We start from the raw sequence: 243,793 nt of genomic DNA, 5'->3' as shown, positions 1-243,793 counted from the left end.
CTTGTATTATTATTCTAATTTCCTTCAGCCCAAGAAGTAACATGCACAGATCTGTTCAAAAACAGAGCTCTCCCTGCTTACATATTCTCCTTGCTGACAAGGTTTATGGAGTAAAAAGCTTTTAAAGATGTAAGCAGATTTTAGTAAATTGCAGTCCCATCATGAGATGTTAAAAAAACCCACATGATTTATGATTTTTTTAGATGACAAGTTATCTTGACTTTGTCAGTTATACCTTACACTGTATAATTTTGTTCTACTATTTTGTATTAATCCAGTGTTTTGTGTTTGACCAAAACATGTCATCAGTCTCTGCCTTACAAATGTGAGACTATTCAGAATTATGGCTGAAAGAAAAAAACCACATATATGAAAGAGCATAATATCATGCTGGAATTTCATCATTTCAGCATTTTTGTGAAAATTACCTAATCCATTGACTTTTAAATTGTTCCCATGCCATAAATACTGAGAATAAATGGGGTGGGTGGGATGGAAGTGAAATGCCTCACAGCACAGTCTAATACCTGCTTCTTTTGCAGTTTGGTCCCCTTGGAGGATGCTTCACTGCTGACAAGGGCATCCCCCAAGCTTGAGAAATAAGGGCAGTGAAGGGAGAATTCTTCCTCACCATGTGCAGTGTCTGCTCACTGTTGCATTGCACTAAAGCAAAATCAGCAGAGTTGCTGTGGATTCACACCCAAACCTGCCCAGCAGAGCAGATCCCTTTGCTCTGCTGTGATGTGCAGCATTTAGGCAACCCTGGGGGAAGGAGACATGGGTGGGCAAAAGGCTCTGCCCACCTTCAGGTGCTGGAAACTACCTGAAAGAGAATGCTTAGACTGTCAAGTGAGAGTTGATGCTAGAAAAAACCCCTCTGTTTTTTCCCCCCTCCTGTTTATGACCTGGATCAATCTTGACCTTATTGAAATCAAACAAAATACTTTTACTGTATAATAAAAATTCCATGTTTTAATACATTGCCATGCACAAATGAAGTCAAACAATGCAGAGTACAAAACTGTCAAATATACAAAATGATAAAGCAGATACCCAAAGCTTCCAGAGATCATGCCCAAAGATACCAAAAATTTGATATTTGTTTTAATTTTATTGTTTAAAAGAACTCCTCCCTCCCACCTGGGCTTTATTTTCTGTTGATTTTTGAAAACAGAAGGAAGTAAAGACTGAATATAAAAACTGTAAGGTGGAATTACATGATGGCCACTTTGTATACTAAAAATTAGTTTGCATGGTAATTTTTGTTTTGGGAAAAAAGCACTGCTGTGCAGCTGAACACCTTGGATGCCTGGGGAAACGCAGTATACATCAAACAGAAAGGCACACTTTTGTCTCACGCCACCTCATTTGGCTCCATCATTAAAGAGTTCAGCCATAGATGTATTGGGAATAACAGTGTGTCACTTTATATGCATTAGAGTGCTGGCATTTTCCTAGATTATCAACCAAGTTAACATTAAAAGGAGTTAATTTGCTTTAGAGTTTTTCCTTAGTGAATCTAAACCAGAACTGAGTCCAAAGGCAGCAGGACCAGACATGACTTGCTGGCTTCAGGTGACTGTTTCGACCCTGGCCAAGGGCCTGCAGTCAGCCTTTCTGCATCCAGCTGTCCTGCATCAGGTGACCAGACCTCCCAGGACCTTGATCCCAGCCTCCCTCTCACTCCCTGCAGCTCATGCCCATCATCAGTGACTGATGTGGATGCACCAGCACAGCCTGGGATCTGATTCTGTCCATGGGCTCATTTTTGGGAAGCAACCTTTGGAGACAACTCAGGTGCAACTGCAATTCCAGCTGTCAGCTGCCTGTTTTCCTCAGGGTCATCTTCAAACAACCTTAAATTCAACTCCCCAAAACAGAGGACCCCAAATTTAGAGCCCCCTTTGTTGGTTTATGGTGTGCAGAGCCAGGCAGGCATTCCTCCCATCTTACCCAGACAGTGAAAAAGAAACAATAATTTTGAGGCAGGTCCAGGTAGCTGCAGTCCCTACACGAAACTGGAAGCAAAGCCCAGCATATCCCAAAGTACTGCCCTGCCACTTTCAGATTCTGCAATAGCTGTGAGAAATTTAAAAATACACATCTTAGCCTTGCCAAGCATTCCTGCAGCAAAGCAAAGGAGTCTTCTCCTCAGAGGACACAGCCTCTTTGGGGAAATGCTGGTCATTCCCATTGCCAGGGCATTGTCCAGTCTTGCCAGGAAATGTCTCCTGCCATGGCTGCAGGAGGCACTCAGCACAGACAGAACACTGCTCTGCCTGTGGGTCAGCCTGACATGGCTCCATTTCTCCCCTTGCTCAGTGGTGTTGGATTCAGGGCAGAGGGATGAGATGTGACTCTCATGCTGAGATGCTTTGCATAGGCTGGAAGCTCCTGTCCCTCTGTGCTTCTTCTACTGTCACAATCTCTTTTCCACCTTTCTCAGAAGTGCAAAGGAGTCTCTTAGATACAAAGGAAGCAGACAAAGTGCTAAAAGGACTCCAAACCCTTCTTTATCTATCTGGTCTTCAGACCAAAGCCTGGCTCTGTAAGGAAAACTTCTGCCTAGATGTAAAGCCACCCTCTGAACACTGAAAAAAACCCAACCAACTGAGCAAGTCCCCTAAGCATCTGATGGGACAATTTGAGGTTTTTCTTCCTTCCCTGCACAGCTTCTTATTGCTTACATGCAGTTTTGCTGCCATACCAATCTCCCTGCTTTAAAAAAACCCCTGTGTTTTGCTATTTAATTTGGTGACTTAAAATATTAAATAGATAAATTCCTGGCAAAGACTTAATAGAAGGTGATCAGAGGTGTAACAACTACAAAGATTTTTGTTTTTTCTGAGAAATTATTTAGATATATTTGGAATTAGTATCAGACAGGAGCTGGTCTGAGCCTAAGCTGTGATTCCTACTCTTAGCAGAGGCAGATGTTACAGCCATGTGCCAGTTCAGCTCTGCCCCTGCCCAGCTGGCCCCAGCCATGCCTATCACAGAATGCTCTCCTCCAGAGCTGCAAGGTGTCTAATACCAGTCTGCAGTAAATATTGCTTTTATATTTTCCCTTGTTTGTGTGAGCTGTTTACTCTTTAAACTGTACAACCCAGTTTGTGCTTTCCCCACCACTTGATGAAGCACATGGAAGATGACTCCAAGGGTTCCCACTTGCCTTGTGCACATCAACAGTGGTTTTGTGAAATCTACATCAGACACTGAGTACGCCTTTGTTTATTTCTGAAGGACAACATTCAAACCAGCCAATGGTAACAGGACCCAATCTGGCAAAAAACCACAGCTGGGAGCAGCTGTCATTTCTCTGGGTAATCCCATTGATGTAATTTCACTTCCAGGGCTTTATTAACCAGCTCCAATGGGGCTGGCCATGACAGTTTGCTGTCTTTGAAGCAAGGAACCTGTGCACTGTGCTCAGCTGCACAGTAATACAACTGCCCTCTCCATCAGCACTGCAGCTTCTCTGCCAGTTCTTGCAGGCAGGAAAATCTGTTTCTTGCCAGCAGGATGCTACCTCTAAAGAGGCAAACCCACAGCTGCTACTCCTTGCTTTGACTACACATCCACATGGCCCCATCATCTGCATGCAGCATTTTGTTCCAGGTTGCTATCAGTGAAAGGCTACAGACTCTTAGTATGTCCAAGGGTTTTGTTGTCCTTTCTTATCCAGTTCTCTTCCTTTAATTATGTGCAGCAGAACCTTACAGCTGTCAGCAGATCTACTGATGCTCAAACCAACTGCACAGTTTTCCACGGAAGCTGTTTGAATTGAATTGAATTGAATTCCCACTTTGTGGGAAAAAAAAGGATATAGATTGCCCTGCCTACCTGTAATAGTGGAAACTTCAGGATATTTTTAATTCAGAAGTTTACATCTGATGAACTAGTCTAATCCTTGCATAATACATGCCTAATAATTTCATCCAGCAATTGCTGCACCAAGTCTGGATTTCAGTTTGAGGTAGAGCTTATTGACTTATAAAAATACTCTGCATACTTTAAAGACTTTATGTGATGGAGAACATACCAGGTAACTGAGTAAGTTGTCTCCATGGGTAATCATCCTCCCTGCTGAGTATTTGCACCTAATTTCTAGCCTGAAATCAGTTTCCAACAAGTAGAGCACATCATTCCCTTCTAAATAGAAGACCTACCTGCCTTCAGACAGCACTTCCCTGCCCAGGTAGAAGTCACCTATTAAAATTGCCTCTGATAAATAAATAGCTTGAGCTTCATTAGTCTGACACTATAATAAGATCAGTTTTCCTGCCCTTGAATGACACTGGGAAGTATTGCAAATAATCTTTCCAAGTGGTCAATACCTTTTTTGAAAGACTGATAGTGACCAAACAAACTGGGATGGCATCACTATTGCCAGGTCCTACATCCCAGCTGGCAGGACCATCTCTGGGGCTGATGCTGAACAGCTAATCTATGGCACATCCACGGCCACTGTAGTATTGCAGACATACTCCCCATGCTTCTAAGTCAGATTTGCTGCCATCTCTCCTGGATTTTTAACTTTTCTGTCCTCCAAGCTATTCTCTACCACTGACCTGCTCAGATCATTATTTATTGTGCCTCTGTTTTTGTCATCTCTGGCTGTTGCCAACAATAATTTTCTCTTTCCCTGGGGGGTATATTGAAAATAGAGCATACCTTGGGAGGTGCTCATCAGAAATAGTCTCACTGAGGATAATGAATATTTACAGCTATTTTTTGTGATCTAGCCTGTAATCCATTTTTAATCCATTTAATGTGGGTGATATTGATTTTGCATTGTGCTATTTTATTCTTTATCACAATCAAATGCTCTATAGGAGGCTAAGTACAGTATGCCAGCAGAGCTTCTTTTCTCAAAAATCCTTTGATATCACAAAAATAATAGCAAGTTTATTTGCATGATACAGTTCTATAAAATAATATGGAGGGTTTTATAAATTTTTAATTGCTCTAATGATTATGCCATATCAACTTTTCCATTATTTTACCTAAGACTGATAGGAAGCTAATAAGTCTATATTTTTCTGTACTAAACCACTCATTCTTTTGCACTGTTGTGGGTCTGGTGTCATTTGAAGCTTCCTTGATACTTTCTGGTTCTGAGGAATCCTAGGCAAGTTTTTCCTTCACTTTTGGATTCAGTTAAAGGTTCCACAAATTTAAAATTATGTTTGGATAGTTACTGCTTAATAATACCTGCAATTACTGATGGAGTAGGAGGAATTACATTTTAATGTGTAATCTGACTTCCTCCTTCTACTGCTTTCAAATACAAAACAAGACTATTTGTTGGGTTTCCAGGGTAGTGTGAGCAATCTCTGTGCTGGGCCTGTCTAACATCACACTTAGCTTTGCTATGACAGTATTTATTAGGATATATGTAAAGTCTTTGGTGTAACCAGCCCTAACCTATTTGCCACTGACTTCCCATACATTTTTGGCTTCCTTCATTAAGCATCTACTTTTCTTACTTGCTGATTTATCCTCATGAGCCTGCCTAATCACCCATACATTATGTTGGTAGGTTTTTTTGCACTCCAGATTACTTTTCTGAATTTTACTATAGGAGCTTGCAAGTAATGCTGGTAATATTTTCCCCTCACCCATCAATCTTAATTATACCAAAGGACCTTCTCTTTTTAAATTAAAATCCTATTGGCAGCCTATACATACCAGGGTCAATTGCAGTCCTGCAGCAGAACTGTTCAAGGAGACTCTGATGGCAGAGATTGTAACTGTTAAAGGGGATCAGTGTGAAAGATGCAGGGCTTTACTTTGTTTTATTTTGAATAATGCAGACCTTCTGGCTCTGTGGCAGGTGGAGGGAGGTTCATTTTAGTGATCACAAAAAAACACCTTAATGCTGGCTCCTTGGCTGGTGCTAATCAACACATCTCTGGAGACAGCAACGGAGTGGTGCCAGTGGGATCTGTCAGGGTCTGGCGTGGGGTCTTCTGAAAATTCAGGGCAAACCCAGAATTCTGTAATTTTTAATGGTTTCATGTCCTCAATGACATTACAGCTGCAGTTGAGTGACAACACCCTAAGGAAGAGACAGGGAGGGATGGACTCCCTGATACAGCATTGCCATGCATCTGGACAAGCAAAGAGCTCATGAAACTTTTTCAAACTCCCTTCTCGAAAGGCTGCCTTTCCCTTAACAGAATAAATGGCAGGTGTTCAGGCACAGAAAGCCACCCAGATGAAAAAAAATGAGGAACAAAACAGTGCAAAGGATGATCTCAGCTGCATTGTGCTCCCTGGGGTGAGCAATTCCTTCAGGATTCTGATGGAGGACTTCTCATGGTGCAAATATTTGGAACGGCTGAGGGATTCTTAGCGGGGTCTGATGCTGCAGCCTGGAATCCACACAGAGAATCCAGGTGAGCGTGGCAGCAGGGGGAGGCTCCGGGCTGGGAGGAAGGCTGCAGCTCTGCACAGGGAGCAGGGTCCTGGTCACAGCCCTGCCTTGTCTCAGAGACAATAACTGGTGATCAATGTAACAGCAGCCTGGCCTTTATGAATTTATCTATCTCCACAGGCTGATAATGGCTGCTTTATGAAAATAGCATTAGTCTTCCACTCTTTTGCAGTGAACTAATGGCACTGAGCATATTTAAATTCACTTCCTTTGCCGGAATAACTTATTTGCTCCCTTTCATGTTGACTTGGTCTTTGGCACTCTCAACATAAATGATTTATTGACTAGAGATAAAGCATTCCTTCCCCTGAACTGTTCCTGCGACCCAGGCAAAAGCGGATATGTCTGCTATTAATAAGGTGTTCGGCATAAAAAATGCAATAGACTTGATTGTCTGCACTCAACAGCCTTTCCGAGAACACAGTACCTGCCCCCATTCACAAGAACAAAAATCTCTCCCACACGTTTATTTATATTAAAAAGTTTTCAGAAGAATACGCTGGGATCCAGATAGTTGTTCAGGAGATGTAGAACAATTTCATAAATATCCCTGAGGAAGCATGGCCTACTTTGGGAAAATAACAATGATTAAAAAAATCCAAACACAATGAATAGTTAAATACAAGCCAAAAAGTACAGTTATTTCCTTATGGCTCTGGCAGACAGTTACACACTGAGATGTGTCACGGGGCTCGGGGGAGCTATGCCTGCAGTTGTGCACATGCATAGGCTGGCTGCAGGATGGGGACCCACACCAGCTTCAAGGGAGGTTTGTCCAATAGGCACCTACAGCAGACTTCTCTCCAAGTCTGGCTACTCAAGGGTCTGGACTTGATTTTCACATTTCTCAGGGCCTATAACACTGCTTTTCTAGGTCACCATAGCTAAAATCCTGGGAAGCTTTTAAAACAAACTGTTTTAACAGGAGAAGTGCACACATCTAAATTCATGCCCATATACTGGAAGATGTTCAAAACTAACATTGATACAAAAAAAGCTTCTAGTGGCTCTCTGCCTAACGCAACTTCTTCTCATACACCCTTTTAAGATAACACTCTCTGATAAACTCTTCTTTTATCATTCAAATTATTCTGGATTTTTTCACTAGGTAGTAAAATAAGAGAACTCCTACTGTAGAAGTATAGCATTCTCCTTTTAATTTAACATATCAATCAAAGTATTCTGTTTTTAATTGCTTTACCAACATGAAATTGATGTCAGTTGTCAGAGTGCATTTTTAAAACCTGTAACAGAAAGAGCTGTAAAATTTGCTGAAGCTTACAGTGGACCTGTGCCATGCACATGGCCAGCTCTATTAGTATCAGATTCCAACCTGCAACCCTATGAAAAGCTCTAAAAAGTGCAAATGTTGCAATTGGCAAAGATCCTTATGTTTTAAGGAGATTTTTTACACCAATTAATTTGAAATTAGGGACCAGGATTTTCAGAAAGAAAATGTAGAAGCTTACTGCTCTGTAATTCTTGGGAGCTCCATTTGAGAATCCATGGAAAGACCCAAACCATTAAAAATCACTAGCAACTTCTGAAAATCTTTGTCACCATTAAAATAATTTGCTTTTGGACTGAATACCATAAAAGTATCCACTATGCTGAATCTGAGACGGGTGGAGAGCTGAAACCTTAGCCCATGGCCATCTAAAAAAAATTAAACCCTGAAGATAATTATCTGTTTGTTGTACAGGCACCCTCAGTGGTTGACCTTCCATTCTTTAGCAATGAACTGCACAATAATTTTTAAGAATTATAACACAGGAGCTTCCTACAGAAAGGTGCCTATTACTTACTCTAGCTGCACATTCTCTCCATCACTCCATCTTCACACAGCATTGTCTCACCCAGAGTTTGGAATAAATGCTAACAGCAACTCTAGAATATCTGTTTATCAAGCTGGAGAGAGTGACAGTCTTTAAGTACACAAAAAAAGCTACCTTTGATTTTAAAGCAAGAAGGAACAAAGAGGTAAGCCCCCTCGGTATGCTGATGACATCAGTTCATTATAAAGAGTGTGCTGAGAAGGTCCTGATGTAAGGGACAGACACTAATTCCACTGAGTCCCCACGGAAGAAACAGTACCACAGCCAGCTGTGATACAACCAGTGATGAGGTCAGCCATTCAGAGACTGAACAAAAAACAAAGTTCAGATTGAATGCAACAGTCTTGAGCCTGCTACAGTATATTGAAAGGCTTATTGGAACCATTTGCTCATTCCCAGTTCCTACCAAAATACTGTTTTGAGTAGAAAGTGGAAAAAGTTAATGAAGAAATCTGCCCTCTCCAAAGGGAGTGTCTTGCTCCTTAGAAGTATAGTCTTACACTTTACCTTTTTAGAGAGTTTGGTTTGGACTACAATTTCCCAGCCCTGCCCAAAACATAAGTGGTGGCCAGCAGAAGGAACCTGAATTCTTCAGTTTATTCTGGTTTTATTGCAGACCAAACCCAGGGTCACGTACATGTCTGAGAAAGACTCTCTCCCTTGCCTCTCCCTCACTGAGTTAGAAAAGACACTGGCACACCAGAAACGAGACCCTTTGATATTTGGTGGGTGAGAGGGAGAGCAGACACAGTATCCTACAGCTCATTCAAACTACCCTGCTCTTGGCTACCTTTGTGACAGCTGTTCTTTAAGTCTTGATAAAAGAAGTCACATCTCTGCCACGTGCAAATCTATCTACACAACCTACTGTGAATCAGTGAAGGGATGCTAGTACTGGGCTTCAGTTTGGATGCAGTCTCAGCACAAACACTGAAACATATCCTCAGTATTTTAAAAAAAGGACCATTATATATATATATATGGACTGTGCTAGTTCTGTGAGAAAAGCACATATGAAGTGCTGATATTGTATAACAGAATACCATTAGACTGCAAAACTAACACATACAAGACGTCTACATTCCTATCAGGGTGTAATATTGTGAACATATCCATTGAGATTGGAGAACTGTTGTAAGTTTTTCCTAAAACATCATGCCATCTGCATACATAATAAAAGAATCCAGTAGTTGCCATGCTAAAACAGGACTTCTAGTGAAGGGCATAGACAGTCCCCTAAAGGGAACTCAAAAGTTATGCACAGTGATGAAGACTGGAAGAAATTTTCCAGCTAAAGGTCTGTCAATGACCATTTTCAACAAATTAGATATTTTGGATATTTTGCACCACATATTTACTCCACAGCAAACCAGGTCTCCCCAGAATGTATCAGCTGAGTGGGCTGATTTTACTTCAAGTTTGTCTTCAATCCTCCATCGTCATCTTCTGGCACCGCCATTTATTGTTTTCGTGAAGGAAAGTTCACTTTCATATCAAGTGGCAGGACAGCAGCTTTAGAGGCTGGAAATGTTTATGGAGAGCTCTCTGCTGGGGCTGTGAGAAACAAAACAGAAATTCAAAACCAGACTGTGAGTACAGAACAGAGCAAAGAAATTGCCATGCATTTCAACTAAAATTTAAAAAATCAGGTCTGAGCTTAGTAAATGTATTCAGAGAATATATATTGTGACCCTAGTACTTTTTTTAATCAACTTTACTCACCAACCAAAAAACTCTTAATCAATTCCTTAGATAAAGTGCAGACCAGCAATCATTTGCATGATTTAACAGATCATACTTGAATTTTATTGCCTCATGTAAAAGCACTGCTTATTCTTCCTGTAGTCTGAGTCCCAGAGAGCAGGACTCTTCTGTTTGGTTGGATTTGCATTAACTACTGAAGGCTTGATAGCCAAATGCTGGAAAGGCTCTGCCAAATGCCCAAGCAATATTCGATGTTCCTGCTGGCTAAGATGGTAAGAACTGGCCATTGCTGCACAGATGTGAAAACAGCTCACCCATACCCTTCCCCCTTCAGACCACATAAGATAATGAGGAGGTTGGAGAGTTTCTCTTTCACAGCACACTCAGTGTTGGTGGCTGCTATTCTATGCCTGAAAGCCCTTGCAGAATGTACAGCCATCACACCATAGAGGAAGAGAATGTGGAGGTTACTTGTAACTTCTCCTCCCCTTCACCCAAACTTTTCTTGGAGAAGTACAGCAAAAGGACAAGAAGCAATGGACACAAGAAGCAACAAGAGATATTTCAGTTAGATGCAAGGAAAAAAAAATCTTCTCAGTGAGGAGGTTACCTTTTGGACCAAGTTGCCTGACCAGGCTGTGGGACCTCCACCTACAGAGATATCTGCAGCTCAACCAGACGAGTCTCCACACAACCTGATGTGGCCCTGCTTTGAGCATAGTTTACTGGAACATCTCCTGAAGCCTCTTCCAACCTAAATATTTTTAAGCTTGTACATTTTCTGGTGGGGATTTGTGCTCCTTGTTCTGCTTTTCTGAACAGGAGATGAGTGCCTGTGCAGAACTGCTCACACTGAAGCACATTCAGCTGTTAATTCAGTGTGTAGCACATAAATGCTTGTACACCCATCACAGGCTCAAGCTTCTGGAGCTGAGGAGCTACGCAGAGACAAGTTCATTATTTCATAGAATTTCATGGAATTATATTATTATTTCATGGAATCATAGAATAATTTAGGCTGGAAAAGACCTTTATGTTCATTGAGTCCAAGTGTTAACCCAGCACTACCAAGGCCACCACTAAAATGTTTTGGGATGCAGCTTTGTTAATCATACAGCCCTCAGCCATTACCTGCTTTATGGACCAGATCTCTGACTAGGGCAGTGCTGGGATGGGACTTATCAGAATGGGCTTTGCACCCTTTCCAGCTGATATCCTGCTTCTTTCATGAATGCATGTATCTGTACGAGTGGGAAGAGCTGGATTGTTGGGGTTTTGGGGCCAGATTCCTAACTGTGAAGCTAACAGGATACTGATGCTGCCAAGGCAGCATTCACATCAGCTGAAACTCAGGCTGGCGATGGATTTCTGCTTCTCACTCCTTCAAAATCATGGCTGGTAGGCTCTTCTCTGTGGGGTGTAGGCTGACTGGCTCTGCCAAGCTGTCACTTTGCCCATATTTGCCTCTTCCAGCCCCAAACTCTTGTAGCAATGGACATGAAGGTCTGATTGAGCAGAGAAAGGATGGGATGACAGAGCAGTAGGTATTGCACAAGACTAAAAAAACCACCCAGTCCCTGCCATGAGCAGTTGACCCCTGAGTGTAAATATACCCTATGAAACAGAGGAACAGTAAAAACCAGTTTCCTTAATTATTTCCCTCTTTCTGCGGGCATTTTTACCTGATTACAGTGCTACTCTTGATTTCTGTTTTTATAGCTGCTTTGCTTTTATCCTCCAGGTTCCCCAGGGCAATGTTCCCAACATCACCCATCATCTACTGCATGAGATGGCCACATCAGTAGTGGCCTGAGAAAGATGCACATTTCAGACCCAGCAACTGGTTTCACTCCATGGGAGAACATACAGGAGCCTTCAGCTGGTCTAGACAGATAACTGACCAAGACACAAAAGAAAGCAATGGTGACAGAAGCAATTTGGAAGACAAAGGGCAAATCTATGGGGAGGGTTTGAAATTGGAGAGCAGCAAACAGTTACTTAATATCAAAAGTGTTTGAACTAGAGGATGTCTCCCATCTGGGTAGCATCAAAAAAGACAAGCTGTCTCACAAAGGCCTGTCTCTTTTTTGAGCTTTTCTGCTGCAAAGAAGGGAAAATTTCAAAAGCTGTCTCAAGCAATGGAAAATACCTTGCCTAGCCACAGAGTCAGAGGACTAAAATAAAATGGGTAAACTGGCTAATTATATCAGGTCAGGCCTCAGGACTGTACTCATGCTGAAATTCCCCAATCATCCCCATTGTCTCAGTCATTAGCTTGTACTCGTACTTAAGTTTGAAATGAGCCAGCTGGCCCTTCAGACAGAAACCCATGAATGAGGAGAAATGGAATTGATCCCAGCCTGAGCTCCATCCACACCACAGAGGGAGCACAACCACTTGGAGCCATGCAGAGGTGTCTGGATACAATTGGTGACACTGAGCAAGCAGAGAGCAGCAGTTCTGCCAAGCTCTGCATTTAGAGCAAGCAAACTCAGGCTTTAGTGGTCATCTGGCCTGTATCTTTTCACTTTGTCTTTTGAGGACAGAGTTTTAGAAGCACCTATTTTTCCTCATTATCTGCATAATTTTTTGTGCCCAGCTGGAGGCTTCTCTAAGGACCCTGGTTTTGTAACAGTATATATCCAGTGTTTACTGAAAGTAAAGATCTTTATAAAAGGTATCACAAATGAGCAGTTGCCTGTGAAAACCCTGCCTGAGACAGTAAGCTCTCAAAACAAAGACATCCCTTTTCAGGGGTATATATGCTTACCAACACAAGTGAACAGATCTAATCTCACATGACATTTTCAAGAAGCTGATGTAGAAAAACAACTATCATTTCAAAGCCAGAGATGTATTTCAGTTTTTTTAGTATCTGTGCTGTGTGATTTTTGTCTGAGAAAGAGATATATTTTACATTCATTTTAAACACATTAATTCAACTCAGCCTAGAGGTATTACCTATTTTGCCACATTTCCATAATTGAGAGATTCTGATAAAGAAAACAAGCATCTATTATCTTTGCTAGGTTTACTCTCCTGGAACTAATTTTATATTGTATTTCCAAAGTCAGCACATTCCAAACACAGGATTATAATGAAAAATGCCTATTTCCAAACAACCTTTTACCATCTATTCCTTGGAGTCTGTGAAAAGCTGCATTCAGCTATATTTAGTAATACTTTTCCTGTGTTAGAAAGGCCATAGGTATCTGACTTCACTTCTCATGTCACTTGAGACATTATAATATGCTGTACATTATTGCAGACTTATTGCATCTTGCTATTAACTAATTAGAGTTCATATAACTGTTGAATGACTGGGGTTGGGAGGGACTTTAGAGATCATTTAATTCCAACTCCCCTGCCAAGGACAGGGAACCTTCCACTAGACCAGGTTACTCAGACCCCATCCAGCCTGGCCTTGGACACTACCTGGAATGGGGCATCCACAGATTATCTAGGCAACCTGTGCCAATGCCTCAACATCCACACAGCACAGAACATCTTCCTCAAACCTTATCTAAACATGTCTTTTCAGTTTAAGGATCCTGGTCCTGTCATACCATTGTGGAAAGTCCCTCTCTAGCCCCATTGCAGCCCCCTTTAAGGCAATGGAAGGCACTGTAAAGTCTCCCTGGAGCTTCCTCTTTTCCAGGCTGGACAGCCCCAGCTCAGCCTGTCTTCATAGGAAGGTGTTTCAGCCCCATGATCAGTTTAGTGGTCCTCCTCCAGACTCATTCCAAAGGTCCATGTCCTTCTGGTACTGAGGACTCCACAGCTGCACATGGTACTCCAGATGGAGTATGTATACTCCAGTACATGCTGGTGTGTGTGTCCAGCTCTGGGACCCCCAACAGATACCATTACCACTGAAAGTTTTGGACACTGATGAAAGGACATGCCTGGCATCCCATTCATAGATTTACCTTACCCTTTTCTTTATTGTGCATTGAATTACTATTAACACTGAGGTGTGAGAGAATGTCACAGGTGTCTCTGTAAGGCTCATGGAAGTTCATGTAGAAAGAAAGTAACTTGGGGAGCTGCTGATGCCAGTCAGTCACTGTGGTGGAAGAGAATTGGCAGGGGCTGGGAAGTGCTGCCATGGGGCAGCCTTGGCAGGGACAGGAACCATTTACCTGTTCTCTACAAATGAAGTTGTACCTGCACTTGGTTTCACTCTATCACAGAGCCATCCCATTCCTGCTCTGGGTGGTTCTTTTATCCTGTAGGTAAACACAGCTATTGCTGCACATCCTCATTACCTAACAGGTCACTGATAACCAGAGTCAACAATGCCAGAGATCCAAGGTTACCTCAAACCAATTGCACGTGTGGAGCCAGCTGGAGCCAGCAGGAGTGGGTGGCCAAGCACGGCCCCCAGCCTGCTCTGTCCACCCACCAACCCCTCCTCTCATCAGAGCAGCTCCAGCTTGTCCAGGCTGCAAGTCAAGCCTCAGGCTGCACAGAGACAGTGCCACAGCCCAGCAGCTGTGCTGAACAGTGACACATTAATCCAGGGACTGAATACAGCACTCAGCAGCCGAGACAATACAGACATGTGGATGCTTTTTGATAAAACTGCCAATTTTGTTTTGATTCCAACCAATCATTTCTTGGTCTGACTTGCCTGATTTTCCCCTCATTACTAAAAATTTGTAGCTGATACAGTCTTGAAGGTAATTTAATGTTGTTTGTCAAATGCAGTTGTCAATATGGTGGAAAAATACCAAGAGGAAAAGGTAGGAAGTCTTTTCTTACTTTGATTTTTAAATTTGGTTGCCAAGGAGGAAACCAATATTTTGGTTTTGGAGTACCTTGACAGAAAAGGTGGGTCTGTGAGCACAACATCTAGAGCACCTAATACAGTAATCCTAATGCCAAGCATTTGATATTTCTCAATGAGTTCATGCAAAATAACTATAAAAGCCAAAAATACATAGAATTAAATGTTGTCTTCCCTTCACACCTACATTTTTAGTTAAGATATATTTGTCATGAACTATAAAACCCAACCATGAAACAAGACATTTTTTGTTGAAATTATCAAGGACATTGATGTACCATCAAAATACTCCAAGAGCAGAGTCTTTAAAACAAATAGCAGCTAACATATTAATTGCTATTTCTGCAAGGATAAATTCCAGGTTTCTTTTTCTTCTTCTGGACAATTTGCTCCCACAAGCAGGTACTCTTAATCCTCCTGGATAGAGTTTTAGTATCTGTTGATACCATCACCATAAATACGCTTCTGAATAAATATTCCCGCATGAGAACTAGGGAAGAAAATTACATTACAAGCAATAAACTCCTTGGTGTTGTTTATGTATTGCTACACTGGTCACTGAGTGTCCCAGGCCCAGACAAGGGCTTTGAGGGGGCAGCTGGAACACAGCTTGGCACAGCCTGCTCGGGCACGGCGCATCCTGGCTCACTCCAGATGTGCTGTCCAGATCAACAGCACAACTCATTTCAAGGAAGGCTTCAGGGTGCCTTCCATAGGCAATTTACACAGGATGCTCAGAGTTTTAAGACAGATGATGAACATTCAACAGGCAAATCCCATCCTAATCCCATCCTCTGTGTTCTGCCTCAAGAGATAACTCCCTTCTTGCCTGCATTAGGCAGCTCTGTGATGAAACATTTCTGGGAGGATGGATGTCGTGGCAGATGCTCTCAGCAGGTAACCTTCTGAAAAGACAATTAGTCAGAGGTTATTGCAGCTGCTCTGTGGAACACAGTTGGTTCACACAGAATGGGTTGAAAATGTAGTTGTCCAAAATGTGTTTTGCTAAGCTATTCAAAGCCATCAAATAGTCAGATTAGCCAAGAGTCTCTTTATGAGTCACACACAACCCCAGCTTCCTTACCAAAGCAAATCTCTCAGCAACTTGACTAGGTTTAACAAAATGAGGACACATATAGATTCTGTGTATAGATGATTTATGCAGGAATTTTGGTTCTTGGCCCTTTCCTTCAAAAATCAGAGTTCTTGGTGGACAACTCTCTAAAAGCACTTGAGCTCACACACTAGCCTTGTTTTGAAAAATATCTTAAAAGACTTTTGCGTTTTCTGAACTTGATTTTACAGTGTAATCTGAAAACCTCAGGACAAAAATCTGTCCCAAGAAATTATGTCCTTTCTATGTCTGTGCCAAAGCAGCTTGTGAAAATTTCCCAAGCTTAGAAGCTGAGTTCAAAAATCAGGAAAAATCCTTGAAGAGATTCTTTCTTCTTTCAAAGCGGTTCGCTCATCTCAGCTCAAGATGTTCATACCTCCCACTCAGAAGCGTGCAGCAGTATTTGGGAATTATTCTGTGCATTATCAGTTCTGTGTATTATATCATCCTATTACTTGCTTTAGGATTCTCAATGAAATATGTATTAACTTAAGAAACACAATCAGATGAAACAACAACTATCTATCACTGTGAACAGTGAACTGGCTGTCCTGAAGCATTCTGCTCAAGAAACTCAAACTGTAGCAAGCAAAGATTTAAGGGAATGTGATGCTAAGGAATCTGATAGTCTCAACTGGTGCTGGCTGAAACTGAAAATGCCTATGAGATTGCTGACTTTATGCCTTATCATGCATCTCTCTCACTGCCTGGTTGTAATCAGTTCTTGGTCTCCCAAGCTCTTCTGGGGTGCTCTGCAGGAAGTGAAACAGGCTGTCACGGATGAATGGCATTGCCCACGCTGTGGCTCTGTACAGCCATTTGCACTGCACTGTGAACCTTTGCACATCTATTGCTTTCACCTCCAGAGACTGGGTTAAAAATGAAGCTCCAGGAGCTGCACAAACTGAGTGAACTCGAAGATGACATAGCCTTTAGTGGTATCTTCGGCATGCACATAAGGTGCTTAACCACACAGTCCCCAGTGGTTTGGTGGCTGCTCTGATCACTGCCTGGAACCTGTATTTGCATTTATTCTGCAGATTCTGCAGGGCACTTTCAAGCCTACCCCACTCAGAAGTGTGCAGCAGAATTTGGGAATTATTCTGTGCATTATATCATCCTATTACTTGCTTTAGGATTTTCAGTGAAATATGCATTAAGTTAAGAAACACAATTAGATGAAAACAATTATTTCACTGGGAAAATGGAAGTATTATAGCAAAAGGGTTTGGAAACTGCCTGGAGCTAAACTCCCTCACTCCCTCACTGGTTATGCAGAGCTTATGCAGGACTAATAGGTGGAATAAACTATCCACCTTTAGGGAGACATTCACTGTAAGATTTCCTGAAATGAAAATTTCCATTCTGTGATTAACCAAGCGAAAAACAAAATTATACCTACTAAAATCACCTAAAAGACTGCACACATGCACACATACATTTACCTCACAACAAAACAAAAATGCATCATGAAACCTACAAAACCAGCCCTTACCCCTTAGTTAGCTGAACAAGCAAATTTGTTTAGCTTTTTGCAGGAATTAATAAATATATACCCTTCACCTGTATTATCACATTGTGTTACCTCTGTTTTCTCCAGGACCCTTGCACTGCTCTGAGCACCAAACAGACAGAATGCAGACAAAGAGCATTTTGGCACCATTTCGTACTTGCTTTATTCTTGCAGTTCAGCATGTGCCCCACCACCTCATTTAATGCACAATGTCCAAACTCCATCTGGAAAATAATTATTGCTATTCTCATGGACAGAATGTGTTACCAAAAAAGGCCCTAATTTCAAAATACCTCAGACATGGCCTTATTTTACAGTTCCTAGTTAAGCACAAAGAGCTGCACTGGTGCTGTCTGTCCAGCTCCTGTCTCCAGCAGCAAGTGCTTCAGGCTGTCATAGCCATGTGGGGCTCCTGAGGAAAAGGGGTTTGAGGAAGCTTCTGGAATACATACTCCAGAATGCCAATGATGCCTTCTCCTAATCTGGTCCAAAGTCTGATTTTATCTCAAAATTGTACTTTACTGAGTGTCATCTGAAAGAGAAATTGCTAAACCATCAATGATAACATCCATCACAGCCCTCTACAACCACTGGGTTGTATAGGATAAAAGCAGCCACTATTTTAGCCTCATCAATCTGATTGGGACCAAGTCTTCCCAGGCATCCTCAGAAAGGTCTACACAACAATTAGCACATTGCATACACCACTACTGTTTTAAAAATAAAATCAAATAGAAGGTCCCTGGTTTCCTTCTCCCAGCTTCAGGACCAAGCTCAGGGAGAGCTGCAGTGAGGGCAGATCCTATCCAAGACAGGGATCCTTTTCCACCCTGGCGGAGCCGCCGGAGGGAACAGGAGGGCTGTCCCCACTCTGGGAACTTCCCCTGTGGGATGCAGGGACCAGTCAGAGGCTGATTTGGTGGTTGCCATCCCAGGTGGCCAATGAGAGAGTTGTTTTGTTTTCATAAATCACCTTGGTGAGGGGCGAGCCCCCCTCTTTCGGCTTCCGGCCTCCCTGGAGGTGCGGTGGCCTCTGGCCGGGGCCCCGGCCCGGCTCCGGGCTTGGCCTCAGGCTCAGCACCCCGGCCCGGCTCCGGCTCGGCAGGCAGCCCCTGGCCCGGCACCCCAGCTCCGGCTCGGCAGGGAGCCCCCGGCCCGGCACCCCAGCTCTGCCTCGTCAGGGAACCCCTGGGCCCGGCACCCCAGCTCTGCCTCGTCAGGGAACCCCTGGGCCCGGCACCCCAGCTCTGCCTCGGCAGGGAGCCCCTGGCCTGGCTCCCGGCTCGGCCTCAGGCCCGGCCCCCCGGTCCAGCTCCGGCTCAGCAGGGAGCCCCCGGCCCGGCTCCGGCTCGGCAGGGAGCCCCTGGCCCGACACTCCGGCTCGGCAGGGAGCCCCTGGCCCGGCTCCCGGCTCGGCAGGGAGCCCCTGGCCCGGCTCCCGGCTCGGCTCAGCTCGGCTTCCCTCTCCACGTGGCGTGGCCGAGCGAGGGGATGAGGGAGCCACCAAAGGCTCTTCCCTCCCCCCCACTCCTGAGAGAAGAGGTCTCCAGCTGCCCACGTGGCTTCTTCACGAACTGGATGCAATTTTAACTTTTTTAATGCCTGGGTAAGATTCTCGATCTCCTGAGCTCCTCTGAATGAGAAGAAATAAAGCATGGAGTCTACAGAAGTCAGCGGAATGAAGGTAAAGTTCCTGATGGGAAGAGATTGAAAAGATACAACTGATGAGTAGCTGAAAACCTTTTTTGTGGGGCTATAAGGGGACTGTGACTACAATAAAATTCCTTTAAACTGTGAAATATACTTGGGAAGGTTTGGGTGCTTGAGAAGACGACTTTTTGCCTTGGGGAAATGGAGCTCTCTGTTTTGGGACTGGAATATGAACATAGACATTTGATAGAGAAGGAGATGAAGAGAATTTTGGTTTTCAGCAGCCTGCCTTTAAAAGTAGTACCCCAAGTGTGCATCATAACCCATAACACGGCTCTGGAAGGACTGTGGGAATGGGAGGAAATCATAGTTTGCAGGTCTGGGTGGATGCAAATTGTGAAACACTCCCTAAGCCTAAAGCTGAAAAAGGGACTTTTCTCTCTAGAGTGAACTGAAATGATTATTTAAGTAGATAACTGACTGAAGTGTTTTCTGTATGTCGCTGTTAAGAAATGCGGAATGAAGGGAGGAGGGAATAATCTAGAAGTTTTATTCTGAATTCTTTCTGTGTTATTAATAAATTTCTTCTTTGTCTCTACTCCTAAATCCTATCTCTAAAAGAAACTAAATATATTAAAACTGGCAAACCAAAGTCACACTGTGATACACCCCATGACTGATGCTGTGTCAAGGCAGCAGAGTGGGCTCACCCTCTTGACATTGGGCTTCATGTCGCTGTCTAAACAGCTGGAAAGTGAACTACAGAGATCAAAATGAGTTACCACGTTTGAAGAGTTCCCTAGGTGATTACTGAGACTGTATCTGGATGTACTCCCAAAGGAGACCCTAAATACCAGTAAAGCTGCCTTGGCACAAGGGCTTGATAAACAAAGGATGGGCAGTTTACATCAAAGTTCTTAAGTCATGCATGAAGTCTAAGTACTGAAATTCTGTGGGCTGTATTGACCACAGAGCCAAGTAAAGAAGTTAGTCATGAAAACCTGATATTTATGAAACAAAGAAAGCCAGTGTTCAGAATGCTTGAGATATTCAGTCAATCAGGGTTTTGGGGAGTTCCTGCTCAGCAAAGGGATTCTTTGACTGGTTGCAAATTGTGTTTTATTCTGATTTGCCTGTTTCCTATCATTTTAATTTGGAGACTACCCAAAGCACCTGCATATTCTTCTTTTTTTGAATCCTGCACATGTTCCTGAAAAGATAATTGCACAGAAATGCACACAAATGGTGACAGACCACACCATATGCTGTGGAGGTGAAGCTGTGTGTGGTTGCTGCCATCCCAAGAAAAATGCTGTGTTATCCCTCTCTTTGCCCAAACTAAGTGGTATCAACCATGTCCTATGGGACAGTTTACAGGACCTGCTGGAATTCTCCACATTGCCCTGTCTGCCTCCAAATCCAGTTTTTCTTCCCGAGGAAGCCCAGGCCCAGGAAGATGATCACCCCCCATCCTCACTCTCATGTGCCACCATCACTGGCCAGGCTGGGCATCCAGCGCCCAGGGCTGGGACATGCTCTTAGGTGCTGCAGCAGAGGCATACCCACTGAAAACCAAGGACAGGACCAATGTACTTGATGGCTGAAAATAATTCAATACCAGGTAGAAATTGACCTTTAGAAGTCAGACAGAAGGGGACAGCCACACTTTCAAGAAAAGGGTTTGGGGCTAAGTGTGATATCAGGAAAAAGACTTTCATTCATCATTCAGATGCTTTGCTTGCAGAACATTAACAGTGTGGACTGATGGATGCAAGAAAGTGAAATATGCAGCAGAGCAGAATCTGAGTGGGTAAGGTGAAGGCCTTATCTGCCATATCACAGATCACTAAACTTCCCTTTGCTGTCTAGTTAAATAAATACGTAATTGTTCTGCACAAACTGGAACAGCATTAAAAAAAAAGATATGCTGTATATCTCTCTCCCACCTGGAAGCTTGTCTTTAAGGTTAGAGACATAAATAAATAAAGCTTGTGTGGATTTCTGAGATGATTCACTTTAACTTCTGCAGATAGCCTGATTAAAGCCAGCTGGATATTTCCACACATAATTGCAGACTGGAACCCCAGATAAATATAAAACACAGACAGGAGTGGGATGAGAGAATCCATCCTTGCCTGTGCTGAGCTGTGAGAAGCAATTTGCTGTGCAGAGCATCAGCTCACTTGGCTCTCAAGTTTGTGTGGTGGCTGAACAAACTCATTCACCCATCCTAGACAGGCAACCAGCCTACAGTGTTACCTGGGCTTCTTCCACAAACCGTGGAGAAAGACAGAGCCCTTGGAAGAGCGACTCACCTACCCACTTGTCATACTGGATAAGCGATCCCTTGGCTGCTCCTCTCTTCTCTGATTACCAAGAAAGCTCAGTGATGAGCTCAGAGTAGTTATCCACCAATTAAATGGCAAACAAGAGGTGACAGGAATTGCACCTTCAGGCTTAATTTGATTGTTACAATTTCCAATTAGCATGTGAAGTGTGGGTACCACAATGCTTAGGATTAGCATGTTTAATGCTTATATTCTACCGATATCAAGAACAATATAGATTCTGGTGAGGGATAAGAGCCCTACATTCCTTTGAGGCCTTGGATATTGGAATCTGACAAGGAAATTACACACCAAATAATGTTCTTAAAAATTCATACACATAACTGAGATAATGAGATGTTTCCTGCAAAAAAAGTACTAAAGTTTTGTGGAGGAATTATTTACTCAGCACTCTTGGTATCATTTTGTAGCCTATGCTGCCAAATTGTTTCGATTTGCCACTGATTTATTTTCATTTCCACTTGGAACACATGAACAAATGAACAGAAATTCACATAAGGAAATAAAATTTGAGTAAACAAAAATAGTGGTTTGTTCGTTATTAAACACCTTTCATATTTTTGCTGGAGTAGGAAATTAGGTTGCTAAGAACTTGTACCTAGAAAAGTTCTACTATTTTATCTCAGGCCAAACAGTTTATCACAATTCATGTCCAGACAAACTTTCGTGCCTCAAAAATCAGGGGAAATTATGTAATGGGCTGTGGTAGTTCTCCCCCAGTGCCAGAACAGTAAGCATCCCAATTAAATTTTTGCTTCAAGGAAGGAAGGGAGGATTTCTGCCACTGGAGCATAAAACAGATTTTGGCTAGAAAGAAGATGGACAAGATATACAAAAACCCCCAAGTAATTTGCACACCAAAGTCTCATTAAAGTAAACAAGACTTTGATTTCCAAGTTACTTGTGAAAATTTTCTCTGATGATGCCTACAAGTCTTCCAATATTTATCTTAAACAAGTGCTGACACATCACTCAAAAGCAGATCTGGGGCAGCAACAAGTTTTGGTAACCCCTCAAGTAATTTCTAAAGCCTCACCCACAAGAGACACAAAACTTCTGGCATGCCCATATGTCTGGAATTTTCAGCCTGCATCATGCATTTGTATATTTAGGGTAATTAAGGGCATGCCTCTGTGAACACAGCAGAACAGATGCTCTGTGCGACCGCCCGAGTGCCCTCGCCCCGTGGCCAACGAGCACTGCCAGGGAAGAGCAGCAAGCAACACATGCTCAGCGCCCACACTCCATCTTCCAGTGGCCTCACTGTCACCTGCCTCAGGTAGCCACACTGTCAGATTTGTTCCACAAGCCCAGCCACCATCACACACTGCCTAAGAATAAACACAACCAGAACATCTTTTGTTAAGCCATTTTTTAACTTGTTCTCCATCACTTCCAACACACCCTTCAAGGATTTTCTATTTGGTGCTCATCCTCACTTAGACTGCACCAGACTAGGTACACATGAAGAAATAGATGCTGGAAATGGTTGGCTAAGAGGTTAGCTAGGAGGATCCATGTCCATGGCTCCTGAAGAGCCAGTCATGGTACATAAAATGCCTAAATGCATATCACAAGGAAGCTGTGATGTTGCAGAGACTGCAAAACTGAACAGCAATGTGAGATGTTCAGGAACAGCCAGTTGGTTTGCCCTACTAGTGAAGGATTTTTTTCTGGAAAAGCCTCAGATTTCAGGATTCTGGAGTCTGGCCCTGAAGGGTATGGGAACTGGTAGAGCTGTAAATATGTTAAATACCAACTTCTTAATGACTCTTATCATTCAGCTTCTACTTTCCATTCTGAGATCACAAAGAGAAATTATCTCACCTCACTAGGGTGTAACTACAACATGCTGCTGCAGCTCAGGCCTCTCTGTTTTTTCCAGTTTTTTCTGGTTAGAGAATCTTATGAGATTACTGCATCTGTGGCCTGAATGGAGCATCCTGGAGACATCTCTGTGATCATCGGGCACCGCCTGCCAACAAGTTTTGTCTAACCTCTGGGCCCAGATTCCAGATGAGAAATTCATTCTAATGTCTCAGGAAATTACATCCCCTGACACAGATGAAAAGTATTTCTTTATTGCATATGACTATTGTTCATTGCTATTACACACACCAAGCCACTCCAGTAAGCATTTCTAAATCCACTGCTACGAATCCACCCCAGATTTTCCTCTTTCAGATACTAATGGCTTTATGTAAAAAGAAAAAAAAAAGCTTTTAAAAAAGCCTTTTTGCTTCTGATTCAGTCTCAAGAATTTGACCAGGAAATAACCTGTGAAATCACTGGTAAAAAGACTTCTGCATCTGGTATATAAAAAAGGTATATATTCTCTCCTGCAAAAAAGTTTTTATCTGTGTTCTAGCTTTTTATGCTTAACCACGTGGTTTATGCAATGCTGAGACTGGGAATATCCCTACCTATGTAAACTCCTCATGGCATTTTGGTGTCTCTGCTGTTCAGAGTGTGCACATTCAGTATTTCTTCAGGGTGCCTGATGGGAGTCATTCTGTTCACTGCTAAACCAGCTTTCTTTTTGCACCTTCAAGCAATGGAAAGAGATTTGCCCTCTGCCTGCAGGCTGAAGACCATGGCTGCATTTCCAGCATGAACACAATACTGGAGCACAGTTCCATGTGATGAATCACTCAGTGGTGGAGACAGTTCTCCAGTCTTTCCTTCCCTTCCTCCACCGCCCTGCTGCTGGCCCACACTGCTGCACAGTACAATGGACCTGTGAAATAAGCCCATCAAGGCTTTAAACCAATTTATTTCCCAAATGCCTCAGAGCTCCAGCAGGGCTTCAGCATTGCTGGCAGGGAGCAGGAGGGATGGCTGAGGCAGCAGCAGGAGCCCCTTAGCCAGCTCTGCATTCGGAGCATCCATAACCTGAGTCCTGCCTTGTGTCTCCCCAAATGCTGACTATGGCCTCTCACAGAACATCCATGTTTAAATAGATTTAGAAAGGTAATAAAGAATGAAGCCAGCAGGCTGCAAATGGATAGACTGTGCTGTAGATAACAGGCACAGCTAATTCTGGTTTTAAATAACAATAGGGACAGCAGACCCACTGGCAACAGCTAGAGCATTTCTTCAAATTATGCATTCTCTGACTTTTCTTTTGCTACTGGAGGGCCCAACTCTGCAAACTATTTTTAGTAGTGTTACTTTGTCAATGCTCAGCCATGAATTGGGGTCCCACTGTGCTATTCAAACACTCAAATAAAGGCTGGTTTCTGCCCAAAGATTCTGAAATCCAGCTTACAAAAATCCCATAGGTTTAAATGGCAGAAAGAACTACAATAGCAATACATTGGTTGATTGCTTTTTATTACTTATTTTACTAAATATTATTTAGTTCATTTGCAGCAGTTGGAGTAGAATGATGAAAAAAATGTTTCCATGCAAAAGACTGAAACAACTCTGCAGTGCTGCTGGTGAAATAACAAGCCCTTTCAATGAAAGAAACTGTAAGCATTGTACAATCCAAAATGGCTTCTGCAGAGCCACAGCAGTATTGTATGCAAATATGTAATTTAGTTGTTTTTATGTAACCTGGCTATTTTGTAATCACAGAAGTAGAGATTAGACAAATGGGGCATATGCCATTTCTAAAGAAACTACATGGGAAAAATATGCACTGCAGTTACAGTCCTGATATTTAAAATTTGTTATTCAGGAAACACATTGCCAGCTAACAGCAAATTATTCATTTTCATTAATGATACTGATTTGGAGTAGAACACACAGAAATGAAAGTCTGTATATGTACACGATCTTAAATTTTAATGAACAGTGATTATCTTGCATCTATTGAGTGCTTTCATCCAGGTGTGCTTTACAAACCAACTGCACAATCACAAAGGAGTTCACTGTGTCTATCACTAGACAGCCATCGTATCTGCTGTGACAGCATGAGGTGCTTGGAAGCATGTATAGCACTTTACAAACACTTTTGCACAATAAATGCAAAATATAGACAGGTTCTGTGTCTAGAATCTAGACAGGCTACGTGTCTACAGCAACTAGCTAAAATGTCACGTGAAACATGCATATATACATATATATCACATAAGATCTACTGATCATGACTGTATATATAAAATAAACACAAGTGATTAGGACTAAATACCTACATTCTACAAATCCAGCAACTCATCCATACCACCATGCCAAAATATGATTTGCAACAACCTTAAGAGATGACCCCCCATTCCCAGAGAGCAGATTGCCCTCAGGACAAGTGACTAAGGATATTAGCTCAGGATTGAGTGGCTAATATATTTACACAACTCCAGTTCACTTGATTCAACATGAAAAACTGTTTTGAGACCATGTTTTTGCCCCCTATTCTGACACTCGGCTTCCAAAACATTTGCAGCAGCCTCTAAGAGGTTTTTGGAAAGCCTGATAACCTTTTCCACTAAAACTAAGGTGTTCTGACAGCCAAAAGTTTAATTGGACCTCTCCAAATGATCTTTAAAATCTGTGGTATGGATCTAGGTCAATTCTGAAACCAAAGCACAGGACAGAAGCACCACTAAAGGTGGCAGACAGCAGCTGATTGTTTGAATTATCTGCTCCCCATTACACAACATTAGCTACTTATATTATGTAACACATGCAACCCAAAGTCTACCTACCACACTCGGTATTTTTGGGCTCCTGTACCAGCAAAGGTCTTGCAAATGAAAGTGTGGCCCAGATTCATTCAACTATTTTTAGACACCTACTGTTGTTAACTATTTATGTCTGCAGACTGTCTTCACAGTGCAGAGCCAGGCCCTGCCTCTGATTGCTCTTAGGAGATCCTTATTCCAAGCTACGCTGAGAACACCAAGAAATATGGGACACCTGCAGGTAGATGGGACCTCAAAATTTGATTTAGTGATGCAGAAGAGCAAAGTTTTCACTGAAAGCATAGCTCAGCTGGAGGGGACCTACAGTGATCAACTAATCCAATGGCCTGACCTGTCCAACCATAACCTCAGTTAACAGTTGAGAAAATGAACTGTGAGCTGTGCTGCATCTACAGAGCTGAGGGGGAAAAAAAAGTTACAAAACTATTCTAGTTAACCAAGGCTCAATGCATGGATCTGAAGACACACAGAACAGATTTTTTTGAGTAATGCAGTGCCATTATTACATACTGATGTGTAATAGCACACTCTTATAGGAGCTATATGAGAGAGAATTAGTTTGGCAACTTTGCTTTTTGAAGACTGTGACAACCACTACAAAAGTGAAAAACAGTCTCCCTGAAATGGAGGTTTCTGATAGCAGCTTTCCTGGTGCTCGCATTCTGCATGGAAGCAGAATTACTGACTTTGCTGGGAATGACCACGACTCCCTGCCTAAATACCAAATTATGATAAATCACTGTTAAATCTAGTACTGGCTATAAATTGTGGTGACATTTTATTTGAGATTTTAAGGACCAGAAAAAGGATTTGGAAGACTCGAATAGTAGTTGTGCCCTATTGACCAGTTTCCCTGTTAATTCCATACAGGTTCCTTTATTGTTGGACCTCTCTTTTCTCTAAACAAAAATCCTTGAAGGTCTCATACCAGCTATCTGTCAGCAGTTAAATGTCCTGCTGTGACTGCACAGCAAATTACCTCATTCTAGTCTGACTGGCACTGATGGAGCTCTCTTCACCCAGAAGCACATCCATCCTAAATAGAGAGTAGCTCTCAATCCTCTTAGTTTTTTAGACTTTATAATCTTGGACTTAAAATCTCCCCATACCAGAGCACTGGCTTAATGTAAGAAAGTGACAAAATGAACACACGGAACTGTGTTTGTACATATGCAGACGCTATGAATGAGGATATAGCAAATTCTCCAGCAACTCTGGGGGATCTAGAAGCACCCCTGTAACCCTACTGCATCAGAGAACAGCCAGAAGCTGGTTTCTAATGTCATCTGACACCCTTTCCCTGCGTTACAATATTTGGAACTGTCTGCAAACTTAATATTGAATGTAAAATCACATTACGTAAACGGCCACTCTTATTCCAGTTGAAACATTAAATTCAATTTTAAGGTAGGATACCTAGACTGGGGAAGATTTCATTTGTACTTCTGAGGTTTAGTCCCCAAAACAAAGGTCTTTTTAATGCTGATGATTTGCCCCAATTCAAGTCACTGATGGCCAAGATGGAAGGGCCAGAAGAAGGACAAAAATACCACTGAACATGACATTTGCACCTATGGCATGGAAGACTGCACTTTGTATAAACAATCAAATCTGCCTCTTATTGAAACCTGTCTATCTGGACAGATTTTTATCTTGTCTCTCTGTGTTGGCACTGATAACTGCATACACCCACCTTGTCAGTAGCTCCAAACAAAAATATTTTTCACTCTTCCAGCTTATGCTTGGTATGTCACGATGCATGCTAGACTTACCTCTGAAAGTCTGTATTTAAGTCCTTCTGTTTTGTCTGAGTAACACATAGGCAATTTTCTCTTTGATTTCAAGGTATGACTACAATGGACTCAGAGTAATACTTAACCAGGGATGATTTATTTTAAAACATACTCTCCCCTCTCAACTAGCCTGTGCAAGCTAAATGCTTTAAAAGAATACTTTGGCTGTTACTAGTGCACCTGAAACCTACTGCCATTATTTTTGGTTGTCTGCCATGTTTTTTCTCTTTAAGTAAGCCAGTCTCAAAACTAAATTAAATCCATCATAGACACCTACAGAATGGTAGTGAAAAAGGAATTAATTTCTGATTTGCAGAGATGCTCAACTGTGGCAGCCTCCTTTAGTTTTAGGAGAGAGGAAGTGAAAAAAAAACCCCAAGTATAAAGGAGACTGAGCATAGTTGCATACAAATGTTAAAAAATAGACGGGTGACAACAGAGTTCCATCGTTTATGTTTACCTAAAAATGCAAGTAGACAAATTAAGTATATGCATGCTCTGTGTACACATTAGTGTTGGTATTGCACATCTACAAAATAACTTCCCATTACACACGCCTTAAGCCACTACGAATTTGGTTGGCATCTGCATGCCAATGGAAGGAATGAAGCAGTCAGTGATATGAATTGTTGTTAAAATCCTATTTAGAACAATTATATATTTATGCTAGCTGAAATTCTTTACTGTCCACAGTCAGCTTTAAACTCTAAAATCCAAGTCCATAGGATACATACATAACTCACATTACACTGCAAGGCTATGGCTGTAAAAGAATATTAAGGAGGAACCCTTGCCAAAGTAGTATTAAATAATTCCTTTCTAGTTAAGGTTAAAATTATGGCTAAGAGAGTAGGGGTTTGCTAATTCACTTTAAGGACTGGGAGATCCACTGCAAATTACTGAATTTCCCAACTAAGCGAGAAACACATTAAAAAAGCAAGTGTAATTTATCACAAAATGCACTTTGCTCATTTATTTTGACAACTGTTATTTAAATTATTTATGCCCTTCCATCGTGTACTAGTAAATGTACTGTAGCCTGTTTTGTAAAAATAGTCATCAGTGAGATTAGAGTAACACAACATCCGCTATTACCCTTTGCTTGGAGGTGAACAGAAACCAGCATTTTGTGCCTTGCAGGCACAAACAGGTTTCAGAAAAGGGTGGTCGTGGTGGTTCTTGGGTTTTGTTTTTTTTTCTGTTTAACACAATGGTAAACCTACAGCAGCTACCACTGTTTAAAACATTTATACTGAAACTTGAGTGTTCATACAAGTGGGATCACTTATTTAAGCATCTTATTTAATGGCTTAATAATATGGTACTAGGTTTCCCTCACTGGAAATTTTCATTGGTGCCCAGGAACAAGGTTCTAAACCTGGAAGCAGACACATGAGCTTTGTTTGAATGGGCTGATGAACATTAGCAAGTGCCTAGCTCTGAATTAGTGCATTTCTTTAAAGGAAGGGAAATTTTGCCTTCTCCTTGTTCCTGTTTCTAGGCTATCTGGAGGAACAACGCAGAAAGCCACACCTTCCTCTCCTAAGCAGTGGTTTGAATTTACAAACTTGGATCACAGGCACAAAATCGAAGTAAGTGCACACGAGGAAGGAGAAAAGTTAAAGCAGATTTGGCTCTAGTCATTCCTGGAATCAAGTTATGTCAAGACTGTGAAACACTGAGGGTGTTGGCTGGAGTTGCATCACAGTCAACCTACGCTTATGAACACCATGTACTCAGGAAAGGAGGGAGCTGGGCATCCCATGAGGATCTGCGCAGCAGGCGTGCCAGTGCATGTGCTTCCAGCCCTTCCAGCAAGTATTGCTGTTCTGAAGAAGCAAGGGGGAAAACAACCCAAAACCCCAGCTCCCTAGTCAAAGATTAACAATTGTGAAAGATGCTGGACTGACAGCCTGAATTAGGGATGTGTGGGGTTCATGAGGGGTTCAGGCATTGGTAACTGTGCAAGGTATATTACAGGAGATCTTTGGATGGGAGCTGGTGAACTTCTTGAGACTCCTTTCCTCTGTTACACAGAGAAATCAGATCCACCAGTCTAACCTTACTGTTGCATTCACCCCACCTAATTTATACCTTAACTAATGATGATTATTAATTACCCTTAATTACATGAGATACCTGAATTAATGATGGCACTTCTCAATTAGAAGTGCAGTTATCCTTGGCATTTGGTGCCTCAGCAGATGCTAAAAAATCCAGGCCCTGCAGTATTATCTTTTCACTTACACACACTCATGATTGAATGTACTGAATATGCTTTCTGTGCAAGGCTAAAAAAATTGCCTTGAAAATACTTACTGTGAAATCAAAGTTATTCTCTCCCGAAGCTAATAATTGGCAAATGAGCTTTAACATGTGCTTGGGGTTTTAAAATCTGCCCCCAGCCTATGGACATGTAGCTCTGGCTCTGTGCCTCACAGGAGAAGAGAGCTGACCTCTCCACAGGACAAAGGGAGATTTTGGGCTTCAGGAAAGCAGCAAGCCTTAAAAAGCAGAGTCATTAAACTGTAATTTAGGGGAAGAGGGGGAAAGTGGAAAAAGAGATTTACAGATAATCTCATCAGTCATGTGCATTAGCTTCCAGTATGCTGACTCACCCATAGCTGTTTAAACATGCTTCCTTCTATTTTTTCTTTTCGGTTTTAGTTTTGTTTGTTTCCTTTTGGGATTTAAAAAAAGTTTTAAAAGATTTTGGGTTGGTTTTTTTAGTGGTATATACTCTTCTCTAGTTAATATGGTAAGATGCAAAGACACTCAGGCCTTCATCCTGAGTTCATTTATTCTTTCCATTTTTTTCTGTGGAAACTTAACCAGCTTCCTCTTCAATGTTACCTGTTTGAAAGGCACCCACAGGCAGATGAAGCAAGTCTATACCATGCACTCCATCCAGCCTGATCCTTTTGTGTAGAAAGACACTTTCAGATAGCCAGGTTTCCAAGCAAGAGAGTTAAATTTACCAGCTGGAGGGTGGCTGCGGGATAGCCCTTGGCTCAAACCCATCAGATGTCCACATCAAACTGGGATCAGCCTCATGAATGAGCTGCTCAGGCATGACTCACATTTCTGAGCCATTTACAACAAAAAACATAACAGTTAATGTTTCTTTTTCTCTTCCTCTGTTCTTTTCCCATGTGCAAACAAATGCAATTCAGTGGTTATTTATTAAGTAACTTTCACTTCTGTTGTCTAAGGTAAGACAGCTATGGATGTATCAGGGCTGTTTGCTTCCACAGGTAGGATCCTTCCTGCAGGAGCAGGACTGAGTCCTCTTAAATCAGGGCTGAAGGCAGGGCTGTTACTAGTGGGGACTATCAGATTAGTCTTGCACCATGGACAGATGTTTTCCTCCAGATTTAGCTGAAAGCTCAGTTTTTTAGCCCACATCAGTTTGTAGCCTGAGGCCTGGTGGCCACAGTCAGTTTGTCACCTCTCACCAGCCCCCACAACAAGCCCCAGCTCCCAGAGGCTGCAGCCGCTTCCCAAATCCCTGCTTTGAGCAGTAAAACCACCACATCACTATTTCTAGAGCATGTGTGTGTGCATGCAGGGGATAGTGCTCTTTTAACTCCTGGCTGGATCTCATTAAGATTAGGCTATGATTGCAGAATCTCTAAAACAGCCTAGAGAAAAAACAAAGATACTGTCAACTGCTATTAGCTAACCTGGGATTGCAGCTGTAGTTTTGTACACCTAACAGCAAATTATTAAACACACTTCAACTATAAGTACAAATTGAGAAGCAAATCTTCTTAAGGTCTGAAAAACTCAATCTTAAAATTTTAGGTTGACTTCTACAGTTAAATTACAAAGCACTAAACCTAACATTAACTTGTTCCGGGCAATCTTAAAATAGTAGATTGCTGGATCTAAGCTTTTGGGTGTTCTCATTTAACTGCTCCTGAAGAAATATAAAAATGGTTTATTACATCTATAATTATAGCAAAACTTTGCCCTGTACTTTTCTCTCCTGGCTAGAGGAGACAAGTTTCGATGTATTATGTGAAACAAAAGCAAAAGGACATGAATCTTAAAGTGTCTGAGCAATCAAAGGTCTTGAGTTAAACTCCCTACAGCCTCATCCAGGACTGTGCAGGTTTGTCTCTTGCAAGATCACTTGTGTGTACAACCAGACACACACACGTATATATATGTATTATATGTGTTATATATATTATTATATATATAATGCATGCTTATATGCACACCCACAATTACATATGTAGAGATAAATAACCCAGCAGAAAAGGAACTTTCAGGGCACATTTAAAAACAGAAGCTCTTGCACACACACAGAATTACTTCTCAAAACATTCACTTTTTTCCATATTTTTACCATCACTTTGTCTATCAACAGTTTTATCTTTGTATAAAATTTGAAACTTTGATCTTGATGATACACATGATAAAATACACTGCCAGAGTTCACAGAATATTGACAATATTGTCAGTCTCGGTAGAAGATGAGAGTCAGACTCCCCTCCACAAAAGCATAAGGCTGGGTGAAAAATCAATCTGAGAGATTGACCTGCTTTCTGATTTTTCAGTTGTTGCCAGTCACATTTCCAAGCTGTTCTCTCCAGACCATGAAGGGCCAGAAACTTCTTTTTTATTGCTTAATGAAAGCTGAAAACTCATAATTTCACATGACTTCAGAAGCAGTGGCTCAAAGAAAAATAACAAATATTGTCACAGTCACAATAAACCGTACAATTGGTCACAGTTTTACGATTTTGAGGGTTGAAGTGCTACCTTCAGAAGCAAGTCACGCAGACAGACTTTTAAGCAAGGCAAGAGATGCAAAAAATATCTGGAAAATAATTTTTTCATAAGAGAAAAGAGAGAATATTGCCATTCTATAAAGAACTTCAATATTGCATGGATATTTTATAAACTTTCCTGCAGAAAATGCAGCAATCACAATTTATTTTTAAATTCACCTGCTTTAACCCAGGACATGTAGAAATATTTTCAGGTAGGAGATTTCTCCTGGAGGAAGTAATGTATTTGATATCCCACGGTCTTCCATGGATCAGATGTAGTTCCTGGTTCTTGATTGCATTTGCTACTGTATTGCAACATTTTATGATTAAGTCAGTAAACTTTACAATATTTTAACTGCTGTTCTGATTAGAGAGTTTAAATTTTGTGGAGAGTAGGGGGGGGTTACTTTCAAAAGCACTTGGCTTAATTTTTCTTCTGCTGTAATACATGACTGATTCAGAGAAGTAACACAGCAATACCAGTTATTTGGAACTAACAAAAAATTAAAACCCTTCTATTTGCCCTCTAGTGCTTTTTCTACTGTTTTCCAGCCTACTGATTTTCTTGAACTTTTAAAAATTTCCTCTCATAAAGTGACAATTTGGACAAAAGATGTGCAATATGAAAACAGAAAGAGCCATTCCCATGATTATGCAGTGCAAAATTTACAAAAAATGTCAATACTTCAGAAAGATCAGAAGACATTTCTGTTTACAAAAATGACTTTTAGGGTCAAAACTGGTTCTGGAAAAGTACCACGTTTCTCTTACAGAATATTTTAATATTGAAGGCAGAATTTACAGTATTAAAAAGGAAGTGAAACAATTACAAGCTAGACATGTAAAAACTCCCCTTCCAAACTGGAAACTAGAGAATGAATCATATGTTCATTTACAGATAAGCTGGGATTAAGCAAGTGGATCTGAAAGCAGAAAAATAAAACCACAACTAATGTCCAAAAATTAACTTCTCATCTTAGAGAAGAAGTTAAAGAATTTTACTATATATTTCCCAGTGTTTGCTCTGTTAAGCAAAATGAATGACAAAGATGTTGAAATTCTAGAAAACATGAAATATCTGATCATTTAAAAGTTTTTGCTAAAACATATTTTATGATGATATAAAGGCCCTGTTTCCTGAAATGTCCCAATGACTTTACATTCTTTTACATAGGAAATAACACATTCAAATACCTGTTCTGCAGACTGCAATTTCAGAGACAACAAAAGACCAAAAACCATTCAATAAAGAATTTCAGACCCATTCAATACTCCACAGCCTGTGCCAGGTCTGGCCAAAAAGGGCAAGAGATGTTTGAAACATATTGATCTCAACCTATGAGAATCACACAATCATTTAATGGTTTGGGTTAGAAAGGACTTTAAAAAATCATCTTGTTTCAAAATTCTGCCATGGGCAGGAAATCTTCCACGAGACCAGGTTGCTCATGGCCACATCCAGCCTGGCCTTGGACACTTCCTGGGTTGGAGCATCCACAACTGCTCTGGACAATGTGTTCCAGTGTCTCACCACCCTTACAGTCAAGGATTTCTTCCTAACAGAATCTAAATTAATCTCAGTATTTCAGGGAACAGAAATGAAGTTAAACAAAATGAATGCTAAACCACATAACATTTCAAAACTTAAAAGAAAATACTCAGTTGCTTTTGCCTAGGGATTGCATAACTCATTAATTAAAAACTCATAGCATAAGAAGAGCTCAATCTAAATATGAGGTTGTACATTTGCAGAAGAATTTACTTTTTGTAGTATCAAGATATTTTCCCTTTTTTCATTATCCTTTGACAAAAGGACACCAGGCAGCATTTCACAGGCTCTGCAGGTGAGGTTATATGCCATTTGCCAAATCCACTTGCACAAACTGCTCCCAGGGTTTCTTGTTTTCACCAGATGGTGTTAGGGTGGGATCGGTGGCGGGCACCAAACCTGCCTATTTCTGTACTGATCCTTTCTGAAAGACTTGCTGACAGCAACATGTGAAAAGCAGAGCTGTGAAGTCGTGCCTCCTGTGCGTGAACTGGGTTTTTCACAGCATCAGTCAACTGTCTGGAAAAGATAGCCATCCCCCGTATGCTCCCCGTCTCCTTCCCCAAGCCCCTTCCAAACAGTTAAAAACAAGTCCTGACACCAGGCAACATTTTTTTGAGTATATATTATCATGCCAAGAAATCTTGGTTCTTTGAGCTTTGTGTTACATTTCAAAACAATATGCAGCAACACTGGTCCTGAGACAGTGAGCAGTGCATGCATTCTTTCATTTACAACAGACTTGATACAAAAAGATTTATCATAGATTTTGTTTCAAGGAGACACAACAGAAAACAAAACTGGCTTGTCAACACTGCAATGTACTTGCTATGCAATTTTTGGGAGGACTGTAAACAGAAGATGACATAAGATAGAAACCCGATTTTAACTGAAATTATTCAGGACAGACAAAAGTAAGCTCTTCATGATGCATCATGCCATCATCCTAGATTAACTTTCAGGTAAAATGAAGCCTTACTGAGAGTGTGAGTGATTTTGAGCCATTTCATCATGAGAGCTTCCTTAAGTAGCAGGCATTCCTTTATCACACTCTCAGAAGGCAAACTACTGAGTGCATTTGGGCAAGTCTGAAGAAGGGACACCTTTCAGTCCTGCCAGTTTTCCTGGAGAGCAGATATTGTCAGAAAAATATTTGGTTCAACTATGACCTAACATACTTAAATCTTTAATAGCATACAATGCCTATATATCTTAATATTTTATATAATAATGATCTTAAATATTGAGCAGATGCTTATTCATAACCCTTTTGACTCCTTTTCTCTTTTTTTTTAGCCTTCTCCTCTACATTGCAATTAATCTGTTTTCAAACTACAGTTAAGCTGAAAACACACAAAGAAAAACCTGCCTGCACTTGCTTGATACTATTTTGTAGTAAGGTTAAAAACAATGAGAGATCTTTCATTGTATGTACAACACCTTCACTTGGACTGAACATGTCAGACTGCCTTCAAGCACTGGCTGTGAATGCCAGGAAAGCTGTAACGTCGAGATTGCAGATTTTGGGAAAGCTGCAGTACATTTGGCTTATCTGGATATGAACGTGTATCAGCCAAAAAGTGTTCAAGTTTTTTGAAAGAAAAAGCTTGCAGAGAGAGGAGGTGAAAGTTAGGTACCCAACCACACTATTTTTGCATCTAAAAATGACCCAGCATTAACAAGGATGGATCACTCCCACACTCTACCTCATGGAATGGCACCCACAGACTTCCAGCATTTGGAGGCTTAGGCTTCTTAATCAGAAACTTCCAGCTGACTGTGAGAGCCAAATGTTGGCGGTTCAGCAAACAAGTTCCTGGTCTGCCAGTCTAAAGAATGACAAGGTTTAACATTTTCACAGGAAACAAGTGGATCTTTTATCTAACATTTAATGTATTCTGTCCACCTCTCCTTAGGAAGCAAACTAGTTCCAGTGAGTCTCAAAATCTGTTATTTTAATGTCAGTCCCATGAACTTCAGCACAGGAAAACATGAAATCCTGCCTCCAGGGAGGAATAACCCCACGCACCACGACAAAACTCAGGCACATAGCAGCAAAGGAACTTCGCAAAAATGGCCCTGGAGTCTGGTGGACACCAAGCTGACCATGAGCCAGCTTCAGGCCCTTGCAGTGAGAGTGGCCAGAAGCCTCCCCTTGCAGCCCAAGGTAGGGCATCCTTCCCTTTGCTCAGCACCAGTGACACACCGAGGTCAGGAATGCTGTGTCCAGTGCTGGGCTCCCCAGTACAAGAGACAGGGACTTTATGGAGCAATTCCAGCAAAAGGCTGCAAAGATGATGAAGGGACTGGAGCTTCTGTCACACCAGGAGAGACAGAGAGCTGTGCCTGTTCAGCTCTGGTGATGAGAAGGCTTGGGGGAACATGTGCATATGTGTAAACATCTGATGGAAGAAGGAAAGAAGACGGAGCCAGGCTCCTTTAGGCAGCACCCAGTGATAGATCAAAAGGCAAAGGGCATGAATCTGACAGAGGGGAAGTTCTCAGACTTAAGAGGAGACCTTTTCACTGTGCTGGTAACCAAACATTGGAATACATTGTCTGAAGTGGTTATGGAGTCTGTATGCTTGGAAAGATTTAATATCTGAATGGGCATGGTCCTGAGTACTCTGCTCTAATGAATCATGTTTTGTGGAGAGGGCTTGGACTAGACAATCTCAAGAGATCCCTTCCCACCTCAGCTAGTCTCATTTGCAATTGTTTTTTCTGACAATGCAAATTAGTTTAAGATTTGTAGCTGTACTTTACTCAAAAGCCTCTAATTTTCTAACCAAAACAGTGTGATACTTTAGGACTAAAGCAGAAATGCATTTAATGCAAACTCAATCATAAGGAACCCTACTGTGCCCTTATGGTTGCACAGTTTCCTCAAGTCCTTATTCTTTGCGTATCATCCTTCAACTTCATCACCTAAGGCGTGCAGTCATTCAATTCAACATATCCTCCATCTACAGATCTGAAACTGCTTACAAATGTCTTCAGACAAAATTCAGAAAGAGGACTTGCAAACCATGTGAGACCCATAGGAGGCTAAGGACAAGGTCTGAGACAAAGGCAGCCAAGAGTCAACGTGCGAATGTGGAAGACAGTGACCAGAACTGCAACCCAGCCCCTGCAAAAGCTGTGCACACAAATTTGGTTCAGTCTTTACCACTCAGAGATACTCACAAATGTTACAGTTAAGTGCTTTTTCTCGTGCATGTTATGTAGTTCCTCACTTTTCTGCAGCACTATTTCTGTGCATTGCTCCATGACCACTGAGTTTCAAAACATCATTTCATTGAAAATAATTTCATTGATTTGAATATCAATGAAATCCCACCTTGACCAGTGGATTGAAACATCTTCTCATCTACAGTAGAACTGTGCTTTGGCTTAAATTCTGAGTGAATGCTCAATAAATAATTGTTTTTGATCCATGCCTTATTAATATTCAGGGAAAAGCATCTTTCACATACAAATCCTTTTTTCTGATTCACTTTCTTTAAAAAGTGAGCAAATAATTTTGCATGTTTAATATGAACTCTCAAAAATGCAGATCTTTACAATAGCACTGATAGCAACTACATAATTAAGTTTTTTCCAAACTTAATCACATTTAGAAATTTGCCTTTATGTTAAAAGATAGTTAAACAGTAAATTAATTAAATTCCTACTGATTCAGTATTCAACCATCAGCTGAAAAACTAACTTTAAGAAATTAATGTTAGTCCTAGTATTTGTGGTTAAAATAAAAACTTTTACTCTACAAGTGTAATGAATGTGGCTAAACAGCTGTTACAGCCACTGCTTGAGGAAAAAAAAGCAATTTAATAAGGAGTAAAATGATAATTATCCAGCATCCTGATTCATTTTAAGATATGGCATCTTCAAGCAACAGAACACCCATACTTCCTTTAATTGATAACTGAAAACATTTCCTTGGGCTAACTAAATATATAGCTGACTGAATTTTCATTAAAAAAAATTTTGATATGATCCCCTGGGGAGAATGTTCTTCAATTATAAACAGCCATGTTTCATTTTATATTCTCCTCTCATACCTTCTTGAGAAGCCCACATTAAGCTTTATGCCATAAATCTCCTCAGAAGCAGGCAGTATTTACTATCATTCATACTTTTTCCAGATCAAGAATAAACAAGAAGCCATTCTCCACATCTGGATAGCATCACGTGCTATGTATTACCAGCACTGCTAAAGCTCCAATCTACCCTTAACAATTTTCCCCTATACTTCACAGTGAACATATTTGTTCTGCACCTTCTAAAAATCTGGTAGAGGAAAGGCTCTCAGGAGATGACCTCCCATTATGCCACTGGCATAGGAAAGAGAAAGTAGGGCCAGAAGAAGATTTATGGCAAATTATGGTAATTGTTTTTGTTTCTGTCTCATTCCTCAATGTTTTATTTCTGAGTGTAGAAGCAAGGTATCAAAGGCAGAGGAATTAAGCTGAATGATCTCCCTCTGCCTCATTTTACCTCTGTGCTGTTCTGTCAGTTCTTCCTACTGCTGCCTCCCTTAAATTCCTGTTTAGTTGTGACAGCATTTGGTGTCAGCTTTATCAGTGCAAATCCTGCTGATCTATTAATCCATGTGCTGTCAACACTGAAATTTATCCTTCACTCTCTGACCACACCATGCATTTTCTGCCTGCCACCTGCTCCTCTTCCCCTCCTATTGCCCAGTGATTTTCTTCTGCTCTCCAAATGTTGCTGTGGGGGCCATCATCTTTATACACCTCTGACAGCTCCACCCTTGTATGCTCAGCACCTCAGCCTATCTCTGACTCCCACGTGGAGATGCCCTTCTGACCTAGGCAAATGAGCCTAGAAAAGACCTTTCAACTTAAACACACTCATTTTACCCTGGCTGGCTTGTCTCCCAGTTAGAAACCCATGATCTGAATGGAGAGAGCACCTACAAGTGCCCAACACCTGTGCTTTTTTAGCATTAGCCATCACTCCTGTTGATCAGTACCATTTAATAATAGCCAGGAAGATGGTAACTGCCATTCCTCTGGCTGCTGCTTCTGAGTAGGTCCCATGAGTGGAGCAACTCCATGCCCAGGCTACAACTCTTTTTTCCCCAGCTCTCATTCACCTGATTCCCTTCAAGCTGCAGACTCACTTCAGCTGCCACCCACTGATTTGTCAGGCAGTGAAGCTGAGAGCCCCTGGACTGGGGCTGCAAACACCTGTGCAGCAGCTAACCCGGCTACAGAAGGAAAGGACAGCTGACACATACGTGGCATTTGTGCACTGTGGGGAGAACTGGAAGCAGAGCAGAAAGAGGCAATATGAATCAGTTCAGAAGAGGGACAAGAAGTGGAAAGGTGAAGAAAGCAAAGCAGGAAGAAAATTTATCATGTTATCTATCATAACAAAACTTTTGCTGATTTGTTCTTTAAACCTTTGAACAATGGACTTTGGGAGCAAAGCCAAGCATTAAATTAGTACTATCCTTTGTGTTGATCTATGCCTGAGATGAACTGCATCACTGTGGCTCAGTTTATAATACAGGGCAGAAACATCTTATAAAATGCACCTGGCTCACAATTACCCTGTGTTCAGGTTTGAGCCCCTTACTACGAGAAAGACATTGATGGATTGGAGCTTGTCCAGAGGAGAACAATGGAGCTGGGGAGAGGGCTGGAGCACAAGTCAGATGAGGAACAGCTTTGTGAGCTGGAGGTGTTTAGCCTGGAGAAAGAAGGCTCAGGAGTGACCTTATCTCTCTAAAACCACCTGAATGGAGGCTGTAGCCAGGTGGGGGTGAGTCTCTTCTTCCAAGCAACAAGTGATGGGGCAAGGGGAGACAGTCTCAAATTGCAGCAGGGGAGGTTAAGACAGGATATTAGGAAAAGTTTCTTCACAGAAAGGGCTCTCAAGCATTGGAAAAGGCTTTTCAGGGCAGTGGTAGAGTGACCATCCCTAGAGGTATTTAAAGACTGTAGATGTGGCACTTAGGAACATGGTTTAGTGCTGGCCTGGGCAGTGCTGGGTTAAGGGTAGGACTTGACAACCTTACAATTTTTTTCCAACCTAAACAATCTTATGATTCTATAATTATTCCCCTTTGATGGCCAACCTAGGTAAGATGTAGGACATGTCACTGTGTCTGCAGTTAGGGGAGAAGAGCCCTTTATCAAATCCAAACTCAAACGTCCTTCCCTGTGCCTTGGCCAAGTAGTCCCTAGGGCTACTAGAGCTTCAGAAACCATTTACTAGAAAATACAGGGCATGCAGGAAGAATTCAGGCTGTCTCTGTCTGGGCTTTTCAAGTGGAACGCATCACTAACCACATAACAAAAAACTGTAATAAAATACAATCTCTTCATCAAGTTTTTGTCAGAAATGTAGTGGCATTGTTACAACCATTACAGTCATCTTTGCTTGTAATAGAAAAAAATAAGTTATTTTTACAAGGTCCAGGAGTTACCAAATACCCCCCAGTCATCCATTTTGCGTCAACCAACTGAACATACATTGATTAAGGAAAAAAATGTAACAAACTGATGTTTCTGGAACACAAGAGCACATCCTTTAAAACATTAATAATGTACTTCATTTGACAGAGGCACTGCTGCCACTCAGACCTGCTTGTTCAGCCACCCTGGCCCATGGCAGCTCATACCCAGAACCCCATGGAGTATTCAGAAAATCTGCTGCTAGCACATGGCAGCATGGGACTGCCTGCCTCACCCTCCCTGCTCTAACAGGATCTATCACAGTCAGATCATGCTGAATATCCCTTCTCCAAAGGTTTTTCTGAGTGTGGAAAAGGAAATTCTTAATTCTGGACATTGCCATTAATTTATATGCAGAATGTGACTATTTTTGTTATTAATCTTCTGCACCTGTGCCCAACATGTTGGATGGGTGAATTTTAAATAAATTACATTTTGCATAGTCACTCCTTTTGTGATTTTATTATGCAAATAATGTTCATCTTTTCACCTCTGAACCCATTCACATGCCATGATTTCAAAGTCAGACTAATTTATAAATACGCTGAGAAAGGCAGATCTTTTTTAAGGACTCAATACAATAAGAACTGATTTCTGTTACTTTGTAATCTGGAGGATAAATGGGAGAGCCCATTGTTTTCATGTGGTTTTTCTCTTTCAGAAAATAGAAGTTTAATTGTAATTTTTATCTATGGTTATATTCTATTCTCTCCAGATTTTTGCAGATCATCTTAAATCCTGTCTGTTCAATTGGCTGTGGGTATTTTATAATTTTCTGAGACACAGACTGCAATTCTGAAAGCAAAAACCACAATCATTTCTTGAGGTGGCTGGGGATGGATGAATTCCCAAAGTAAGGGGGGCCAGGTGGGGGAGCAGGAGAGGAGGACAATAGAGAGGACAGCAAGAGGGAGAGCTGGCAGCTTTCTGAACATTTGGATTGCTCTCCGGAGGTTGCCCTGGAAATCAGCAGAGCTTGCAGCAGGATGTATTGAAAAGATATTGAGTGCATAATCCTCAGATCCTTCATAAATGCTGATCCACAGCTGGGTCACATCAGCTGCTGCAGAGCAGGAGCAGCAGTAACAGATGTCACCAGTACAGAAGTATTTTGGCTTTGTTAAGCCTTGGCTTTTGCAGAGGCAGACACGGTCTGGTCCCACACTTCATGCTCATTTTTGATTCCCTGTGAGGTTTGATTGGAGAGGGACTCTCTTCACCACTCATTTTATCTACAGGTTCAAACAGCAGAACCAGGTTCCTCAGCATCTGGGACCATATTGCCTAACTGCAGGCATTTATGAAAGGCTTTTGATGTATATATACTGCTTACTTACCACTGAGAGCAAAGGTCGGTCATTCTTGACTAGAAAATTATGAATATTGCTCAATGCTTTCTTGACCTTAGTCTCAAGAATTAAGTTAGTCAGCTGTCTTGGTCGACTGAATACAGCCCTGCTCTAGTGCAGTTGGTCCTGCTCCAACTCTAGAAACTCTTGGAGGATGTTCTTCTGTTTTATTGGTTTCATGTACTTTTCACATTTGAGCCTCCCTTTTCAGGCTAACCAGGAGAGCGTACAGTAGTCAAAATTTCTGGTTAGGAGTACTTTCTTCATTATTGTCTTCAGTTAATACTATAGCTAATTTTTTCTAATGAGTGCCATGTCACTTCTGTATTATGCAAGACCTCTTTGGTGCATCCAAAGCAAGCAGTAACTACCAACCCCAAAGACACCTGCTCTAATGGTGAATCCAGATCAGATAGATACAGTAATAATTCAAAGGAATCATTAGCAATCTTAGCTCGCACAAAAAAAAAAAAAAAAAAAAAGAAACAATAATAATAAAGTGTATTTGATCTGTTCACATTTAGCATCAATTATAGAGATAATGTAAAGTCGACAGATTTAAATTTTTAATTACTTTTAAATTTGCATAGTGGTTTACTAAATGCCTTTTTGTTTAAGTCTGTTTAATATAATATTTAATTAAATCTCATTCTAGGTCAAAGTAATTTAATTAAAAAAACTTATTGCTTGTAGGTCCTTCATAAACAGCATTGAGCACACCTTGTGCTTAGAAGCTCATACGATCATCAACAAAGTTGCTTCCTTGCTCAGGAACAAGCTGATTACTTATAAACCTCAATTACTGGAAATGGGGAAACAGGGAAATGCTTTGCCATTGGTAAATGTCAATGCAAAATACAGTTATCCCACAAGATAGCTCTTCTCTACAGAGTGGCTGTTGTGGTGTAAGTGGGATACCACACGAAAGCCCAGATACATATCCTTCTCTGATAAGGAGTGAAGGGATACAGCATTTTAAATTATACTCCAAAGGATTTTACTACAAAACACTGAAAAAATCCCAAACACATACATTCCTCTTCTCCAGGGTGCACCTAACATGAAGCTTGTAGCATTAGGATGTCTTTAGCTACCTGGCCCAAAGGGTGTAAAATTTGATGAACAATCCAGTCATCAGTTTAACAGTACAAATAGTGCTCCACCAAGGACCTGGGCAATCTTGTGCAGATTAAAAACATATTTAAGTCTTGGCAGTATTTCCCTCTTAGCCTTACAATATTTTTCATTTCCAAATGGAAATTTGTCCAAGCTTATGACTATCTTGAGAAACAGGGTCCATCAACTGTGGGTTGTAGCACTTCACATATTCTCCTGGTCCTGCTTTCCCGCCATTCAAAGTGCTGCCATGGCGACTATTTTCTGTTTCTTTGCTTTGATGATAATGGATTCATATTTGCAACAGCAGACTCAGAAATGTCTGAAGACTCTCAAGGTCCCTCTGAGTGGAACCCACCTTTACCCATAATTTCTTATTTGTTACCAAGCTATTGATCCTAATTCTGAGAGAGATACCTGCCTCTCTACCCAGTCAAAGAAATCTCAGGCAGTCAAATTTTCTCCCGAGAGGCTCCCACTTCTGAGCAGAGTTTGTTGACTTGTGAGGCCACATCTTACTTTCTTCTTGAAAAATCTTGGAAGAAATCTAGAAAGATTTCCTTTTAGCATGTCGTCTACCAAAAACCTGACAGATTTGTTGGGATCATGGCTTACTTTAAGAGAGAGCTGCTGTCTTATTCTTCTCCCATATCTATTTGTTGCATTTACCTGCTGATTTCTGACACAGTTAGCATGCAATCTTTTGCAGTCTTTGCAGTACATATCCATAAAGCACTGAGTGCAGTGGGGAGGGCCCACAAGGAGGGCTTCTGAAATGCTGTTGTAATATAAATAAGCAAAAAGAAGTAACAACAGCATGTGAAAAGGTATAATTTTGCCCTCTGCTTTCATCAGTGAGAAAAAGAGGACTCTAATATCCAAACAAAATAACCACTGCATATTGCACACAGACTACATGTAGCAGTTAATGTGCAAAGGCTTTCACAGGATGCCTGATTACCTTCACAGGGAATCAGCTGCATATCTGCAGAGGAGTTTCACACTTCCTGATGACACCATAAAAGAGAGTCCAAGCTGAAGCACAGTTAGGCACTGCATTCTCAGCTCCTTCACTGCAGCTGTCTCCACTGGGGGTGGGGACACAAGTATCCCAAAAGGTCACTCAGCCCCACATCTGGATTCATGCTCTTTGGTTCAAGACTGTTTAGAAGCATAGGTCAAAGATATTCTCACAAGTGGCATGCACTGTCACACAAATCATCTCTCTTCTCTATTTATCCTATTCTAAAACTACCTAAAATATACTAAAGAAGAGAAAAGATGCACTTGAAAAGGCAGACTAGGAAGTTTTGAAGAAGCATGGTTGCTTTTCAGAGGATGAAGCCCCCAGAAGCTCTTTGCAGGGCCTGACTCTCTCAAAGTAAACCTTACAGTATTTAACACTGATCTCTTGACACCTGTGGGTACCTTGAGGAAACTAGGCTACCCCAGGGAAGGTGTACAAAAGCAGTCACTATTTTGGTAGGCTATGTGGCCATGTACAGCTGCTTATTTAAGGCAAGCTTTGAACTGTGAATGAGATGCAGAGATAGAAAACCTTGCAACACTGTGGCAAATTATGTAACTAACACACACAAGGAAGCACCCTCAAACAGTGATCTTGTATTCTCTCTAACTTTCCATGGGTGTGGATTCTAACTAAACAAACACCGCTCATCTGTGTTGTTATTTGGAGAGAGAAGCCAGTGGGAGCTCGGTTTCTCTGAACCAAGTCCTGGATCTTTTCAGCTTAAAACCTCCACCACCCACATCCCTGGACATTCCTACTTTCACCTGCAAAAATTAACCCTTGTTTCTGCTGTATCTTTCCAGATCCCAAGGCAATTGGTTACTAGGCAACCATCCCCTATTTCCCTCGGGCTTGCTTTTAATTGAAGCCTGTGCTAAATAACATCACAAAAGAGGAAAGGCACTTTCTAACAGTGAATAGCCATTCCTAAAGTCATGGGGGAGAGCTTTGGTATGAGGAGGATGGGTACAGGAAAGCAGTCCCCTCCCTAAACTGTCCTCTTTCCACCACCAAACAACTGCTAAATATATAAAGGAAGAACTTCTGCCTGTCTTCCAAGCACAAGAAGAGGCCCACATGAAGGAGAGGTCTGTGATGTCTGGTGACCTGTCCCAGGGTTATCCCATCACTCCTTCTGCCCACTTGCCCATTTCTCACCCACAGCACCTGACAGAGCTCTCTGTGGATGGAGGGAACCACTGAACTGCCCATCCTTCCTCTGGGAAGAGATCAACACCTTTTCCACCACAGACAGACCTGCAGCTGATCTACCCTGTCTGCCTCCAACAACAGGATACAGTGGATGCTTGGGAAGCAAACTGAATGGACAGTGCTGCTGGTGTTACAGGGGTAAGCAACTCCACCCCTGGAGTCTGGGTCCACCAGACCCAAAGTGAGTTCAGTTCCACAGCAAGTATTTTGGCACAGATTTTCAAAGAAGGCTAACCCCAGCATCCACCATTCCCACACAAATACAGTGCACATGCAGCAGGGTGGTCTGGAAACGGAGCTGGAATTTTTGCAGCTATTCCAGCAAGCTCAAACACAAAAGGTGCCACATTTCAAAAAGTACAGGTCCTTTTGGCAGTGCTGTCTCAGAGGAAGGTGGGAACATGGACCAGAAACCCTACAGTGCCACATTCCAAACGGAACATGAACAAGCCTGTGTGCATGCAGGAGGTGAGAACACACCTGCATGATGCAAAGCTTGCTAACAATGAATGTTTCTGTACACAAACTCCCTAATGCTTTAGTAGCCATTAGTCCTTACAGTGACTATTTTCTGCTTGGATCAACTCATTAAATTAGTTCTCCACACTGCTGTATGGACAAGCTGGGACGGACAAGCTGCAGCAGTATCCACCGGATGATGCTAAACTGCTACAGAAACATCTCAAAAATGGAATCAATCTACTAAATATTAGATGGAAAATTGTGATGGGGACATGTCTATGGCAGCAGGGGCACTGCACTTGAAAGCAGATGCTGACTAGACCTGCTCCAAGCCTGGCTTCACAGATGAATTCATGTAACATTCACAGCAAAGGAAACAAAAAATAAAACTATTAGTTTCCTATTTAATGCATGGAGAATGAACGATGCAATTGACTTTTAGGAAGAGTATTTTACCAGAGAAAGGACTGACCTAAGTATTGGGCAAAGGAATCATGGTACCAAACACTTTCATAAACTGAAAGCTGTGGAGCAAGTTCTCCTTTCTAAAGAGGGCTCTGCCTGGCTTTTCCATAAACTCTTCACTCCCTGGAAGCCAAATTATTATCCAAGCAAATTTAGCCAGGCTGCAGAGATAGATCTCACAGACTAGCTTCATACCATGAAACTGAAAGCATTTAAATAAATTATTTCATAAATTTAGAACCTGATAACTTTATATTTACTAGAGGAATAATACTGTCTCAAATGTGAACTGCCCTCTGGAAGCCTATCTGAATCAGTGGATTAAAAGAGGTTTCTTGACTCCCAGCCCCAAATGTAAAATGCAAGTCTGGTGGGAAAACCCTAGGCTGTGCTATGCCATGGCTGTGCACTTCCAGCACCAAGAAAACAGTTCTCCATTGTACCTCATTTGCTTCTCTGTTGCAAGAGAGATTTTCCTAAGTGATAAGAATGAAATGCTTCACTCAAGATCTTCAAGAACTCAGAACTGGCTTGTGATACCTGAAATAGCACTACTTTTACACTTCCTTTATACCTCATCCTGACTCATGACACATATCTTCACGATATCCCCTGCCAGACAGCTGATAAGACTTGGTCCAGAAGCTCCCAATGACTAATTGGTAAGACTATATCTTAAAGAGAACGACTTTTTCTAATTTAATTATGTGTTTGACACCTTTATATATGTTTTGTGAGATGATAAATACATTTTCACCAGGTTTCAACAGATGCCATATGGTGGCTCACAAAAGCCAGAACAAATTAGGTGTAATGAGACTCATAAAATAAACCAACTAACATAATAAACTAATAAAATAACTAACTAAATAAACATAATAAACATTAATAATAATAATAATAATAATAGTAGTAGTAGTAGTAGTAGTAGTAATAGTAGAAGATCTGCTATTAAATTTTAGAATTTGCAAGATGATGTTCAGGGGGCAAAGATACTGTGTACCTTTCTCCTCTGGTATTTCTGGTAGATGGCCAGAAATACCTCTGCCCTTGTCAAAGGAACCAGTGGACTTGTGAAGAGAAACAGTCACAGGAACATTTCAAATACGAATAAATGGCAGAACATAAACACCTTTCACAAAAACAGATGCAAGCCAAATATCCTTAAAGGTGGGAAAGAATGTGGGAGATGCAGGCTGATGGACACGGTAATCCTGACTTAGAATCAGCTAACAGCTTCAATGGTCAGGTGATTAGGAAGTCAAAGGCACAGGGCCAGAAGTCCAGCTGTTGTAGTAAGGTGAAAGAGCTACAGGCAGCAGCTGGGAAGAAGGTTCAGATGGGATATTGCTGCCTGTCCTTTCATCCCTTGAAAGGGAAGGAAGGTCAGAATATGTCTTGAGGCAACAGAAAATACTCAAACAACTCTGAGTACTGTGGATCAGTATTGAAGATTCACAAAAGGATCATCAGGCTCAGGGCAGCACTGAAAGCAGCAGCAATTGTTGCCTGAAGAGGTTTTTCAGGCTTGGTTCACATTCCACCAAATATGCAGCCACCTCACTGCCATAATAAGTGCATTTGGAGGGTCAGAAAGAGGGAAAATCTCTAATAAAGGACATCAACCTCTGCCTCAGTGCCCCTTCCACAGCTGACTCTGGCAGCATGACTGAGTGTCCTCTGGAAACTAAAGGGCAGACACTGGAGACTCCTGGAACTGCAGCAGTCCCTAAAAATGTAACACAATCTCTACTATCATCTTGTGACACATGCAAACAACTAGACAGCACTGTACATCTTCCATCAGGGTTATCTGAGTATTTACTCAGTAATTTGCATGAAAGATGCTTTTCTGTGACCCCTGTTAGAATATGGACACAAACAGCTCAGGTTTTGTCTGCACAGGGACCACTCTCACTTGAGTTATGCTAGAGAGGAGCATCTCTGCAGTGAACATCTATCTAGAGCACTAGAGAAAAGCCCAGCTGGTATTACTGTGGGACACATGCCCTGCTTAGTTATTGCTGGAGCTATGGCTCAGGAAGATGATGTGGTTTAATTACAGTTGCTGTCAGAACCAGCCTTCCTCTGCCCCTCTTTTCATGTCTGAGTGTGTGCTGCTCTGACCTGCCTGCAGGACAAGCCAAATGACAGTGACTGCGTATAAGCAGGATATAACAGGATGCTTATATTTTATTTTTGTTTTAATGGTGAGATTACTCAAGGAAATGGGCCAAAATGGATCTGCAGATCAAAGGAAAGGACTCTACTGCCACTTATTTTTCAAGGTAGGCTATTTGGACCTAACCCTACCATTACCATTATGACAGTAAAATCTGAGCACTTAGCCTTTCTTCATGTCTTTACATTTCCACTTTCCTCCCTTTTAACAGATTTGTCAGTAACAACAACTATTGCATCTCTAACCTCTGGCCATTTCCTAAAGCCTACTGCCTCCACCTAAACTCATCACCCTGCAAGACTCCTCTGTAGGATTCCTGGTTTAGACACTAATGTCTAAAATAATGTCTTCAAAAGAAGCAGCAGATGCACAAGGCAGAAATAAAGACATACAGAGCAGGAAAGAGGGAGGACAACACTGATTAAGTTTTGCTGTGTTACAGCTTGTTCTTCCAGAAAGGCTTGCTGTCAGCTGTTCCCTAGCACTGTGCATGTGTCTCTTCTGCCTGGAAAACACTGTGTTGTGTGTCAGATGCAGCACAATTTCTCCTGTCTGTGGCTCACTAATTGCAGACCCACTTCAGGGTCATTCAGCCTCTCTGCTCAACAAGATGCTGCATTTTGCCTTAATAAAAAACCTTCCTAGGCCAGACCCTACAATGGGAGACATGATATACTAATTAAGTTACAACAGCTGTATTTTTTCTTACATCCCATATAAAAGAATGGTGCACTTCTCTAAAAGCCCTAAGGATACAGACCAAAGTGTAACTAACCAGTACGGGAAAACCAAGGGCCCCCACCTCTCCTGGCCATGTGTCCTTAATAGTCCTTTCACAAGGAAAGCACTGTTAGGCTGGGAAATACGAAATAAAGCATATTGATTCAGGCTGGTCCTAAATGGACAGAAAATAAGGAATACATATATCAGACATTATCAAAATAGGGGGAAAAAAAGACTAATTTTGTTCTTATTTACCCTGTTCAAAAATCCAGAGGGAACCTGTGTAGCTCTTTCTTTAAATTCCCCAAGCTGAAGAGATGTTATAAGATTTCACTCTCCTGACTATATTTACCTTATTTTATGTTACCACAAAGAGGACTTTGAGCTGATAAAATATCCTTCCAAAAAGCACATTAGTCTCCTTTTGGAATGATGAGTTGCCATTAAAACTGACAGGTATTTTCTATAATTTCCCATGGGAAAATATCCCCTGACTCCTCTAAAAGCTTTTCAATCCCCACTGCTGCTGCCATTCACAAGGCACAAGCAAAACACCCCACTCTTGCTGTCCATTTCCAAGAACTCTTCAAAAACAAATGACAAATTCCCCAACAAATTGCTACTGAATACAATTTGCCTGCCCTCTTTGATTTTGATTATAAAGAAGAGTGTTTTGTTCACATTACTCTTCCTGCCAAAACCATATTATCACAAGTTAAAGGGGGAAATTACTTTGTGGGACCCTTTAATTAAAAGAGGGTCACATTTCATTGCCTTTTTTCTCTGTGACAGACATTGCTATCCCTCTCCTCCCCTTTCTCCATCTTCCAAAAACCAGTACAGAACAGGTTGGCGTGACTGGCTTTTACTGAACCTACATCACCACTGAATTCACTCCTTTTATACACTGTCAGAATGTAGCTTTGCACAATGCAATAAAAACCTGGTTTTTTTCATTGAGGGCTTACCTGCCACTGGCTATCACATTGCTCTTGTTAGCACTGTGCAATAACTACAAATTACAATTTTCTCACCAGCGTGTTTATTTAGTATTAAAAAAAATTGTAAGGAGCACAATATCATAGTCTTGCTTAGGTTTTTAACTATTATTTTCTTGTCCCATTAATTGCATCTAAATTGCTCAATTTCTAATGTTTTGTTAATAGTAAAAATTAATTAAGAGTACATTTTTATACACTGTTAACTTTTCTCTGAACTAGGAAACTACTTATTCATGCCTGCCATGGGTCTAAGCGAGCTGCTATGTTCATTTTCCCTCAGAAAAGAGATAAAGTTGTGTGAGAGTGTGTTTTTTGAATGTTTAGATTTTCTTCACTTCTATCTAGCAGTCAGAAACCTGACTGACACACAGCACCATTTGTGATCAGGTATCTTTCTGGGATTTGCTGCCTGGCAGACCACCACAAGATTTTAAGACTTTCTGCAGTAATTTCATTTTTTCCTTGAAAGAAAATTTTCTCTTCTACATGTATTCCCTCTTCCTTTTGGGGCTGATACACATCTATGAAGAATCTTGCTTTCCTTGCTTAGAAACTTCTGGATCAGCAGAAGTGTCTGCAACAGTAGGTGTTAAGGGTTTTTCTGACAGCATGAGGCATTTGGATGGCACACTCCTAAGCTCATTTCAAAAGAAACTATGGGGGGTTATTTTCACTCTTATACATCAGAAATTTATCACAATTGGAATAAAAATACTTAGGAAAAAAAAAAAAAACATAAGTACCTCCTTGTCAAGAAACCATTACCTAAATAGCCTCTGAGATGCATCACAAGCACAAAACTACATTCTCTCCTCCAGCAATGCCTTTCAAAGCCAAGAGGTAAAAAAGGCACGGTAAAATACAGGGTTCAGAAAAAGATGACCCAAGGTCTATACACTGTAATTCAGCATACATGAACTCCAATTCAAAATATGGAAATACTGAGGAAAATTAAGATAAATCATCCTAAAGCATGAAGTCACTGTGTAGGAGGTTCTGTCCCTCAAACCAACAAGGGGATGCTTTCATTCAAGCATGAAGTAGTCATAACTCTCAACATCATAATTCTCCTTAGAGAATTTTATGAGCTCTATCACAGATGCACTGACTTAAGGCATTAGCAGATTTGGCTTATCTTTCCCCTATGTATTTGGGTATATATGGTCCTGCTCAGTGACAACTGATTTGAAAGCTGAGCTCAGATTTAACATGGCAATTTTCTCTGTTGCTATAAATCTCTCACCCAAAAAATAACTGCAGGAAGGGTGAGGAAAGGAAGGAAGTCCAAAGCACAGCCAGTGCTATAGAAATATCTCCTGAACTCCACTTTGAACTGAAGTTCAGAAATATTTTAACCTCCTGAAGCTTTGGTCTCCACATCAACTTTCTCAGGTATTTCTGTGAACATGCCAAGTCACAGCCAGAGCACTGTGCTGTCCTAGTCCCCATGGTAGGAAAGAGTTGACATTACAGGACAACAGAAGCTAAGACTGTTTAAGAAACAACATTATAAAAGGCATTTTAAGAATCTGAGTTATAAAAGCTGTGGTTCTAGTCTAAAGAATGAGTCCATTAAAGAAAGCGTCACTAGATGTTTCCATGTTCATTATGTGCTAGCAACTCTGGGCTGAATGTGTGCAATTTGTGAGTACAAAGACATTTTTCCTCTAACAGCCAATCTTAAAAACTCAAGCTGGGATCTGAGAGGTGGGGGGGGCTTTTCATTCTCATACCTCATTACCAGGAAACATCAATTAATATATACCTGCTTATGCAGCTGTAAGTGATCTTTACTATTCTGTTTTTTAATCTTGAAACTGGTTAGAAATCAAGAGCCAAAAAATGCAAACCAGACTACAGAGTTTACACAATGATGACCCATGCCCATATTCTGTAACAGAGCATACGTGAGCACAAATGGAAAACATCTGACTAAAGCCACAAATGTTGCAAAATTAATAACCCAGATAAATGGTGAAGATACCACTGTTTAGAGCCAAATGCTCCCTAGACAACTGCATGGGTTGTTAGTGTCTTCTGAACTCCTGCCAGTATCTTTTCAGGAACGAGTGCTCGGGGCACAATGTATTATCCCAGACAAAGTCACAAAAGCCAGATAGGAAGGCTATTACCTCCCTGTATGATCATGCATCTCTGTCATCACTTCCCTGGTGGCAAGCATACAGTATTCTGAATACATATTTAACCTATGGCTTAAGTGCTAGAAGAGAAGAAGTTTATCAAAAAGGTTTTGAGCAACAACTTGTGTTCTACCCACATGTGCTGTAAGCCACCAGCACAGCTTAGATGAAACCAGCTTGGAGCTCCTGCCTCTCCCTGGGATCAAGGCAGGAAACAATTTAAGTCAGTAGCCATTCTCTAATGAAATGAGATTTTCAGAAGACTATCCTATTACAATTAGTTCATAATAATTAGCAATGAACAACAACAATAAAAATAGCATTCATTCACTTAAAATTATTTTTAATGCTATAATGACTGGTACATAATTATACCAGAGAAGGGCTATTTAAAAGAGGGGAAAAAAGAAGATAACTTCAAAAGAAGAGAATTCATTTGCTGTTTATTTGCTTCAGGGTTCTAATTACTCTGGAAACCAGCACCCCTCCTGATAGGATTACTGACACGAACGCAACTGCAGCTGCAAGGAATGCTGAGCACATCAGTTTTTTAGCACCATTAAAACAGTCCTCTATAAATACCAGATGCATCTATCTATCTATCTATTTCTCTCCCTTCTCAGCACTTACTAGTGGAGCAGTCGCAGAGCATATCACAAAAATGAAATGTGTAGCTGTGGCAGAACTGGTGCAGTAGAGCAAGTAATTTGTATCAGGCTGTATAAGAGTTTAAGTTTTATTATTAAGTATATGTCACAGATATACTAGCACCAGTTCATCTTCTTTCCCCTTATAGTTCAGATTTATACACTTATTAATAAAATCCAGACGGTCATTTCAACACCCTCATTTAGCAAAATAAGCCAGTCAAATCTGGTCAGAGTTGCCTGGACTCCACGTGGCAACGCAGAGAGCCCTGGCAACTTTAATTGTTGCTGTCTAGAGGAGATTTATGATGCTATCCATCCTGGTCCTAGCTAATAAATCACATCTTCCTCCAGTCTTCAGCAGATAGGTCGGATGAAAAAGGCTGGGAGTTTCATTAGGGTCCCTGCAAGCGGTGCAGAGGTAAGAAGGGAGCCACTGGGCTTGGCACTGCTTTTGCTTTTGCCCATATGGACTCTCAGAGAATTGGTTTTGCTGACAGGGTTTTGAAAACCATCAAGAGAAGGATTTTTCCTCAGGAATGGAGGTTGGAGGAACCTTGAGCTGCCACTCTGTTCTGGTTCCAGCACCTACAGCCTTTGGTTTGGTGCCTCTATGCCTCATACTCCACAGAGCAGTCCTCAGTTGACACTTCCTACCATTTGCCCTGGTTACTAGGTAAGCCCTGCAGGACAGCCACTGCCTTCTACTATGCATATACAGCTATTCTCATCAGGGGTGGCAAGTATACAGCAATACAAAATAATAGTGAAAAGAGCTGCAAAGTACCTTCAAATATCAAATTTTGGTATTCTGTCCCTCCCCCTCGCTTTTCTAGCCAGCTAGTAAGAAAAACCAATGTTGCAGAGCAGTTTGGAATTTCTTAGGTCCAATGTGAAAAGCAATCAAGGGGGAAAATGTGGAAATGTACTCTAAAAAACCACATTTATTAAAACACAAAAAGAGACAGGGAATCACCAAAACAGCAGTTTCCTCAAGAGTTCATTCTGTAATGGTCTTTGGGCAGCAACATCAGAAATTAAAATTCTTACATCATACTCTTAATAACTATATTATTGTAAGATATGCAAGGGAGACAGGAAGCCACACTTACAATACACTATGTGTGTCCTGAAGACTGGTAAGGCAAATTAGATGAGGCACAAGAAGCACACCAGTGGGGGTAAAAAACCAGTCATTTCAATGTTTAATATCTTCATAAGAGATCTGGATGATGGGATAAATTGTGCACTAATGAAGTATAGACTCTTAGGGACAGCCACCCTGCAGGAAGACTGGACAGGCTGGAATAGTGGGCTAACAAGAACCTTATGAAGTTAAACAAGGACAGGTCTGTCTGGGGAGCAGCTCTGTGGAAAGGGCTCGGGGGTCATGGTGGACAACAAGCTCAATAAGAGTGAACAGTGTGCTGCTGTGGCAAAGAGAGCTCACAGACTGCTGGCCTGCACCAACACATGCAACCCCAGTACAGATGAAAAGTCACTATCCTGCTCTACTCAGTGCTTTTCAGGCCACACCTGGAATACTGCTTTCACTTTTGGACTCTGCTATACAAAAATGACATGGACAGGCTGGAGAGGGTCCAGAGAAAGGCCACAAAAAAGGAAAGGCTGACATAAGTGCTTGCTCAGCCTTGAGATAAAGCTTAGGGGAAACCTTAGTACTGGGTCTCAGTATTTAAAGGATAGCTATAAAGAAGATGGAGACTACCTTTTTATAAAGAGTCACAGGAAAAATGGGAAAGGTAATGGATACATGTTACTACTGGAGACATTCCAACTGGACACAAGACGAAAATATTTCCCAATAAGAACAATCAGCTGTAGGGACAATCTCCCCAGGGAAATGGTGAATTCTGCAACATCAGACACATTTAAGACTCAGCTGAGCAGGCTGCTGGGTCATTTTGTCTAGACCATGCTTTTGCCAAGAAAGGTTAGACCAGATCATCCTTGAGGTCTCTTCCAACCTGTTGTTCTTGATTCTATGATTTCTCCTGTCATTATAGCACATATCTGTAATTTATAGAAATATATTCCTCATCCAATTCATGTGAAAACATATGTGAAAACATATTTATCTATTAATAATGGAACTATTCCCCTACTCATGTCAAGTGCATTCCCAATGCAAAACAGAGAGTCTGTATACCAGAGTTTCATGTGCAGTAGAGTGATGCAAATCTAAACGAGCTGGCTTAAGAAAAGGAGCTACAATGGCAAAGCACAAAGCTTTTCCTCCCAGCTGCCTGCTGGGTAACCTTTCTTCATGACATGATGCAGAAGGTAGTACAAACACATCCAAAGACAAGACAAACAGCAGATACAGAGACACAAGAAAGCAGTGAGCCACAGGCTGGCAAGGCAGCAAGTAGTCAGCATGCTTCAGTACCTCAAATGGCAGACTTTCAGCCAGACACAGTCATCAGGTGGGGTCTGAGGAGAGTATGGGGTGACTTTGCAGGGAGTTTTTCCCAAGGAAGAGCATAGGTTATATCATCATTTAGAGAATGGCTAGGGGAAGGTGGGATTGTAGCAATGGGAAATGTCCTCACTAATCCATAAAGCTGCTATGGAGGGAGCCCAAGAAGGGCTGGAATAAAAGAGAAGCATCTTGTATTTAATATGTACTCAGGAGTCAGGTGTGAAAAGGATTCCCAATGGCTCCGGAGGGCAGTTTCCCAAAGATTGCAGAGTTCACTATGCTTGTGCTGGCAGGCATCACAGAAGCAGGTTCATAAAAAACGTAACACTGGCCTCAAAATATTCAAAGTTTTCGCTTATCTCAGTTACATGGCTAACAGGAGGAAAATACCCTATCACATCTTTGATAATGACCTCATTAATGACAAGAGAATGAGACTCAGTGCTGCAGATCCTAACTACTGGCTAATGCCTAAAATAGCAAATAGTACCTATTTCTTGAGCAGTCAGTCATGTTAAGCATCAACCTTATTTCTCTCTCACATTTCTGAGATGATGTTCAGCTTTCAAAGGAGAAAAGAGGGAAAAAGAATGCTACCTGCAGGCTCATAATAGCATCAGCTGTGCAAAAGACTCAGCTTCATGTTTTCCAAAGTTGCTATTTTTGTACTTGCTTGGAAAAAGTGCAGTTTAACAAAACTTCACCATCAGCGATCCTCACAAAGCATTTGGCATGTATTTGCCAGCTTTTTACTAAGCTAATTCATTTTTTAAAAGCAGCTTAGCAGAGATAACCACTCAGATTTAGATTTGAGTTCTTGTGTATGACATTCATCAGTAGAAATGAAGTACTTTGGAGATAAAAACAATCATATTGTTTCATTAGCCTGAAATATTTCAGATGGGGACAGCAATAAAAGTAGATAGCTTTTAGATACAAGCACAGCAGAAAAACTGTGTTTCTTAGTGAGAGCTCAGAATGACTGGCAAATAACCCACTCTCCTAACAGAAAAGGTGGGAGTAAGGTCAGGCCAGCACGTGGACCACCTCACTCAGCTGATGAAGGTCTTGCTGTTCTCTGAGCTCTGTGTGCTGAGCATTCTAACACACTGATTGTCAATGCTTTCCAGTGGCTGCTTTATATCATAGGGAAAAGCAAACACAGTGGCAAATGTTCCATAAACTCCAAAGACAGGACCAACCTTATGATCTATCCACATTATTTTCCCTGAAGGCAACTCAAATAGAATGCCAATCACGTGGAGATGTCTCAGAGTGTTCTTCCTCCTTCAACCTCCTCATGAAACATCACTCCTGATAGGAAACATTTATGAATGTCCCTTTTTCCAGGTCAAGAATTAAGGAAGGTAGTAGAAGTCAGTGTGAGCCCCAAACTAGATTTTAATCAGTACTTGACTGACCTAATCCATTAATTTTGTCATAGAAAAGCTTAAAATTACTTGAATTAGAAAAACTGGCATTTTAGAACCAAAGCACTATTCTGTAAAGCAAACAAGAAAACTCCAGACCAAATATGTCTTAATTCCCTTTCATCCTGGAAAGTTACTAAGACTTCATTAGAATACAGTCCGGTAAAGCTTTTTAGCTTGACCAGCAGAGTATTCTGTGGCACACTATAAAGCCAACTTGTTGGTATTAACACACAGGGGACAACTTAAGTTCCAACTTTGAACTGAAAAAAAGAACTAAAAAAAAATAAATTATATACTGAACTTCAACTGCCGTTCATATTAAAATATTATTGGTGTATATCACTAAGACTTGATTTTTAAACTTCAGAGGTCCATCAGAAGTTCTTTTGGGACCTTAACTTAAGCTATGAGGCACAAGCTGACATTTTGAGATATCATCAGAAAGACTACAATGGAATGTTAAAGAGAAGAGTTATTCCCTTTAGGTCAGTTGAAGCAGGAATGGCAATCCTCATCTCTCCAAGTCCACCACAAGCTCTAAATTGTACAATAGCACACTTCAATTATCCCCCTGCTTTCAATGTGCTAAAAATAAAACTGACATCATAAACCAATTTTAGCTAATATTATAAAGCTAAGTGCATGCCAATGTCAGTAAATGAAATGTAAAATTAATTGTGTTGCAAGAGAGGAAAGCCTTGTGAAAGAATTACTGCAGTAGTAAATGGTGAGCACTTTGCCCTCAAGTTTCACTGAAGTCATTACTTCTTAGATGTCATGAAGGATAGTTCCACGAAGTCTTCAACATGATGTTAATTTATTTTCAGACAGACACAAAAAGCAGCCTGCAACCCCAAGACTCACTGACTAGCTTCTGACAATTTCAAGGGACAGTATTTGGCCTCAGACATGTGGATGGAAGGCTGTGTGTAACTAAAGTTCTGATGGAAGACAACACTGTCTCTAGAAAAACGAATTATTTTCTGAAACAAATACAAACGTTGCATTCTCAAAATGAGTGATCATTAACTTGAGCAGCTCATATGGACATGAAAGTAAACAGATCAGGGCAACTTCTAAAAGCTGGCACTGAACATAGCAGCGTTCTACACAGCCTCAAATCACTACTGCTTCCTTTCCTGGCCAAACAAGATTTGACTGCTGTTAGTGATATTTTCGCAGTGCAACCATGGACAGGCAAACTGACTTTTATATGCTACCTTCATGCCTTAATTGCAACACCACCAGAGAGAGCAGGTCTCTTTTGGTGGTGAATATGTTAAGGAACATGAGGCAGGCAGGTGAGGATGGCAGGACAGCACAGACAGGGAGGAAGAAGACACTTGGTAACTTGTAAAAACAAAAAAAAACCCAAAGAAAATGTTGAAACAACCCACATGAGAAAGACATCCTTTCAGACTTCTTCCTCTTTAAAAGCCTCTTTTTTCCTTACAATGACAGTTAATGAAGCAATAAGGGAGGACTGAGTTTGATGCTCAACAGTTTTAGGACCTGGAGCTGAAAGTACTAAGATAACTTGTTCCATGCTTCCCCAGGGTGTGCAAAATGCAGGTCTGAGTGAGTCACCAGACAGGCAGGGCATTTCTGGGACACAAATGGCCAATTTAACAAGCATGCTAATGTTCACTGAAGGGAATGACAATTAGAAGAGCAAGCTGTAACTTAAGGATGAGCTGAAGAGACAATGAGGAGATGAAACTGTTTGGAAGGAAACTGTGTTGAGTTGTGATCTTATCTGTGGTTTCTACTATCGAGATCCTGAACTTTATTACAAAAATATTGGCTGTACTTTAGTGAAAGACAGTTTAAAACAAATCTATTACATTAATACATTTTTGTACAATAAACCATGATCTTTGAACTGCCTGCCTCTTGAGCCCATTCTGTAGAGCAGATTATTGCCCACTACACAGGGACACTGGTGTTAGTAAAATGCTGTGACTAGCTGGTACTGCAGAAGGATGAGGAATTAGGAGCCTTGTTCACAACATTGCCCTTGATCAAAAGAGGCTACACTAAATACATATAACTGTAAGTAATAAGTGTAAGAATAAGTGTAAGAAAATCTGTGGCCATGGTAAGGCCACCAGTTCCTCAAACACTCAGTAACTTGGCTCTGTCATGGTAACATTCCAAGGTCTTTACATATGCATTGGTGTTTGAAGAAATGGTTCCCAACACCATACCACAGAACTCCATATCCATACATAATTTAACATGGCCATATGAAACTTAGTTTAATATGCAAAGCAAAGATCACATGAAGTGATAAAGATTTAATGTGAGTGGAGTTGAAGGTGACACGCTACCATAAAGCAAAAACATACAAAGCAGTATTTGTTCTTCCTGTCATCCTCTGCTAGACAACTTGATAACAAAATGACACACATGTATTTCCAGACTTAATCTGGATGCACAACAAAACTTAAAATTTAAATTAACAGGCCTGAAGGATTTGGATCCAAGAATATACTATGCCAAGAGAAAACAGTGAAATCTGATGATTACACTTTTCAAAAGAATGATCCCTCAAAAGTGTCATGCCAAGATTATAAATGTAACTGAATATCCACAAGAACCTACAGGCAAAATTTAAAATAGAAACCAGCCTTTAAATACAATAATTTCAACCTGAGCCAAAGATGAGTATATTTTTCTGGGAAAAAAAAAAAAAAAAAAAAAAAAAAAAAAAAAAAAAAAAAAAAAAAAAAAAAAAAAAAAAATTAAAAATTTGCTAGTTGTTTGTTTTCAGTGTTTTAGTCACTAATGTGACACTGACCAATTTCTTCTTGCTTACACACAATTTAAAATAAATAATAATAATAATTAAGAAGTCTTACACCTACCGGAAAAACAACTTTCTTTCCCTACCAATTTTGACCTTTTCTGTTTGGGAGACATTGATTTTTTTTTACCGCCTGTGTTTCTAATGGAGCTTGAAATTAACACGGCTTTTTGTTTACCTCCTAATTTGTGCACCACCATCATCAGTGCTGTCAGCACAGCTTTGGGAATAGGGCTTGTTTACTGCTTCTGCATAACCAGCAGTAGGAGCATAGGAGCAGAAAATAGGTTTGGTTTAGAGTTTTTACTTTATTTATTCTGTTTGTCCAGGTCCTTTTATAGCTTACATATTAATCACTTGAGTGATAATGTGGCCCATTTTGTCAATATTCTTTAAATAGAACACAGAAAGACTTGAGGTAGTTCAGGGATATGTTGAATTCCTATGGTACATGTACCACAAAAGGTTGGTATTATTGTTGTGTCAGTCCAAAGCACTTGTTAGCCTTTTGCATAGTGGGAGTTTCATCAAGACCAGCACCACCTGTCTAATGTGGAATACCAGCTAGAGAAGTCCCACAGCAACTCATTCTCTGAGTCACAACTTCAGCACAATATCCCAATCTCTGCATTAAGACAGCTTCCAGTATCAGTGAAGGTGGTATAAGGAAAATGTCAACGAGTCACATACTCAGGATCAGCACAAGGGCTTGTATTCTTGAAGATCTGCATTATTGTCATTGCTGTAAGAATGAACTTATTTCTCTTGGTCACCACCAAAGTGCATGGCCAGACGTTGGTGACCTACAAATTAATTTAAGTTACCATCCCATATCATGTCCTTCAATTGCTGTGTGGTTGCCACATGACATGATCACTTAGTATTGTAACTGTGTAACTGATGTTTGTGATACACATTCAAACCATTAATACTGCCAACTAAAAGTAATTCTATCCATTTTCCATACAGAATTACAAATTCTATGCACTGATTTTGTTTCAGTGCCAAGGGATGGACTATGTGGTCCATAAAACCTGGATATCCATTTTCTAGACTTTTTTCCAAAGAAATGTCCCCACGCCATGCTGCCATTCACTTCTGTATGAGTGCTGACATAATCTGAACATGTAAGAAAGTTATTTCTTCATTAAAATATTCGAAACAGTTTTAGAACAGCTGCTTTAAACCATCCACCTCTTTGAATGTTATATCCCCAAAAACATAGAAGTCTGGCTATCTGACTCAAAATAAACTCAATAACAAGAGTTTCTTGCTCCTGTCAGAAATGTATCCCTCTTCCCCATATTCAGTATAACCTCTAACTATGCTCCCCAGGTTCCTCTTCCATATAATATATTATTTCATAATTCTGAGCATTTAGTGCTGCATTGATTCAATGCCTTTCATGATGTACAGGCAACACATCTAGACATTGGGCATTCATAAATAAAAATAATATTTTATTCCTTGAGAAGGATCAAGAGCTGTTTTAAATATAGTGATGTTTTTGTACCTTACCTACACGGTCAACTATGTCAAAATAATAACTTTTAGTTAACTACAGTCTATTCCAGTTGGTTTTTTTCTGTATTCTCTCCCAGATGACAGCCTTGTTGATTTCTGCTTATATCTTCATGCCTAAAGCCTTTTTCCCCTACAGAAGGTCATTAAGTTTCAGAGGGGCTTTTTTTTCTGCATGAAGCTACCAAAATTAGATTGTCTCTCAGCACTGCCTTGTTAGCATCTCAGTGACTAAACAATGCTCCTTCCTCTGGAGACAGCAACTCAGAAAGGTCATCTCTTGACCCAACCAGGTCTCTGCATAAGCACTCTGTACCCTCTAGGTTGTCTATAGGCTTAGTATAAATCATTATCAAGTACTACAAAGATAAAAGTTAATCTGATTTTTGAAACACATCTTCTTGGGGGGGATTTCAATGTATGCTGGAAGGACTTCCACAATTATTCAGTAAATATTTACTAAGCTAAGTGGTTTTGCAACAGTATGCAAAGATTTACCAGGGCACAAAATCAAAGAATCTTAGACATAATCTAAAAATCAGGAAAATTATTTAAGTTTGTAATCTTATCCATTATTACAATAATTGTCTTAAAAATAGACTCATGCATTTTGCTGTTTTCATTTCAATTTTTGTCAAAGACTGATGTTCTGGAATGTTAATGTTGTATAATTATATATTCTGTAAATTAAAGCAGCATGCAGTACTGGTTAGGAATAGCACATTTCACACTTCATTACTTCTGCTACAACTCAACGAATCTTCTCTTTCCAGCACTTAGAGTTTCTTTGCTTGTTACTTTCTTTTTTTCCCAAGTGTTTTTGCTCCCAAGTTCTTCATTGCTTATCCACAAGCTATACTGTCCTCAGTGATGGACATGTAGATGGTGATGGTGGAAATCTGGTGGCTTTCTCTAATAACAAACACAACAATGGAAGTGAATGGCAGGTTTGGGAAATGTATACAGCCATCACAATGAGCACTAGAGAGAGGACAGAACTGCCACCAGTGGCCTGAATGTTACACCATGGAAATGTTACAGCAAATGGACTCAAAAGCCTGATTGTTTTAAGCCACAGCATGTGTCCCAGGTTCATCAGATTAGGACAAATACCATATTGCAAGATTTCCTCTAAGTTATGATACTGGTAGGTGAATTTTTAAACACAGAAGACTATTCTAACTGACCTGCAGAAACACGTACAAAGAGGTGAATTAAGAGGGTCCTGAAACACTACTAAGAACTATCTCTTGCTTTGATACCTCTAAAAGTGTTATTTGTACTGGCCCTTCAAACACACAATAACCACCAAGGAAGGGGCATTTTTGCTAATGTAGCTATAAAAGATGCCACAGGAATCCACATCTTACTTTTCCTCCAAACACATTTCTGTACTGATTTGGAGATAGTTTTGGTATCAGTAGTAAAAACAGAGAATCTTTGGTTTATTTCGATTGGTACTGCAGGAGGAAATTGCAGCACATTATAGACTTTTCATTAGCCTTAAAAAATCCAGATGTGCTGGGTTCCAATTGCTAATGTTGTCAGTGGCTGAAGTATTAAACTGTAAACATAAAAGCGACTTTAAGGAGTTGTGGGAACTTTAAAAGATAAAAATCTTTGAATTTATTTGTATAGGTTTAAGAATTTATGAGTGATGGAAGTGGTCATCTGTATGACACCAGTTCTAACCATATCACAAATGGGAGCTTTGGTAGGTTGCAATGTTTATTTAGCAGCTTAAAGGTGCACATGTGGATTTTCCAGGCAGCAGCCAGAGTACCCTATCTCCCACTGATCACAGCTTATTATGTGTCCCAGCAGAAGCACTTGAGAGATGTGAAATCTTCCTTCATCCAGACCATGAACAGCTCAGCTCAGAGCCTTTGGTTTCAGTTTGGCCTCTAACTAGCAAGTGGATTGTATGCAACAAAATCTGCTGCTTTCAAAATCTGTGCAACATGCACGGACGGTGTCAGCAGGCAGAGCACAGGCTCGTTCTATGAAGCTCTCTTTCACTTTACACCTTTTAACTCATTCTCAAGTAGGCCCCTTACTGAAGCTCCAGGTTACACTATGCTAACAACAGATTCCCCAGGGATGCAGTTATACACTGTTTCACCATGCTTCCCATACTTTAAAGGGTATAAACTCTTTTTAGTATCATACACAAAAAACTGCCATCACTGCAATGGCACAGCTGCTTCTATTTAGGAAACTTCATTTCCTTGTACTTTCAAGCACTACAAAACACCAAAACTCACAATACCACCACATTTTATGTATGGACCACAAAAGCAAATGAGGTTTAAGTTTCTAGTCTAGTATCACCCAAGAAGTTTAGAGCAGATTTAGAGCCAAGATGTCTCAAAGAGCAGTCCTACACTATAATCCCAAGTACATCCTTCCATAAAGGTACCTTATTTCAAGATGCACATTTTTCTTTCCAGCTTGGCAGTTTGACTTCTTTTTAAGACCTTTAATTATAGTTCAAATTATGTTCAATTTATTTTTCTATGGCTGTTTTTTCCTGTCTAGTACTCTACTGGCTTTTCCTCTTTCCACAAACACCAAATGCTTTAAAAATCTCTTTTGTTGCTAGCAAGCAGGAAAGGAGAAGAATTTCTTGAGAGTGTCTCTCTTTTTCTCCATGGAGGAAACAAAACAGATGTTGTGCTCTCCTCAGGGAGAAGGATCCTATCACAGAGCAGGTGTGAGTGAAGGCTGCTTTGCATGTGGAGAGGAAAAGCACTGCACTAAAGGACTTTGATGGAAAAGCAGCACTGATGGCAAAAGCATTCGTTTTTTGAGGTAGAGAAAGGAGTTCATCTCCCTAAAGAAAAGAAGGGATATGGGGAAAGCAGTAGGGAAAATAGCACCTTGCTTTGCATTGGCAGGAGGCACAAGAGCTCTCAGTATCAGTCAAGAATTTCTGTTAAAGCAACAGCTCTGCAAAACAGGGAATGGCATGAAAATGTTTACTTTGTATTTATAAAAGGTATAATGCTTCAGCAGAATAGGCTATAGACTCCACCTCCCAAAAAATCCAGAGCAAAATGTGGATTCCTTTTAAACCTCATTATTTCTGAAGAGGGTCAACACTGTATTTTTAAATACTTTAGGTTGACATTACTGGGTAACTTTCACAATCTGAAAGATCTTCTAAGCCCTTCACTGTGACTCCAAAAACTAATTTTAAACATTCCTCAGCATAACACGAAACAATTACTTAAATATAATCTCACCTTTAGAAACACTTCCTTTGTACATATGTGAATATACAGTGAAGAAATAATAATGTTTGTGTTAACACCAGTAAATCTTAGACAACTCAGACTTAGGATGAAATAGTGATGCTCTATCACAAAGGGGGAAAAAAGGTCAGAGCAGCTTTCTCCATCTCCATGAAGACTGGTCTACTAATGAAAAGAAAAAAAAAAATATTTGGAGCTCAATTGAGTTTTCATTTTTGTTCTCTCAAAGATTAAAGAGTACCTTCTCTTGCATGACTTAAGTAAAGTTTGCAGAAATGCCAGCTCACTTTTTAGGACATCCATTTATGGCTGCATTTACGGGCAGCCAGTCTTATCTGCACTACTCAATTTAAAGAAAAGGAGACATCAAATGAGCTGGTCCCAATGCTGCTTCCAAGATGAAACTTAAGAAGGGACAGGTGTTCATAGGCATTATTTATACTGAAACACAGGCCCAGATGTATCTGTAGAACCTCCTAGCTTCTTCTGTCACTGTCCCCTGGCATCTTTTTTCTTTCATATTTGAATAATGCTACAGCATACAAAACCCTGTTTACTTGGGAATAAAAGAGCTATAGTATCCAGGTACCTTTTTACTTGTTTAATTCATCTGTTTCATTTTGATGGATGCACTTCTGACAAGTCCTCAGACAGCAAAATTGTCTGGTTTACATGGGGGGCTAAGGGTGCTGGAGGACAGGCAAGACTGCTGCATAGTCACATTTATAAATAGGCAACAGCCAAGTGCTGCTCATAATTGCTGATAAGGGTCAGCACATTGTATCAGGAACACCACAGTTGCATAGCTGTATAAATATTACCACTGAGTGTAGCAGGAAATAAATGGAGTGCAGCCCCAGAGATGCAGGAGGAGAACACAGAGCCAAAGCTACAGCAGCAGGCCTCTTCAGAAACACCCAAAACTGTGTTCCTGTGAACTGTATGCCTTGGAGCTGACACCACAGGACAACAATACATCAGATTCAACTGATGCACTACAGAGCACAGACTTCTGTTCTTTGGATTAGTTATGGCAGAGCTGCACTGGAACATCTCAGACCAAGCCACTGTCACTTCTGCATAACTTTTTTTTACTGCAGGCAACAGCATCACAGTATTACAGAAAAATCCCTTTTCCTTTGAGGAATGAAAAAATTAAAAGATACATGTTTTTGTTTTGAGCTGCTCTTGGCTGGCAAGGGAGGCCAGCCAAAGTTTGTAAGTGGAAACATTGCCTAAAATAACTACCATCAATATTCTAAGGATCCAATTCAGTTTTACATAGGAACACAATTCTAAAGCAAAAGACAGTTAAAAACATGATTGTTTTCTTTTTGTGGCACTATGTTCTAACCACTAACAGCCATTGTGGCCTCACTGCCACCTTTCTGAGGCAGCAGCAAAGGGACAAGGGTACAATCTCTGCACTGTGCCAGTACTGCTGCCCTGCAGTGGCCAGGATAGCAGTGATTCAGTCTCCTTGTGTCAGTGGCAGGCCACAGAATCTCAGCAAAGCAGGTCACTTCATCAGAGCCTATAGAGCTATGGTTTGTAGGAACAGAAGAAAATCCACCACTGTCTTTACACTTAACCTTTTTTATTCTCTTTGCAGTGGAATGACACATGTTCTGCTACATGGATGAACCTCAGGAAATGCCAAGGAGCCAAGCTAGGTTTGTCTACATTACCCAAATGCACTCTGTATTTTCTACTTGAGAAATAAATAGATTAATAAGTTTGGTCCATCAAACAATAAATAATTTGATTTACAACAGCCCAATGGTGCACACTACCAATGCAGCAAGCTGCCTGCTGTAAAAGAAATGTGTTCTCCAACTATCAGAAAGCAAAGGGTACAGCTGCTGAAGGATGATGTGAAATTAAAGAGGGAGTGAAATGTGTGATCTTATTTAATCACACCTGGTGCTCCAATTTTTCAGTAACAGCACCCTGCTAGCCTGTGTCAAATCAGTTCTACAATGAAAAAATTACGGATAGAAAAATGAATTAACTCTTTAATTCCTGCTGTTAATACATTATCTGAGTCAGTAACATCCTTAGCTGTGGCTGTTAAGGATCCTTTTTCCCAGTTGAAAGGTGCTTGGCATCTGGCTAAATGGAGCTCAGTGGATGACAGGACTCCTGTGCCAGCAGGTGAGCATGTGCCCCCCACACTGAGAGACGCACAGGTTTTGGGGGTGTGAATAAACTATTATTATACACAAGAAATCTTCCTGGCCAGAATCAACTTGAAGGACTGAAGTACCACACTGGAACCAGTCGTTTCTATTTGTTTCCTTAGGTGGGTGGCACATATGTGCAGAGAGAGACACAGAGGAAGCAGGACAGCTGGGCACAGCAGAATGCAGAAGGGCAAAAAGCAGCTCTTCCCTTGCTTTGGACGCTTTGTTCAGCATAGATTTCCTGCAAGAAGAACATTTATCCCAGAAATTCTCTGGTTTTTGCTTTCTTTTGGGCTTTCTTTTTTTTGAAGATTTTTATTTGTTTAAGTCTTATTTTCAGTTTCAGTTAATATCAAACATCAAACATAATTTGATTCTGCAGGCATTGTGTGGTGTGATTTCTGTGTCCTGTTGGCTAGTCACTGTTCCTCAGTGTGACCTATGTACTAATAAATCAGTTGCAGTAATAGACAGCAAGGTTCTCTATCTAATGTAAAAAATGGCATCTGTGGTCGAATGTTCCATTCTTCAGGGAAAAGGGAAAAAAGGAATCCTTCCATATGATTTTACCCAGCAGCAGAAAACAAAAAGCCAAGGGATAATTAGCTGAACATAAACATCTTTATATTAAATTCATAGAGAAGAAAATCAAACATGAAAAATATCTAACATGCTTCCTTGTTTGGTCTCCTCATTGAATTAATGTCACCAGCACAACACTGGATAAAGTAAGATATACAAGGCTACAGTCTGGATGAGCTGTGTGTTTGGAGAGAAGCTCATTTTTAGAGGGCAGATACTTCTTTATGCAACTGTTACATTTTTAAGAAATTGGCATTTATTTGGACATATTGTCTGACAAGATGTCTAGTTTTTATGGTATGGATTCAACCAATTTACTGAAATACTAGGGCATTCATCAAATACCTGAGAATAATTTTAAGAACACTGTAGTCTCTTCATCATTACTAGTATAACTCATATTCAAAGAGATTATCACATCAAGGAGTATTTTTTAATAAATAAAGAGACATTGTAAAAGACCTCTACAAACAGATGATCTTAACTCTGCAACACAAGGGATTAATTTAAACCAGGAATATTTGAAATGCTCAATATAATCACAGTTTAAATTAAGACAAAGGAACCCTTGGTTTAAACCAGTTTTACTTTTGTTTTACATTTTTAATCTGTATATTCCTTTAGTGGATTGAACCACAAGAGAGAACTGAAATGGACTTCAAAAAAATAATTTAGCCTACCCTTTCACTTGAGGCAAAGACAAATATCCACACAGATGACCCTTACTTATTCCTCACACCTACCACTCTACTCCAGTTCCTCCAATTACTCCATTATAATATGCTATGTTTCTAATATCCAAACTAAACCTCCTTGGGTACAAACGGAACTAATTCCTTTTCCTCTTACCTCTGGTTAGGTGGAGATGGTACCCTATAATTTACTATTAAAAAACCTTTAATATACTTCAAAGATTGTCTCTCTTTCCATCTTTGTCCTTGCATCCTGGACCAAATTCTTTCAATATTTTCTTACTGGTCTTTTCTAAATCTCTGCTCACTCCTACTGCTCTTTTTCTGGCATTCCCCAGTTTGTCTATACTGTTCCATGGTGTGAAGCCAGCTCTGGACACTATCCCAGCAGAGCAACAGCCAGCCAGCAGAAAAGACTGAAGGATGTCCTATGGCTTACACACAAGACTCAGATTAGAGTCTGGTTTCTTCCCCATTTTCTCTGCCAGCCATATCATAGCATGACTCATATTCAGCTTGTGATATCCCAACATCACATGCTCTCTCACTGTTACTAACTCAGATATCCCTTGTCTGCATACACACATTTGTTTTCCCTTCCTGGGGAAAACACTTCACTAAAAGCCTTACTTATATTTGCTGAATTCCCATCTTACTAATATTAACCATTTCTGCATTTTGTGAAGACCACTCAGGATTGTAAACCTGACCTCCACAATATCCAAAGCCCACTGGAGCTGGAGCTTTTAGTCCCTTGCACACTGCTCTCTCCAGCCCATTGTCCAAGACACTAATGAATACCAGGAGCAGCACCAACCTGGGGCAGAATGCAACAACAGCATCACTGCACTTCAGGCTGCCTCCCCATCTGCCAAATGAATAATAGCTCTTCCTTGGACATAGTACTTCAAGGAGTCACTCACCAGCCTCACAATAATTTCACCTAGATTATTTTTTAACCTGTTTTCTTGTAAGAAGGCTACATAGCTTTCCACAACACTGCCAAAAGCTGTACTAAAGACATACCTACTATTTTATCTCCTATGTGTCTTATTCTACTCAAAAAGGAAATTAGAAAGGTTTGACACTTTTTTTTTCCCCTAATAAATCCACACTGGCTGTTTTTCCATCAGCTTATTACCCTCTAGGTGTCTACAAATTGATGAATAATTTTCAGGAGCATTTCACCATGTATCAAAGTTAAGCTGACAGGCTCCCTCATTTTCATGTTTAAATTTGCCCTTCCTCATCCTTCACAAGTTCTTAAAAGCTAAAGTTCAGGGATGGTCTCATCTGAGGTACACAAGGGACATTTTCAAGAGACCATGGTGATTTGATTGTGTCCAGCTTTCCTCCATTATTACATCTCTGTCCCCCATTCTAGCTTGTGTTCTTTTCCCTCAGTGTAAGTTAACTTAAACTGTTCCAAGCATCTCATCACAATTAGCCTGTTTCGGAAAGCTGAATCCAAGAAAGGCTCGTGTTCATTCTCTTCTTCGTGACCAGCTTTCCTCCTGTTGTCCACAAAAAAAAAAAAAAAAAAAAAAAAGTAACAGCACTCTAACTTCCTACATCTTTCCCTTATTTCTATAGCATTGAAAAAACAGAATTTTAACACCCATTGTAGTTGTCACTCATTGAACTAGCTGTTAAGCGTTACTTTTCAAATTTTTCCTTTACCAGTGCATTATCCTGTTATCATTAGTTATAGAATTCCTGATTTTCAAGTAATTGCAGAGGGTCTGAAGTACTTGTGATATTTTGTGTTTTCGTTCTTAAGTGGAACAGTCTGCTGCCATGTCTGCAGAATCTCACTTTCTAAAAACCTATCAGTTCCCTTGAACTTTCTTTTCCCTCCCTTCCAAGCCCTTACCTATCAATTCCAAAGTTCAAAGAAACAAGCTCTTTTAACATCCTTTGACATTATTCAGCTGCTTTTATTCATTCCTTCCTTTCCTCCAGATCAGAAACTTTTTTGTGATCATTTTCAGTCACGTTGTCTTTTGTCTTCAAATTCTCAGCCACTTTCTTCTTATGACTCAGAATAAAGCATAAAGTAAATTCTCTCACTAATTTCCTTTGCCTTCAAAAACAAAAGTAATCCTCTTTAGGTTTTAACTCTTGTTGGACAGCCTGGACAACATTCACTTGACCAAGGGTAGGCACATATTCAGCTTGTCACTCGAGAAGAGACCAGGCTCTCCCAGACTGACATTCAACTTACAATGCAGTAAATGCCTAAAGAAAATCACATGAAACATCTCAAATGGTTCATATTTTTCCTAGAGTGACCCACAGTGGGCAATTAGCTCACACACTGGCACCTATCAATCACAGAACTGTGCTGGATGGAAGGGTCTTCTGGAGGTCTCCAGTCCAACTTCCTGAGAACAGGAGTAATGCTAGGGCAGGCTGTACTGGGATGTGTCCAGTCGAGTTTGGAGTATCTACAAGGATGGAGATCCCTGAGCCCATTTCACTGTTTCATCACTGTTTCTCCCCACCTATACTTAATTAGAATTTTTTGCATTCCAAGTTGGGTCCATTACCTCTTGTTCTGGTCTTGTGGCATCTGGGAAGAGGCTGGTTCTGCCTTTTCTCACTATCCCAACAGGCTGCTGCAGATGTAAGATGTTCCCCCCAGAACCTTGTCTTCAGACTGAACAAATCCAGCCCTCACCCTCTTTTCCTTCATCATGTGCTCCAGACAGTGACTACCTTGAGGACCCATTCCATGGACCACTCCAGTCTGTCATTGTCTTTCCTGTGCTGAGCACAGAACTGCACAGACTGCTCAAGATGTCATCATTAGAGCCAAATGGAAAGGAATGATCAGTTCCCTTGACCTGCTGACTACATTGGTGCTTGTACAGCCCAGGATGTTCTTGTCCCTCTTTACAGTGAGGGCATTGCTTGTTTGTATTGACATTGTTGTTAACAAGACCTCAAGGTATTTTTCAGCAAAGCACTAGACAACTGCTTAATGCTTTTTATGTATTGTGGTGACCAAAACTGCCCCCAGGACTTGAGGTGAGGCCACTCCAGAGCAGAGCAGAGCAGAGTAGGACAATCCCCTGCCCTGCCTGGCTGGCAATGCTGGGCCTGATGCCCCTCAGGACAGGGTTGGCTCTCCTGGCTGCCAGGGCACTGCTGGCTCATGGTCAACTTGTCATTGACTGTGACCCCCAGCTCCCTTTCCATGGCACAGCTCTCCAGCCTCTCATTCCCCAGTCTATACAAACAGCCAGCACTACCCCATCCCAGGTGCAGAATCCAGCACCTGCCCTTGTTAAACTTCACAGCTGTTGACTGCCAAGTCCTGATTTCTTGAGGTCTCTCTCCAGGGCCTCTCTACCCTCAAGAGAGTCATCGGCTCTTCCCAGTTTAGTGTCTTTGGCAAACTGATTTAGTATTCCCTTGAGTCCTACATCCAGGTCATTAATTTGACCATTAATGAAGATATTGAAGAGCACAGGGCCAAGGAAGGAGCCCTGTGGAACCCCACTAGTGTCAGGTCACCAGTCTGATGTGACCCCATTGCCTTACAACATTTTGTGCCTGACCCATGAGCCAGCTGCCCACCCATCATATATCATGATTGTTCTGATGTATACCAGACATTTTGTCCAGAAGCATCCTGTGAGCCAATATCCAAAAGCTTTGCCTTAAAAAAAAAAAAAAAAAAATGTTTTACTGGATTTCCTATATCAGTGAGGAGGACTACCCTGCCCTAGAAGGAAATCAGGTTTGAAAAGCAGGACTTTCCTCCCATGAAGCCATGCTGACTGTGACTGACTCGTCCTAAGCTTGTGGGCAGTAGAAAACAAATGTTAGTGAAGGTTTCAGCTTGTTGATATAAACTTAAAGACAGCATGTATAAATAAGTATGCCATTTCTTATTCAGTTAATACAACCTACACATACTTATTTACATGATTTGCACTTTCACACACTACTCTTGATTGATTTCCCTTCCTTACAGTTTCATTATATTTGGACATGGGTAATGATAGATTATTCTACATATTTTTTTTTTTTTTATTACTTGGGATTCATGTTAAGTTCTAGTTATAAAACCAATGTTAGTATAAAAATGACATGCAATAAGAATGCTGAAGAACAGTGTTTTCCAAATAAGCTACAAAATCAAGGCAAAAATAAGCTTATTTATAAACTTTTAAGTAACGAGACTCATTAAGCAAGGAAGCATTACCTTGGTGAACTGCATGTCAGTTCTGGTTGCCATATTTCTCAAAAGCGTAGAACTGGCAGATCTCATCCTCAACCACACAGATTTTGTTTATAGATTCAAAGAGGAAAACAAGCTTTTCAGCTTTTTTTTCTCCTCCCAAGTGGTTTCTTATTTTTGAATGAACCAGTCACTGAACTGAAATAGCTGAACAAACATGAAAAAGATATTATCTCTGCACCTGCAGAAGTAGAAAAAGTTTAGCTCTTCAACAACAGGTGTTTAACCAGTGACTTTCACCAAGTCTGTTGTCTGGCTTCCGTTGTGTTTCAGCAGCAGCCAGTGCTATACATGGATAAATAGAAATTTAAGTAATTACAAGAACCTGTATGATCTAACTTTGCTGTCTGAAGTTCAAATAAATCCAATGTACTTTTCCTTAAAAAAGTAAATATGTAGCACAGTTTTAATTTAAAATCATATTAAATATTCCATACTCACTTTGCACTGCACAGTTTGCAACTGATGGAAATGCTGCGGTACATTAATACAATTTTTAGTCCTTTTATTTTGCTTTTTTTAAGAGGAAGAAAAAAACTAACCCATTACAGAGAACTTGCTGTGAAAAAAGACAGAGAAGCACTTGCTGCCTCATCCCCCAAAGAATCCAAGTACATACTGAGAGCAAGAAACAGTAATGGAGTGGTTGTGAATAAAATAATCTTTCAATATTCTTAAATATGTTGAAATAACTTCTGAAATGATGTTGCTGGCTTCAAAAAGCTTTTATTTCATATTTTTGCAATTGCTACCACAGGTTTTAAAATACCAAGATATTCAATCTGTAACATATACATATTACTTCACTACTGCCCATATGGCTCAACCTGGCCTCATTGCATGAAATCTGACATTTTTGCTACCTTAGATACTGCTCTGAAAAAGCTGAATGTGTGAAACAATGCTTTTAAAGCTCAAAAATTGGTGTGCACTTGTAATAATTTGTCTCTTTCTTTCCTTAATTATAAATGAAAATTCCTCCCAATTTTGCACAGGCTAAGTTGGACAATAAAGAGAACAGTTCAAAATAGAAAACACAGATGCTAAAATACATAACTCTGGGCATGGATGGATTTTATTTTCTGTTTGGCACATCTGTCAAGTACCTAGATCTGATGTGCTGATAAAACAAGTCAGCTTACGGCAATAAACATGTCAGATCCATCTGTTCTTCAGGACGTTGAGAAGAAAAAGGACGGCTCCCTGTGGTATTCTGTACACTGGAGACCACTCTGGAGAGGTTTCCCTCTGCTGCTGACAGCAATTCAGATCTACCAGCCTAAGCCAGTGGGTTTCCAACCTTGCTCCCTGTGTTCCACTTGGACACCTTGTGTACCTGTGGCTTCCTCTACCTCGTGAGAATTGGTTGCTGGGGCAGGGATGTAACTGTACTGGAAAGGCCTTGCAAAGTCAAGAAACAAAGCCCAGAAAACGAGAGTGAAGCCAATATCCTGGCTCTGCTGTGGGACTCAGCAGCTGCAGGCACCTCACTCTGCATCTCAAACCTGGCTTGCACCCCTTGTGTCCTTCCCTTTTCCAGAGCCACAGCATCCCTTTTCACACTATTTTCCTTCTACTTGCAGAAACTCACACTCTAAATACACCAGTCAGGGCAGCCTGTACGTCCCTCAAAACATAGTCAGTGGTCTAAACAACTGAATGTGACCCTGAGCAGACAACAGCACCTCCAGTGTGTGCCACCATTTGCCCAGCTCACCAGAGTGTGGCTGCAGCCAATGCTGAGCTACAACACTGGCAGCTACCGAAGAGCCACCCACTACATGGCTCCACTAAGGACCACAGCAGCAGAACAAGCACAGGAACAGCTGAGAGGGCTGAGGTGTTAACGACAGAAATCATCTTCCAGCTGTGCTTTAACAAAAGCCACATTTCAGCCACCTGCAGCCACATTCAAGGGGTTTGGCACCGATTCAGGGGATGTGCTACTTTCTCATAGGAAGGTAGAATTAAAGGGTTTTTCACAGGATATATACAACCCCCTGATACTGGGTGGACTATAATTATCTCCCACTCAAGAAAAACCCATTCATTTCTTGATTTGACTGGCAGGAGAAAAGAGGGAAGGAGGTCTCCAGCTTAAATGAACACAGGAGCCTCAGATAAAATGCAAAAGGTTCAGCTGCTTTCTGGAGAGAGCAGCCCTCAGTTTTGGCCATATGAATCTAAGAAATAAGTATGCAAAGGCTCCTTTATACCATATACTGGTCAAATATCCATATTATAGAACCCACCTCAAAAGCAAATATATCCAAGACGTCACAGCTCACTAGAAAAGATTCTGCTTTCCTCTACCCCTCCAGATTAGTCCCAATTTTGAAAGGTTTTTAAACCTTGTTTCAACTTTCCCCAAACACTTAAACCTAACATTGAGCTGCCATTGTTCAATGAAGGCTGTAAAAATTTTTGTGAGAATCCCTTGCTCTGGCTGGAACATGCTGTTCTCCCAAAACAGGATGGCCAAACAACCTGTCATCCAACACACTGGACTCCACGTACAGGACACACAAGAGTAGGGGATAGATGTTATGAGACAGAAAAGGTCTGTGGAGGTGGAAGGATTCCTCTTCCAGAAACTGCGGCCTCTGCCATGCATTGCCAGACAGAGCTGGTCTGGAGATCCCAGGTGATGTATGGAAATAGCACTTGGGTGGTGTCTTAGGTTACAATGTAAGATGCAACCAAATGCATGAATTCTATCACCATCTTCATCTTCACCAATGTTCTTTATCTCTTCTACGACTTATCCCTCAGAATTCCCTCCAGGGGATATCTTCTGCTAATGGGCCAGCAAATCTCACTGCATGACTCATAAAATTGAGAAATGTACCGCCCAGGGGAAGGAGCCAAGCATTCCTACCTGGATATAATCTGAGGCTTGGAATACCATGAGGAGCCTTACCTACTGGATTCCCAGAGGACAAGAGCTGCAACCACCACTGGACCTTCAGAGGAAGACCAGACCGTTCTACAGGATCACTGCTTCAACAGAACCACATCTATCATTTCAACAGGACTGCAGCCATCATTTAATTGGACAGCTACCACCGCCTTGACAAACAGGTGTCAGGTTGGGTCCTGAGTCTGTCATTTTAAGCCACTGTTTTCTGCCTTTATTTTAATTTTCCTATTTAATTGTTTTGACTTGGTATCTCCCATTGGTTTGTTTTCAAACTAGTAAAAAAGAGCAAGTGAATTTGTACAAATCAGGTTTGCCCTCCAGCTTATCATGCAGCATGTAAATAAACAGTCAGCAAGGTGGGTCCCAAAATGGACAAAGCTGGATCAGACCCATACTGACTCATTCTGCTAAGCAGCAGAAGTAAAGGATTAAGTACATCACCCACTGTAGTCAAAGAAAGTCATGCACATTATCAGTTACTTAAAAAAGGCTGGCAAAAATTGTGAAGGAAAAAACCAAGCAATCAGAGTTGAGAGTCTGATTACTGAAACCCAGAAATATCCTTTTAGAAAGCTGGCCTTATTTGCTGCAAATCAGTTTCAGCAGGCAATTTGAAGCTATCACACCAGCATGCTGTTATGTGTAAGTTAATAAGCGTTTACTACTGATGGTTTCTGCAGTGGCTGTTTAATTTTTAATCATATCCTTAATTTACTGTTTACAGTTTTATCCAATTAGAGTATGTGCATGTGTGTGCATCTGTGACAGGAAGAACATGGAAACCTGCATTTAATCAGAAGCACAAAGCCTTGCTCTTTAAATGACAAGATACATGTGTCGCCGGCTTGAAATTTTTTCACGTAGCCCTCTTATTTTCCAGGAGAATGTCATCTCAGGCTGTTATGTTGCACCATTCTGCTGTTAGAAATGGGCACCACTGACCTCTCTGTGCAATGCTGCACCTGGAATTTGGAACTGAATGTCATTAAAATAGGCAGTGCTAAGAACTAGGCAGTTTTTCTGGCTCTTTCCTGAACAGAAATCTCAGCATTGCTTTTTCTCTGTAGATCAGGCATTTTGGGTAACACCCTGGATCACCCTCATCCTCCTCATCCACATTGCAACCTTTTATTAGATTCCTGCCCAGAAAACTTAGATGCACTGAAGGGATGGAAAATGGATGGAAAAAAATTATTTTTAAGCACTGAAAATTTTTCATGGCTATCAACAGTAAAGTTTTCAATTACAGAAGGAGAGTAAATAAACCAAATGATAGAGCTCCAAAGAAACCTGGGTGATGATGGAAGGACAGAGATTAGAACATCTCAGAGCCCAAGAGATGAGCTAATGACAAATAAAATAATATTACATTCCTATTACTACCTGACATGCTGTTTGGTGTAATGCCAGTGATTAACTAAAATATAAAAAAATGAGTGCCAGAAATGCACTCAACAGAGGTATAATTTGGTTGATATGGATCCTGGCAGAGCCCTCAGGAGGTGATCTGACACCCAGCACAACTCCCTGTGCCTTCCACATTCACACTGCCTCCGGTCACAGGCTCAGCTGTACACCAAATTAGGACAGGCAGCAACAGGACTGCACAATCCTCAGACAGAGACTGCTCTCGCTCCCAGCAGGCAGAGGCTGAAGAGAAAAGGCAGGAGCCTTTGTTTCTCCCATGTAGCAAAGGGAAATGATGGCAGGTACCTGAAGAGCTCCACAGCAAAGGTTTAAATGGAGGTACATGGCCAGGACTCACAGCCTTCTCCTGCTGTGTTCATGGCTCAACATCTGGATACTCATCCCACTACAGCTGCATTCCCTGCAGCCTTGAGAGCTATGCTGAAAAACCCAGACTACCATCTGCTTTATTTTGCTCTCAGGAATTAAAAAAGAGATGCAATTCTATCCCTCTGCAAATATAATACCTTCAATTTCACTTCTTTTTCTCTGCAGCATGAGGAAGGTAAAGATAGGAAATCAATATGTTCATAGAAAAAATAAACATCTAAAGTTCCCATAAGAGGAAGAAACTACAGGGCTATGGCTATTGATGTCTTAACAATGGCAGAACAGGTTGGATTAATGTGCTGAGGTAAAAGACTAACAGATAGAGAAGGACCAACTGCTTTTACAGTAAATGCTACAGATTACAGCACCTATTTTCAGAAGCCACTGCACACTGCAGCCAAAGCACAGGGAGGCTGCACATGACCTTTGCAGAGGAGCTGTTCCTAAAAACACCCATCCCGGGAGCATCGCTGAGGAGTCCGTGCAGCCCTGCGCTCCAGGAACTGGGCTCCTGTGTTTAAAACAAAAGCTGTTGGCATCAGCCAGGCAGCTCAAAAAGACAGCTTCAGCTCTTGTTTTCTTCTTTGCCCCTGGGAGCAGGAACTTGCAGCACGGAAGGAGGAGACTGTGTAATAAAAAGGAGACAGGAAGGTCTCCAGTAGGCTCCGAGTCCTAAAGATAGCAATGAAACTAGCATGAAGGGAAGGAGGAAATCACCCTCCCACATGAGAGGAAACCCCAAAATAAAACCTTTTGGCAGATGGTAAAGGCTTTAGTATTCAATAAAAAGAATGAGCTGCATGAGAATGCAAGAGAGCTTTAAAGGAGACACAGAAAGCCCTAACAAAAGACTTATGAAGAAGCTTGTTTTTTTCCATCGCCCTTCTGCATCACTCTTCCATTTTTTATAGGTTTTACTGGCTTTTCTATTTAATTGAAACTATGCACTAATTAATTATATGAAACAGAAGAAGTTTTCAGTAAGTTTTCTGAATTATAAAGTAGAAGTTCAGTTCCTAGAGGGCATTCCACTGGGGCTCTCAGCCCGATCCTGCCCTTCCTGTCTAAGACTGTATCCTTCTCCACAGAGGCAACAAATCCACAATCATAAAAAAAAAATAAAAATTATTTAATATTTGTATCAGGCTTAACCACAACCAGATGAAAGAAGAACTCAGAGGACTAATATCTGTCTAACTGCAGTTATTAAAGCACTCATGCCTGGGAAAAACTGCAGACGTGAAGGTAAGTTATAAACCTATCCCAGGACTATATATAAAATGCATCCATGTCTGCTTCAGACTAAAGGATTATTCAAATCACAACTAAGAGAACAACTCCAAAACCCTTAACCCAGAACATGCAACTCCTTAAATGTTCACCTATGAACACCTAAATGTCGCTTTAATTCTACTACCAGTGTATATGAAAGATGATGTTATCACTTGCAGCAAAAGAAGTGCAATTTAAAAGCATAGCATAACCAGATTTTGCTAATGGATATAGATTAAGAAATAAAATTACTATACTAAGGCAGTGCAAGTCTGCTCTCAAATTAGCACTGGGTAACATTTGTTACATGCTTGATGCTGAAAAGCAAAAAGTAGGAAAAGCTACTGCCTACTTTTCCTCTCTTAAATTTAGGTGTCCCAAATTAAATGGCAAGCCCTCCATTTGACAGAAGCAGGAAGTTCCAGAGGGCAATATATTGCACCTATTATGGGCACCTCTTTTAGAAGGGCACAAATTACCTCTGGGGGTGGGTTTTGTTCTTTGTTGATTATTTGAGGAATGCAAACAATGAGTTCAACTGGACACCAAAGTTTTAGATGGATAAGGCAAGATGCAACAAAGACTCTTCAAACTGCTTAAGTTAAAAGACAATATAATTGTTTTTATCTTTGATTATGCCATTTTAGAATAGAGCATGACTACAAAGAATAAGATAAAAGTGCAGCTTTTACTTTTATTTCCAGCAGTGATTAAGAAATTAGGATTGCAAATTACACAGGCAGTGCACATCATCAAATGAGATTTTGAGACCAAGTGAAAAATGGGTCTTATATAGTTAAGAAAAAAAATCTAAATATAATAAAATATCAAAACTGTATTTTTGATACAATAAAATTGGCAAGAGATTGTATTTTTCAATTTGACAAAGACCTGCTGGGTTAGAGAATAGAACCTTTATGTTTCTGTATTTGTGGTTTTACGTTATAAAAAGGTTTATGGATTTGATCCAAAGGTCAACAAAATCACTGGTACCCTTCATTGATTTGAATGGGCTTTATAGTCTCATGCTGTAGAGGAAAAATGGGGTTGATCCTGTTCTCATTTTTACTAGTTTCAATTTATTGCAAGCAATGGAGCATTACTCTTCCATTTGCCCATACAGAACCAAGAGCAAAGTTGAGGTCTCCAATTTTCAAAGGGAGATAATTGAGATAAAACTAAATCATAGCTGGTGGTAGACATAAATTTATATTTTTCTTAGTAGAGCAGCTACTCTTGCTATTTGTTTACTGTACTAGAACTGGTATAGAATGTATGCACAAAGAGAAAGGATCAGTTTTAAGTCAGCTAAAGACTTTCCCAAAGACTCTAGCCAAATGAATTATAAGCAGCATAAACTTAAGGAAGATACTATCTTTAGGTACTCCTAATTTCTAGAGACATCCTTGATAAAAGGAGTTTTCTTCTTGTCCCAGCATCTATTTGAATTTCTCACTTAAACAGCCTGGGTTCTGATCATCTGGATGTAAAGAAAATGGTAAAGAAATCAGTAAAACACATATTCTCATACCAGAATTATCCTGTGATCAGCTAAGCCATGTAGAAGTAAAGTAAAATTCCCACAGTGACATTTCCATTACTAGAGAGAACCGAAAAGTTGTCAAGAACAGCAGTAACAGTATAATAAAGGAAAACATGGGTTGCTGACAAAGCAACGGTCACACATTTTAGTGCTTATCACAGCAGCTAATATTTAAGAAGGGAGAAAGAAAACTTAGCAACAAACAAATCTAGCAAGTAAATATCAGTAAAAAATAATAACTCACCGGGAAATAGCTTATTAGGATTAGAAGAAAATAAACCACAATTTTCATTACGCTATCTAAGATAAACCTCCACACCTAAAGGAAACATTTCTAGAAAAAGACAAAAAAAGCTCATAGGTATCTCAGTGTATGAAGATACATCCCAGCAAAAACACATTCATTACCTTGATGGGCTGTAAGGGCTGGCTGCCTTTTGATGACCCTAAGAACCTCCCAGGTTTAAGCAGAGACATACAAAAGTCAACAATATCAGTGGTTAGTGTCACAGACAATTACTGTGACAGAATGGATGGTAGACACACAGATGAGCATTAAAGCAGCTCTGGAATCTAACCTGTTAAGAATTTACCCAGGTGATAACTGATATATCAGTGGAGCTTTAGAGGTAGAAGTATTTTTCTCTTCCTCTTTCCTACCTCCTTCATCTGAAATACAGTTTGTTTGCTTCAAAGTCTTCCAAGTTTAGACTGAACAGTTTATAACTGTTGTGATACTGGGAGTGATCAGTGTAGGGAATTTTCAAAGGTTTATCTGCATCCTTAATTGCCTGACACTTTTAAAAGCTGGTCCATTGTCTAAGATGATTGCTCCTTCCACCATCCAACATTCTTTAAATACTCGTTAAATACAGCTGGATCATCTTGGCAGCTTAGGACAAATAATTACAAGGAACTGCTGAAAAGTGTTTCACATAGGTACACTCTCTGGTACAAAGTAAAGAAATCCTTCAGCAGACAATTGTAGTCTAATCAGCCCTCTGAATTCAGACTACAGGGAAATAAATAAAATAAAGCTAGAGCAGGAGATATTAATCTCTTGGTCCAACTTTAACAACAATCCTCAGTTCTTCAGGAGTTCTTAAAGGAATGAAAACCAAAAGAAACAGAGTATGAAAGAAGGCTTTCCTCTTTATTCCTAAAGAATTACCTAACACTTTAAAGAATGAAGAAAATGTGATCACCGTTCTCTCTCCATCTCTATCTCTGACATATGCCAAAGTGGAAAGAAAACGAAAAACATAGGACTTGAGAGGATTTAGAGGACTTTGGAGAGTAAACTTTAAGAGCAGAAGCTTTGCATCACTGAAGAAGGAAAATCAGTGAGTAAGAATCTCTTTCTGCTGTGCAAGACCTCTTTTTCTTTCAGATTTTTTTTTCTCAAAATCCAGCTCCTGAAAGTCCTACACGACAGTGCTCTTTCAATGTGGAAAACCAAGAGTCTGCTGACTGATGCCACCAGTCTCTTAACTGGTCTCACTAAAGAAAGAATATGACAAAATTACTTGTTTCCAGGTCCAGGTGTTGGAGCTGCTTCAACTCCATCTTATCTCATGAAATGCCAGGTGATGGCAGCTGGGTGTGCCAGATAAATGGACCAGGAAGATGTGAATCCCTTTTCTAGTGGAGAGGACTCAAAACTCCAAGACCATGTCAGTGTATGTGCCTTCAGACTGTGCTCAAGCTTGCACACATTTTTGCTCATATACAAAAGTCTCTAACTTGCTTTCCTGAGTAAAGAGATCCAGCCCTCTTGTGTACCTGAACAAGTATGCCAAGTCAGAGTCCTGACATACCAGGCTGGCTGGATATAACACACTGTGCCATTCCTGAGCCTGGTGATTTTCTCATCAGGCTGTCTTCAGGTGGTAGCCACTGATTAAACCAAATGTACATAAACAAATTATCCCAACAATGTGGATAAATTTAAGCAAGAATAAACTCTAAGGTGTGGACAAAAACTTAGTGGGATTGAGGAGCTTCAGAACTGTTGTATTGCCAAGTACAAACTGTCTAAAACTCAACTTATCACTCTGACCCTGAGAAAAATAGTCAAAGATTCACTCAACGACCTCCAGGTGATACCTTTGGAAATACTGAAGTTCTTACAGAGCTGCTCGCTGAAGATTTTCTCAATGCATCTTGTCTTTGTACAGGAAACTTCTAATAATTCATGTGACTGGCATGCACTTTTACTGATAAAAATATTTTTCAATTTTAAGATCATACAATACAGCTGTAGCTGAACTGTCAACACAGAAGCAAGTTGTTTTAAAAACAACAACAAATTCTCTGCCACATTTTCATTCACATTCCTGTTTCAAATTAAGGCTGTTGTATTTGGGCTGTCATCTACTGGAATTAAATTATACCAAAAAATTACAGACGCTTCATGAGTACTTATGACATATAGATGTAAATCATGTATTTTTAAAAAACTGTTCAGAATTTTCTTAGAACTCTGAACTTGAATGTCAAGGACCACAAGACCATTGCTAATACACTTCAATTTATTATTTTATAGGAAATCAATTTCAATTAAAATACATTGAAATAGTGACTGGAAAAATTCTATAATATTGATCTTATGGGGGAACCAGTATAGTTAAAATTATTAATCATACTTAGGCATGTCATGAAACACTAGGCTAGTACCCATGCTTTATGCTCAAGTCAAATAAAGACTTTAAAATAACCTGCCCTTTCCTTTGTGGAATATGCTAGAGATCTGCATACTGCTTAGTAAAAAAGAAACAGTTCATAACTGCTGACTGCCTATGTATAACTAAGTGAATGAAGATGCTCTATCACATGAAGCATAAATGCCACTAAGAGTAAACTTTTATTTGAATAGAACCATGTTCATTTTTAAAATTACAATACAGAAAAGCTTTCAAAGAACGTGAATGAAGAAGAAGAGAAGCTTTTAAACAGATTCTTTTTACACTATACAGAAAAGCAACTTCACAAAGGCATAAAAATGAGAGGTTTTTTTCCTGTCTCTCTTGAACCTTTCCAGTAATTAGAAATTTTTATTGCACAGGCCATAAATGCTAGTAACAACAGGAAGAAAAATGCTTTTGAACTCTTTGGCAACACTCACCTTCAGGGATTCAAAACAGCAAAACTTTATTCTACATTTTCAAAAAAGCTTTAAGTGACTTTCATGTTTGTTGGAACTGCCAATATCGTGAAACACTTTACAAACAGGACACATTCATGTAGGCGCGGCAATACCAGCTTCATAAAATCAGCAAGATGATGTTACCAAAACTCATCTGAGTGAAGAGAGCAATTCATCCAGCTTTCAGAGCAAATTTTTCTTAGTGTAGGAGTTTACATCTAGGCTTAGCAAGTGGGAATTGATCTCATCCACATTCAGTCATCTACTGTGCAGACAAATATATCTGCCAACCATTCTAAGTGTCTGTAATAATTGATGGAGAGCAACAGGTATAATTCATCTGATGTGTGAGGTGTGACTGCTGGATCTGAAATAAGAGGATGTGCAGCTACTACTGCATGCACATGACAGAGGGTTTGCTTAGAGTCCCTGTGGAAGGAAGAAGTACCCAACTGAAGGCATGCCAAGTTAGGCTTTGGCACTTCTGTCACAACTGAGGCTGCCAGCGATGATATTTGTCTGTAAAAAACTTCTTGTGAACAACTTATTTCTTAAGACTGTAAGACAGATTCTCAATGGATACTAAAGAATTAGGCAGGGCAATACTCTTCCTAATGCACCAATTCTGAATGCTAGAGAGCCCAAGGGAATAGGACCACAGAGAAGGAACAGGATCCAGGGATCTGCCTGAACATCATCTACCACTGTTAGAAGCCAGTAGTGGGACAGAGGGATACTGGATCCAACTGAGAATGGCATTTCTTGTCTTCTTATTTCCAATGCTATACACTCAGTCTGACAAAAAAAGTGTTAGTTGATGAAGACAGATAGGACTGAAACAGAAGCACAGCAGTGAAAATTTCCACATGCTTTCTAAGGGTCAGAAATATAGTTAGGGCTCTGGTTTCCTCAGTTCTTTTCTGAAACAACTATCAAAGGCATGTAGCAACAGGACAAGGGGTAGTGGCTTCAGACTGAAATTTATTTAGATTGAACATAAGCAAGAAATTCCTTACTGTGAGTGTGGTGAAGCACTGGAACAGGTTGCTCAGGGAAGCTGTGAATGCCCCATCCCTGGAATTATTCAAGGCCACATTGGATGGGGTTTTGAGAAACCAGGGCTAGTGGAAGGTGGCTGGGTGTGCCTGTATAGCAGGAGGGTTGTACCTAGATGGTGTTAAGGTCCCTTCCAACCCAGACCATTCTATAATAATTCCGAATTTTATTCTATGTCTGATTTCTGGAAAAATCCCATTAGAAATCACAATTATGTTACATTGTAAATGGCACCAACTTACAATATGATTTATTTAAACTGTGTGAAAGACTGTACCTATTCCTGGAGTCCCTTTCACCAGCCTGTTCTTTGTGAATGGGTGAAAACAAGTGATTTCCACTGGCACTGATCACAAACAGCTGTTGTTAAATAACAGACTGACTGCTGAAGGCTTTCCTATTTTAGCTAAAAGTCTTTCATGACTGGCTGCAAAACAAACAGCAATAGTTTACTTTTTTTTTATTAAACTTTGGGAATTTTTCTTTTCTCTTTCCAATTTACATGAATGAGAAAATACATACATATATATATGTGGTTTTATGTATATGTAATATCTATTCATCAAACATGTAAGGCAGTATTGGGTATGCATTAATTCAGAAATTCCAGACCAAACTGACCAGTAGGCTGACTTCTGAGAAATTTGAAAAGCAGGAATGAAAAAAAAAAGTCAACATTAATAAAATAATAAGAAAACCAGGCAACTGCAATCATGATCTTGCAGTCATACAAAACAGCTAATACTACATTAGCAGTAGACTGAGTTGCAATACTATTTATAGAAACACATAAAAATGCAAGCACATCATAATTTTACACAGCTAAAATCTTTCCAGAGAAGTTCATCAATACAAATTTCATAGGTCCTGTTTCCTTATTCATATTCCAAACTAATGTACTACACATATTGAAGGACAATTCTGTTCTAAACCTATCCAGAGTGCATTACAATGTATTGTTCAGTGTATTGGAACTTATTTTACCTGTCAGCTGAATCACTTGGTTATTTGATATGAATATGTATTAGCATCACAGCAATAGCATAAAGGTAACTAACAGTCCCACAGCAATGCAATGGTCTGCCAGGGACCATTGGCTGCATTGCAAGTATATTCTTAAGGGTAGAAATCAGACACATGAAATTCAAATAACTGAAGCCATAGATGGAATTTGATATTTATTATCACTGATGCATGTATATGAGATATTTTATCTTTGCTCAGATACACACTGCACATACAATATTGTGTTTCAGCTAAAACAAATGAAAACCATACAGAACCTGTCAGTGCATACTAGTAACCTTAAAAAAAATATTTTCAGACGTCTTAACAGTGCCTAAAGTCTGAAAAGCCTCTCATGAACAACCACAGCTTCTGATTCCAGATCTTCATCCTCTGTTAAGTGCTGAAACTGTCCTTGACTGGAATGGGAAAAATACAACAAAGGCTGCTCTTTTGTAGTCTAATGGGTGGTAGCAGTCATTCTACAGTCTTGGAAAGCAGTGCTAAGAATAAATGCAATGATTCCTGCAGAAGTACAGGAAAAAAGGACATACAATAGAAAGGAGTAAAAAGGATAGGGATGTTCAGTGAAAATAAACCTGTATTGAGAAGAAGGTTAAGATTTCTTTACCTGTAATCAGGTAATTTAGCATGCTGAGTTCAGGAACACATGCTATGATAAGGGATAAACTACTGTTATTGGGTAATTTCTGACAGTGCTTTCATGATGCACTTTGTGTTCAACTTGCAAGGTCTCTCAGACATTTTGTAGCATAACAGGAGCACAGAGCGAAGGAAACCAGCTGGGAATTATGTTTGCTGGAGCTCTTTTGAAAGAGAAAGTGTTTTTTTTTGTACCTTGGATAGATGCCATGTATGCAACATATGCAAGAAACAGTTGCATAGCCTGTGCTTTGGGAAGAAAGGCCCTTCCTGACTAGCTGGAAGCTTCAGGATTAGGTGAAAGACAAAGGTAAGGTCAAAAAAATGAAAACAAAATAAGTGATGTCTGGTAAGAAGATACTCAAGATTTCAAAAGCTGCAGACCTTGAAACACCACAGGTATATGAAACCATGATTCCTTGGATGCCAAAACCTTGCAGAATGTACACAGAATGTACTGTTTTGCAGGGGTGACAAAGAAATATGCTGATCTCAAGCAACATTTCTTCAGGGAACCTGAAGAACAATAGGCAATAACAATTCAGATAAAACAGGATCCATAGAGTCTACAGCAGGGGGACAGCAAGCTGCAATTGCTTTCTCTTAACTCCTTAACCTTCTAGTCCTGTGCTTAGCAAGTTACTGTGTTCTCAAAATTTCTGACCACTCAAGTCCCTTTTCAGCCAGGTATGTAACTCCAAATCATTCATGCTGTGTACTGGAGCCACCACAGTAGGACAGGTTATATTACATGGGAAATCAGAAGATGGAACTGAGTCTAATACTTGAAAGTTTTGATTATGGAAAATGGCAACAAATCTCACATGTAGTGATGAAACCTCATACAGCAGTGCTCAGGTTCCTCCCAGCTTTGATATCCATATGGACAAAGCAGATAGGGCAAACAGGAACTAGCATCATGTTTCTGCTAGACTGGAAGGGTTCCATGCCAAATTTTCATCAAGCCTGCCTTTAGTACTAACAGGCTGATAATGCTGCCAAAATCCTTATAAAACACTTCTGGTAAGGAGAGTTTCATGGTCCTGACTTACACACCAAACATATCCTGAAGGCAATGTTTCTGTTACGAAGTTCTTCTAAAACCCACTGAATGATCCATCACTAGAACACAAGGCTCTCACTTGTTCTTTGCTCACTTATAGAATATTTTGGGTTGGAAGGAACCTTAAAGGTCGTGTAGTTCCAACACCCTGACATAGGCAGGGACAACTTGCACTAGACCAGGTTCCAATCTGGCATTGAGCACCTCCAGGGATGAGACAGCCACAGTTTCTCAGGGCAGCCTGTTCCAGTGCCTTACCACCTACAGAGTAAAGAATTTCTTCCTTATATCTTATCTAAACCTACTGTCTTTGTTTGCAGCCATTACTCCTTGTCCTATCTTTGCCCTTGGAAAGTCCCTCTCCAGCTCTTTGTAGGTCACCTTTAGGTACTATAGAAGGCTGCTGGAAGGTCATGTCTCTCCAGAGCCTTTTTAAAAAGGCTGGTCACTCACAACTCTCACAGCCTGTCTCCACAGAAGAGGTGCTCCATCCCTCTGATCATCTTCATGGTCCTCATCTGTACTCACTCCAATAGGTCCATGTCCTTAGAAGCCCCAGAGCTGGAAGCAGCACTGCAGATGGGGTCTCATGAGAGGAAAGCAGAGGACAGACTCACTTTCCATGACCTGCTGGCCACACTGCTTTTAGTGCAGCCCAGGACATGTTTGGCTTTCTGGGCCACAAGTGCACATTGAGAGCTCATGTTGGGCATCTCATTAGCCAACACTCCAAGCATTTCTCCCCAGGGATGCTTTCAATCCATGCCCCACCCAGCCTGTATTTATGCTTTGGATTGTCCCCACCCAGGTGCAGGACCTTACACCTGGCATCACTGAACATCATGAGGACTGCATGGGCCCATTTTCCACCAGACCAGGCCTCTCTGGATGGCATCCCTTCCCTTCAGAGTGTCAACAGCAACACAGCTTGGTGTCTATGGCAAACCTGCTCTGGGTGCATTGGATCCCACTGTCCATGTCACTGACAAAGATGTCAAACAGTGCCAGTCCCAATGCAAAGCCCTGATGAATGAAACTCATCACTAATGTCCACCTGGAACATCGAGCCTTTGACCAACTCTCTTTCAGTATGACTATCCAGCCAATTCCTTATCCACTCAGTAATCCACCCATCAAAACCATGTCTCTCCAATTTAATGAAAGGGATGTCATGTGGGATAGTCTCAAATGCTGTGCACAAGTCCAGTTAGATCACACTAGTAACTCTTTCCTTACCTATCATCCCTGCAACCCCATCACAGAAGGTCAGCAAATTTGTCAGGCACAATTTGAGCTCAATGATGCCGTGTTGGCTGACACAAATCACCTCCTTACTTCCTATGTGCCTTAGCATAGTTTCCAGGAGGATCTGTGTTCAGGAACACATTCAGTTCAGGTAGCTTGGTGAGCAGCTGCAGTGAGAGCTGAAAATTGAGCTCTGGGTAGCAAGAGCCTGAGGCAAGAGGCTGAGAACTGGCACAGACCCTTTGCACAGCAAAGGGCCAGGAACCTGTGGCACCAGCCAGGGGACTCAGAGACAGGACAGTGACTCAGCAGGAAGAGCCCAGACTTTCCAGGGTTTAGACCATAAGGATACAAAAGCCCAGGATTTCCTTCCTTCTGAAGCAGCAGCTCGAGTTGTTATTTTATTGCTGCACTATTATAAAGCTATTTAAAGAATTCAGAGGTCTGAGACTCTGCTGTGGGAAACACTAGGCTGAGCTGATAAGGAAACCTCATTTGCTGTGAGAATGGTGTGTGTGTAGGGAGTCAAGCTGGGCACACATCAGCCTGGAGCCACCCACTGTGGAGGGGCTTTGCTTCCAGCACTGAAATCTCTGACAGTGAGAGTGTGACTGCCTGAGAACGGTCAAACAGGAAAGTTTCCTTAACATCTGTTCCATGGCCTTGCTGGGCACAGAGGTGAGACTGACCAGCCAGTAGTTTCTCCTGTCTTCCTTTATTCCATTTTTAAAAATTAGGGTTCCCATCACTGGAACTTGACTGGACTGCCACAACTTCTCATATATGATGGACAGTGGCATAGCCACTTCATCCATCCCTTGGGACCCGTGGATGCACCTCATCAGGTTTCATCAACTTGTGCATCTTCAAGTTCCTTAGATGTACTTGATCTTGATCTCCTACAACTGGTTCTTCTTTCTTTCAGCCCCTGCCTTTGACTTCTGTAGCTGAAGAACTTGCCAGTGAAAATTGAGGCAAAAAATTTGTTGAGCTTTCTCCATGGGTAACCAGATCTCCCATTTTCTTCCAAAGCCTCATATTCACCCTAATCTTCCTTTTATCAGTGATGCACCTACCTGTCCTTGCTTCCATTCTCTGTAAGGCTTCCTTTTTGTGTTTGAGTTTGCCCAGGAGCTCCTCATTTATCCAAGCAGGCCATTTGGCATTTTTTGCCTGATTTCTTTATTGTTAGGATGTATCATTCCTGCATTTAGATGAAGATGAGATGCAAATTTGAAGGTCTTCTAATTTCCCTCCTGGAAGAATACAGTACTAGTGCTAGGTACCTTAACTAATTTTGAAAGAGTAGATTGGAAATGGGAGGCGAGGGAGGGAGGGAATCAGTCTTACTGTGGCTCTCATTGGGCACATACATATTTCAGTACCTAAGCATCAGTGCGGGATGAGCAGAAAACCTAGTGAAGAAATAATTTCAACATGTATAAACCGCTGAGATTATTTTCAGTGAAGCACAAAGCTTTACTCTAACATGTTTTGCTAGGAGGAAAAATACTGTCCTGGCAGTATACTTAAGTAGCATTTTGCCCTATATGAAACTCACAGAGGAACTTAGTAGGGGGCCTAACATCATCCTAAATGCAGGTTGTCATTTAATCCAAATCCAGAAATGATTCTCAAGCTCAACCATATGAGCAGATTGCTGTCTGTGAATACTTTGATCAGAAACACACACAGCACTGTTCTACCACTTTGAGGATAGTCTCTTCTATGTTAGCCCAAAGCAGGACTCACATTGAAAAACCTCAGAATAACTTCTTCCTTCTCTGTGTAGTTATGTAAGGCTTTTTATAAAAGAAATATCTTTCAAGTCAAACTTACAGCGATAACAGTAAAATAATGGTGTTTCCAACAGTGTGTAGCTCTCCCCAAGAGGCATTGGAAGATATTTTGTCAAATTAGTTCCACAACATCACTAAGTCTGGGAAGAAAAGCACAGATCAGTAGTTGGGCCTATGCCCTTCTGTCCTAGTGGAGGCTGGAATAGCATTTCTACCAATAATAGCTTCAATCAGGCATTTCTTGCTCCAAAGAAATGTCTTCCTAAAACTCAAGACAAGACTCCAATTGCACAATCACATACTATTCTGGCTTTAAGAGACTGGATGGTGTGTCTTGAATGAAGAAGAATGAAACAGTTTTAAGTCACTTTCTGATCAGAAGTAGAAAAGAATGCTATTGAGTTTTAAAAATGAAGTTAACTTTCTCTGCAGACAACAGAATACAAAGCCACTTAAAATATCTGGTAACTATTATATAATGCTATTTTAAAACTTTCCCTGCTTGACCCAGCTTCAACTGGGGTATGTACTAAAGTCAGTGGAAGTCTTTTTGCTGACATCAATGGGTTCTGAATTAGAACCTCATTGCTTGCAACCCAGCTTGTGTGCTATATGAATTCAGAAATGGGTTTTAAAAGCTTCTTTCACCTAACAGTCTCTGAGCTGTGCACTGAGAGACAGAGGGCTTTTCACCCCCTCTTTTTGGAAGACAGCAAGGCACAGCACAGCAATAGCTACAGTGTGACCTGGACTTTGTGAGCAGATTTTCCAAAGGGAGAAACAGCTTTTCAGAGAAAAAATGTTTTCGCAGTGTTCTCCAAAACAAAAACAAACCAGTTACAGAAAGCTATTCCAGTAACAACATGGATCAGGAACATATAAATCACAATAAGAATATGAGTGGACACAGTTTGGAGAAACTGGGAAAGAGCACAGAACCAGTTTTGGAGAACAACTCACATATAAAGAGCTTTACACCTAGCACTCTGGTTGAGAAATAATATCTTAACCTTACTACTTCCATCAAGCACTTTCATCAGACACACACTCCAACTTGGTGTAAATGAGGGGATAAGGGACAGGAGTACTGCTGTCATCCTGTCACTCACCATCCCCTCACCCTGGAATCATGCAATTAACACAGGTTTGCTGCACAGGAGAATGTTCTTATAAACTGTTATTCTGACCATAACTTCAGTTCTATTTAAGAAGATGAAAGTAAACAGAGTTTTGGTTCCTCTAGCTTTTTAAAATAAAGAGTCTGGTTAAGCACTCTGGAAGATGCCTGCTTTCATACTATCCTTGGTGGACCAATAGCACATGAAGATTATTGACTTTCAGACAAGAGGTTTTACAGCCCATCAGGTCCATTCATGGATTTTCTTATTAAAATGGTATTTGTATTATTTTATTGATATGAGTTTGGATTAGTGCCACTGTTTTCTTCCCCGCAAGGACAGAGAGCTCTTGCTCCCTCACACAGCCACTCCCAGCTGAGCTCTGGAACACAGGGCAACCACAAGCTCTTGTGGCTGGTGGTCACACCAGTGGCCACCCAACCCTGAAAACCATAGCTTTGAATGAAGTGTGTTTTGTCTTTCTGGCTCACATGGTTACACTGTAACAGACCCCAGCAAAGTAAGGATTAAATTCTTTTGACAGAAGTTCTCAGACTGAGCCATTTCCCTAAGGATTTATTGGAGTACCTCTGAAGTGCAGCACAATGGCCAACACCATTGTGGGGGAAGACAGCTAGAGCTGCAGGCCTCCAGCTTTTTGTCAAACTTGTGCTGCCTTTCATAAAGCACACGATGTCTTGCTTTTACACGATCAGAGTACATAAGAACATTCCCTCTACATGGCAGAGAGAGACTACATTAAACACACATCCATGCACCCAGTGCTAATCTGTCCTTCACAGTCCAGCATGTGTTTATTCATTCTCTTACCAAAGCCCAAACTTGTATCCTCAACTGCCTGGACTAAGAACAGATCTCAAAAGATGCTGCACTGAATTCCTTGAAATGGCAGTCACTGCTGCCTGACTGAGCCTAAGTCATACACCAGTTGATGTGTCCACAACAGAACTCAGGAAATACACAATGCCATATACAAGTCTATGAAGGAATCTATCTGGACAGCAGTGATCAATTGATCCAAATTAATAGCTAATGTGTCTTCATTGTCCTGTATCAATTAAATCCCAACTTTCATAAGCAGGCCTGTAACAGTGATGGTGGATGACCAGAACTTTGCAGTCCATCAAACTCTCATGCAACATTCCAGATGCAGTGGAAGAGAGAACCTGGCCAACACTGAAGAAAAGGATGTATGAATAATGGATTAATGGATAAAGGGAAAATGAAGAGTTCTAAACATCTGGGGAAGACATTCATGCTTCAGCATGTGCACCACCTTTGACATGACACAAGATGAGGTGAGCTTCTATTAACATCTCATAGCAAAACAAAGGAACCCTAAAACCCCTCATCACAATCCACAAGACACCAAGCCTGAAGAAACAATTCTGTTGAGACTTCAGCTCTTTCAGACAAAATGCAGCTTACTCAACTAATCAGTTTTCCCCCAAACACAGTGAGCAAGGCCTAATTAGGAACATAATGTAATGTGTGAAGGACATTTTGTTAAAAATACACTGCATGTACTGAGGAACTGTTTTTTTCATACAGTGTGACATACAACAGGCACTGAACCAAAACACCACAGAAGTATGTGGTTTATGCTTATCCCACTGGACTACCAAACAACATTTAATTTTGAGAAAGCATAGCAGATATATAGTAGAGGGTGTCTAAATATTCCCCTACAGTATTGCCACAATGACTGCTTTTCTTACACGATACCACAGACTCTACCAGAGAGCTAGCAACAAAAGTCATCATAAAACATCTAAACCTCATTTGGAAAATATATATAACTTTTTTTGTTACTCCTTTTTCTCTGTCTTCTAATCTAGACTTCGTATTGAGCCCAGTTTTGTATTTTCTTAGCAGCAAAAATTAGAAGTAACTCTATTTAAGTCAATAAAATTATTGCAACATGAAGAAGGAATCAGCCATCTGCAAAAAACAGTCTAACAGGTAATTTTCCACTGACAGCTCTTACCATAAAACAGGTTTTATCTGACCCTGTGTTTTATCTAACACTGAAAGTAAACAATTAATTCAAAATGGACAATGCTTTTAAAGGCAGTAGGTCCTACATCTGTGCTCTTTATATATAATTATTTTCATCTTAGTAAGCAGACACTTAAGAAGGACCACCATCAAATTCTGGATGGAGCCTATTCATCACACAAAATGGGCAGCTGAAAATCTCTATTTATTCATGAATTATTTTACCTTTTGTACCCCCCTTGGAAAGCATGTGGAGTCTATGAGACGTTTTCACGCATCATTTCTTGTAGAAGAACATCAAGTCATATTTTATGCCCTCAGGCAAACTTCTCCTATCTGATCTCAGTAACTGTCCATATCAAAATTATTTTTCATACCTTGTGTAAGCAGCTGGAGGTTTCGGACTTCTTCTCTCACCTTCAGCTGAAGGACTTGCTGCAGAATGTGCTGTCGCAGGCTTTCCTGGGCAATGCCCATTCGTTCAAGCTTTTTGTCAGTAAGTCTCAGCAAAGCACGGCCTGGAAGCAAAAGTCAAAAAGAAAAATCACCCAAGGATTTCCATTAGTGCAATAGGCTCACTCTGACATGATAACTTGTTACAGAAAAAAATTCTCAGCCCTGAAATACCTCATTCTGGGAGGATATTGTTCCATCTGTTAGGTACTTCCTTACTGTTAGAGATTTATGAGCTGCTCCTCCCTTTTCTATTGTTTTTCTGTATTGTTTTGCTGCTTTGTGAGATATAGGCATATAAAACAGGTATCTTGTGTGATTTTAGATAACCAATCGCTGTTCTTAAGGCCCAGTTGGTCTCCCATAGGTAGGACAACCTCTAAAAATCCACAACTGACATAGGTGCTTAAATAGACTCTCACCTATTTTGAAATTTCATGTCAAGAAATGAGTGAAAACCAATGGCCATGGGTTTTACAAATTAAAGCAATTTAAGATATACCAAGGATGAATATTGTTGCAATTCAGATATGTCTACAGTTTAGCAGCACCATTTCCGAGCATGGTTCTGTACATGGTTCAGCCTTCCAAATCCCTCTTAAAAGCAAACTACCACAGTAAAATTAGAAAGAAAAAAATCCCAGAAAATCTCTATCAATTATATCTAAATCATTCCCAAAAAATTTTTTGTCTGACTATAAAAAGACATCTGCCCAAGTATAAGGAGCCCATGGCTTTTGCAGGCATTCACTCCCAGTTTGTGACCTACCTTTTAATATTAGGTAAATGTTGAAACACAGTCTAGGGCAGATTGTAGATGTTAAAAAAGTCAAACAATCTACAATCTCCCAATTTTGCTAGTGGAACTCTGCCTCCATCTTTTGGGCTATGCTATAAATAAATAAGCAAGGCTATACACTGGCTTGTAAGCCAACAATAAGGAAGTTGGCAGAATTTTACCCTAGGAAGAAAACCAAAATGTATTTTCTTTGGTCTTCGCCTCTGCTGTGAGGTAGTACAGGGAGGAGTTTTGTGCAGCCCTCTACTGACTCTTGATTCCCACTGTATACATTTGCTATCCAAAGGTGCCCTGGCCAATAACAACAAATCAAACTGGAGCTACATTAATACTACCTTGAAAATGAGATTATTGGTTCACTTTTTAAAACAGATTCAACTTTTTACCTCCTCTGGTTTTTAATTATTAAAAATCCCTTTTTTGACTTCTCAGGCCTTATTCTGAAACCAGAAGAAGATACCAAAGAGCAAGTTAATCCCTCTGCAACACAGCAGCCTCTGTGCTACTATTACTATGGCTTTTGGTTGAATGGTACAATTTAGCTCATTTGAACATGTTATTCAACACAGCAAGATAAGGCCCTTATTCAAGCTCTTTCCTTACAAAATAGCAAGGAGTAAAGAATTTTTATAATTATTTTAATTTAAAAAATTAAGATAAATGCCAAAAATTTAAAGAGGCACAGAGTATCTGCCCCAAACCAAGGAGTTAGCAGCATGCCTTTTTACAAACTGCTAGATTTCACTCATAAGCAGTTCTGTAGGATCTTCATATGACACAATGTAAAATACTGGGATATTACTATTAATAAAGCAAGATGTTATTGATCAGATAAAAATGACAGCATTCATAGATTTTCTGCCTTTCTGTGTCTCTCAAACACTACATGCTACAAAGGATGACCTTTTGATTAGGAAACCTTTCTTTGAAATCATAAACAAGAAGAATTCTAAGGGTTAATGTAATAACAAACTATGGAAATTAGCTCTCTCGCAGATCAATGCCAGCTGTCCAATTCCCCTGGTGATAAAGGCAGCAATAACGACTTCAATTTTTATACCGTCTTATCACACTAAAACATCTTAAAGCAATGTATGAAGGATGTACAACAGTTCAAGAGTATGATCTGTAATGTCAAATTAGCAACTGAAAGCAAATAAAAATACAAGACACCGGTTTAAAGAGTGCCAACACACATGACACCTTAGGGCAGGGAGTTAGCAACAGTAATATGAAAGGACAGCAGAGGCCACGCATCTCATCCAGTGCCCTCCACCTCTTTTTGACCATGAATATTGTCATTACTCCTTCCTTCCTCTGGGCAACTCTTCAGCTCATATTCAAATTGTTTTTCTACCCCAGCCACTGCCTTTGGAAGTAGAGTGTGCACAAAACAGAGATGTCTCTTTTCAACACTTGGCATGTCAGTTCCTCTGTGGCTTAGACTCAAAGCAGGATGCTATTGACTCATACTCTCTGTAGCAGCTTGTGCAAATTGCCTTAAATTAACTCTTTCTTGCACCAAATCCAAAGTGACATGTTGAGGCAGTGATGAGGCGAGAAAGCAAACATCCAAATGTGGCATTTCAAGAATGCACTAAAGGACCTGAATGTGAAAATTCAGTCTTCCCCATACCTTTTCCCCTCTCAACACTTAGAACAACAACATCCAAGGTACAACTGGAATAATTTTCATTCTGATACTAAATCAAGCATTTGAAATTATATTTTTAGCACCTGGACCAGTCACTAAAGCCAATTAGTCACTAAGGCCAAGATCCTGACAATGAGCTAATGATTTTGGATGCTTCCCTGTCTCACTTCCTATATTATGCACATCTGAAAGAGTAATCATTTCTGCTAAGAACTCTGTGTTATTGAAAATCGAAACCAACTGCCCAGAGAATTTGTGAGTCTCTGTCTTTGGAAACATTGGTCAAACCTGTTAGACAAGGTCTTGAGCTGCACTTGTCCCTGCTTTGAGTAGATGATTGACAGAAATGCCTTCCACCATCATGTGTTCTATGGAATAACCTTTATGAAGGATCTTGATCTAAAGATCTATTTTCATTAAAAAAGCTAAGATTAAAAATGGAAATTAATAAGAATACACAAAAGATGGCCATTTTATCAAGCAACATGGTTAAACAGAGACAGCTATACAGTAAGAACTGTGAGTAGATTTTTTAATTTTCAGACAGTGCAGATATAATACATTATCAAAAGCAGAGCATGTGACAAAAGTAATATTTTCCAAGAGTATACACTGATCTTTGCTCAGATACAAGTAGAATGAACTTAACTACCATTGCAGGAAAATTTCCCAACACTACAGACACTACCTCTTAGATGTAGGAGCTACTTGCCTAGGAGGGAATAGGACATTTTTTCAAAAGCACCTAAACTAAGAGAACCACAAAGGTCCCAGTAACAAAGACCTAGGCTAGTTTCAAGGCTGGAAACCAAATGCTTTAAACAAAACTCCACAACTCCCTCAGTATATGTACTGATCTTTTAGCACCTAAACCCCAACCCTCTCATACTCAGGGCAGATCAGACATGGAATGTTCTGAGACACCCTGAGGGCAAACACAAAACATAAAACACTTTCCAGCTTAATAATAGATTGATGGCCTAATTTTTTCTAATATGACTTAGCTGCTGCAGATCTCATTGAATCAAGATGGGATTAGATGAAAATCTGAATGGAGGGAGAAACATTGCATGCCACAGAACATTAGCAGAAGTATAAGCATTGGTCCAATGAGGCTGGCATTGGCCCTTGAGCAAGGAAAGCAGCACAGACTGCTGTACCTAATGAGAGATGCCCAGACCCCCCTGCACTGGTGTATCCTACTGCTCTTCCCCCAACTGCCAGTCCACAGACACATGGAGGGACACCTCACAGAAAGCCTTGAAAGAACTCTCGTGATGCAGGCAAAGGGATAGGTAAGAAAGGGCTTATCTAACATGTGGAAAGAACTGAAGAAATACAGGAAAACAAGGGCAGATAGCTAGTAAGATAGCTCTGACAAAAAACCTGAAGAAAACTAATTGTAATTGTATGAGTAATTTAAAGCTGATGAAAATGATCAACCACTACTGGGAACAAACGATGGTGTGAAATACGGCCAAGACACGTGACCCTGTCCTCTAAGTACAATATGAAAAGTATACCTGATTATCAAGACAAGATGTTCAGTTTACTTACCTGCAAAATCTGAAAAAAATGGAAAATGAAATTCACTAAGCCCTAAATTATGTAGTTTTTTTCAAGTTTTTACTTAAATGCTGCAAATGCCATTTTATTCTTAGTTAATAGATAACAGTGCTCTAGTTTTTCAAATGTGGTGCTTTTGTGTTTACTTGAAATAGTCTGATCATAGCTTTCCTCTTGCTTAAACAGGCTGATTGTTGGCTTCTCTTGACTGCAGTGCTTAAAAACAAGCCTCCTTGGACATATCATGAAAGAAATTTCCATGACAAAGACACAGGCATAAATACCATTGTTCAGGTGCTGGTGAGACACAAGTATAAAACTCTCATCATATACTCAGGAAAGAATGCAAACAAGAATGGGCAAAGAAAGAGGCTATGACTTCAGAGTAAGAAATGGCAAAATTATGAGAGGAGGCAAGAAATAGTCACCTGCAGAATGAGAATAACCTCATGACAGCAGTGGGGGGAGATGAACGCTGGGAAAAGAGAAGATCTATTAAACTATGGAACTGATTTGAAAAGAACAAATGGATATAAATGCAATTGAGGATGCTGAGTTCAGAAATATCTTTTAAAAGAAACAGCACAAACCAGAAATCAATCCAATTTTCAGAGCAAACTTGGTATGACTTCATGATACTTTTCTGGATAACCTATCAGATCTTCTACAGTCCTACATTTTCTGCTTTTCCCATGAGAATTTAAGAGCTTGTCTCTCCTTCTCATGCCTGTCTAATCACTAGTCAACCAGACACATCAGCTGCTTTGTCATCAATGCCTTGTGGCAAATCTACAGCTCTTCTTGCAAAAGCAGCTAGATCTGATTTGTCTTACTAATCATTTTAGCCCTAAGACTAATGTAGATTCTTGGTAAACTGCAGCTTGCATCACCATCTCTTTGTCCCCCTTCAGATATCTAGTATGTCACTAATCATGGAAGACTCACTCGATTTAAAAGTAAAAATGGATTCATTTTTCATCAGATTTACCATAGCAGCATATACCTTATTGATCTACCTGCTAGCTTAAGGGCAGCTGCCAGCCTAGGCAAAGATTAGCTCCCAAAATTGCTATTGGCACCTACCTGGTACTTCTGATGTGATGAAAAAAATCTCAGCTGGGGACCAGCTTAAATAGACAGGAGACACAAGGGATACTGGTATAGAAATAAAGAATGAACAATAGTTTCTAATCATAGGGACCAAGAGGAGCAGAGACTATTTAACCTTGAAGAATACTAAAGATCTCCAGCTGAGGAAGCTCTCCAACATCTGAGCCAGCATTCTTGTACTTTCTCATCCTGTTAACAAAACCAGTAAACCTCCATGAGGCCACTGGAACTACCTTCTGGAATGGAAGAAGTCCATGACTCCAGCATGTCTCCAGTGGAAGCATAGGAAGGCTCACATATTAATTTTCTCACGTTATCAAACTAACTTTGGACACAGCTTTATTTGTTAGCACCATCAAAGATGATTCTCAGTCTCTTTCTCACTCATTATTTGCTGGATCTGGATGACACCCACTCTATTATAGAGTTTCTCAAAGAAAACACTGTCATACTGGTCAATAAACATCTGATCAAACTCAAAGAAGCAGCTATGTAAACAAAGGCACTTTCTGAATATTATCTGCATCCCTTGTTTCAACATCATATTTGTTTAGAGTTCTAAACATGAAGAAGTGATTACTATTTTTACTTCTGCCAAAAAATCTACAATAAAATAAGTTTATTTCCATAAAGCCCTGCTCAGGTCACAGTTTTCTTGCATCATCCCATCCTTCCTCCACACTTCTGAAACCCAAGCATGAACAGAATATTAAAAAAAAAAAGTAACTCAACAGAATCTTTAACTTAGTTGCATTTTCAGATATAAAACTAGCAAAAACCAAAACATGGCTTTGTTTCTAAATTTGTTTCTGACAAACTTACTAAGATGCATCTGTGAAGCTACTTAACTCAGATTGCTTAGTTTGATGAAATTTCCTCTCAGCTTAGTGCTGCCTTTTCCAATCCCCTCTATATTCCATCATATACCACTGACATTTTCTATTCCCTTAATTCTGATACAGTCCTCTGAGCTATATATCTCCTGTTCAGTGAGGGTCTCTGAAATTTCAAGTTAGGAGATGTCTTTCTGACACTCAGTTTTCCTTGTCTCTTCCCAAGGATGTCTCCCAGCTAGCTACCCCAGTTGCTTTCCCCCAGGCCACTCTCTTCAAGGCTCCTATGCTCCTGACAGGCTCAAGCATGACCATCAGCTCAGTCACAACCACACTGGATTTATGCTATGGAACAAAACCAAAAAACCTGCGGTAATGGTGAAGTCATGTAAAAATACTGAAAGACAGTGAGTTAACAGAGCATGGATATGGAACATTCAATTTAGGAACTGCAATTTAGAAGTATGCTTATTTGTCCCTGGTAGATACTTCCAGCCAAGTAGCTTTTTTTTTTTTGAAGAAATTTTTCCTAATATCCAATACAGATCTTCGCTGGTAGGGTTGTTGTAACCCATGTGCAGGACCTGGCACTTGGCCTTATTGAACCATGTATTTGGGCTCAACACTCCCACCCAACTTGGTGTTGTCTGCAAGCTTACCAAGAATGTCCTCAATCCTTTTGTCCAGATTATCAATAAAGGTCTTCAACAGAACTGCTGCAGACACATAAGAGCCTTAGTTATAAAATTTTTAATTAATTACTCTAGTGTCTAATGATTTATTGATACAGTCAAGAATATATTTATTCTAAGACAATATTAGAATACAAATCTCAATATAGAGAAGGGAAGGAGTTAATGAGAGACTGTGCATTATGATTACTGGAAGTGGTTCAGTTGGTAATTTACTGTACTGATGGGAACTATATTGATTTCTTACAAGTCTTGAGTAAAAGACTCTTAGATGGTCCTGTTTTTCAGATGACCATATTCAGCACCTGATGATTTTAATAGGAGGAAATAGTAATAACTTGAATTCCCTTCTGAAATATAAATTCAAGCACAAATCATATTACAGCACTTTTCAAGCATACTGCAAAATGTGAGACAACCATTTTTAGTGCTCTCAGGAAGGACCCAATAGGACCCACAAAGTAAATTAAGGATAAATGCAAACCTTTAGCAGGCAGTCTATAAATCCACATTGTTTGTCGTACATACATCTGCCAACCTACTTCCTGGACATACAAAATTATGTATTATCTACAGCTATATATAAAGATAATACAGACATACAATAATGAGCTTTTATTATATTACACATCATATTTTTTAAGAAAAAACCCTAGGACTATTGTTTGTTGGTACCTCTGTTCTAGATTTATGGTCCCTCTATTCAAATAAACATCCTCAAGGTCTTTCCTGTTCGTGATGGAGTGAGTGAATCTGTCAACACGCTTGATTTTTTTCACCATCAGCAGGACATGCAGTTCCTCAATTCCTAGTTAATATAATGTTGCTCCCTGTGTAGCACATTATGCACTAAATACCCCATTTCTTTTTTAATTTAAAAAAAAAATCACATTAGCTCATTCTTGCTGCCAAGAGTCTTGTTAATTTATTCAGGAGTAAACATACATTCATACATTATAATGTACAGCTTCTACACAGAATAGATTAGGAAAGGGAAAGACAATTTGGAAAGCATTAGAATTGACTGAAGTCTTTAAAGCAAACTCAAACAAGAACTTTTTCTGTAACTCCTAACGGTGGATCTTATGAAAATCAGATTTCTTGCAGAAAAAGGGATAATTTATACCACAAGAAAAATAACCATACAAACATGCCCACCAAAAGACCCCAACACTCATTCTTGAATGACCAACCCAAGTGGAACTGGGAAATCCCTGCAATGACACAGAAGACAATCCATTTATAGGCAAAATCTTTCATTGTTTTCAAGCTTTGGGGCTGGCTGAGGCAGAGCTCATTTTCCCCTCAGCAGCTCTCAGAGCCTGTGATTTGCAGCAGTAGCTGGGAAGCCACTGAAAACACAGCAGTGTTTTGGCTAGAGCAGTGCTCCCACAGCATCCAGGCTGTCTTTCCAACATTTCCCCCTACACCCAGGCTTGGGATGGGCAAAATCTTGGGAGACGACATAACCAGGACAGCAAATTGAGAAAAGTGATATTCCATGACATATGCTCAGATATGAAAGCTAAGAAATAGGAAGAGAGGACATTCATTATTTTATAATGTTTGCTTTTCAAAGCAACCACTACATGTGCTGAAGTCCTGCTTCCCAGGAAGTCACCAGAATCACTTCCTGATGGGATGTGGAGAATAAAATTTTCAGAGTTTTTCGTTTGCTAAAGCATCACATTTTATTTTAGTAAACTGCCTGTATCTCAGCCTACGAGGTTTTTTCCATCTCCTTTTCTTCCCCCACCTTGCTGAGGAGAGGAGTGATAGAGATCTGGGGGGAACCTGGTGTCAAGGGAAGATCAACCCACCACAGTCACGCCTTGGAAGGAGATCTTGGGGGCCATCTGACTCATTCTGCTGGGGAAAGCCATCCCTTCCTCCTGATTACTCAAACTGCCACACAGCATTTAGGCAGAAAAACCTACACAAAGTATTTGAAACATGTTTAATTCATTTTCTGAGTCTTTTCTAATGCCAAACTTGTGGGAAGCAAGGAGGACCGACATAATGTGAGCAGACAGCTTACTGTACTGCACTGCAGAAGGTCTGTGGGCCATCAAAACTCCAGCACAGCAGAATCTGAGAACTTACATTTTCTAATAGGATTTTCCAATCACTGCTGTGTTTAAAAGAAACAATTAAATTTTATTGAATATTAAAATAAGATTTCATATCCCAATGCAGAGGTACATACAGTATTAAAACACTTCCCAGTCCGCATCCCTAGATCTCTCTTGTTCCACATTACCTCCAAGCAGCTTGCAGTGATGCTTTCTTCCACACTCATACCATCTTAATCCTTCATTTATTAAAATAAAAATTAAATTCAGAGAGGTTTTTTATTCATATTCATGAGGTTAATAATTCATACTAATAAAAATGGAAAATTAAAAGCAAGATGCTCATAGGTTAAGCACTGTAGACTTCTTCAACTCTCCTAACCTGAAGGAGGAACCAGACACATCGCCCCAGATGCATGTTTTGCTCTAGCATCTCTCTTTGGGGGCTTTAATTAGAAGCCTGGCACCTGTCAAGTGGCACACACCACCTCCAATATGCCTCTGATATGTCTCTGCTGCCCATTTCATAACCATGGGAAATATAACTTTCCTGTTGTAAAAGTTACCTCTACTCAAATATATGTACACTCTTACAGGCACTAATCTGTTGCTGCACTGCTGGCTCAGTAGTACACCAAACTTTGCAGAATTCCGTTGCATTTCTTCCAGCTTTTATTACTGTAGCTCTGAGGAGAATCAGCACAAAAGGATTTTATTTGATTGGTCTATTCCTCCTACTTAATAGTTACACTTGCTTGCAAAACACTGTGAGAGAGTCATTTTGGATCAGAAAAAACCCAGATACCTAAGCAACAAATTATTGTAGCTGGTTTGTAACAACTCGTCCCTGTAACAGAATCCAGACCTTATTTTTTAAACTCCATATTCTGTACCTCAAGCATTTGGTTCAACAATAATATTACAACACTAATGTGCAGGAGCCTTACCAAAGACTGCAGCCCAGCACTGTGGTCCAAATGGATCATGCAGCCCAGCCCCTTGCTCTAGCTTTGGGTCTCATTCTCCCAAGCAAAAATAAAAGCTCACTGTCCACTACAACCTGCAGGAAAACTTTGTGTGACCTTTTTTATAAAAGAACTGCTGCAGCTAGGAGCAAGGGAGCTCTTCCAAAAAGACAGAGGCAGCTCATCTTCAAGCTCTCAGCAGAATGTGCAGAGGCCCCGCTCCTGCTCCAGCCCAGGGGCTGCCCCAGTCCTGCAGAGGTAAGGCTGCACTGACCTTGTTGTGATGCACTTGGGAACCTCTGCAGGGTGCAAGGGCTCCAAACTCTGGCAACTCCAACCTCTTTCCAAGACCAGACACAGAGAACCCATTCCAGCCCTCCTTTTCCTACATGCTAGAGAAAGGGCCAACTTCCCTGGCAGGTGGATAATTTGGATGCAAGATTTGAAAGCCCTCAGTCTGAAGGGGAAACCAGAACTTTTCCCTTCTGCTCTTCTGCTCCGACTGGGACAGCTTTGGGAACGCATAAAGAATCGACTGCAGGCACTGAGGTAAATTCATGGCTAAAATAAAAAGGGAAGTAAGATGTTCAGGTGTCTCCAGGCTTTTTCAGAAACCACAAAATAGACTAGTCAGGATGATAATTTACGAGTTCACTTTTTAATTCAGAGCATCACACCTAGGACCTGAGTCAGGCATAACGGGATCTGTGTGTGTCACTCACTCTGCCTGTTCAACAGCAGATATCTAAAAAAGAACTTGGGACAAAATACTCCCTCATTCTCCAAAAGCTTGTAATTTAGCATCTAATTAACAAAAACAGAGTTGGCTAATTTTAGCTACAGCTGAGCCTAAGGTCAGTGGATGGCTTCCAGTGACTACAGCAATACTAGAGCTGCTTGTGAGAGGAATCTCACCAACATTTTAAAATGGCAGAATAATTCTGCCATTTCCAATGTGATTTGATTTAGCAGGAAGGGGCAAAACAAGAAAAAAGTGCTGTAAGGTAAACCCAAACTAATTAAAATGAAACACTAATTAAATGATGAAGCTAATTCACAATCAGAGCCACCTAGCAGTGAAATGGGTGATTCTCAGGTCCTTGTAGTCTTGCAATGGAGGTTTTGGAAGAGACTGTTCAGAGGAGCTCAGGTTATTGGGGTCTACACAAGAGAGAGGCAGGAGTATTGGAGGGCCCTTTATCTCTGCATGAGATCTAACATCTGAAAAGGCCTTGGGAAAAGTGTGGAAAAGAGTAAATGGAAGTAAAAGGAAGAAAAGGAAATCTATATAAATCAAACAAGTACTAGTAAACTAGGTAATATGGGGTGGGGAGTTTCGCTTTTTATTGCCTTTCTGATGGCTTCAGTGGGTTTTCTTTATACTATAAATTAAATTTTTCCTTTCAGAGAGAACAGCAAACATTAAATCACTCTGTGATATATGAATCTTCAGTTACACCTTGTTTTTAAGAAAGAATATATGGAGAGGACACATTTGAATGCATCACATGATTCACCTTTAAGTCTTTCTTTAAAGAGGCACCGAGTTGAACAAACACTAATCAACCAATAAAATCAGATTAGAGAAAAAGCAACAGCTGTGGCTAGTGAACATATTACAACTCTTACTGACAATTTGCCTGTAATAGTTTATATAGAGGGAAAGACTGAAAATTATCATCACAAGAATTTCCTACAATAATACTGCAGACTAACACTCACCGAGTGAGCAGATGTCACACTGTCTAAGCACAGTGCTTTTACTCACAGAATATGCATTAGGAACCAGTGACACACTGGTTAAGTGCAGGGCAAGATACTTCACTGATGCAGAGAAGGACTGTTCTCACAGGTTGAATGAAGATGCTGTCACTTGTATCAGTGCTCAGACACAAATATGCAAAATAGTTTTTCCACTGGTTTACACACACACACACACATACACAAAGAAAATAGAGGAGGAAAACATAATTTTCAGCCTTGCAAAATTTTCCTAAACCACAAGAGTCTAGAGAATGTTTTCGAGTACTGAGCCACAAATTGAATCCTCAGTCAAGTACTAAATTGTTTATCTTCATCTCCATTCATTAGCTTGCACTCAGTCTTACAATACAAAAGCCAAATCATTTTAGGGTTAGTTTCAAATGTGATTTTGGTTATGCACAAGAGACAATTTCTTATTTCTGTGTTATAAATAAACATTTAGGCTTAACTCTCTTTCCTGAGTTGTAGACATCTGTCTTGTGAAACTCCAGCAAGTAATAATATTCATATATCAAGAGCTGAATAGAAGCAATATAAACCAAAAAAAGTGACAACAGATACTAAGAAATTATTTACCTCATCTTCCAGTGTATAATTAAAATTCTAAATCAAATATCCAGGTTTGTAAACACTCTTCACTTATATTTCTTTGTAATATTTTCCTTTGAGTCCTCTTTGTCATACACATTTTGCTTGGTTTTCCTCGCCGGCTTTTTTCTGTTTTCTTCCCACTGAAACAAGTTCTTTTCTGCAGATTTCTCAGACTGCAAAGCTTCCTTGGTTAAGCCAGATGTGAGCACTGACAGTATGAATTCCTGTCAATACCCCTGAAGTAAATCAGCTGGATGGTATGTAGGATCACAGCATCACGGCTGTCTATAGATTGAAGTATCAATAATAAATCCTTTGGCACAGCTGCATAAGAAGCTGATCTAAATCACTTCCAGTCTGCTCCCAAGCAATTTTCTGATGACCTTTGAAGATGGGCAAGCCAAGATTCTTTCTGCAGCATACAGCAAGACACGGGTACTCCCAGTCATGGCCTCAGGACCTTGTATCTGCCCTCAGTAGCCATGTTCTCCTTAAATGATGAGATCACATAAGATCCTTTCATAATGGTGTAAGAAATATTTTTGTTATTCAGTGAGCAAGAAAAGACCTGGGATCCTGGTGAATGCCAAGCTGAATGTAAGCCAGCAGTGTGCCCTTTCAGTAAAGAAGGTCAGCAGTTTCCTGGGCTGCAGTAGGACATAACATTTCCAGCAGGTCTGAGGAGGTGATCTTTGCTTCTACTCAACCCTGGTGAGGCCACATCTGGAATACTTTGTCTTGTTCTGGAATCCCCAGTACAAGAGAGACATAGGCATCCTAGAGCAAGTTCAGCAAAAGACCACAAAGAAGATTAATAGACTGGGGCATTTGTAAGGTAAGGAAAGGCTGAGAGAGTTGAGATTGCTCAGCCAGGAGAAAAGAAGGCTCAGGGGGTGTTTCCCAAAATGTGTAAACACCTGACAGAAGGAATAAAGAGACAATGGCCACAAACTGGAACAAAGGAAATTCCATTTAAATGTAAAGAACCTTTTTTGAGTGTGTTTGAACACTGGAACAAATGTTCAGAAAAGTTGCTGGGTTTTCATTCTTGGAGATACAACTGACAGGACACAGCCCTGGACAATCTGCTCTCGTGGGCTCCGCACTGAGCAGGAGGTTGGGCAAGATGACCTTCAGAGGTCCCTTCCAACCACAGTGACAACAATGATTCTATTCCATGAAGCAGCCAATCAGGCAGCCTGAACTTCAACAGAGTTAGCAAGGTCACAACTAGCAGGTACTGAATACGAGAGTCTTATGTAATTTGTATAATGATGTATTCAATTGACATGTGCAAACCAAGGAGTCAGGTGAAAAAATACCTACCTACATGGAACCTCCCTCAAAATTGTTTAAATACAAGGGTACACCACCTGCAGTATCCCTCAGCAGCAGTATCCAGATATTGGATTTCTCTAAAGAAAATGCTTTAAGTAGCAAAATTATAAGGGCAGAAGGATGGGGCCCATTAGGCTTGTATAACTTGGGGATTTTTCAGCCCTTTGAAGCTCAACTGATGTCACCTATTCTGAAAAGATGACTGTTTCTGGTTCCAAGAACATTCATTCTCCACTGCTGTCTACTCCATTAAATTAACCACTGCCACCAAGGTCCAGCTGCTGGAACTCAGTTGTTTGTACTATCAAATCCCCCCTGAGATTTCATGAGATGCTACTGACCTCTTTGGACCACCTAATAGTTTCTCAGAAACTTCCAGGTGTATTTCAGGAATAAGCAGTGATTGGGGGCTACTTCCCACAGATGGCACAACAAAGCCATCCTGTCCTTAAGAGCAAGAACCCCTAGCAGAATGGGCACAAGTTGTTGCAATTGCTTATTAATTAGCCACAGTGTCAAATGGTGTTTGAGAAACATCACTGACATCAACATGGCAACATTAGAGAGCCAGAAGTTCTCTTGTCAAAACCCAACCAGCTCTACCAACATAGTACATCTGGTGTATAAAGGTTCGGTCAATCTCAAAAGACAAGAAGACTTCCAGGATTCATTTACTCTTCCTGAAAAGTAAAAATATAAGCTGGTTTTTCAGAAATCAGAGGTCAGGAGAGACAAAATTACCTCCTTCTTTGTGAATTCTAAGTGTCCATTGGCACAAGCCAGAGTAGCTGGAAAGGATTTCCTCTGCTGTTTTTTACCTGTTCTAAACTTTTAAATGTCTTGGTTCTCTCAACAGTAAAAATTATGAATAACAATGAAAAAGAGATGTCTGGTCAAGTTTCAAATGACCATGGCAATTTTATTTGGATATAATTTTCACTTCTAGGCATTTTAAGGATTCTGCTGGCTTTAGGCCTTGTCTCATGTCTTACTTACAAGAAAGTTGTTCCAACATTTTCAAATACTGGAAATGAGAAGGAGAAAGAGAAGAGGTGTAAATGACTGAGCTACTGTGTTTGAGGAAAGCAACACATTTCTTCAAGGAATGCTACTTCTGTGAAGTCATGTAAGAGACAATGTGTGAAAAACAGCCCAAAAAGCAGTAATGTCAAGTCCAATTTTGGATTACTTCTGAAGGGCAACATGCTGCATATCACATTGCACAAGTCAGAAGAGCTGTCAAGGATTTTTATACATATATTCTGCCTGATTCACAGGGACCATTAATTACAGTTGTAGAGTGTGCCGATGTCAGTTCACTCATATTTCTCAGAACACCCTTAATGTCTTCTGCAATCCTGACCTCTAAGCCAGTACTGTTTCTCAAGCACTGTCAGGACACATGGAAAAGTGCCATTGGTTCCCTCCCACCCGTGAATACAATTAGACCACTGGCACAGTCTCCACAGGAACAGCTTTACAGCAAAGGCAACAAAAGATCTGAGAAAGGAAGACTGACAAAAATCTGTTACTTCTAGAGAGGGTCACCAAATTTTGGTCTTTACCTAAGCACAGTAATTACTGGGATATCATTCCAGACTTGGGATAAACACTGTGATCAAAGTAAATCACCTTCCTACAACTCTGCAGACTGACCACCTTCTGCAGAGTAAATTCCTCAGTCCTGGAAAGCACCTCCTCTTTGCCAGCCAAGAGCCTCCTCCTGTTGCAGAGTGGCTGGCTAACAGCAGACCTGCTCTACAGGACTGCTGTAAGAGACAAGAAAACTACTCTGCTGTCACAAAAGTGGTCAATACAAAGACAGCTCCTAATGGTTTGCTCTATCAGTGTTCCTGAATGGTAAAAAGTTGTTAATAACAAACATTGCCACTTCCCACTCTAAGTTTTTAGATTCACCACAGATACTTTAATCAAGCTTTAAAGCACCACACTGATGACCTGGAGAGGTGATGAAAAAGGTTAAAAAGTACCACAATGCTGGGACTTTATAAAGGTCCTGATTTACACCCACAGACACGCTGACAACAAGAACATTTGCATCTACAGAGAGGAGCATCTCCTGAGATCAGTCTGGACTTGCAGCATTTTGAGACTGCCAAGCATTCAACACACTCCCCAAGTTTGCAACATCTTCCACTGAACCCTTGCCCAGAAAAGAGAATCAATTCAAGTCTGCCTTAAGAACTTTCAGAACAATCAAGAAAAATGGTTTTTAGAGAGCAGCTAAACAGGCTCTTAACACAGAAATGTTTCTTGCTATGGCTGACTTCTGCAATGCAATCAAGAGTTTTCTGAAAGCAAGAGAGACCTCCACATCAACATGCAGTATCAGACCATCTCAGTTACACGAAACAGGCACTATGAAATGATTTTAAAAAGAGAGAGAGAGAGACTGCTATTTCAAATCCCAGAGGGGTTAATGGGAAATCCATGTTCTTAGATAAGAAATTCTATTTGTGTGATAAAGTAAAATGTTGCTCCGTATATAATGTCACAGTTTAACCCTAGCTGGCAGCTCAGCACCATGAAGCTGTGGAATGGCAAGGAGAACAAAGGAAGGAAAAAGCCTCGTAGGTTGAGACAAGAACTGTTTAATAACTGAAACAAAGTAAAATATCATAATACCAATGACAGTAAAATATACTACTAGTGATGATAATAATTGAAATGGAAAAAAAAAAAAAACAAACAGGTGATTCTCAGTACCTCATTCCCCAGCAGCAATTGGCTCCTCCTGGCCAATTTCCCCAGTTTATATACTGGGCATGATGTTCTACGGTATGGAATATCCCTATGGCCAGTTCATGGTTGTCCTGGCCATGCTCCCTCCCATCTTGTGCAAATTCTCAGGGGTAGAGCCTGAGACACTCAAAAGTCCTTGACTCTGGGCAAGCATTACTAAGCAACAACCAAAATATCAGTGTGTTACCAACATTACCCTCACACTGAAACCAAATCACAGCAATGTACCAGTGACTAAAAAGAAAATTAACTTTATCCCAGCCAAAACCAGGACAATACTTAGCCACCTGAGTGTGAACTCACATAAAGTGTTACTCATAACTGAGGCATTCACACTCTCATTCATATTGTACAGCTTCAGTTTTAATGAACTGTTACATACAAAGTTATTTTCACATAATTTTTCTTCTCTGTTTTTTATAGGGCCTGCTTGGATATTATGACAGTTGTGCTTCAAAACAGAAAGAGAAGAGTATAAAACCATCAAATGACAAATACAATGATATATCAGGATATTATTTATTATTTTTAACAACAAAACCTCAATAGTTGTTCACATTAAATCATTTTTATTGCAGAGTCCTAAGGCTGTCCAAAGCTAGAAGAGCATTTGATAAAGAAGGCTAAATTATTTCTGTATCAGTTACATTTCTATCTTCTCACACTGATTCTACAATGAAAAAAGCAGATGAGCTGTCTCCGGTACCTTTCTTAAGAATCTTTCAATAAGTTGATATTGTTATTTTGTATCCTTTATTATTATTTTTGGATAGTAGTAAAAACCCACACAGTGGAAAGACAAGTATACTTCTCTGAGCTTTCTTAACTCCCCAGAAGAAGAGCAAAGAATTTGTGTCCCCTCTAAATGCTACATTCAGTCCAGTGGTGGTAGGTGATAAGTACATAATTTCTCCTTCCATTAAGTTCTACTTCTACATTGTCTTAAATACTTACAGGAGCTGGAATCAGTACTGGCTGAGGTAGAGAGCTGCAGTCCAGGTTTTTCTTGTTTTAACTTGGGCTCTCTAAAGATTTCTATGACTCCACATGCTTCAGCAGCACATGGGTTTGGATAAGAGTTGTATTATTCACAACACCACAAGGTTTGAAAGCAATATGGCACCTCTAACAAGAGATGCAGAAGGTTTTTAAGTTAGAGCATCACACGTCTCACTGTATTGTTGAGAGGCAATAGTCAATACAGTGTGACCACAGCTATTCCATTTCACAAAGGCAGAGAGCCCTGGCTGCCTCCTTGCTCAGAACCTGCCTGATTCCTGACTTTACAGCTCTGTTAAACTTCTGCCTGACACCTGGCAAAGATAAAGCTCCCCTCTCCAGGGGTCAATTATGCTGAGCATTTCCAGTACATGACCACAATACAGCTGCCTGAGGCATGACTGGGGACCAATCAGCATAAAGAGATGTGATCTCCCCACAAACTTGAATTGCATGGGGTGGTCACAGATGCACACCAATATTTCAAACTGGAGATGAAATCCTGACTGGATGCCTCTGGAGCAGGAGAGAATACATCAGTCTGCACTGATCTGCTTCATTACTGGCTGTATGATATATAAGGAACTACTAAGAACACTTAGTATGCTTGCAAGAATTGCAAGAGGACACAAGGGCATCCACGCCTACTTTGTGGAGGGCAAATCCAACCCACGTCTAAATTAATCCACTTCCAATGTGGTTTGACAACCAGATGACACACAAATTTTAGTCACAGGGCTTGTTAGTGCAAAACAATTTGAAGCTGAGTTAAACTAATTTGTTGGCCATGTTGGGCCACTGCAGTTGCAATCAGTTTAAGGAGTCCTCAATAACCTCCTACAGAGGACAATTATATGACTCGTCACTGTGGTTTACATAAAACAAAACAAGTTCAATATTCTAGCTATGATTTTGGTCCAAGGTCAAATTTGGCAACTTCTCTTTTCTGCACTCAAGAAAGCCATTAATTATTGAAAACCAGCAAGCGGCACGCTTGTTTTTTTTAAAATCACATATCAGTCTAGTATTAGCAAGTCCTCAAATTCTTTGGGAAATCTATTTAATCATTTTGATATATTTCTGAGAGATAATATCAAAAGATACTGCTTCCCACAGTCTCTCACTACCAATTATAACTGCAGGTTTGTACAAGAGAGTGTTTCAGACTACAGTTGTTTATACAACTCTTTTACTGTGGGTAATTCATTGAGGTACAGAATGGATCCAGCACATCAAAGCTTTTGCTACACAAAAGTGTTAATGGCACTGCAGCTTACAGCGTCTTTCTGCCAGATGGATGATCATATTGGTGTAACAGTTCCCAGCAATTCTTGCAAGTCAGCAATAGACTGCACAAGATTTAGTGGATGCTGTTTAGCTAGAGCTTGCTTACATAAAGAGTATGCAAATAGTTGCTTACTACTGAAGGATTCACTCAGATGGAATGCAAAAAAAACCATGCTCTACTTTGCCTTATATTTTCAAGACTACTATGACTAAAAAGAGATAAAGTTTCCATCTTTTTTCTGTAAGTTGCATTCTGACATCTGGCATTCAAGAACACGCAATAAATGCTCAGGTACTGACAACTAACTATCTCTCTAATAAAGGAGAAAAACAAACAAATAAACAGAGAGTCAGCCCTGAAGCACACCTGGTGAAAACAGTCTGTCAGGGAAATGAAAGCCAGGCATCATTCATCAAATTCAACAAAATAAAAAGGCTCTGTGAGCTCTTCAGAAGTAGTGTCTCTGAAGGTCAGAACTCTATTGCAGCAGTAGGGATCTGTAAGTAAATACTGCAAGTTCCTCAAAGCTAACTTCCATCAATGTTGACAGAAATATCTCAATCTGTGGTTGCTCAGCCTATAGAAGAGAAGGCTCCAGGGAGACCTTACTGCTGCCTTTCAGTACTTAAAGGGGGTCTATAAGGAAGACGGGGTCAAACTTTTTACTAAGGCATATTTTTTAACCTGAAGGAGGATAGATTTAGACTAGATATAAGGAAGATATTTTTTCAGTGAGGGTGGTGAAACAGTGGAATAGGTCATCTAGAGAGGCTGTGGATGCCCCATTCCTGGAAGCATTCAAGGTCAAGGCTGGACAGGGCTTTTAGCGACCTGATCTGGTCAAAAGTGTCCCTGGCCATGGCAAGGGGGGTTGGACTTTTGGAATCCTTATGGGATGACTTTTAAGAGACTCTTACTACCAAAACTGTTGAATGAATCAAGCATCACAAACCTGGATCTCATATGAGAAGTGAAAGAGATTCACAGGAACATTTTGGTTGCATTTGCTGTTTGTTTAGGGAATTTTCTGGATATAAGAGTATATATGCCATCAATTAATCCAGAAAGTAATTTTTAAAACTAAAATACTAGCTAAATAGCAATAAAAACAACAAGCTCAAGGGGCACACAGTTTTCTAATTCATCAGCCTGATGGGTTTTTTCTTTGTTTTTATGTTTTGTTTGAATTTTTTTAATTCTCTTATTACTCCCTTGCATCTTTAAATATTACTGTCTTCTAGTACAAAACACACCACCACCAGCACACACAAAGTCAATGTTAAAGCTGCACTACTCAGGTCTCAGAAATCAGGAAATGTCAGCTTTCAGGTTCATTGTTCTTTACTCATACATACTACCACAGAGATTTGGGCTATGTGTCCAAGTAATGATGTGTTCAAACTGTTGGAAGGCAGGAGAGTATTAGGAGGAAATAAGCTCATGCTGTATTCACACTCCCTCTTAAGCATTACCTTTGGACAGAGAGGATTCTCTGCTAGATGCATCTTCAGTCTGATGTAGCACACTCAAAACTACAGCTACATCACTTTAAAGATGCATATGGAACAGATTTGAAAACCATATATACTTAGTTTTGAGAAAGAATCCATGAAAATCATTACACACAGAAACTGCATATACAACATATGCATAAAAAATACATAAAATAGTTTACTGGTAATTATTTTCTACATAAGGAATGATAGTGCATTCCTAGTTTGAAAAATTCATTGCTAAATAAAGCAATATGAGAAGAAAATGGAAGCTTCCAAAAAAGTGTACACTTAATGCACAGAATAGCAACAGTCCCTCTAAACACACATTCTCTTTAAAAACAGAAATATGCAATGCAGCTAAACAGAAAGACTTGTAACAATGAGCCATCACATATACTCCTTTCAAAGGAGACCAAATACATGTTTTGGCACACACATACAGAACAGGTGTAGATGACTATGATTATAGCTGCTTGACACCTTTTATAATCATCAAGTGTTGCTGAACTTCAACCACTGAGGCTGAAAATTTCCACGTCAGTTATTCTTATCAGACTGATTTTTTAGGCTTAATTATTGTTACTAAAATTTCAATGATTTTCAATACAACATCAGGGAAAATACTTGCAGTTCAGTTAAAAGAATTAAGTGACTGCTGGGAAGAAGATAAATACCCCACAGTTTCTAACTGGAAAGCACAATGTGATGGTAAGCCTTTGTGCCAATGTGCTGTCTTCATGAAGATCAATGTAAATTTGCTCATGTTAGAACCTTCAAAGCATTTCAGTCTGCAACAACTCAACAGACCCACTCAAAGAGTCATTTCAACAGACTGTGCATGCTCCAACCCCAGGCTTAGGGACAGAGTCATCCAAGCCAGGTAGTGCCTTTGTGGAGCTGGATACAATGAGAGAACTGTTGTGCCTGTATTTCTAAAGGTTTCCACTACTGGAAAGGAAGACTGTTCAACAGAAGGACAAAAAGACTCAAAACAGAAGAAAAAAACCCAACTAAGTCTAGGACAAAAAAACACTGGAAGGTCCCAGTTAGGTCCTGAGTGTGCAGTGCTTTGAATGGACATTAATCAGTACCTGAAACAGAAGACTCTCAATACTTCCTCTACTGTCAGCCAATTGCAGTGAAATTAATTGGCAAAATAAAGCCCTCACGGTTCTCCAGTGACTGGTCCCTGTAGAAGACTGGAAACCATCACCTACATCTCTAATCACTGTCAGCAGTCAGGGACAGCTCCACTGAATTCAGCTCTGATAATGAGCAATGTGGGAATCGATGCAGTTCAACATTTTGGGTTGAAGCTGCAGTCTGCAGGTACGCATGCATCAAGGAATGTATTTCTCCACTGCAGTATCACAGACCGTTGCCTCAAAGCTCCACCTCGCTCACAGCTCAGAGAGGAGTGCTCATGAATACTCTATGTGGTCCCTCACTAGTCTGAGAGCTGTGTTCAGGCAAAGCTGTGCCTTTCTGCAGTAGTGCAGATGTAAAAATTATGAAGTCCAGGAAATCAGACTCTCAGATGATTCAATTTCTCTTTGAACCATTTATGCAGTAGTTAGGATTCAGCCTTATCAAGGGAAAAAAAAAAAACCAACAAAAAACCCAAGAAAAAATCTTGGACAGTTTTATGAATTATATTCTCTGACCTGAGCAGGTAATTGTTTCTGCTTTCATTAAGGAAAATTCATGCACCAAAGTAAAATCTCCTGGAAGCCTACAGTCATTGAACTATTCTGAACAGACATCAGAGAACACCCGAACTTCACAATCTTAATTCCCCTAAGAGCTTTTGCAAAATCTCCAACTCTGAGATTATGTAGTCTATTTAAACCAAAGAAGCCATAAACACAGAAAAAAAAAGCAAGGCATTTGCAGAAGTAGAATATACTCTTGCCTAAAAATGTAACAAACACTGCAAGGGTGAGCCTTGCTTTCTGTCAGATTAATGTGATGTCTGCACTTCGTAGCTTCAAGTCCCATCCCAGCAACACAGTTAGATCAGCAAACCTTATGGCAATATTGCATGTAGCATATGGAGGCCAAAGATAGTTCCATGGCAAAAATCCTTCTGTTGATCTGATCCAGGCTACATGAGTTGATGGCCACACATTTGTGAATTGAAAAACATACTCAAAGGGTTGTGCTTTCAGAAGAAATGGTTATTTTTCAATATTCATCAATAGCTATTTTTCAATATTTATCAATAGTTATCTTTCATTATCATTTTTAGGACAATGCAAGAGCCACTTCAAAAGTGACAAATGTAAAGAGATTCCCAGGCAACAGCTCGAGAAGTCACAGTCTCCTACCAGACTGCAAGTTCTGGTACCTGTCCTAGCAAAAGAGCATTACATGCAGCTTCAGCAACAAATGTTTATCTGCTCTAAGAATAATATGTACATAGACATGGAAAACAGATGGTATTAACAGGCTTGTACAGAAATTATGCCTAAGAAGAGAATTAAAGGAATGGCAGCTATGTGAGCATGCCTCAAGATCCAACTGGGTTCATGTGTAATAGATTGTTTACAGACATCATCTTTGCATGCCACATTTGATATATTTGTAAAATGCAAGTAACAAGTGAATTCAGAGAAGACAGACAAGAACTTCAAATCCCAGATTTAGATTTTCCACAGTAGGTATATCTATCCTAGTTTCTCTCTGGTCACACACAAGAACATATAAGAGATTTGAACCACAGGAGAGGCTGTCAGGAAAATACCACCTAGTTCCCTAAGCACAAGTATTTACTCCAAACGTGATGGTTACAAAAGGGCTGTACCCAGGACTGCTCATATTCAGCCTGAAATGTGAATGCCTGTACATCAGTTTTATCCCAGACCTAGTCTAACATACTTATTGAACAAGTAGGAAAAAAACATGTGCAGAGCACAGAAAGAACAATCATTAGATTGGTTTTACCTGTAATTTTTATAACTAGTTTCTCCTGCTATGTTGGGTGCCTAATTCAAGGCTCATGTGAGCTTCTGGGGGTTTTTGCTTCTAAAGGCACAGACTCTCAAGAAGCAGAAAAATTAAACTGCAAATACAAATCATCCCCCACCCAAATTCACAAAATGAGGTTACAGAGTGTACTGGAATCTAGAGATTGCTGACACTTCTGCTGAAGGATCCCTGTGACATGCAGCCTGGGTACTGCACATACACATGCTTGCCATGTATTTTTCTCCACCCACCTTTCTCACCTTTTCAAAAGTTGAATTTGTCAAAGTCTACCCTTTTTCCTAGTAAGTACTTTGACTGCTGAATGACCTGCAAAGCCAGGATTCATTTTCCGATTACTGAATCACTCAAGCTTCCAATTTCAGCTTTTGAACACACACTGTTGTCCTGCTAAGCCCCTATATCCAGTTATCAAGTCACCTATCAACCTTCCTTTCAGCAGCTTCATCTCCTGTTACACGGAGACAAGCGCTCACCTTCCAGGCTTGGGAAAAGACTGTGCTCTGCCTTCCATCTACTTCTACGCTACTCTTAGAGTTAAAACATCACAACTGGACACAGCATCCTCATAGATTTAAGCAGCCTGACCTGAGTACATTACAACAATCCTTACTATTCAGTTCAACTTTTATAACAAGAGATTACATTAGCTTTTCATTTAGAGTACATGTAATGTATCTACCTACACTATCTCCCAACTAATTTTTTCCTTGACAGCCTGCTTTCCCAGGGAGAAGAGACTGTACCCACAGGATGAAGGGGTTTCTCACATACTGTGCTACATTTGGCTCAATAAAACAAATTTTCTCAGAATCATTTAGCTGGATGATTTATACCACACCTGCACCATTAACACACCCTGCTGATTGTTTGCTACCACATCAACTGCTACGCTTAGGGAATCAGCACAGAAAGGCTGAACGATGCTGCACAACCAGCTAAACCAGGGGACACCAATAAAGGCCCTTTTCATTAGTGTCTCCCTACTGCGTACAGGCATCTGTCAATGAACCAGCCTCATTCCAGCACGCAGCACACGGAATTAAAAAGCACATGGTTAATTAAGATGTCAGTGATCTTAAGCTGTGTGCTTTCAGAGCAAAAAAAGGCATGTATTCTGCATGGTATCTGTTAAATACTAAGTCTGCACCTTTGCCAATGGAAAAAAAATGAACAAAAAACAAAAGAAAGAAGGAAAAATGTACCAGGTTAGTTTGACAGGCTGAGCATCAAGATAACTGGTATTACCTATACAATGCAATTCTTTGTTGACAGAAGCCCAAATTAACTGTTCTATTCTTTTGGCAGAACTGGCAAGAGGCTAACAGGTCTGTAGCTCCTTGTGTTGAGAGTAATAAAAAAAAACGCAGACCATCATTTATTAACAGAAAGCTGCTTTCTCCATGAGATAGACTTGGAACGAGTTACTATGATGTGGGTCTGCATATGGCTTAATGGGACATAAAAAAAGGACTGCACACATCTGTGGATGGCAAATTCAGCAGTAGATTAGCCTAGGATAATGGTTACAGGTGACATTCATCACAATCAAGCTGTCTTTTGTTTGTTTTTGATAAGCCAATATATGACAAGCTTTATCTATATGCGTAGAGCATCCATAAACCAGTGGACACGAGCAATTTCGCAAGGCAATTCAACTAGAGCTTGACAGTGGATTAGATTGCAGTACTTCATAGGTTTGATATGTTCATAACAGATTGTCACATTCCTGGCATTTCTCCAGACAGTGTTTATACCTTAAAACAGCAACAAAAATTTGGAACATGAAACAAACATTTCCTTATAGGCCATTTGGGATCATTGCACATTTGGCACTGTTTTTTGAATAACCTTATTAATCCATCTTCAGATTCTGAGATGTTATATTTAGATCAATAACAAGTACTGTAAGATAAAATCTACATATCCTATGAAAACAAACATTAAAAATTATATCTTCAAAGATGTAGTCAAGGAAAACCTTGATTAAACAGAACAACTATGCTGACATCTAAAACCCAACTGGACACACTCCTAGACAATCTGTTCTAGTTTAACCTGCTTGAGCAAGGGGGTTGGACTAGATGGTTTCAAAAGGACACTTCTAACCAAAACAGTTACAGGATCTGGTGACTTTGACCTGCAACCAGGTAAATAATCTCAATTCAGCAATTCCCTGCACCCAAAAGAATTGGGTTTACACACATAAACTTGTTTTGAGGATCAAACATTTAAGTAAAAGACCTCCCTGTAATCGCAGCACAATGTCACCAGGCCCTGTTCAATGCAGGTGCCCTGTCAGTACAGCTGACAGGACTGGGATTACATTGACAGCTTGTCTCAAACACATGGCACACTGACAAAAGATACACATTTCCTCAAGGGCATCATTGTTTGGCGTTTCACAAAACAGAACAAAATTCCTCTTGGGAGAGCATTTGGGTTTTTTATTCAGTGATTAAGAAGGAACACTTTTGTCTGGGGAACTTGGAGACTTCTCTTACCAACCTGGCAGCCACAAATTCCTCATGCTTCAAGCAGAAATACCAGAAGCAGGGTAAGGTCTACGCAGCCTGATGGGTTGTAGGCTCTTGAGATTCTGAAAACTTCTGTGGAACAGCTCATGTTTTGACATGATTTCTAGTTTTCTTTTTTGTGGGTTTTTTTTTTTTTTTTAATTTGGGTTTGTTTGTAGTTTTTCTTCCCCCATCCTTTTCTGCAGGGTTAAAAGACTAAAATCAAGACTAAAGAAAGATTAAAATCCACAGCAGAGTGCAGCCACTGAAGAACAGAGCACCTGATTTTCAGCAGCAACACAGCTATCAAATATAAGCAATCATATATTGGATCAAGTAGCTATAATTAACAAGAAGCCATCAGGAGTCCCCCAAGTTTTATGAGGCCAAACACTTAGAGTTGATTACTGTATAACAAGATTTTGCCTCTAATAAGTACTTTGGGGCTCAGTAACATTAATGAAATCTCAGGGGGTGGGGGAAGGCTTTATTCTGTTGTGGGTTTTTTTAAGGAGCCTTGTCTTTAGTCCACCTTGTTAAAAAGGTTCACAGATAAATCCACAATTACATGCTTCAGACCAATCATAAGCTTTTGTGTCAGTAGACTCACATTTGTAAGTGTGGGGTTTCTCACAAGTAACAGAATCAATCAAAAGATACAAGTTTCTCACAGTCAATTCCTCCTTCTGAGCAGCATTTGTCTGGATGGCCACAGATGGACACAAGCCTCCTTCTGCATCAGTTCAGTGCTGGTCACCACTAGGATCTGAGGAATCAGATAAACACTTCTCAGGGTGTGCAGATCCTCGCAGGGTGAAGGGATGAAAATCAATTCCTCAATGCAGTAAGGACTTGGACGGAATCCAGCCTTTTTTTATATTTTTTTTTCATTCCAAGAGCTCCTTTCACAGAATCCACAGAAAAATTCTGGAGCTGGGTCCTTACACATTTGCTGAAGAGCCAGGTTCTTGTGACCTCCCTGCATTGTGCATTCTGCTATAACAAGGATGAAGCTTGGGGTCAGGTGCACTGCCCTGGACCCTGTCAGACTTTCAACCTGTTCAATTAACTATATCAAATCAAACAATTTCCACCAGAGCAGCAAGAGCCACTTCTTTTTAGTGAAAGCTATTCCTTTGGCAAACCCAGACTAGTAGAGGGCAGCTGCTTTAGCACTTCAGCAACCAAAAAATTAAAAAAAAAGAACAAGATTGAAAAAAAGATCTTTATATTTCATTTTTATTGTAATGTGAGGGAGGTAGAGAAGGGAGAAATCCTTTCTCCTCCACTCGCTTTGCTCTCTGCAAAAGTCTCAGCTGGCTGGGCTGGTATTTCCAAAAACAGAATCAAGGAGGGACATGACAAACGAGGCGCTGACAAGCTCATTAGCAGAGCGGGGAGGCTCCGGGTGAGGAGGCCGTGGCGAGCGCAGCGCTCAGGGCTCGCGGGGCCGCCCGAACGCCGGGACTCCTGCGGGGTTCCTGCGGGGTTCCTGCGGGACTCCTGCGGGATTCCTGCGAGGTTCATGTGGAGCTCCTGCGGGGTTCCTGCGGGACTCCTGCGGGACTCCTGCGGGACTCCTGCGGGGTTCATGTGGAACTCCTGCGGGACTCCTGCGGGGTTCCTGCGGAGCTCCTGCGGGGTTCCTGCGGGATTCCTGCGAGGTTCCTGCGGGGTTCCTGCGGGATTCCTGCGAGGTTCATGTGGAACTCCTGCGGGATTCCTGCGGAGCTCCTGCGGGATTCCTGCGGAGCTCCTGCGGGGTTCCTGCGGGACTCCTGCGGGGTTCCTGCGGGATTCCTGTGGGATTCCTGCGGAATTCCTGCGGGATTCCTGCGGGACACCTGCGAGGTTCATGTGGAACTCCTGCGGGATTCCTGCGGGGTTCTTGCGGAGCTCCTGCGGGACTCCTGTGAGGTTCATGTGGAAATTCTGCGGGAATCCTGCGGGACACCTGCGGAGTTCCTGCGGGATTCTCCCGGGACCGCGCTCCCGCCGCTCCCGCTCCCGCCGTTCCCGGTGCGGCCGCGCCCCCTGCAGGCCGCGCGCGGGGCGGCACCGGCGGGCTGGGCACGGGAAGAGGCGAAAGCCGCGGCTCTCCCAAGGGCATCCCCGGCTCTATCCCAAGGGCATCCCCGGCTCCACCCCAAGGGCATCCCCGGCTCCATCTCAAGGGCATCCCCGGCTCTATCCCAAGGGCATCCCCAGCTCCACCCCAAGGGCATCCCCGGCTCCATCTCAAGGGCATCCCCGGCTCCACCCCAAGGGCAGCCCCGACTCCATCCCAAGGGCATCCCCGGCTCTAACCCAAGGACAGCCCCGGCTCCATCCCAAGGGCATCCCCAGCTCCACCCCAAGGGCATCCCCGGCTCCATCCCAAGGGCAGCCCCAGCTCCACCCCAAGGGCATCCCCGGCTCTAACCCAAGGACAGCCCCGGCTCCATCCCAAGGGCATCCCCGGCTCCATCCCAAGGGCATCCCCGGCTCCATCCCAAGCTCTATCCAAGGGCATCCCCGGCTCCATCCCAAGGGCAGCCCCTGCTCTACCCCAAGGGCATCCCCGGCTCCATCCCAAGGGCATCCCCGGCTCCATCCCAAGGGCATCCCCGGCTCCATCCCAAGCTCTATCCAAGGGCATCCCCGGCTCCATCCCAAGGACAGCCCCTGCTCTACCCCAAGGGCATCCCCGGCTCTATCCAAGGGATCCTGGGCCGCTGAGGGGCTGAAGCATTGCAGGGAAGTCCTGAGTGCTGCAGGCAGCTTTCACCCAGCCACAGCGGGGGAAGTAGGGAAAGGGCAGCTGCAGAAGGCAGCCCAGTTCCTGTGGGCTGTGCCCAGAGTCTCAGCAGAGGAACCAGAATACTGCTGAGAACACAGGGTTGTGACTGATGTGGTTAATCCAGTTGTCAGAGACTTGGTGCAAGACTGGAGTTGTTGACTACATATAGATTATAAACCAGAGACCATGAAGAAAGCTGGAATCACAGCATCATTGGTGGAGGGCATCTGGAGGCAACAGCAAGTCAGAGGTGAGGGAAGGAACACAGGATGTTGCAGAGCAACTGGATGACAGAGACTAAATACGCACTTAGAATCACAGAATCATTAAGGTTGGAAAGGACCTCCAAGATCAAGTCCAGTCTTCAACCAAACAACACCACCGTGTCAACTAAACCATATAGTGTTAAATGTCAGGTCCAGGCATTCCTTGACAATTTCTGGGGATGTGGATTCCAACAGCTCCCTGCTCAGCTTGTTCCAACACCTGACCATACCCTTTCAGTGCAGAAATTCTTCCTGTTGTTCAAAATAGAAGTCAAACTCTCAGTCATGGCTTCATCTAGGTTCAGATATCAGAAGCTTCCTTCTGATTTCACCATGAGGTTGGATGTGTTATTGGACTGAGAACACTGCCAAATAATTGTAAGATTACACTAAGACTAAATCCCTGTATTATGAATAGCACATGCTGGCAAGTAACAAGCTGAAATAAAAAGAATCAGCTCTAGCTGCTCACTGATATCACAAACACACACCCACTAAGCAGCAAATTAATTCACTTTTTCAAAATGAAGAACTGCACGGTCCTCTAACAACTCCTCCACTTAATCATTCTAGTTTTCCTCATCTAAGTTTTCCTGACCTCAACTGAGCCATAAAATTGATGTGGTAGTTGCACAGCAAAGGCAACAAATATTTCTCCCCAAATAATAGCGAAAGTTACCTGAAAGGAGACCCTGCAATATCTCCCATTTCTTTCACTGGTGCACCAGAATGGGATCCAAAACTTTTGAAGTGTTGCAGAGAAGCCTGACTTGATGGGAAATGAGAAATCAGCAATGCTAACCATCAGTTTAACCAAACTGGAAAAATGATTTCCAGACTCCACAAATACAACAGAAGTTTGAATAAAAACTGACACAGAATAACAACCTAATTAGATTTCAGTCAGGGCACAACAATTGGAACCCACACAATTCATGCAAATATTCAGTGGCCAGTTTTAAACTAAGGACCCCACCCTCTGGGTGGAGAGACTCCAGACCATGATGCACCATCATGAAGTTGTTCATCAGCATTAATCAAGTGGGGAAATTTAAAAAAAGGGAATAACAAAGTGCTATCAGAGTTAAGAATGGTGCATTCCATGGCTTCAGGCTATTCCTTGGCAGTAGTCCAAGCAACAACCTTGTCCAGCTTCTAGATAAAGGGCTCTCCCACAGCCTTTATCAATCAAGGAACATGGTAAAGTAATCATGTAATCATCAACAGTTAGATCCAAAAATGTATAGAAAAAAACAATCCTAAGAAATAAAATGAGAGGGTAGAGCTTTGATATTGGCCAAAATGTTAGAACTCTTACAAATTAATCAATATCCCTGTAAAGCAGCTAAAGAGAAAATAATTGATAAAAAGTAGGCTTCATCAAGAACACGAGAAGGGTCACAAAACAAAAGGTGGACAAAGGAAATAGGGGGAACATAAAAGGGTTGTTTTCACAACATCTTCTCTTACCTATATTAAGTCCACTAAATTCATCTGTTTGGAGGCAATCCTTTCCTCTCCACTTACTACTTCAATAATATACCCTCTTACCCTTGGTTTTACAAATCCCACTGAAGGTGGATGCCTGAGCTACCTAAGACAGATGGGTAAGCACCCAAAGGCCACATAAGTGGCTCTTAAGCTTTTTGGCTCTATCAGTGGATCACAATCAGTGTTCAGTTCAGTGTAGATACACTGGGCAGCCTTATCAGCAAACTAGGATATATCACAAAGCTTTACAATATAGTTCGAGAATTCCTGATATAGGCTTTGCTAAGACACTTGAAACACTTTTCTATATCTTACCCTAATTCACATTTTTAGATCTCTCCTAAGTAAGGAACAGAAATTGATTTTGAAACTGGCTGCCTTGGTGAGAGTTTCTGGTGGTGCATTGTACCCAATATTGATGGGAATCAGTGTTCTGTAGAGAATACAGTGGATCACGTTTACAAGGACTGTACAACAAAGATCTTTCCAAGGAGTACAGTAAAACATGATATAATCTCTAGTTAGGAAAAAAATTACTAAAGTACATATAACAAGATTAAATTAAAAATGAAAAAAACCCTTGTGTTAGAGGGAAGGAATAATCCAATTATCATTGCATGTATAATTATGAAACATTAATTCCCCATCTGACAATATATGAAGAGTAAGTACCAAGAAACAATTAAACACTGCTTCAAATGAAGAGCAATATACCTTTTTCTTCTCTCCCCTAAATGCTCACATTCTAAGAGTACAGAAAAACTAAATGGCACTAAGTTGACAAGGAATTTCAGATCTGAAGCTAAAGGACTGGAATAACACTTTTCAGTTCAAAGATGAATTGGATTCTCTGTTCTACATTAGGCAGCAGTATCAGCTAAAGCAAATCTAGCTACCACAAGTCTACTGAACACTGAAGGAAAGAAAAAGAGGCAGCTAGAATACAATTCACTTCTGTGTATGTTGTAGAGCAACTGTTTACTGAGACCATGAGAGATCTTCCCAGGTAAAGTGGATACAGCGCACCAAGGAAAAGCTGCTTGACACAAAAAATATCCACTAAGACAGGAAACTGTGCAAAACATTCACCAGCTACTTGCACAGCAGATCTCACAGCTGATAATGGATTAGGAGCACGGAAACTTCATTCTGAATTTAGCATCAATTTTACAAGCAAGGCCAAAAATGCCTCCGTTGCCCTTTATCAAGTTCCCTTTCCTACCAAACAGAACAGATTGTATTATCACTTCTTCCACACAGAATTTTATGTAACAAATAAGAGCACCAAACACTCCCCACTGTTTTGTGCACAGAGGAAAAGAAATATCTATTTCATTACTAATTGACGAACTCCCCATATTATTTATCACAGAAAAGACACAGAAAAGTTTATTATCAGAAAATAAGGAACTATGTTAATACTTATGTTACAACTCTCATGAAGTGTTAGAACACCTCACTGTCCTCTTCTCAACTGCAGATAAGCTATTCTGGTCAAAATAGATCTTTCTGTAGCCATCACAGCTTTGTCTCATGCTGTGGAATTTTGCCATGTATTTTATGAGCTATCATCTGACTGAAAAGACAGACCCAGAAACCATTGCTGAGACATGAGAGAAGATTACTTTCACACAAAATTTTCTATGTCAGTAGGAGGTTGAATACTGAAAAAAATATTTCTACTTTTCCAACTTCTTTCAATTTTATGCTATATAAATACAGGGTTACATCAATATATTTCTGATACTCTTCCATGCAAAAAGAACAGTTGCCACATATTATGCAAACAGAAGCCTTATCCCGACACTCATCACTCTTCGATGTGTTCCACATGTTAAAAATCTGAGAGCAGCCAAGTATGAAACAGGGAAAACTCTTCAGTCCTTCACATTTTCCAACACAAGCATCACAGTTCCACAAAGAATGCTGCAAATAGGCCTGACCTTATCCAGACAGCAGAATAAAAGCTCTCTCCAGGGTGAAGCAGTAATTTTATTTTATTTTTCAAACTGCAGATGCATGTAGTCAGGATTGACTTGACAGCCCACCAACCAACACTGCTGTTAAGACCTCACAGAAAGAGCATGGAAAAGTGGCATAAATAAGGACTGAGGGTAAGGCTGGTTTATGCTCTGCACCACAGAGAAAGGAAAGGCTTTGCAGAGATGGCTGCAGATGAAAGTTGCTTCTGCTCTCCACTATCAGACTAACACTGCTTGGCAGAAGACATCTGCTGTGCTGAAGAGCACTGTCACATCCAAAACAAGAAAGGTAACTTCTACTTTATTGGAAATACCCTCAATTTGGACACAATTAAGGTGCTTTCTGAGATCTATGACGGTACTGAAGAATGGTCAAAACTTGCTTCAGTTTGGGACCACGCAAAGAGAAACTTTAATACTTTTAAAGGAGGCTTAAGTACTTTTCCTACAACACATTGACCTAACCCAGGACCTTCTCTGCTTGGTATCAGTCTTACACCTGATCATAAACATGTCTCTACTGATAACAATCTAAAGGGTAGGCTGTGACCAGAAACAGAGACAAGATATCTCCAAATTCCAGTGTAGTATCTTAAACCATGAGACTATCTCTTCACTAAAATGCTAAATAACTAGAGCATTTAATCTGATACGATAAACCCTAACATCTATAAATATATTACTCAAGTGAAAAAAAATAATCAATGCTGATTTTGAAAGCATGGTTTTATATGAATGTCATGTCATAAAGCTTATTTATGTCAATAAAGCTTATTTAATACAAGCATCTTTTGAAAATCTAGACTTAGATTTTAAGACTATTTGCAGCAGGTTTTCAGTATCAGTTAATATTTCATTTTCCAAGGTACCTATTTAATGAATATTCAAAAGTTCTGGTCCCTTCTAAAACTAAAATGAGGTTTTCTTGAGTCCTGTTCCTTTCTTTCTTAAAAGATTAATTTCAAAAGGCTTTAGTCTTTTCAAGTACCTCCTATGAAATTCCTTCAATTGGACCAAGGTACCTCTTGGGTATTACTTTGACAAAATTTTGGTTTGTTTAATGATCATAGCATTAAAATCTCTTGCTCTGAAGAGTGCACTAGCACACTGGGGAACATGCTGTAAAAACAAAACATGAAGCAGGGAAGCAGGGTTTCCTTCCTTCCTTCCTGTCTTCCTTCATACCTTCCTCTCTCTAAATCACACATCTATAAACAATTACTTACACATCTGCTTTCTTACTTTGTCAATGGACCATTTACCTCAAAATCATTATTCTTTAGTCATTCTACACCCAGTCTTGTTCCTGTTAATGCTGAGACATTGGAAAAATCTTCATTTGCTTCAACGGTACAGGGTAAGATCATCAAAGAACTCATCTCTGTAGAAATCCCCAGTCATCTGCTGACCAGCAAATTCAAAGTCACAAATGCACACAGAGCAAAGTCCATCTTCTTACTTCTTCAAATTCTTTCTGTTCTGTCTCTGGGTCCAACACCTTAAAATACTTCCCACCTGTTGCTGAATAAGTCAACTATATGCTCCACTCCCTGAATCCAAGGATTTAATGTATTAAAAAATCTCCCAGTTTCTTATTAGACTATTCTGTATTTAATTCTCCCTAACTGGTTGCAAAATGCATTTCACTGGCTGGATGTGAGGTACTCAGTAAGTTCTCAACAAATCACAGGACCATAGAAGGTTTCAGATTGGAAGGGACTCCAGAAGATTTCTAGTCCAACATCCAGCTTAAAACAAGGTCAGCTATGAAACCAGATTGGATTTCTCAAGGTTTTACCAAGCTGGGGCTTGAAACTTTCCCAGGATAGAAACTGAGCAACCCATTCCAAAGCTCGAAAGTCATCATGGGGGAAGGAAGTTTCTCCTTATTTTCAGCCTCAGCCTCATGTCTCTCATCAATCACCGTGAAGGGTTGGGTTCCATCTTTTTGACAACCTCCTTCTGTATAGTGGGGGCTGCTGCTAGTGCCCCCATCCCACCCCAGAAAGCTGCCTCTTCCCCAGGCTGAATAAGCCCAGCTCCTTCACTCCACTGGTCACAGGCAAGATGCCCTGAGCATCTTTGCAGCCCTCATCCTAACTTGCACTGGAGATCCAAGAACTGTAGTCTAAGTACAGAGTAAAGGGAATAATGACTACTCTTGATCAGGTTACTGTGTTCCTGTTGATAGTGACAGCATTCTCTGCTGCAAGGCACAACACTGGCTCACTTTGTCTTCCAGACTATCAGGTCCTCTTCACCAGAGTCACTTCCCAGCCAGTCAGCCCCAGCTGCAGTGGGGTGCAAGAGCCTTGGTCTTCCTAGTGGCACAACTTTGCAATTGCTCTTGTTGAATTTCATAAGGGTCCTGTTGATGCATTCCTGCCTGTGTCTATTCCCCATGCCTAGATCCCAATGGATTGTCCCTACAATGTCCTACAGACAGTCCCTACTGTCTGTAGACTGGTACCCAAATATTGCTGTCATCTGCAAATCTGATGAGAGTACACTCTGCGCACCCGATGACATCTCAAGATCTCTGTTAACATGAAGATCTTTCTTATTAGGTAAGTTTCCAGATGAAGGATTTTTTCTTATACATCTGCAGCTGCTCTTTGTCAGAAGTAGTAAAAAGGTCTAAATTTCTAAAGAAAAGAATAGTTTTGGTTGCATCTTTGTCCACAACTCAATAAACTGTAATCAGGAAGTCTCAAGTAAAAGCCACACTTGTCAACATCTACAGTTATCAACTCTTAGATGTTTGTTCAGGATTATTTTCCTGGCTTATGACCATGCCTTAGATTTTATCTTCAAATAAAGTTTAAATATCCTTCTCGTGTCACTTTCTTTAAGAACTTTTCCATCATATTTTTCCATATCAAAATATCCTGTAAAGTCACATTAATTCTTGAGAAATTTTCAACAATCACATCAGTTTTCCACAGCCATACCTGGGAATAGTTACACTACCTTGGTTCAATCTTAACATTAGTTTCCATGCTCCCTCCATGTTCTACTTTATCTGAGTCACAAATCCACTGTTCTTTCCCTTTATGAGATTTCAAATAATCAGAGTCATGGGGACCAACAGCACTGGAAACATCCTCCTGAGTTAATGATTCCATTCGCAATATTATCACATTATACTTTTATAAAATCTGTACAGATATTGATTGTGTCTCTTCTTTGGTAGTTGCTGAATTGAAGTTCTTTTCTCTCCTGCAGATTTACTTTCTAACACTCGTACCAATATTTTCCCTATTCCTCTTTTGTGTAAAGCAAGAAAGATGGATCTCAACTCTTCTTTTTCATAGAGGTCTATAAAGTTTAAAGTTCCACACATCTGCAATGAAACTCCAAGGTTTCCATCACAGTTTATGCTGAAATGAAAATACGTCTTCCTTTCAACTTCATCTCACAATGCCTTAATTCTAGAAAGAGAATATAGTAAAACAGTACTGGGAAATATTTTGAAATAGCTTCATTTTCTTCTGGTAGTGCTCTGGATGCAATCAGCTCTGTACACATGGGTGGAGTCTACATTCCCACAGACTGCATTCAGCAGATGGTGACAGAGGAAATGGGCACAATGGTTATGTACTAAACCTTAACACTCAGCAAACCAATACAAACCACCTCTTACGTGTGTGTACTTGTACTTATGGCTACATAGTAAACAAACACGAGCAGTTTGTCATGTTTGCAATAATTCACATTATCAAAAAGAAAATAGCAACAGGAATGAAGGTAAAATTGGAAACAATACAAGTACACATGTACATGATCAGACAGTGACTGAAACACATATCAGCTAACAACGCGTTAATGTCAAGACTGAGATTTGTATGTGAAACTCTTAATTTCTGCTTAACGTTACATGGCTGAATGCCAATTTCCAGTTTTGTATACCACCACTGCAGAGAACAAATCAGTGCTCTATATTCAGTTTTTTACAGATTAATTACTGTTTGGTATATGAGCAAAACTGCTATTTAAGTCCCAAGTCATATTTGCTAAATTCACACCAATTCAAAGTTATCAGCCAAAAGAAAACTACAGCAAACTGAGCAGAAGTTAACGTCAACCAGATCAACAGAATCAATATCAATTTTCAAAGTAAATAAGAAAAAAATAAAATTTTGCTTTCAATATATTCTTCTAAGAAAAGAGACACAGTTTTGAAGGTTTGGAAGTTCTGTGTGTATTTGTGGAGTAACCATGATAGAACAAATAAATATTTTTTAGACTAGGCAAGGAAAGTACATGCTACTGAGAAGCAGTACCCTATACAGTGACAGAAAGACACCAAGAAAGATCAGTTGGTTGTACTCAAGCCACATTTGGGACATAAACCAGTTTTGTTGGCTGGAAATAATAGTTTAGATTGATTTTAGGTTGATCCTAGGAAAACACTGACTTTAAGAACTATAAAATACTAGAATAGGGAGATGCAAAAATCTGCTCCATCGCAAGTTTTCCAGAACAAAGCTAGACAAACATCCGTCAGAAATTAACTTGCTGTACTGATCCTGCTTCAGGCTAAGGGAGAGGCTCAGTTGGGAACACTCCCATCCTACTTGTTAAGAACACGAAGATTTTTTTTTTTTTTTTCTAAAAAGAGTGGGGAGAGGCACAAAAAAGAAAATGAATTCAAGGTCAAGCACCTCAACAAAAGAGAAAATTTAAACAAATTACATTTTCCTCATAGGATGTTTCTTAATGGTTGGGTTTTATTGGTTTTTTTTTTCAATTTGGAATGAACAGGGTGAGGCCTTTACCCACATACAGACTGACTTCTTTCCTTATTATATTGACCCTGAACTATCTGAAGCTATCTTTTAAAGAAATGAGGTATCACTTACCACATCCTATGAAAGCTGGAATATTCCCTCTGCTCTAAACCTTGCAACTCTCTAGTCACACATTCAACAAAAAACCCTCAGGGCACAATCCCAATCTATTAACAGCAAAGTAAAACAATTCACCACATTTTAAGTAAGTAAAATATTTCTGATAGTGCATACTTTACCAGTTATGTCATGCTGTTTGAATGACTCACTGTAGATTTGATACTGATTAGGGCAATGTTTCTTCAGCCATTTGCAGACATCCTGCTGGGTCCATAACGCCACAGGCTTGGTCAGCTTCACAGTCCCAGACTAGGAACACAGAATGAAGAACAGAAATAATGCTTAGTCTGCACACAAATTTCAGAAATATTAATCTGTGACCTCCATATACAATATTAAAATACTAAATGCAAAACAGGGGCTGCTCTGAGAGATGCCCAGTAATAGCCAGCCCATTACACAAGACCTGCTGTATGCTGTTCAAATTCATCACACAGGAATCACACACAGTGAAAGGTTTTTTAACGTTATTTTCCATTGCATTCATGTTCCTTGCATCACAGAACCATACTGCACTTGAATACATAGTTTCAAGAGTGGCCAATGACTACAGCCAAAGTATAACAGATGCCCATTTTGAATACTTCAAACTCACAGGAGAGTTGTACCTTTGTGACCCAGTTTGGATATAATCCCAGAAGACCAGGAGTACCCTCAGGCCAGGCATTGTCCTCAACTACGATGACAAAAGATCTTGCAACAAAGGCTTTTAGTGCCAACAAGCCTGAGACTGGTTTTGCCTGGGAAAAGGAGACTACACAGCAATGGATATGGAACTGGTGATATTGATCCATACTGAACATCTTGGCTGACAAAATTCCTAATTTGAATGATGTTTACAAGTAGCTATGGTTTTTCTGCTTCCTTTTAACCTTTAACTTTCCTACAATCACCTTTACATAAAGTAAGTAGAACTCCCATTTAAATCAATTGATCCTTTTTAAATGAGTAACAATTCTTAAAAAGAACACTATTCAATACTTTCCTTAGAATTCAGTTTTGTAATAGATTAGCAGTTTATAAACATATATTAATAAATTGGTTGCCTTATTATATGTGTAAAGTAATATTTCATTTAATCAAACAATTTACCTTAGCACATATACTTTTTTTAACCATACAAGATTGCTGAGTTCTAGGCTATCTGAAATACAGGAATTTAAAACTTTGACAAAGTAGGCAAAAAAAAAAAAAAAAAAATTCAAAGTGGTTTAAATTTTTTACTTTTTTTTTCAACACAATCTGCCTAGAAGACTAAAGAAACTTTAAGCAGATGGGCATTTATTACCAATAATAAATGTTTCCCATTGGATACTGCTGATGTAAGTAGGTGTAAATATCAGTATATACATTTGCTTCATATTTTGTCAAGGAATGAGTCTAGGGAATAAAATCAAAATGTCTGTTTCAATGCTATGCATGCAGAATACTGTCCTCCAGATCCCTGGTGGTGTAAAAGCTTCAAGAGAAGTTTCTCTGGGCAAATTTGAGGTGAAGGGGAATGTTGTCTCAACCCATCTTCTCCATTAGGATCCATGACAGACTCCCTCAACGTCACCAACCAGGGTTTATCCCAGCATTTACTGAGATGTGCTTTGTCAGACAGACTTTTACAAGTTGCTTTGAAATTTTTCATTACCAGAAGCCCTAAAGACCAAAGCAGTTTTAAGCTTGTGCTTTGCATGCCCTATTAAGTCCATAAAGTATGTCATGCAAAGATAGTAAGTTCGGGCCAGGGATTATGGCAGACCTAAAAATCCAGCAGGCAAATGTGTCTTGAGTTTCTCATGTCCAGTTGTCCCTGTCCTTTGTTTATTACCTGTGTCAAAGTTAAATAAACAGTAGGAAAATCATGGTTGAATATATAATACAATGCACATCTCCTAGCTCAGCCTTTTTTGATTTGAAGAAAAAATAGACTCTTCAGAAATATGAATCCTGTTTCAAACATGCTTATTGGCATCATCCATATTTAGAGGTATCATAATAATGCACAAAACCACCACAAAAAATCAGTCTTCGATGCTGCTGCCGCCACCCACAAAAATACAGAAGCTTGACTGACAGACTTGGTCTCCACAGAAGAAGAAACTTCCAGAAATGTTGAGGGTGCACAAAAGCCAGGAGAGCACTTGCCCAACCACTACCCTTTCTGAGCAGCTCATCAGCCTTCTACACACACAGGATCCCACACTGGTCCGGAGAAGGCACAGCCTCTGTAAAGAGAGCACTGCCCTGTAACTCCCAGTTCCTCATGCAACTCAAAAGGTCAACGGGCCCTCAAACTTCTCTGGCATTCTTGTTACTGCTATTTAAGTCATAGAAGAAACTGAATTTCAATGAAGAGTCCAATATTATGCTATCAGTTAGGTGATTTTTTGTTACATGCAGATATAAATTCATGCCCTTCTCAAATTACATCAAAGAAATAAACAAGTAAAAATAGCTATGTGACACAGCCAGTCTCTCTGATTCCATAGAAAACTCTGAATAACAGGCTCAAAACTTCACTGTCTTATCTTTATACGTGATACTGCTTAAATTTAAAGATATTTTTCTTTGCACTGGAATTTTGAAGACTAGAAAAAAGTCTATGATCCCTTTAAAAATAAGTGGTTAATGATTTTTCTTGTACATCACAAAAATATTTAAATTATAAATATTTGTGCACAAATATGCTACCTACAGACTTACAATCTATTTATTCCTAGCTGAAAGTACACAAGCAGCGCCAATGTTTGTTTAAAACAAGAGGCTATTCTTTTCAGTTCAGTAACTACTGTCCTCTTAAAAGGTTTAAGCACCATCATATTAAATATCTGAAGTACAAGTTCATTAAAATTAGAGTACAAATTTAACACATCCCTTCCTCTGTGCCTACAGAACTGAAAGATGGTTTCAAACATAGCTTTTTTGCTGTGTAATATACAGATCACTGCACAGCAAACATTCATGCTGATTTCTTCTATGTTTGGAATTATGATAGAAATATTCAAGTTTATAACTTAAGCCCAAAGAGGATATTTTTTACACTGACAACATCAACTGTTAGATTTAATTTTCTAATTGCTAAGGCCTTGATGAGTTACAGGAATAAAAGGGGTTTAAAGCAATGGATCTAAAGTATGTCTGTGCTTTCATTTTTAGAAGATCATACCCAAAATATTTTCTAACCAGATACTCCAAATGAAAGGCTCTTAAAAATATGCTTTCCTTCCACAAAATTAATTTTTTAGTTTCTTCCCTGCTCTGAAGGCTAGATCTCTTACAAAAACCCTCCCAGTAAACCGAAGAAAATTACCTGTACCCTAAACATATCTACAAAAAGACACCTCTGCCATTAACTACATATGAACTACCTAGACAGGTGAAACACATAGTATGTTTTGCTTTATTTCTGTTTATCAGCTCAGTCAAAAAATAGGCTCAAACTAATTAAAATAAAATAATGTATTAAAAAATACCTTTGGTCTGGCTTTCCTTTTAATTTTCCTGACTTAAACTCATCCTAAGATCACCCTTTGCTGGCAACTCTGTAATAGTTTTAATCTTGCCAAATGCTATGCCAAGTCTTGTGCCAGATATAGATTTAATGAGAAATAAAATCTACAGTATTCTGATCTTTTCTTGTATATTTAAGGAAAACCTGTTTCTTCAGGATTTTGTGACAAACTTTTTCTTCTAGATAGCCCAACTCCAGCTTTTGTAATATGTATCTCAAATTATAAAAATGACTGCCAAGAAGAAGAAAAAAGATATTTACTACATAACAAAATTCCATGCTCTCTTTGTTCCATGGTGCAGGGAAGATACTCAACATCACTAACTGAAGAATAAATAAAGAAACAAATCAAACTTACAGCCTGTGCATTACTAGAGCGTGTATTTCAGTATTCAGAATAGCATCAGCTATCAAGCCCTGCTCTTCCTAAGCAATGATGGACAAGTTATCTCTTCAGCCTTCCAGGAGTAATTTACCAAGCCTGCCAGCTTTGAAGGTCAATTTATTCACCAGAATTTCTTTGTCTTTATTTATCATATTTTACTCCAGAAAGAAAGGGCCTCTGTATGTTTGAGTGACGAAGGATTCAATCTCATAATTTAAACTATGCTACATACTTTGACACAAGCTATTTGAAAGTGCTTCTCCAACACTAACATATTGTGTATTTACAAATCTGCTCAGGTTACAAAAGTCAGGGATTGTGGAGATGAGGGTGCTCAGTCAAACAGGGCTGCAGGTTTGCTGGAATAAGGCTGTCTCATACTGTTTGTAACATCCGGTTTGCCAACATACTCATCCTGACACGTACGAATACTCAATGCGTATTTACATTCAAATTCACCCAAAGTCAGACCCTACAGTTTCTTGTATGAAACAGATGGATAAAAAAGGCACTGCTGAAAGCATTAAGGCAGATTCTGCTCCAATATACATCTTGAGAGATTATGCTCTGGGATTTTCAGTTTAACTGGAAAAAGACAAAGCAGAACCAATTTTGTTACAGCTGTGTTGGTCAAAGGACTGTCATGGTTTAGACTCTGCCAGCAAGTAAATACCACTCACTCACTCCCCCAGTGGGATGGGGAGACAGATCAGATAAAAAAAAGTTAAACTCATGGGCTGATATAAGAAGAGTTTAATAAGTGAAACAAAGTAAAATATAGTAATATTGTTAACAGTAAAAATTTTAATAATGATGATGATAATAATACTAGTGATTAAAATGAAGGGAAGAAAAAGAAATAACCCCCCAGTAAAACAGGGATGCCCAATACAGTTGCTCACCACGTGCTCAGCAATAACCAGCCCATCCCCAGTGCTTGGCTCCTTCTGGACATCATGGTTTAACCCCAGCCAGCAGCCAAGCCCCAGGGTAGCTGCTCATTCACCAGTGGGGTCAAGGAGAGAAGGGTAAAAGACAGAAAACTCAAGGGTTGAGATAAAGACAGTTTAACAGGGAAAACAAAAGCCACACACACAAGCAAAGGAGCACAAGGAATTAATTCACTGCTTCCCACTGGCAGAGGGGTGTTCAGCCATCTCCAGGAGAGCAGGGCCCATGCACCAGTGACTTGGGAAGACAAAAACCATCACTCAAACGTCCCCCTCTTCCTGCTTCCTCGAAACTTTATATCCTGAGCATGATGTCATATGGTCTGGAATTTCCCTTAGGCCATTTTGGGTCACCTGTCCTGGGTGTTTCCTCCCAACCTCCCAGGCACTCCCAGTTTCCTCACCACTGTGGCCATATGAAAAGCAGAAAAGGCCTTGGGTCTGTGCAAGCCCTGCTCAGCAATAACAAAAACATCTCTGTATTATCAACAAATCCAAAACATAGCCCCATACCAGCCATTGTGAAGAGAATTAACTCTACCCCCAACAAAACCAGCACACTGGCCAACACCCACCCCCAGGTTTTCATATTAAAAGTGGTATCTTATGGAATGGAATATCCCTTTGCTCAGTTCAGGTCACCTGTCCTGGCCATGCCCCCTCCCAGCTTCTGCTACAGCTTCCCACAGGCAGCACATGAGACACTGAAAACTCTTTGACTCAGGGCAACCACAGCTTAGCAACAACCAAAACATACATGTGTCACCAACATTATTTTCTTACTAAGTCCAAAACACAGCACTGTACCAGTGACTAGGAAGAAAACCAAGTCTATTCCAGCTGGAAATAGGACAGAACAGAAGCAAGGCAAGGCTACAAGGAGAAGCACCACAATTTATTAGACCAGCAGTGTGGATTCTTCCAGCTGTGCTTCAAACACAACTGCCCAATGCTGAACCATTGTATTAACCCAGTCAGGCAGTTCAAGGGCAAAGGGGACTCACAGCTGTGAGGGGCAATATGAGATGAGCAAAGGAAAGAAGCAGTATGGTCATTGTGACCTAGCAGGGATGGAGAGAGAGCAGTATGGGTGGCTGTCACAGGAATAATACAGAATAATACAGCTGGGGCAGGAAACATTAAAATGGGTCAGAAAACCATTGATGTGTCTGTACTTAGAGGAAGAGACTGGAAGGAAAGAAATGGGATTGTTTCATACATCAAGTTGAGGAGAAGATATTTCTTAAATCAAAACACAATGCCTCCTGCAAGCAAACTACAAATGGTCAATGATGTATTTAAAAATTATAAAAATAAAGTTTTATGTGTATCTGACGCAGACATATAAAGCAGGGAACTTAACTACACAGCTTCAGGAACCATCTAAGTTATGAAATCTTTCAGGCTGCTCCAGAAACAAGACTACAAGAATTGTCTTCATCACTTTATGACAAGAAGCAGCAGGAGCAAGAATGCCAAGTAAGAATTTCATATGCATGATTTTTTAAGAACATGCTTGAGTTATATTTCTAAAGCTGAGAAAATTTCATATATTCCAAATTACTTCTCCAACATTAAACTGCTTATACAGAATTGAGAATCAACAGCTAACATAAATGTGGCTTTGCATTCTGGAAAAAAAAAAAAAAAAAGGAACCACACTTGTGAATGCGTTATCTTAAAATACTGAAAAATCTTGAAAGGGCACATTTTGGTTTAGAAATACATTTTCTCAGGTAGTCAGATAGTTTATACTTATAGATTTTTCCAGCAAAGACAGAAGAAAATTACAGTAATAAGAAGACATAAAACCACTGAAACCTCCATTGTATTGTGTTCCCATCTGCATTGTTGAAAATCTTAATACGAAGAAGACGTGAAAACAACAAACCAAAGGAAACATGCCAATTACAAAACAAACAAACATGGAAAATACTGCAAGACAGCTTATCTTTTATAAGACTGAATGTTAAAAAGATTGCTGATAAAATATTGAATCTTTAAAACTTGAATTGGATCAGAAAGCCACTGAACAGATGGTGACAGTCTTCTGGTATTGGGGGCAAAAGAAGAAAGTTAGAGGAGTTGAGGATTCTGGGGCAGCACCAGCTCAGGGCTCTGAGCACTCAATGAACAGGACCAGGACAGAAAGGACCAGGTAGGGGAAAGACTGGAGACTGACAGGGAAGTAATGGAAGGTAGGAGAGAAGTGAAAAAAGTACTGTAAAGTAGATTTTCTGTTCCTGTCCTTCCTCTCCCTGAAGGAAAAGGAGAGAAAAAAATGCCACTGCTACCGGGTTCCCTCCTACATTAGCAGCAGTGGTTCACTGCCTCCTGTCTCTTCCTGAGTCTCTCCATCTTTTCACAGCACCAAGGCCCACCTCACTCAGTGGCTGCTCTTTGTTGCCTCCAGTGGGCTAAAAAGGGCTGTACCTGCCAAGACAATGCTCTGGTGGTGTTTGAAGCCAGCTCAGCACAAGTGGGAACTTCTACCTCAGGGTACCAAATCTGTGCAGCACCACCACTTGTTCAAAGACTGAACAGAGGAAGGCTTTCCCAAGCAACAGCAGGACTGAGCCAATGCAGCACCTTCTGTACCAGCACCACAAACAGGTGTACTACAAACAGACTGCAAGGGAGGGAGGAGGGAGGGCAGGTATGAAATATAATGAGACTCATCCAAAAATAGAGAAGTTGGCAGAAGGAGTTAAGTCCCTCTGAAGGTTGCAAGTATAACCACCAATAGGAAAGGCTAAACTTGTCCAAATAATACCACCGAGCATTATCCTGATCAGGATAAAGGCAGAATCAGAACAACAGGCAAAGATAAATAAAGTGACACATTTCCCATGAGAGTTCTCTCTTTCCATGAAATATCCCACTCTGAAAGCAAGAATCATGACTGGCAGATGCAGGTGTTGATATAAATGGCAGTGGCACTATCAGCAAACTGTGAAAAACTGAAATGTCAGAATGAAAAAGGAGAAAGGAGAGCACTCCTCAGCATTGTCAAGAGTCTAACATCATTCTAATTGCTATCAAAAATCCTGAAAGCCACAACTGGTACAGACAGGTCAACTATAAAATCACAGGTAGGACCAGGAGCATCATCAATTTTAGGTTTTGATGTCCAAATTCAAATCAGAGCATACAATGTTTTAAAATTCACTTAATGTAAAAAACCTGTATTTTTAATCTTGCCAAATTTAAGAGCCTTATTATTTATTACCTAAAATACAGCCTGTAGAGCAACAAAATCCACTGCCAAATTAGACTGGAAAAATGCTTAATTTGCACAAAATTATAAATAATATACTAAAATCGTGTTGCCCTTTACTTAGAGAAAAATAAGCAGCCAAAACCAAGAGCTAAAAATGCAGAGATATGAAGGACAGAACAAAGTCCTGAATCTACACTTGCAAATTTAGTAAAAAGAGTTAAAGGAAGTTGGTCAGCCAACACTTGTTTTGTAAATCATGAGACTGCATCTGACTCATAAGTACATGTATTTGATGATACCTTATCTACAGTTCTTCAGTCACTTAACTATATCCTTTCAAGTACAGCTCAATTACCAATTATTAGCAGTACGAAACACAAAGCAAGCTGCCCTGAAATGAGAAGAACTAGACAGGACCATGACAGTTTTAAATGTACTTGTTTCATATTCACATTATCCATATTAACATGGCTATGAACTGAAATGTGGCAGTTAAAAATTATGATGTGTAGATTAATAGCAGCTTATAAAAATAATTTTCTTTACTAGGGATTCAACTACAATACAAATAGATCTTTAATGGGGGGGAGAGGGGCAGGAAGAGGTACAGAGCAGTATCCTAGTCTTTCCAGAGATTTCAGATAACATTGGTTACCTGAGTGGGGGTTATGTGGTTTTTGGTGACATGCTTTTTAAAGAAATACACATCAATGGCATAATATTTCTTTTGCCAAAGCAGTATTACCTTTCTCTGGGGAGCTGTCATTAATGATACTGGCATTTTTTTTTTATTTTTTATTTTGGGGATTTACTAATGGAATTTCCCTGGCATAATAAATCTGTGCAGCACTGACCACACCTCACTGCTTCCATTTATAATTACAGTATTCTGTTGAGAAGCTACTCAACACTGTTGAGTTGTTGCGTATTTTTTAATAGCTGCTGTATATCAGAGGTAGATGGTTCATTTTTTCATCTTAAACATACAAACAGAGAAGCATTTCTATATGAGAAGAGCTATAAAAGCTGTGACCTCAGGTTAGCAAGTAGTGAGGTTAATTCTGTCATTAGCTCAGCAATGGTACATTTGTACAAGGAGAACATCCAACGCCCTCAGAGGATCTTAATCCCTATTAAATGACATTCTTTCTTACAAGGTCTGCTTCTTCTGAGTGAATCACATTTTTGGCACCTTTGTTTCCAGCAGATGTGCCAATTAAGAGGCTTGCACTGTAAGAAGTAGTATAACCTTTCCATGCCAACTTTCAGTCTTTATGGATAGGCTCATTCATATGCAGAAGGCAGGTACAGAAGCCAAGGCATTTTAGACCCCAGAAGCAATCAAAGTTTTCTAGGTATCTTTGCCAGTTGACTCTTAACTATGTTTTCTTGTGCCAAATACATTTTGAGGAGAACAACTTTATAGTATGTAAGTACAAATAAGAAAAGGTCTGAGCCTGACCTGACAGGTCAATCTCTTGCTTCCCAAATAAGACATCCAGCAAAAACAGGAGAAAAAAAGGCAGATGTTGACAGAAGAGGCAGATTAGCCCAACCATCTGATTCATGCAAGAACATTGCAATGCCTGTGGATTTCTCAAATAAATTATCTAGAAGGCAGATCTATCACTTATTTTTCAAAACAAGCAGAGAACTTCTGATGTCAATGCAATTTATTGCTATTTACTTTTGAGAAATTAATCTTCTCTCCCTAATAAGGGAATTCCTGTATTTACTTATCATCCTTATTAAGTCCTATACTCATAAAAGAACCTAAGCACTGCAATGCCCTTTTATCCCCCACACTGGGATCCATTAAGGCCAGGCTCTTCTGCTGTTAATACTGTTGTTACTGTGTACATCTTATTCCATTTCTTTGGGCTTTTAGCAAATTGTTATGAGAGACCCATAGCCTCTCCTTTTTTGCCCCTCTTTTACTGTATGGAGAATGGCTCATTTGGAGTTTGATTTCCTGAGGTGTTAAAACCAGCACACATTCCCAGGAACATCCAGCAGGCACTACAGAGAGGCTAAGCAGGGGAGGAATGCCAGTGAAGATCTGCATCTTCAGTTCCAGGCAGCATTAAAAAATAAAGCCCAGATATGCCCAAAATGTTCCAGCAACATCTTCCTGGAGAAGGCACCCATGAGATGTGACAACACAGAAATGTGGCATTGAGGTTTCCAACAAAAATATAATGCCACCTCACCTCAATATAAGCAACTTATGTCCTAAGGAGATGAAAGTGAGGCAAGGGCTAAAGGAAGGTAAATTTAGCATAATAAGGAACAATATTAATCTGCTGTAGTGGTGACAGCATATGTATCTTTTCTGGAGAGAAATCTGTAACGAGATAACTAAATTAATGTCCGGGGAAGACAAACTGGCCCTGCATAAGAACTGGAAGTATTTTAATTATATTTCTGAAAGAAACTCAGTTCCCTTCTCTTTACTAGACCATTTGATTGCAGTTTAAGACTACATGAAACATTCACACTAATCCTTCAGTTTCTCTTTGCAGAAAGATCAGTAGTTCAGACAGTGAACAGCAGGCAGTTCTCAAGATTCACTCCAGGGGCAAATCCATCTCACAAGCCAAAATTTAACTCTTGGCTAAGTAGCTGATGTTCTGCAAGACCACAGCATAAAGACACACGTAGCTTTAAACGTATTTGCATTTCTGCCATGCTGTTCTGCTGCCCAGATCAGGGCTTTTGTCCCAACAGCAGCCTTTGGCAAGTGATACTTTAAAACAATTAACACATTTAACATATTGTCCTTTAGAGCTGGCATATTTTCCGAATAATAAAATATACACGCTCCAATCACATTAATAAGGAAATCTTCATTTTTATGCAGGTTTCTATATCCATCCAATTACTGATGCATAAATGACTCCAGGTAAAACTCACAGTTGCACTGATTCATTTAAGCCCTTTCTAAGAAGCATTACATTTAAAAATAAACTACTTCCTATCTATCCAGAAGCAGCAGGTAAAACTACAAAGTAAACACGCAAAAGAAAACTTAAAAATCACAAGTGGCTTGACAAATCTGCTTTGCAATTTTATTTTAGACCACGCTATTGCAGTGTTTTACAGGTCAGTTGCCTAACTGAATTAGTCTGCAGGATATTCTCCAATCCACAATGTCTGTTCAAGGGTTTTACGCTGGAAGCTTATGAATTTGTCCAAAATCAAAACAGTACACAATCACAAGCAGAAGTCATTGAAAAAATTCAAGGATGGAGGATGTTTCAAAGGCATCTAGAAACAGTTCTTTTCTTTGTTTTGGTTTGTTTTGGAATAACCTCAGAAGATACCATTTTCTAATCTCCCACACATCAGAATGCAGAGAAATGATCTGTTAAAGAATGTTACCAGATCTTTTATATGAGAGCACGGCCAAACACAGGCAGCAACAGTAAATAGCTGATATAAAGAGCACCATCTACTGACAGGCAGCACTTCAACAGTCCCAGAGAGTTTTGCAAGGCACTGCATTTCAGGGTCTTCCAGCTTTTAGAAATTCAGCTTTCTCTAAGAGGTGTGTAGTACTTTTCACATTTTCTTTCTCACCTGCCCTGTCTCACCTAATACATTTAAGCTGTTCTGTTTGGGGCTCACCAGAGCCCAACTGCTCTGAGATACAATAGCACAGTCAGCCCCCCACTTTCCCATTTCTTTCCCATTTCACTTTGTGATTCAAGTTTCCCACATGGAGACAATCATGGCTTGTACACAGTTGTACCACCACCATACAATTACAAATTAACATGTTATTACCAGGACACTGTTTATGAGGACACTTCCAAAACCTCCTTAGTCAACAATGGTTTTCCACTCTTAAGCCAAAAACATTTGAACTGTCCCTAAATGAGAAGCAATCTCCTCCTTTGAAGGCTTACTTCATGCAAAGAAATATCCTTCTATGTTCTCGTGGAGAAGATTTCATGGAGATGGGTGTTTCTTCCTCACTTTTATCCCGCTGCTGTCTTATTTCATTGAACACAAGACTATAACCTTTTATTATTTTACTACACAAAATTATTAGCAGATGCACATAAGAAGCACTGAAGTACTCTGGTACAATCTGAAAGTACTTGCTAGTACAATCACAATTACTTATCATGGGAGATTTGCTAAGAGCTAAGCTCTTGATATATATATATATATATATGCTTCAAGAGCATAAAAAAAGGAAATCAGAATAACTTTTCTAACAAAATTCACTGGTCTTTAAGACTTTCACTAATAATCATAAAAACATGTGTGATAATTAATCTCAAAAGTGAAAGTAGAGAAGAAATATTCACATATAGTTTTTGCTTTGTATTACTTCACTGATTAAAACATCAATAACACCTCAAGCTCATCACTTACATTCTTATATTTCATGCTGATTCCAAAGGTCAATGGAACTCAATTTACTGTCCTTACACAATAATCCATGTCAATCTATTTAGACCAGGATTAAAAGAAAAACAACTGATAGGAGCTTTGCTAAGGAAGAGGCTGCAGTCAATCTGTTTATATATGTGGCAGATTAATAACAATTAACAAAACAGTAGGGAGGAAAGTTTGAAGTTCTGCCTTGTTTCATAGTCCTACTTGCTTATGTCAGCACAGAAGCTTTATTCTTCTTGTATACTTGCACGCAGCAGCAACAATTTCCTGTTGTTACCTCCTCCTCAATTTTAACATTTATAAATACAGTGGTATATTCAGACTTATCCTAAAAATTATTCTTCCTTTGTACTATATTTCATCGTCTGCAGTCAAATTCCCTCTTGCTGCCCATAACCTGCTACCTTGCCCAATCTCCATCACGCACCCACTGTCCCTGCAGGCAGCCTATGCTTTCCTTGGCTTTTTCTTCTGATACTTTGAGCTCAATCACATATTGAAGTGTATGAGATGGATAATTTCACTGTTTCCCATTACATTGTTCACATAATTGTAACACTGGATGCAGAAGGCAGCTACATTTCTCTGGATAAAAAATACTTGTAAAGTTTAATTGTAAGATCCTCCAATTCTCATCTCTTCTGCACTAGGGCAAACTGAAGCATCTGGTAAAGATGGTGAAATGGTGTAAAATCAAAATATATTTGGTTATTAATGTTATCTCTTAAGACTGATATCCCCTGTTCATCCTCCAAATCTGATTCAGTCACCCACTAGCTCTACTTAGATTGCACTTCCACAGAGTCTCCTCTCAGCAGCAAAAGCAGCAAAACAGTACTCTCCTTACTAACTGCCAGCATGGCAAAGTAATTAAAATAAGTCAAATTAACAAGGAAACATTGCCAAAGGGGACAGATCTCACTGGTTGATCTTGATCCACCAGTACAAAGAACCTTATTGTTAATAAAAGCCAAAATGAGGTAATTCCAGTGGATGAAAAACTGATCAACTCAATGAAGTCAGAGCTGAGCTGCCAACTCAGTAAAATGAGAGCAAGTAGGAACTGGGGACTGAAATGTGCTACATCATTAAATGGGGTGCTCCATCATCTCCATCATCAGCTCAGTTCAACTAGAAACACAAACACTTCCACTTCCACTGCATCCCATCTCCTCTCCAGTCTTGTAGAAGCAAAAAAAAAAAAAAAAAAAAGACAAAAAACCAAACCAAACCAACAAACAAAAAAAAACAAACAACAACAACAACAACAACAACAACAACAACAACAAAACAAACAAACAAACAAACAAACAAACAAACAAACAAAAAAAAACAAACCCAAGCACAACAGGTGGATGTGGACATGACAACACAACAATCTAAAATCCAGAATAAAAACCTAACCATGGGAGAGGGTTCTGGGAGGAAGAAGGTGATGAACATGCAGGAAAGAGTTAATCAAGAATTTCATCAACAATGACCCAGTTTTATTAGTCATCGCTGTGCACTGGATATAGAAGCTAGCTTAATTTTCAAATTCAATTTCATCTGTTTCTTTTATTTTGTGGTTTTAGAAATCACTTAATATTTTGCATAAAACACTGTAGAGCACAATAACAGCATGCACTCTGGTGTGGGTTTTTTCCCCCAAAAGTCAGAACTGTTCACATAACCTGACTGCACTGTACAGTATTATTTTTGAATCAAAAATTAAGACAACTTCCTTTCCACTTATACTACTTTTTGGCTTATATCAGCATTCTTGTGCCCTTTCAAATCTGGAAATCAGAGCAGCGAATAAAAGGTTAACAGGAAAAAAAACCAAACGAAAACAAAAGAAACAATCAAAACCAAACAACTAGGTAGTATCTAGTACTGCTTTCTTCAAAGCAAAAGGGAGAAGGCACAGTATGTACAAGGGACACACACAACTAATAGAATTTCATCTGAATTTGACAGTTTAATCAACATGGTGAACACTTACCTGATCTAAGCACTTTATTTGGCACTGTCCTTTTTTTTTCCCCTTCTCTTAAAAAATATTCTTTAAAAGTTAAGACCTTCCAGTACTAAATTATTTCAACAGAGAGTAAGGGAACATGAAACAGGAGCTAGGAAAAACAAAGCTGATAATTATTCAGGCAAAAATCTTATCCAAAATAATCTGCTACCAGTCACTATGGACCATTAACTACAGTTTGCAAGCCATGAAGTGGCCTTCCCTACAGAAAAAGAAATCCATGGTGACAGTTAAATAAGCATGAACCTTAACAAGTACTTCAGGTTCTTCTTCTACAGTCAATAATAAAGGCTTCAGGGAAGTTTAGTACAGCAAATAACAATCTCAGTTTTCCTCATTAACTTCACATATCACCACCTAATGCTGAAATGTTGACAATTAAGCTATTTGCTTGACAGGACAAACCTAAAAATAACTGCAAAAATTCCAACTTAATAAAACAGAAGTAAGTTTGAGACAGTCATATCTGAAAGAGAGCATACTATTGTGATAGGCTTCATGTCCAGAAAATTTTTTTCTATTTACTCAGTAAGAATACTGATTATTTAAAAATACATCTTCAAATCTATCATAAGCTTTATTTAGATAGACTATTTTCAGCATAGGTGTGCTTAAGTTCAGTCACATCTACCCTTTAATAATGAAAAGACATTCACAACATCTTTCACAATTTAAAGCATAGTTCTAAGATTGAAAGCAATCAGCCTTGAATGAAGGATGGATTAATAGCAGTTCTAAAACCATTAGGTACAGACTCTATTGTCATGCTTTTGTTTAAAGCAAGGGGAAAAAAAGGCAAAAAAAGTAGAGGGTGTCTAGGTCAGCACAGTCATCTGTAGTTGATGGATGCACTTACAGACATTAGAGGAAAAAGGAAAAATGGTAGAACATAATACCCACTTATGAGATTTTCTTTGTTAAAGATAGAAAAAAGGCCTCAAGATATGCAGTAACTCTATCTTGTTCAGTGCTGAAGATTTTCTATTTTTAGATATGCATGTTAAAGACACATTTAACTCCAGAAGTGCAGCTTGATGCATCATCACAATATTAATCCCTAGACATTGGTAGAATTAGAAATATTCATTCTACCAAATCTTCTGGCAACAGCCCCTACCAGTTATAACTATGACCTCTGGGTAGGAGGTAAGAGAGATGGAAGAATTGATGCTCCAGCCCATTTAGTGACTGCTAGCAGTTGTGAGAGCAGGAAATGCAAGGTTCACATTAGCAAAAATGGCCAACATAACAGCTTCCTGTAACCCAAAGAGCTGCCCCTCTCCCCAGCAGCCAGGGCTGCACACTCTCATTGCTCCTACTGCAGCTCTTGAGGTTCCAAGAAGGGTCACATGTGTGAGCTGCTGAGGGACATGAGATAGGCATGGCTGCCTCTTGAAACCCATGTTGAGCTTCTCCCACTGCACATCACAGTCAGACTGGTGGGCAGCCCTAAGCACATTCTGCTGGTTATTCATTCTGAATTAGGCATAGTTGGTGGGGTTTAGTAGCACTGCACCACAGGGATGAGGATCAGCATCTCCCATTTCAGGCAAGAGTTTGCAAAGCAAGAATGAATATTACATTAGTCTTAACTGTTGAAGCTAACCCTGACTTAAGTGAACTCTGCTCTCCACAGGGGTGTAGATGAGAAAAGACACTCCGCATCTACAGAGGAAAAAGATACTCTTCATCTAAGCTTTAGGGGTAACAAAATCAGCTTGGCAGGTGAAGTGGAGACAGAACTGGCAGGCAAGAGATGGCCATGTGTCAATCTGTAGGGTCTGACAGGAATGGCAGACTGAAGATGGCAGCTGGAATATTCAGAGAATAGGAAAGCGTCACAAGTTTGCACAAGCAGAACGAGAGACAGTTCAAAAGCTAAAGTAAAAAACCTAAAACACAACCTCTTTTCTCTTCTTAAACTCTTGATTTGTTGACAGAGTTGGATACACGTGCCCTAATCTCTAAAAGGGAATTTACTTCTGATGTTTCATGCCACTATCACCAACAATATTTGTCTTTTCCAAGTGTTCAGGAATACATTCAGTTCAGGTAGCTTGGTGAGCAGCTGCAGTGAGAGCTGCAGGTTGAGCTCTGGGTAGCAGGAGCCTGAGGCAAGAGGCTGAGAACTGGCACAGACCCTTTGCACAGCAAAGGGCCAGGGCACCTGTGGTACCAGCCAGGGGACTCAGAGACAGGACAGTGACTCAGCAGGAAGAGCCCAGACCTTCCAGGGTTTAGACCATAAGGATACAAAAGCCCAGGATTTCCTTTGTTTGGCCTCCTTCCTAAGGGGCAGCAGCTCAAGTTGTTATTTTGTTATTGCGCCATGAAGAAATTATTTTAAGTATCCGGATGTCTGAGACTCTGCTATGGAAAAGCCAGGGTCCAGGCAGCAAGGAAGCCTCATCTGGCCATTTGAGTGTGGGGGGTGTGGCTGTGAAGGGGCCTTGGTCCCAGCTCAGGTTGGGTTAGTGTGATTCCGAGAGTAGCTCCTGGATGGTCAGACAGAAAAGTTTGCTCACCACAAGTGCCAAAGGGCTCAGCTGCACATTAGCATGTCCTCAATTCAAAGAAATATGCTATTGTACTGCTTCTTCATTCTATCTTCTCACTCCACACTTGCAATGCTTCTTTCAGTTTGAGAGTTTGTCATACTTGGACATCATGCTCATTTTTGAACTAACTGTGAATTCCAAGAGCTGATGACAATATAAAAGCACACCATCAACATTACTAGAAGCACAGAAGTACTAGAAGTAGGACACAGGCACTTAAAGCCATCCCCAGGCTGAATCACTAGATCAAAGTTTCACTTAATGGTATTACAGCAAAGGAAACCCCACTCTCCTTACAAATGAGTTGGCAAAAAAAAAAAAAAACTGGAAAAGGGAAGAATTGTCTCTCATTAAACACAACATATGCCTTATCTTCTGCCTGCCTCATGGATGGTATATAGCATCATAGAAAATGCATGCTTTAACATTTGAGAGTTGTTTCCCTGCTCCCTGCAGTGGTACATCAGCAACACAATAATCTGCAGTTGACTGTAGAATTTAGATAAAAACCAAAACATTTCTGACTGAAGTCCACATTCAGAAATAGCTAAAAAGAACTTGTATTTGCAAAGTATGACACAAGAGAATACTGAAAATCCTCCCCAACATCAGAGGTCATTATTGTTGGCATTTCTGCAGTGCCTAGAGGCCCCTCAGAGCAAAACAGCAGTTTACTGCAGTCTCCATCCACTAAATACTTCCAATCAAAACCAGAGGCATGACAAAGACAAAGCACCAGTGCAAGCCTCTACCACTACCCACCATGGAAAACAGCTTGAGAATCTGTCACATGGAGAAGAAAAGGAACAGCAGCAAATGTGCTGCTGCATTTGTTACTCTCAGACAGCCTGACCTGAACAATCAATTAAACATACACATACATGGAAGAAACAATATTTTGTTAGCACATTTATTCCATATCTCAGATTTCTACTGAAACAATACTTTTAACTCGTCCTATTCTTCTATATTTGGGTAAACTGAGCCAGACAGCAAGAGTTTCACTTCTAAAGAGGAGCAATAGGCTTCTAAAACTCCAAGACCAATTAAATGAAGAGGGAAAAAATGAAACACACAACCACTCCAATAATTTGCTTTTAATCCAAAAGATAAGACTCTTTTTTTTTTCAGATTACACAGTACTTGCTTGCCAGATGTAATTTTGAACGTAACCATATATATGTGAGTAGTCTATCCTAATTGCTCCAAGAATGAGTTTTAAGGTAAAGGCAGCTTCTGAAACAGTCTCCTAATGCAAGGTTTCACCTCCATCAGACATGGACAACCATTTCAATATCAAACTGGCTGGTTAGCCAGGAAGGTAAAGAACTGAGCTTGAGATCCAAAAACCTAAACTCAAGTGTCAAAACAATTCCCAAAATGTAGACAGCTTCATGTGACTAGTGCTCACTTCAGACCAAGGCTGATCCCTCTCTGTGCTCCTCTGAACATGCTGTCTAAATTCCACCAAATGTTAGAAGAGTTTACATACCTAGCTTACACAGACATGCAATTTAAGTTGCTCTCATCAGCAAACTGAACTCTACCTGTGGAAACTCAGGGAAAGACAGACCTCTCTCTGCCCCAGGCCACCCTTTTCCAGATTCTTCCAATTAAATTACTCCCCTTCTTAGTGCTGATAACCCAAGAAGCTCCTTCCACACATCATCAAGGCTACTACAGTCCCACACTCCTTTCCTGACTATCACACTTCTCACTCCCAGTTCTCCACAATTACATTATTTTTTTAAATGGAAAGGAAAAAAATTCCCATTTGTAGAGAAAGGTGGAGGTGATTCTGCCCCTCTGCTCTGCTCTGGTAAGGTCCCACTTGAAGTGCCGCATCCAGCTCTGAGGTCCCCAGCACAGAAAGACATGGACCTCTTGAACTGAGTCCAGAGAAGATGATTAGCAGGATGGAGCACCTCTCCTGTGAGGAAAGGCTGGGAGAATTGGAATTATTCAGCCAGAAGAGAAGGCTCTGGGTGGCCTGACTGTAGCCCTCCAGTATCTGAAAGGAGCTTACAAGGAAGATGACGGAGACTTTTTACAAGGGCATGTAGTGACAGGACAAGGGAGAATGGCTTCAAACTGAAAGACAGTAGATTTAGATTAGATATTAGAAAAATTTTTTTACTGTAAGGGGGGTGAGCCACTGGAAAAGGCTGCCCAGAGAAGCTGTGGATGCCCCATCCCCAGCAGTGTTCAAGGCCAGGCTGGATGGAGCTCTGACCAACCTGGTCTAGTGAAAGGTGTCCCTGCTCATGCCAGGGTGGCTGGAACAAGATCATCTTTATGGTCACTTCCAAAACAAACTGTTCTATGATTCTATGTGACTACAGCCAGAAAATACATGAGGCAGATAATCAGAATAATTTTATTATATTTATGAGTTATAACTCAGGTGAAATACACCATTTGCAGACCTGTGGTGTCAGCAGTGGAGCACTTTCCATTTTAAAGGCTAAATTGCTTCCATAGTATATTTTGTAACCAGTCTAATCATAATGCTATTATCTTCTTGACCAGGGAATTTTATATTTTTCTATCCCCATCAAGGCAGCTGTGTCATTAAAATACTGTTTTATTTTTGAAGCCCTTAAAGTAGCTTCAAAGTGGAAGCAGAGGGTTTGGATGGCTTTGTGAAACAACTTCACAATGAGGCAATCAGCAGCACTGGTATTGTAAGTGCATCATGCATCCACATGCTGTATGGAATTGCTTTTTCCTCTTAAAGCCCCTCCATCTTTTTATTCACATTTCTTTTTCCCCCCAAGTAAAGTTGTTTTAAATGTGGTGTCTGTGTCTACATGTGTGTACAGTATTAAGACATCCCACTAATTTCTAGAGTACTGCCACAGCTTTTTACTGCTTATGTTTGCTAATATGTACTGCAATTGTTGGTCCTTTTCACACTAGTGTAATGGGAAAGCACACAAATTTCACATTGATAGTTTTCACAGGACAACAGGAGCCAGATCAGACTACACTTCCCTCCTTATGCTCTCTCAGCTGCCTCTTTGTAACCATCTGCTCAAGGCAGCCCTAAACAAGGGCTGTCTCTCTGCAGCAGAAGCTGCCTCACTGCTGTACATTTGTGCAGCCCCAAGCACACCTCAGGGTCACAGACTGCACTGCTTCCCAGGGGCCAACACCTTGACGTCCTCCACATGCAAGTACTTGAGTGCATGTAACTACCAAAAATGTTTTCATCCTCGACTTTTTTCTGAAAGTCACAGTCCAACTGTTAAAAAAATCCAGCTGTAAAAAGCCTAGCAAATTTCTCTTCCTAATACCACCTGATGGACTGAAGTCATAAATAAAACATGCTTGTACAGGTGAACTTCATAAAGGTACTTTGTTTGGATGGTCAATAAAAAGTGACTTTGTGAATAAACTTCATCTGTTCTACTTATACAACCTAAACAGCCAAGAATAAGTCTGAGTTCATTATTTTGATTTCCTGTGAAGAGAAAACCAGTAGGAATATAATCACACTTTGAGATGAGGGGCAAAGGAGAAGAACACAAATGGTCCTTTCCACCTGCCCTTCCTTTCCCTCACTGTCCTGGACAGAGCATAACACATTAACTTGTCAAGATCTCCCACTTGCAAATGGATGCTGTCAGGGGAGATGACATTTTTCAGAATCCCCAGACATGAAGACTTTGTGAACAGAATGAATAGGAAAAGCCAGATCTTTTAGGCTGAATGGAGAAACCTTGCTGTAAAAATGTGGGCCTTCATATTAAACTATTTATAGCAAGAATGGATGATATAGCAATGGCAAAAATCATGCTACAACAAGAATATAATTGGATTTTGAATCAGACATTTGTCCTCCTGTGGTAAGCTGGCTTACAGGATCCCGAGAGAGAAATGTTTCTTGTTTTTCTTGGTTATGAGAGCACAGATTCTGAACTAAGCAGCTGTATTTTGCACTAAAGGGTTACTTCAGCACTTCATTCACTCCCATGAAATCCCAGAATGATAAACAAAACATCACTCAGTGGCATGAAATGCACAGTCACCCAGCCCTGCTGTTTCACAGCTCAGGATAAGAGGTTTGTTCACTGCAAGATTCTGAAACTTCAGGCTTCAGCCAGAGGACACAACTGTGAGTAACAGGCTGAGAGAGAAAGGGATACATACACATCAAGCATTTCAGCCATAAATTTACATGGATACTTATAAAGTACATTAAATATGAAGACAGAAGCAGTCACACCAACTATTGTGCACTACAAATAATCCCAGAACGAGACACTAGAAATAAACATTGTCCTGAAGTGTAATTATTCCAGCTACATGACAGTAACATTTACTAAATATTTTTAAATCCACTTCAGACATTCTACACTGAGATTCTGTGACCATTTTTGTTAGTGATAAAGAAGATCCAATAAGTGGTGTTTTGTCACTATCACAGTCAGAACTGGGAGAGGGAAAAAAAAAAAGTCACATTCACACCGTATCTATTGACTTTCACTGTGGTGAGCTGATGTGGACATTGGTAATCTGTTAACTACTTCTCCACAAAAGTAAGCTAAGAAAAGCAAACTACCTATCAGTAAAGTAACATTTTCCCATCCAAGGTCAGCACCTCACTCAGAAGCACACAGAGATCTACAATTCAAACACCCTGACACACAATTTTAAAGCAAAATCTGGAGGAGCTGAACAGCTTAGCTGGGGTTTTGCTGAACAGAGAAATGTTTCTTAATTTTAATCACTTCAGACTGGGTTATTTTTCCCATATCCTGTAACCACCTTGAAGTCTCACAAGAGGAAGATAATAGGAAGACAATACAAAATGGTAAAACCTCATAGCCACACTTCAGTGGGCATTGGTGTTACTCAGCTGCTAAAAAAGATTTAAAAAAAAAAGTGTGGGTTTGGGAGGGATGGGTTGGAAGGGACCATAGAATGGTTTGGGTTGAAAGGGACCATAATGATCATCTAGTTCCAACTTTCTGCCATGGGATCAGATTGCTTAGAGCCTCACTCAGACTGGCCTAATGCTGCCTTTCTCACCCAACCCATTTGATAAGCTTGACTGAAAAGGATAAACATTGTGAAGCAGAAGCCACTGATTAAAAATTGGAGAATTCTTCTAGAACACTACTTTTCCTAGTGTCTTACTAGAGAACAGTACCAGGTAATTTTTTTATTTAACTTTTAATATTTCTAGGAATTCTAGAACACTTTTATTACTCAAAAGCCTTACTCTTCCATGCTTGGACTTTTCACCACACGCTTGACACCTCCCACCCCTCCCAAATATTTTCTGATCAGAGCAGATCCCTCCCAGGGAAGCCAGAGGAGCTTTTTCTACCCCAGTCATTCCTAAACTGAGCCCAGTAAGCTGAGATGAATTCTTGTCTTCTTGGTACTGAGTTCAGTCAGCCCTTCAGTGTTGTTCAATATCATTTTGATAAAAGGGGTTTTTTAAGAAAGCAAAAGCAACCAAAAGAACTAATGAGCTACACTGCAACAATACATAGTCTACTGGTGTCTACATGGCACTTATCAACAGAAGACAAGATAAAAGCTTTTCACTTCTTTTACCAGTTGCTTTTCATAGTTTTCATGAACATTTTAAAGGACTGTTAATTTCTCTCAAGTCAGATAAAAAAAAACTGCAATTGCTAACACAACATAAAAAGCCTAACAGCAGTAGTTGCCATTAAAAAGCTTTTATTATTTGCTTTTGCTGCTACCACATAATGAAACAAAATGTGTCACCAGATATGCATACCTTACGTAGGAAAGAACTCCCTGAATAAATAACCTCCTAATGAGTGACAGCCCAGATTTGGTCTCCTCACCATCAACAAGGCTTTGTGAGTGCTTTGTGAGTGGGAGGACTTGATAAAAGTCAATACTGCTGTAAGAGATCATTTTCTGAATCTCCTTAGAAAAACTACCTTGTGTTAAAGCCTATACTCAGAGAAGTACAGGATTCCAAAAGTATAGTAAAACCTTTGTTAGCTTGTTTTTAACAGAACTCTACTCTGTGACTATGGTATTAAAACCAAACAGATCAGACATAAGAGCCAGAAGTAGCACTTCAATGAAAAAAGATAAAAATTCCAGAACACATACATAACAGTGGTTAAATATAGGTGGTGTTAAAGAAGTAATTTATATTTTTAAATGCTTATTAAAAAAACCATCATTTTCTCTAGTGACTTTTACTGCTCTGTGAAAGTGACCACTCAAGTGCCTGAATTGTTTCTATATACCAGGAATGCTGAAAAATCAGTTACTGATCAAGAAAATGTGTATATTGAAGCATTTACATTCAATATATTTTCCTTAATTTCTATTCTATCCTGTACATTATCAGAGTCTGACTAAATTATGGACATCAGTTTAGCCATGAATAATCTTGATGTTTTGGCCTTGCTCATATTTGTAATAAGGTGGTTCCTTAGGGAACCAGCTGAGGGAGACTAACATCATAGTTCCATTTTCCATTATAATTCTTCCTCAGTCAGCCTATAAATACTAGATTCCATATTCATCAGGAACTAATAAATGAGTGATTCTTCACTGGAGCTACACTTTCTGTTGACTGCATCCCAAATATAGAAACAAACACTTGTACTCCCATATTTACGTTACAGTAGCTATATAAAAATGAATCTCAAATCTGTCTGTAACCCATGAGTTACTACTGTTCCTTAATCCCATAGCTGAGGACAGAAAACAAAGGACACACTTCATTAGAAAGGAGATTTTGTTTGTTTCTTTGGACAGAAAAAAACAGATGTTTAAAGTACCGGAAGTGGTCTTGATGACAAATTAGAAAGCTGAAAGCAGGAACAAGAGCCTAGGAGGCATCTTAAATTCAATTCAATACATTGCACTGCTTTGTGCAACACAGGTCTCACTACTCTGAATACAAGATATGTGTTGATATTATTTGAATACATAGAACTACAAAGAAATGCTTTTAAAAAACAACTGTACAATGGAAATATAAAACAAATGGCTCTGCTCACAATGTTTTATTTACAATACTATCCTGAATTCCTGCTCAACTTTCCACTGTACGTATATGATTGCATGGATGAAGTTTCCTAATGGCAGCTTGTCTTGGGTTTCAATATAGGATGTGGCCAGAAGTGTGTATTCTGTCACGGTCTGCTGAAGCTGGGCGGGGCACTGACCCTTATCTCCGTGGCACTTATTATCTGCTAATGGGCCATCTTTAAAACCAGGTGGGGCAATCATCTTTATCTTTTCCACAACCCATCCTCCCTCCAGCAAGATATCATCTACTGCTGGCCCACTGAGTCCCACTGTATAACTGATAAAATTCCATCATCCCACTGGGAGATGCTCCAGCCAGGGGGAGGAGCCAAGCCTTTCCTACCTAGATAAAAACTGAGATTTGGAACACCAAGGTACCTTCTTTCCACTGGATTCCAGAGGAAAGCCAGACCTTTCCACATCATCCCTGGACCTTCAGAGGAAAACTGCATCTTCTACAGGAGCACTGCTTCAGCTGAACCACACTTGCCACTGCAGGAGGACTGTAGCCACCACTTAAGGGACTGCTATCAACACCCTGACTGACTGACGGGTGTCAGGTTGTATTCACTCTGTCAGTGTTTTGGGATTGTTCTTTGTAATTCTGTATTTCTATTTTAATTTTCCTAGTAAAGAACTGTTATTCCTAATTCCCATATCTTTGCCTGAGAGCCCCTTAATTTCAAAATTACAATAATAATTTGGAGGAAGGGGGTTTACATTCTCCATTTCAAAGAGAAGCTTCTGCCTTTATTGGCAGACACCTGTCCTTCAAACCAGGACACAGCTTAATTCAACTCTTAAAGGTACACAAGCTAAAGTCTAACTCCATATTCACATTTTAGAGGACAAAGCAAAACAATATTTAAGTTTGAGGCAGAGCAAGCCAGAAAGGACAGGCCACCTCAGACTATAACATATGAATCCAGATGAAAAACATCACATAATTAATACACACATAAAAGACAAAGTTACTAACAAGGCAGCAATAAATTGAGAAAAATAGCCTATTCCATTTGCTTGATACTATTATGTTGAGCTTATTCCATAAGCAAAAATTCAGTTTGTTGATTTGTTTTTAAATGTGAAGCATGCCCATTTTTCTAAATAAATCTACTGCAATCAGATGTGGGAAACCAATAGTTGATTTCAGTACTTTGAGAGCACCACAGTTCCCCTCTTCCCCAGCTATCTCCAGCAAGGACAGCTTGTTTCATATCCATTAGTCCAACAATCACAGCTCAGTGAAAACAGGCCCCTTTACATTAAATCACTGATTTCTCTGATTTTTCATAAGGATAAGTCCTTTGCAAGCAAAGGCATGTATGATATGACTGAATTCCATGTCAACTACACGAGCCCATTCTCAATTGGGAGCCCTATTGCACCATTTAGCTTCACCACTCCCAAGCTTGTAAAATCTCCAGATTTAACATACCTCCTCAGCTTTCAATAAGGGGCAGATTTTCATCTGCTGATGTTGAAACATGGGCAGGGATAGCTTGCCTTTGTGAAAAGCTGGGCAAATGCCTTATTACCTGAGCTTTATCTCAAAACCTATCCAAAATCTGATGGTCTTCCTACCAAATGGATATTTCAAAGCAGTAACCACAAACCTGTTCCACAAAACAGATTTCAAGTAGCAGGGTTTTTTTAATTGTTCCAAGCCTGTAATCAAGGATCTAGTTTGATGCACTGAATCAGAATCAAATAAGTTAAATTCTATTAATTTTAAACTAGATATTTTAGATAAAAATTAAAATGGACAATTCATACCAAGCCTTTATTGTCAAGGCAACTGCTCAAAACATTTAATACTATTTTATTCTAAAAGTTAAATACATCACAACCATATGTGTATTGTTTTTTAGGTTTATTGTACTGTTGGCAGTAGGAATTACTCCTATTTGTTCAGCCACTGAAATAATTTCTACTGCCTTTTTGAACCTGTGAAAAAACCACTCATTTTATTTGCTCTAATAACTCTCAAAGTGTCAGATTCAGTAAACTCAATTTTCCACTCTACAGAAATTACCGCCAAACTCCTGATATTAGGCCTTTAAGAATCAAAAAGACTGATAAGGCTTTTAAAGAATGTTTCCCAATTATTTTATAAAATTCTCTTATCTTTCCTTTGACCCTGAGACCAGCTTCCTTGTTTACAGCCCGGTGCTAGTAATGCCAAGCTTGTGGGTTTCAATCCTTGTATGGGCTATTAACTTAGGAGTTGGATTTGATGATCCTTGTGGGGTTCTTTCCAATTCAGAATGTTCTCTGATTCCAGTTAAAAATGTATGTAATATGCCAAATTACTGTCCTATACCAAAATATCTGGAGTATACACATTCACTTGCACTTGGTAGTCACATCTGCTGCACTCATACAAGAAGTAGAAGCTCATGGGTAAGAACAGATACATTTGTTCTCAGGAACTCATCTCTGAACTGTCTTTGCTCACTGTTATATCAGACATGGAAGAACTGGCCTGGTATTTTACCTAAAATGAGTGAACAGATTATTAAAATCAATCACCCATATAAAAATCCACATATTCATATATCCATAGAACTCTGCTCCTCCTTTACGTACCCCAAGAAAAAATAAATAAGAAAGCAAGAAAAAACCCCAAGAAAAACGTATCTGTGCCCATTCTGTTTGTTACCCAAGTAATTTGGAAAGTCTCCACAGTGCCTGAAAAAGAGAGATCCCATTTTTTAAATTATCTTTTAAATTATCTATTTAGAGAAAAATAGAATAGTGCAATATTCAAGATGTGTGTATGCTACAACCCCACAGCAGTACCTGCTTCTGTAACATCCACTTCCTGTGACTGTTATTCTAACACCCCTTTATGTCTTTAATGGGATGACAAATGCTTTTTAAGCAGAAGCCAGGACTTCAAGAAGCCTGAATTCTTAGAGATTCACCAAAATAAATAAGAAGGCAATCCCACCTACCTTAGATATTTCTGGCTCCACTTGTCTCTTGGGTGTGTCTTTTGTCTCAGGCCCTTTTGGAGCACCAGTGCTCTTAACCGTGGGTGGTTCAACTCCTTCGCCTTCAAGCTGCAGATTAATACCTTCTGTGGGGACAGGGTGGTCAATACCATTTGGATTCAGATTGCAATGGATAGCTGGGAAAAAAATATGAGAAACATTGCTTTAGGAAAGAAGAATCCAATGGTTCAAATGTTTAGCACAAACTACTGAGAAGTGCCATGTGGTAACCAGAGCTATGTGAGACCACAACAAATGAACCACCTGTACCTTGATGTGGATTCAAGGTGAGACATTTGAGAAAAAAAATTAGATGAATGCAGAACTGTATAAATATATTTAGTGCAGGCTACCTTGTGGAACTGTGCTCTGCTGGATTCACTGGATCATTCAAGACCCTCAACTTGAAGCTTTTATTAAATGCTCATCATCCAACCATAACTTTTTTTTTCCTTTCTAGGCAAACAAGTTGAAGGTTTTCTATGACATTTTCAATTCCTACAACATTTTAGGTCTTAAAGAATGTGGGATAAACTAAGCCGTGCACAAAAAATCAGCAAGTCAGTCTCTGCACAGAGTAATGACTTATCCAGCTGATTATCTCTCCTTCAGTCCTTTGTACCACTGCAAGTTACCACCTACACCATCCTAACAAGCAAGACAGATGTACTCCCTAGGAGTATATAATGAGGTAGGGACTAATGACAGCAGAATAAGGAAAGCATACAGAGAAAAAAATAAAACAAATGCAAACCAAACAACAGAAATACCCATTTAGAACTATGACAGGTCCTGTTTTCTGCCCAAATCTTCACTGTTTCAGCACTCACATAGATAGCAGTGATTTTAAAAATGTGTGGATCCTGAGGCAAGTTCCCTTTTATATGACTTGACTTTTGCATTTATGTTCCTGCATAACTGGGCTACTTTTAGCACTACTTGTAATTAATGGTCCCAACTTCCCCTGTGTACAAAAGAACTTTGCTCAGATACCGTGGTGCAATGTTTGACGGATCTGAATAGAAACCTGAACTACAATGTACAGCCAAAATAAAAGCTTGCCTTTCACTCTTGCTTGGCTTAGAAGCAAAGGGTGGGGAGCTGGGGAAGGAATCAGAACTACCAGTTTCTACCAGCTACAGATCAGCCCTTGAAAGCCTCTCACGGGAAACTGGCTCAAGTTGCCAGTGAAAGCAAAGGGGTCTTTAAAACCATAGCCTGTTTTGAAAATCTATTCAGCTTAAATCCTACAGTAGTAATTGAAAACTTTGAGCCTAAGTTACAGCAATTCCTTGGTACAGAATTAAAGCAGAGGCCAAAATGTTGACCATTTTCCCTTGGGATCTTTAAAAACATCCAAATATTTTTAAAAGATATGTGATCTCTGCAATCACTGCAATACCTACATCTGCAAGCTAAGTTCTCCTATAGGAACTTAGAAAGGAATTTGATTCTATGGTTTATATTTATTTACATCAGTGTGCCTCAAGGCACCAAAAAATATTATCTCTCCCCTAGATGATATCCACCTACTATTTTCTAGCTCCTCTAGATCATATTTATCTACCTGAAAGAAAAAACTACTAACAACTTCTTTAACTATTCTCCAGACCACAGAAAGATAGATGTGATCCACCAAGACTGACTGTTTTCATAGCATAATGAGAATAAAAACTGTTCTGTTAGTAACCTAATTAATTCCCCCCATACAAAAAATGTAAATGTATCTTAACCAACCAGTAAAAGTAATCCCAGCACATCCAGCTCTAGCAAGGGCTGATTAGCAGTGAAAAGACATTCGGTATTGAATGCAATCCATAAAAATCCCTCCCACTGTCTTCTGCAAGAATCTTGCCTAACTGAATAGGAAGACTCCCAGAGTCACCTTTGAAACCCTAACACACTACAGCACCATTCAGGCAGTTTTCGGCTGTCACCCCAGTTCCAGTGTTCACCAAAGTGAAATTACATAGCACAGTGGGACTTAAAACTGCCTGGAAGGACACTGCCAGCAGCAAGTTACCTGTGAATTGCAACTCCTCCCTTGCCAGTGCCCCCAGACAATAGACATTAGGGAGAACAGCGGCATGGGATGAACAAGGAGACACTTCTGGGTTATGGCACTAATTTACCATGCATTATAAGGAGCAAATGATACAGGTTTCAATAACATGGCAGCATGATGACCAACCTTATCTCCCTATGTATAACCACGTGGTGCACTTGGTAGATGAGGAAAAGGCTGTGGATGTTGTCTACCTGGACTTTAGTCAAGCCTTCTCCTGGAGAAATGGCTTTACGTTGCTTGGATTGATGTACTGTTCACTGGGTAAAAACCTGGCTGAGTGGCCAGGCCCAGAGAGTGGTGGTGAGTGGAGTTATATCAAGCTGCTGACTGGTCACAAGAGGTGTTCCCCAGGGCCAGTTCTATTTAATATGAACCAAGTTAGGTCAATATCTGTCATGTCTGGATAAGGAGATCAAGGGTACCCTCAGAAAGTTTGAAGATGACATCAAGTTGGTTGGGAGTGTTGATCTGCTGAAAGGTAGAAGGGCTCTGCAGAGGAATCTGGACAGTCTGGAGTTATGGCCCAAGGCAGTGGTGTGAGGTTCAACAAGACCAAGTGCTGGGTCCTGCACTTGGGTCACAACAACCCCATGCAGTCCTACAGGCTGGGGAGCAGTGGCTGGAAATCTGCCCTTGGAAAAGGACCTGGGGGTGCTGGTGACAGTGACTGAACATGAACCAGTGTGTGCCCAGGTGGCCAAGAAGGCCAATGGCATCCTGGCCTGGATCAGAAACACTGTGGCCAGCAGGACCAGGGCAGCGATTGGCTCCTGCACTCAGCACTGGTGAGGCCACACCTGGAGTGCTGTGTCCAGGTCTGGGTCTGTCATTACAAGAAGGACATGGAGGGGCTGGAGCACATCCAGAGAAGGGCAACAGATCTGGGGAAGGGTCTGGAGCACAAGTTTGATGAGGAGCAGCTGAGGGAGCTGGGGCTGTTTAGCCTGGAGAAAAGAAAGCTCAGGGGAGACCTTATCACTCTCTACAGCTCCCTAAAAGGAAGCTGTAGCCAGGTGGGGGAGCTTGGTCTCTTCCCCCAGGTAATAAGGGACAGATCAGAGGAAAAGTCCTCAAGTTGTGCTAGGGGAAGTTTAGATTGGATATTATGAAAAATTTCTTCATGGAAAGGGTTTTACTGGGCTCCTTCAGGATACAAAAGAGAAAAAAATGGAAGAGGTTGCTAGCAATTACACAGATGCCCACTGCCTTTTAACTGAAAACTGGCAAGTGGTTAAAAGAAACATAAGCTATCTTAGGGGACTTTTACATAGTTGCTAATATCGAAGGGGGAAGGGGAAAAGTGGGCAGAGAGAACTTTTTAATTTTCTAGGGGTATTAATCTCCTAAGGAGAATAAGTATCTTAGTAGTCATTTGGCAAAGCTTATCTTTCTTTGCCATGACACATCTTTAGGCAGCCAGCTCTATTATTTTCTTCTAGTGCTACCTCCAACCCTCAGCTACACAGAGAATAGGAACAAGGAGTATTTCCTTGCATGAGTCTGTTATTTCCTGTTACCACATAGAATACATCAATCCATCTTTGTGGCAGACAGTGGTGGAGCTCTTGCTGCCTTTTAAATGTCAATACAAACCAAACTGGTTCCCTTCCAAGATTTGTTAAAGGCAGTGAAAGAGGTCAATGTTTGGTCAATAATTTATTCTCTTCTTAAATCCACATCTTATATAATTTTAGCTAGATAAGGTCAACTCTAAACTCAGGATCAACTATCAAACCTACTGGGGCTTGGTGGTCTGACAGCACCCAAGGCTAACATCCCATTGAACTGAGTCTAAACAGCTCTTAGCAAATAATCACAAATCACTAACTTCACCACAGCCCAAGTGCTCTGACACTCTTAGCTGACACATTCTTAAATTTCTTTTAGGACATAATGGCATTCATCTGTGGAAAAAAAAATAATAAATCTTTCTCCAGCCAAAGTAGTTTCTGGCTAAAATATTGTTCAGACCATTACTCCTTCTTACCCTGGTACTGGTTAAGACTAGCTCATCCTGCCCTCTGCATTCAGACCATTTTCCCATACTGCTCCTTTGACAATATCCCTACTGCCTCAGCACCTCTTCATTCTACCAAACTGCGTCCACCTCATCAGTTCCAAATTTTAACAGTTCATCAAGAGAAACACCCTCCAAATCAGCTCACAGTATCAGCCTAATACCACTATCAGCAGGATCATTAGTTTTTGAAACAGAACCTCTTCCAATATTCTTCCATACAAACTCAATATTCATATATCATCCACATTTCAGTAATACAACCCTTCATCCAGATTCAGATCACTTGTATTCTCCTTTCCCTGCTGAAAACACCACCTCAGTAGATTAATCTCTCTTCACGCTCCCCCACAATTGTTGTTCAACTTGTATTGAAAGCTTTCTGTGGTGGGAACTTGTTTCCTTTTGAGGAAGGAGGGTGGATGTTCTGTAGAGCTCTGGCTGCACAGCAACAAGCACATAATGAATGGTGCTGGCTGACACAATAACATAGATCCACAGATTACATTTATGAAACAAACTATTATTTAAAACAAAGGTACTTAAGTGCTCTTGTACTTCTAACCTAATGGCAGAGCTGAATCTAATGAAAAATATCCACTTTTCCAGAACCTAAAGAGACTGCTGAGAAAACTCTGAAAAACTCTGCCAAGTTATGAGAGTGAAAAGCTCTGTGAGAAAAACAGAGCAGAGAATCCAAAATGGAAAAATTACCCCATATCTGTCCTAAAAAACTAGGATGAAATACACTGTGTACTTTTTATATATGGTGAAACACAAACTCAAGTCCTTCCCATGTATACAGAGCAAGATAATTTGTTGCCCTGCAGAAGCTGGCCCATACATGTGAGCCAGTTCCATGCCCACACAGATCTTTCATGGTGCACATGCAGTTTCAAAGAAGAGGTGAAGCGCTCACAGGGCAGTAAGAATGCTCTGACCCCCCCTCCCCCTACCTTCCTCCCATGCATGCCTTCCTCCCAGATGGCAAGCAGCCAACAGACAGCTTGTGTGAGCATGCTTGATGGTACACAGAAGTCACCAAGAGCCATCCTAAGTTACTGGCATCTGGGGCAAGCCTTGTATTTTCCTAGAGGGTACTCTGTGAATACTGTCTGGAAAAAAGCCTGAAGGCACTCTTCAAAATACAGCCTTGATATATCCAAAGTTTTGCATGGGCAGATGGAAAGTCTTTGTCTCTCCATCTGTAGGCTCAAGGCTTAGCAGATAAATCTATGATCAATCGGTACCTCTGTGCACTCACTGCCTACTGTGTCAAACATTTCATAACTACTTGTTTCAGTGGGAATACTGCTGGCTGCTTAAAACTTTAGGCAGATCAATTAAGGCTACATTAAAGCGTATTTGGCAAGTACTTGAGTTATATGCAATAACAATTGTTCTATTCTAAAAAGTGATCGAGTAAAAATAGCACCTTCTTACTCATGTGCCCTGTTCTGTGTGCATCATAGTCATATGCTAGCTTTTGCTATTCAGAGACAAAAAGCAGGCACAGGAGATACCCACCCAACCTCTAACAATCCTTACAAAACTTTCATGTGTCAAATACTGGCAACCTTGCAAGCTCCATTTCATGTATTCACTCCACAGACTTAGCTGCACAATGCTAACAGGTAAGTCCATACAATCCACCTGCTACTCCCACCATAAAATGCCACATTGTTAAAAAGGACAGACAAAAGTTCATCCATATAGTTTGAATATTAACAAACTCAGGTTGGACATAGCAAGGACTTTAAAAAAAGGATCCAAATATCTTTTCAGTCATTTCAGTAGTCAAAGAGATTTATCAAGTATTTCTAGGGAAAAAGACCTTTGGACAGCAGCTCTCACTGGACTTGTTCCTTCCATCTCTGCCCTTTTCTTTCTCAAAAGCAAATCAAACATCCAACCACATCAAATTTTGCAGTCAGCATTTTCAGTCAGAGTTCTATACACTTTCAGATGCTGCACTTCAATCCAGAGTAGCCAGACAGAATCCCTGAAGCTTTTTGCTTGCCTTTACTCAAAATCTGCATTGCCTGGGTTGATCAGAGACAAGACATTCACACTGAAAATACTGAAGTCTTTTTCAGATTGAGATGCCTTCTTACACTGACCAAATGAGCAAGACAGATCTGCACTGCAAAGCCCTTTTTGTATTTCAAGAAGCTTATAATTCATTAGTAGCTCTGCATATCCCTAGAAAACATGGGATTATTTCCAACATATCTGACCTGAGCAGTTACTACCATTTCCACAATAGTAAAAAACAAGTTAAAAACAGCAAATAAAGATAGCTTTAATTTGTACTATAAAATTTAGGACCATGTTAACTACTTTGTTTGGCAGAAATTTCTTCCACAGTAATGAGTTTCTGTACTTCCTATGGATGGTCCATCTGCCTCATCAATCAGCTTCTAGTTTTGAGAAACTGTCTGGTTTTTGCCTACGAGAACTACTTCTCCATACAGTCCTCTCTCCACCTAATGTAAATTTACACAATTCTCCCAAAACAACACTTGTAAACAGCTGAAAATATAGTCAGTTTCATCTGAATACAATCTGCTGCTTATGTTGCAACCTAGTAAATACTGCTGGCAACCTGCTGAGCAAGTAAATTCAAGATTTTGCCCACTCTGTTCCTGAAACCTGTCTATCCAATGGCCACCGAATCAGCAGCACTCACATAGAGCAAAAAAGCCCAGCAAATCAGTCAGGACTTTCTTACTTCTGTAAAATCACATGAATTTATCAAAAACCTATAAGGCTGAAATTCCAAAGTACTTAACTGAAGTAATATTGGTGTGTCTAGCTATCTGCTTCTGTTGTTCAGCATCAAAAAGCAGCACTAAGCAATTCCAAATACACTGTGCCAAAAGGCAGGCCAGTATTGAGCTGTGAGTGCACTGTAAACTGTTGACAGATGAGCTATACCTGTAGCTCAGACAGACACAGGCAGCAAAGATTGGCAGACAGACACCTGTACCTGCAGGTCCCTGCAGTGAGTTGCTTATCTTTCTAGCCTCTTGTTATAATGACTACCAATCATTAATCAATTAAACAAAAACCCAGCTTCTTACAAGACATGAATTTTACAATCAAGTCTTTGTTAAAGCAGGGATGTGCCCAAGAGCTGGGCAGTGTCTTGAAGACAAGGTAAGTGACAGCTCAGCAGCAAGGAAGGGGACACTGAACCAGGAAAAGAGGGCAGGAAGGGCAGAGCAAAGGGGACAAGGGCACATAGGTGTAGGAAGTCAATAGAGGCAGAAGGGGATAAAGTGTTCAGAGGAGGAGCATCCATTTTAATTTATAACTGTGACTGTGAGGCTTTTGCCTTTTTTACCTCTTTAGAATTATTATTAACAAGAAAATTTAAGGAAATGGCATTCCTGAGACAACTATCCCTGAACATCTCTATCTAGACAATGGGGTAGTCATCCCATGGTATCAAGCCAATTGCTACTATATGCCATTCACTCTCTCCAGAATCAATGAAAAAATACCCTAAACTAAAGCCAAAGAAGAACACTGAAAAAGTATGTTTTCTGAGACAAGCTACTACACTACACATACATCTCTCTAACAAACTTTAGCTGTAAGATGGTATAAAGTCTTATACAGCAGCAGAAATATATCAAGAAATCAAAAGTAGTAACTTAGCACTTTCATATCTGGAATCAAACTAAACTCCTAATTTGGTTGAAGGCAAAACAAATCTTGAGTGTAGAGAGGAGACCCCTTAGTTCTTAAAAGAACAGAAACACTAAGACCAGAATAAGAAATTCTCTTGTATGGGTTGAGTTTGCCTTATAAGACCCTCATCCTACCAGGATATGTATATCATCCAGTTTCTTCAGCTAAAAAATTTCTTTACGCATTTTTTACAGTTTTCCTACTGGAAACCATTCCTTTTATATATGGCCACTTACCATCTCTTATCTCACAGAGTTTAGCAACTGCTGAAAACAGTTTCTTTTACACCTACTCTTCAGGAGACAGAATGAATGTCACCACTATGCTAGATAGACCTTGGCGTCTCAGCATTGCAACCTCAGCCCTTACAACAGCAACAAGATCTCATAAAAAGCCAATGTAGTGATTGGACAGCCAAATTATTTCTGAAGCATTTTCTCATTCTGTTTTAATAAAAGTTCACTTGGTACAAGCAGCTCTTAAATTCATGCTAGCAGCAGAGGCTCATTGAAAAATGAACCTATTCAGTGAATAAATAAGGCCAGGTTACCACAAATCCTATACAAGTACAGATGAACAGGAGAATACTGACAACTTAACTATACAATTAACTTAGGGCAAAATGGATCTTAGTGAACAAAGCAATAAAGGTCAGTAAGTAACATGCATCACCTGCACATGAGAAAACAATTTAAGCAATGGATTAAAGTACAAAATAGTTGGTCATTTGTTTTGCAAACAAGCAAGTCAATAAGAAGGCTTCTGCAAGCATCTGCAGAGATTCTCTTGAATAGTGAGGAACTCTGGATTTCAAGATTGTGAGTCACACAAAGTGGCATGTAAAGAGGGTGCTACAAGAGGTAAGAATTATAAGTACAAAAAACAAAATTGGTAGATAGAGAGGCAGAGACCTAAAATAATAATTCTCTCTCTCAAGGAAAAGTATTCACCATATATTACAACTGTCAGTCACCAATTAGCTTAGGGAAACTCCAAACTAGGTACCACTGTTGCCCTAAGTATTTCACAGAGAAAATGGAGAAAAGAAAGAGTAATAACACCTGGGTATGCAATGAGTGTTCATTAGTTCCACTGATCTTGGAAGAAACTTGTATTGCAGTCACTGATTAGGAAGCTGGGTAGTCATACTTCACAAGTTATATTTCTGAGTATGCCTCTTCTCCAGTCGTAACAGTCTACAATCAGCCAACATTACACCAAAAACCTTTTTTAAACACTAACATATCTATCCAGCACACAAAGAACAGCTCAGACACAAACAGGTTAAGTCTTTACTATGGCATCAGAGGTGTCCCACACATGTCCCACACTGTCCCATACATGCATGACAGATCTCTGCCTTTGCCCTGCTCATGAAAGCTGGTGTCTGCTGAACATGTGGCACAGAAATGGCTGTGATTCAGCTGTGGATCTGGGCTTTATTTCTTGTCCCATGAACGATGCACAGTCATAAAAATGCAAAGGAAAATATCTTTATTCATTATTACTAGCATAACTAGTTTGAATTATGACAGTTGACGTCTGTTTTCAGCCCTGGCTTTCTCTCAGCTGCCTAAAAGCTACCTCTTTATCACTGTTCAAGTCTATCCTTTCCCTTGTACACTTAACTGAAGAATCTGGAAATGCCTTCTTTTCCTTCCCCCAATAAAATTCTTCACCTCCTACTGCTTGTTCATACCACTGTATCCTACTCACTCTAGTACCCCAGATGATTTGTGTAGCAACAAACCATCAGCCGAGAGCACACAAAGGACAATCTGAGAGAAAGCTTCTACTGATGCACATTACAATTCTTTCTTTATGTTTATGAAACAGCATTATTAAAAGTCTCTTTCTTGCTTTTACTAGGTTATTTGCAGAGAAGCAAATCAACTCAACCAAAATACCCTCTGGGGGAAGAAAATATACGTTTTTAAAAAAGAGCCATAAAGACAGGGCAGAGGAGAGCAAATGAGTGAGGGAATGGAGGGAAATAATAACCTGAAAGTTCAGCTGAAGAACAGGAGCTAGGACATTATATAGAAATAGAGAGAGCTGCACTAAAGACCAACTAAAATCCACACTGTCTTCCTCATACCCTTTTTTTGTCAAATACACACTCCCTGCAAGCACACTGGATCCTGTAATGGAATGCAGTTCTCACTTCAGCCCAAGTTCAGAACTGCACACCTCCTTGCTTCATCCAGGAGGAGCACAAATTAGGGTGAATTCTTATTATTTCAAGTAATGAAGCTCTCTTCAATGCCAAGTTTAGCTCATGCTGCATAGAGAACATGCAGCTATTCACAGCAACTGCCTCACTTTCTGTAGTCCTTTTACAACAGGATGCTTCTGGAGAGAGAAGGACCTTACACAAAGGTGAGGGAATATAAAACCTACCCAAGGCAGAAGCCACCAAGACTGACATCTGTAGATCTAATCTGCTTCGGGTTTTCCTGAACATCTCTCAGACCATACTTCACCTCATTTATAGAGGTTAGTGCAGGTGTTTCCAACCCCACCTGCTGTGGAGAATCAGTATTTTCCAGGACAGCATTTCTACAGCTACAGCCTAATGTGAGGCCCTTCCTTCCCCTAATTCCCACAGCACACAGTTCCTCTCACAGAGCAGTATCAGTTCTTATATACTAGGAAAAAAGAAAGCTACGTATCTCTTAGCATCATGACCCTGCCTATACATATTTTTATAGCTCAGTGCCTAATTCCCCATCTCCTCTCTGTTTCTGGGTTTTCCTGACCAAATTTCTCTCTCAGCTACTTGATGCAAATCAAATTCTTGTGGTGAGTGGAATTGTTCTGGACACACAGCAGTGAGCTAGACTTTGTCATAAAAGTCATCAAGCTAGGTCACAGTGGAAGTCCAGCCCTTCATGCCACTGCTTAAGAAAACAGCGTGAGATCAACTCAGCGTGAATTGATCCAACCTTGGAACATTAGGAATGACCCCCAAGGTTAAAAGTACACCTGGGAAACTCCTGCATTATATGAAAAACTATTTCCTTTTTTAATTTAAAGCATAAAACCTTACAGCTTCATTGTTCTGCCTTGTCACCTAGTTCCTTATCCATCATCTCCATACATCAAGGCCTAAGGATTCTCTCCATGGTCATCTCTTTTCCAAACTAAAGAATAAGAATCTTTGTAACCCGCCCATCTTTCCTCCAAGCTAAAGAATGATAATATCTGTAAACTGCCTTCAGAGAACACATCATGTCTCTGACCAGCTGATTGTTCTTTTATGTATTCTTTCCAGTCCCTTCCTTCTCTTAGGGTGTGGCAAGCAAAAGCTGCAGGGAGCATTTACAATACAAGAGCAATATGCAATGATACAGAAACAAATACCTGCCTTGCCTTGTTCTGAGCTCTCCTCATAATTCTTGAAATCTTATTTGCTATTTTGACCAGCACCAACCAGACAGTTTCAGAAGACTTTAAAATTACTCCATTTTTTAGCCCTTTTCTCCACCTTTGCCTTTGGCACCTTCTAGAACTACTCCCTCTACATTCTCTGCATGTTTTGAGCAGATAATTGAGGGCTGAGCTGTTCAATTGTTAATCTGCAAGGGTAAATACCTGTATCCATTCAAAGGCAACGGCTTTCATGAGAAATAACCTACAGCAGGATTGCTTAGTTTTAAACTCTGAGTATTTCTTGTTCACAAAAAGCATTAGAGCTCACACAGTCTGGACAAAAGGAGAGACAGTCAAGAGACAAAACAGGGCACAAGTGGTAAAGCTGTCTCAGCCAGGACAACAGAAAAAATTGGCTCCAAAACTAGGCACAATATCCTAGGAGACCCACAGATTCAATACTCAGTGAACTGAAAAGTAGCCCTTTAACACCTCTACTACCTCTGCAAACTAGCTGTATCACTTCCAGAGAGCAATGGTCAAAATAAGAACTTACAGTGCTCCACAGACACCTAGTTGTGCACCCACCAGGAAGCCTGCACAGAAAATGTTTTGTACAGAAATCTCTCCATGCTTATCAGATCAACAACCAGCACCTGCCAGCAACTCTGACACCATCCAGCTACAGTGCCTTGCTCTGAGCCTGTCACTGCTGTTCTCCTGCCACAGCCCTTGCAACACAGCAATACTGGGAAGCACTAGAGACCGGCTCTAAGCAGCTCGCCCTGAGCTCATACATTCAGCCGTAAAAAAGAGGAACAATGCTACATAACCTCCTTGGATGTTGCCTGCCATGCTTGGATCTAACAGAAGGACAAAAAAACCCCTCGAGAACCATTCTATTTTATAGTTTCCATTTAAGCAGTAAACATGAGCTCTTACAATGTCACTACAAGTTTTGTCAATATTTTCCAGTAGTATGTTAGGAAATGCATCCAAAGTCTAACTCTTGTCATTGCTCACTTGTATTCCCCTCTTGGTGGAAAATGCACACAAACTTTCAAACCACTCCTTCTCTTTGCCCATATGATTACACCATCTGACAAGTTTTAACCTTATGATGGGACTCAATTTTACTGAACCAGTAAATTTATATTAATCAGTGTCCTCCTTGAGATTCTAAGTCTTCCAAGTATTTTAAAAGGTAAGGTCAAACACTCAAGGAACTGTATCTAAACTGTTGACATGAAAGTACTTCCGAGTTTCCAGAAACACTCATATCCTACAATCAAATTTCATCCAAAGGAAACAGTGTCACACCAAATCTGTACTTGGTACCTTGATTCCTGCCTAAGATGGGTTCATTTGAAAAAGCAGGGAGGGTAAAAGGATCACATAGCTTCTGTAATATCCATCCTCCATTTAAGCTGAATACACCCTAAGACAGTCCTTTGCAGGGCAATTCTTTATTGCCACAGCTTCATTTTAGGGTCTCCAAGTCCCACAAGGGAATGCACCTTCTGAACTTCAGCTCACAATCTCCCTTTCAAATGTAGCAACATAGATTGGAAAGCTCTAAGCAATGGTCAGCACACACAGCCACCAGGCTGTATGCACAATGGGGGGGCAGGTGGGAGGTTGAGCTGTTGTTGATCAAGAAATAGATGTTACAGCCCATCTAGAAGGCTGCCACATAAATCTGGACAGGAGGAGATCTATGCTCCAGTCTGGAATCCCATAATTGCTGATGCATTTTTGCAATGCATGGTCAGAAAGTAACACACAGAACACAAGACCACAGACTGATGTTCAAATCTTATGCCTCACTGTCCAATACACCTAGAGCATTAGTCCTATCCATCTCTTCTCCTACGACCCAATGTGACTGACTGGAGAGTTGAAATGAGCTCAGTGTCTCTCAGTCCTGCTTCCAACTGGCAGCTATTTCCAAGGCACAAGTCTGAATCCCTCGAGCTAAGAAGTGGTTAGAAATTACTGAAGAAACCAAAAACATGACAGAATCATGTGCTATTTTTGAATCACAGGGCTTGTTACTTCTTTGCTCCATAGGCAAGTAAGCATCTGAAACACCATCCACTGGATCACATTCCCTGAAACTTACATATGGAGACATATCCAGTCTGAGCTCAAAGTGGGTGTAGAAATAAGACAAAGTCGAATAACTGAATACCTGTCAGAAGAGTTGTACTTTTGGGCACACCCTGGAACAGCATGATATGTACCTACATTGAAAGCTGCTTCAAAGCTGTCCTCTGGATGATCCTGAACTTGCTTTGACATTCTTGGCAGAGTTAGCATAGCACATCTATGAGCTCACCGTATCTCAAGTCTCTGAAGAAACACATGGCAGCATTCAATATCCATGGAGTTGCTAGGCACTGAAGGCGTTCAACCAAGGTACATCACATAGCTGAAATTCACAGGATCACTCTGATAAAAGTTGGTGATGAGCTGCAAATAACTTCAGTCCTGCAGCAGTTAACCAGGATGCCACTCCACAGAATGCCCTAACCTCCTTTGAGTCTTAGTCTCCTTAAGAATTACCAAGTGGTAAGGCCAGTCACTGTCATTTTATGTCAGCAAGGCTCCACTTCTTAGTAAAAAATACTACCCTGTAGGAAAATCCAGGGCCTCAATAGCATAAGCCCACTACAGAAGAGCCATAGGAGACTGGAAATTTACATAAACTTCCAGGAGGAGACCTACAACAAATGTATGTGGCACTTTCCAAAGCCTATACAAAGCAAGAAACTTCATTAAACACTTACCATGAAAGAACTCCATTATATAAATAGCACTTTTCTTTGCAAAGGAATCTCAAAAACAACACAGATCAGAGCTGCAGGGGACCCAACAGAACTGTGTGGGATCACCTGCACGTAGACATCATCTGCTGGGTGCTGTTAGTCTCTCACTTTCCTGTGCAATAAACACTGGGGGTGGTGGGGGGAAAGAAATCACCATTTCTCTCTTTTCCCCTTTACCTCTGCTGCACAAGAGCAAACTGAAAAAAAAAATTGAGAACACTGTTGCAGAGATCAAAAGCCTTTTTCTACTGGCTCTGACCTAGTTCTTTCATTCTTACTAGAAGGAGAAAAAACACTTAAAGGAACATTGTCAAAACTGTTGAGTCTAAAAATACACTTACCTTGGCAGTGCTGCCATCTCAATGGGCTCATATTAAGGAGTGCAAACTCACTTTCCTCATAAACACACACACCAATCCTTTCATGAATTTGGAAGCACTGGCACTATACAGCCCAAAGGACCTCCCAGTCCACATAAACTCTTTTGGGACACTAAAGTATGTATTATATATAACTGGCAAAGAACTGTAGTATTTCCAAATTCCCACTTCATATTTCATAGTTTGGATATTTTCCTTAAGTAAACTGATGGACATTTGTTGCCATAGCTAAACCCCCAGCACACCATGCTAAGACAGCTTTAAAATAATCAGATTTGAGGAAGATTTCAGGATTTTTTTAGATAAAATAAACAAAATTTTCAAAGATTTTCCAAAAAGTATAAGCTACAAAATATCTTCACCTTAGCCACACAGGGCATTTCTGAAAGGAAAAACAAAACAAAGACTGGGGGCTCACGGCTGAAGCTGACAAACAGTTTCCATAGAACAATAGCCCTGGTGGAGCTGGTGGGGCAGCGGATGTTGGCTCTGGTCAGGAACTCCTGTGCTGCAGAGCCCATGCCTCCCTTGTGCCCCAGGGACCTTTCCACTCCCTGCCAGTTGCATCCCAAAGCCAAACACTTGCAAGTCTGCACGAGAAGCCAGTTGGCCCAACCATTCAAAAGCCTTGCATCACTCTATACAAGAAAGCCCAGGAAGTCTATCCTAACCAAGCTCCCAGCTGACTACTGCAGAGACTGGAAGGCCAGACAACCTCAGTTTAAGCCTTATTTCCAAGCTTCCAAAACTGTTGTACAGCAGGTTATGTTCTCAAGATCCCAAGCTGCAAGCCAGGAAAGCATGTTTCCAAAGAAAACAAACAAATTAAACAAAGAGAAAACAAAAAAATCCCAACTCTCTGTTCTTCCTGAGTCCAGGACATTTTTCTAAAAAATTATCTATTTAGAAGATTCAATGGCAACTCTACTTTAGACTAAAGCAGGGTATGTACACTGTGATGATTGGAGTCATGAGGAACAAGAAACCTCTCAGCCTTCCAAATAGAAGCCATAATGCCAAATGTTCCTTGCCAAATGTCAAAGTTCAGGAACAGAACACAGCTCACATCTAGGACTCCAATAAGGCAGAAGATGCATTAAGAGAAAAGCAAGCTTTTAAGCACAGTTACACAAAGAAACACAGTCCCAATAGAAACTGATGGATAATAAAAGGCCTGAAATGTCAATGCACTACAAACACACAAAGTAGTTGTGGCCACACAGCTACTTGTGCTGAAATAGTCATAGTGCTGTGTTAGTGGGAGGGCAATAATGCAAAGGCAAGAAAGTTGAGGGAGAAAGATACAAAATGGGAGGAATGCAGAACATACAGACAAGAATGCCTGTTCTGACACACCACAGGATGCATCCTGGGGAAAGGAAATGGGAAGAATGAGTTAAAGAAAAAAATTCCATCTCAGGAGAAGGGAAAGGCACTGCTTCTCAAAGCTTTAGCAGAGCTTTCCTTCATTAATATTTACAAAGCTTTTAGAGATTCTCAGATGGAGGGCACTGCAGATATGACAGGAATTATTACAGACCTGAAAAGATGTAGCAAACAGACTGAGAAGGACTTCAAGTAAATAAAGGAGGATGATATTAGTGAGAGCATTGAAAGAGGGGTTGCTGCTGGCATATGAACCATCTGGTGCATGGCAGTCCATTTCATTTACTTACTTACCCACTACCAGGCACGCATGCCCAGTTCATGTCATTATGCTTTTGCCACCAAAGAAATAATGCTTTTATTCACTACCTTCCTTCTTCATATCGTTCCAGTCTTCAAAACTACCGTTCGGGAAAGCAGCCTGTGCCTAAGAAACGCTTGCCTTACGGAGAGGCTTACACTTAGGATGAACAACTTGGGATGTTGACAGACACCTTTTGACACATTCTCATTTACCTTTATTTGAATTTGCATAGGAAGCTGGTTTTCAGGGATGTTAAGCTCCCCACTGCATCCAGAACTTTTAAGTTTTTCCTGGACTATAATTTGCGCTGTTCACTTGGGTACTCAGCAAAAGACAGCTTCAACATCATTTTCAGCAATAAAGCAAGTGTCTCTGATAGAACTGTAGATTTCCGCATAACTGAGAAACAAAACTCACAGTGTAACAAGAGGAACAGACAAAAATACTGACATACACAAAACTAAGCACAGGAGAAGGGGTCAGATGGCCAGTTTACACAGGATTCTTAAATTTTCCCAAAAGTACTAAATAAAGCAAGATGAGGCACAAATCCCAGGACTGTCACTGCCTCAGTCTAAAGCGCTAGAAAACCGAGTGAATTTTGGGAGCAGACAGCAGGAAAGCGGATTTACATCTCTCTGCTCCAACTTCCCAAAAGACCAAATAGAAAGGTAATAGGAAGTCAATGTGAGACGGCTAAAGGGAACCCAGCATTCACTGGAAGACCGAGCAGAGCATCCACCTGCCCAGGGCTTGGTAGCTATTGCCTCAGCTACCGCGGTACTTCCCCAGGAGCAGGGCACCTTATGAACACCTTACAGCTCCCGGCTCTCCAGGAGCTGAGCATCTCGGCCCTTCGGCTTCTCCATCCCTCGGAGGGAAGGAGGGGCCGAGCGCAGCTCTGCGCCCATGCGGGGGACGCCCGGGGGTGCTGCAGCCCCGTGGGCATCGCGGTCTCGGGGCACTTCGGGGATCTGGGCAGCAGCGAGGGGCGGCCGCGGGAGCCCGACCGGCGGCGGGGCGGAGGAGGCGCGGGGCTGAGCGCGGGCGCCGGGGCCGCTCCGGAGGGAGGCGGCGCAGGTCGGCCGCCCTTGCCGGGAGAGGCGGCACCTCCGGGCCCGCCGGGAAGTTGCCGATCGAAGCCTCCGGGCAGCCCCTGGCGCCTACCCCGCCGCGGGCGGGGGCGGCAGCCGCGGCCCGGCTCCGCGGCACCTGGTCCGGGGCAGCCGCGGCGCTGCGGGCGGCCGGGCCGAGGTGCGCCGTGGTCGGGGGTGCCCCGCGGGCGAGGCCGGGGCAGCGGGCGGCAGAGCGGCCCCGCCGGCGGACACCGCTCTGACGCCGGACCGGACCGGGCCGAGCCGGGCCGGCCCCGCCACGGCGCAGGTGAGTGCCCGGGGGAGGAGACAGGGGAGGGACCCCGGGGGCGGCGGGCAGGGGACGCGAAGCCCTTACCTTCCACCGCCATCCTCCCGGCCTCGCATAGTGCGCCGGCCGCCGACCCGGCCCCGGCGGCGCTGCCCCGGCCGCCCCCCCGCCCGCGCGGGCTCCGCTCATCTGCAGCCGCGGCGATCAACCTGCAGCGCTCGCTGACAGCGGGCGGGGCCGCGCCGCGGATCCCTGGGAAACGTAGTCCCGGGAAGGGGCGCCCGGCCGGGCAGCGGCGTTCCGTGCCCGGGCGGGGCCCCGGGCGCCTCGGGTGTCCCCGGCGGGCAGGGAGAACAGCACGGGCCGGCCTGGGCCGTGAGGGGCGGCAGGGCTGCGGACCCTCCCGAGGCGTGTGTGGGACAGGGACAGCCTGCCCCGGCACGCTTCGTTTCACTGCTCTGGGATGTGTCTCTCCAGGGTTTCAGTCATCTCAGACATGCAGGCTGACGGCTCCAGGATAAGCCCGTCCTGTCCCCGTCCCGCCCAACCGCACTGCCTGGCCGGCCGGAGGAGTTGGTTCGCAGGGACAAAAAAAAAGCACACGCGTACCGAGACCTGGCAGTCAGCATCCACCCCCGAGCGAGGCCCTCGGTTTTTGTTCATCTTACCCATTCTGACAGGTCCTGCAAGAAATCCCGACAACGAAGAAGATCAGGGTCACAGTAGCAGAGCCATTGCTTCAGGTCCCCAAAAATCTTACACCAGCCTGCCTTGGAAAACAGCTGTGGGCTTGTGCACTTTTCAGTTTTATATTGAGAAAGGTTTTGAAGAGTTTTTTCCACTTCAGAAGTAGACATTTTTTTTTCATTTTAAGTGTATCAGTAAATATTAACTATCCAAAAAGAGTCTATGAGTTACTTTACTCACCAAAGTTATGTCATTTTTAAATGTTTTTAAAGAAAACAGAAAAGAGGCTGATACACAAGGATAAACCCAGATAGGGCATGAAAATAATGCCACATTATTTTTGTTTGTTAGCAGTGGCTATTTTGGCTAATAAATGTTTCTTGTGACAGGTTATTTTTGCAAAGCAAACCTCAAATTGAAGTGCAAGAACATATAATATGCAAGTGAATATGGTCTTCACAAACCCCAGGAATTTTGACATCCTTGAAATATCTAAATTAATTAAAAATTTGGTCTTCATTTTTTATTTTATGAAGGAAGCTCAGAGCCTATAAGAAATGTCTTGAAGCCCTACTCTTTCCTTAAGCCTTCTATTAACCAGCTTTGCCCTGAAGACCTGACTCGTTATGTGCTCTCATAAGCACTTGAACTGTTAGCCTTGGTGTTGTACATGAGTCCAGATACAAGTTTCCTGGAGCAGCATTCATGTGTTTGCAAAGTGTTAAGCATACTCACAGTACTATAAGTACACTATAAATAAAGAAAATTGAGAGGGTATGCTGGTGCTCCTAAGTGCAATACAGTCTCATGTGCTAGCAGAATGGACTGGTGTTCACATGCTTTCTGTGGAAAAATAGGATGTCTATAGATATCACAGTTTTCAAATATATATAATGCACATATACAGCCTTCAATACATAATAAGCTTCTGTGATTTTGGTGACATTCTGTATTGATCTTATGTATTCAAATATTAATAATTTATTTGATTTGACAATATTTTGAGATATGTTGGTGTAATTACTTGATTAATGCATATGTGAAGCACTGCTTTCTTGGAATGAGTTGGGAGCCATGGAGGAAATAAATCAAGGCTCAGAGTTGAAGTGGCATGGACATGGAGAGCTGGAGTTCTATCCCCCTTAGTATGCTGAAATTCAGCATTTCTGACTAGTAACTACATTTCAGCTCTGGACCCTGAGGACATCCCTGGTGAGTACAATTTTACTGAGCCCTTTAAACAGCCCTGTAGTTTTTAATTACAACTTCATGCCTGCTGAAGAACAGCAAAATTATGGCTGTGACTAGATAGCAAATAGGGCAGATATTAAAAGGTATAGTGTGTGATACCTAATAGCTAGTGAAACCTAATATTTAACAGTATCTAAAACTTAACAAATTCTGGTCAAAGCTAGACAAATTGTTATTTAGTGTATATTGTTCATTAGACAAAAGAGGCTGTGAATTGATTCAAGGGTTTGTGTGAATTGATTCAATTAATCTGTGGTAAAGTACAATCTGTTTTGAGAAGAGCTTTCAGAAGCATCAGGTGAGACTGAGCTAGGTTTCTTAAAACACCCTGCTAAATTAGAGTGTAGAAAAATTATCTTTCTCTGCTCAGAAAGAGCAATTTCTTGCTTTCTCTGCCTTGCTTTCTTGCTTCTCCTTTTACCTTGCCTCACTTCAGAGAGGTTTCTTCTAAACTTTCTCTTAAAAGTGTAGCAAACTTCCTTTAAACAGACTTGGTTTGTCACAGCCACAGTCAGTTTGCTGTGTACTGTGCCCTAGGTCACCAGATGAAAAGGCAGTACTGACCAGAGGCTCCTTAGCCATTCTAATTATTTCTGAATAGGATTTCTGCCAGCTAACATCAGATGAAAGTACAGTTGATGAATGTCTGTCAACAGCATTGCTCTACTGCAAGAGTTCTGAAGTCTAAACAAGATGTTAGACTTGTATACTTCACTACACTGTTATCCATCATCATTTTTCTCTTTTTATTCCCCTTTCACCTTACAGAAATTCAACAGTCATTAAACTTTAAGCAACCCCTTGTGCTCCTAAGCCTTTTCTGTAAAACAGTGAAATTCTCACTCATCTTCATCTGATGATCTTGTTAGCAAGGTACTTCTGCCATATCATTGCGACCCAAGGTTTTCAAACATTATTTTATTTTGGGTGCCCAAACCACATGCACAGGAGCAGTTTTCAGGAACAGTTGAAGAAACATCTGAAAACTGTTGACCTCAAGTCAGGCACCATGTGTCTCTGGCAGTGAACAGCAGCACAGCCGTGTCTGAATATGTTTGGCTGTGATTTGCTTAGCTGAGTGGGCCTAAACTGTGATGGTGAGATTAAAACCATTCAAAGTTTGTTGTCAAACTCAAGTATGACAGAAACAGGACCACACCATCTGCCTAAAATTTTGGTATCTGGACTCTTACATTGCCTTGCATATTCCTGGGAAGGAATATGTGGAAATGGGTGTGCATTTCAAAGGGAACTGATGATAAGTATGCTGAGATTGGGAAAAGGTGTGGCAGGAACATGTGGAGGACTATACAGATTTGATACTGATGAGGAAGGAGAAGTGGCACTTTCCACTTCAGTGCCTCTGCCAGTACAGAGGGCTGGAAGAAAAGGGGAGGGCTGTAGATGGTTCATGCACATGCTCAGCACACACCCTAGGCCAGGAGCTGCACTTGTTCGCTAATGAAAAACAAGAAAGTTTCATAGACACTACACTGAAGGATGTAGGTGGAAATTCAGGTGTGGAAGCAGTGAGTAGAAAATTCCCTCCCAATTTCCCTCCCTTTGTCAGAGTGAGGCACATAGCTGAAAAAACAGCTTGAGGAATAGTGGGTGCCAGATCTGGAGTGAGAAGAGGAGGGTGTGGAGTTCCTCTGCATTCTCTTTTTTTTTTCTCAAGGAAGTGGCATTTCCTAAGAAACCTGCTGAGACTCATGCAAATACATGAAAGGCACTCAGAGAAAGTAGAAAATGCTGGGTGCATAGCTGCTGCTTTTCTTTTACTTTTTTAAAATTTATTTTTAACTCATGTAAGCATATACTGAAAAAAGGGGAGAAACAGACTTTTGGTATAATGCTCTGATCCATGGAAACAGATTCTTATGCGAGTGGGGATCCAGGCTTACTACCACAAAATGACCCAGGATTTGGTGTGTGTCAAAGTGTAAGTAAGCACTAATGTTCAGACACAGTGTTCTGGGATCTGAGAAAGACTTCAGAAAAGCTATTAGGCAAGGAAAATATAGATAAATGTGTTTAAAATACATGTAATATGATTTTAAATGTCACTAAGGCTATGAAATTCAGGCTTTACTAGTGTAATAGTTTAATTATATAATTAATATTCTTTGTTTATACTGTTGCTGAAATGTACTTTGAGTATTGTTTATGTTACACTCCTGCATTTCCTAATTGTCAAAAATATTTTGCATTATAATCCATAATACCACAGCAAGTGCATTTAGGGATTTGTAGGAGACTCAAAAACAATCACAAGATGTCTGGAAGGTGTGTTTTATCATTATTGCAGCATTATCTGATGTTTTGTCTAATTTTTTTCCAGTTATTTAATTATTTTTAAAATCAATTTAAACATTCTTAAAGAATTATGATCCCTGCTCTCAATTTCAAGGAAAAAATGGTATGTGAATGTTAAAAAATCCAGAAGATTAATAGAATTTTTTGTGTTTTACTTTATTTGATAGAAGATCAGGGAAGGGAAGTGGGTGAGTTAACGTGATCTGTACATGTCTGAGGCAGACAGCACTATGTAAAAATGTCACTCCTTTTATAAGTGTGAGGTTAATTCCACTTTCCAGTAATACCTATGTCTTATGCACAAAGAATGGTACTGACTTGTGCCATTGTCAAATGTTTTGATGGGTTATTCCATTCGTTGTTTAATGGTAAACTATAGATAATTTTTTTTACAAACGTGGAAACATGCCACAGATTTTCCTCCCAAAGCAAGTTTGTGACAACTCTCCCAGCAATACAGTCCAAAAGCATCAGTAGGGCTGCAGGCAGAGACCACATCTGTGACTGCCTCACATGGCAGCTTTTTGAGTCAGGCTATTCCACTCATATGGGGCAAGGCTGAGAGAAACTGAAAAAGAGAGGTTCAGGCTGTGTATAAGAAAACTGTTTTTTTTCTGGTGGACAGTCATTTATAGGAGCAGGTTGGTGCTCAGGGAAGTTTTGCAGCCACCATCCTTGGTGATTTCCAAGCCCCCACTTTCCCACAGAAAGCCATAAGAAACCTGCTCAGATCTTGCATGTGATGCTGCTTGGAGCAGGAGACTGGGCTACAGACCTCTTGTAGTTCCTTTTACCCTAAATCATCCTGTGATCTCATGAATGCCTTTAGCTGCCCTGGACTAGCACTTCTTTCTAAAGTGGTGGATTAATTTCCTGCAATCATTAACCTCAAACAGCCTTCCTTTCTTCTGAAATCTGGTACAAAGCCTGTTGAGTGCTACACCCATGAGTTACCTGCTCTCATTCACTATGACTACCCAGTGTGGTAGCAAAAGGAAGTGAGGGTAGTTCACTGATGCAAAATTTGGCTGTTCCAGATATGTTCATTTGTACTGGAGATCTGAGAGCAGTGAATGAGATTTGTGCTCTCCTGAAAAGTTTGTGTCCCTTTCCTGCAGAGAAAAATAACATATTGAGTGCCCTCCTTGCTCATGATTGGAAAGTATGAATCACTGAGCCTTGCCACATAAGCATTTCTCATAAAAAATGGAAGAACCATATCTAATAGAGGCTGTGTATTTAAACAGAACTAGAGAAGCAGTCTACTATACCACGTCTATGTGATCAGTTGGCAAACAGTTGAGTAACTTGTTTAAACAATCCTGACTAATGCTTTTGTTTGCTGAACTGCAACTTGATGTGGACTGGAAAAATTCAGTGCTGTAAGTAACCTGCAAGTACTGAATTACAGAGCCATTGGGGGTAGAAGGCAGCTCTAGGGATCATCTAGTTTAAACCTGTGCTCAGAGCAGGGACAACAAGAGCAGGTTTCTCAGGGTCATGTCTATTTTGGTTTGAATATTGCCGAGGGTGGATACTGCACAAGGGTGGACTGGGATACTTGCTCCAGTGTTTGATCTCTCCTCAGTTTCTTTTCTCATTTAAATGAAATTTTCTGTATTTCAGTTTGTGGCCATTGCCTTGTTTCTGAAGACACTGAGAGGAATCTGTCTCCATGTTCTTTACTCCCCACCATTGAGTAATTATATATATTGATGAGATGCCCCCAAAGACATTTATGAGCTGAATAGGCCCATCTCTCTTAGCCTCTTCTTGAATAAGAGACTCCTGACGATGATACTACTTAATCATCTTCATGGTCCTCAATGGATACACTCCAGCATTTCCAGGCTTCTTTGAATGGCAGCATAACCATCCTGTGTATCACCCACTCTTCCCAGTTTGAGATTATCAACACACTTGGTGAAGGTACCCACTGTTCCATCATCCCAGTTCATTAATGACAGATGTCTAGTGGCCCCAGTATGAACCCCTGAAGTAGACCACTAATGTCTGGCTTCCAAATGGATTTTGTGCAGCTGATCACAATCCTTTGAGCTCAGCGTATCAGCCCGTTTTGATCCACCTCACCAACCACTTACCTGGCCTGTACTTGATTGGTTTTCTAAGACAGTGTTACTGGACACAGAATTGAAAGCCAGTCATTTCTTCATAGGAGGTTGTCAGGTCAGGCATGTCAAGTCAGGCTTGATTTCCCCGGTGTGAATTTATTTTTGACCATGGATTCCAATACAGTGGCAGTCCTAAATACAGGAAATTGTTTCCTGGATTAGTTTCTCCATCACTTTCCCAGGGATCAAAGCAAGGCAAACTGACCTGCTCTGTTCCGGTCATCAGGAATCTTCCCAAATTGCTGTGAGCTTTCAAAGGTAATTGAGGGTCATGTTTGCCAACTCCCTCAGCACCTGACAGGTGCAAACCATCAAGCCCTGTGAGTTTATACATATATCCAGTATGTTTAAATGTTCCCTGACTTAATCCTCATTCACCCCAGGATTTATGTTCCTTCTGCCAGTTCTCACTGCTCCTAGGGGCCTGTGATTGCTGAAGGCTGGCCCAACAAGTAAAGATGAAGTGAAGAAGGTGGGATCTGACCTTTAACAACAGTAATGTTTGTCACTTACCTTGATGCCAGGAGAAAGAAGCTGTAAGTAATAGCCAATACTGTGTTGATTTCAATGTAATATACCTAGTGTGATCCTCTGAATGTCAGACCTGTCATGGTTGAAGCTGAAACCAGGACAGAGCTAAAAAAAATTACATCTCTTTTTCAGGTCTTCTGTGTGCTGGATTTGGAGGGAAGTAGTTGTGTTATTGCAGAAAATAATAACTTCATAATGATTAGAGTTGATAAGGTCTGAGCACAATGACCTTTACCTGCTTATGAATGACTCAGAACAGTGTTGAAAAATTGAAGTGGTTAGCAGTGATTTGTGAGCATTTATTAAGGCAAATCAGATAATTGCATTTAACATCACAGATGGCTTGTATTTTCTAAAGTGCTTTTACTTCAGTGCAATAAGATGACTCAGAAGCTCAGTAGGATATTATGGCCTTGATTTTTCATTGCCTCACACCTCATATAGTGAAATGCCCAGTGCAGAGGAGGTGTAGGTCCAGTATTTATTGCAGAGTTTTATGCTTTTACTGTGCAAAAATCAACTGCTAGGAGTAGTGCAAAGCATCACAGCCCTATCCTCTTTCTTATGCTACTTCTTATCAGTTTTATATTTTGAGAGCATTACTTTATGTTTCCCCTTTGTGCATTACATGCTTTTACTATCTGTAGGGACAAGGGAATTTATAACAATATAACAGAACATTAAATTATCTCTGGCATCCTAGAAAAAACACCTCTTTCAACATTTCTAACAATCTTTCAATTATAACAGGTTATTTTGGTTTGCTTTTTAATAGAAAGGGAATTCCACAATAATCCAGAGCACTGTTCCATATGGGGAAACATAACGTCTGCTATTTCTTGGCAGAGGAGCAGCAGCATAGGTCTGTTTCCTCTTGGCAGAGAGCAGGAAGGGTAGGATTCATCTAACTGAACTTTATCTACCAAAGCATCAAGCACTCCATAAGGCTACGTTTCCTAAAAGTCACCAAAGGGAGGAAAAGCAGCATTTTTTGAATGCTGCCTTTTGAATTTGCTTGCCTTTAGTAGCCCAGGTGATCAACGAGCTTAAGCATGTAGCTCACAGGGGACTAGGTTCACAGAGAGAAATCTTACTTTCACTTCCTACTCACTTTATTTGCTTTTGTCCTTGAGCAGAAATGATCACAAATAGAATGTGAACATATACTTCTCTGGAGCCCCAGACTTAAAACTAGAGTTATTTCCTAGGAAGCTTTTTTTTTTTTTTTTTTCCGTAATTGGAACACAGGAGAGCTTCAGAGATAGTGAAAGCTGCTGCTATTTGTAACAGCATCAAAAAACTATAGTATTGTGCAAAGAGGCATTTTTGCATGCCAAGAAACATCACTCTAGAAGCAGCATTACCCAGAGAATCTGAAATAGGTCTCTGCTGGAGTGAAGACTATTGCTGACCACGCAATGATCCCAGTCCAGGCTAACAATGGAGTTTGCAGCTGGTATGGACCTCTGACATGTCAGCTGAGGGACCAGAAGCACTGGCTGCAGGCAAGGCTGTGAATTACAAACCGTTGAGTATAAGCATGCACAGGTTTTGTCTATGCAAATGTGTAGCTCGAGCCTCTGGTGCTGTGGGGATACATCAGCTGGAGCTACAATAAGTAATTAACAGTCTGTCCAGCCACTCTGCTAATCTAATCACTCAGCACTGCTAATCAAATCACTCCAGTAGCTGGAGTGGTGCTTCCTGAATGCCAGTGCTCCCTAAAGCTGGGCTAAGTACAAATGAAGTCATTCAGGTGTATTAAGTTAAACTAATGATTGCAAATGAAGACAAGCTTTGAGACTGCCAAGTCTTCAGTTCCTCCTTTCTTGCACCCACAAAGCATCATCTCAGGAAAGTAGATGGAGTTGATTTAGATTAGGTGGCATAGAAGGTAGAGGAGGATTCAAGTGCAGTATGTAGCACAGGCTAGTTGACCCACAGCTCAGGATAAGAGAAATCTGTTCACACTGGCTGAATTGGCTGTGCATGGGTCTTGCTGTCAGTTGCAAGGATAGGTCACAGACTGCTGGGGTGATGTAAATAACACAAATAATGTCCTGCGATACTTATTTTCCTGTTCTAGTGGGAGAAAAAACTGGCTTGTGGAACAGCACATAGCCATGTGATCAGCTTAGGCACTGTTGCGTCCAAGCAAGAATTGGGATGTGAGAGGTGTTGGTTTCTGGGGAGGAAGTGCACCTTTCCCATTATTACCCAACAGTAGAAGCAGCAAGTCCAGTTCACCAAGGCCCTTTGGAGCTGTCCCTCTAGCTCTCTGTCCCCTTTTCAAGATTCCCTGTGCCCAAAGATGCCTGCTGTCTCTCTGTCCCCAGAGGTATGTGGAGGTCTGTCTGGGACAGGGGAGGGGGTTCTTTCAGTGTTATTAGTAGGAGAACATGTAGTTCTTCCATTTCCATCTGTATGACTGAAACCTCTTGCAATTCCCTGACATTTTGCTTCCTTAGCCCAGCATTTTATGGTAACTGCAAAACTCCATTCTATTGTTAAGCTGGATTTTGCCATCCCAAAGATAAGCACAAAATAAGTTGTAAGTTATTTTGTGCCCATCTTGGCAAGTGGCTTTGTGTAAGCTGCTGAAAAGCCTTGGGGGAGAGGACTGGGGAGGGGAGATTATGGAAGACAGCAGTGCCAAGCAGCATTGCAGGCTGAGTAGATTACTTAAGTGCCCTTGCAGACATTATGCAGCTGTACCAAATCTGGTGAATGTGCTCCCAAGTGCCCCTCTCTGACACATTGCAATGGAGAAGCTCTGAAACATGCAGTAATGCAAGTGAAAGTGATATTTGTGACTCTGGTGAGTAGAGGTTCCAGCACCAATTCAGCTGTCTAAACACAAGTGTTTGGTGTCCTTTGAGATTCTTTCAGTGACAGCTATGACAATCCTTGTGGTAGACTTTTCCATCACAGTGCAGTGTCCTACTGTGCAGCTGTGTGACTGTCCTCTGGGGCCCTGGGGGAGGCTATGCCCAGCAGTTCTGTACTTACTGTTTGTTGTCCCAGCTGCACAGAAATGCCTGCCAGGAACAACAGAGAGCTGGGAACTGCTCAGTTCTCTCCTCCTCAACCCTGTGTAGAAGGTGCTGGTGTCCTTCAGAAGGTTCTGGTAGCCTTCAGCCAGTCACCCTGTGCTCCTCCCAGCCCACAGGGCAGAGGAGCTGGAGGCCATGGACATGCCCGGTGTGCATTCAGCGTGAGGCTGCAGCCAGACCCCCTGGAGGTCACGGTGCACAGGGACACAGCTCTGACCCATGCTCAGCCCTGATGAACACATTTTGTGCGTAGGAATGAACTGCAGCCATCCATGTGGATGCTCTTGGTTCAATTCACATAGCTGAAGGAGCCTGAGCTGGTGTTACATTACTGATACAATTTTTGAAGACGGTAAGCATCCATGCTCTGAGCCTAATAGCATTTACAGCATTAATTGTTGAGGATAATAGGCAAAAGGAGTCTTTAACTTTGTGTCTTACAGGTGACAAATCTGTGTTTTCTCCCTAAGATTGTTACTGCAGGTTATTTTTAGGAATGCCAGTTATAATGACTTCATTATTTTTAACACACAGGAAGAAAGCAAAGAACAATCTTTTAGTTATGCTTTTATTTTTCCACTGTATTGCCTTTTTCCTACTAGTTTGAGCACATCTGTTTTGCAAGCCTATAGCAGCAGAAATCCGAATTATGTGACAGAACTGCAGATTCCACATATAACTTTTTTGCTCTTTTCCCAAATAAAAGTGAAAACAAAATATTTTGTAATATACAACCACTTTGTAAGGGTTTTAATGCTTTTTTTTTTCTTTCTACTGTTCTAAAAGATGTTTTCAAAGAATTTTCTTTTAACTGGAAACCATCCGCTTGTATTGAGAACTTGCTGACACCTAATTGCCATCTGCCTCCTTGAGTTTCTCTCATAAGACTGCTTCATTTTTTCTTTGTGCTCTGAACTGCTCCTCTGTTGCTGCTGTGGTTTATACTCCAAGTGAATTCTTAAGTCTTTGTAATTTAAGTTTTAAGGCATTTATTCTGTATTTTGCCCATACCAGAACTACACTAAAAAGCCTTTAGAACTGAATACCTGTTAGCTTCAGAATGTAGATGCAAGATTCCTACCACAACATGGGTGGTGCTCGCTGGTGTATCTGTTTTACAAATCTCTTTTCTTATCTGATGACACTGTATCAGAAAGACAATGCAGTACACAGCAATATGGTGTGAGAAAATTACTGCACTTCTATCCAATGAGGAAATACATGGTATCTTCCACAAAATTAATACTACCATTTTGTTGTGCAAGCCATGCCATTAATAAGACCTCCAAAAGAGCTTCAGTGCTGCCTTGTGCTGACCTTCAGCCCCATGGTGAGTTTACCTCATGTCTGAAGCAAGGACTTTTTGACTGACTGGGGGCTGAATAAGTCTTTCAAAAATGTTTGGCAAGCCACGTCTTAACGTGCCTCTTACCATCATGCCATAAAAAGCCTTTAGAAAGCCTGCATTCCTGGAAATAATTTCTTTCAAAATCCTACTGATATTTTCAGGTTCTCTGTTTACATGAAAGTAAGCTTCCAATGGTGCCCCTGCATCATGCTTTTCTTCCTTAAGAAGAAATTCACATCCTAAGATGATGACTTGTGATCCTTGGTCAGATGATGATTCTCCGAGGTTTTCTTCCTGGCTGAAAACAGCAGAGAGAAAAGTGAGCTATAGTAGCAGTGCATCTTATGACCTTAGAGCCATTTCTAGTCATTTCCTACCCAGAGACCAGAGCAGCATTTAAGGGGTGCATCAGCTCATAGGCCCATCATGTCAACCATGCCTCGATGAACATTTTAAGTCAGTCAGGCCATAAGAGGGGCATATTGGTCACTGTTGGCTTCTTAGGAGCTCAGTAAGTAATTAAATATTTCGTATTAATTCAAATGGAGCATCCAATACATACTCCACTGTCAGGTTTTTCTTCTGAAAATGAGTTGAGGTGTAGCATGAGCCAATTGTAGATATTCTGTGTATCAATTTAGTGAAATAACAGGATAGTGAGTAACACTGCACAACTGCAATTGGGGCAAATCCATTTACAATCTAAAATTAAGGTGTTTTGGGTTGTTAAGCCATCTTACTGCCAGAAAGCCACTTAACTTCTGTGTAACAGATGTGATAAGGATTCTCTTTCAAATAATTGTGGTAGCAATTCCAGTACTGTCAACAATTAGCTTTCATTGTTCAGACACCTAGTGAAAATAAAGATGGGTAAAACATATGTGCTGTGGTTAGTTTCTGATGGGCTTTTTATATCAGTGAAGAACTGAATTTATGCCTGTAAATTCAAGTTATCTCACTGACTGATAAAATTAGCTATTTTGTATCTCTGTTCATTTGAATCCCTCTATTGTTCACAGAAGAAAATAATCTGTATGCTGTTTGCATCTATTGCTTGAGGGGTAGTTTCTCTATTTTTATGTATATGAGTCTTTGAAGAGCAATATACTCTTTCTTGGTTTTATTAAGTGTTCTTGCATCAAATATAGTGGCCTTAATACTATCCCAGAGGGCTTAAGTAAGCAGAGCTCTGACTTCACAGAGTGAGGCATCAGGAATCAGAGCTGCAGTAGCACAAAATGAAATAAGGTAAGTGCTGTGCTACTTATGATCCAGGATTTCATTGTTTCTGTGTGTCTGCCCAGGGTAGGCTTGAAATTCTCTGAAGTGGTTCTACTCTACACCTCAAGCACAGTTAAGGACAAAGTTTCTTTAACAGCATGCAAGAAATAAGCCTGAAAAACAGTTTGCCTGCTATTTTTCAGGCAGTCTAGACTTTGATATCTGCAAACTGTTTGTTTGTAAAGTCAAGGTTAGATTCTTGTCCTGCTGGAAAAATTACATTCCTAAGAAAAGATGATTCTCTCCATCCGAAGTGTTATCTGGCAAAGTTCAACTTTTGTAATGCTGAGTTGGTGCAGGATAAAATGATTGGTGTTGCTACTGCTTGTTCTTCTGTATTCCTTCTGGGTAAATTAAAGAACTAAAATAAAAACTTCATCCAAGCAGTACTGGATTTTAGACAATTTAATAAAAAACATAGACACCATTTCTGAGAAGCATTCAAACATTTGTCTCAGAAGGTCCCAGAAGGCTATGCAATTAGTTAAATTTAAATGCTTGTCTATGGGCAAAGAGGAAACACACCTTTTATGTAAAATCAGGAATTTATCTTTTTACAATATAAATCTTAATAGATTAATTTAAGAATCACTTTTGGCCCAGATTTAAGTATTGCAGAAAAAGAAAGAACTACTTAAAAAATTCATATTTTACACAGAAAGGAATTGTCAATAGTGGTAATGGTGATAATAGTAATAATAGAAATGCAGATGAGGAAGATAATGATTTTACACAGTTTAAATTGTTATATAGACATTTTCCAGGTCCTGCTCCTTTTCCTTTTCCTTCCACTGTCTCTCAAAACCCTGGGTGCTTGTGAGAGTGTACGGTGGCGCAGCAGCATCTGAAGTCCTTTTCCATAAATGCCATTATATCTTGGTTTTACTCATTCAATCTGAAATGTCTTTTTGTACCACAGAGTTTCCCAGATAACTCTCCCAGCCCTGCTAGCTCTACAGACAGGAGCCATGTTGGTCACAGAGACCTCATCTGGGGCTCCATGATTTTTTTGTCATTGCAGATCATATTTTGCCATTCACAAGACTCAGTTTCTCCTAGTTTTGGTCTCCAAGTTTTTCTGATTGATTATCTCTTACTGTAAATATTGTTAGAGTAACTTCTATCACATGGGATCTGATCAGGCTAGATTTTACATCTGTGAGCAAATCCTTCAGCAGAGTTTCCTTCATCTGTGACTCATAATGAATAACTGGGCTCTGCATTGCATAAACATCACATGGTGAAGAAGTGCAGTTCCTGTTACATGTTTACACATTTACTGTGGTAGTCCTGGATGTGCTTTTCTAGTAGAGAATTGATCAGGTACACAAATCACACCTACCAGCACATCTACATGCAAACAAGAAGACTCAGAAATTTCATCTTCAGGTAACAAACTAGACATAAACTTGGAAAGTCTTAAATATTCCAAGTAAACAGTTTCATGTTACAGGAAGTAAATAACCAACATCCAATGTTAATTAAATAGACCTCTTGTCTGCCTGATGGCACAAGAGAAATGCTGACATGGTGTGTCTTCATTGCATTTGAGTTTGCTTTGGTGCTAATGCCAAACATTAACTGATGTATGCCACCCAAGCATGTCAGTACCAGTTTTTTTGCAGTGTTCCCATCAAATTTTCTTCATAAGAATGTGAAGTCATATAAAGAAGATTTCCTGAGATGCTGGCAGCACTGTGGTTCCTATTGTGCCTCTGTTTTTCCCAGAGCTTGGAGCTTGTGTCTGCAGTATAGTGATTTTCTCTTGGCCAGGCTGTAAGCCATGTATGTACTGCTCTTACAGCTTGAATAGTGTGAACTGTGAATCACCTGCCCTCTTAGTTGTGCTGTCATCAGTTTGCTCTGGATGGCAATGACTGTACTCTTCTTTCATGTCACATCTTGTTCAGGCAGCATGAGCTCTCTGCAGCAAAGTTGAGACACCCTTCTGCAAGCAGGTCTTGAAGTGTTTTTTGTGCCACATTTGCAAGCTCACCTGTAACCACAACTTGCCATAAAAGCAGCAATGGATGAGCAGATTCTCTAACAGCCCCAATACCATATCACATTTATCACCGAGAAAAGGGATTGAAGCCTCTTTCCTGCATTCCAGCTTAATGCACAAGGAGAATGTGTCTTTTTCTCTGTTGAAAGATTAACAATATGTACTGTAAGTATCTATTTTTCAAATGTTCACAAATTCAAGAATTTCTCAGACTTTGGAGAAATGGTGCATGTGCACTGATGTTCTTTTTTCTAAATAATTTGGCATCTTGACTGAAGATAAATCCAGGTTTTACAGAGTTTATTCTAAATCTATAGAAGTACTGATGTGACATTGTTCCAGCAATTGCATGACAGAAAGAATCCAACAATAAGCACACAGAGACAGGGCAGTCAGGAGGAAGGGTCTGTGCTTCCCCTGCTGCCCAGAGGTGCCTGATCAATGCCCTTCACAAGGGGAACACCAACTGCATCTTTTTTTTGGTAGATGAGTATTTTCCACCACATAAAACTGGAACTGCTGGGCTGTCTCTTCCTAGATGATGTGATTAATATGTCCGATGGCAGCTATTAGAAGGCTACAGTAAAACACAGAATAACATGGGCTTTGATCCTCCTGCAAGAGGATGTTTGGCTCTCTAGAAGAAGCTGAATGAGCCTAGACAACATTTTCTTCCATCCTTTTGATCAGAAGGATGCTGCTTGTTAGTGAAGGCAGCTGATTCTAATCACAGTGGAGGGCTTTCATTTGCTGCTCTTTCACACTCACACTCTTCCTCCAAAAAGGAGAAGAGGGTGAAAATATTGGGAGTGTAGAACCACAAAGGGCTTACTGAGCTGCAGTGTCTGTCAGAGTCATTTGCCAGTACAGGTGATGGAGTGTCTTTTCATCTTGTTTCCTGGAGAATGAGGGAGAAGTGGAAAGAGGGAAGCAATTCTGTGGGTTTCATTGAAAAATTTACCGGTGGTTGTAGATAGTGCTTACTCACTTAGCAGTGAAATGACAATGGTCAGGAAAACCAGAATTTGAGAGCAGGTGGTTGATAGGACAAGATTGGCTGGGGAACAAGAAAATAGAAATCCCATTTGACCTCTGCCAAATCTTTTTGCTAATGTCTGTATTTACATTTGCTGCTGGATTGTTGCCAGTTCTTCAGTGAGTTGTCATCGAGGAGCTCTGTGACATCACTCTGCATCAATATACTCTATTTTTAGTACATTTGGATATAGTTCACTTTTTCAGCTATGCGTCAAAAATCTAAACCTGTTGGCCTTCTCTAGAAATGGCAGAGTTGGCTTTTGTGTTTTGTTTTGTAGAGACAGCCATCTGTCTATCTCCAGCTTATTCAGAGTTCCCACAGGCAAAGTATTTTTAAGTATATCAATTATAGTTGTATCAACAGTTTTGTAATTATTGCCTTGTAGCTCTTCCCTGCTGTATCAACATCTTCTTTTTTAGTCTCTTTTTAGAGAAATCATGATCTTGTTCCTGTCACCCAGAGGAAGAATTTACAATGTATTATTTGTGGAGAAGCAAGTGATTGTAAAGCTATATTTTTGTGTGGTGCTTCTACCTACTGCTGTCTAAACATCATGTCCAAGTAAAAGATTTATGCACATTTCTTCCTCAGCAAACTCTTTTGTTATAACAGTGAAAAGCATATGTTTTATATTCAGTCTCTATGAATCTCTTTAATTTATTCTCATTTTCTCTGAACATTTAAATTAAGAAAATGTAGATGAATGAAAGATAAATAAAATGACCTGCTGCTGCTGGCCCTGATTCCACATCATAAAGTATTGTCAGTTAGGTAAGTAATCTGAGGATTTTGTTTAGTGAACATCACTTTTTATGACTAGATTCCTTCATTTCTTACCCAGCGTTTTCCACATATGTTTAATAACTTCCTTAAATACTATATAATTGCACTCTGAAGACACATGGGATTGTCTCACATCTCTGCATCAGCAAATACCACATTTTTCTGCCAAGATCATGTAAATGTGAAGACAAAGTCTTCTGACACAACCTAGCATCTACTTCCCATTTGCTTTTCACTCAAGGCAAGGCATACACTATTTTATTGAAGATAACACAGTATTCAGGAAGGCTAATACCTCTAACTCTGAATAAAAATTACATTGGGAATACTCCATGGCAACATTTGTAATGAGGAGTGAATTTTTAGAGTAGAAATAATTTTAATTACATTTGATTTTCTTCAGAGACTCAGATTGTCCTGTCTTTGAAATAATCTAATATATATTGCATCATTGGGCTCTGAATATATTCTGCTATGTTATTAAGTCCATTATTTAGTTTAATACTGCAGTAACTATGAGCTGCATTTCCTGCAGAAGCTAATAGAGTACAGAACCAGGCAAGTATTGCAAAGTTGCTTTCACAGAGTCCTCTGTAAATCTCCCCTTTAGGCTTTTGGATTTACATGAATATGCGATTAGCAAAGCGTATTACCTCCTGCTGATAAAAAGAATATAAGGTTCAGAAAAACTATGCTCCTGAGTTCTCCAGCAAAAATCTGCATGGATTCTTAGGGAAACACGAGGTTCCTTCTCCTGTGGGTAGTAGATAACCTATTCAATAAAATAGATGTTTCTAAAACCCAACCATTTGTTTACTGGAACAAATATTTAGGAGTATAAAATATGATAGGAGGGCAAAGATACTGAATTTTGTCCAGCTGGTTGGTCCTGAAATACTGCCAACATATATTAACAATTTCTAAGATAAGTAGGACTGGGACATCTGTCCTCTCAATTGTCTAGTTCAATAATAATTCCAGGAACATCATGACCAGTTTTGTTAACCTTTCTACTATTGTTTCTCTCACTAGTCATATCAACAAATATCTGCATGGATATAGCCTACAGCAGTAATTAAAGCTGTGAAGAGACTTGGCATGCAACTAGCCTAAATGGTACCCATCTCACCACACCCATGAGGCATATGGCTGTGGGTTTCATGCTAAGAGCATTGATGATTACAAATTTGGGGACAAAGAACAACTTTCCGTTCTGGAATGGAAAGTGCCTAGTGTGGCAAACTGTCCTGGTCTCAGCTGGGATAGATACCACTTTTTTGTAGTAGCTGGTACATGGCTGTGTTTTGGATTCAGTGTGAGAATAACATTGATAACACACTGATGTTTTGGTTGTTGATAAACTGTGCTTGCCCTGAGTCGAACACTTTTCAGTGTCTCATGAGCTGCCTTTGAGGAGCTGCAGCAGAAACTGGGAGGAAGCATGGCCAGAACTGCTGACCTGAACTGGCCAAAGGGATATTCCATACTGCAGAACATCTTGCCCAGTATATAAACTGGGGGAATTACCTGGAAGGGCCAATTGCTGTTGGGGGGACAGGCTGGGCATAAGGTAGGAGTGAGCAACCATGCTGTGCATCACTTACATTCCTTGGGGTTTCTCTCCTTATCTACATCTCCTTTTAATCACAATTATTATTAGTAGTATTATCATTACTACTGGTATCATTATTATTATCATCATCATTATTATTATCTTTTACTTTGTTTCAATTGTAATCAGTAGTGCAGGGTCTACTTGGAGACCTTTCCCTAGTGATTTCACCCAAAGTTCAATACTGGGCTAGTGTCCTTTAATTTATTTATCAATTACTTTGATGAAGGAGCAGATGGTTCTGTGAACCCTTCAGAAGGACCTTGACAGGCTGGGGAGATGGGCAGAGAAGAACTGTCTAAAATTCAACAAACACAACTGTAGGATTGGAGGAATTTCTGGGAGGGATAACTGGGCACCAGTACAGCCCAAAGGCTGATCTGCTGGAAAGCAACTCTGAGGAGAAGGACCTGGGGGTCCTGGTGGATAACAAGCTGTCTGTGAGCCTACCAGTGATATCCTGGAATGCATCAGGATGAGCACTGCAAGATGGTCAGGGGAGGTGGTCCTGCCCAGCCCTGGTGAGGCACATCTGGAGGAGTGTCCAGTTCTGGAGTCCTCAGGACTTGGGAGACACAGAACTCTTGGAGCAAGCCCAGCAGAGAGCAACAAAGGTGATTAACCCACCTACCTGTTCCCCTTATTACTGACTGAGCATCTGTCCAATTACAGAAGGGTGGGGCAAAGAAACAAAAATAATATTAACTATTAATTGTTATTATTAATAATAATAACAATAATAATAATAATAATAAAAAACCACAGGAGTCACTCAATTCTATTTTGTCCAGTTATGAAAACGATGCAACAGCTGTTAATTTGTGAAATTCCTAATCTGTATCAGGCTACTGCCTGAAGTATAAGAATGCATCACAGCATCTTAAACTTCAAGCCTATATTAGATAAAGAACAAACTCCATTATAATGAATCATTAAAAAAATGGAAAAATTCCAAGAACTCATCAGTGTCCCTGGAAGGCAAATATTAAATAAAACTCTTATATTATACTAGGAAGTGCCTGCTACTATATGTTGCAGAGTAGACAAAAGAAAGAGCAATACTTCAATTTCCCCAGACCACCAGTATGACTCCAAATCTGATGTTTGTTTTACCACTGAGTATTAGACCAGGATATATCTATCAATCATCTAAGAATTTAATGACACTAGAACCACCACTGTCTTCTATTTACATTCTCTTAAGTTGTTCAACATCCAGAGTTTCATGAAAACATGAAGTAATCCCCTTTCACATTCATTCCACTGTAGAAGTTGCATGATATTTATCAAGGATAACAACATTTTCCTTTCTTCTGCTAAGAATGACCCTCATAAATAAATCTAAGTATGATTAAATCTAAATCTAAATTTAAATAACCTAAATCTAAATATAGAATAACACATATGTCATGCAGATACAGTGTAAATATGATGCAAACAAGCAGCAAGCCATCCTTCATAGTCTCTTGAAGATCCCAAGGTCTTGAAGATACCAAGTAGCAAAGGCTAATATATATATATATCAAAGACTTCAGTTTTCACTGAGGCGTCTTAGGCTGCCAAGCAGCAGTTCCATTAATTTTCCAGGTTCCATCTTAAAATAAATTCAGACTGTGGTTCTCACCACCTTTTTTTTTTTTTTGAAAACTCATGAATTTAATTTTGGGGATGTTTAAAAGTCATCTTCTGAATTTCTAGGCTAATAAATACTCATGATTGTTTTATAGCATTTTTAATTTACATAAGAAATTCTTCTCCCTTTTTAACAATTTCCTCTGAATATAAGGAACTGTAAATCCTCTTCAAACTTTCATTAGCCTAAGCTAAGTAAACCCTAATCTTTTCAGTTTTCCCTGTAAAATGAAAACTCCATTTTCCAAAGCCTTCTGTGTTCTTATTCCAATTTAGTTTTGTTTTGTTTGGCTTTGCTTTTCTTCAACATAGGTCAGAATAGGACACTATATTCCAAAGTATTTCAGTGTCTTCTGCAGAAAGGTTTTCTTTTGTGACTCTACTTTCTTGCTGTTCATAATATGTCCCAACCTTGTGTCATCTGTAAATTCCATTAGCAAATAATTTGATTCTGTCTCTGGCCACTAATATGAAGAGCATAGGTCCAATATTAAGCATTGATGTAGTAACCACTGTCAGCCTAATAACTCTTTCCAAAATATGATTTAGGCCAATTTTTTTCCCTTAAACAGCTCTTTATCCATTTCATATTAATCTCTCATATTTGCAACTTATAATTTCTGTAAAGTGTTGTAAGAAACACTTAAACCTATCTAGATTATATCTGCTGTATAATTCTATGTAGTAACTCACCAATTTAACATTAAATTAAAAAATGTATTAGTCTGTCTCGAGTTATCTTTAACAAAATCATGCAATTTAGTCTACTCTGTATTGCCAATCTGGTCTTACTTATGCATTCCTCCAAAATCTGTTCAAAAATTTATCACACAGTGAAAGTTACATTGAGAGGTGATGCTCAGAATCAGGTTTTCATCCTTCTCTGAAGATACTTAATACATTTGCAGCCTTTCAGACAGCATTTATGGTTTCACCAAGTGCCTTCTACCGGACTTGCCAGTTCACATTCCAGTTTTTTTAATGATATGGAAGAGGAATTTCCTGCATACTAAATTTTATTACATCATATGGTCTAAGGTGGTTTTATTTTTGCATTAGCAGCCCTAGTTCTCTAATTTAGTTACAGATTTGCATTTGTTCATATTGCAATTTAACTTGAAGAACTCAGCCTACCTATAGTTATTTTTACAGCCACATTTCCTACAAGAGTTTAACACCCACTGAAACAGAGTCCAAATCAGCACTGCTTCCTGGTCCTTCATTGAACATTTATTAAAGAAATCACTATTCTACCCTGTTCTACCTTTGCTGCTAGCAGTTTCCAATCAACTGATATTGGGAAATTCAGTAATTTTATACAATTTGCACTATTTGTTATTTCACTTGTTATTTTGTAAATAATTTAATTGATACTTGTTTAATTGTTTAAAGAAACCCCTTCAAAGGAAATCCCTTATCCTTTTTTATCCTATAATCCTAGTTCTTCTTCTGTCATAGAGATTTTCCCTAAGATATTCTGGCTTATCCATAGCCTTGCATTGTTGTCTTTTTACAGTCAAAACGTCACTAATTTTAGAGATTTTTTCTGCCCTGCTGTTGCTAAAAGGCTGTTTTAGTTTGTTGTACATGATCAGTGTTTAATTTTGTAGCACATATGACAAAAAGGCTTACTTACTAGTTGTTTTCTCAGGCTTTAACATAAATGTTGTTTTTTATTTTGCATAAAATGCTATCATCTATGATTTTTATTATAAAATAATATGCAGTTTCTATTAGAATTTTTCTGTGAGTTTTATAAACTGTATTCCTTATTCATTCTCACAGTATGTTTTCATTTCAGGATAGATGGCTTTCTCTAGTAAATGGTTTCAGATGGAGTAACCATTTTACTTCCATAGTCATGTCACTCTAAGCAAATCAAATGATCATACTTTTAAAATGGTTTTTGTGATATAGATACCAATCTATAAAAAAATTGCCTGACCCTTCACACATGTTGTCACAGAGTCCTTATGTGGGAAGGACTTTTAGCCATATTCTCATCTATCCCAGACTTAGGCGTAAAATGAAGACTTGAAAGGAAAACTTTATTTCAAGCACCCAACAAAGTGACTTGTTTTCACAAGGGCCTCAATCTCAGCAGCTCACCAAAGGGCCAGCATGAGTGCAGCAGGTCTTTACCCATGAACTGTGCCTTTGCCAGTCTTCATTTCTGGTGTTCAGTAGTTTTCATTGTGGGTTTAAATTGCTTTTAATAAAACCCCAAAGATAGAAATGGTGATTTATTCCCTCCCTGTGAGCACAGCCAGTTAATTTCAACTCCTGATACACAGAAGACACACATTTAATATTGATATCTTTCAGATTTCCCCGTATTTTGTACTCCTTCTGTTGTCCAAACTATGCTTGTTACTGAATATTTCCACGGAAGAGTGGGAAGCACAATTTCAGGTACCACTCAACTTTCTGACAGCACTTCATCCAGCCCAAAGTTTTTCACCTTTGACATCTCTTTGCCTACACGAGTGCTGAAGTGTGCATCATGTCCTGTCACCCAGATGCAAAACACCAGCACCTTTCAGCATCTCAGCCACATACATGACATGTCTCCCTCAAGGAAACAATGTCCCTCAACGACAGTATTGATTTTCAGAAGCATGCAAATTGCACAAATGTGGGAACTATTGATTACAGGATTAGCACTATCCTAAAACATCATCCTGAGCAGTTGGGATTCCCAAAGCTGCCTCATGGTGTGATCATCTGCAACACTTCCAGATTCTTGCAACTGTATTGATTGCTAATCCAAATAAACCAACATTTAATTGGAGCTCACCAGGTAAAGATTTTTCTCCAAATGAAAATACTGATGTTGTGGAAAAAAAAAAAAAAAGCAAATGTCTTCAGCCAAGAATCACTTTTCAATTATCAGTTCTTAAGAAAATTTTAAAAAGAGTGTGGACATTAAAACAGAATGACTCAGGGATCTAGATTCTAGACATCTTCTTTCTGCTGCTTCTCTGTGGTTCAGTCAAGGGTCAGTCATGTCCTTCCAGCACAGATCTCCAACCTGCTGGCTCTGCAGTGCACAAGAGGAGAGTGGCAGGATGAAGTGCTCAGCCTGGAGTGGCCTAGGGTGATCCCAAGCTGCTCAGGCTGTCTCCAGGGACAACTCCAAATACAGCTGGGTTGCTGGGTCACAAACCAAAACCTTCTCAGTCCTTGGAGACAAGGATACAGAAGGAGGTGTTTATGTGTGAAATAGATTGTTCTGTTGTTTGCTCATTATTTTTCATCTGAGTATTAGAAATACGTGAGATTATTTTGTCTATGATTAGAACAAGGTTGAAATTATTTCTCATTATTAGAGAAATTGCTGGATGTCCACAAGAATCCTATATTGTCTATCTTTTTTACATAAATCATAATAGCTATTTTCTCTGGCTATGAATATTGCATGTCAAAGTTAATCTTCAATTCCCTTTGCTTATTTTTTCAGTATTTTTGCCACTCCTTTAAAATAATACAGAAATACTTTTCTGCATCCTAAGTGTCTACCACCTCTTACAGGCAGAGTTAACGTGTCCTTGGAGTTTCCCATTAATCTCACAGTAGTAGAGTTTCATTCCTTCATTTGTAAAGTTTTCTTTCTTTCTGCATAACTATGTGCACAGTCTACACTGCAAATCATTATTTCTAGATCATCTGTCTTCTGCTGAAAGAAATTATCTTCTGCAAGTGTTTTTCTAGTGGTGCTTTGTACACAAAGATTTCCTAGCTTTCTCCTCTTATTCCTCCTACATACCATCCTTGATCAGAAATACCTCAGAAAGGTGGAAGGATATTAATAAAAGGAAAAATTTGTCTTATCATTACCCCTAACAGCTCCACGGCAGAGATTCAGCACAGGAGTTTGACTTTTGGGGTGTGGGCTTGTAATGAAGAGCATCACACAAGCATCTCTGCAGCTGCACATTGCTCTTGTTGGCAGCACTTGTAAGAGCCAGAACACTTTGACCATGGCTCTGCAATGTGCACACCCCTCAAAGTAGGGAGCTTCACCCTAGCCTTCTGGTTTGTCTAAAAAGAAACACTTTCTTTGACAGCAGTGGTCTAGCTAGAATCAAGAACCCATTAGCGCTATTGTAAACTGACCAGTCCTAACAAAAAAACCCAAAAAATCAAATCAAAACAAAACAAAACAAAAAACCCAAAAAAACCCCCCCAAAAAAAAAAAAAACCCAAAAAAAAACACCAAAAAAAAAAAGTGTTAAAGAAGCAAGTTAAGTCAAAAAGAAACAACTGATTAAAATTACTTTCTGTTTAGAGTGTAAACAAGTGAAAATATCTTGAGACTATTTTAATGGGCATACAGTGGCAGTGTGACTGTGTGAATCAACACGTGTAGATAACCAGGGTCACCACCAAACCACAACTGAGATACAAAGACTGGGGTTTTTTCATTACCTAGCTAGCAATGTTGGACAGCAGAGACACGTGGGGACACGGGCTCCCTTAGGCTCAGTTCATCCTTGCTCGCAGCAGCAGAGCAGTGGGGTAGCCACTGCCTGCTCCAAAGGGCTGCTCACACATGCAATTTATCACAAGGCTGTGTCTTTAGGATCCCTCTCTCTCTCTCTCCCTCAGCAGGAAACTCAAGTGTATCTCTGAGAGTTATCTCCACACAGGAATTACACCTCTCAAAAGGCAGAGGAAGAATAATACTAGCCATAAAACATCATTTTCCTACACTGACATTCTTAGCATTCCCAGCTGCAAGGTCAGTTTGAGAGAAGCTATTCCATTCTCTTTGCCAAATCTTCTGGTTTTAACCCTTTCCTCCCAATGGTGATATACACACTGAGCTGGTGACAAGTCACAGACTCAGAGTACAGCTGCCTTAGGCACCATGAGAGAAGAGCAGAGGAAGTGGGGGGGATGGTCTTAATGACCTATCAGAACCGTTTAAAAAATTGGATACGTTGAACCAGTGTCTCAGAGCAAAATTACATATTACTGTATGACTCCTGAAATTGCACAGCTTCTCATTTATTAAAGATGCAGCTCTCCTGCAGCCTGTGAACCACTAGCTAGCACTGTCCATTTCAGGAAAATCATCACTAAATTCCTTCATTCTTATTCTACTCTGTTCTTTTCTGTTAATGAAGATCTTGTGTGTTTTTATATCTGGGATTCCTAATTGATCAAACACTTAAACCATCTAGAGGCAAATTATCTTCTTTGAGAGGGGAAGATGTAATGAAAGACAAAAAGGTCCAATCATTTTGGCTATCTTTTCTTTAAGTGTTCTAGAAAAGAAACAAAGTATAAATTGAATGTGATTTTGCTTTAATTTAGGAAAATGAAAATAATTGTATATTCTACTTCCACTTGTGACACTGTTGTATGCTTGAAGTAAAATTAAATTGCAGTCAGACAATTTCAGAAGCTAAATTCTTTGTACATCTGCTGAAGAGAAGACAGCTGTCTATAACAGCAGTCTTATGAGATTATTTTATTTATGATCTTTGCATCCTGTGCTTGTTCATTTCTTTATTTTGGCTTGAATTTTTACGTTTTTGAATCCTTAGTTAATATTCACCTAGTTTTCTTTTTTCCTTCTTAATTTTGTCTTGCTTTCTATATATATGTCTCCTACTTTGCCTATTTCACCTCTTTTTTTACCTGTCTCACATGCACCTGTGAAAGGCCACTGGGGAGATCTTGTGAATAATCAGATCTGATCTGATTTTCCTAAAAAATATTTGGATGCATTGTTAGGTGATGCTCAATAATAATTGCACCCCTTTTGCACAGCCTTTGGAAGAGATCAGGCAATGCAAAAAATTTGACCTTGACCTTACTGCCTGAATGGCAGTGATTACATATAGATATTTCTTGTTCCAAGAATCATGCAAAACAGATGTGCCAGACTGTATTCTGTCTCACTGTTCAGTAGCTGTTTGGGGATAATTTATTCTTGAGATGACAGAATGCAGTTTACAAATTGTATCCTGTATACCTAATGAGACAATTATTTCAGGAGTCTGAGGTATCCTGCAAAATAGACACAGACCAAATGGAAAGCCTGTGCTGGAAAGGATGAGCATGTTTGTTTAACCTGACAGGGTCCTGGTTAGGCTGTCATTTGCTTGCATGTAACTTCCACTGGTGGAAAATGAGGTCTCACAAATTTGCCCCGAAAAATTATTCAAGCAAGTTTTCCCAAGGCTGTCTACAAAATATTTGGACTTTCAGAAGATGTTGCTCTTCTCTGGATATAAAGTTTGAAAGTAAGGGTGAGTAAACTGAAAATGGGTGGGGGGAGAGGGACAGATCATTCTTTCCAGTAGCAAAGCGAGAGTGCTGTCTCCTAAAGAAAAGAGACAGCCAAGAGCTGAAATTCACATTGTAAGCAGAAATGGCTTCCAGAGCAGTGTAATAAAGTGCATATATTTAACTCATTATTTTTAGTTTAGAAATGTTTGTTGACAGGAGTGACAAATATAATGTGCATATGAGACTGAGGAGCAGGAATGAAACATTCTGTCTCCACTTGAAATAGTCTCCTTGTAATCCAAACAAACACACACACCTGCAAATTCCTCACAAGTCATCCAGCTGAAGCTCAGAAGATGACTCATGTCATGCTTGACTGGAACACTTGCTAAGGTAGGCCTGTGTGGACTCGACGTTTCGTGTCGTGGGATGTTTAATAGCTGGGAGTAGCGATGTTGCAATGCAGCAATTTTAAGCAAAGACTTTCTTCATTCCAAGCAACTGAAAAAGATCTACCTGCAGAGTTATTTAAAAAACAAAGAAAAAGGCATAAATACAGTTCAACATGAGCTGGAGAGGAGGGAGAATCTAAACACCACTGCAGGTCTGGATGTTATGTATACTGCATCAGCTGATGTTCTCAGGGTCTCCTCAGTAATGCCATGGATAGGGCAGCCCTTAATTAGGAAATATTCCTGGATGAGGTCAGCGCTGGCTATGACCATAAAACACAGGTATTATACATTGATAATATCAAACAATATGTATTAGTCTTTAAACAGCAGCTTCTGAGATGTGTCTGGCTGACATTTTTGCATGGAAGTGTGACTGGAGAAGAAACTACAATACCATATAATACTATAAGTGGCTATTGGGTACAGAACCCAGTGCATGTGAAAATGTATAGCTCAAAAACATAGCAGTAAAAAATAAGAAGGGACTCACAGCTCTATATCTTTGCCCTTTTTTTGCTGTAACTCAATATAACTCAATTTCAAAGGATAGTAATAGTGTGTAATTACTCTTTGAAATGACATCTATTTTTAGTTGGTTTGAATTATTGGGAACACCAGGATGGTTTGAGGACATGTTGTTCAGTGAGCAGGGCACGTCAGTGCTGTGTGTCTGGGTAAGAGGAGGGTGCAAGGTGCCTTTGCTATCACTGTGCAAGATGCAGAGCTGAGCCAGGAGAGGTGGGCACAGAGCAAGAGCCAACATCAGTGTCACTGATGTTGGCCATGAAACCCTGACCATCATGAGTTCTGGTCCTCTGACTAACAGTTCTGCCTGGCTGGCCAGTAGTCATGAATTACTTATGTCAAGTGTCAGTGTTGAAGAGAGTGTTGAAACTGTGTTTCACATGAAAAGAAAAGTATTTAAATCGATGCTAATTTTTGCATTGACCCAATGAAGTCTTGAAGGATATTACCATGCTTTTTATCAGAATGACACTAAGTAGACCAGGTCATAGCCATTACTTTCTCAAATAATGTCCTTTAATTTCTTTGGTGATTTATTGTTCATTAAAGAAAGAGAGGAAGATGGTTGTCTGTGGTGCTTTTTGCTAGAAATGAGCTTAAACCTAGAATAAAGTTTGGAATTGGTGCTCTCCTTAGTCGTTCTTTTTCTTTGGAAGCATATAGTAGAGTAGAAAATAGTTTTTCCTGTGCTTTTCTGATGTTTAATTTTGGTCCCATAGGAACAAGTTCTTGGCAAATATCTTAAGGAGATGCTCTGTGCTGTGAGTAGAAATCCAGAGAGACCTGGGCAGGCTTGAGAGGTGGGCCTGTGTGAACCTCATGAAGTTCAACTTCTCCAAGGTCCTGCATCTGTGTGCAATCAGGGCAATCCCAATCAGGGCAATCCCAAGCACAAACACAGGCTGGGAAGAGTGTGTATTGAGAGCAGCCCTGAAGAGAAGGACTTGGGGATGTTGGTCAATAAGAAGCTCATCATGATGCACATTTGCAGCCTGGAAAGCCAATCATGTCCCTGGCTGTATCAAAAACAGTGTGACCAGCAGAACAAGAGAAGGAATTCTGCCCCTCTACTCCACTCTGGTGAGTCCCCACCCGGAGTACTCATCCAATTCCAGAGCCCCCAACATAAGAAAGGCTTGTACCTGTTGGAATAAGTCCAGAGGAGGGCTGCAAGGATGATCAGAGGGCTGGAGCACTTCTCCTGTGAAGGCAGGCTCATAAAATTTGGGCTGTTCAGCCTGGAGAAGAGAAAGTTCTGGGAGAACTTCCAGCATCTTCCAGTGCTTCTAGTACATCAAGGAGCTACAAGAAAGCTAGAGAGGGACTTTTTATGAGGAACAAGTCCAGAGAAGTGGTGAATGCCCCATCCCTTGAAATGTTCAAGGCCAGGTTGGATGGGGCTCTGAGTAACCTGGTCTAGTGGAAGGTACACCTGCCCATGTCAGGGATGTTGGAAGTAGATGATCTTTAAGGTTTCTTCCAACCCAAACCATCCTATGACTCTATTTCATAAATCCTTTCAACACACAGAAGATTCAGAAAGGAATCCTGTCCTTTTTGTCACTTCTGCACCAACAAAATATATATCTCAGAAACTGATTCCAAGATTTTAAAGAACATATACATGTCAATCTTAATTGTATTTTCTATGTCATCTTCTCTGGATGGTGGGAAAAAAAAGTCACCAAAGACAAACAAAAAAAACCTAACATGCTAGCAAAAAAAAGAGAAACCTAGCCTCATTTCCCTACATGGAATCATATTATATCTGTATTTTGAAATGGAAATAAAAATGTTATTGCCCACTTCTGTTTCTGCAACAAGGTTGCACAAGATACAGGGACAAAAAGAAGATTCGCTCCAGTTGCCTAATTGGACAGAAGTAGTTGCTGAATGCCAGCCTGACCTAAATGGAGCTGAAGGATTTTCACCAACCTTTCATCCTTTTGTATTTTCTTTTTTAATCTTCCTTCCTTCACTAGGCTGCAGCTGAGAGAACAGGAAGTGCAGCTGAACTCAGAGCATCTTTCCACACCTAGCTGATAAGAAAATGGTTTGCTTCAGGCAAGAGCTAAATGACCTGTTCATAATCAATGTTTTTCAATTAATTTAATCTTTTCCCTTGCACATCAGTTTGTCATGAGGAGACCAGATTATATAAATACACTCCTCATCTAACATCATTTGATGAATGCTTCAAGAGAAAATAAAGTAACTGCCTTTGTATTGATAAAAACTGTCACGTCAATGCAGTCTGCCACTCATGGCATCTCTGCTGCAAGTACAGCTGAGCACATGGGTTTGTCAGGACCACTCTGAAGTTGTCCCCTGGACAGCACAAAGCAACAGGTAGCATCTATGTTGGAAGTAATCTTTTGAGTTTCAGTCACTGCTAACCAGCTGAGTTGGTTCAAATTATCTCTAGAATTCCAAACTAGAGGTGGAGGGTGCACCCAGCCTATTGCATTTTTCATGAATATGGTAGCGTGAAATATGGCTAGAGCAAAAGTTAGAGCAGAGCTGTGTTTTGCCTCTCCCTTTGCCCTGAGATGGCCATCCTTCCCCCTTTTCCTAATAAAGCACCAAAGTAGAGATGTTGAAGGTGTAAATTGGAGAGATAAAATGCTATAGATTATATCCAGCCCACCAGTACAATGAAGTCTGCTGCAGAGACATATTGTCAGGAGACAAGGGATCTCAGGATCCTCAACCCCCATACAAGAGAGTCGTGTGGTATATGAAGCTTTGATGGAGGGGCTGCAACTTTCACAAAATATTCAGATTATTATTGAGCAACAGTCTTGATTTGTGTGCTATAGATTATTTTATACCAATTAAGCGGATGTAATAGCAAATAGCATCAGGAAAGCAGAATGCCTGAAAACACAATGCATCCACTGTTGGTTTGCTGTGCTGATTTCCTGTTACAGATTTCCTGTTACCTGCTGAGCTGTGCAGGCGAGGGTTTTAGCTGCTTCCTCCCAGTGGCCACTCAGATGAAAACCCTGAGCCTGTGACATATGGTTGCTCCAGTTGCAGTGGATCTCTCAGCTTGCTCCCAACATGCTATAACTTCAGTTTACCAGAATGGCACTTATAGATGTCCAATTAAAATGTCCCATTTTATTGAGGAAAATGCTTTCCCAATGGTACTGTATGCCATTGAATAGAATTCAAAAATCACTTTGCTTTTAATGACTTTTATTTTCATAAAGAATGCAAACATGGAATACTTAATGGTGATGTCCTAATTAATGCAAATATGCCAAACCCCTTTATTTTCCAGAGAAAATTATATTACACTGTTACATTTCCCCATTTCATGGCTGCATATTTTATATATTGTAACCATGGTTACTGTGTCATTAAAGTCTATTCAGAGGGAGTTAGGCATAGCATCAAGCTATCCCAGAGAATGATTGCTTTTGTAAATTTAAAAGAAGCTCTGCAGCTAATTACTGTGAGTTTGTGTAAATTGGACCAATGGAGAGCATGAAATTTGGAACAAATTATTGTAGAATCTGAAGCAAATGAAGAATATTTTTATTTGATTTAGGAATTTGCCTTCTGTATCACAAGCCTCTTAAACTTTTAATTGTGTAAAGCTCAAACTATACACTGGCACATTGCAGATACAGGAACACAGACAGCCCTGGCTGCACTGGGACGTGAATGGTCTTAAACAGAAATTACTAGCAATTGGCAGAAAACTGGGGAAAGGACAGAATATGCCTAAGCTGTTCTGATTTTGCATTGTTTGGAAATTTTAGAAGGAAATTCTGCTACGTGGAAATCTTTTGAGCTGTCTCTTATCTGCCAATTAAATATATCTTTCCTCCACGTGGTGCATTATGTATTTGGATAGAGTGGGACTCTCTCCTCTCCTTAGATGCCCAGAACTGTAGTAGCTGATATAAAGTAGGATCTTGCCATCACATTTCCTTAATCTTTTTTCAAGTACTGATATCCTTATCAGAAAACAACATATCCATGGCCACACAGATGCCTGACAGCCTTTGAACTGTATGGAAAGCTGAGTCTAATAGTTAAATATCCTCGTGCTCTGTGTGCTACTAATCACTTTTGCAGCTTGCCCTCCCAACTTTTCAATAGCTGCATTATTTGTGGTATCCTGATAGGTTAGTAAGAACTTTCCATTCCTCCCTGTACCTCTGTGCTCGTCAAATACTTGGGTTTTTTTTGTTCCACTAGCCTTTGAAACATTTGCATGGGACACTGCCACAGTGGGTGCAGTAAATGACTGCACAGAAGTGAGGGTCTGTGGGGTGATGACTCCATCAGTGCAGTGGCTGATGCCTTATCCTTGTCCTGTCTCTGTCCCTCCACACACCCTCCATCTGCCAACAGCCAGGGGCAGTGAATTTTCTGAGCTTCATCTCTTATAATATTTTGCAGATACTGATAACTAAGCTTACTGTTCTTAATGGACTCAGGGAACCTCATACTGTCCTGATCCAAGCTGATGTTTACTTTGTATTGTGTTGCTTGTGTAACACTGGGTTACAGCAGACATTTTTCCTTCTCACAGATCTCAGCAAATGAGCAGAAAATCAACAGCACCTTCTCCAGATGACAGTGAGCACAAACTGTGTAAGGTTTCATAAAAACCTCCTATCCCAATCACCCATCTTCCCCATACTTTGAATTCTAACTCAGGAACTGTGGAAGGAGCCACATTGTCTCCATCAGCTTTGGGGAACACACCTCCACAGATGAATGGGGAAAAAACCCAATATAAATCTTGAGCAGTCACCATCAATCCGTGTCTATTCACCATTATCCAGTTTTATCCCTGAAAGCAGCTCTGCAGAGCCTGGCTAACAGTTCCCAGCATGACCAACTTGGCCAAAGTAGATGCAAAATCTGGATTTCCCATTGACAAGTGCCAGTGTGGCCAGTCATGGGCTGGTACAAGCAGTCCTCTAAAGCAGCTGCTAAAATAGAGATGAAAAAATCCTACCAGTGTTAAAATACTCTGAGTCTCACATAGCCTTTTTGTAACAAATAATTAAGCCGCTTTGATTTCAGTACTGTTAATTGAATAAATAAGATCAGTAGTAATATGAGTTGTGTATGTGAGTCCATTCTCCCTAACCTGATCACCAACAGACTTACAATTTTGAGGCTCAGGCTCTCTGCCAACCTTATCTCCACTAAGCGGTCCTTCAGTTCTTCCTTTTTTTTTTTTTTTTTTTTTTTTCCCTCCTGCATCTGTTCACTCATGAAATTTATCAGCAGGATGCCTGAGTCCTTACCTAGGATAATACCCTGTCAGGAGGTAGATAATGGCATAGAATGGTATAACATTGGTATGCAGCTATGAGGCAATGAAATACCCAGGGGGTATGTCAGGAACATTATTTTTCTGTGATATTTTTTGCATTGTTTTGGAAAAGGCCAAGTATGCCTGTGATGATGTAGTGTTATCAGAGAACATTTCAAAACCTATTTTGCACTCAGAGGGTTAACAATAGGAGAGATAAGCACTTCAACATCACTAGCAGCAGGTGATCCTGCACCTCCTCATTTGCAATATTTCGGCAAAACCAGCCTCCAACCCTATTTGGAAAGTGTGGGCATCACCAGTATGCTCAGAACTCTTGCTTTCCTCTCTTATAGAGTATAAGCTACTCAGTGGTAATGCAGGGTGGAAACATACTCCATCTCAGTTAAAAGCCTTAGAAGCATACACGAGACACACATTTGTGTGGAGACACAGAGCAAAACTGTCCTTCTGGCAAATGTGGGAAGCACATAATCCTCCATGTGACAGGGGCTTGCAGCAAGTACAATGCAACAGAACTCCAGAGCACTCCACTTGATACCTCGGTCTGCTGCTTTTTTCATGGCTTCTGCTAAACCCACATTACATTTCCCATTAAGTTAGCAAATGCTCATTTCAGAGAAACCCTGTCGCTTTTTTTTTAACATTTCCAAAAATAAAGCATAACCAGAGGGTTCCCGTTACATAACATAAATATTTTATTATCTTCCACATTACTCAGTTGCAGAAAAATAATCTAGACAGAGTTTTGGCCTCTTTCATCATATAGCCTTGAAAAATATGATGCCATATTGCACAGGTTGTCCTTCTATGTAACCATGGAATATTGCATTATGTATACCTAACCCTTTGCCAAGTTGATTCTTGAAAAGACAGGAAAAATGAAAGTCTACTTCTTATGCCAACTCCTATTCTTTTTATCCAGAAATAATTGTGCCTGACAATGTATTCTTTCCGCTTTATGGATATTATTTTTTTGATTTTTCAACAATACAAAATTTTAATTTCTGCTAGATTCATCATTCTATACCACAGAGCTATAAAAATTAAATGAAAGATCCTGCAAGTCTTGGTCTTCCCAGGCTAAGTGCTGTGCCATGGAGAGCTCTGCTGGAGTTTGCCATGCTGCTGCACAGATGTAGCTGCTTGTGTGTTGGAGCATATGCAATGAGCCACAGTGCCACAGTCTCTGTGCTTACTAACAAAGGGGCACCTCCATGCTTTTATTAGTTTGAGGGTTCTCAGTTCCAGATTGTTCTGATTTTGGCAGGGATAGAGTTGATTTTCTTCATAGGGGGAGACATTCAGAGTAGTGCTGCTTGTCTTCTCATGTTACTATTACATGTGATGGAGCCTCATTCCTGAGGATAGCCAAACATCTGCTTGTCCATAGGAAGTGGTGGATCACCTCCTTGTATTACTTTGCTTACGGCTTTGGCTTTACTGAATGGTACTATCTTTATCTCAACCCGCAAATTTTCTCCTTTTACCCTTCTAGAGGGCTGAGAGGAGGAGAAGGATGAGGAACCTTGGAACACACAGTACCTTAGCATGGACTCAAACCCTTGTTCATGCAGTTAAGGCAGATTTGGGGCTGATGAGGAAATACACATCACAGCCCAGGCTGCCAACAGCCATCAGATTTCCTGTTCTTCCTTCCCATTGACTGGGATCTTTGGGAAGCAACCTTCAAGCAGTGTTCTGCAGCTTGTTCTTAAGTTCAGACTAGATAAATGACCTGTGAATTAATGGGCCAACTGCCATCTTTGCAAACATACCAGGCTTAATCAATGCAAGTGAAAGTAACAAGCACAACATCCTTACTTGGCTGCAAGAGACATGTTTTCCAGGAATCGGGAATGGATAAGGCTACTGGGTAGTCAGCCTCCTCCAGAACCATCTTTCTCAATTCTTCTCCACACATAGTTTGGCAACTGCTCTATTTCTACAGGACTTCCAATTGAAATTCTTCCCTGAATGTCTGGGCCTCTTCCTGTGCATTAAGCAGTTGCAAAAAGTGCTCATGGAAAGGCTGGACATGTCCACCAAGGGCCACTGCACATCCAGAAATCCTCAGTGCATCCTCAGCATTAGCATTCAGTGCCTGTGCTGCTGTGCTGACCTTCTCTGAAGGGCACATGTGCTTTCTAGTCTTATGCAAAAGGCTCAAGATGTCTCAAACATCAAGGGCCAGACGGAGGAAAACCTAACCAGGCTATGCAGCAGTCCAGCCTGGGGCTTGCTGCAGAAGGAGCCAGAGGGGAGAGGGTTATCACTGCAGAGCCAGCCACATCAAAGGCAAGGTACCAAATTGTCTAAGAAAACATGCTTCATTAAACACTTCATGCACCTACCAGGAATCACCCAACACAGCCCTTATTATTCAAGCACTACTTGAGGCCACGTCAGCCTGGCATAATGAAACTCTCCATTTAATAGATATCAGGACTATTTAAGGTTTGTTAACATTTAGAGTTGACTTAATTTTTATTTGAATTACGTGCCAGAGATACCAGTAGTATTTTGGTATTCTTGCCAAAGAAAACTTTTAATATTTACAAACTTTGAATGTGCCAGCTGGCTGATGCTAAGAGTTTGAGTTCTCTTCAAAACAAAATTATTGGAGCCATTTACTTGTCTCACTGACGGTTTACTTTAGGTTTCATTTCCTAGACGTCAACATTAGCATCTATAGTTTATTTTGCAGTCTTCTGTTGGGAAAAGGAAAGCCCTCACCTCTGTATTAATATTAACATTTATATGAATCAGCCAGTAATCACTTGGATCTAAGAGCTGGTTGTCATGTTTTAAACAAGATGCAGTTGAGCTCCCAGGCACAAAATCAGTAGATTGGGCCATCCAGGAAATGTACATGATAGGCCACCAACTGCAAGCCAATGCTCCAAAATATTTTGGTCCATGGATTAGGCAATGCCTTGAAATATTCTCATTGGCAAATTTTATTTCAGAACCCTGTTTCTTTTCCCAAAAGGATTAAGTGAAACAGCATAACATGTCTTCTTGTGCTCCTTTTTGCTAGCTTTTAGCCCCAAATCTTGATCCTTCTTTAGGCTTTTCAGAAACCCAGCCATTTAACCCTGACTCTGTGCCTGGACTTCCTTGTGTATACTGTATCACTTTGAGCTTTTTTACTCCTAGTCATCACTTTACTCAGATATTTCTATTTCAGGATCACCAGTGCACATGTTCCTATTTTCAGTGTCCCTTGGTTTTGAATAGTGGCATAAGCTTGTGCTGATGCTGGTTAAAAGCACCTGTCCATCATTTGAGATAACTCTGAGAGGAAGCTGCTGGTTTGCTTTACCTGCAATACTGTCACGTTCAACATAGTTGTCACAGATCACAAGCAAAGAATTATTTGATTTATTGGCTTGCAAACTACTGTGTATGATACTGCTTTCAGAAGGGAATCATGGGCAGGCAGAAGGAAGTGGCTGTTCTTTGTGCATGACAGCTGCCCAGAGGAGAAGCCAACCCTTCGTGATGGGGAGATGGTCCTTCCTCAGGGAATGATAAATATGACCCAGTGGAAGGAGCCTCCGCATCACATGGAGTTCATCTCCTGGATCTTCATGGTGCTCTAGAGGACAACTTCCTGCTGCAGCTCAGCAGCAGGACTGTATGTTTTGTTCAGCAAATGTAGTGCCATGAGACCCAGCCAACCCTACAGGAGTTTACCAAACACTCTCTCCCAGTCGGCCCCATCCAGCTTTCAGCAGAGTACAAACTGAGCCCATCACCAAGAACAGCACAGTGATATAACATAGGTATGTTCAGCTTTCCTGGGCATTGTGAAGAGGCCAGTGCTGGTTACAGTAGCCCAGAAGCAACACTAAGTTAACCTTTTCCAGGGTACAACATAACCAGGTTGCATTTGCACTACAGCCTGCTCTGGAGCAGCCTGTGCTCCTTGGGTGCTTGTGAGGGCGGGTCTGATCTAGTAGACCTTCAGTCCCCAGGACGGGGAGAAATCCCTCAACCACCACAGAGAGATGCTCATATCTTTAGTGATGGGAAGGGCTTTGTTGGACAAAGTAGTACAAGGAGAAGAGAACAGCTGCACCAGGTGTGTCTAGAGAGAGTGGCAGAACAAATCTGAGGAGAGCTTCACATCTCAGAGCCTACAGCCTAACCAACCCCACTTGTGTCCACCTCCAATGGCAGGACAGCCTCAGAGCTGGTATCCAAAGCAGATTATTTGGTCCTCCTGATGCTTGCAAACAGTTCTGAGCTAAAAATCTTTCTGGACAGCCATACCACAGTAGAGTTCTAGATGACATTTTCCTTCCTTCCTCAAAAAACAAAGCGAGTCTCAAGATCTTTTGTATGCCCACATAGACAGCTATGAGGGCTGTTGAAATTCTGATGACAATTTTAGGACCTTCTCTACAAAGAGTACTTTTTATCTATCTTGCTGAAATTTCAGCATGCTGTATACCTTAGTAGCAATGCTGCAAGATCAGATCTCTTCAAATACCAAGGCATCAAAATATATTTCTTTATTCTAGTTTGTGCTGGCAACTCCTAACAATAAAAAAGCTGGTTGAATCCTGACTTTGTAAGTGCAGAAAAATAGTCGTATTCCTGTAGCATCAAGAAAATCTTTTGAATACATGTCTAGAATGGCTTGTAAAAACTCTAAATAGGGTTTCTTTGCCATGTAGCAACTACTCTTGCCAATGTCTTGGGAAAATATCTGGAAGTCATATTAAAGGAAGTAAAGAGAAGGTGCAGGAGGAAGCTGCTTGTGAAAACATTCTTTCCCTGATCCATATCTGAATGTTCCCAGTCAACAAGCTCTCATCTTCACTTGAACTGTGCATCAAAAGAAGCAGCCAATGTGTATTCTCTTGTCAAGCTCATTTCAAACTGATGCATAACAGCTGTGTACTAGCTAAAGTAATTTCAAAGGTGTTTACTTCGACTACAAACTAAATCTGTCTCTCTTCACTTAGATATAAAGTCAGTAATATTTGTAAGCCAAACATAAGGCAAAGGTCTGACTTGAAGCTGACACTCACCCTGGAGCTGGGAGCATGAAACAGCTATATGACAAAGATATTTCCCTGGAAATGCTGACATGACTATACAATGGAGACCAATTCATAGGCAAGGCCTTGGGAAGTGTCTCTGGGACAAGTTAATGCTACCTGCCAGGGCAATACTAGAGCCTCTTTGAGGGCTGCCCTGCCTGCCCATGGGTGGCACTCAGTGCCTGGCCTGACATCTTCACCCATTTCTTCTGGCCTGGCTTCATGGCACTGCCCATCAGCAGACACACCAATGGCCCCCTCCTAGAAGAGAGAGCCCTGTCACACCCTGCTACCAAGGCTAGTGAGGTCTGGAGCAGCCTGAAAACAGTCTTGAGCATGTACTTTCTTAAGCTGGACCTGAGGTTGGCTTCAGCTTTGGTAGCCCCTGGGAGCAACCCAGGTCTCATCTGGAGCACCTCATAGTCTGAGGAGGTGCAGACTTGTGTCTGACACAGCATTTGTAAAAGGTGTGTCAAAAACCATGGCAGCTATTAGGTGGCCAAAGGACAGGTACCATGTCCCTACAAGACTCTGTGCAGACATGGCACAGGCAGCTGTCTGGACAGGCCAGCTTCTGCCAGCATCAGTGCATCTTAAGCAACTAATCAGGGGCAAACGCAATGCTGCTGTTTTTTCTGAACATGACTTGCTTCCAAGTATTTGGTTTATTTGCTTTTGTTCTTGTGTGCCACATGATATGAATTGTATTTTGTTCAACCTTCTGGAATTTTTAGCATCCATTTACAGTGTTACCAGGATGGTTTACATGGCTTCTTTAGCTGACAAATATTTTTCCAAATTGCTTGAACTTTCATTTGCTGTTTCGGTACTGATAGTTATAATGAATTAACAACAGAATGTACTCCCTGTGTAAATAGGGATGGTCATCTTCAAGTCATCCTATGTGTTCCATTTTATGACATTTTTATGTTGTGCAACATGAAAACAAAGCAGTAACAAATTTACTTTAATGCTGCTAATGGAAGACAAAATGAGTTCTTTGTAGATAACTACTAGGTTCTTCACATTTCTGGCTAAGTACAGTATAGGGCTACATTTCCACGGTGGGAGTGCAGCTGCAAGCATTCGCCTATGTCTAATCAAGCAAGAAGTTAACCTTGAATACCAAACACAAAATCTATAAACTAAAATCTAGAACTAACTTGCTTCCCTGAAGGTCACAGAATTTAAATAGAATGCAGTAAATCTATCTGAAAATGAAACATTCTGCATTATCCCATATGTATAGCCTTATATCTTTGATATGGAATTTTCAGACTGCTTATTAATTGAGTCAGATCTGTCTATGCTTATATTGAGGGTTTACTCAAGCCAAGACAGCACCCCAGGGTGAGGATGTCATTGGACCTGTGCAACCAGGAAGAAGAAAGTGAGTCTTTCCTCCTTCCTTGTATGAGCACAGAGGTTAATGTAATCCAATTCTTTGTGCTCCATTAACTGGTGAAGCAGATGCAGAAAAAGTTTGGCTCTGCAGCATGGGAAGGTGAGAGCAGATTCCCCTAGACCAAAGGGGGCATGGAGGCCCAGATCATTGCAAGGATGGAATGTCATGCTCTCTGGCTTTGCTCCATGCCTATGGGAAGAGCTCACCTTCCCACTCTGCCCACAATGGTACTTGCAGCCACAGTTCATCATCCCATGAGCAGAGGAAATTCTGACTGAGAAAACACTGCCAGCTCAGGTCTTCTGAGATTCACAGGATAAGATTCAAAGGATATATTTAGCAGTGCTGTAATTTCTTTTTCCAGAATCTCATTTAGGGACCAAATATTTACAGTTCCTTTTCACAAAAATGTGATGACATTTGAGATCCTGCACTCTGGTTTGCAGGGATTTGCTATGTTACCATCATATATCCTCTAATCACTGAGCAGTTAACACTCAGCCACAGATAACACATTACAGGTTCCAGTTGCATCTCTAGACAATGACATTTGCATCTAAATTTAGGTGTCTGAGCTCTTGTTTCAGTCAATGGAGCTCAGGGCTCAGTCTGGGTGCCTGAACATCAGGCACCCCATTTTAAGGGGTCTTTAATGAAGCATCTGATATATCTGCATGGAGCTGGTGGATGTGACCCCATCCTACACACCCTGAAGAGGCAGATATGTTTCCTCTGAACGTGGGACTGGATGGCACTGGACACTGCAGCAAGCCCACACTCCCTGCCCCCCACCTTTCTCATGGCACTGCTGAAAGGCTTCAGAGAAAAGCAGTCTTAGGTAAGCAGCTGCTTCATTCTTCCACCTTGGCTGTGCTGAATGGGAGAGGGGGATTTCTCTCTTAACCCACTTAGCAACCAATTTAACACCCTCACATACAATGAGCTGTGGCCCACTGAATGTTCTCCTCTGAGCTGTAGCTGCTGGCCTTGCTTTTACTCTCACGTGGAACGTCTCATCCTTCAATGAAGCTTCCTGTGCTGCTTGTCACCGTTTTATCTCCCAGGCAGCTCCACAGTGAGCCTCCTGCTAAAACTGCAATCCCTGGGATTTATTATAATGCTGCTTTCATAGGGGAAATATGAAATAGGAGTGTAAGTAAATTAGAGGCATGATAGGATCCTGGGCGTCAGGGAGGAGTTATATTCATGTGAGAAGTCAATGGATCAAGAGTAACAAATGGGACCAGGTCTCTGACTGATTTGATGCCTCCTGCTCAGAATGTTCTTTAGTTTGTAGTCTTCATTACTAGTCTCCCTACCTGTGCAAAGAGCTAAAGGAAATATTTCACTGGAATTTTCCATTTTAAATTTTGTTTCATTTTTTTCATGCCTGAGTATTTAGCTATTTTGGTCAGCTATTTTGGTTTCCAGAAGAAGGTGCTTTTAAAGAAAGCACAGTTTTATGTATTGTCACTGTTCTCTCCTCCCTCTGTTACTCTTTGTTGGAGTCCACCTTTGCTACCTGTATATAATATTTCATAGATAACCGCTTTAATTTTTGTTCCCATAGAAAGAAAGTTTTATGACAATCTGAATTGGAACATTACCTTTTCAGATATCCTCAAATTTCTTACAGGTGACAGTGGAAGAAGCAAAAGAACAGTTTGTCAGTGTGTTTGTGTCACTTCAGAGACCTGACTTCTCTGTCTCTCTGTGCTAGCCCCCTTGTACAGGCAAGATCCCTTGCACTGTTTATCCCATCCCCTACCAGAGGTTAACCATCTTGTTTATTTTTAGAATAAAATGTCAATTTTTCTGACACAACAGGCAATACAAGAACTGAAGGTAATTTCCTGATCATGCTTGAGACAGTGTTTTTCTCTTGAAGTCACAGTAACTTTGATGGGCTCTTCTTTTGGTGAAGTCCTTTCAAGTACATGGGGACATGAGCATGCACTGGTTGTTTGCTGGTGTGGTCATTGTCTCAGGAAGTTTGTTCTTGGCAGAGGGAATGGGCATCAGGAGTCTCCATGGTCAACACTTACAGGATAACCTACCAAGAGGAATATTTATCTTATTATTAATTAGGAGATGTCTGTGCCTGCAGCAGGGAGTTTGTCTATTACCTGATTTTTTTTCCACCCCATTTGATTTAGTATTATCCTTGTAAGATATAATATTTCTTTGAATGCTGTTAAACTCTTGACTTCAATATTTTTTTAAAAATGAGTGTCACAGTTTATTTATACATTGTGAAAGATAAGACATTAATTATTAATCATTTTCTTTGGGTTAAGAGTATTCCTTGCTGGCTACAGTGTGCACAAGCATTAGAAAATAATCTCTTGTGCAACTTTTTCTCAAAAGATATGGCAACACTTGTTACTTGATATTCTCCAAATTTTACCTGTGTTTTCATTAGGAAGTGTTCAGACCCTGCAATATGCAACGAAAACATTGTACTACCTTCCCATGTAGCATCACTGCACCTGTTAAGATTTTTGAAATTGTATCTTTTGCCAACCACAACTGAAGTGTTAATTGCTCAGACCCTGACTTCCTCAAATCTAGTTAAACTTATTCTTCCCCTAACCTTCCCACAGCTATTGTAATGTTTACTCAAATATTTTAAAAGATGTTAGAGAAAAGATAAGAGAATAAACCAATCCAAAAGAATAAAATTGACAAATTGGTTTGTCAGTGACACTTTCTATCCCTCACCATCCAAGTTCCCTGTAGTTTGTGGCATAAACAAATTTTAATTGAGTGACAGATTGTTATTTTCATACTGGAAAATCCTCTCACAATTTGGGAGAGAAAATGCTGTTATAATTCTTATTAAAATCAGTCTAAAAATCATCATGGCCAGAGGCTGTTTTTGATTGCATTTTTACAATAGCCATCTGGACTTCCTCCGGAGACTTGTGGTTGAGTCTGGTCTCTATTTTTTATAGTTACTTTGCAGAAGCACATCCTCCTAACCAGAAAAACCAAGACCTCAGGTGCAGTTGAGCTAATGAATTACATGCAGTGATGTGCTTTGAGGGGTCTCTTAGGAAATCCTTGTTAAAATTCTACCACCAACCCAGAGGCAGACCTCTACTGAGGTCCACCAGATTCCTGCTAAATCAGCAGTGCCAGAGTTGACTTATCCTTTGTGCTCTTAAAAACCATCTAAAGGAGAAATTGTTTTCCTCTGTAATTGCTTGCTCTACTTAGACTGGAGCTTACAACAGGCACATATAATTTATTTATTTTGTGATAAGTCTGTTATTGACCTGTATTGACAGCACAGTGCTGGCAGAGTGCAAGTGTGCAGAAGTCATTTAGTGATATCAATCACCTTAGCACTGGAAGCAGTCTCCCATCCCAGTGATTTCACATTTGCGATAAGAAGATATTAAGTATTTTGGCAAGGGGATAATTAGACAGAAAGTGGCCTCTTTTGTCATTGTAGGACTGATTCTGAGGACCAGTGACATGAAGAAAAAATTCCCATTGAGTCTAGAAGGTGTGAACAAGGTGCCTGTAGACTCTCTGAAACATGAAACATTTTCATCCATGAAAATGGTAAACCATGGGGTGATGCAGTCCATGTCATCCTCATCACAGCAGATGTGTGTTCATTTTAATCACCACAAATGCATAGCCACTGGAATTAGGTCAGCCTCAGAGCAGAGGGTTAAACTACATTAAATTTTACACATTTGCTGCAGGCTGAAAATTCTTGTGCTGATGGTAGCTGTGCATATGCTATATTATTTTGGCAACAGTGACTTTATGTGAGCACAGAAAGACATTCAGAAATCTCTAATTTCTTCCTAAGACAGGGACTCTCTAGCTAATTAAAGGGGTGTACATCCTAAAGACCAACAGGCCTTCCAGTAGAAAGTGTCTTGTCATTTTGTAAGTTGGAAGGTTAAAGCTGTATTTTTTTTTTAACTTTAGATTTTCATGCCATGGTTTCAAAGTCTGTTTGAAACTGATTATTCTCTCACTACTGTTTTTCCATCTTTTTCTCCTCTGTATTTTCAAGAGATATTTTGTTCTACAGTCTTTCCCTATCCTGCTGTCAGCTCTCTCTTTAAGAGTTTTCTGTCTTGTAAGTTCTGACAGACTGAATCCCAGCTTTAAATACCCAGGACTAGTATCGCCAGCTAGACTGCCTCCAGTGTGTAGTGATGACCTGGAAGAAGGCATGTGCATACAGGGGATGAAACTCTCCAATGGCACAAAGATGGATGCAGGATTAGTCAATAGAATGAGGAAATAACTATGCCCAGAAGGCACTGAATAGAGCACCAGCAAGGAAAGAGGAGAAGTACAAGCAGGAAATTGTGCAAGAGAAAAAATGTTAGATTAAAACCTGGGGTAAGTAAACAGAATGGAAAGATCAGGGAATTTGGATGCAAACTGGCAAGGAAAGCCCTGTTCACTGGGTGGAATTCAAAAACCCAAGGGCGTTTCTTGAGCACTGGGGCTGGGAAGAGCCCAGAATCCCAGAATAGGATTGATAGCATGGGATACAGGAGGAAGGAGGTGGAGAGACCACAAGCTAGACAACAGGAACAATGAGAACATCATGTTCCATACTGTGCTTTCTCTGTGGAATTAAACACCTCCCTTCTGCTCTGGGACAGAATTCTGGAATCCATGACCAGAACTGCTGCTTGCACGTCAGCAGCTGTGAATCCTGGGCATGGATGCTGGAACATGCTGTTGGTTAGCAAAACAATTTTATCCAAGCAAACCTGAAACCAAATACTTCATTTTCATTTTTGCTCTGTAGAAAAACAATTCTATTTTTCCATGAAGTTGTTATTTTTACCATAAAATGCTCTGATTTTGCCAAGAAAATATTTGTTGCTAAATAGTTTCAGCTGGAAGTTACCACTCTGCTAGGGCCCAAATTGTTATTACAAACTTCTGGCAAGTTATAGGTTTGTTAGGTCAGAGCTACAAACATATATAGGTTTCAAACCTGTATTTTTCTTGAGAATCAGATCTCCTAACATAGTCCTTTCTTGCAGTCTTTCGCAATGCATGATTTTCAGGCAGAAGATGAGAACGAGTATTAGCTCTTGCTTATATGACAGATACTTAATTTTGAGAATCTAGGTTAACCCAGATTAGGATGGACAACAAAGTACAACGTGTATTACTATAAACTGACTGGTTTTGCATGCCTTGAGTATCCAAGTATATTATCTGTTGAGACACACTAGGTTTTTCCTAGTCTCTATAACTGTATTACCAATTTCTTCCCCGTGTTAAATCCATCTTGAGTTAAAGCATATCCAAACTGGGGTCAGTAGGTTTTGTATGCTTGACTGGAGAAAATTAATGGCTAAGACCAACAGAGGTGAGAGCGTGCATTCAGTGGGCAGTGAAGGGTGGGCATGAGGAACAGACTCATGGATGTCAGGCATGTTTTAAGAAAGCTATATCCCAGTTTTCATAACACTAAAGGAACATTTGTTCTAGTTGCATTAGAATTTGCATTAAAATGTTGCAAATAACCTGCAGGTCTCAGTTATTTTCCAGATCTGTAGGATAATATTGTGTTGTACAGCTTTTGGGGGTCTGTGCACTTTACAGTTCGCTCTGTTTCCTGGGACTTAGTAGCTGCTGGTTTTAATCAGTACCTCCAATTCTTGGCTGTCACACTCTATAAATACTGATTTAAAGCTATGTCATATCAAATAAAGTAAAAATAACTTGTTCAAGATCATATTTAATCAAACGAAAGAAATTAGCTATTGGTTGGCTACCTTAGACAGTAATAATATCATAGATTTTTTTTTCTTCACCATGGACATTAAAAGAAATGCTATTTTTAAAGACTTTCCTCAAAACTGCTGCATTCATTATTGATTTTCTTTCTACAGTTGTTTAAACATCAATATCTAACCAACCACTTAATGAAAATACAGTTTACTAGAAATTATTTTTATCTCACTATTCTTAAGAAATTTATTTTATATCTCAGTTGTATGGAAAGGTAAGAGTTCAGGGAGCTAAAAAAAAAGCAAATCTCTGTGTTCTTGAATATCTAACCTTTAGCATTAGAATTAGTCAAAATGTCTTTTACCTTCCTCTTTTGCTTTCCCTTCTCCATTTATATGAGCAACAGAGACTCAGATGTACTGCAGTATATTTTGAAATGAAGAAATAACAAGTATTTATTCAAGAAGAGGCAATGTCCAAAATTCATTCTGCAACAGATAAAAGGTACCAAATATATTTTTAAATGGTTGTTCCCTGCCTTTCCACTGGCTTTGGACTAACCTTTTACATGAATGTTTTGCTGCATGTTCTTCTGTACAGGAAAGAAATCATCCTGAAGAGCTTTTTCCTCTGTATCTTACAGTTACATATTGGCATTTAGACTTACATGTCCTAATTAGCACAACTGATTTTCCTCTGGGAGTTAATATAAATTACAGCAGAAAGAAAAAGTGCTGCTGCATCTCGACATTGCAGTCACTCTATCACAGGCCTATCTTAGTAAATCTTTTAATTATGGACAAGCTGTCAGGTTGCTTAATGCTTCCAAGTGGTCAAAAATGTAGAGCATTGAGCATCAGGATGGCTCCTTCCTCCCAGATCACTCCTTGCCCTGGTAGGAGTTACCATCCAAAATCACCCTGTCAGCTCCAGGCATGGTCCACAATAGCTTGTGATCTTTTTAATAAAAAAATGTTAAAAGATGGACTACATCCAGTTTAGACCAAAGTCTTTGGGTCAATGTATGTCCTTTGTGCATACAGGGAGTCCTGGGCACCAGGATTAAAACAATTAGAAAGATTCCTTGAACACTACTACTTTTAGCAATTCACAGTAAACTTGGTAGACTACCTCAACACATACACACAAGGGAAGAAAAGGGAAGAGAAGGAAGAGGCAGATAAATTGTTTCTTGAGGAAAAGTGCAACCAGGATGTAGAGCAGAAGTATCCTTCTCCCCACAGGACAACATTAAAATTTTCTCAGCAAGGAAGAAATTTGAATTAGTTGATTGCACCAACATTGAGGAGATACAGTTTCATAGAGATTAACAGCAGGTTTTTTTACTTTCCTGAGTAGGGTTTTATCTTCAAATCTGGCCTTACAAGTACCTGCAGAGAGTCTCCCTATACCTAGTTAGGAGGTCAGAGTGCACTCAACAGAACCAAGGAGTGCATTGCTGCCCCTACACTCACCTATGCCCATAGTCTTGGGTTAAATGTAGCAAAGTTGATAAAACCACCAAAACTGGATAAATGTAAGGAAACATTCTATTCCTTACAAGAAATAATTGGTCTGGTTCTCTCCAAGGACAAAGTCTAGGTTAATTCACCCTGTTTATTATTTGGATAATGCCTTCCATATAAGATTTCAGAAGGATTTTGAAAGAGAAGAATAACCTTTTGCTTTCAATCTTTTTTACATCCATTTGAAAGATTTCCCACTTTCCTATTTCTAGGTGTGCAGACTCACTGAAGGTAGGGATATTACTGACAGGACCCAGAGGGGAGGCATTTCAAACTGCATTACTGACATTGGAAATGGGCAGACCCAGAGCAAGCAGTGAGTAACAGTTGTCATACACTGCCAACCCTAACCCCTTACTATGTTAGCTGCAGCAATAAGGGCTATTTTGTTATTTAAAACAAAACAAAAAGCAGAGAAAACAGAAAAAGGCAAGCTTTTATGTGCCAGCTTTAATTTCTATTACTGGGAAGGAATGTGCCACCAAGGTGAGCACCAGTTTTTATCCTTTGCCTTAAGCTCTCAGTTTCACCTCTGCAGTCTTGTTTTATTTACAAGTGATTTGAAACACACTTTTATCTCAAACTATGGTGGAAGGATATATCTAGGGACTCTGATGAAGAACAAGATCATTGCAAATGATCTGAAACCAACATTCATATATTTTCCAAAAGGTGCTTCAAGGAACATTAATAAAAGAGGATTGCAAGTGGAGATTTGGGCACTTGTTTTCTGTATGGGGAAGGATCTGAAGGGTAAGGTTTCAGAAGTGAGTAGTTAAATGGTTATAAGAAAGCAGTTAATAATTGGTAAGAGTTTTTAAAATCTCAGTGGGATATTTTAGCACTTGCCAGCTTTTTTTTTCTTTTTTTCTTTTTTTTTTTCTTTTTTTTTTTTCTTTTTTTTTTTTTTTCTTTTTCTTTGGCGCAGCTTTAATTTAGACTGAAATCAATCTAGTTAAAAGAGTGCAAATCCCAGGACTGTGCACCATTATTTCAATAAAGTGAATCTCCTCTGCTGGCATAAGGTATTTTATATACCTCTCTTGAAAACAGTTAAACTTTTCCACAAACATTATGTGTAAATAACTGAAGAAAACTGGCAGGAAAAGCAGAAGGAACCTTTGTGGATAGCACAGATCTGAAGAAAGAGATCCCTGACCACAACACAGATTGTCTCTGCTGAGATTACAGAAATTATGGGCAGATCTGACAAAAAAATGTCAAAGAGACAGATGTAAACAATTAACTTCTTTTGCAATTCAGACCTGGATGTTTTTCAAATCTTCTTTTTAAATACATTTCCTCTACATTTTTGGTAACTACTGTACTATTAGGTTATTTCACATTAGTGTTTGCAGAGAAAATACAGTCCTGGAGATGTGCTAATGGAAGAATTTCTGAGATCCCATACCTAACTCAGGACTCAGACAAGTAGGTGACTCACAGATTGAGGAATTGCAGGATGAATTCCCAGTGGTTTAGAAATACACATGCAAAGTGATGTGCATGTCTTCTACTGAGGCTTTACTTCACGTTTGTTATGATCTAAGGGCATGCATACAGCTACTCATCAAAGCCCATAATGCCATAAATTGTTAGACCACTTCTGTGCCTCAGCCTCTGACAATGAGGACAGAATCTATGCACATGCCTACCTGAAATGTGCACATATTGACTCCATGCACTACCACAACAAAGCTCATAAAGAAGCTGTCACTGAAAATTACCATCAAATGGGGTCTGTCTTGTGGTAAAAAATAATGTTTACAGAACAACAGCAGCAACAGATCATTTCTTAAGCCATGCCTTTTCAAATCATTTAACTTTTATTAAAATCAAGTGAAAGTAGAGAGTCTAGAAATAAAAATGTAGGCAATGGTTGCAGAAAAAACAGCAAGAGTGCTAGAAAGCAGAAGAGAGAAGTATAAACTTTCAGTGTGAATCCTCAATAGAGCTTATATGGTCATAGATATGTCTAGATATGTCAACATAGGACCCATGGGAATTGGGATTTTCTTCTGTCCATGGTCTTCCTGACCAGATTGAAACTGCAGCATATTTGTCAAACCAGGATTTCACTTTTCAGAGTGGATATTGAAGAACTGGAGGAAATACTATAAAGAACAAAAATTGCCAAAGCTCTAGAGATATTACTTACAGTGGTGACTGTAACAGGCCTAGCCAGTTTAGCTAATAAAAAATCTGCCAAACAACTAAGAAAATATGGGATTGCATTTCTACCAACTATTAGAGATAGAGGGGGGAGGGGGCAAAGCAGAATAGCAGATAAAGCCAGAGAGATACAAATTAGAAATTAGTAATTAAAATTTAACTGAGAGGACAGTTAGTCCTTGGATCAAATTGCCAAGGGAAGCTAAGGATTCTTCACCTCTTGATCTATCTTGAAGGGTGTCTTTTTCTCAGAGAACTCAGCATGAAAATAATGGTGAAATCCAACAGAAAATTATCTGAATATTTTTCCCCTGAAACTTTATGAACATGTGGTAAAAGGAGTTGAAAGTGTGAGCCAAAGACAAGCATTTGCAGCAAAGCAGGTCACACTAGGCCACTGGCAATTAAATGGCAATATTATTTCTCCAACAGTTTTACAATCCAAACAAACAGCTGAGGTCATCTCATTTTCTCCATCCCCTCAGACAATGCACTCTCACCTTGGCCAGCTACTCAAGTCCCAGATGATGTTTACTGCAGGAGGGAATATTTATGCCCCCCAGAGATAGCTTGGTGGGGCTAGCAGGCTGTGTGTTTTCAGCAGGATGCATGTTCAAAGATTGCTGAAGGATTGTTTTGGGAAGATGAGCCCTCTCACTGCTGCTGGAAAGGAGGCTCAGGCATTTGGAAGAGCTCACTTTCCTGCCAAAACTAGACCTATCAAAGAGCAAGGGATGCTTTCCACAGGGAGAGGCTCAATGCAATTCACTATGGACATCTTGGCCCGGTCTAAATTACTGGAGGTAAAGATGCTGCAGGCTTGCAGACAAAGCTCTGGAATAAATTTAAAGCCACCTGCAAGAGATAACAAGAGCCAAAAGCTGAGTAGCACAAACCCCTGGCACACCAGTAGGTATGAAGATGACACTGAGCACAGCCTGGGGGCACTGGCAGAGGGATCAGGGTGAAGTGCACCAGGAAAAGCTCATAGCCTTCTTCTTCAGTACCTACTTGTCTCTGAACCTCTCAGGGACTGGAGTTGGAATGTTGGATGTTTGGATGCTGGCTGTGATGGCATCATGCTCAAGGTGAGACCTCCACCACCATTGCACCTCTGGATGATGTGCCATTCCCATACTTTGAGCACAGGGACAGAGGTGGCTGCTGCCCTGTCACCCCCAGACCATGCTGATCACGGCCAGCCACCCTCACAACTGGGTGGGATGGATCTGCAGCCCACACCCCCTGCAGCAGGCATGGGGCAATGGCAGGCTGTGGGGTGCTGGCAGCAGGCCAGATACAGGTGGTGGTGGGTGCTGGTGGGTGTGTGTTACAAGGCAGGGCAGGTATATGTTACAGCGCATTGCTGGATATATGTTACAGGACAGCGTTGGGTACATGTTACAGGGCACTGTCAGGTACATGTTACAGGGCAGTGTCAGGGCAGTATCAGGTACATGTTACAGGGCACTGTCAGCTATATGTTACAGGGCATTGTTGGATATATGTTACAGGGCACTGTCAGGTATATGTTACAGGGCAGTGTCAGATATATGTTACAGGGCAGTGTCAGGTACATGCTACAGGGCAGTGTCAGATATATGTTACCAGGACAGTGTCAAGTACATGTTACAGGGCAGTGTCAGGTATATGTTACAGGGCTAGCAAGTGTATGTTACAGGCCAGTGGCAGGCAGTGGCAGAAAAGGTTGGGCACATGTTACGGGGTCAGGAGGCAGTATCAGAAGGTGTCAGGCCCATGTTACATGGCATGTTGGGCACATGTAATGGGGCGGTTGGACATGTTATGGGGCGGTGGGAGGCACGCGTTATGGGCGGCGTTGGGCACTTGCTACGGGGCGGTGGCACCGCGGAGCCCCCGTCCAGCAGATGGCGCTCGCGCCGCGCGCTTCCGCCTCAGCTGCGCTCCCGTCCCGCGGGATCCCCCCCGATCCCCTCGGCCCCGTCCCGCAGGATTCCCCCCGATCCCCTCGGCCCCGTCCCGCAGGATCCCCACCCCCGATCCCCTCGGCCCCGTCCCGCAGGATCCCCACCCCCGATCCCCTCGGCCCCGTCCCGCGGGATCCCCACCCCCGATCCCCTCGGCCCCGTCCCGCAGGATCCCCACCCCCGATCCCCTCGGCCCCGTCCCGCAGGATCCCCCCCGATCCCCTCGGCCCCGTCCCGCAGGATCCCCCCCGATCCCCTCGGCTCCCCCATTGCTGCCTGCCTCGGGCTGCTCCGAGGGCCCGAGGGCCGCGGCCGCTCGCAGTCCCCACACGGTGTCTGTGCCGGTCCAGCATCCGCGCCCCGGCTCCGGCCCCGCTGAACGGCACCGCTTAGGATGGTAGAGAGTTTCAGGCTTTCGAGTCAAGCTGATAAGGTCACTTCTATCCCCAAAACTCCCACTTTAGTTAGAGCTATACATGGGCTTTATTATTTTTATTTTTTACCTCCAACCAGTCTCCCTTGGGGGACAAAGAAATAGGATCTTCAGGATCCTTCCAGTGCACACAAGAGTGAAGCAGACAGCTCCCTCACAAGAAGGTGAAAGGAAAGAGAAATAATAGTCCTTAAGTCATATGGTTCCCTCTAGTCTCAGGGATGCTCACATGTGGAAATCCCAATAATTAGGATGACTCCTTGGGGGTCATCCTTGACTAGCTTGTTTTCCAGTTCCCTGTCCCTCCACCTACTGGCCCTTTCTTACTGCTGGATGTCATTGTCCCACAGCTCCACAGCATGACTGATTACTTTCACTTAAAATTCCTCCATGCTTTTTCCTATCCTGACCCCACACCTCTGTAAGTAACTGCAGAACTACCTCATTGTCCTCTGATCAAGCCCCACTTTCTTTAAAGGCTTGTATTTTTCCAAATACCTATAATAAGTAGGCAATATGCAGACAGATGGTACCTTAGGATGATTTGCCAGTCACACTGAATAGGATTTTCTTATTGTTTTCCTGCACTCTCCATGTCTCTGGATCTATTTGTGTTCTGTTTTCTCAAATCTGGAGTATAAACTATTTGGAAACACAGTATTGCAGACACATCCCTGTTCCATGTTTGCATGAATTTTACACAGTGGAGCTGTGGTCCCTGAGCAGCATTTTTGGGGCTACAGTAGTACAAATTGTTGTTATCCATACTGTGCTACCCAATACTGCAAATTGTTCAATGCTTTTAATTATAAATTCCTATTCGGGTTATTTATAACTTTGTAAATTTTTATGCTGGGTGTCTGCCTGTATTTCGATTTTTTTTGGAAAGTTGCAGCAAAAATGGTTATACTATTTCCCAGAAAAAAGATTATGAAAAAAGACATTGTTTTGCCAATGTTAATGAATTGGTTGTAAGAATTCTTTTTTGGAAACACTAGCTACTCCATGCTTTGACTTGGAGGTTGGCAGGCTGGAGGCCTCCTGGTGCCAGACACATAAGCATTTGCCCATATTTGGCTGAGTTTTAAACTCTATTCTTTAGTAATATGGCAGAGTTTGGATGGTAAATTGTTCAAAATTTCTGTCTGTCCTGAGCATGTGCTACCTTTTACAGGCCAACTGCATTATCTCCACAGAGTAATTTATGCCTTCTGCATTCTTACCAACTCAGGGCTTCTTTGCAAATGCTTGTAAGAGTTGCAGCAAGATGGCTTGTGACTGGTGCCTCCTGTGCCCTCACACTGGCAGGTCCACAGAGAGCAAGAAGCCATCTCTCTTCAGTCCAGGTGAGAAAAGACCAAGATCAAAAAAATCAAAAGACCAAGATATATGTCCAGGGAGGACCAAGAGCTTAAGCTGGAAAAGCATGGAAACTGGTGGGTTTTGTCAAAAAGAAAATAAAAGGATAAACTTGTTGGATAAGTCAGTAAGAAAGAATGGGCTAAAAAAACTGGTAAGACTGGCAATATCAGAACAGAACAGATACAGGGATGAAGAAACTTCTGCTGGCCACCTGAAAAGCCATAAAGAAGAATGAGTGCAAGGACATAGGTCACCTTTGGACATTGTAGGAATGAAGACCCAGTTACAAAAGAAAGCAGAACAGATGAGAAGTCAGTCTGGATGAAGAGACACTTGGGGAGAGATGACTGAACAGCCTAAGGAGAGGATTAGGAATGGCAGTTTGTGAGAACTGGTTGGAGTAAAGTAAAGATTGAAACAAGAATCCCAGGTGATAAAAAAAAAGTGGGTGGAAAGTATATTCACTAATAAAGAACTAATTTGGAGAGGCTGGGTGTAGAACCAGGATCATGTACACAGAAGAAAAGAATAATGAAATTGGAAGAAAAAGAAGAAACAGGACGCTGTGGATGAGAACAGAAAGTTTAGTGTTATGCTGAATAGTGTGCAAGTATGAGACTTGCCATGCAGGCAGGAAAAAGAAGCTTTGTGATAAGAAAGGAGATTAGAGGGAATAAAGCAAAAAAGGTCATGAATGTGTCAAGAGAGAAAAGAAAAACAAGAAAGGAAAGCCTTGTAAATTGGTACACATCTGTGGCCAGGAAGACTTGAAATTACACCCAGTTGCTGAGACTTACTGTGTCTTCATGTAAAAAGTATCTGTGAAGTTCACTTTCAGCCTGCGTCTCACACTCCCTTAGAAAGCTGGCCCACCTAGAAGATGGCTATCTGGTCTTACTTTCTTTGGGTAGGAATTTCATCCCTGCCAATGGTCCATCCATGCTGTAAATAAGATTCCATATAGAGGAATAGAGGAGAAAATTTTGCTGGCTTTTCAAAGAACCTTAAAAATTGCAAAAAACTCCTCCTGTCTTCATATAAAGAAAGATTGCTGAAAAAAAGCCTATTAGATGCTAAGAAGCATCAAAAGTACAACTACCAACTGTAATCTTAATTTAATGTGCTTCTGTGTAGCTGCGTGCAGAATGGCTCTACTTGGAATTCACTTTCCTGCTTTAATTTCCTACACTTCCAACCAGATATAGATATGTACATAGAAGTCAAAAGGAACTTTGCACTGCAGATAATTAAAAAGGGAATAAGCAAAGAATCATAGAATATGCTAAGCTGGAAGGGACCCATTAGGATCATTGAATTCAGCTCCTGGTCCTGCACAGAGCACCCCAAGAATTCACTTCTTGAAATCTGGCAGGCTCCATGATGTGACAACTTCCCTGGGAAGCTTGTTTCAGTGCTCAACTACTCTCTGGATGAAAAAACTTCTCCTAATATCCAACTTAAACCTCCCTATGATACAACTTCATACCATTCCCTTGGGTCCTGTCACTGGTCACAAGAGTGAAGACGTCAGTACTTGACCTTCACCTGGTGAGGATGTTGAAGACCACAATGAGGTCTCCCTTCAGTCTCCTCTTCTCCAGGCTGAAAAAAGTGACCTCAGCTGTCCCTGATAAAGCTTCCCCTCAAAACCCTTCACCACCCTTATGGCCCTTCTCAGAATGCTCTCCAATAGTTTAATGTCTTTTCATTAATGTGGTGCTCAAAACTGCACCTAAGACTCAAGGTGAGGCCACCCCAATGCAGAGCAGAGCAGAGCAGAGCAGAGCAGAGCAGAGCAGAGCAGAGCAGAGCAGGACAATCCCTCCCTTGCCCAGCTGGACCAGATGCTGTGTGTGATGGTAGAACAATCTTACTAAGCACTAGTTTATACTGTCCATTATAGTGTGTAGCATTGTACCTGTGTTTGGAAGCTCACATAGAGTTACAGTGACTATCTGTAAACATAAGGAAATCTTAGGAAAGTACCTGTGATAATGGTCTGCAGCTCCAGTCTTTTGGGAGAGAGGGTTAACTGGGACCTATTAATTTGTACTCCCTAATTAACTTTTATCCCCTTGTATCTGGCTTAGCATTTGTATGAAGACATTTGTATGAAAGATTAGGAAGGAATGTTAACTTTGGTGTATCCAATTCACTGATGACTTTCAGTTCCTACATCACTGCTATTTCTGACATGGATGATGAGTGATAGACCACTTTGAGGAGCTTAAGCCTTGGCTGAAATCTCACTACTCGTGCCAGATAGGAGGAATTGAATAGGGAAGGCAGCCAGAAGAGTTGGCAGAATTCACACCAGCACTCCTCCTTGAGAAAGCAGAACTGACTCTTGTAGCATGGTGAAATACAGCATTCAGCATATTCCAGCTGCATACCTGGACTCTCCAGGAGTAATTCAGTCCAGAACCAATTTTTATGGCCGTGTCAAGGCACACATGCCTTTTTCTGCCAGATGCAAACCTGTAACAATCATCAACATTTTGGCCACCCAAAAGGAGGTTGCTGTAATACTCCTCTGATGAGGAGTCATAAATATACTGAAGACTCTGAAGACTGCTGAGGCTTGAAAGGAGCTATGTAGTAAAGGCTTATGAACTAACTGCTAACCCAGAGTGTAGGTCCACCCTTAACTGTGTTTCTCTATACTCAGCGGTTTTCTTGCTTTTCCTTTGTACTTCTTCCATTTACAAACTTCTTGCAGGACCCTCCCAAGCCATGGGACTCTGCAGATTCCTGGCTGTGGGAGCAGGACATGCAAATGAATCTGCTTGCTTCTGAGATTAAAGGACATAGAATTTTTTAATATTCTGATATACTTCATTCATGCCTTATAGACACCTTTATTCACCAGCTGTTTGTGGACTAAAGATCCAAAAAGAGATATAATTGAAGGGGAAAAAAAGAAAGATCTAGCCCAGGCCTTTCCATTAGCAAAGATACCATATTTTTCATTACAGTGTAGGGAGAAATGCATCTGGCCTCTTATTGGACTTGAATGCAAAGCACAGAATTTTGTCTTGCTATGACTGTCCTTCCTGAAATATCTGAGGATTCCTGGCCTAAAAGAGGCAGGAATGATCTGTGTTGTAGGGAGATAAGCTTTGTGAGCAGCTGTGTGACAGAAGGGAAATTTAAGAAGCCCAAAACTGTAATGTAGGAAAGCGGTGGACATGCAGACTAAGGGTTTCAGGTGCTGTCTGGAAACATGAACTGCAAACTCAGTTTGCTCAGCAAAAAAAAAAAAAACAAACTGAGCTTGCTTTTGCTTTGCCATATGGACCAGGTTAAATAGCTATTAGAGCTTCAGCAAATCTCCCCAGCTGCTTGTCTTTAAGTGTTCACAAGTACTCCCCAGGCTGGATACAGGGGATACCACCAAAACTCCATGCATGTCCCAGCAGGGATAATGGCAGGAACCTGGCAGATATGTTCAGAACAGTAGGCTCAAAGACACTGGAGATGGGCAGCGCTGCCATCACCCCCGTGCTCCCTACATGCCTCCAACATGCTGCTCAGGGGGTTACAGGACCCTTGACCAACAAGGGTTGCTGACAACTGGAAGAGGCTGCAACTCCTTATCTCAGATCAGGAAAAATTATTCACTGAAAGAATGTTTGGGCACTGGAATCATCAGCCCAGGGAGGTGATGTAGTCACCGTCACTGGACATGTTTAGAAAAAGACTGGACACGGGACTTAGTGCCATGTTTTAGTTGATGAGGAGGTGTTAGGTCATAGGTTGGACTTGACGATCTCAAAGGTCTTTTCCAGTCTAGTTTATTCTGTGATCTGTTTGCTGCCTCTCCAGCAGCATGTGAGGCTGGCTTTGCATCTTAGCCTGGAGTCAATTTTCCAATGCAATCCAGTGACAAACTCATTACTTTGGTCCCAGAATGAAAACCTTTCAGGAGAATGTAGGTGAAAGAACTAATTCTCCTCAAAGTATTTTACAACATAGAAGAAAATTTAAAATTTGGTGTTTTTGGTGGTGCAACAAGCTGTTACAAACAGAATGGTGATAGGAGGTGTAGTTGAGATGCCTGTTCTTTTTGAGCTGCTTGTGATGTGGTGATTGGTTGGATCCCAGCCACCATAAGTCATATGGCAGCAACCCCATCCTAGCTAGCACTTTTTTTATTCCACCAGAAAATGATGATTGATTGTTCTGTTTACATGTGGAACTTAAAATAATGATCTGTCTTTTTCCTCAGAAAGCTGAATTACTGGCCTGGGATTTTTCTGTGAATTCTTTAGGACCACATTGAAAGACCCATCTACTTCTTTGAGAGAGCGTGGGATATCTTAGAGGTTGCAACACAGGGTAGAGAAGGGTCCTTAAGACTGCAATGGGTATGGGAGAAGAACCAGAAGCATCGGGACAGTTTTGGACACTCAGAAATTAAAACAAATATGAAAAGGTGGTTTAGCTAATGAAAACTAACCTGTCACATAATCTTTTTTCCTGTATTTGAGTAAAAAATAACGCCACCAGATCATAGGAAATCAGATGATTTAAAATGCAAAAGTAAAAGCCAGATACAACGGACAAAAGGCTCATGTTTACATGGTGCATGACAATGCACCATGGATATTGAGATAACTCTGTTTGTTGAAAATGCAGTAGGCCAGGGGACTTGTGTTATTTTATGGGAGGGTTCAGACCTATTTGTTATGCAACTTAGACCTAGGAAGTGGTATGGTTGGTTTTGGCTTCTTTGACATGGTTTTGGATAAGAAATTGGTATGTGGACTTAAAGAGAGCTCAGATTGCAAACTTCAAGAATTCATCATTTTTAGTGGCTTGCAAAAGTGGTCCAAAACCGAAATCCTGTGGGAGAACTGATGTTTGAAGAAATGCCGCAATTAAAAATGAAATAGGGAACATGAAGTAGCTATTGGAAAATGTGGTTCATTTTATAATATGATTGAATAATAGAACAAACACTTATGAATCCGCAACTAAGCCTGAAAGTGTGGGACCAGGTTTTAGATATGCAGCCAACTATTTCAGAAATAAGTGAAATGCTGTAATTGGTGAGGTCCTGAAATGAATGTGCTGCCAGTTTTTAGATGCACTACACAAACTTGAATTTGTATTTGTTTTGACTCAGACCCCTGAAATAAATTTGGATCAGATATTTAAAATCCAATTATGCTATCTACCATATTTCGAATGCTAAAATAAGCCCCCCAAAAGGAAATAAGGTCTCCTTACTGCTTTCAAGTGGGTATTAGTGCTGGAAACAACTGAAGAACACTATCATCTTGGTATCCTCTTGGTTAACACAATGGTTTCATTTCACGTTTGATTCCCACTAAAGCAATGGTATATTGGAAAAAAAACACAGGAACTTCTTCCTCCCCAGTAAAAATATACACTATGCTCATTAAAACCCAAACAGGTTTCCAGTGTACCCACATGCTTTATGGTTTGTGTTGTGTTTTCTGAGTGAAAACTTATCAAGCATTTAAAATTAAAATCCAAATTTCAATAAGTTTTTACTTTTTGCTAGTGGAACTCAAGAAAAAACAAATAATTGGGACAAATTTTCCATAATAATCCCATTGTCCCCTAGCTTCAAGTAGAACAAAATTCATCATTTACATTACTTCTTCTTTGGAACAAACGATTCTCACATATTTTGAGATTATTTGAAATAGAAAAACAAAAGGCAGGTGTTTCTTCCCTTTCCTTTTTTTCTTTTTGTTTTGTTCTCAGTGGAATTCAGTGGTGGTCTTCAGGAGCTTTTGACTGGAGGTGTGAAAAGGACAATAAGGAATGCACTCTAAAACCTGCCAGATAGACACCAAAGTGCAACTCTCAGAGAAAAATTACATTTGTTGCTCTCTGCTGGTGTGGCAGGGAGGCCTGGAAGAGCTCTGTGAGCTTAGACAATAAGCAATTCTGTTTAGCCTTCCTAGTGTAGTTGTGAGTATTTTGCTGTCATGTGAACATTATCTCATGTGCAAATCTTATATGAAAAACCATTTTCCTTGTAATTTAAAAAATACTGATGGCTATACAGTGTATGAATTGTAGAGCTTTCATTCACACTTAGAGGAACTCTTGATATTGTACTGCATTGGACTGAATACTTCAGCTTCCCCTGTGAGTGGAAGAAAGTATTTTTAAAAATTTTAAAAAAATTTAATTGCTATTTTCCTTTAATTTGGGCTCAGCAAGAGTTTCATATCATTGCAGCAGTTTGCCCGTTCTCACAATTATCTCTGTAATAGCTTTGTTAAAAGTCCAAAAGAAATCTGGGGTATCTCTGGATTTAAGCAATTTTATCAAATTTGGACCTGTCTGGCCTCAGTTTGGCTGCTCTCACCACTTGACTTTGTTGATCTTTTCTGTGGATGGAGCCCCAGGCTGAAAGCACTCTGCTTGGTTGAGGTCCTACCACACCCTCTAGGTAAATAACAATCTCGCCACAAAGTCTCCTATGATTTATTTTGCAGGGGTGAAATTCTCCCGTCTTTTCCTGACTAACAGCCTAAAATGTTTTCTCTCATGTATCCCTTTGCACTGACAAATTTATCCCTAGCTCCTGCATCCTACCTGTTCAAATCTAGCCTGTGTCCACTAGCCATTCCCTGTTTCTGGGCTCAGACATTTCCTTCCTTTCCTGGTATTTCTAATAAGGCACTTCCTCAGCTCCAAGAAATACACTCACTGTGTCCCAGGCATGAAGAGACCCATGGTACCATCTTCCCTTTGCCTACCAGTCTTGCTGCTGCAACTCTTTCTACTTTTCTCTTTTTTGTTCCTATGACCCGTGGGGCTTTTAAGGGGTTGGGGTCTTAAATGTCAATCAAGATAGTATAATCACTGATAGTATTATTTTAGACCTCAACAACTTCATACTTTTTATTTGCTCTATTCTGGATACTGTGGACTGTAGTGTAGAGAGCAAATACTTTTCTTAGTGTATTTCTAAAGGCTGAAATAAGCAATGAAAACAAGATTGGAACTGTTGTCACCGTCTTCCAGAATTTCCACTCTAGAATGAGAACTATTTTCCTTGTGTTTGTTCCATAAGTAATCTTGGCTGAGATTTTTTTGCAACCTTCTTCCAACATATTGCAATCAAATTCTTGAACATTTGTCACCTGAGATCTGAGCCACTCACTTCTCTGTCAGCTCCCCCTAATACTGCTTTCATGTAATCTCCATTCTTATACCAACATTTTTTCTTCTAAAGAAAGTATTCTGTGAACTCGGTGTTAGTTCCCCTGAAAGGCAGTGATTCCAGAAGTACATGTATTTGAACCTTTTGTATGTGCATAAGGACCAACCTTATGAAAGTTTTACTATATTTTTAGTTATGGATAGATATGCAACTAAACCACTTTGCCAGTGCTGGCAGCCTGTAATCCCAGATAGACCCCTTTATGTTTCCACTTCCTTCCTGTTTTTGTCATTGTTGGACACAAGTACAAGGAGTGCATTGTTTCATTGTTTGACCTTCCACATCTCCTGTGACAGTAATTTTCATCTAAATACATGGGTTGGCATCCATCTAATTTTATGCAAAATTTGAAAATTCCTCAAAGTAATTTAATTTCTTTGGAGCTGAACCAATAAAGCCTCATGGTCATCCTGAATGCTCAGAATGATTTACCTGCCATTTTCAGAATGGGGAGGGAGGGAAGGAAGGAAGGATTCCAGGAAGGATTCCAGGAAGGAAGGAAGGAAGGAAGATTGATCAAATTCTACATTAACGTAATGCAATCAAATAATTCTTTAGGATATTGATGCATTTCTGACAATTTTTGCTAAGCAACAGTCAGACCCAGTTGGGTAGCTATTATACTCAGATATTTTAAAGTGATATTTAGCCTCTTATGTGTTAAAACCTTTTATGAATGGTGAAAAAGTTGTCTGCAGTAACTTGACCAGGCTTACCTACCTGAATGGTGGAGTGAACATGCCTGATTTTAAAGGAAGGGAGAAGCACCTATGCCATACACATGTATTTCATACCTTCTTATTTTTTTAACTTACTTTACTTCAAATTTACTGGAAGTATCAATTCCCATGTTCCCAAATTTATTTTAATATTGATACTATTTTTACCCAAATAAAAGTGAAAGCTTTTTCTGATCATTAGGAGGAATAAAAAATATTGGCACACATATAAAGACCCAGGAGCTTTCAAGTAGCATTAAATCATACCTTTAATAAACTTGAGATTTCTCCCAACTGACTTCATTATCTGAAGACTGCCTTACCTGAGCAACTAACCAGAAGCATTCTTTAAAAAATCAGAGTTTCTGTACTTCTTGCTTAACTTTTTCTGAAGTTCATAGTATATGCCAAAAATGTGAACTTTCACAACTTTATCACATCATCATCTGGGTGTTTTACCGCATCCATTTCACATAAGGGCACTGCCATGGGAAAAATTCACTGGCAACAGTGAATTTTTTTTTGGCAGTGGCGGAGGGGGGGGTTGTTGGTAGGAGTCCAATAGGTAGGAATTCAGTCCACTGTCAGTAAAAGAATTTTAATGACATTCTTTATCTAAAGTCATTGCTGACTTTAAAGGACTAATTCTACCTTTGCACTTGAATAGCTACCTGAGCAAGCACGATCAGACTTCCACACTCTAAATCCCTTAGGAGAAGGTCCTATAGTGTTCCTGCCTTGCACATGCTTGGCATGGCAGAAATCATAACTGGGCTCCAGCCAAAGGCTCGTGACTTCCCATTTTTGGCTGTGTGTTTTGGTCTCACACACAGCCAAAAATTCATGGCCTTTCCACAGAGGCCATGAATGCTATGGGAGTGAGCATGCTGTCGGGAATGCTGCATGTCGTAAACATGGCCAGTCCTCCAGCAGGGCTTGTGGCCCTCATTCTAGGGATTGAAGCAAAATATTTCTTCATCACTTCTGAATTTTAGAGCAAATACAGAACAAGCCCATGGTCTCTCCAAACCTCAAGCAATTTACTTTGGCTACCAATACACCCACAGAAAGAGTTTTGCGATTTATATATTTATCCTTTCCTTACTTAGTATTGATTCTAAATAAAGAAGAAACCATGCTTGACGGGAAACCTATGAATAAGGACATATGAATTAAAGAGTTTGTTTTATCTACCCACTTTCCTTCTACTGTTGCCAAAGAAAGTTTTCTTCTTTGTAGTAAAAGTAATGGTGCTCTGCATAAAAATCAGTATGATATAGAGCAAGTAGAAGCTTTTTTTTCAGATACTGAGTACTGAAAAACTATCAAATTCTACTCCATTATTCACGTTTCATTAATCTTATCAAATCTACTCAACAAGGAACATGTACTGACAAGCATTCAAAAACATTCACCTTTCTTATTTGCCTATCACTATAATCCATCATTTTATACATCTAATTTATTTATTTTAAGTTTAGTTTGACAGATCTTATGTCTGCAGCAGAAGCAAAAACGAATACTTCTGTGACAGCAAGTGTCATGGAGAAAATTAATCTGAATAGACAACACTGTTATGTTTCTAAAGTACCAATGATTTTATTTTACATTCATATGCTTCTATCAGTGGTAAAATGCAGCCATTTTTCCTCAATGGATAAGTTTAAAATAATATTTTTGTTATGTCTGTGGAGAACTATAATAACCTTGAACCAGCACTCCAGATGCAGGTTGCACTATATAATTAGGTACCCTAGATAAACATTACTGTAGAAGTTAGAACTGAATGAACTTTTAAGGAATGGAAAGAAAGGGAATTATGATCCAGTGGTAAGAATACACTTTGGGCAATGGTCATGTAACAGTGTTTTCCTGATGATAGTTTTATCCATTTCTTTTAGTAAATAAGCAAATGGGCTTGGAAAAATAATTAGGTTTTCTTTTATTTTTTTTTAAACTGCTTGCTCACTCCTTGTATTTGGATTCCAATGGGATACATATTATTCCATGATGGGATGAAAAAGCAGTTCAGCCTCTAAGCACTTGCATGCACACACTTCTCAGCTTCTTTTTTTGAATTGCAGTTTGGTTTCATTGAAATAATTCCAACATTTGCCACTACTGCACATCATAAAAATGGCCATGAGGCACATGTTGGACCCAGTGATATGGTTAATGGCAAGAAAAACAAAAATATTCCATAGAGAAAATAAATCACAACAAGAAGATACTTGTGGGATGCAGAACCAATGGTAAATTTTAAGTATGCCAGGTTCTCTCTTCTCTGTCCAGTAGTATGAAATAGTGGATGCTTCTCTGCTGCTCTGGCTTTGGAGTCCAGGTGATAAACTCATTGAGGCAGCAGAGGCTAATATCATGTGATGTACCTCCATGTAAGTAAAATGGGCACACTTGTATTGAGGCCAAAAACAGTCCTAAAGTCAATTCCACAAATTTCCAGATGTTTTGGAGGAGGCCTAAAATTTAAACAATGCTCTGTGAGAGACCTCTGCTACCCAGATGAATGGTCCTTCCCTGTGTCTGGCCCAAATGAAGAGGCAATTTTTTAACTCCCTCTCTTAGTCTATAAAGTTGAAACTCAATTTAAGAACTGACTGATTATTTCCTCCTATGCCAAAATAAAGCTGCCTTAATGGTAGCTCTGAATTGACTTGTCATGGTGTTAATAAAGGCTTCGCTTGTAGTAATGGAGAGCATCGACTCCTCACCAGTGCTCAGACTCTGCATGCCATTTTCCTTAGTCATGCCTTCATTTTAGTTCTGGGAAAGTGGCCCATACCTAAATTGAACATGAAGGAAATGGGTGCTGGCAACCAAAATAAGACTAAAAGGAGAGAAACTAGAAAGTTAAAATAAAGAAAGGGAGAGGGAGGGAAGGACAATTCTTAGAGAGGGTCAGCAAAGTTGAGCAGGACATATAAGCAGGATTTGTGAAAAATATATGAAATGACCAGCTTAACTTCTGTGAACTGTCTTGGAGAGCTGTTCTGTGACAAAAATCTAGGAGTGACAGATACTCGGTTCAGTTTTGGTGGGTGTTTAAGGATGGATGTTTTAATCAGTTGACTTTAGTGTTGCAACATGTCCTAGTTTAACCAGGACATGGAACAGCCTGTAAACTACTTCAGGTACCTAAAATAATTAAATAAAAGCTGTGTGTTTATGGTTGAGTGTTATTTCAAGATCTTTTCCCAGAAAAGCATTGAAGTTAAGGGCATAGCACACAGCTGGGAGTGATCACCTGCTTGAATAACTTGAATAACTTACCCAGCCAGCATCAGATAGACACATGCAAAGGCACGTACTTCAGCCATAGAAACGACTACAGACTCACCAAAGTAAAGTTTTTGCCTTCACTTTCACGTACAGGAAGTAGCCAGGTGATCTAACATCTCCTAGGTACCGCACAGTGCTGGCTTTCTTGTTCTCTTTTTTTGCCTTTTTCTTTCCTCTTAGTCAGACTGCTTGGAAGTGGACCCCTGAACCCTGATGTATGTGGTCCTTGCTTGATGCTATATAAAGGCTTTCTGAAATAATCTCTGTTTTTTTTTCTTGGAGCTGCAATTGTCATCCATCAGCGCCCAAATTTGCTTTCAATCGTATCACACTACTGCCAGGGGAAACAGCAAAAAAATTAATAGGTTTCCAGTGTCTTGTTGCAGTGACAAGAGCCTTTAATGTTCATTCCACCCTTAGCCCTGTGCCTCTCTGCATCATGATTCCTTTTAAAGGAGGTGATAAAATGAAAAGTATAGAAATTGCCTTTAGATCAAAAAATAACCTGAGAATCTTTGTTTTTCCTCTGGGAAATCCCTTATTTTCAAGACAGGCTTATCTGTCAAAATAAACTCTTCCTTAGTAATTATGTTTCGCTTTGCAGTTTTGTAATTAGTTGTTATTTCTAATACACAGTGGCTGCAAAACTCTACAGGCTCATAACTCACACCTGAGTTCTTGAAACTAGACATTTCTTCATGTGGAGGGGCATCAAAAGGGCTTCTCCCTTTCTAAATCACAGGTTTGGTGAGGGCAGAAACAGCAGTTTGTCAATGACTGAAATAGTACAGCCTGAAGGCAAGTCGCAGAAAAGTTGATCTGGAAAACAGAATTTACATTAGTGTTCAATAAAGACCCCTCATAATTGTTGAACAGACACTCCAAATATCCACAGTACAAATGGCTGTAGTATAAGTGCCATAGGGCAAGAAACCCTTGGTAAAGGCTTAGAAATGGTTAAACAGTAGGAGCCTGGTCCTTGGCTCAGAAAAGAAATGAATCGTGGTAAAAAGCCAGAGATTTTTCCTGGTACTGGGGGGGTATCTCAGGCATGGATGTCCTGCAGGAGGAGGCAGGCAGCCAATTAATTAGTCTGCAGATGATGAAGTTGTTTTCAGTAATAAAAACTATGGAGGCTTGTGAGATGCTAAATGATTTGTACACATTGGAAATTTCCCACATGATTAACTTGCTGTCGGTGTACTTTAAACAGAAAAACCTTCTTCTGTATATATAGGACCCAGAAACTGCCAAAATATTTTATGGAAAAGCTCAAGGACATGGTGACATCCTTCTTGATTATCTGAAGAGGAGACTTGTGTCTTTCCAGCTGCAGATCAAAACCCAGGACAAGTGTCTGAAAGAACAGGATCACACCTGGGTCTCTTGCACAAGAGTAAATTCCCAGCCACAGCACTGGAAGGAAATGCCTGGTGTGGCAGAGGGATACCCTGCACTGCTGTCATGCACAGTACCACCCAGGCTTACCCACGGCATCCCCACAGTGGCACCAAAAGTGTAAATGTTGTGGCAAGCAGAGAAACCCAGGGAGCCACAGTGTTTGCCTGCAACTCCACTGCGCAAGTTGTGACACCACAGAAAGGTCAAGCACACTGGATGTCCATTTGGCTGCCTGCCCACTCGCTCAGGTAGAGACCCCTCAATGCCACATTTAGCTAGTGTCAACAGGAAACGGCCTGTGATGGTGAGGTGTTGTTGCAGAAGGAGGCTATATATAGGCGAATACTCAGAAATGGTGTGTACTTTCAGAGGCCGAGTTCAAGGAACCAGGATAAAAGTTTCCACCAAGCTGGGAGGAAATGGGGAAGCCTTCAAACTAGTCTGAGTCAGGCCTTCAGGGAAACCTCGGGGAAGCAGCCTGTCTGGATTCTCAGCTCCCTTTCCTTACTCCTTTGATGTGTCAGAAGGTTTTTCTGCTCAAGGGGTGGCCTCGGAGCAGACAGCTCTGCCCCAGCTCTGGCAGGGCCGCTGAGGCAGCAGGGCCCAGGGCAGCCACAGGCTCTGCTGCCCATGGTGTCCTGCAATGCATCCTGCTCCCAGTGTCCCTCCTTTCCCCACAGCCTTACCAACACTTTCGGTGTGACCACCTATCTCTTTTTCACCACTTGATGATCTGTTTCACAGGAGTTTCCATTTCACAGATTCCCAGTTTGTATTGTGTTGCTCATCCACGGAGTTTCTCTCAACTGGCGGTGCAGGCCACTTATTAAAGAAATTTTTGCTAACTCCTTCCCTGCCATTCATATGAAAAATAGCAGAATGTGAAATATAAACCCCTGTTTAGACTTCATAAGTATAAGGTTTAACCAGTAAATAAGCATCAAGAACATCTGAAATCACTGAAGAAGCTAAAGAAAACAGACAGGACTTGTTTTTCTTCATAGGTACCAATGCATTTTCATTTACTTCTTTCTATTAACTGGGTTTCCTTGACTGTGTCTACAGCCATCTCAATTGTAATTATGTAGCAGTTAACCTGTTCCTCATGCCTAACACAACCCATAATTAGTTGTCTTGTGTCCACAGTTCATGACTCAACTCCATGTGGTTTTTCTATATCAAAGGCTTGGTTACCAGATTTTTTTTTTTCCCTACCACAGTACTTGTGCCTGCACTGGAGGAGGGCAGCAAAACCTGAGCACATCTGTTTTGTTTGAGGACAAAACCACCAGTAAACCAGACAGTTTTATGGAGATCTTACTTGGGTGCTTTCCAAATAGTATACAGTCTTGTAGGACAAACTGTTTTCTTGAGGAATGACCCTTATATTTATATAGTCAAGTTGTCACTTGGATATAGATGCAAAACTTTCTCAAAACAAATACTATCTTTGTGCTTTATCTGGAGTTAGAGGGAGAAATACACCTCCTAGGATGGAGATGAGCCATTCTTCACTGACAGGCAAGAATTTTATATCATTAATTCATCAACCTCTACATTAATTAAGTTTCATTATCTCTTAGAGTTCGTCCTGTGGACAGAAAAGATCATTTCACATGAGAAAACAGATTACTTAATTAATAGATAGATTCGCTGAATAAGAATGAACATTTTAATAAATGTTTATGCAGGTTTTCCATTTGATTAATTTTGCAGTGACACATGGGGAGAAGAAATGTACAAAAAATAAACAGGTCCTTTAGACTGATACAAGAAAACAGCCAACCACTGCTGAAGAATGTTTAGATACTAACCAATGAAGGAGCTGACTTAAATGTTAGGTCCATGGCTTTGTATGGAGGCGAGCCTGACCACCCTGGATGCTGCATGCTCAGCTCAGTGCTGCGTCAGAGAAATGGTTACAGCACCGAGGCAGTGTCATAGGCACTGAGTTATGTCCTCCCCACCAGACTGGAGCAGAAACTGCTGGGAAAGCTTTGTTTATCTTTGCAGGAGAGATGTATTTGCCCTCCTTAAATCACAGCTGGAGACATTATCTCAAAGCTGTGATGTAGCCATTGCTGAGTAGTCCTCATTAACGAGGTTTGTGGTTAAAGGAACACAGCAGTTATAAAGCTCCAATATCAGATAAGAAAGAAAAGTACCCTGGGAAGGACTTATTTTTTTCCTGAAGGAATTGGCAGTTTATATGAGTTTTGTTTGTTGAAGTCTCCAATTTGACCATCAAGGCTGTGTGTTTTTGTTCAAGGGCACGATAAGCAAAGTCTGATGCATGCCTTCAATGCTTTTACAGAATGGGCAGTCTGTCTTTCCCTGATCTTCAGTTTTTTGAGTACAGCTCATCTGGCAGCTGAGCAATGAATACAAAGTCCCTTGTATAATTTTCCTGGCAGCAAGGAATAAATGATGTACTAATGCTTTGGCTCTTGAAGGATTATTAATTAACATGTATGAATAACTGAATTATAGTTCAGTAGAAGGGGAAAATACCATGGCTGATGATTCAGTTAATGTGGCCCAAATTATCTTGCCCCAAAATATTTATAAAAAGTTGAACCCTGATGAATTTGTGTGCATTTAACCGGATCAGAGCCATGGTCAGAGAGATCTAGGAGCTTCTAGTAGGACCAACTCAGAGCAGTGGTCTAGACAGAAGGAGTTGTTCAAGTGCAAAATCTGCTGCACATTTCAGATTCCTGTGAAATGAGGGAGGGAGTGAGATAATAAGCTGGCCAGTCTTGCATCAGTATTTATTGTAACCCGGACAGACACTTTGAGTTGGACTTAAGTTGGACTTTGTGACAGAAATGTAGATGGGAACAGCTGAGAGCTGTACTTAACAGATTGAGCAGCAGTAAAATCAGCCATGATGCTCATTTCCGTTGAAGAAGCTACTGCTATTTTTCAGTTGGTTTTAATATCTTTTTTAATAATACCACATAGTTGTTTTTATATTAAAAACCTGAAGTAAAGGACTGATGTTTCAGCTTTTCCCTTCCCAGCAGAAAGGGATGTTTACTGTTTTGCTGTCTTACTCTCTGGATAGCAATACAAGGCATGCATGTATCCATAAAGGCATACCTTTCCACAGCTAAAAATAGAAAGGGCACTTAATGCAGGGATTTAACAACTGTGGCATTTAAAGAAATATGTAATGATGCCTGTTTTCTGGTTAGCAAACCCTAAAGTAGGACTTTCCATTAAAGTAGTGACAGCAGGAATTCAAGTGTCATTATCACATGGTTTTAGATCAGCCTCTAATATCTGCTGCATTGGTTCCTATTGGCTAAAAGAAATGTTATTTATATCAAGGGGAAAACCTATGGCAAATCAGACATGACTTTTGGAATTTCTTTCCAAGTAACATTTTTTAAGGTTTTCTGTTTGTTAGATCATCAGATACTTTACAAACAAAACAAAACAAAACAAACAAAACAAAACAAAACAAAACAAAACAAAACAAAACAAAACAAAACAAAACAAAACAAAAACCAGGACCCATAATTTTTCAATTAGAAAAAGACTAAAAAATCAAACCAGCCAAGAAATGGTAAGAAAACATTTCAGACCTAAGGGTAACCAAATGGCCTACATACTGGTAGTTCATGGATTTTTACTTAAAGTAGAGGAACATGAACAAGACTAATAAACTACAAATTAAAAAGACACATTAACATGAAACATTGTGGATTCTACAACCTAGGCTCTAGGAGGTATTTTCTCAGCAAATTTGCTGTGAGTTTGGGAGATTATTTGTTGTGTTTTAAGACCTTTGCAGACAGCATTTGACTACAGGTTTGGACTTTACTCCTTTGCAGTCCTGAAAATAAAGGACAAGATTGCACTTGAGTTTATAGGTATGCATTACATATCTAACCAAAGTAATTTTGTCCCTTTTCTGGGGGTCAATTTTCTTATAGGGAAATGGAAATACTTGCTTTCTTATAGCAGTGGATTACATCTTTATGTATAGAAACACCTTTAGATCTCCATATAGGAGGCACCCCAGAATAAAGGTTTCATGAAAAACATTCATAAATTGAGTCCAGGTCACCAAACTTAGGCAACTAACTAGTGGCTAAACTTTGGAATCTAATACATTTTATAGAACAACATTCCCTGTACCACAAATGGAGAGAAGCAAGTTATTAAAGACTCCTTGGATGGAGGTCTTCCTTGCATTAGAAAGAAGAATTTTGTTCTGAAACTCTTCTGAGGCATTTCTTTTACTTCATGGACAACTTAGGCACTTAAGAATTATTTTAGGTTTTAAAATTATAACACAATTTCCAGGGCTCCTGCTTGTGCAGGATGGATCCTACTTAGTGTTTTCACTCTTACAAAGAGTACTGCTACCTCTTTGAATATTTGTCCATCAGTTGGGTTAAACACAGCAGTGAAATGACAAGCACTACCACCTGGGGTATTTTTTTTCCAAAATATTGAAGTGAAAACTTTTTGAATTTAAATATTCAAAGAGAAGCTTGAAAAATAGAGCAGGCTATTTTATTTGATCATTGAACTCTTCATTTCATAGATGGCTGCTGCAATAAGCAACCTCTCCCTGTAATTGTGGTAGTGCACAGTCATTGCTTTCTCAAGTTGGTTGGCTCATTTGAGATGGGAGTCAAAGTATGCTGCCTGTTTTAGCTTTTAATCCCAACAGTTTAGAACAACCACAGTTTTATAAGCATATAATTCATCTCAGTTTCCTATGAACGTTTTAAGGGTTTTCATGG

At 40.4% G+C, this 243,793-nt stretch overlaps 1 protein-coding gene across 4 annotated transcripts; it reads right to left on the bottom strand.

Annotated features, from left to right (window-relative positions):
• Nucleotides 1-952: 952 nt before the first annotated feature.
• On the bottom strand, nt 953-174,878 carry SAMD12 (sterile alpha motif domain containing 12). 4 transcript variants are annotated; one of them, XM_056484061.1, is made up of 5 exons: nt 174,671-174,878; nt 157,129-157,304; nt 130,211-130,340; nt 93,157-93,297; nt 953-9,828 (listed from the first exon to the last, which is right to left on the bottom strand). In XM_056484061.1, exons 1-5 carry the CDS (start codon nt 174,681-174,683, stop codon nt 9,806-9,808), a joined length of 483 nt encoding a protein of 160 aa, XP_056340036.1. In that variant the 5' UTR covers nt 174,684-174,878; the 3' UTR covers nt 953-9,805. The 4 variants fall into 4 exon arrangements, with proteins under 4 accessions (XP_056340036.1, XP_056340035.1, XP_056340034.1 ...); XM_056484060.1 differs by lacking the exon at nt 174,671-174,878 and adding an exon at nt 170,564-170,699 and having other exon boundaries at nt 130,241-130,340; XM_056484059.1 differs by lacking the exon at nt 174,671-174,878 and adding an exon at nt 170,564-170,671.
• Between the last annotated feature and the right edge of the window lie 68,915 nt (nt 174,879-243,793).

Source organism: Oenanthe melanoleuca, chromosome 2 (genome assembly GCF_029582105.1).
Source record: "Oenanthe melanoleuca isolate GR-GAL-2019-014 chromosome 2, OMel1.0, whole genome shotgun sequence".
In the NCBI taxonomy this organism is placed as follows: Eukaryota; Metazoa; Chordata; class Aves; order Passeriformes; family Muscicapidae; genus Oenanthe; species Oenanthe melanoleuca.
Note: the sequence above shows the minus strand (reverse complement) of the source record. Positions and strands in the feature narration are given on the sequence as shown.

Excerpts from the sequence above, each read along its gene's own strand:
- SAMD12 (XM_056484059.1), bottom strand. The coding sequence starts at position 170,639 with ATGCTAACTCTGCCAAGAATGTCAAAGCAAGTTCAGGATCATCCAGAG. Across the intron at positions 157,305-170,563 it reads TGAAGCAGCTTTCAATGTAG|CTATCCATTGCAATCTGAAT; the intron begins GTACATATCATG and ends TTTTTTTCCCAG. Across the intron at positions 130,341-157,128 it reads TGGAGCCAGAAATATCTAAG|TCTGGGACTGTGAAGCTGAC; the intron begins GTAGGTGGGATT and ends CTGTGTTCCTAG.